We start from the raw sequence: 259,105 nt of genomic DNA, 5'->3' as shown, positions 1-259,105 counted from the left end.
GCTGAAAGAGGTCTTTACAAAGACTAGAGTGGAACACCTGCCATTGTTCCATTACAAGGAAAAAACGTTTGAAAAGCATGAAAAATGAGCCATTACTCTTTCTTGAGTGGGAGAGAGGTGTGGCGATTTTACTGGCTCAATGTATTGCTTCCCTTAAAAATTATGTTGCTAGATGAAGGAGGCAGATGTTTCTGATCAAAAGTTACCTGAAGGGAAAATTAACCCAAATTCTTTCTTTTTTTTCATTTTTCTTTATATAGCTTTTTAGATTTCTTATAGCACTCAGGGAAGAGGAAGTTACCTTCAATTTTAATGAAGTCCTAGGTTCAGCTGATGAGAGATCAGGGCAGATGAGTACCATCCAGAGCAGGATATTTAGAAAGGTTACAAATTTCTTAAAAACACAGGGTCTGAGTAATATTTGGAGGATGATGGATCACAATTTTAGAAACTCCATGTACTGTTTCATACCACATGATACATATCTTATAATGTCTTGAAGGATAATACATATCCTTCAGTGTCTTGCTATATCACCTTAGCACTAAATCTGTAGCAGTGATCAGGTCGTCTGAACACTCCCTCATAGATCTGATCTGGGAAGTAGTTTGGATTCAACCAGCTGATATTTTTAGAGACTGAAGGAAATTTCTTTATGTGACCAATTAAAAGTACAAGAACTAGGGAATGATTATCAGAAATATTTAGGAGACAATGGTAAAAGCCATATGAAAAATGAATTGTGTGCTGGCAAGATCAAAAGAAGAGTCAAGAGGCATTGTTGGCCATAAAGCTTCCTCTTTTTAGAAGTCCAGGATCCAAGATGAACAATATTTAATAAAGGCCTTTTCTGGAGAGCTTAATTTTAAAGAAAGGAGTAGATTTACCTTTAAAAATATAAGATAACTAAGGAAGCAGTCCATGAAGTTTTAAAGACTAGGTTTTATAAAGGCTTTAAAAAGAGTTTGCACTATATTAATAAGCATTTAATGTGATCAAGCCAGGAGGAGATGATGCTTCCCCTAGAAAGGAATTGAGGAGAAATGTAGCATGTAAAGGGAAAAGAGAGTACAATAATTACTTATTGTATTGGTTTGTATCTTTAATAAATAGTAAAATAAAAATTTGTGCCAAGACATTGGTGGATTGAGAAATTAGTACACTACAAGTAAGCATACAGTACCAAGTATTTGTAAACTTATTTGTTAAGATTGTTTTAGATAGATGAATTGTATACAGCAAAAGGAATGTCTCAAACAGCTGTATCACATTGCATAAAAGACCCATTTCTCTACACACCCTTCAAATACAAGGGAATACATGGAAGATGTATTGAATAAAAGTGGCTTGGGAAACAAGTTAAAGTTTTCTGCTTTATGCAAGAACTCTGTAACTTCAGAAAAGCAAATGGGTCTTACCTCAGATTAATTTAGTTTAACAACAGGAATCATGGAAGACAATTTGTACCAAGGTACGTGCTGTTGCTATTGTACTTTCCGTACAGGATCAGGTTTTGCCCTCAAAGGCAGTAGGCGTAATTGTGGTGAGGCACAAATGCAGGCTGTATGCACCCAGGAAGATGAATCTGGAGTTAAGTTGGAAGTATTCAAACTGATGACAATAATAAAAAATCATTAAATATATACTACCACTTCAGTACCATAGTATCTGTGAATCTAATTTTGTGCTCTGTTGTTCACAGCCTTGCACAGCCCTGGATTTGCTCTGGCTCTCCACTCATCATTCTCCTGTGGGCTGGGATATTGCTACGCATGACCTATCTGCTCCAGCAGTGGAGAAAGAGGATCTGCTGGGCCATGCCGCTCTTCCCTTCTGCTCTCCTGACTTGTGGCTCTCCCAATTCTCCTTCTGCTCATCACAGAGCAGAGCTTTTGTGTGTGTGGCCACCAGATACTAGAAGGGAAAGGCAGAGGGAAAAGGCTGTTCCAGGGAAAGGATTGTTCTGTGCCCCAGCTGGAGGAAAAGAGAGGAGGAAGTTGCTGCCCACTCCTGTAGTTTGAGGAGATGTTCATCCAACCCCCACTGAACTCAGACTATGTGGGCATGAAGGTTCCTGAGAGAGGAGGAGAAAACCCCTTCCCACCACCTCTGGAACCCCGCTGACCTCTTATTCAAAAAGCTTGACAGCGCTATGATATTGTTTATGGAGAGAAGTATTACAAAGGATTCAAATAACCTTGCAGCCCATAACTGAATGTTGCCCTACGGGAAGTCCACTACTGGATGGGACGAAAGACATCAGGTCAAATTGCTAGGGGAGAAGCAAAGAAGAAGAGGAACAGATACTGAGAAGTAACAGATCACATTCCTGACCTCTGAGGCAAGTAAAAGTTCACTATGCAGTTTGCATGACCTAGCCACTTTCTTTGATTTTTTTTTTTAATACTTAAGATTTTTTTCCTACATGAGATGCTTACATCGGAAGTATTACTGCTTACTGTTCCCATTTTCAACCTTTAATACCTTCAACTCCATGCAATTCCTGTGCACTCACTTCTGTTTGGCCACCATTGTGATTTGCTTGTATTTTAGTCTCCCAACGAGTTTTAAAAATGTCAACTCTCATTTCTTCTTTGCACCCTAAAGAGAGTTTCCTCCTGCAGTCTATCAGACCCTGCTTAGGAGGGTTGTAAATGGCTAGCAATGGCAGGTGAGAGCAAAATCCAGTTAGCAGTAATTATCCTGGAGAGTGGTAACGCCCTGGGCCTGCTCCAGAACTGCAGACAAGCAGCTGAAGTCCCAGCTCATCAAACCCTTTAGAAAAAGACTGTCGACTGGTGAGCAAAAACTGTGTATGAGCACTGCAGTGTGGGACAGGTTCTTGGAATAGTTTCCTGTGGAAAATTTGATTGCTAGTGCACACTGTCTCCTGTCCAAAGTATCCATGGCAATATAAAATATGTTGTAGGTTTAGTGTGGAGAGAGAAGTTGAGGCTGGAGTGAAGACAGTTTAAACAGGAAACCTGCATTTCAAAATGCTGTATATGTAAAACAACTCCTTTTTCACTGGCTTCTGTCGCAACGGCTGCTGTTATTTAGCTTGCCTTCTTATTATTTGCTTTTATAATAGCCTATATATTTACAAAGGATCAGTCTACATACAAGCCTCATTTAATGTCCATTTGCTACCATTTGCACCACATTACAAACTCATTTACAAAGTGAATGTGAAAACAAATGTGAGCCCTACGGAAAGCCTCGCTGAGCCTGCGTGTGATTGCAGCCGTATGTAACAGCTCATAAACGGCGTCGGCTGGAGACTGTGCTGAAGTACTACAGCACAGGAGCATGTCATTTCCTTAACCAGATTGCAGCATCTGTATTTCCCTTGCCCTTTTCCTGGTGCTGCTAAGCCAGAGAATTCTTTCTAGAGCAATCATCCTAAAAGCCAAATAGCTCCTCTGGAACAGTTCACAATGCTGTCATCTTTAAAATATGCCATTGTGCTGTAAAGCGCTCTTAAGGGCTGCAGCGTTCCAGCTTGCGTACCGCGCTGAGATACAGAGGAAAATCAAAACCAGAGTCTGTAAGACAGTCACGCTGGCAGGTGAGCTGTAGTAGCAAATGCAGAAGTTGAGCAAATAAGAAATTCTTCTGTTCTTAACCAGCACGCTGGAACCTGCCGCATCCCAGTCTGTCCCCATCTGCAGATTCATTCACTAGCTGTGTCAGCCCCTCGAGGTCCATTTCACCGCAGTCAAGTATGCGCCTCTTGAGGACTGGAGACATTACTAACACTTTTGCGCATGTGAGTGGATGTGAAATGAGTCAAGGTGTCTATGTTCAGAGATGCAGCCGTGCTGCCAAGAGTTAAGGCCTTTCTTCAAGGCCTTAGATACAGGAGTGTTGAAACAGAAGCGTCAATCACATTGCAGACAAGCAGCCTCAGAATGCAGCCTTCTGTGTAGACAGCATTGGTCCCTTTTAGGGTAATCATTCCCTTTTTTTTTTTTTTGTGTAAATCTTGAGCTTGGCTTATGAAATGTGAGTTCTGGGAGGCACTCATGTGGCTGAGATGCACTGACTTACCCTCAAGCATCAAAAATTATGAAGAAAGTGAAGGATTCAGGAAAGCTGATCCTGCGGTTAACAATAGGAGACCTACCTAGATTACTTGTGTCTTGCTCACTAGAAACAGTTGTCTGGAAGAGAAAAAGCAAAACCGAGAGAACAACTAGCGCAACTAAATTAAACACTCATTCTCTGTTATGCAGCTTAACCACACTGCCTGTGTGAATCTCCATGTATGCTTTCTCTACTGCTTTTAAAAGTGTACAGAAGAACACCTACTAACTCCGTTGGATTGATACTTGAGGTGCGGGGTGAAAAACAAATTTATACAGTCAAATCACAGATTAATAAGTGTAACACTGTCTTTACTCTTGAGAAATGCCCTGTGAGCATTAGTAGCCATCACGCCTGAGATCATCAAACGGGATGTGACTCCTGGTTTAATGGAAGATGCTTGCAGTTATCAAGAATCTTCCCATCAAGCAACCTACAAAGTTTTTATCTGATGCTTTTCTCATTTTCATCGACAAAGTGCAAAGTCAGTTTTGTGGGTTTATGGCTGAATATAAGTTCTCTGTTTTGCAGCCTTTTGTGTTGGGCTTTTTATTTTCCAGTCAGAAATTTCAATAGGCCCAGTCCTGACAGAGAATGCAGGCAAGATTCCCACTGTCTTCAATGCTAAAATATGACTTAGTGCTTATAAAACCTGAAGGAAAGCAAATGTATTTCCAGTTATAAAAAGAATCATGCAGGGAAACTCCCTTCATTTTCCATTTCTTCTCATAGATGAGCATGTAAAATAATCTCTAATTGACTGCTACGCACAGAAAGGCGAAAAAAGAGTTCTGCCAGAGGATAATATTATACATAAATTTCCACTAAGTATTTGCATAAGGTCTTTCACATAATAGTCCCTAATGTGGCTAGGAAAAGTCATAAATCTTTCATTTTCAGTCTGCTGGCTAAATTGTTTTCTCTTTTGTTCTTGTTGCTCTGAAATTTTTTTAGAAGGTAATGTCTTCTCATCTGTCACATAGTGATAGTGAACTTCACACCTAGTGAAGCTGGAATCTTACTGTTTGTTTTTTTGAAAATTATCTATAGTTTTTGACATTTCACAGAAGTTGTATTTTCAGTTCTTCCGGCAATTGGGATTAAAAATATGGTAACTGGGCAACCTTATGGGAGTTATGGTGTTGCTGAATTCAGTTGAAAAAAAATAGCATTTCTTACATTGCTTCCCAGAAAATTATTTCTTACATTGCTTCCCAATTCTCACTTAAATGAAGATGCAGTGAGGTATTTATGGGTGAGGGGAACATGCAAGGGCTGGATGAACTTCTTTGAACTTCAGTCTAGTGGTGTTTTGAGGTTAATATTAAGGGTTAGGCCAGTTCTTGCATTATTCAAACAAGTTTGCCTGTCCTTAAGAGCTCTTGAAGGAAATGATTTAGTGTGGTATGATGACTGTCTAAAATTATTTCAGGATGACAGAAATTTAATTCTTTGTGAAAGCAGACAAAAGCATATGTGCTTGATGTTTGGAACTGTGATTTTTTTCTAGAACAATTTCATTTGAAAGTAGAACACTACTTTTTCAAAAGATGAATTAGTTTATAATGGGAAAGATAATATCCCGTGAGCCAAACTGATGTCAAGTGTTGCGTTACGGATCCAAGAGTCACAACTCTGAGACAGAACAGATAATCCTGGAATATGAGAAAACAGAGCTGGAACAGATGTATGGCACCCTATGGGAGTGCTCACAGCCATTTGTGAGCCAAATAAGTACATGTATTTAAGCCCTTTCTTTATTTTTTTCTGCATTTTGTTTGCTACTCTTGCTAAATCAACTCCATTTCAAAACAGCCCTTACCTCCTGCTTGATTAAACGAAGACTGATAAAACTTGATTAAACTTGATTTAACTTGATTAAACTGGTCTGATACCAGTTTTTCAAAGACAGAGTTGTAGCCACAGTGAACAGATGTGGGAGATTGGGTTTAGAAAAAGTCGTTTAGAAGATGCAAGCATCTCTGAAGTTGAAAAGCAAACAGGAAAAGAATAGTTATTGAAGGGAAATCAGAACAGTGGTGGCATTATCATGTTTTTATCATGTTTTCATCATTGAGGTCAGTAGGACCTTTTAATGATCTTTTAGGCTGTAGACAATGTTCTGAATTTTAAAGGGTACCTGCTTTGCACAGTATGGTTGCAGGTTAAAATGTTCTTCGATAAAGTGAAAAGTTTTACAGTTTCTGTGATAAGTTCTAGTGTTCTTTATTAATTTCATCATATTAAACTTAGCAAATACAGGACCTGATCCAGCAAATATTTAATCTTACGAGCAGTTTGACATAAGAAACTGTGGCCAGTTCTTCTGTACATTTGGCAGTGCTGATACTCAGACTCGTCTGAATAAATTCTTTTAAAAGGTGAGCCTGGAAAATGTCTTCAAACTAAATACATTTTGGGTGGGAAAAATGCAAAAGGGAGAAGTTGTATTTTCAACTCACAGAAAAAAAAAAAGAAAAGATGGCATAGTTACTCTTCAGAAGGCATATTCAGAGCTGTGTTAACAAGATTTGAAACAACCACCACATGTTTAATATCTTGAGAAATCTGAGCACAGTCTTCCTGTTTTTTCTGCCAGAAGGAGTGACATAACAGGAACCATCTACATAGCTTTCCATTTTAAACCTAATTTCCATTCTCTTTGTTTATAGTTAAGGTCACACACTCTGGCAGTCACAAAAATAGTAAAATTACATTAATCTGTAAATTAAAATACTTCTGTCTCAGAATTAATTGTTTGTAGCTCTCTTTACCAGTGTCAGCCCCCCTAATATTTGCAGGGGATACTTATTTCCTCTTCCCAGTCACCTCTACTTCTCCCCATAATTAAGCTGAGAACTCCAGCAAGCAAGGACAAGGAGGGAGCACCATCATCAGAAGCAGTCATCTTAATGAAATGACATGCTGTTGAACTGAATGCGTACAGCCTGTCTAAGAATGGCTGTCTGCTCTCCAGAACACTTGTACTTAGAAAAAAAGAAAAGTCTTTACCCAGCCTTGGGAGTAAAAAGAGAAAAGAAAGGAAAGAATATTGGGATAGAGCTAGCAAAAGAAAGAAGTTGCTTGCAGAGCTGAATAGATACAGAGACAAATAAGCCACCAAATGGGGATGAAAGGGACTTCAGTGTATGTGAGAGAAAGAAAAGCCAGGAAAAAAAACCCACTGGCACCAAAAGAAAAGAAAAGATAGCGATAATCGATGAAAAAACTATGTATAATTTTTCAGCAAAGTACACTAGGAGTGAAAGTCAAAGCTATACAGGGTCTGTATATGAACTTCTCAAAATCATGAAAAAGAAATATTAAAGTCTTGCTTTGCATAGTGTCCGTGAAAAGCCCTACAGTTTTTCAATTTGCGTTTTCACACCTGACTGGATCAAGCTAGCAAACTCTGTACTATGAACAACATCATAGCACATGATTGAAAAGCAAGAGGAAAGGTTAGAAGACAGCTCTTTGCACGGGAGAGTTAAAAGGATTGTATTATGAAGAAAATTAGAAACATGTTTGTGTATATGTGCATGTGCATCTGTATGCACCTGCAGTGTTGTTCCAAAACATCCATTCAGGCTTCTGAACTGAGAATTAGAGTGTGTACTTGTCACTGCTGTCACAGTGACTATTAAATTAAGTAATCACTTTTGGCCAGATTCTGCCCTCTCATGGCACTGTTTACCTATGTAATCATGCAATTAATATTGTCTAAATCCTTGACTGAGATCTTTAGAGAAAGACTACCTCTGTCAGGCTTGCGCTCAGCCTCATGCAGTGGTTTCCCAAGCCTCTAGGCATCTGTGGGCTACTGGAGAGATAAAAATAATAACATGAAAGGAAACTTGCGCTAGTATCTAAGCCTCGAAAACTCCCCCTGACTCTTACCAGTATGAAGACCTAGCGTCTACCTTTATCTCTGATTTCTTACAAGTAAACTGCTTTCAGAACAAAATCAAACCACAGCATGACTTGGAATGTCATCTCTGTGTAGATAATACATTTTCAAATGCATCCTGAAAAAAGAATTAAAGGGAGGGTATCAATATCTACATGTATTTTGAGGATACAAAAGGAAAGAAATTCCACAGGGTTGCAGAGCAGATGATTGTAAAACCAGAACCAACTGATTCATGCTAAAAAAAGAAAATTTAGGCTGCATGTTAGGAAAGCTTTTTGATAGTGGTGATTTTGGAGCTTTAAAATAGTCCCCGTTGAGCATAAATGCTGGCCTTGCATGTCCGATTTCCTGAAACAAGAAGAAGGTGAGCTCTTCACTTGGCCTCTATCCTCTTTGCTCTTTGAAAAGGCCCTTCCCTCCGAGTGAGGGGGAAGGCTGGAAGGGCCGAACGTGGGCAATGGCCAGGTACAGATGGGATGGGAAAAAGAGATACCATCTCTGAGCCACAGTGCCACAGGCATTCCTGGCAGGATTGTAGTTTGTGTTGCTGAATAAGTTTCCTCTGCAAAAAAAAAGCTTTCTGCTGAAAAAAATATCTCTTCATCAAACTCACAATAATTTCTGGTATGACACATTCTCAATCTGCCTGCCGGTGCCAAAGTGTTCTCATTGTTGGTACTCCTCCCAAAGTACGTAACGTGATTTAAAGCTATTTAGACATTATAGTTGCCTGCTTCTATATAGTTCTTTTTCTAAAACCTACCTTCACTGAGAGGAAAGACTCCCATTGTGATTCAAGGACCTGTATGTCTGACCTCCATACCATGCAAATTCATGAAATTTATGCTAGAGGATGCATAGATAAATACTAGGGCTTTTGTAGAGGTGTGTCACATCTCATAAATCTGTTAAAACGCACTGAAGGAGTCAGTAAGGTAATGTTTTAAGATTCTCTGGTTATCAGTAAAGTATATTGCATTTTCAAAAGTCATTCAGCAGAGACTCACAGAAGACTCCTATGGAAATCAGGCTCCCACTGGATAGCAGGGAAGGCCTTTTTGTTTATTAGGAGCTGACTACTAGGAAAGCAGAGCAGATGTTTGGAATGGGCTGACATTTCTGATGGAGTTTCTTTGGCATCTGTGTTGGGACCACTCAGGTTCTGCAATGATGTGGGAAAGGAGGTAAACAGTGAGAAAAGGCACTCATAAAAGAACCTTGCAATATCAAATTACCAGTTTATAGCAGCTGGGGAAAAGAATCAGCAGAAATATCATTCTTTATTTGCTCTGTTTCTTTTCCTCTTTCTGAAATATCTACTACTGGCTACTGCCACAGCTATCGAGCTAAGTGGCCTTTTGGCCCACTAGCCATGTTCGTCTAAATTAGGCCATCTGGAAACCTTTGGCCTTTGTTCTTTGTAGTATGTGGTCAGTGGTTTTGATTCAGTATGATCTTGAGGTACAAACATTTTTATTTAGAAGTTCTTAATGAACTTGTGCTGTGCTGCCTTACTGGCCTTAACCTTGTTCCCATTACCAATTTCTTATGCTCTTCATTTCTGGGGCAGTATTTTCCTTCTTCCAGCTGGTTTTGTCTGTTCCAAAATGCAGAATAAATATTTAAGTGGAAAAGGGAAAAAAAAAAACCAATCTTGTATGACAGAGGAAAGGAAAATTTTGCTTGCTGAGGATTGAATAGATCCCTTCAAACACATTTAACAAGCCTCCCACTAACACAGTCTTTAGTGTTACACCAGACTAATGCAAATGTGTGTGTGCGTGTGTGTTTGTGTGTGTACATATAAATGTATAAAATGGTGGCAGGCCATGTAAAATGATACCATGGTTTATATCTCTGTACTGGTTGCATGTAAGCCACGTTTCCTCCAGGATATTGGACAGTGAATGTTAGATAGGAGTTCATTCACTGTCCCAAGATGATTTTCTGCTTCCGTGGGACACAGACGTTTCACAAAGCTCGCGGGTCCCTCAGGAGTTAGCCAAATCTCGACTCTGAGCCAGGCTGTTCACTAAAGCCAGCAGTGGTGAACTGTTAATAGCGATGCTTGTCCACTACTGATGTTTGACCAGTGGTGAGAAACTAAGTTGAAAGAACAGCAACTGTTGCCACCTCCCTTTGTCTGTACTAGCCCTTCTTCAAAGGGTCCTGTTGAGGCAGACAGAGCAGAAATAGGTAAAGAGAACAGGCAAAAAAAAGAATCTCTGAGAGTAGCTGTCTTGTCTGTTGCAGCAAAGCAGCTCTGATCTCCATTTATGCTAACATTCACCTATAAACCATTATAAATTTGAGGGTGAAGCTCTCCTTGCATTTGAAGCAGCAGCCTTCAGCAAAGAGCAAGCTGGCAGCCGGGAGCTGTAACTACTTCAGCCATCCTCGTTTAATCTGCTACTGCATGTGAGCTGACATCCTGAGCTCACTGAAGTCACTTCACATATAATGCGTTCCTAAGCTTTCCAAAGAACTGTGGTCTCCTTGCTGTTATCACATTTTCTGTTTCTTGATGTCTTTATGAAAGGGAAAGAACGAAATAAAACTATCCCTGCCTACAGGCTAGAAGCCCACTGACTTTCAATCATTTTAATAGTCAATTACAGTCAAGAATATTTGTTTTGCCCCTCCTCCGTGGCCTCACATAAATCATTCGTTGTGGACTTAAAGAAATTGCACACACGGCTCCCAGCATAGCCATTAATGTCACATAATAAGCTGTCTATAGCCTTTTCTTAACTGAATATTCAGACAACAGAGAAAAAGTGAGCACTGTTAGTATGTCTTCAAGCCTGTTTCAGAGCTTGTGAGACAGATTACATGTAGAAAGATTACATTCACTGACTTGAATACAAGCCAGTTGTCACATGAATGATATCAGACTTCAGCCTTTATAAAAAAAAACATATCAGTGGATTCTGCTTTGATTTTATTGTAATTGGTTTTAACTGTTGTAATTGGTTGTAACTGTTTAGCATCTGGTGGCGGAACTGAAAGATATTGATGTTAATAATGGAGCAAACCACTCACCGCCAGATTGTGATAAACTATACTGCATCTCACTCCAGTGGAGTCACTTAAGGACCAAGGTGCTGTTTAAACATAATAAGAGTTTAAGCATCTGGTCCAAAGTATTTAAATTTTATATTTACAGTTGCCAGTCCCTAGAAAATCTCAAGTAAAAAAAAATTGTGTAGTAAAAGCCAAGTTTATGCACAAATAAATTGTGTTCTGGCAGATGTGAAGAGAAAAAAAATATCCTTCTATGAAACCCCCCTTTTTTTTTTCTTTAGATCAAAGGACACATGCTACATTAAAACAACCCTTGAAACCCCCTCTGAAAGAAACTAGTTGATAAAGTTGATCAGCATTTACTGATTGTTTCTTTGATAAGTAGTGCTGGGATTTCCTTGCACTTTTTTTTTTAATAGTGTCTTTTTTAATAATGTGAAGAACTAATAAAATCTCCCTACTTCAAGAAGTACCTTTATTCCTCAGAGTTCTGCTTCCTTTAGAAGAGTTACCTGCTTCAACAATTACTGATGAGTACCAATTACTAGCAGAAAAAAATAACAGAACCAGCTACATTCTGATGAGTAAAGCGGTCATTCCTAGTCTCTATTCATTTTGATAATTTCCAGTGCTATGCATATAGCAACAGACGTTATCATGATTCATGTGGAAGAAGTTATCAGCTGAAAACTGACTCCAGAGAAATTCTTCTGAAATACAAGTGACATAATTGGAGGTGACGAACAGCAGAAATATGAAGACATTTAGTTTCGGCTTCTGTAGTGAACACTCCCTCTACAATATTGGAAATGCATATGTGCACCGATACAAATATCTGATGCGATCAGACAAGTCTAGCAATGTAAATATAAGCCTTTATTCGTTACCTTATTTACTCATGGCACTGCTGGCTTCAGTCCAGCTGGGGTTAAAGATGTGTGTAATTTTCAGCACATCTGTAGGTCCTTTGTAGTCCTTTGAGGGTAAATTACAACTTATAGTTATTTTTCCACATGTACTGTAAATAGCATTGCAGTAACATGAAAACAAAATGATTCCTACAAAAGGTTTGTGTGTTTCTTGTTTGAGCTTGCTATACTGTTAAATATTAGTACAGAGGCCTCTTTCTCCCACTTTCCACCTCTGCAATTGATGCCTGCCTGATTTATATGAGCATTGATGGGGGACACAGTATGAAGTAGTTAGCACACTGTAAATTGAAGTGCCAGCTTTATTTTACAGTAACATCCCTGTATAGATAGGACTCCTGTGGCTCCTTGAACAGGTAGATATGGTTGATACCTGTGGACATGAAAACCTACCAGAAATGTGGAGGGAGACAATGTGACCACCCAACAGAATACCCTGCCTATTGGTCAGAGGTCAGGGTGCATAATCTGAATGCTGCTGACAAACAAGACTGAGATGTTGACCAACTGGACAGTAATTTTCATCTTTAAACCATAATGATTTCTTCATACAGATCCATATGCTAGGTCTCTTTGAAAGCGTCTGTTTGCCCGGGCTTCTTTTGGTTGTTTAACATGCTCAGTGATAAAGTGTTCATGTAAATATTATTACTAGCGATACTAGTATATGCAAATCTGGCCATATGAAACCTCAGCATTTTCAGAGACAGAATCTGGTGCACTTAGACCTCATCTGGTTAGGAAATTTATGTTGTGTGTTGTGAATCATAGCCTGCACCTGCAGTTCAGATTCTCCTTGTGCTGTAACACAGTCTGGTTGCAGCATTCTAGCTTTGCGCAATCTGGAAATATTTTAGGAAGATCACAGGATAAAACATGGATGTCAAATGGTAGGATTTTCAACAGTTTGCTGCCTGCAGGGTCTGTGTTTTCTGCTGTCAAAATGCCACATTATAACAGGGCTGACCATAAGAGATGTCAGACTATTAGGCGAGTTGACAAGGGCTAAGCAGAGAGTTTAAAATACAGCGGAAGGTGAGGCAAGGTGTTGATATTCATGACCCTTTTGGCTTCACTGTCTTCAGAATAGAAGCAGGGTAGGACATTGTTAGTCAGCATGGGTAACTGAAAATACTTGATGTAACTGAAAATATTGGATGTAACTGTGTGGAGCTGCATGTTGCCTAATGTGCCGTGAGGTGACAGGTCAGAATTGGAAGACCATGCTCCTTTCTGAGCAGAGCAGAGACAGCAAATGTTTGAAGATTATGCACAGCAGGTCCAAAAACTTTGTCAATAGGTTGTTGCAGGTCTTAATATTGACAGACAGTGTAATCAGATGGGACAGAATAAGTCAAATCTATCAAGAGAAACTATGAGATAGAGCAGATGTGGACTGTATCCATTAATTGAGAAACCAAACTTGAATTACAGGAGAAATTACAATCGCGAAGCATTCAACTGCAACTGCCAGTTATGACAGTATTACTGCTGAATCAGGTTCCAAGTTATTTTCAAGGTCAGAAAAGTCCTAAGAATTAATGCCCAAACAGATGTCATCAAGTCAGATTATTTACAAGCTCCAGTTTCAGGCAGATCATTGATGTACGTGTTTAAAAGACTTGGCACTATTTCAGAGCCTAGAGTTAGTCCTCTGAGTTAAGGTTTGCTGAGTGCCATTCATGAAGACTTCTGAGCAGTGGTTGAAAAGTAAGCCTCAGATTTAAATGAACTATTTTAGGCAGTTTCACTAGAGAATCAGGGAGCGGTGCCGTGTTTGTAGGTGGAAGTCAGACGCAGGACAATATTGCATTTTACCTATTTCATTAGTTTTCAGTGTGGGCTGTCAGTGGAAGAACTGCAATCATAGTGAAAATCATCTAGCGTTGCAATGACAAAGATGCATATTGTTGACAAGATCCACTGCAGGATGAGATATCCTCATGCTTTGTAGCAAACAAGCAATGTTACAGCATGGTAATTACCTGTGTGGCACAGATGCTACCTGGTTTTTATAGGCTGGTCGTCCTGTGTTTAGCAATCTGGGTCTGAGTGCAAGGACCAAGATATTCCAGGAATTGCCTTGTAGAGGTAGCAGTTTTTGAGTCCTTGTATGTTTTCTCTAGTCTACTCATCAAGATACATTCTCAAGTATTAATGTATGCAGTACTAACATATGGAGTAATTAGATGGGATCTTGGGCTGTCTCTTACAGGATATAGAAGTACTGCCAGCTTTATCTGTGGCCTCTTGGTGACCACCCATTCAGAGGTTGATGCCCTCTATAGGGCTTGCAGAGCATTTCTGGTCTGGTTACCAGTGTCCCACAAGGACAATCTCAACATGTTAGTTTTGTTAAAATAAGTGTCAGGAATATGGATAGGGAGAGAGTTGAAAGTAAACAAAATACCAGGGCCAGCATTCATTTTAATTATGTTCACTTTTCCTCATATGGAAAGAGGTAGCACTCACCATCTATTTAAGTCACTTGCTAACTGTATAATTAATAGAGCTAGGTTAACCTTGGCTGTGAATTCCTTAGGAAACTGGATGCCAACATGTTTGAAGTTCCCTTTGTTCCCATCTGAGTGGCCCTGTAGAGGGAGTGTCCCAACTTCTTTAATGAGATGATCAGTCCTTTCAATTTATTCTAATTTATTTTATAAACAGAGAATACAGTACAAACTGGACTGATCTGGGATTGTACCAAGTAAGAGAATATCATTTGCATGTAAAAGGGTTTTTATCTTCTAAACTCTTCTCTTGAGTCCACATGTTCCTTAAGAATACAGTCCTATCAGACTGAGGTGACAAGAGACGCTCCTGAATAGTCCCTTGAAAGAGGCTAGAAAAGGTAGGAAAGAAATGTTTATCAGGGTATTATACTTGGAACTATTTCACACATGACCATATATGACCGTATATATCTCAGAGATTTTCAGCCCATGGTCAGGTACTTCTGAGTGGTCCAAGAAAGGCAACTAAGAATCACAAGACTGTTGTCAATCAGTATGAATTCACTCTTCAGGGATCTGCACTTTCATGGGAAAATATTGATGAGTTCAACACTGGACAAAACTTTCCAGGTACTGGTCTATGTAATATTCAGTGTGCAGCTAGGTCAGTCACTCAAAACCTTCTTCTGTTTAGAAAAAAAGGGCTCCATTGGGACTCTATAATGTGGATGGGATGCTAATATTAATCAATTGATGGTTGTCTGAACTTTTTAGAAAATAAATCTAACCTGATTAACCTGAGCCTTATCACACATGAGCTCATCAAACATCTTATCAAATATAGCCTGAAATAGTTTTATCTGAGGAAGACAGGCAAATATCTGCTGTGGTTCTGCACAGTTTTTTCCACTTTAAGGGCAAATTTAAAGGATTTTCTTCCCTTTCATTGTAATCTTTCTTTGCCTCCTATAAATAACTGGTTACCAACTCAAAGCTAAGAGTTTTCTGGAAGATTTGGTGGACTTCTTCAGGTCCAGCAACAGAGCTAAGGGCTTTGGCTCTGCTCTTTCCCTTCAAAGCCTTGTTTATCTCCTCTGGTTGAGAAGGATAGATCAGCCACACCTATAAGCTCTGCTGTGGGAGTTTGCAGCTGTTGCTAAGCCACCCATTTCCTCTCTGCTATGTGGTGAATCATTTTTGTAAAGTGACATTCAGAATTTCAGAAACTGGTCAGTGATCACTTTTTGATTAGTAATTACTCAACTCTGATCTAATGCAAACAACATTTTCTTCAGACCTATCGGGTTCTCACCTTTACTCTGTATGGAATAAATTTGTCTTGCTCAAAGCTTCACACAACTGAGTTTAAAAAAAAAAAAAAAAAGAGCAACTTCAGGTTGGACTGAGAGAAGCCTATTTACTTCATGATAGTACTAAACTGTTTGTATAAGATTTAACTGGGAATATCTGTCTGAGAAGTCTGGTATCAAGCATTTCCCTAAATCTCTGACCTGATCCCCTGGTCCTCCACTTCCTTATCAAGGACAGAACAGTCTGATCCTTGTAAACGATTTTTTGCATGTCACATACACTGACATTTGTTTTAAGGGAAACAAGCCCATATTGCCAAAAGGTTTGTCTTTCAAAAAGAAAGAGTGCTGCTCTCCATCTTCCTACATGCTGAGTTTTTCTGAAAAAGAAAAATTGCAGAATCTTTGACAGAGTCAGAGATTGTAACTGGCTTAATTTCATTATTAGGTATTGAGACCTTTTCATATTCAGGAATGATGCAGAGGAAACTCTCTGCGAATAGGTAGAAAGAAGAGGTGGGAAGAAAACTAGGTGTTTTTAAGAGAACACTAGCATTCTCAGATAAAACATTCAATGGCTTATAAATATTGTTTTGAACAAGACTTTAGCTTATCAAATCCCCTTGTGAGAGGTGGGTGAACTGAAAGGCTTCTCCAATAGATCAAAACTAGCACTGCATTATTCAGACATGAATTTCCTTATGAGTTTTCATTTTACACAAATAGACTTCGTGTTTTCATTTTGCACAAATAGACTGCATGTTTCCAGATTTACAGTAAAGCCCAGTGCTAGAAAAATGGTTGAGAGACAGTGAAATCACATGAGGAAGGCTAAAGGAAGAGTTGAAAGTAGTGTGTAGCTGAATTTAAAATGTCATCAACTAGAGAGTTCTACCTCAATTTTCTGCTAAATATTGCCAGTGCACAGGGATGAAAATAAAGCAGGACCGGTGGAACAGTCAGGCTTTCTAATACCGCTTTGCTGCTGGGAACTGTAGGAGTGAGAAGGGACAACTCAGGCGAAGCAAGTGTGTTCGTGCTGTGGATACTCTCACCCAGCAGCAGCAGCTGCTGCTGAAACTGGTCCTTGTTTTCTCTGCCTAGAACAAAGAGCAAAGATCAAAGTTTCATCGGTCAGTTCCTTTTCCCTACACATTTGCTCTTCCGCCTGCTCCCTCTGCTGGTAAACTCGAGGAGACCTAAGGGAAGGAAAATGAGAGTTAAAAAGGAAGACAAAATGGTGGGCTTCCCCTTTACAGTTTGACAATGAACTCAAAACTGAATTTTAGTGCCATAGTAACCCGTCTTTTAAAATGCTTTTTGTCGTCTTGTCTTCATTATCTTTGCGGGGGAGGGGTCGTCTGCTGTGGTAGTACTGGACGTCTTTCAAACCTTTTCATAAAACAGAGCATCCTGTTCTCCTTTTTAAGATTAAAAGTTTCAGGAAAGAAAGTAGCGTAAGCCATGTCCTGCCTTCAGTGATGGCTTTTCGTGTGTTGAATTTTGTCCTCTTTTACATCATGTTCTTAAAGCACATCATGGAAAATCACCACCACTTGTCCTTTCTGTCATAATTGAATCTTCCAAGTTTTTTTAAAGGATTACATTATCTTATGGCTTTCTAAAATCTCAAAACCAAAATAAGATATTTGGTGCAAAAGAACAGTGGCTGTCCTCTTTTCTAAAGGTGAATTTTCACAGTACAGCTGTCACAAAATGCATCAGTCCCACTTGCACCTTTCTTTCCAACACACTTTCAGTTTCATGTCCCATTCCCTCCTTTGCGTTGGCTCTGGCATTCCTCCAGCTGCAGACTGAACTAATTCATCTTCCTAAACAAGCAAAAAAAAATTGGGTTTTTTTTTTTGTTAGGTTCATTTTTTTCTGTTTTAATGAAGTGAATCAGCTGAGCGCAAGGTCAGAAGACAGCCAGAGACAGTTCCAGAGAAGGTGCAGTGGCATGCAATGAACCATTAGATCTGCTCAAGCAGTATGGTGCAAATTCATGCCAGGTTCCTGTGGAAAGAGACACTAAACCTTGCTGGTACGTAAAACTCATGCAAGCCTCTCTTCATGTAAGTGATTCGTCCTTGAACAGGCTTGGGATGAAATGTAAGGCTCTTGGAATGTTCTGATTGAAGATATTTGCTGGTAGCATTAGCTGATGAGAAGCGTGACTAAAAAAGGCATAAAGATCTCTTGCCCTCCCTCACTAGCTCCTTCTACTAGAGTTTGTCTGGCTACATGTCATGTTAAAGATTCACCACGGTTGTTACCGAGTTCTCCCTAATCACCAGCTGACATCACCGTGCTCTTTTTTTACATCCCCTCTGAAAGAGCACAGTTCTTAGGCTGTTTCTCCCTGATCTTCCCCCAACCTCATTTTGTCTCAATAGTATTCTTTCCGGTGCTGTTTCTGAAGTCTGTGATGCTTCTTTTCACAAGGAGGTTCTATTTTCAGCTTCCCTTGTTCTCTATGACCAACCATGCATGCTCACTTTATTTAACACTTTTGTACCTCAGCAACATCCTCAGATATTTTCTCAAACTGATTTTTGTCATGAAGTAACACCAGCGGGTCAGATGCTCCTTGTTCAGCTATCTCAATTACAACAAACTGAATAACAGCCTCTTTTTTTTTTTTTTGTGGTGAATCTGGCAAGTAAGAAACTCTTGTAATATTCTTAACAGAAAAGGGAAGGGCTGCAGAGAAGTATTTGATTGGTGAAAGATGAAGAATATATGCTTCAACTGTATGGATTTGTATGGAGTTTAGGAGGCAGCAAAGGGAGCTCTGGAGCTCTGCAATAACGGTCTGCTTTCTATCAAATTACTATGTGATTCCTGAGCATCATGTTAATCTTTGACATAATAACTAGGTGAGCACGGAGAATACTGGAGAGTTTAATGTGCAACATAGAACAGAGCATGAGAAGACTGCCTTTAAAATTCACTTTCTGCAGACATTATATCACCTAAATGTTCTTAGACAGCAAACGTAAAGGGACACAAGAGCAATCAAAGTTAATTCTCTTTTACATTTAAACAAAATGACTCATGGAAAATATTTCCTATGTGGAATAGAAAGCTGTCTGGAAAAACGATTTTGTGCTGTGAGGAGCCCTGTACAGGATGTGCATTATTATGGATAAAACTGTCATCCTACGTGTTGCCACCTGTGTTAGACACATCCATGATGTAGTGATAATTGACATAAATCATTTTAAACAAGCCTATAAAGATACTTTTCTTTTCTATCTCTTTTGTTTGTAAATAAATGCCTATATCCTTACATAGAACCAGACGTGCTATGGAATTATAGGCACTATTAGGGCAAAGTATTACTTTATTACCTAATTTTTTATATTTTCAGCACTTTTTTTTTTGCTTGTTTTCCCAATTGGTTACATATTTTCATTGCATCAGCAATATCATATGATGACTGTACTGAGCATCTTTACCTTAGATCTTCTTATGCCTTTAGATTTCCTGTGTGAACTTTTTATAGTGTATATGCTCTGTCCCCATTAATTCAATAGAGGTGGGATTTTTTTGTTTGTGTTTTACCTGAGTAGTTTCCCCACCTTCTCTGTGTATGTGTTTATCATTTCCGCCTTCTTGTTGATCCAGCTAAGCTATTTACTGTACACATAGCACAGCAACTCCCAATTAGCACATGTTCTCTAATGTCGAACTCATGGTGATCATGAAGATGAAAGGATGAACCTAACAAAATTATGACCATTTGAGAACTGATTAAACAGGAAACTCCCCTGCATTGTGATTGAAAGGAAATGAGTGGGTGTCAGCCTAGTGAGTTGTTCCATATGAATCAAGATATAATGGGCCTGTTTTTTGTGCGTCTTAAAGGAGGACTCAGATTCATCCTTTAAATTTCAACTCTGTTGACAATTTACAGCAAAGTAAGCTCACTCTCCTGCACTCCCAGCCATCGAGTAAAAGTTGACATAAGTGTGGAGCAAACTGATGAAAAAAGAGAAAAGGATTTTTCATGATCCTTAATTCTTCTGCTGAGCAATGGCAGCCTCTGCTTATCAACTGCCCTTTCCTTCCTCTAATTGTCTGATGTAATAGCCTCTTGTCCTAAATGTCTTTTGTAGCTCATCTGTTTCAAACCTACAGTCTATAGCTGACCTATTTCTCCTTTTTTAGTCTCAGGTGGAGAATATTTTCCTTCAGTAAATTATTTCTTTTTCTTTTTCTTTTTCTTTTTTTTTTTTGAGGTCCTAAATAATATAGCCAAGTTTTCCTACAATCTGAGCTTTAGTCTTCTAGTAAATTTTTCCTTCAAGATCAGATTGATTTGCTTGTTTTGTGAATTACCTTAACACTCACCAGTATTTAGGGATTCCCCTAAAAAACTGTCTCCACCATTTAAAACAAAATGTCCTTTTTAAAAGATCATAGCAATCTAAAGAAGACCCTGGAGGACATTTGTGTGGGACAGATTCACTCCTCTGGAAACTCGTACTCTTTCAAATTGAAATGATTCTTGAGTTAATGTCATTGCTGTGGATGAATACAATATGTAAACATAAATACATAGGTGTGAAGAGAGAATCTATGAACAATTCAAAGATTTCTGGAAATGAATATGTTGTTAATAAGTGGTTAGCTTTTCAGGTCAGTCTACCCTGACCTGTGTATCATATAATAACTTGCTGATTCTTCCCTTCCTTTTATACATCATCACTGATTTTAATCACAATGCTCTGTTTCTTTGCCTTTCAACAACCTTCTTTAAACATAGAAATTATTATTATGAGTTGCACAGAGAAAAGACAGTAATCCAAATAAAACATAAAATAAATTGTGCAGTGACCAATACCAAACGGATCTACACATGTAGATTGACACAAATTAAAAACTTGTCACTAAAATTCAAATTGCAAAGCTGGACACAATTTCTTGTCGTATTTCCTTCATCAACAACAAATACAGGAACATAACTGTGGCTTGTGTAGTCCAGTCAAATGAGAAGAACACATATTTGGATTTATTTATCATTTTACATGTTTAAATACTACAGATTTAAAATAAGGTGCTGCTTGCTATTGTTTTTAAGCACTGTTTAACTAGATTTGTTTTTTGAAAAAGGGCATTTCTTCCATTATCTATAAAAAGCATACACATTGTGAAATCACTCTCCCTCTAAAGGACAGATGGAGAGAACCTAAGTAGTGAGATAAATGCCAGAGGTTCCAACATCTGCAGTTGGTGGAAGATCTGGACAATGCATTATAAGAAGCAGTGCATTTTAAATGGAATTGAGATTGGGATGGGATTGATGTTGACATGAGCTGATTCCCAGGAAAAAAGAATCCTACAGTTTTAAGAAAAAAAAACTCTCTTTGGCTTCACACTTGGAGAAATATCCAAAACATGCCAGTCAGTTCTGTTGTCATATGGTAGGAAATGTATCCTTTTATGAAAATGGCCTACATCCAGGTAGGCCCTGGTAGACAGTGATTTATAGTTTGAATTTTACCTGAGTGTGAGCTGGATATTTTAACAAAAGCAGCCAAGTAATGTCTTTGAAGGCAGGATTTCCCAAGCTGTACAGAAAAGAACCGGTTCTACTGGTTCCTGTGGTTGGTGCTCTCAGCTCCTATGCCTCCACCACACCCATTCCAGGCTCCTTGCACCTCTGAAACACAAACAGAGCAGGTGAGATTTTATCTGCTGAAATATTTTCAAAAACACTGGATTTTGATCTTTCAAGTCACTGGTCTCTATTACTGGGAAAGTAAGGATTGTTTGGACAACTATTGCTATCTGCAGAAATGTTCACTTTCTCAAAATGACCTCATCATTTTTAGGGCAGTGATTGCTTTCTCTGAAAATACAGATACGTTTTTAAAGCATAGTATTCATCTCCAGTTTAAAAACTCAGTCTTGAGTCACAGAGCAGCAGCAGTGCACTGAAGGATTTGGTCACAGCCTGCCAAACTTTGTTACACAAAGTACAAGTTCAGTGAAAACACATTTTCATACAAGCTGTTCTCCAGATCTTGTTGATTCATTGTATGGACTGTCATTGATCATCAACTGCAAAAGTAACCTGAGTAAGACTCAATATGATGGGTTATGAACTGATTTTTAAATATTTACTATAAAAGGCAAGCATCAAGCAGTTACTGATAAAATCTGCACATTTCACAAGCTATGGGGGAGTGCTAAATTATGATAAATATAGAACAGCAAGGCAGTGGCATGAATTATTCGGTAAACCAGCTGCAAATAAGTGAAATGTGTTTCAGTGCAGACATCTTAAAGGATATAGGCCATCCTTAGAGAAGGTGGGACAATAGTATGGAAAGTAATGACTGGAAAAATTAAGTGTTTTGAGTAATAATAAACTGAACGAATCTCCATGGTATCATGCAGTGGCTAATGTGATCCTTGGGAAGGAGCAAGTAAATTATGAAGGTTATGTTATCACTGGAGTTAGCACTAATGTAACAGTTGGTAGACTGTCTACCAAAATGCTGTCTATCCAAAATATGCTCTTGAGAAAGATGTTAAATAGTTGCTTTGGAAGAGGTGCAGATAATCAAAGAAAGAGAATCATGGCTTACAGTGAGAGATGCAAAAAGCTCACTGATGCAGAGGCACAGGGGTGATTTGAGTGCTGTCTGTGAAGAACATATACTAGAAGGCAGCTCTGATACCTAATAAGCAAAGCACAAGATGATCTGATGTTGAAAGTCACAACTAGAAATAAAAAGAAAATGTCTTGGGATAAGAAAAAACAGCACCGGAACATCTAAGCAATAATTGTAAGAGATGTATCACTGGAAATTTTCAAAGCAAGATTGCTCTTGGATTTGAAGTAGGAATTAATTATAAGACTTGTAGCCTTTTGTGGTACAGGGAATCATTAGTGCAATATTGTGTCTTACAGCATTCCCTTCTGTGTTTAAAATCTATGAAGCTATGTTGTTTGTAGGTGGATCTAGTCACAATGTGATAAACATTTTGAATATCCTGATAAATACATCACGAAGTATTCACTGAATGAAAAAAGTGAGAGGTCTCTAACCACTTTTCTGCGTTCACCATTAATTCTCCATGAGCTTGAGTATATTGAAAAGTGCTTTGAAAACACATTTTTAAAATTATGACAATACATCTTAAATTGCTCGTCAATCACTGTGAATATTATTGAAATTAAGATAATTTATACAAGGAAAGATTCTTAAATATTTGTCTTCTAGTGAAATACTACTCTATAAAAGCACTTACATAATGCACCAGTAACATTAACCTATGTTTAGCCCAAACTTAAATGATTAAGCAATAGCTGAGACAGCAAGGTTATGGTCACAGTATGAGAACCCAAACAACATAAATTCAGCCAGTTAAGCTTGTCATAAAGACTACAGAGATGATGGAAAAGACTGTATAGTAAAAGAAATCTATGACTAGATCTGATTAATATTTTTGACAAAGTGTTCTGTTGAAAAATGAGGCTTTGCTGAAGTGAGGCTCCTTGTAAAATCTTTTATAGTTGTTATCAACTTGGCATGTAGGCGGTCTGCTCTTGCAAAGCTGAAGATTTGGCAGTCTTGGAAACCTTGATCAGAGTGTATTATGCCTATAAAAGAAGACAAAAATTTGATAAAAGATGGCTCTTCTCAACTGGATACAAATTCAGGCCTTATTGACAGAATAACTGTACTCATATCAATATACTCTCAATCTCCCTTCATTTTTACATTCTAAGAAATGGGGAAATAGAAATAGTCCAGATAACACTACATCTTTTAGTTTGCATGCAACAGCGTATAAAGCGTTAGAAAACGTTTGAAGGAAAGAATAATTAAAGCCCTGAAGGAAAATGCGAAATGGGATAATCCTGGTTTTATCAAATGTAGATAGTGTTAGACTAAAACCTTTTTTGGCTAATATAATTTACTTTTTACACAGGGCCAATGTGGTAGCCTGAATTTTCACACATTAGAGCAGCACTTGTTGTACTGTGAAGAAAAATTATTGCTGAGGTGGAAATGATGAGGATTACCACAGGAACCGATTAGGTTGAGAAGGTGCTGACTAGTGTGAGACTGCAATGTACAAAAAGAGAAGTTCTCAAGACGAAGAAGGCGATCTGTTGACACCTCCTCACAGAACAGTCTTGAAACTTTATCCTACCCTGTTTAATCATTTTCAGTTTAAGGACAAGTGGCAGAAATGGTAGCGAGTTCAGTAGCATAGTCATGCATGCATGGGATGTTAAGCCAACCAGAACTTCTAATCGTGATTTCAGTCCACTGAGTGGCTTTCTGGGTTGCAGAAACTGTGTGGTCCACTCTTGGACTGTAAGAAGAAGCTATAGAGCTCTAGCCTTGGCCCTGTCCCTGCTCCTTATAGAATCATAGAATTGTAGAATAGTTTGGGTTGGAAGGGACCTTTAAAGGTCATCTAGTCCAACCCCACTGCAAGGAGCAGGGACATTTCCAATCAGATCAGGTTGCTCAGAGCCCTGTCCAACCTGGCCTTGAATGTTTCCAGGGATGGGGCATCCGCCACCTCTCTGGGCAACCTCTTCCAGTGTTCCACCACCCTCACTGTAAAAATTTATTTTCTAATGTCTAGTCTGAATCTACCTCCTTCTGTTTTAAAACCATTACCCCTTTGTCCTATCACAACAGGCCCTGCTGAAGGGTTTCTCCCTGAAAAAAAGAGTTTCTCTTAGAGAGCAATCTCTCAGTCCCTCTGCTGCTTCCCAGGATTTTTTTTGTCTCTTCCTCTGCCAGCCCCACTCTGCTGTCACAGAAGTGTCTCTCCGCAAGGCAGTTGCTCCAGGGTAAGAGCAGTCTCTCCTTGTCCACAAGGCCATCATGACTCAGTCCCTTCTTTCTTAAAGGAATATGACATACCAGCACAAACTGCTAAAAATACCGTCTATCACAGGGAACCAAGTGGAAGAAAAAGATCTCAGTGTAATCGTTATTGGAGGGTGACAGTTGACGGCCATTTTGGAGCAGTTGTGAAATACAGTTTCAGGATGCATTGGCTGAGGTACTTGTAGTAGAGATAGGGATGCAGGATCTGCATTGTCCAAAGCACCAATAAGATCCTTTTTTTTTGCACTATTACATGCAAGTTTTCACTTATGTTCAAGAAGAGGACAATAAAATGGAATAGCTGCAGAGGAGGAAAGACCAAAAGAGAATTAAAATATATTATAGTAGACAGTAAGAAGGAAGAAAAAATGAAGAATAACATCATCATAAAATCAAAGAACTTCAGACAAAAAATGAGAAAAAAAAAGTCCTAGCAGGGCATGGCTTGGAGCAATCTTAAAAACAACAGTAGTGAGAGTGAGAAGTCAATGATGCCTTAAAAACTGGACTTTATAAACTTAAGTGTAAGACAATGAGGCATTTTCTGGGGATGGAAAATTAAGATCCCTTGAGTACCCAAGTACTAGCATCTCCAGAAATCACCGATCTGAGAGAGGCTGGCTTGCTGTTGGTCTGCAATATCCTTACAAACTAAAAATCTCACGTCTTATGGCATCTCCCAGTTGCCTGTAGAGGTCAGAAAGTTTTGTCTTTTGCTCATGTGCTCAGAGATAAACCAGTGGTCAGATTTAGGGTGAAAACAAAACATTTAATGTAGGGCAGATTGGTAGGGAACATTAGCTTTGGGTATCTTGTCATTCTCTTTTGTGAGGGCTCTTCTCTTCCTCCCAACATACTCTAGGAGTTTTGTTTAGGAGCTACTCTGGTATTTCATGGTCATAGCACGGTGATTGTAGTGTTGATTTTTGTCCTGCAGTACATTATAACTGTGGATTACTGCAAATTTTACGTTTGTCACGAGGTTTTGGGAAGTGTTTGTGGTTTATTGTAGTTAACAGAGTTCTACTACCGTGGAACTTTATAAAATAGACATGTACTGGATGATTACTGACAGCTACAGACTCTTAAATTCTTGTTCCTGGATGATACTCTGATTTGGAACAAGAATGTTTAAGCAGAGAATAAGACTAGAGGAACGGATATACTGGCAAGAAGTGATATACAGTTAAGTCTTTCTGTGTAGGCAATACCTCAGTGGAATTTGAATCAGTGTAATTTCCAAACTATAAGGTATATACAGTTTCAGAATGTACTCAGTAGTCCTTTGTCTACGTGTTCAAAACAGAAATTACATATCTGTGCTTCAGTCTGGAGTGTGCCACGGATGAAATACTTCACACAGTTGTGATTCAGCAGCAATTCAGGATTTACTAATGGTGTGAGATAAATCAAAGGTTGAATTTAGCAGCACATAATCATTAACCAATTTAAAGATTAACAAAGTGAAAGCAGCAACTTAATTACAGATTCGAGAATGACGAGATTCACGCTAACTTACTACAGAGTATCCTAAATCAATATATATGTAAATAAGTACATATGTACAAACACAAAACACACAAACACAGAAGTATTTGGATCCAATGAAATATATGTATAGAGGATACTAGCCTGTAGTTAAAAGTTCCCTCTTCTTTCTCTGTATGGATAGACAAGTTGCTAGAGGAGACTAGCCTATAGTTATAAGTTGCCTTCTCTTTCTCAAATTTAAATACTCACAATGCGTGGACATTCCTCAGTGGACAATGATTGAGCCTCGAGAAGTCAAACTTCGCTGTGGTGTCCCTTTGCCAGCAGACAGTCCTTAAACCTCTTCAGTCTAAGGAGGCTCCGCCTGAGAGGCATCCCAGCTCAGGGAGGATGCTGGTCACAGCCCACTGCGATCCAGGAGAGCTCAATGGGTCTCACTTAGGGTCGCTATTTATAGGGTCCGAGATAATTGACTTTTGTCAGGTACTTTTCCATTTCAGCCTCACTCAGATTATGAAATATTCTAGTGCTTGCCACTAATTACACAGACTCAGAGTTTGTTAGATTTCTTTGAGATTCTGGTATCACTCCCCAGGCCAAGATGTACTAGGTCGTCAGGATAAGGGAATGTCTCACTGCTCAGGTACACTGCCTTTGCAGTCCATTCCTGACTCATCCAAGGTTGGGTGCACCAAGCGCTGGGCACTCAGGAGATGGTGAGGGGGGTGTGTTGCACCACCGCAAGAGTGACAATTGCTTTCAACTTGTCTCTCAGCTGAAGCAGAGGAGTAGAAATAAATCAGAGAGTGTAAGTCAGAAGAGGAAGTGCTGGAGCCAGAAGCAGTAACATTTGGTGCCATACTGGGGACTAAAAAAGTCCATATTTTTAACTACAGTAATTTAAAAAGAATTGGGGCCATCTGCTGTTCTCAGGACATTAATTATTAAAACTTACGAGAAACCAAAAGCATAATGGCTGATAGATTCTAAATTGTTATAAATCTTATTCATGCGCCTACCTCTACTCTGTCTGATGCAAACAGCTTATCAGCATGTGGCAAAAAGGATTTAATCAGAATTTAAGGATAAAATTGCAGTTCTTGAAAACAGAATGAAAGACTTGAAAAAATACTTTAGTATAGTTTTGTAATATTAGACCTATTTATGCACAAAGTTGCATCTGTTTATCCAGATATGTGTTTTAAAATTTAGTTAAATTTTTACAAAATCCTATGTGGATATTCTTGATTAGATTTTAATCTGGCTTAAATTAATTAGAATTAAGTCAGTTCCTTGCAGGGTTTGAGGCTTTCAGCCATGTGCGGAGTGGAATTTGCACCACTGTCACTAAATTAAACCATTGATTGTGGTTCAGTTGGTGCAACATTTATGTTGGGAAAAGCTCTCGTTTATTGATCAGCCTGACCTACCAATAGTAGATCCGAGTCCAAGCCTCAGTAAAATACAGGTATGCTGAAATACTAGTCCGGGGCTATAGGAACACATGAAGTTAGTCACTCCACTAAGCCCTCCTGTGCATGTTTGCAAACTCCTTTAGTGAAAAATGTGATTCAGTTCAGATGAAACCTGTGGGCAACATTAGATTTAAACAAATACCAGAAAATGGTGCGATGAGTCTGAAACTACATATGTAAAGTGCAGGTATAGCCATGCCATTGAATTTAATGGGTTACTATACATTGCAGGGAGACCAGGCTAACAAATCTGACCATAGGATTTTCACAAATTATCGCACCAGTAAGTCTGTACTAACTGGGTTCATCTAGACAAAAAAGCATTATGCAGGCAAAACCATACAATCGTCATTAAATTGTTGTCTTTGTATTATGATATACATTTGCTTCTGCAAGGAGAAAAGAACTACTCAGGATTTGTGAACTACTGATGTTCATCCGTGGATAATGCTAGAAATAGACTGTTGGCATATTAAAGGGATTTATGTCTACTATTAGTCAGTATATTTTGAGACTGTACCACTCATGACAACTGTAACTCAAAATGCAGTCAGTCACAGAAATGTAGCACATTGTTATTTGTAGATGAAGAGGTAAAAAATGGGCAAAAAGACACAATTTACGTGTAAAGAATTACAAGCATAGTTCTAAATCAAATAGATCATCAAAATGACTGTTAAACTACCAGAGAAAACATGAAGAGGTGATCAGATATTATGAAGCATGAGCTTGGAAGCTAGATGAAATCGAATGTTCTCCTGTTCTAGAACATATTCTCACAACTGCATATGACTGAGCAGTAACTGGTGTCAGACAGATGGTACCATCCAGAAAGCCCTTCTCAAAGTGACAGCCAAGGTTAAAAATGGGGTTGCACTAGAAGCCCAAAGTTAAAAAAAAAAAAAGTTACCTATGAACAACCACAATTTCGAAGTTAGACATTCAGTATATACTGCAGGGGTAAGCATGTATACAGGAGTAAGACTTCTTCCTGGGTTACCTCTGGTCACCTAAAGTTTTGCTTCTTCTTTCTCATGCATTTAGTATTGTGGCTAGATATTTATTATGCTTGAGCAACTAATTTATTGGTATTTGCTATAGAGACTTTCTGTTTGCCAGGGGAGTGCTGTGAACTATCCTTTTGGACTGGACTTGCAAAGGTATTTATCCTCCCAGAAATGGGCTTTAGGTGCTTAAGCTCTTCTGCAGAATAAACTATATGCCTATTTGCATTATTAAACAGCTAAATACCCTTCTAAATGTCTCCTTAAGAGTAGTCTGGTCTGTAGGTGTACTCCTTTAATTAAACAGGATTAGGGCTTTGTTTCCTTTAAACAAAATCTCCACTTGCAAATACATTGCACTTCTGTTAGCAGAAGGCAGCCTACTCCATCATTTGTTCCTTGAAAAAGATTCTGAAACAATTTTCTACTGTATGGCACCCCGTCTTTGGCAGTGCTTCACTGAGCTGTCTGGAGCTTTCAGTTACACATGCAGACATCATGCATGGATGGAGTCTACCATTGATTACATAGAACCATTGTTATCCTACTCTGAATAGTCTGTCCTACTCAAATAATCCAATATATGTAATAATTTTCCTAGTCAGGGCTTTGTCCTCATTTGGTGTTGTTTCTGGAAAAAAAACACCCAAACTTGCTGAGGAATTTGATTATGAGCTTTCATTCAACTAGAATGAGAAGAGTGGATTGCTGGCTGTCATCACCTCCAACCACAGACAGATGCTACAACAGCCTCACATCACCATCCTGTAGTTTCGGTATCTTGAGCTGTAGCTGAAGTCATTCCCGATGCTTTCTAATTGCTTGTGATTACATTACCTGTCAGCCTCATGTGCAAAGGTAAACTGATGAAATCATCTCACTCCAAAGGGCACAACCAGTGCAAATGTGGAACTGGATTCAAAAAGGATCAGATAAATTCATAGGGCAAGGAATACGTTAAGTGCTGTGCTCTGAGTGCAGCCTGTGGCTCAGAAAGCTCCTAAATGGCTGACAGTCAGAAGGCAGGGGATTGTCAGACGGGGAAGATCACTCTTTACATCCTTATCTACTTTCTTCCTCTTCCCCCAGTAGCTGACAAACGAGCAATTGATTTGGGCATTATCTTTGTATAATGTGACCCTGGGTCTCCTTGGAGAACTTTGCAGGGTGATCAGTCTTCAGAAACAGTGTGTCTCTTTTATTTTATTTTTATTTTCAATAGCTCATTTTTTGCTACATTTCTCTATTCCTCAGCACTGCTTGATAAATGCCATAAAGTTTCATTGCCTTCTGCTAGGTTATTGTTTCCTTTTCGAAAAGGAAAGTTGGTCATCTGGGTTGAGTAATTTTTTATCTTTTGTTCTAAGTATTTCTGCAAAGTCTCTCTTTTCCTTGTGTCCGTATCACCTCACCCGTAACTGGTAACATTGCTACAGGTTGAGGGGAGAGTAAGACGGATACCGTCTTACTACAGCTGTGTTACAGCTGCCTCTGCAATTCTGCTACCATCAAACAGCTCACTGATCTCACCTCACAGTTGCAAACGAAGAAGCTGAGTGCCATTTGCCGTACGAAAATGTTGGTGCCTTGAGCTTGTGCTACAGTGACGTCTCTTTTTCATAGCATGTCTGTAAATTCCTGTTTGGTGTGTGAACTGCTTCTTCTCTTTTTTTTTTTTTTTTTTTTTTGGCCAGCTACAGCACTGGGATATGAAATTAATCTCATTTTCAACATCCATAACATCCTTGCCCCTGGGCATGTTTCAATCTTCTTTCCATACTGCTTTCCCTAAGAAGTTGTCTGGATTGTTGTCTCTCTTCCTGGCCAGTTTGTCTCTGCTGCCTCTGTTCCTCTGGCTTGAGCTGGCAGATGTTGTTTTCTCCCTTGCAGCAATTTTTTAGATGAACTGGACTTGTGTCCCATATACTTTTCCTTTAATAATGGAATCTTTTAATTCTTTAGAAGGAAAATATGAATAGGTGTCTTAACACTGAAATTCAATGTTCTTGGGGAGTAAAAAGTGTGTATCTTTCTACAACAGTCACCAAACATCTTCTAGCACCTCCATTATACTGGCCAGCTGTCTAACCAGCCAGGCCTCATACTTTTCCCATTACTTTTTCCCAGGGAAAGAGAAGAAATAAGTACACTGCTTTTCGCTAACATTCACCATGTCTACAGTCTCTGTTTTTGTACCTGCTGGAAACCCTTCCCTCCTGTAGCCTGAGCGTTTCTCCTGGATGCACCAGGCAAGCGGTTACCTGGTGACCATGGCAGAGAACAGGAAGGGAAGCAGCCAGTACAACGCACAGGTTGGACTATCGCCCACTACTCTGCTGCAAGGACCTCAGCCAACAGCACTGCAGGAGAGGCAGCACCGATTGCAAAAGCTGTGGATCAGAAGGGCAGAAAAAGGAGGAAACAAAACATTCCACTTGTCCCTAAGAGGGGCCTGGTTGCCCTCCCCATGAGGGTGAAGGCAGCCGGCTGTAGCTACCTACACGCTCCCTTCCTCCTCTCTGATGCGTGAGCCTGTCTGCTAAGCTCCCTTTCCTTCCTGACTTCGCAGTGGATTTGTTCCTGGTGTGTATGCCCATGCTGGCCGGGATGGGCCTACAGATGCAACGAGGCCTAGTCGAAGAAAATAATTTTCCTCGGTGCAATTTTTAAAAAGTGTGGGGCAGAACTAACACATATTATAACTTAAGATTAGTAGTAATGCAGTGTAAAAGGTCAAACACAAACTATAATTTGGCCTTAAGCCACGTAAGTATCACTGTAAATTCTTACTTAACATCTTTGGAATCCAATTATAATGCCTCTTAACTACTGCTCCAAACAGAACAGATTAAAGGTAATTAGGATAACGTGGTATGATTAGATATAATACACTCGCCAACAAAAATTCTGTAAGAATTTACAGCTGTGTAATCTTAGTTGATTTCAATAAATTGGAACAGGATTTTGTATCAATGCAGAATTATACATAAGTCTTCGGTGCTCCGTATGTCACAAACGTGCTTAAATAGTCCAACTCTTCAATGTTTTATATAAGCGTTAATAAATGATGGGCATAACTCTAACTCAAGAGCCTAGTAGAGCATGTAAGATGTCAAAAATGGCTATTTAACCAAGAGTCAAGTCCAAGTTCCCAGCTTCCAGCTGAGTATTTTTTGCTAAGCCATGGTGAAGTCCAGCATCTTCTCCCACAGAGCTGATGACAAAACTCCCCAAGTATATCACTCTAATATGTATGTCATGGTGTTGTTAAAGATTAACTTTGCAAATACTTGGAAGATAAAGATTGGTACTGGTACTTAATTATAAGGCACTCAATGCTGAAATGTCTCCATTGCTTAATTTTTGGAATTTGGAAGTACAAATGCGAGATCAAGTCAATCACTCTTACTGATCTGTTAAGAAGAATGATGCATCCTTTCTGAATTTTTTCATTTGTTGTCATATCCCAGTACCAATATTAATTTTTTCCTGCTATAGAAGCTAGACTTTTTAGGTGAGCCAGTCAAAATCAGAATTAGTTTTGGGGTACTAGTTAATTAATTAAAGCTTATTGTAAAGAAAACTTATCTTAACACTCAAAAAAAGGGAAAGCTTGAATCTAGATTGAGCTGACAGTGTTCTCACTGTTGTCAAGACTATTGCTTTGCCTTGAAACAGCAGTTATTGTTAGGTTTAATGGTCACTGATTTTGTTGCAAGGAGAGTGGAGATCTTAATTACCTAATTATAGGAAAAATACCAAAATTAGAGAAAATAAGATCTTCTCACACTTTTCTGCTCCAGATCAAGTGTTTTTTTTTCATTTTTTGGCCAATACAGAAATAAACTAAACTCCTTGTTCTGACTTTTGCGAATAGTTTGGATTCACAGCCTGTGCGATCCATTGCTTTTCATGTGATTAATTGCAAAAATCTGCCTTATGAATCCTAAACCATAAAACTGTCGTGGAGAAATTCTCCTTGTCACTGCATTCATTGCCAAGGTCATGGAAGGCAGGAAAAGTTCTGGACAATTATTTATGGTGAAACATAACCTCAGAGGAACAATGTTTCAATGATTAAAATTATACATAGTTGTGAAATTAGATTAAGTTGATTTTGTGAAAACTATCAGGCAAGATTTTTTTTCAAAATTCACTTTGCACAAATGTATCATCCTGATAATGAAAATCTCCATTGTGAGCATATTATCTGAGACTAATATGAGCAATGCTTCTGAATAAAACAAAACATCTCCCAGTGCTCTCAGATTCTGCTATTACATACATTTTTAGGCAGCAGGGCCACAAAAAAAAAAAGTATTATTCTTTTCCAGTCCCTTAGCTGTCATGATGAATCGATTAAGTTGTAATAATTTCACCTACATGTGGTACTTAGAGAGAACAACCTGAATTCAGAGCCTGCTTTCAATCTGTGGTTCATACAGATATCACAGGAGGGATGCCTGAAAAAAGAATGGAAGCTATTTTTTCCTTTTGAGGTTATATTATGTAATACCTCTATGCTGGATCTGAAGACAAACTGTTGTTTTTCACTGAAGAAAAGTGCACCGAGAGAGACTTCAAGTTGCAGTGGTAAAATATGGGATGGAAGATCCGTTCCCAACAGGTACTGAAACAGAATTGTTAAATTAATAAATAATGAAGTCACTTGGTTCCAGTTACAGATGCAGTTTAAAAGAAAGCAAGAAAATGAACAATGCAGGGCTTTCTCTTCAGAAATGCCAGTTACTGGAATTCCTCTTTGAGGATGGTGCAGACCAAGTCCTGTGTGTTCTCCACCAGCACTGCTTCTTGCTTTCCAACTTATTTTCAGCAAGCAAGAGTCTCTGTTACCCCGATGGGGTGGTATTGCACCACTCTTCAAGTTTGCTCATTATTGTCATCATCCCAAGCGTACCTTATAAACAACACAAGGTTACAGCTTGATATTCCTGAGTGGAATTGCTCGTGATGGGAGATACACCAGCTAAGCAGAGAAGCACAGTTGATGTTACTCTCCAACACGGTGGTCATAGCTAGCCTGCTATGTCACAGAGGTCATAGCTAGCCCTGTCACAGAGATGCCATTACCCCAAGGCTGCATGATATCATCTCTTCACAAGTCCTGCTGTAAAAGTGCCATTCATATGCTTCTTTATAAGATGTGTTTCCACTGCATGTGGTGAGTGGACTAAACCTGCTTTTTGGAGTGTCAGTTGTAATGTCTGTCTGTTGGAGACTCATCTAGTTTTAATACGCAATTACAAAACCAGTCAATACAGAGGCATCAGTAACCATGAATACGTTCCTAAAGGGTATTATTTTCCAATCTAAGTAAATAGTGATGAATGATTTGGATTGTCAGGTCTATCCTTCACCAAAGAAATTCTTTCAGGTCTATCTTGAAGATAAGCTGTGCGTAGTACTGACCTGTTATTACAGACTTGAAAAATAGAGTGTTCTTTAGGGCAAACCTACTTGTTGTCAAACTCTCCAGCAGCAATAGCATTTTTGGGACAGACTATTTTACTCCTTGAACTTCCTTTCAGACACAGCACAAGCATTTTTCTGGCAGGAAACCCATCAGCAGCAGAGCCCTCATATCCCTGGCCAGGGTGCATTGTCTTGGATTCCGTGGCAAGTTTATTTAAAGTGATTTTCCTACAGCATCTTTGGCCCAGTATAAAAATAGGACAGAATGTGAATCTATGATGCCAATGACGTGAAATATCTTCACTTTTGAAGAGTGCCAGTGGCTAAGCTCACTCTGTTTTTAAAAAAAAAAAAATAGATTTTTCATCTGTTTCGTCTGGATTTAAATAAAAAGTTTTTGACCATTCCTAGAAGAAAGCACCTTTGTTTCCTCTTCATATTGATACCGCTGAACATGTCAGATACAGAGACACTGTTGTTGTTTTCTCAGTACCTGGAGATACTGTGCCCTTTTCCAGCAAGAACAGCTTCAGCACATGTGCTGTTTCTGTACATGGTGAATGGCATCTGGCATGCGAGAATGACTCACTATCTCTTAGCTCTTGCGTCTGTGTGTTTTGGCCGAGCTCTGCTCTGAAATCCATGCAGTTCTGCTTGATTTTCACTACTGTCAAGGAGAATACAGTTTAGTCCTGGATGTTTTTAGGGTCACTGTCTGCTTGTTACTAGTTCTGGTTCTCTGCTGTTTCGTTCATGCTGATCTGTTGAATTGCATGGAGTTGCCATGCTGTAATACTGTGAATTTGATTGTCAGGGCCCACAAACTAGAGAATACCTCCTGCTCTGTTTTTCGTCTTACACTGTTTATACACCGTTGGCTTCTTAGTGGTTTCTTTACGCTTTCACTGAGGTGAGAGGAGAATCAAATCCTTAGACTGAACACAAACTTCTGCTGGTTCATATATAACACTCTACACTCTGATATTTAAGTAGTGAAAACTCTTCAAATACTCCTTGCTCTCAGGTTGATTCTGCCTTCGGACTGCTTGATACCTTATTCCCCAAAGAGCCCTGCTTTGTTGATGGTATCTTGCACAATTAGCTCAGTCTTTCCACTGCTCTCCAGGGAGTACTGAGAGACACAGACTGAACCAATACACGTAGGAGTCTTTCCACATTTTGAGGATGACAAAAAATGCTCTAGACACTTCTTTTTTGGGAAAGATCTGAGCTGGAGCACATAATAAATCTCAAGTCTAGGTATGTGTGTTGGCTGCATCCCAGCCTCACTTTAGAGTGTAACCTGTCTATTTAGACACCATCTCTTCTAACCAGTGATTTCCCAATGACAATGGGAAAGAAATGTGACTGTAATAGGCCAGAATGGAGCACAGCTATCCAGCCAAGTCTCTACTGTGGAAAATAGGGCAAACAGGACATGCATGTGCTCTGACACACTTCTGCAGCTTAGTCTAGACTAGTCTACTTAGAAAGTCACTGCTTCTGCTGAAAATCTCATTTGTGAGGTTCAACTTGCACTTCATTGAATGTAGCAGTATGATATCCCTCTTGCTTCTTCTAAAAGAGAAAGAAAAAATTAAAGTAGAACTATCTTGTCACGGAGACCTTGTGGTGGCTCCTCAAAAGGAGAAGATTCTTCATGTCTTCATTCTTCTTCAGACACTCACTTGAGAGTGAGCCCATGGAAATCCGTGGGACATTTTGTGTAGTAAATCTGGCAGTACTGAGCCTGCTGTGACCAGACTGGCATTGCAGGAAGTTGCACACATCTACAGTTTCTTGAGCATAAAGATTAGAATCATAGTGAGTCAGCAGCAGTATCCCAGCTTTACTATCCCGTCAAGGTATATCTTGCATATAAATTTTAGATCTCAAGGCTATACTTGGTCTAGGTCAATGACTTACTAGATCTGGTCAAAGCCCTGCATTTCGTTTCTCTCGGGAAATCCTGACATTTCCTAATTTGCTCTGGTGTGAATCAGAGTGGAAACAGAACATCTTTGCAAAATGAAATTTAGGAAAAAACCAAAACATTTGTGAGTGTCAAAATATTTGACTTAAAGCTGGAAAGATTTGCATCCAGTTGTGTCACGTTGCTTTATATTACAATAGCCTATCAGTACGTAACAGAATATAGATAATTCAGGAATTCTCAGAACAGAAGATAGGAGAAGTGACAATAAGAAATTACACTTTTCAGACTTCAGATATACACATGAACAAGCAAAGCATGCCAATAGCATTGCTACAGCAGTAGGCAGCACTACAATTTCATCAGTGAGCCACTCGAGACTATTACTTAGACAAATTGGTACTGTATGTTTACAACTGGTACACTGAACTGTACATAGATATGATATGCTGGTGCAGACACCAACCAAAGCAGCAGAAGATGCAGAGAAGGGTGGATGAAACCACACTGTAGACAAACTTCCAGAATCTGATAATTGATGTTATTAATTAAAAAATATGAAGCCACTCGATAGCTAGGTCATGAAAGTCATGCATAATGTCTCTTTGGCTCTCTCATATACATATATATGTATGAAGTCATATGATGTTCCCTAAATGATCAGACCAAAAACCACATTAAACACATTAATTTCAATCAGAGATTCAGACAGTCGTGGTGAGATGCTACTGTCTATAGAAGTACAGAGTGTGGTTGTGAGCATGAGCTGTTTTCTTCTGTTCTGGGAAAGTGTAAGATATAGCCCAGGAAGATGATTGGGTGTTGCTGTCTCTCTGATCCTTTGTAAGTGCAAAGATAGCTTGGCCAAGGAGACATGCAAGGTGAAGCTGAGAGTGCATTTCAGGCCATTACTTTGGGATGATGAAGAAATCTCACTGTAGCTTGTATGGGAAATATTTGAGAAAGTGATACCAAATACTGCAGAGGAAGTTATTGGAAGTCATAAACAAACAAAGACAAGCTGGACAAGCAACGAAATAGCCTGTTATAAGAAAAGCATAAACAGGTCAAGTCTGCTGGCAAAGCAAGAGCATGATCAAAGCACTGAAGAGATCACAATGACAGGACAAGCAAAGATTTGGGAGAAAGAAGCTAAGCAACTAGACAATACCTCAAACTAGGTAGAAAAACAATGTACATGGTGGTTAAATAGTACAGGAAAAGAAACTGGGTCGATGCTACTTGTGCTAGGATGGCTAATAGTAACTTGACAAGTAATAAAGAGGTGCTGCAGGTAAAGAAGAATGTTTTGAGAACATATATTCCCTGTAACTGATGGCACATGCATTCTGGGCCAGTAGCAGGGAGAGAACAGCTTCCAACGCAAGATGGTATGGTGCTCAGAACAACAAAGGCTCTCAGCACTGAATCTTCATAGACAGAAGAAACAGAATGAACACTGAGGCAAGTTCATTGTGCAAAAGCTACAGGAACACATGGTGTTAGCACTAAGGTGGCAGAAGCATCTGGAACAAACATCTGGAATGTACTGTATTTAGAAAGCATTCATGAAGAAAGCATGTCTCGCCAATCCAAATAATTATGTAGATAAAATTTGTCATCAATACTAGGAAAAGTAATGTTTAAAGTACTTGTGAACAGATTAAGGCCACTTTTAGAAGAAAGCAGCGTTGAAAAACAGTGCAGCTTGGCCTGGCCAAAACTGTATTGATTGAATATTTGTATTTTAACAGGGGACTGGAAAAGAAGTAAGAATAGTGTTTAAAGCCTTATTTAAAAAAAAAAAAAGTCCAATTCTTTTTTTTCATTGCTTTTATAATGACATTAGGTTCAGCTCAAAAGGAGGCATTATGAAAAGTGACTAAATCGGACTAATCAGGGCTGCAGATAAGGTGACAACAATGCTAAGAGTTATGTGTAATGACTCTTGCAGTCATGTAAGAACTGATGGGCAACTAAGCAACAGATTCGTTCCAAAGGCTGATAGAGCAGAAAGGGCCATAGAGCTGCTGTTCCTTTTCATCACTCTCTTTAACTAGCCCTGATGAAGTCCAGTGTGTAACATTGGATGAGCAGTATTCTTCAAACATTCCATTGGAAAAGGCTTTATTCCATCTTATGAGGACTGCATACCTCACAGCCTGCTCAGTTCTGCATCTGCAAGCGTGTCTACCATGTGACCAAAACGGAGATGTCCCTGTGGGTCTGGTCCCTAGGGGTTTCTAGTTGCATGACTGGTCATACAAGTAGTCCCTATCATTTTCCCCAACAGTTATGTGTGCTTTTGTCATGCAAATTATGTGACACGAAAAAGCTTACACTGTTACTATGTGGTAAGTAGAGTTCAGTTGCTTCAGTCTAGAAAGAAGTTGAGAGAAGAGGTTAGAGAGTAACAAACTCAAGACATCTAGCCTCTATCTTTCTCCCAAATTGTGTCTGAAGGGCCTGTGATAAGTAAGTAGCAGGCAACTAACTGGTAGATTAAAATTATTCTGACAGGCTGGATCTGATCCACAAAACTTTTTGTTGTTTGAGGCGCTCTGATAGAGAGTTAAGCTCCCTAGCTTATGTAGATGATGTCATATAATTGGCAGACACACTTGAATTGATGAGAGGTTCTTGGCTGTCTTAGAAAATCGGTGTAGTTGCCTTGGATTCACAGTAAATGCCTAGAAGATGAAATGTTTAGAATAGGAGAAATAGGAGAATACATTAAGTGTTGAAATAGAATGGGGATAATCTTATAAAACAGTATCTTCTGTATACACCTGGAAGCCTTTGCAAGTGTGAATTATCAAGGATACAAAGGAAGTTAACAAAGCATGCACTCCAACCACAAGAGCTGCACAGAGATTGACAGAATTCCACATGGGATAAAGCCAGGATGTCTGGAGGGAGCTCCACTACCTAAAGCTGAAGTCAGAATCTGGGAGACAATGGACATCTGTCATCTCATAAAGCAGCTATTTGGCAACCCATCACGAAGACCTTCTTCCCCAAAGACCCTTTGTCCAGGAACCACCAAATGACTCTTCTTTTAGAATAAGGCTGCTCTATTCCACAGCCTGTACAGGATCCACTACATAGTTTTTTTCTGAGGTCCAGGCAGCCAGTTCCAGCACTGCGTAGTCAGGAAGTCTGCAGAAGCACTGTGCATCTGCTTCCCGTGCAATCAGAGGAAGATTGAGAAATACAGGAATGCTGAAGACATCAAATCCCTGAGATCTAGATTCAGGCAAAATTTACTGAATCAATGCCTTTTCCTGGTACTGACAGTAAGTTTTATCTGTATAATTATTTGGATTGGAGACCAATTCTTTCCCAATGAATATTTTTAAAACACAGTGCATTCCAGATGCTTGTTCATAGTGTCCTTGTCGTTTGGGTGGTCCTGTTATAGATTTTTTTAACAGGTTGTTTGGTAAAACTTTCAGTACACCATCTGAGTCCTTTACTTCTATGCAGTTGTCTGGGTGACTCAGTCAGAGAGCTAATTTGTAACCTGAGGATAGATAGAATCATAGAATCATAGAATGGTTAGGGTTGGAAGGGACCTTCAAAGGTCATCTAGTCCAACCCCCCTGCAAGGAGCAGGGACATCCCCGACTAGATCAGGTTGCTCAGAGCCTCATCCAACCTGGCCTTGAACGTTTCCAGGGATGGGGCTTCCACCACCTCTCTGGGCAACCTCTTCCAGTGTTCTACAACTCGCATTGTAAAAAATTTTTTCCTAATATCCAATCTAAATCTCCCCCCCCTCTATTTTAAAACCATTACCTCTCGTCCTATCGCAACAGGCCCTACTGAACAGCCTCTCCCCATCTTTCTTGTAGGCCCCCTTGAGGTACTGGAAGACCGCTATAAGGTCTCCCCGGAGCCTTCTCTTCTCCAGGCTGAACAGCCCCAACTCTCTCAGCCTGTCCTCATAGGAAAGGTGCTCCAGCCCTTTTATCATCTTTGTGGCCCTCCTCTGAATTCGTGGCCCTCCTCTGGAGGGAGGTCTTTGCTCCTTTGCAGAACTGTCTTGCCAGTGGTTGGGGACTAATGTAAAATCTTGAAGTTGTATGACAGCTCTGTTATCCACTGAAGTGAAAAGTCCAGTAGGAGTTCAATAATATAGGTGTCATTTTCTGTAAGCTCAAAGAAAAACACTAAAATTAATTGCACTAAAAACAAATGTCTCCCTTGTAGGAGATCCAGTACTTTGCTTTGAAATGACATGCAGTTCACTTGAAACACCATTTGGTCAATGTGAGAGCTTTACCATCTTTCCATGGTGTAAAGGACCATTGAAATAAGAGGCCTATGAAGGCAACTGGTAAACTGCACTGAGACTGAGACACTGACACTGGTGAGAACTGAGGGTGTTTTCAAAACCATCCTTTTTGCACTACAGAAAACTATTCTAATTTATTCTTAAAACAACAATCATGATTAAAATCAACAGATTAGATATAGATACACAAATATCTTCAAAGCACTAGCAGCTTTTCCAGAGTACTGAGGCAGAAGAAAATACTCTGGAAAAAAAGCAACAAAAGTAAATGATTTTATTAAACAGTCTTGTGACTTAGATAGATCTGATCTAAAAATTTAAAATATTAATAATTTTAGAAAGATTGAGCAGCCAAGGTAAGACATTGCCTTTTAAGAACATTTATCTTGGTTTTGGCTGTTGCATATTTATGTTTGCTCTCACCAAGCTAGTTTGTTTAAAATACATGAGTGAGAATGGAAAGACTTAAAAGACAATGATCATGTCGTACATCACATCTTTAAATCACCTTAAACAGATCATCAGAGCAACATTACTTTTCTTTTTTACATACAAGGATCGTCTCTCCGAGCTCAGACATTCTCTGAGTGGCTGAATGGGAGAGGATTTTCACCAGTAGAGCTGCTGAAGCATTCTTAACAGGACATGTGTTTTCTCCAAGTTTAGAAGTTAAAAAGCTAGGCATCTAGTCTGACATACTCATTTAGGCTTCCTTCATAGATAGGTATCTTCAAAGCTCAACCTGACCCACCCCAGTGTATGGGTTTGAGATAGGTTTGTTCCTATCACCTACCACCACCCACAGGTGGGGCATGAAAAACCAGCATTGACTGAACTGAGAGTGTCATCTCTGGTCACTCAGAACAGATCTGGAATTTCTTTTTGCATTTTCTGACAAGTTTGTCCTAAGCATCATTGAAAATAAAACCCAGAAATTTTGGAGGTTGGAATTTTTTCATTTTTGAGATCAGTTTTCCCCACAAATATTTACATCTTCAGCAGGAATTTCAACAGTGATGAAGTAAATATATATAATATATATATAGTACAATATATATTATAAATGCTTTCAAGAGAAAACTTTTTGTTGCCTCATTCTGAGATGCTCCTTTCTCCTTTTTTCTCCCTACTTGAAATGTAAAAGCCTCAGTTATCCCTAACTAATTATAAAGTCTGTGTTTATCCTATCAAGCCACATTAAAATACCATGTGAGAAGTCACAAAAGAAAGTCAGTTCCAAATATCAGACATCAAAATGCTCTCAGTTCACGAGTTCATAGAGTAAAAACCACTGGATTGATGCAACTTGCAATATATCTGCAGCTGTTCTGCAAGACTGAACATGCTGAGTAGATAATATTTACAGAATTATCCATTTTTGTCTATTTTTGTAATTTTTCCAATTGACTTAGAGACTCAGTTCTGCAGGAATCCCTGCCTTACTCTCTATACAGGATCGCTGCCCGGTGTACCACAGTGATAAACAACACAAGTAAAACATATAAAAGCTACTTGTATAGTCATATTATATTCACCACTCTCATAAAGGATGATATTCTTTATGTGTTAAAGACAGAGAAATTGGAGTATATAAATCTAGATGTACTTTCAGATTTTAAATATCTTACAGCTAGGGAATCTTTGCTGTTAGAGGCTTGCTTTCAATCAATATCTGTTAATAAACAGTGCAATATTAGATGTTTCCCTCACGGTTTTGGTGTTTGTTATGAGAAAGTTATCAAGTGTTTCCACATTAGTCTAAGAAGTTGACTTGTTCAGAGCCCTTTGTTCAGCAAGAGATTGAAGGCAAGAGTTCGATTCCCTGACCAAATGAGCATCTACTCTGAAAGAAAACCATACCTTTTTATGGCACGCAGCAGAATAAACTCATTTAAGTTCCAAAAGAGAGCATGGAGACTGATAATAGGACAGGAAAAAAACATATGTCTGCATGAATCAAGTGTATTTGTTCAGTATTTGTTGCAGTCAAAAGTATTACTGCAGGTCACAGCTGAATAGCTCACACAAGCTGTTCAATTGTTTTCTTTTCAGTAGGTCTGTTTAAGACTTTGTGGACAGTATGTGAACCTAAGTGAGATTAGGTTGTCAGATGTTTCTTTAAGTCTCGAGTTCTCAAAAAAATTTCCGTCATTTAAGTTCAGGATGTTTTGGTATCTCCCCTCCCACCTCATCTGTGCAATCTTATTAATGTTTCTCTTCAAGAAAAAGGACATAGTTTGATACCGTGGTGACAGTTGTCTCCTGCTATTTCTTTTAGAATACTTTAGTACAGTTACATGGTTCACTTATTAACCTCAGGCATTCACTGGAGGTGATGCTGGGAGTGAAAGAATAAATCAGAAACCATGAGCAGTGAAAAGGCTATGTTTGGCACTCCAGTCATACCGTTGAGGGAAACTCTGCCGTCATTCCCGGAGATAAGGAATGAGGATCCAGGCCTGTAAGCTGCATATGTATATGAGTTTGGAAGGAAAATACCCATAATTACTATAATATTAATGCAACGATAGTGGGCCTCTAACATAATTTGATTGTCTACTCGTCTCATGCATCCTCTGAACTTGGTGCTACAAGCAGGGAATTAGAGTAGCTGTTTAAAATTATCCTAAATAAAATGCAAATCCTTATTAATCGTTTTTTACTTCCAGCTTTACACGGTTGCAGCACTACTGAAATCACGGGAGTATCAAGGGTTTGATTTCTTCCATTGACACTGATTTCCAATGGTTGCAGAGCCATTGGAATAGACAGGCTCTTCAAGATATCAGCAGAACGAAGTCATAGAGAAAGAAGTTATAATAGTAAAGACAATAGATCCCTTAAGACTGAATGAAGATTTTTAACGTGCCCTTACATTCCCTCAGTATTTTTGTAACCCTTACATTAATAATACAATCAACCATAGACAATTAATAGAAAGGGCCATTGCATAAACAGGAAATTATTTCTGGCTGAATTGCCTTTCTGCTTTATCCAATGGAATTTTCATGCTTTTATCACCTAATGGCAATGTTTCAATTTCAAAATACAGGTTAAGGATGAAAAACAACAGAAATAAAGACATTTAGAACTTCCTTTGAAATAAATGACTTTTTATATTATGAGTATCTTACTTTTGATCTAGACGTAATTGAGTTATAAGTCCGCTGTCCTTAACAGTGTTTATTATTCAACTCATGGCTGATGAGTAAAGGTCATGCTGCGCTTAGCCTCAGTCATTGCTATAAAAGTCATAGCAACATGTTGCAAGCTGTGGTGCTGAAGTTGAGGCTGTGACAGCTGCCTTTACTTCTCAAATCCCTATGTCTTTTTGTCTTTAATGTACATGATCAGTTGCACTACAGGACATTTTTTCCCTGCTACCCAAATGTGTTTTGCTGGCACTCACCAACAATGACAAGAAATTTAGCCTTTCTTTCTGCTTGGTGGCTGCCAGTGAATAGACTGTGATTTCACTGTTTGTTCCCATTATTCTGGAGTATCTGAAGAATATTAGTGCAGATGTCTTTGACTCTGTGACTGGAGTGCAAACAGTTCTCCAGGGATTTTTTTTCATATCTGGGTACAGACTGATTTAAAAAATTCCATCCCATTGTTTCCATTCTCCAATTTCATAAATGTGGAAGTGTTTCAGCAATAATACTTGTGCCTGGGTTTAAAATTCCACTCCCAAGATTACATTGGATCAAACATTTTGAAAGTGGTTTCTTGTGGACGTTTATGCCAGTGAAAGATCATGAGACTAGCTTAAATACCTTGAGTTTAAATTTAAAAATGGATGAATCTTTGCTTTGCTTTCTGTGACAACGATCTGTCATTTTTTTTTGTGTTATAGGTAAGAATGAGTATTCACCTTAAGTCTTTGACTACACCTGCTCAAAATGTAGTCTGTGAAAACTGCACTGAAAATTGATGTTTGGCATGGATTACATGCCGTTTTCTGTCTTCTAGCATAATAAGTACACTTAATTATGCTGTACACCTAAACTTTACTTATATTTGCTTTCCTCAACTTCATTCTACAGGTTAGCTCCTCAACTAAGATCAAATCACCGGATAGTGAGAATTTCAGTGCTGTATGTGCTGTAGTTACTATTCTGTAGTACCATTGCAAATGTTGTTTTGCCGTGTAGTAGGTTGACTTCTTACATTCAATATGAGAAGTTTACTGGAAAATATTCGGTTAGTTACTAATCTCAATGGCTAACTATTGGAAGTAGCAGCTTTTAGAACGAGGCCAGATTCCGCTGACCTTATGACCAGTAGGCAGTGAGAACACTCAGCATAAATAAAACTGGGAGAAATTAACCCTTGGAAATGCTTGGTGGATGCTCTATTCTTGGATTTCTACTGTATAGGACAAGGGCAAGACTGGTGTGAAGAAACAAACTCCTCATATGACAAGGGCAGAAAGAAGGACATATTTCTGTCATTCAGCACTGAGTTTAGTGTACTTACACTGTGTTTTTCATACTTCTTTCTTTAACTTTATCTATTGCATATCTTCCAGGACTTACCAATTGCTGCCACAGATAAAACAGGCTCAACTTGGGGAAAATAATTTATTGACAGTTAGAAATAGAGCAGGCTGGTGAGCAACTAGGACAAAACCGAACTACTTTACCTCCACTCCCCCTTCTTCCCAGTCTTGACTTCACTCCCTCAGTCCCAACTCGTCTGCCTCCTGCCCCTCAAGTAGTGTAGCAGGGTGGGGAGTGGAGATCCATAATAGCTCCTTTCTGATACTCCTTCCTCCTCACATGCACTGCAGTCATTTAGGAGAAACCTGCTCCTGCCTGGGCTCCTCTCCACTAGCCGTGGGTCATGCCAGGGCCCGCTCCAATGTGGGTTCTCCATGGGCTACAGCATCCTTCAGGGCATGTCCACCTGCTCCGGTGTGGCATTCTCCACAGGCTTCACTGGGGATATCTGCTCTGATGTGGAAACACCTGCCCCACCAGGGTCTCTCCTGGGGCCGCAGGGGAATCTCTGCCAGGGTGCCTGGAGCTGCTCCTTGCCTCCTCCTGCTTTCCCCTCGGAGCTGGCAGGGCTGTTTCTCACCCTGGCTGCCAGGCAGCATTTTGCCCTTTCTTACCCAGGCTTTCCCCAAGGCAACCGCCCATGACTGAGGGGTCAGCGCCTTGCACTGGGGCCATTGGACTCGGCTGGAACCAGCTGTGTCCAGCATGGGCTACCCTGGCTGCTCCTCACAGAGGCCTCCCCTGCAGCACCTGCCAGCACCTTCTCACGGACACCCTGTAAGTTTATATACTCCATTGCTTGCTAAAGTGTTTTTTTCATATCTGAGTTATCACATTGTCCTTGATCACAAAATCATAGAATCACAGAATGGTTAGGGTTGGAAGGGGCCTTTAAAGGTCATCTAGTCCAACCCCCCTGCAAGGAGCAGGGACATCTTCAAACAGATCAGGTTGCTCAGAGCCCCATCCAACCTGGCCTTGAAGGTTTGCAGGGATGGGGCATCCACCGCCTCTCTGGGCAACCTCTTCCAGTGTTTCACCACCCTCACAGTAAAGAATTTATCCTTTATATCTAATCTAAACCTTCCCTCTTCCAGTTGAAAGCCATTACCCTTTGTCCTATCACTGCATGTCTTTGTCAAAAATCCCTCCCTAGTTTTCTTGTAGGCCCCCTTTAGGTGTGGAAGGCTGCTATAAGGTCTCCCCGGAGCCTTCTCTTCTCCAGGCTCAACAATCCCAACTCTCTCAGCTGTCCTCATAGAATCATAGAATCTTGAGGTTGGAAGAGACTTCCAAGATCATCAAGTCCAACTGTCAAGACCACCATGCCTAGATCCCTTCTTGATGAATTACACATTTGCTTTTTCTCTTTCATGGTTTAGAGGAAATGGTCATCCAAAAATCAACAGGTGGCTGTTGATCTGAGGTGAATTAGATACAGCCTGTGTGAGAGTCTGATCGTAGATGAGAGTGAAGCACTGAAGATAACCTTATCCATTGTCTAGTGGGAATGTCTGTAACAGTTACTAATAGCAGAAGAAAACTTATTTTTCTCTATACAAAGAAAGGAATAATTAAACATCTTCCTGTCTTAAGGTACTCAGGCTCCTGGCACAAAATGTGTTAAAGAGTGTAAAAGTCTGTCCTAAATGAAATGGTGTATTTTCTCTGCTTAATTGTGACTTTCTTAATTATGATTTTCATGTATATTTTATGGTTTTTAGCTGAGTTTTTTATTCATAAATGCTGCTTTGTCTTACTATAGACAAACATGTCACCAAATTAAACATTAAAATGGACATGCTTGGGCAAGTCGGCATGCCATTAAGATGAATAGGGCAATTCTGAGTCCCTTTGGTACCATGGAAGTGTCTCTGCTGTGAACTCGCTAGGAGGTTGGAATCCTGGTTTATACAACTTGCTGTAGAAGGAAAGTTGTATAAGATAAGATTATCTTAATAGGAAAAAAAAAGGGAACTTATAAAATGGTAGAGTGTGGCATAATATACTTTATGGTACACAGATGTCATAAATTTGTCGAATCAGAACATTTTCCAGCAATTTTTTGTTGCCAGTGTTAACACACATTAGGCTGTATTTATTGTATTATATTATCCTCTAACTACAGTGCCAACAAGCTACAATATCTCCCTGCCCCAGTATTTATGTCTGCAAGTCTTGCCTACGTATAGTACAAAAGGATGGGAGGCTACTTCAGTAGATGACTAAATTGATTAATCTAATGCAGAGTGCACCTACTAATAATAAGCTATTTATTTTGCTCTCCTGTTGTTAGACATCTCTCACTAAAATGACGCTTTAAAATGCAGGTGACCTCTAATTCTGCTGTGAAGAATTAATGATCCACTTGATCTCTCTACTCTGTGGAATTGACTGATCAGGAAAACGCGTGTGTGAGTGCTAATGATGCAGTATGTCCGCTCTAAATGTTTCGCTTCAGTGCTGTTCTCACCCTGCCCTTCTGCTACACAGAACCACAGCATTTTGCTCCCTGGGCACTTATCTCTGAAGCTATAGCAAATTTTGGAGGGCCTTTCAGAGCCTTGTGGAACTGTGAAAGGAAAGATTATATCCTGCTGAGTTGCTAGGAAAATTTTCATCAGCCATTGCCAACTTCTTTTCTTATAATGGAGGCCAGGGAAAATGTTCTGCTTTTACTCTCTGCTTGGTGAGGAACAAAAAGTATCTGCTGGAGTTTCTGTACTGTCAGCTGGAACATCAAACTAATGTAGGGCATTCTGGAATCATTCACTCAGACTCGTGTGACCTCAGCTCAGAAATAGCCCAATCTGTATGGTTCTATAGGATGATTACATCTGTGATTTTTTGGCCTGGCTGGAAGCACTGACTGGTCAGACAGGCATGTTTTCAAGTCGTGAGTTACGTAGGGCATGTTTTCCCTGGGAAGACGAAGGAGACATTTTTGTTATTGGACCAGACCTCTGAGATGAAAGCACTAATCACTGGCAGATTCCCGATAGACTTTGACCAGTCCCACCAATGGTGCTCAGCTGGACACTACTTCAGCATTAGGCAGTTCCTGACCTGCTGGTGTGCAAGTGTGCGTGGAAATTCTAGAGTGCTGAAGACGTGTTCGAAATATTTTCATGAGTTCTTAAGAGCTGTTGATGGAATTCACGTGCCCATTCTCTTATCCCTTGTTTTTTCCATATGAGCACAGAAATGCGCCGCGCAAAGGCATATTCACTAAGAATTAATGCAATTTCGTGTTCTGAGGTGGTAACCATGGAAGATACTGTGCACATATACATCAAGAGATAATTCTTTCTCCGAAGAGCTCTTAGTATAAATAATAACAGGGATGATGATGTAAGTCTTAGTGAATCATCCTAGGAAGTCGTTGACTTACACATAGTGAGGCCAGGCAAAGTGCGTGTTTTCAATGTTTGCTTCCTTTGGGAAAAGCGGTCTTGGCTTCACATCTGCCAAAACACTGTCATTCACAATGTCTTCACAGCGCTGCAGTTCCAAGTGACCCTGCATACTTACCATTTTTTTCTAAAGGCATTCCTAGATGACATTGAAAGACAGCTTCAACCATATAAGAAGCAACATATATGACATAAATGAACTTTTTGGTGATTGGAAACTAGGAGGGGTTGTCTGACTGCAGTTTGAATTTAATGATTAATTTGCAGCCCCAGTATAGGGTATTTCTAATCATACACTTGAAAGCAATGATGAAATCTGCAGGAGCAGCAATAAGGAAGCAGCAACACTCTGCTGCACAGCCATACAGACAACATACTGATAACACAGCATGCAGGCAGCTTCTTCCTTGGTTGATAGCTACAACATGTGCCATCAGTGAGGATACTGTACATATTTTCAGAGTGCTTCTTTCTTAGGGAGCTAGGAAATGTTCAGATTATAGGAGATATGTTGCATTGCTATTAACTTTCTCGTTTGAGAATTGGTGTATGACCTTCAAGTCAATTTGTTTTCTCCTTCAGTTTGTGAGCAATGCCCAAGGTGGTGTCTTAAAGTGGAGTTACTGTCTGTGAAATAAATGTTGGTGTTATACTGGTGAGAGAAGAGAAAGGCAATGTGTGGTTTGTAGCCACTTCATTTCCAGAACTCAAGTTCATATATAAATAATACACACTGAATTTATCTGTGGTTCCACATGCATTTTCCCAGCAGCAGTGCTTGTATAAACAGCTCCTGTATCTGTCACTGGCCTCTTCTCCATCCTTTTGCTAATCCTTCGTTTATGCTGGAAAAACTGCATGTGGGGTCTGTGCTACGAACCAGATAAGGGAACTCATGCAACTGAAAAACCCCTTGCACTTCTTCTGAGTTATTTGTTATTTTTAACGAATATTATTGTCAAATGTGGCTCTTAGCCACATGTCTTAGCCACTGGAGTCAGTATTCTTTATTTCTCCTGAAGTGGGAGGTAGGTCTGTAATGTTCTCACTGTTACTACTGTGCAGATAGAGAGTGCAAGTGTCAGTATGTGAAGGGGTGATATTAAGAGTGCTGTGCTCGTGCTCATTCTCTCTCAAAATAATGGTAGAGAATTATGGAGGATTCATAGGCATCACTTAAGTTAGCAATCCATTTTATTTAAAAGTAGGTTTTTTTATATTAGTGATAGATTATTCTCTATGAATTTTTACCTAATTTATAAGACAAATGGTGATTATTACCAGTGCTACAGCAGCATAAAATGTTCTCATGCATTTTGTTTTTCCACTACACTTTGGTGATTTTTTTTTTTTTTTTTACCTTAAAACTGCTGGAGGTGGGAAAAGTTCTTATAGAATTTCTTGGGAAATTTGTCCCCCTTTCAATACAAAATATTAAGACACTTACCCAACTGTCTCTGAATTACAGTGCAGTTTAGGGAATTAACTGTTGCATTGGCAGCATGCAGATTCTCTGTAGAGCTTTCTGCCATGAACCTGCTGTGTTGTGCAAGTGCGGTCAGGGGCGCATTTCTGCTGGTTCTTCAAGCCCTTCGTCATAGCCTAAAGTGTTTTGATTTGACCTTGCTCAGAGTAATCTGGCTTTATTTGTCTTCCCAGTGGATCATCACTTTTCACATTCCAGATAGTGAAGGAAAAGGAAATTAACTAATACTCCTGCAGTTGACTGCTATGAAAATAGCATCATATTGCTTGCACAGGCTGTGACTAACATATTCTTTGATGGTCAATGGAAGGAGAGATTTTGAGCGTTCATAATGAGCTGGCAGCACTGCCCCTTCTACCGTCTCTGCAGTTGTGACTACGAACACGTCATGGTTCATCCAGAGGCAAAGAAAGATGACAGCTCCATGTAGTGAGGAGTGTTTGTGCATGTTATGGTGTGCAATGTTACATCCACTGATGCGCAGGACGGCAGTGAAGCTTTGTATGAGATATTCCTCTATGAGTAGATAAAGCCAGTGAGCTGTAGAGATACATAACCTTTCGGTAGCTGTGTCGATGAATAACTAATGCTAGTACTTCCAGGGCTGATATTCTCTACCATTTGGAGAGATGATTTGTGAGTATGCTTTTGAAAGCAGAGTAACAAACCTTGCAGCCTAAGGCACGCTCTCATTCTGTGATGGATGTAAGTCATAGAGCATTCTTGTCAGTTATATGCCAGGTTCAGATTTTTGTGGGAAGAAGATCCAGCATGCCTGTGTAGGGAACAAAGGTCAGGCAGATGGGAAGTGTATGCTGCAGCACCATGATGAGTCATTTTAAGTCCCAAATTTAATTGATTCATGTAAGAATGTCATAAACACTGCTATAACTTCCATCACAGTGATTATGCATACTGCAAGAGTTGCTTAATGAGGCTTACCTAAGTCCGTGCCAGCCCTACCATTCTGCAACAAAAGAAATAATGGACCGTTGTAATAACTGAGCCTAAAGATGCCTGTTCTGTAAACACAGAAAATTTCTATGAACAGAGATGATTTCTATCCACTGGAAGCGCAGTGAAGGCCTGCATGTGTGCCTGCTTGCACGTATGTGCACAAGGCTTTAAGCGGGGGGTGTATGTGTTCACCAGAGAACAAAAAGTGTTTGTGCTTGTAATGTGCAAGTAATCAGAGTTACTGAAGCATTATTGGTGTTATAGGCTAAATAAAAGCTTATTTGGCAAAAGAAAAAAAAGTAAAAGTTCTGGTGGAAGCAAGGGTATTTTGATACATACATCATGTCTCACAACAATAATAAAAACAGGACCAGAAGAAGAGATCTGGGTCAGGAAACTGCATAAAATTGTCTTTTAACTGATGTATGTCAGAACAAAATAATGAGAGCAGAGGCCAATTCTGACTATACTTGTCCCTTAATAACTCCATCATAGCTAAAAGGATATCACAGATGTGACCAAGCAAAAAATTTTGAAGAGAAAATGGAAGAGAAAAAAAAATATTTCTGAGCTTGGGAGCAATGAAATTGGTGAGAGATTTTTTAAAAAGGCTTAGAAGAATTCTGTGTTAACTTCCAAACTGCTGGGTTAACAGGGAAGGCACTGCATGTTGTGGAGGAGTTCATTGCTGTTGTAGCTGGTGCCACTGTTTTTAATTGGCAGAACATTGAAGGCACAGCTGGGCTAGGAGGAGGATATTCATCCACCAGCTCTGCCTTCAGTGAATGCAGTGCAAAGCTATCTCAACAGACAGGGCTGTTGGCTTTCTTGAACCTAGGCTGCAGTGGCAGAAGGCAGTGGCAAGCGAAGGAATGACGCCTGCAGCCACAGCAGTAATCAGCTTTCAACAAGAGGTGGTCAGTGTGCCTCCAGGGAGCCCTGCTGGGGCTTGTGGAGAAAAGGCAGCAGGTACATAACTGTAAAGAAGTGCAGAATATATTCTTGCTGGAGCCAGTCCGAGATTCTGTAATTCTGAGCCCTGCTTTTATTCTCACAGGAGCACAAAGAGAGTTTCTGGTTAATCTGCATCTGACAGTGTAAGAGGGAAAGACTCCCAAGCCCTCTCCTCATTTATACAGCAGAGCAACAGAAGCCATCATTTGTTGACTTCTGGTGAGTTAACCATGCTGATTTTCTGTCTGTTTCTGCTGCAATCAGAAATCAGCGGATAACCTTCACCTCCGCTAATTTAATGCCTCCTGGGCTCCCAGAGGTTTCCCTTTCAGGATCCACACAGGCAAATGGAAGGAGGAGCGTTGGCCAACTTACCATTAGAGACGCTGTCAGCTGCCAACTGGCGGAGTCGGAAAGTGATCCATTTTTGCTGATTATTCAGAAAGCTCTGATGAGCTCCATGAGTTTGGCACCGTTGTGCGTGGCACTGTACGCAAAAGCATTGACCGGACCGCTCCCTAGGGATTTACAGTGTGAGTAATAGTGGGTTGATTTCTCTGGAAATTTCTGAAAGGGATGACTGTGTATCAATAAGTTGTTCCAGATGACTAAAATGAAGTGTTGGAAAAGCCTCGAGGGACTCATACAATATTGTCAAGGAGACTCTTTCCCTCTGCTTAAAGGTGGTTTACAATATATTAAAAATAAAAAGAAAAAGCTTTTGGCATTTAGTGCTAGTTTTATGAAGGCAGAAGAAGACCTGAAGGTTACTTGATTTGGTGTAGCCTATCCCTACCAGGCTTGAGTTTCTTTAATTTAGGAACATCTACTACTTTCTCTGTTTCTCACTGCTTTACAGAGAAGTATAGGGGCATGAAATGCATTCTTTCTTAGCCTTTAATTGAAACTGAGATTAGTGGGCTGGACCTTGAATCTTTTTTATGCCTTTGAGCTCTTTATATAGCTATTGCTCAGATGTTTGAGTTGCATAGGTGTTAACCAAAACAAAGGATTAGATTACACAGCTTTCGCAGTGATTTAATTTAATTAATGCAACCCAAATTCAATTTTGTCAGATCAGCACAAAAATCCATGCATAGGCAAGCCCAAAGCATTTTAGAGAACTCAGTGAAAGCTTCCTTGCTTTCATGTTTTGCTCCTGTTTTATTTCATTGGTTCTTCTGGTGAGATGAGGCTACTGATTCACAACTGCTCACAGAGGCTTCTGGGAGCTAGAATGTAAACAAGACCTAAGCAAAGTAAAGAAGCTGGAAGTCGCTCATCAGCTTTATCACTGCCCTTTTCGCTTTTTGGACAAACAGTGGGAGAAAGCTGTGCTGAAAGCCCGAGAGGGATCTGGGTGCCTTGTAAGCATAAGACATTGGGTCTGCTTTGGGTCCTGGAAATCCATCTACTCTACAGTGATCCTTCCCACCAGCCCTGAAGAACAGCTGCCCTCACGCAGAAGAAGATGTCTGGCAGCAGGCAGCATAGCCAGTGTGGAAAATAGGACTGAGACTGTGTTGTAACTGGCACATGCTGCCAATGTGGGATTTTTTTTCTCCCCACTGTCATACCATCCCAGGAGTGAAAAGAACAGAAAATGAAAGCTGTAGTTCCACGACTTACTTTTATCCTTGGACAAGAGTGGAGTGACACTTGTTCAACATGGGAAGCAAAAGAGGTGTGTCTTGAAATTTTAAGGTGTGTCAGGGAAAGAGATGACCACACACATTTGTTTTAGGGTTACCCTACATCTTCATTGCCCCATCCTCTCTTTTTTTTTTTTTTTTCTGGTCAATTATTCTATTTTACTTTCCATGTGGAAAAAGATAAGTGTGGCCATTTGGCCAAGATTTCCAGGCCTCTGGCCTGGGTAGCAGAGCATGGATAAATAGCCATATTCAGGCCATCTCTTATATTGCACAGATGGTATGTGCTTGCACAATAACTCAGTTGCAGCTGAGATACCTCTCCAGTGTGTCAGACTCGCTGTGGTGTGTCACATACTGCATACTCACACACTTCTGACTGTGAGATGTTAGATAGAAATACAGCAACTTTAATTACTTTAGATTTGTGAGGACTTTGCATAAGCGAAGCACATGGTTTTGAAGTGAGGCAGAGGCCAGAATGTCTCTCCATAAATGTAAGCAATTTTGTGTGCGCTCTGTAGTGCATCCAAAAGCCATCATAAGCAGCATGGCAATCTACACTCCTTCTGTCTCATTTCTTGCATTAGAGGTGATTGGTGATAATAAAGGGATTAAAAATAGGAACAATGCAAAGGCTGTTATATAAGGGAGGTAACTGTTCTGTGCAGAATGTATAATGTATCTTCTGTAAGATTTTAGTATGCATTTTACACTCTTTCCTGAAGTTTGAGGCTTGAAGATGTTATTTGGTGCTTTCCAGACAAAATCTTTTACTGACAAGTCCCTTTCATAGAAGTTCAGGATAATTCAAGTTGGAAGGAACTGCAGGAGATCTCTACACCTACCTCCTTCTCAGGCAGGTTACCAATCAGATCAGACCAAGGTTACTCAGGAATTTAGCTGGTCAGGTCTTGAAAAGCTCAAACAATGGGAACTGCATTGCTTCTCTGCTAACCTGTTTATCTGCTTGACATAGTGAAAATTTTTTTCTTTATACCCACCCTGAAACTCTCAGCTTATGCCTATTGCCTGTCATCCTTCCACCATGTGCTACAGTGAAGAGCCTGGTGTCACCTCCTCGTATAGACTGGCAGGCTGCTAGTTAGGTCCCTCTGAAGCTCTCTCTTCTCCAGGCTGAAGAAGAACCATTTTCGCAGCCTCTCCCTCAAGGACAAGTACTCCAGACTCCTGAGCATCTTGGTAGCCCTCTGCTGAATGTGCTCCAATGCATCAGTGGATTTCTTGGATTCGGAAATCCAAAACTGTACAGGGTATTTTAGATGTGGTCTAACAAGCAGTGAGTAAAGGGAGATTATAACTTTCCTCCTGTGCTCCTGCTGAAAAGGCACAGGATGCAGTCAGCTTTCCTTGCTGCCAGGCAGACTGCTGTCTCATGCTGACTGCCCACCATGATTCCCAGGTCCTTCTCAACAGAGCTGCTCCCCAGCTAGTCAGTCTCCAACATGTATCGTTGCTGGGTTTATTCCTTCACAGGTGGAGGACCTTCCATTTCCCATTGCTGAATTTCATAAGATTGTGGTTGACCCGTTCCTCCAGCCTATCCAGGTCACTCTGGATGGCAGCCCTGCCCTGAAGTGCATCAACTAGTTCTCTCTGTTTGGTGGGAGTTTACTCCATCACCCCTCTAGGTTACAATAAAGGTGTTAAAAGATACTAAGAAAGATGTTAGATTGTGAAGATGTTATATATTTTTCCATATATAAGAAATCCTCTTGAAGGAGAGTTACTGCCAGTTATACCCATCCCCGTGCCTATAACCTAAGGAGGTTATTTTGGTGATACGCGTGAGTCGTGTGACAGGCACAGTCCGAGTCCTAGTAGGGTGTTGTGCCGCATGCACAACAAGTGCACAGTTGCAACTTTGTGCTCAGCCTCAGTGGTGCCATAATCGTCCTAATGGCTGAAGTGGTTCTCATCCCTATGGATTAGAGTCCCTGAAAACCAGACCTTCCTGCAAATGATCCATGTTGCATATAGGGAATGTAGTCAATGAACGTAACCATTAATCAGTGTGCATATGCATAGTGTAGGACTGAGAGTATATAGTTCTCTGTCTAAAGGAATGGGGCATGGCTTCAGAAAAGACTCTGTTCTTGGGTCCATGCAATCATGAATAAGTCAATTGTTTTCTTTTGTGATTGAACTTCTTACCTCTAAAGTAAGGAAACAACATTACTGTACTACATAAACATTTTTTGAAGGTAACTGATGTTTCAGAAATGTTGGTAATTGGTTTTGAACTGCAGTACTTTCGTCAGCCTCTAAGTGAGATCAGAAGCCTGTGCATTATACCCCATACACACATATACTGTGGGTCATGCATGGTCCTCAGGGGGAGATTTCACATAGGGAGAGGGAAAATGGAGGAAAGGAGAACATGAATGGTAGAAACCTTTTCAATATTTACATAAAATATTGTCAAATTAGGGAAGAACTGCTACACAAATGAATCATGAGGAATACATATATTCTTTGGGAAATTCCTCTTTATAACAAAATTGTTGTGTGATTAGATTTTATAATGCAGCGGTCAATCAACTCCTATATAAACCTTAAACTAGGACACGTGACCAAAAAAAAATCCAACTGCGATTAGTTTGAAAACATTTTAACTAGGAAAGTTTATTGTTTGTTTAAAAATCACGTTCTGCTTTCGCCATAGAGATCAACCGCTCATAATTGCAACTACACCTGCTTTTGACTTTTATTTCTCATTAAGTGTATAAACAAAGCAAAATAAACTCCTAGTGTTGAGCCTGACCCCATGCCCTTCGAAAACAAAGGAAGAACAAGACTCCTGGTAACTTCAGAGGGCATTGCATCCAGCCCATTGTTTCTAAAAGTCAAAAGCTAACACAGATTGTTCATTTCCTGGCATTGGCATCAGCAGTAAATGGGATTGCCTCACAAAACGTTTGCTCAGTCCTCTGGGGACAAAGGATAAGAGCATGTTACATTGCTCAACAGTGATCTCCTCAACCAGCTTCACAGCAGCACTGTTTCATTTCAATAGCTTGTTACCTCCTTGGTGAGTAAAACGGGACCATGGAGTTGAAACTATGGGGAGAAGAGTGAAAGCCAGCAAGAAGGGTGGGTCTGAAATATCATTCTCAAACATGCCCTGGTTCCAAATGAAATGAGTAGGAGATAGAGGCTAAGATTGTTGCAAGGCAGCAAAGTGGCAAATTGTTCATCTGAGGAAGAGTAGGGGCTGCTTGATGGCCGCAGTCTCTTTGATATTACTTTAGGGCAGGAAGTATCTCTGTGTTGTAGCCTCTACAGCGTAGGCATCTGTACCGTTACCAGTTGGCCAGATTCTCTTAATAGTGAATGGACAGAAATAGGCCTTCCTACACTCTCCTAAATGAAGGTGATTCGTTTAATCTATTTTAGACATCGGAAATGGCATGAGAGGAGCTCTGCCCTCAGAAGGTCTCTTCTCTTGACTCTAAAGGGAGCCTAGATAGTTAAATCAGATACAGACACCTACCATGCAGAATCTATATTTGGACAGATGAATCCCGCTGCTGGTGTTTACTATAAATAGGGAAGTGCACAGTATATTTAAAGCAGAAAATCCATTGGATACTGCTGAGATTATTGTTAATGCTTCTTAAACTAGTTAATTAAATAACTAGTCAATCACCCCCTAGTCTAGAGAGGACCAGCCATAGAGCTACTGAGGTCAGTAGTAAAATTCATGCAGGCAACAGCAAGAGCTGATCTGTATCTGTGTATAAGCATGAATTGAAGCAAGAGGAAAACCAAACCTTCGTTCTCGATCTAGTCTTTCTTTCTTTTTTTTTTTTTGTATTATGGAGATCTGAATATTTCATTCTACTGGTTGTAGCAGAAGGGAGCAGCTGTAAAACTCAGCTGAACAGCTATTGCTCTCTCTGCCCAATTGCAAGATACAAGCCATTAATGTAAGTCTGTTTCAAGGATCTTCACTGCCTCCAAAATATAAGACTCTTCAGGCCTGAATTACAATTTAAGACCTATCATTAATAAACTTGGGGTAATGGCTTTACAAAATTAAAGAGCTGTCATTGACAAGTTGCTATATCATAAGAGTGACAGCACTGAATGTCATCAGTGTAAATCAGATCAAGTGAATGATTCTATACCTAAATTGCAAAAACGAGGCACTTGATACTGCCCAATCTACTATTGCTCTAATGACCATAGCAAGAATGTGTTAATTTACTCCTTCATAAATCACTTTGAACTGTATTGTGGAAACATCGTGATAGGCAAGGGAGGCGTTTGTGTGGATATTTTTATAATTAAAAGGAAGAAAACCTTTCATAAGACTGACTGCCAAGTGGCTAACTGCCATCTCTGAGAGAATGTGTTGTGAAACATTGGGCACGTTTACCGTGGAGAAAGACTCACCAGCCTAAAGGGTTGGATGGATTGTTTTAAACTTTATAGTGGTTGGTAAAAATCCTGAAGTCTGTTCTTGGAATGTAAAACATTTAGCCATGACAGCTAGATTAGGATCCTTAGTTTCTCCCTGCCTTTTTAGGGGATTTAATTGCTTGCCCTAGTGGAACCTCCCATTCCAGTAAACATCCCTGGCTGAAATGAAACACAATTTCTTACTTACTTGTTGACTTGTCCCTACCTTTGTGATAATTGGAGACTATATGTCTCTTGTAATTGTGAAATCATCTCTGAGAAATCCATAAGAGTTCATAAAGTGCTGCGATTAACTGTAAGAGTTAAAGCTGGCAGAAGGGTTAAGAAATTGAGACAATGATCACTCATTCAGAAAGGTCTTCCTGATTGGATCAAGGGTGGTATGAAGATGATATGTGACAGATAAGGAAAGGGTGAAGGGAGAAATTAGTGAACCAAAATAGATGACTGAAATAAAGAAGAGATGGCCTGTTTGATTAAAAAAGCAAAATAGAGTGGACCGATATGGTAGAAGAGTTTTCTGAAGGCCTTCCTGAGGAAAGGTCGCTGGCTGACTCTTCCCCTCACTGGCCAGCTTCCAACAGACCCAGGCCATCAAACATGAGAGGGTACCTGGCTGCTCCCAACAAACCAGCAACCTGATAAAAGTGAGGTCCTGCCTTGCCTTTCCGTGTTCTCCGAGTCTCTTTCTTTGCCCTTGTTATCTGCTTTTTGGTCTCTCTTTCTGCCACTCAGCTTTTAACCACACTTTGAGCTGACCTGTGCTGCTCTACCAAATGTGGAATGGTGAGTGGAAGACCTGACTCGGCCAGGCAGGGGATAACCCATACAGGCAAAGGCATCAGGCTCCAGGCCAGAAGTTACCAGGGGTGACTGGCTACTCCAAACTGTTTTCCATGACTACTTTCAGGTTGTCTTGTAATCTGAAAAGTTCAGTGACAGCTAAACCTTCCTTGCTTTCCACTCTCCTATCTGTTTTCCTTTCCCTGTCTCTATTTATTATTAAAAGCAGGAAATCAATCTTAACTTCTGCAGTCAAGAACTGAGAGATGAAGAAGAGAATTAAACCTTTCTTGTTGTGCTGAGAAGGACTTCTGGATAGCATAATGGATTCTAAATGAATAACCTGTGTCTAGCAAAGGAACTCGGATAGATTTTGATTAAGTTAGTCTTGTTTAACCACTTGATTTCAATTTCCAAATGCTTTGTGTTTTGTTTTTGTACATACTAATCGATATACTTCCCAGCTTTGGCATGAATTTCTGGTGCAGCTGCCATGTGAGTGAGCAGGCTAAGCTCTCTGTACTTAAAACCATAAACCATGTTAAATGGCTTAACACTTTACATTGCTAAGATCACGCTAACACCTATGACTGAAGTCTCACTTATTCCATTGAAACTAACACAACATGACTCATTATATCTGACTGCCATTGCTACTGATGCCACGCTTTATTAAAGATATGTTTGTACAAAACTTCTGAACCCCCTTTGCACTGCCACATAATTTCCACCTAGATTATCAAGTAGAAAAAAACCCAAAACACTAAGTTCCTCTATTTTTAGCGTATTTGACTATGTGACTGTCAAAGCAAAAAGTCGTGAAGGCAGAACCAAGTATCAATGCCTTGGCGAGTCACCACTGAATGAAAGAATGAAGGCATTGGAGGTTTTTACTGGTTAATACATTTAATATTAACACGTGAGAAAAAATGTAAGTTAAAACATGATATATTATAGAGATAGTAAAGTGTGTGTAGCCTACAATATTTTACTCAGGATAAATGATCGTGTCCTTTTCTCAAAGGAAAGGAGCTTGTGAGCCCATAGAATGGCAGAAGATGAATCTCTGTTTCCTTTTACATGTCCTTTCAAGGTGGAGGAGGTCAAATTAAGCAGTCTCTAAGTTTATAAATCACTCTGCTAGTTTAAAATATCATTCTACAGAAACATAGCTGACAGGTTTTTAAAATGAAGATAAAAGAAGTTGCTGTCAGGTATTTGATTTGTTGAAGGCTTTCAACAAGGACTTTGGAGAGGAATGAAAATGAGAAATTCTGAAGAAAATTGGAAAATCTCTGGTAGATAGAGTTGTTAGGACTGGAAAACTGAAGAAATCCTGTGATCCAAGAGCACAAGGTCTCCAATGAAAGGTGGGAATGGATGAAGTGTGTTTGAATCCAATTGCAAATAATATGCAAAATATTGCTGAAGAAAAAACTTTATTTTTCATGAATTTGCATTTTATTTAGAAGTTGTTATAGTCTTCCTGTGTCTTAACAATACCTGAGACAAACACTACAAAGACTTTCACAAAACATTCTGCAAGTTTCCCATGGCTCAAAGGATATTTATGTAAACATTATTTGGCATGAAGTCAATACAATGTGAAAGACATTAAACTGGGTTGTTTTAATAACAACCTTATTAGAGTCAAGCAACTAGTAAGTACGGAACAGACGAGACTGTTGTCTGAACATTTTAGACATGAGGCCTTTTAGGCTCTTCCCCACTGTAAGAAAGAGCATATGTGTTTTCAACCATGCCACTGTGAATTTTCAAGAAGGAACAGAAAGGGAAACAGTACTTCTATTCATGTTTCTGTTCAGCCAGTTAACAGGCTAATTCTGACCAGCAGACACAGTTTTAAACATTACTGTTCTTTCCTGCAGTATGAGCAAACCTGTATTTAACATTGTGTTAGTTGACACATTTTAATGCAATTTCCCAGAGCAAAAAGGGCAAGAGGGCTTTCATTGGTAGATCTCCACTGGTCTCACCAAAGTGAAGGCCAGGCTGATATGAGCTAGCTTTTTGTCGGTGATCTGTACCACTGCATCCTGTAATTTTTTTCCTTCTAAAACCTTATAATAAAGCAGAGCGCTGGCTGTCCACCTAACCCTTCTTAATTGCATAAGGAAAGATACTAGTAAAGGTTTGGTTTCCATGGTGTGATCAATTTTACTGGCAAGAGATCACCTCTGCAAGAATGACTGGTTGAGGGATAGTGTCATTAGAGGAATGCCCTGAAGTGAAATGGAGGAAGATCTGAAGAAACAACTGAGGCTGTGGACTTTCTCTCTTTGTTGCTAACAGGTGACCATATGTTTTTTGATGTGCTCATGAAGTAAGTTTGACACACACATTTTCTCCTGATGTATTGCTTTAGGTTTTTTTATGCTTGTTTCGATTCTCCTGTACTTCTTTGTGAATCCCGAATAACTAAAACAATCGGAATTATTACTGTATGCGGACATATTTATAATTATATGTCGGCATAAAGTTTGAAAAACCCTGATCTGCCCTCCTTGTTTAGTTATATATAACTTACCTAAACTTCAGCCATAGTGTATGTGAATTTGTTGGCACAGGAGATTATAGCCACATAGAGAAGATAATTTTGGATGTGAGAAAGTCCCGTCCTTGAGCTTTACTCCCTGCTGTCGTCCTCTCCCTGGGTTTTCTTCTCTCCATAGCTCTGGTGAGAGCAATTTCCTCACACTTGCATAGCTGCTCTGACCAATCCGTTCTTGAACATTTCCATGTTGTCAACATTATCCATGTCCAAGCACATACCGATCTGCTGCTTGGCTGTGGGTGGTAATCATCTTCATTCGCACTGAAGGTTTGTACTGCTAACCATCTTAAGTGTCTCATTCCACCACCAGCACATGTAGATACTGGAATAATATAAACAATATCTAGAGCCATGTCTTTTAATTCCAGCAAGGTACACTGCTTTGGGAAGAGAGCATGGATAATAGTAAGTATTTTGCTAGTTAGGAGAGATGATTGCTCGGTTCTCAGACTGATCGTTACTTGTCACCCAGTTTAGTTACATTTGCTGGGTTTCACACAGAGCCTCCAGTACCTGGGCAGAATAGTTATTGTGCTAGTGGGGGTGTTCCTTCTGGTATCGCTCCAGGGGTGGTCTGAGACGGTATTTAATGTCTTCATTTAATGTCGCACAGTCAGCTACAGCACTATTTCTTTACAGGAAACTGCCAACTGTCTGCCACTGGCATCAGGAGGAAAGGAAGAGCATTTTGATTGAATAAAGGAGAAATACATCCACAGAGTTAAAATTAGTTTGTTGTTTTTTTTTTTTTTAAGTGAGCAGATACTGTTTCAGAGCAACAACAAGAACAACAAAATCAACAATAACAAAAACCCAGGATAGAAGAGAGAGCCAAGTTTGCACTTCATGTTTTTAAGCACTGCTGATTTGGAAGCCAACCATGAATGCCAATAGTTGCTTATGCACTCTACATGCTGTACTCCAAAAGCATATCCGCTACCGCAGGCCAACCAGAAGGGAAGGCATGGAATTTTCCTTTGAAGCAGAAAAGGTCTCATTGCTCACAAGCATTTTGCTCTCAAGTTAACTCCTTTGTTTCTTCTTTTCTGTGTAAGGCTGATCCTGCTTCTGAGCACTCTTGTAACACCTCTGTCATTGCATTCAAGGGTCTTGAATTAGTGTCTGATGTTTAGCCACTGCTATAGGATAGTGTTTCTTATTTAATTTTCCTTTTCTCAGTTAATACTGCCAGGACTTCTCACCTTTGCTGAGGACTTTTGCTTTTTTCCTTGTCTGATATTGCTGCTGTTGTTGCTGTTCCATGGTGATAAACAAACTGAAGGTGGACCCGAGCGGATCCATGGCCTGATCTGAAGCCCAGGGGCTCTGTCCCTCAGGACCATGCAGGTGAATGCAAAGGAGTTATTCTGGGAAGCTGTGCACAAATTCTGTAACAAAAAAAAAATCATAATCCACATATAAGGCACCAAGTTACTTTATCCTGAGAAAATAATAGCATCTTCATTGTCACATCTCCTGACGCAGAAGTTTAAGTCTCTCTGTTGGGAACAGCGAGAGAACAGCTAGAACTTTCATATCTAGGGAACAGGATAGCGTTCTTCTATCGCCTGAGTTTGGTTATCGCAGCTCTTTGGAGTGAACTGGATGTGAGGAGAGAAACTGGGATAGAAAACACAGCCATGGCCCTCTTTACCCTCACGAAACAGAGGAACAACACCACAACAAAACCACTGTGTTTAGGGAACAGAAACTATAAAGGAGCTTCTGGAAATAATCCAAGCCAGATCTCAGTAGGAAGATGTTGATGCTCAGAAACAGAAAAAAGCACCATTAACAGATGTTAGCCTACAAAATGGGATAACCATAAGTACTGACTATTGCATAATTTGGTAATGTGGATATGTTTATAGATAGTTTTATTATTTTGTTTCCCTAATTTATTTGTTTATTACTCATGTTTGTTGCAGGAAATCTTTCTCTAAATACTTTTCTTTTTAGCACAGAGGGAAGTTTGTGCAACCCCTCTCATTGTCTCCCCTGTGCTTTTGTGTACTTTCATATACGTGCACTTTGTGACTAAATAGTTTTGTTATATGCAAAGTATTCAGCTACAGGTACTTTGGCATCCTAGAAAAAAAATTACTTTGTGGAGGAGTGCTACTGCTATGTATCATGGCACACATACCAGAGTGTATGTTTCCAAGCCCCAGCCCCCAAAAAGGAAGGAAACCAAATGCTTTCATTACATGAAAATACAGCAAGGTATTATGCCTGTAAAGGTAACACTCATTCTCCTTGTGTATTTGAGGGCCAGGACACCCACACATTTGGCATGTTGCCACACACAGTTAGGTAAGGTAATGTCACATGCACAGCAGGCTGTTCTTATCCTCCATCTGTTCTAAGTCATGCAGATTCAAGTTGCATGTTCCTCAGAAGTCCACTTTTCCAGCACCATCCAAGGTGCAAGGAAAGGATACCCCAGTGTATGGATTCTTTAATACCTGAGCTGTAAGTGCAACAGAGGGAGGTGGGCTTTTTTGCATTAGGGCTCAATTCACTTACAGCAGAGGGCCAGGCTTTGGGCTGCAGTTTAATCTCTTGCACCTGAAAAGCATGTGTGTGAAGGGTGGTTGTTCAATTTAGCATGTGAGGTGTTCGCTTATTGTATTTGAACAATGCTTCAGCCTCTTCATGATTTAGGCAGCCTAGCAGAATGGTCTGTGTTTCTCTGAGCTCATCTAGTTTATGTATGTGCTCTTCAAGTATTTGTTGCATTCGAAGACTTATAACAAATACATACCAGTTACAATAGCTTATCCACTGGGACTACGTTACAAATAAGTGGGGGTAGGCTCAATATACAGAACAATAGAAAAAAAAAGACATGGTGTTCTCAACAAAAATACCATTTTCTGTATGTTGTAATAGGGTTTTTTTTTAACTGCCAGAACAGTGGGTGTTGCTTAGAGATAAAAATTGATGCATTATTGCTATCCTCCCAATGAAAAACAATAGATCAGAGTACACTGAAAGCAACCTCTCTTCTGTCGACATTCATAGAAGTTGACTGCAAGCTGTTATGTTCAGTAGTCAACTTCTTTTATAGCGTTGCCATAAAATGTCATGTGTATGTTGTGTGATCATAGCGTGCTGCTGTGAAGAGCCACTGTAGCATAAATAGACAAGGGAGGTGAATTAAAACTACTATAGGGATCAAAAGCAGGTTCTGACTGTATTGGTGTAAATATAGAGTCCCTTAACCTAATCCCAGATTTACAGCACTGTAACTGAAATACAAATGTCACCCTTGTAGCTGCATTTTCTAACTTCTGTGAAATTCTGGTCTGAATCTTGACAGTGGTTAGCATAGTTGCTTCCATTTATAGCTTCAATATTTCTTTCAGATTTCTATTGTCTTCCCTTTTTCTTCACTTTCTGTGCAGCTGTCATCATAGCATTTCAGCTCCAGTTAGAAGAGCAAGGCAGATGTCTCCCAGCAGAGGCTCTGCCAACATCGCTCCAGTGACAGCTGTGGGAGCAGCACGGTGATAACAGCATGACCACCAACGTCAACAGAGAATGACCACATCACATCTGCAAAGCTTTTCAGCTTCTACTGGCCTGCAGTCTCAAATCACCTTTATACTTGAGTCTCTTAGCTGGCAGCACTTAATGATACTTAGTTCTCTGGTATATTAGATACATTTAGGTCTATTTTGTTGCATTTGTTTTTTGGTTGTTTTGTTTTGTTTTGTTTTAATTTGAATTATCACAATATGTCTCATATCTCATCCCATACATCCTGGGATGAGAAGGACATTTAAACATGCCTCTTCCTGACTTGACGCCTAGGCCTAGCTGTATCTGAAAATCTAAAAGTGCCAAAACATTACTATGAACCACGATTTTCAGCTCTCCAAAATGGAAATTAGCATGACGGTATAAAGAACTACCTCAACATTTCCTAAAAGAAGAGAAAATTTAAATATAGCAAAAACCAACAGTGTACAAAAAGTTAGCTGGAAACAATACTTAGCTTATTAGTGTAGGTTGGTGTTGTGTTTAAAGCTTATTTATGTATAGTATTAAAATGTACCAAGGAAGATATTAATAGGTGAAATGAAACACAATTAAAAAAGAATATGCTTGCTATGGAAGCAGCTCTCTAAGTTCATTGATATTTCCACGTGCTCCTTTTATATACTAGAGTCTGTGTAGGATTTTGTCTGTGATAAAATATTTTGTCAAATGAAGTTCTAACTTAGGAACAAAGCTTCCTCATACATTAGCAAGGAGTATCTTTGCTTGTACAGCCCATTCAGGTGCCTTTATTATTGTTCTTGCACCTTGTGGCGGGGAAGTGAGAGTACTACCAAGAGCTTCGTCCTCTCCATGTCTACAGGCAAAGCCTGCAGATTACTGCAGAGTCTTTATTTATTCATTACACTAAAAAAGTCAAATGGTCACTCTGACATTTCAGCAGGCAGGACTTCCAGCAGATATGTAATTACAGTTGCTTATAAAGTAACGAACATGTTGTCCATGGTTCTCCCCACAGCTGGCAGTGCAGCCCAGCAACATCACGATTCTCTTGAGCTGTTAAATTGAGCAGAAAGGATGTCCCAATCCCTCTCTACAGCTGATAGTTGTGATAACCTTTATCAGCCACGAAACAGACTCAGCTCTTAGTTATACTGTGCAAATAGGAAGCAAACCCATTGTTCCCTTGGAGATATTCCTTACACAGGTTGCTACGAAGGCACTTGATTCTGAATGATTAAAGACACTCATTCCCTACTTAATATAGAAGATGACACAAATGCATTTAAACCCAAGCACAGCTTACAAATTACTGGTTGAGCCTTGACTAGGCAGTAATGCTTGTAATTGACTCCATTGGAATTTGGCAAATAGTGCTGGGTTAACCACACACACCATTTTTACAAATGCTGTCATACCTTGAATTACCTGAAGTATTCAGTCCCTTCCCCTCCTCCAGAAAGTAGTTCCTCCAGCTGCAGAGTTTCCTCACTTTTCTGGGCTATCAAGTATATTTGATTCTGAAGAGAAGGAGCTGCCTGATGATTGCCACAGGTGCCTCTTGCAACATTTTCATACTGGAGGTTGTGGGAAGTTGTAACTTGTGGAACTTGTAATATCTGATAACAAACTTTGGTCCCATTTCAGGAAATCATCCTCGTGCAAAGAAGCTCATTAGCATATACTTAAGCTCTGCAAATGGCAGTGAAGAATATGCACATTCTTAAAGTTAAGTGTGTACTTTCCTAAGAATCTCAAAGTGTAACTTGATGTGGCTACAGCTGTGAGCTTAGGGAAGAAGATGTTTGCTGAGGCTTGAGAAGATAGGTTGTGTCTCTCTGTTGCTGCTCTGTGGCACATATAGGATAAGGGTTCCCCGCCCCCCCCCCCCCCCAAAAGACATTTTAAAGAAGAATATTTGGGACATTTGTTTTTTATGTATTTAAAGGAGAAAGTCTGACCTTGATCGCCCTAAAAAAATTGTGATTCATTTGTAATACAAGCAACCAGGCAAGTGAAATGTACTTAATTGAAAAAGGAAATAGTATTAGTCAGCTTCAAATTCTTCTTGCTTCAAATCCTTTTTGAAGCAAAAAAAAATATCTGAAATGATATTCAGATCAATTATTTGTGTGAAAAGATGCTCTGGTGAAAAATTGAGCCCTATGATCAATGGTCAAAATCTTCCCATCCACATTCATCCCTTCCCATTCATCTAAGCCACCCAAGAAATCTTTCAAAAACAAAAAAAGATTTATTTGAGATCTCTAAGTACACAGCAAACAGAAATAAAGTATTTTTAAAATACAGATATTTGTAAAGCTATTATTTCATAACAAAATGAAAAATAGCTCAAATATGTTTTGCTCTTTTTCTGCTTACCCATCAACAAATCATATTCTGTTATTGAAGACCTGCTTGGATCTCCCCACTTTGCCATAAGTGATATTTTTAGTGTTATCTGAACTTTATTCTTAGGTCCTTCTCACTTTCCAGGCGTTCCAGTTAGAGGAAGACTTTAGACCTCAGAGTGTAGACACTGACAGTTCAAAGGCAGAGGACTGCCAGTAGGTTTTCAGGAGCAGCCTTCTTTTATTACTGTGCTCAATACGGATGTGATATATCCTATAAACAGCTGGTGCCAAATATCCAAGAAAGGAATTTGGCCTTGTCTAAATGCGGGATTTTGACTTTTATTAGAAAAAGGTTGCCCTATTTCTAAATAATGTACTTTTAAAATCAATGTTATTTCTCAATTGAGCACTGTTGTTCTAAAATTATAGCACTCATGAAGACCTGAACTGCCATAACTGTAAGCATAATATATGAGCCATTTTGTTATTTTGGTTCCACTTAACCGTGTAGGCAGACCTTTATATTCATTTAAAACCGGTTATTTCAGCTTATTTTGTATCTGTGAATTTCCCTGCTGCCCTATTTTCTCCCTCAGATGATGGGTTCTTCGTACGAGAACTGAGCTGATTGGTGCAAAACCAAGGACAGTTGAATGATAGTCCTATGCACTGTCCAAATCTATTTCTAATCAAAACAGAGTTAGGGTACAGACTCACTAGATTTGTGCTAGCTCATCCTTAAAATGAAGTACTCATTTTTTCAAAGCCCAATGAAAATAGCACTGATGAAACTGGAAGTACACTGATTTTCTACGGTGCTTCCAACCTTGTACAATCATAAGTTGAAAAAGCCTCTTTTTTAAAATAAAATACAGTACCACACCAACTCAAAATTCATAGGATGGGAGAGCCTTGCAGAAGGTGATATACACATGTTACTAAAGCTTAGGAAGAAGGATCAAAATAATGATAATAAGTTAAATCACACGACTGTCACAAAGTCAACATTCCAAGCGCTAAGCAGGACAACATGTCATTTTCCTCAAGCTGTTTTTTTACCTAGTCACTCAATTTAAAACAGTTACTCAGTCTTTGGCTCCCAGAAATAATCTGACAAAAAATGGGCAGTTTTAAAAGATAAATTCTATTGAAGTCAAACAAAGAAAATTCTTATGCTAGACATTTATGGTCAAATATTGAGTATATAGTGGATCTCCAGGAATATTTAGGAGTTTGAATCCCAAATGTAGGCATTCAAAATCCTCACCTAGATGCTTCTTTGCCTGGAGGCATATAAAGTCTCTAAGTTCCCAAGTTTTCATAGGTGATATTTACTAACTGGCTAAATGAATGAAACTGGGAGGGTTGATGCCTGAGCCTGGTATTTCCCAAGGAAGATATTCCATCTGTTAGCTTGTATCCAAAATCCAGTCCAGAAAACACCCTGCATCAGACATGTTGGATTGGACCGTATAGGAAACATGGCCGGGGATCTCTCATCGCTCTTCCTGCCCTTTTACTTGCCAGCTGAAGAGTTCAGCTGAGACATGGAAGATGCTGTTTCTTTTGTTCATGTCGCTGTCTTCTGAATAGGGATTTCCCACCTTCCAAGATTGTTTTAACTTTAGGCATAGTCTGTTTTACACAGTGAAGGCATTCAACATCCATTCTTTCTATGCTTCTCCAGTGTGCACAGAGTAGCAAAATATTTCTTAGAACAGAGAGAGTGCAGAGAAGGAAGTGAAGGAATATAAAAACTAGTGTGATAATATAGCTCGGCGGTTAGCTGTCTCACCTAAGTAAAGAGAGGACTGAATCCCAGTCCCCGCTCTCATGATTACGTAATATGGGATACTTAAAATTTCATCGACACAGGCACTGAGGCCTCTTCTCTTGTAGTGCCTTGAATGCTAGGCAATAAAGTATTGCTCTGTCTTTTGCCTAATGAATATTTAATTATTCTCAGTGAAGTAAAGCAGCTTCAACAAGAGAAATTGTAGCTTTTTTTTCTGTCCTCAAACTAACCACTGAGCTAATGGATAAAACTGAGCTTCTAGCTATGCCCCTCTTTGGAATATGTGAGCCCAACTATGCATTCAAGCTAGTAAACACCAAGAGAAAAGAAGTTTCTTGCTATAGTCTGAGATTAAGTGCTTAAATCCTTCAGAGAGCTTAGTCTTCATACTCTTGCTATTTTTTGTTGGCTTTGTGGGATTCCTGCTCAGAGTGCTCTGGGTCTTTGAGCTCCGCATTGTAGGCATCTAACTCAGGGCCAGTGTATGACACCTGAAAGTCAGATACTAGAACATGCAATGTGTGGCTGCCTCTGCCTCTCAGGTATCTAGCTCACAGTATTCACACTCCTTCAAAAAACACACAGAGGATATATAAGGGCCAGATGCATTCAGAGTAGGCAGTGTTAAATGAGAAAATAAAACTGAGAAGAAACAGGACCATAGGGCCAATTACTTAGGTTAATTTTCTTGCTTCTGTCCCTTAGTGCCTGAAAATCCACAGGATCTTCTCAGTAAGATATTAATTTTGCTGAGAGACATGTTTGCTACTAAGACAGCTCATGCAGACACACTCCTATTGCCTTCCAGTGCTTATTTGTCTCCTGTAGTCTCTAGCTGATGGTCCTCTGAGACCTGCATCCAGCTTACAGACATCCTGAATTGCTCTAAGCAAGTGTGGGTCTGTCCTGCAACTGGCATGCAAATCAGAGACGCTGCTGCTAGCCCTTTGCAATCACAACAGATAGCGACTGGCTCAGAGGTCTGGAGCCGATGTGAGTAAACTCACAGAAAGAGGCAGACTTTGGGATTACCTGTTCCTCTGGGAGAGATGAGTTGCTGAGATTTTGAAATCAAACTCTATCTCCTTAAAGGGAAGAACCATGCTGTGGGTAACGGCATCAGACTTGAGTTTTTCCCAGGAAAACTAAAAACATCTGTGCCTGATCATAAACACTAATCTTCAAATTCTCAGGGACCAAAAGGCAGCTAAAAGGCAGCTTGTCAAAAGAAGGCTCTTTACTTGGAGGATACCCACCATTTTTCAGCATTCTCAGATGTCAACTTGACACAGCTCTTTCATAACTGGCTGAACTCCAGGTGTGATATTTTGGCAAGGAATGTATCTTCTGAGACTGAATTGGTGTGGAAAACCTACAGAAGATCAAAACACGGACTTTGGCTGACAGCGTGGTCTAGGGCCCGTGAACCGTGAACTGTAGACAGGGTAGATTCCTAGCCACCCAACTGTTCTGTACGAGCTGTAGTTAAATATACTTTATAAAGTTTCAGATCCCAGTCTGTTGTCATACAATCCAATTTCCATAATTATTTTTTCTTTTAGACACTGCTTGAAAAGCTGTTAACTTCTTTTATTTCTGTTGAAATTACTCAGTAGTGTTGATATATTTGTGTCTGTTTACCAGACACAAACACAGAAAGTGATTACTGCAGGTTTGATCCCATAGAAAGATTCATTTACCCATTGGTTCAAAGCTTTGTTTATAACTCATTATTCTGAGGAAAGACGTTTCCTAGTTCTAGATGGACTGGTAGGACCTTAATATAATTGGAATGTATTCTATTGTACTCTTACTGTTTTTGCTCTTTGCTCTTCACCTTAATTTAGGGATGGTCTTTGATCAGGCATTTATAGAATTGTCAAAATGAAGGGTCTGAGGCTTTTGAATTTTGTTTTGCTGATGCTGTAGATAGTGCAGGTGAATTACAGTCAAAGAACTGGACTTGACTCAGTGGTTCAGGATTCAATCTCTGCTTCGTTCACTTTTTGTGATCCGCAAGTAACTTGCTTTCGTGCTGTAACTTCCTCCTCTGTTAAAAAGGAAATAATGACAGAAGGAAGGAAAAGACGACCATCCAGCTATGCAGTTATTCTTCAGAATAAGGTTTGCCTTTTACTGTGTGCTTGCACAATTTTTTGCACAATGGACCCTAGTTGCTACTGTAGTACATAAGTAATAATGATAAGGTGTAGATTTTGTATTTTCCACCATCAGCATGATTCACTGTAAGACTTAAAATCTTACTGTTTTTTCTGTACTATTGGATAAAGAACACTGTCATTAAGAGAGCAGCAAAATTTTCATGCCACTTAATTGGTAAGGCTACAAATACTCAGCAATAAATGAGGAATAGATTTGCATTACAGTTATTAATGTGCAGCACTAATGATAATAATGATGTACCAATACTTTACATTTACATAGCGTCTCTTATTCCAAAGTGATTAAAGTTCCTAAGTGAAATACAAACCACACAGAAATGTGGTCATCCATACATTAAGTGAAAAATAAAGATTTGAAGATAATTTTCTGAATAGTGAAAGTAAGCAGAAGGAAAGTTTGAAAGAAACGGAAGTGCTATCCATTTCTGGAGATATTTTGTACTCATGGAGTGGTACTACCAAAAGAGCTTTTGTGAGTTGCTCTAGTTGAATGACCGTTAGAAAAAGCTCCATAACTTTCAAAGGAAAAATTACCAATGCCATAAATATAAAATTGCATCTCCCACTGAATATACTAACTACTGACATAGTATCCTATATCTCAAAGCTTGAGTTGAAACAGCTAAGCAGGCTACCTAGAAGAGAGAAGTATGACTGAAAAAGCCCAGTGTGATGGATATGCCCAAACATGAGGCCTGTCGTGAAAGATAAGGTATGTAATGTATGTAATTTGCAAAAAGCATGGCAAAAGAAAGATTGCTGAGAAATTACAAGAGATTTAACAAAGCTAACACAGATCTGTTTGAATTAAACATGAACATTTAACTGCTATTGGTGTAGTCGTTATTTCTAAACTTCAAAAAAATGAAGATTCAGAAGAACAGATCAGTACTTCTCTTCTAGGCTAGTTATGCCACTGTGAGAAATTGATGTGTACATTTTAAAAGCTACAAATATTTATATTTACAAGAACTTTTTGTATGTTCAAAATCTAATCTTATTAACTGACCTAATATATTTCCTGCGTACTTGTTGAGTATTCCCAAGTGAGATCTAAGAGCCTGTGACATTTAGGATACAGTACTTATTCACTCTGTTATTAACCATGTTCAGAGTTCTCTTAAGAAGAGCACAGCTTACAAATCACAGAGAGTAATCCTTCCACTCTTCTCACCACTGGCAAGGTCTCAGCTGGTCTACAGTGTCCAGCTCTGGGTGTTGCTCTTCAAGAAAGGAGTGGACTACTAAAGCCAGTCTAGAGAAGAGCAGTGAAAATAATTACAAGCCAAAAATACACGTTCAATCATCCAAGACTGAAAGAAGTGTTGTTGTGTACCCTAAAGGAGGGAAAACTTTTAGAGAGAAGGGTAAACATTGTTTGTCCAGTCTATGGAGACAAGACTTCTTGTGGACAAGAAGTAATGGACTTAAATTGCAGGAAGAAAGAACCATGTTAGCTGTTGGGAAAACTTGCTGAAGGTAGGGGTACTGACGCTCACTGAAGGCTTTAATAGAGGTTAAACAAACAATCTTTCGAAACCACAAAAATGCAGTAGTTGTTGACGATGGCTGGAACTTGATGAGCATACAGTATGCTTCCTAGTCTTTTATTCTGATGGCTCTCTGTCATTTTTCTGGTTTCAATTGCCTATTCAAAGTCGTTGAAAGAGTTTTCTTCAAACTCTCTGAAATAACTCATGGTTGGACAGAGGTCAACTGTAGAAAGTATCTAGGACAAAGTAACACCTTTTTTTTTGTAAAAGATATAAACTAGGTAAAGTGGCCCTGAACTCTGAAGTATGACATTTGTTCCTACAAATACCTTAACTAGATGGTCAAAACCTCACACTCAGAAAAATATATATACACACACCTCAGAAATACACAGAACATTAATATCATTGGAGTTCCTACTTAGAAATGTGTGATGTCACCTCTACTCATGATGAGCATCTCTGGTGTGCAGCAAAGCTGCTGGAGCAGCTTTTTGAAGTTGTAGCATGACAGGCTTTTGGCAACTGCTTGGAACAAAGCTGCTCTGATGGTTGTTTGATTAAGCAAATCTGCTGTGGTAAATGTCTGAAGCCAAGCTGTTTCTGCAGCTGTTTGAGTCAGAGCTAGTCCTGCAGTTTTTGAAGAAAGAAGGCACTTGTAAAGAATGAAGGAGAGAAATAGAAAGAGAAAGGAGGGAAGACAGAAAGAAGGGATTTTGAAACATTTTAACTACATATAACATGAAAAACAAAAGTATATTTCTTGTCAAACAGCTTTGTAAAACAAAACTATAATGCCATCTTGGGGTTTTGGTGATACTGGCGATTGTAATATGCGGGATGCCTACGCCTCTCTACATTTGTATAAAACATGTTAACCTATAGGCTTTAAGAATGTCATTAAAGCTGCAAAGTGAAGCAGTCAGAAGGTAGGAAATGCCAGAAGTCAGGCTGTAAGCAAACTTTGCTCATCTCCTCTATACAAATGCCTTTAGTTACATGTCCACATGGGGTTTTCTTCTTCAAGAACTAAGCCTCAATCAGCACTCGGGGGTGACAGGTAGTTTTAAAATTATATCTAGTATCTTGTTTTCTTGTCCTTGTTCAGTATGAGTCTCTCTGCCTTGTTTATTTCACAGCATTAAGATCTTATCTGACAACAGAATGATTAATCTCCTCTTGATCTTTTTAGTGGTTCTTGTCACTGTACTCTCTGAGTGCTTCACAAATATGAATATGTTTACTTTCATGATACACATTTACCAGTTAAAGTGATATTGCTACTCCTGCTTTTTACAGAGGTAAGGTTAAAACTATCCTATAGTTTGGGGTGCTCAGTTCAAGGTGAGTGATCTTGAGCCTTAATATACAGATTTATTTATTCCAGTTGTAATTCCTGGTGACTTCTCAAGCGTGCAACACTTCTGTAAGCCAAACCATAGGAACTCAGGTGAGGCACTCAGGCACTACATATGAAAAGCTTTTAGTGTAGATGACTGGTGAAGAATTACACTGGGATTTTGAGACAGAAGAAGGTGTATAATTCCATTGTAAAATAAATTAAATAGATAAGTAGCCATGTAATTAAGAAGTGTGTCTCCTAAACATAAAAGAGAAAATATACAGTCTCCATGATTGTATAGCTTTAGTTTTCCCATTTCCTAACTTCTTAACATTTAGTTTGGAGTCTTAAAAATATTCCATCATACTTTTCCATGTGTAGATAAGTTTCTCTTTCTTGATCCAAACTAGAAAAAAAACCTCTCATGTGTTCCAGCTGTCATGCTTAAATGTGCATGTTTTATCAATGAGTTAGGAAAGTGTAGGTGCCCCACATAGCCTCTTGACGTTTAAGCTAACAGAGGAACTAGGAATAATATCTTCTATGCTCTCTGTGCACCACAAAAAAAAAATGATAGAACATTTTGATGGACAGTTTCCCATCAATCTTCTGAAAATGGCTAGATTGTTGAAGTCAAGATTCTTGAGGTCCACTACAAGGTCCAGATTTAATGTACATCCACAGGACACAAATGTTTGAATTTATTGCTGCAAAGCATAATAACTTCTGGCTCTACCAGTCACTGCCTCAGTCTTATTTTCCTCTTAATCTCAGTTCTCTTCCCAGCTCCATTTCCATTTCTCAGCACATTTTAGTTCCTTCCACTAGTTCCTTTCCTTTCTTGCTTTTAATTTGTTCTGTCTCTCCTGGCTCCTTTTCCTTCTTCATCACAGGTTTCTGTGTAGACTGATGTCCAGCATCAATCCCTCACCCAGATTGAGTGGATTATTCACTTCAGTTTTTCTCACAAATGCCAGCAACTTTTCTTAATTTTATTTCTTTCTTACTGGCTCTGAATTTCTTCACCTCCTTTTCCACGAGTGGTTTACTGTCTCTGTTACCATAACTGTCCCAGTTCTCTCTTCTTTCGCTCTCTCTCTGCATTCTGGTATCCTGGTTCCTGTCTGCTCTTCAGATCAGCTTTTTGCAAGCTCTGCTTTTAAATAGTGCAGCTTCCTTCTTGCTTCCTGTTTGGAGTAGGTGGGAGAAATACGGCTTCTGCGCTCCGTCTTGGACTACAGCCCAGTATGACGTAGCGCTGCAGTTGCAAGGAAAATCCTGCTCAGCTTCATTCTGGAACATGTTCTATAATTACAGCATCTTTGAGAAATGCAGCTGCTGACACCTGAGACTTCTGTATTGAGCATGTGTGAACTGCTTTTTTTTTTTTTTTTTCTGAAGGGCTAGAACTTAGCCAAATTTGACAAATTCTCCTGAGAGGTGGAGAGCACTACATCCTTGAAATAAAGGCAAGCCTCTGCCAAATTTAAAGCCCATTATATAAGTTGTGGTAGCCCTAAAAAAAAATTTCAGCAGAACTCAGTTGGTTTTTTGATGAAGAAAATGACATATTTTCCTTTAGCCTTGATCTCAGAAATGGCTGAGTTATTTGTTTCCACAAAAACCAAATTCATCCTGAGGCGGATGCTCAGTCTGGAAAATTTCAGTGCAAATAATTAAACTTTGGCAAAGTTACAAATAACTGGAAACAGAGTCTCATAATGGGAAATGTTGGACAACCTTTCTAGGCATGTGTGAATCCAGGCCTGTCTATAATACAATGTCCATTAAAATTTGGAGCAAAAATTCTCTTCATGGTCCTCAGAGAAAAACTCATCTCATGACTTTGCTGTCATCACAGTGTCAAGTTTCATACCAAAGCTGTTGTAGGAAAGTACAATGAAGCTACTTTGAAAGTTTTGTTTTCATTAAAAAGGATGTGACTTTATTTATTATAAAATAGCTCCAATTATTGCCAAATGGGTAACTCCAGCCATTCAGAGGTCCTGAAGGAGATCTCACAAAATCAAAGAAAGTGATTCAAAATTTGTGAGATTTAAAGAGGGTTTGGGGAAAGTGGTGATTTCTCTTCCCATGTCTGAGCTTTGGTGGTGCTTTTGCGATATAATAAAGTCTTCTTCTGTAGTTGTAAAGGCAATTAACTTCACTTACGTATTATCTATACTGTGTTATGACATTAAACCACAAGCAGAGACTTTAAGATAAATACCAAACATGCTGCTAATTGTCAGGACTTTGGACTCAGACCTCCATGCCATTGCTAATGCCTTTTCCATCACATTTATTAGGGACTAAGAATCTGGACTAAGAGTGATCAGCTGATGCATAGCTTCTCCCTGTCAAGATGCAGCAAGTCTCTTGTGCATTTGAGCCCTTTTTTCCATTGACTTATCAATTAGGTTTTAATTCTGCATTTTTTGTACCGGTTTGAAAATTTTTAAGACAGTTACAGTGCACATTGTATACACTTGAAAATTAAGGAAGCGTGTTGAATGCTCAGCACAGGGCAAACCTAAAGCAGCACCTGAGCTCTTCTCCTTCGGCAGTAAAATTTTGTCAGTGGCTGGTACCAAGAATGATTCTAAACCCAGACACACTGTAAAAGCTCCAAGAGTTACTGATGAATTTCACATAGGTCAAAGAGTCTATGATTGTAAATTTAAAAAAAAAAAAAAGTGGTGTTTTTGAACTGGATTCATTTCAGCTGATTTTTTTTAGGAGCTTTTTCAAGGTAGTAATTGTGTGGAAGGTTGGCTTGGCTCTCAAGGAAAGGCTGAGAGATCCACACAGATAAACCTGAATCACCAAATACCAAGTATTGTATAGTAATGGTATAAAATCTTTGGAGCATCTAAGTACCATAAGAGGAGAAAGATCGTTTACTGCTGTAGAGGAAACTATAACAAGAATGAGCAGATTTAAATTAAATGAGATACTACATGTAAATGTTAGGGCAGCATTTCCTTGAGGATGAGATTCATGAAGATGCCTAGGAAACCAGCAGGCATTCAGCTTCTTTGAACTTCTAGAACTAAACTGAACAAAGCAATATGCAAGACAGTTGTAGAGAGGTTACTGAAACTAACTATTCTGATGCTTAATTGCCAAGATTTTGTTATTGAAATCCAGAAAATGTACTCCTCTTTCTTTAAAGTACTTAGTTAAGATAGATATGAACTGTCTGTGGCTTTTCCCTGACACATTGAGATTGATATGAGGTTAACTAGGTAGGGAAAGCCTCTAAGGGAGTGAGGTGACAGAAGTAGCATAACCAAATAATTCTCGGTCTCACTACATTTACTCTTGAATATTTGGATCATAGCACTGTGTATTTCACAATCTGCAGCTGGACAGAAGGTGACAGCTCCTCAGATGAGATGCATCTCACTTAACTTCGTCTGTCTGAAACAGACAGCTGCACCTGAGCTAATCACCCTAAGTTCCCTTTGCTGTAAAGTGAAAGAAAAAAGCATCTTGTGGAGCACAATCCATTTAATCTAATGTAGATGCCTGAAGTAAGGCAAAAGAATGACACTTGAGGTGAGTATTTCTTGATCTTGCCTGTAATGGCTGTCTAGGACAAGTAGCTAACCTAGGATGACATAGTTAGGTGAAATGGTTTCCTCATTTTTGTCCAGGGTGGACACCACTACAGGGGTTTTTTGTTACATGTAAGCCAAACTGCTGAAAAGGTCACTGATGAGTGGAACTACACTAGACAGGCATTTCAGAGCTTCTGCAACATACAGCTGCTCAGCTCCTGGACAGGATGGGACAGGCAGGCTCCTGACACTGCTTTTCTAAATTCCATCCTCATTTGAAGTGTGCTTCTTGTGACAATGCGAAGTCACAATGCCTATTTTAAAACCCCTCAAGTCTTTAGGCCTTGTAGATGTGTCCTGCTACTAACTTAATTAAGGCTCCCCAGCCTGAGACTAGCTCTTCTGAGAGGTCTGCTGCAGCCTGCGTTCAGCGTGCCGGATGAGGGTGTGCTGGCCTTGCCTTCTGTTTGTCTTGTGGCCCACCACTTTCCTTTGTGCACGCAGAGGAGGATGCCAGCGGTCCTTACACCATCCTCTCCAGTTAGTCTGAGGGTGAGTTTTCATGCTGTGTCTAAGGGACTCTGTTGGTGGCAGCTGCTAGAAAGCATGGTCTTGCTCTGCCCTTCTCGCCCCCATCCACTGTTATCAGATTTAAGTCATGCAGCCTCAGTGTGGCCTAACGTGGCTGACTGACCCAGTGAGGAACTGGTTTGGTTTTTTTTTTTCAGAGTTACTTTTCCACTGAATCAGCCGGTTGAACTGACTCACCCTGCAGCTACACTTTCGTCAGGTATGACATGCAGGAAGCAGAGGGAGTACATGGCCGCAGACTGACTGGGGTACAGGACTTCTTCCACCCCTTCAGCTGCATTGTTGCATCATCTTAGCTGCAACTTAAAATGGAATAACTTCACTATGGACTGCTCATCAAGGCAGTTATCACTCAGTGTGAACAGAAGGCTTTCATTGTATATAATTGGTTATTGATACCTGGTTAATCAGGTTTGGTTTTGCCATTCTATAAATGAGTTTGTATTGTTAAGGAAAGCCTAGAAAACCTCATGCTATTTGGGGTTGGAAGATTCAGATAAATACATTTTACAACATCTCAAGATGCTGAAGCGGTGGGTCTCATTTTGTAGCTCTGCTATCAGGTTATTTGGTGCCAAAGTATGCTGCTTTTTTACTTTTGTCAAATAAGAGTGAAAAAAAACCACAAGATGGTGGTTCTCGCGTGAGTTGCAGCACTGGTCTTGCCATGCTGGGCAAGTTCCAAGTGGTAACCAAATTCAGAGTGACTACTGGGACATTCCTTGCAGTTCCAGCTGCATGTTGCTTGTTAGCTTCCTGTTCTAAAATAGCAAGGAATGTTGCTATCAGCATCTAAACATTTATTGCTTCCTTCCCCAGCAGCAAGCGTAATTCACTGGCAGGCCTCGAAGTATGGAACCTGCCCCTGAAACTGATAGCACCTCAGCAGGTGAAGGGTTTTTAATGATTGCACCCCTAACGCAGACCCTTTCGGTTACAGGAAATGTGCTAACGCAGTTTAGTATTATCTTCCACAGCAGGAGTTCCCTTCAGGGCAAGACTGATGTTTATTGTAATACTTGGGTTTCACGAGGTGCCTTGAAAAAAGTGAATTATCAGGGATCAAAAAGATGTTAAAATCTCTATACAGCAAGCAGTTTGACCACAACTGGCAGTTACCTAAATGTGCATCTCTTACCAAGGTTCCTACTCTGTGTAGGATTTTCTGATTTTTTTAAATGATTTTCAGTTTACCTTCTGGCAGCAATCTCCAAAAACTGGAGCACTTCAGACATCTCAGCTTTAAGTACTCAGAATCACCGCTTGCTTTTAAAAGCTTTGGCTTTATGGTAATACCACACATATAACTGGAAATGAAATGGGTCCACACAGATTTGCTATGTTCCACTGCCACATCATTGTCCCAACGCCAGAACAGCCAGCCACAAATTGATTCCACCAGCACTGAAGGAAGTATTATGTATGAAAAAGGAAATTATGTCTAAAGTTTGTGAAAGAGCCTTAACTCAGGATTTCCTGTGCTTTTAGTTTTTGTGTTATTTAGGAATGAGAGTCAGCAACCTTAGCACCATCTTAATGCGATTTTGTGTGTGTGTGCTGGAATTTCCCTTGGTTTTTTGGGATGTAGGTGAACACACGGACGCAGCTGAAATACAATCAAGAAAAGATTTTTCATAAGTAAATACTGTCAATTGTAAATTTTTGCATTTTTACTCAAGGAAGATAAATTAATAATATCAAATATGCCAAATGCATCCTTCCCTACCAGCCAACAAGGAGTTCAAGCTCTTTCTGGCATCATCTACAAAGGGAAAAGAGCAGGGAATTTCCTCTAAGAAACCTCTTTGGTCTAGTCCACCACTAGTTTCTATAGAGACAGTATTCTCAAAAATCATCCTCATTTATATCTATAAATAACTCCCCCAGTTCAGTGCAAAAGTGGAGCTTAGCCATAGAGCTTACTGGGCATAAGTTGGATGTTGTTTTGGAGAAATGGAAATTCAAGGTAGATCAAATGTTTGTGTGCAGCTGTCAGTGAGAATTTATATAGCCATTGGGGACGACAAAGATGTGCAGAGGCAGCCTGTCAGTGACACCATTTCGCTCTGGGAAGATTGTATCTGTTGCTCACATCACAGGGAGGAATATTACCGCACTGTGCATGGGGAGTTACATGCTGCACAAAACTTCATTAATAGGAGGACTGGTACTACCTTAACCTCTCTTCCCCCGCCGGTGACGCAGCCCCGGCATAGACTAGGAGTCACGTGCTTCTTGGTTGGTGTTTGCATGGCTTCTGAGTTCTGCGAAATTGCTGATGTGTTTTTCTTTGTAATGGCCACATGAGAAAAGAATTATTATCTCTCTCTTACTGATGGGGAAACAAGTCCCGGAGCAATAAAGAGCTTGATTTTTAACGTACTTTGACACTTTGTTTAGAAGCTTAAAACTGTTTAGGTACTTAATGATGTAGCAAGGGCTGCAGGAGAGCTTCCCAGGGCATCAGCTACGTCAAAATGCAATCTCTGAGCGGAGCATCCCCCTCTCCCCACCTTGCGCCTTGGTTTCCATGGGAAGGAAATCTGTGCACACAAGACATAGAGCCCTGGAGTGCAACTGCTCTGCAGCCTAGACATGGCCATAGGCACCTAGACAGGATTTTTGAAAGCACCAGGTGCCTAATTTCTGTTGTTCTCTATTTCAAATAGGCCCTTAAGTACCTCTGGAAATCCTACTGACTACTTACTGCATTCTTTAACAATTCTGCCTGGAAGTGACTGTTCAAGATCACAGAAGTAGCCTGTGGCTACTACGCTAACCACCGGGATATTCTTTCTTCTGTGCCAATAAAAATTTGTTAGAATGAGCTAAATTGATGCAAGATCTCAGCAGGACTAGACACCTTTCCTGATGGGGCAGAAAGGAGATGTGAACCCTCTATCAGCTGTCAGGAGGGGCTGGGGCTTCAGGCAAGATTAGGTACTAGAGAATGTTTCCGCAACAGGGAACTTGGTGTGTTTATAAACCTGGCTCTGTTACACTGTTCTGTCCTGTAAATCCTGACTGCTGCTAAATATGTTTTGTGTTGGTTTCACCACATAAAAATGCTTTAAATTGCTTTGCATATCCCCAGTAAAATATTTTCATCGACAAATACATTACTGTAAATGAAAAGTTATGGAGGAAATGCAAATACTTAATTGAGGCAACATTCAATTAAATACGTGCTCTTTATAGCAGACATCAATATATGTATGTGGATAAGTCTGCAGTTTGTAAGTTTTAAATGTATTAAACTAAAACTAGTTGTGAAAAACAAATAAAAAGAAGACATTTTTAGATACCTCTACTTTTTCTAAATCTAAAAAAGAAATAAGTGGATCTATATTTTTAATAGGCATTCAGAATGGGAAATTTTTATAAGCTTCCTGCACGAAAGTTTCACCTTAGCAAAAAGAGGAGCCTTACAGTTTAAAATTAACATAACCATCTCTTTTGCCCAGAGTACCACGATATGTTTACAGTTCTTGATTTTCCAAAGGTCAGAAGTCTTTACTAGATTTCTGTGCCATCTTCTGTAATGCATAGCACATGCAGGAAGGTTAAGATACTGAGTTGATATTGGAAATAGGTTGTACTACCCTATCAGCTTTGTTTACCAGGACACAGACAAGAGAATCTATGTGGCAAACAATGGTGTAGCACAAAGATACTCAAAGGAGGGTTAAATTAGCTAGTTTGAATACAGCAATAGTTTTGGTCATGGCAACACAGGTCAATTCACACTGCTTCTTAGCAGGGAAATTTAACCTTCAGGAGCTCCATGCTGCAGTTTGTTTGCTTCTGGCTTTCAGTGTATCTTCTTTAACACTAGCTTGATAACTGTGCTTAATGACAAAGTGCAGTTTAGACATTTGCCGTGCTGGAATCCAAAGGCAGCTGATGTGGCTCCAACTTTTATATAATGCGCTGTAGCCTGAAAAGGTTCCTTTGTTCTGTATAAATTATGTTTTACATGGGCACTTACATTCGTATGTTCCTCTGCAGTGTGATGTGGCTGTCTTGGAATCTGCTTCACTTAGAAAGTCAGTCTTCAGCTATGAAAGTAGTTATGACAGGAATGGTAATTTTCATTACTAAATTGAAAACAAAATATTATTGGTACTCTATATCGGGTCTGGCTTAGCTGCCTACTGGGATTAACCCACAACACATAGTTATATGCAAATATTGCAGAGGCCACTGCACGAAAGGCAAAATATCGATATTAGTGTATTTATGGTACTATAGCAACTGATAATGTGAATGATGGAAGCCTTGTTTCCTACAGATTTGTGCTTCGTTGTTGGATTTTCTGGTGTCTAAGAAGGTGTGACTTCTCGTTACCTAAGAGTGAAGTAATACTGTTTCTCCCAGATATGTGAATTCTGGGTAGGGATATAGTAACGGCTGAACTCATCTATATTTTCACGTAGCAAGTGCTCTTTCTGTATGTTTGTTTTCATTAAAAGAAGGTCTTGAATTCTGTAATATCTCCCTTCTGATGACTTTGATTGAAATCAATCAACAGATTCAAGATGTACATGGAGAGGAAGAGACAGGCACACACATGCGTACATGTGGGATCTGTGAACTTCTTTCCTTAAGAATCAGGCTAAAAATAGTAATGAACCCTCAGTACTACTTAAAGTCCAGTTTGCTCAAGACAGCAGAAGATTGCCATCACTATTTTATACAAGTCAAAGCCAAACATTAACTAAATATCCAGCATTATCTATGAGTGTCTAATATGTCAATGCCCGAAGTGTTCTGCATGGAAATATTTTTACCAACACTGGAAATATTTCGTTTTCCTGTAGAAGAATCTTTTTCATTTTCAGCTGTTGTCATCAGTTTCAATATTAGCTGGAACTCTGTGGCTTTTTAATTATGCCTTTACAATTGTGATTATTGTACATTTAACTGTGGGAGGTCTTTCATCCTCATTTCTTCTTTTCTTTCGATTTCTAAGAAATGTCTTTCCATTAATAGTATTCCCAGCTTTTTGTTCACAATAGGATCATTTCCAGAGTCGAAACTGACACATCTCCAGGGTAATAACTCTCGGAACATTGCCTGCCAGAGTCGTGATCCTGCGTAACAAATGGCAGCTGGAGCGCCTTCCCGCTCTGAGCCGGGGGGATGGCAGCATTCCCGCTGCCATCCCGGCTCACGGGAGCAGCAAGGCAGGATGTGGGGTTGTGCCAGTTCATTTGCCTTAATTGAGGCTGAAGTTTGGCACCTGTTAAAACACTGACAGGCAGTGGGGTCAGTGAATGCATCTTTAGATGCAATGATTTCTAGCAGGTGAGTGGCTTGGACAGGCAGGAGAGGTGACACTGGCTGCCTCTCTGGTCTAGCTAAATGCACCAGATCACCCTCTCTGTCAAAGCCTGTAGTAAAAGAAAGCAGTATAATTTTTCACCTCCTGAGTTTCCAGTATTCTCTCTTTTATGTAGATGAAGCCTCAGTTTCCTGTGCCTTATCTGTGGCCTGCTCTTTTATTGGCCGCAAAGGTCTCATGTTGAAACGGGAATTCCTGGGACAAATAAGTCAAATCAACTAAAGATACGAACAGAAATTAAACTTTACAAAACTTGTGTGTGGATAATCTCTGGCGGAGGTAGAGTGGCCTTAAAATGAAATTCATCATCAAATGGAGTCAATCTAGCAGCTCATGACTGCTGCCCCGCTGCTGTTAACACACGCTCACCACTCCCTTGTACGAGGCCTGGCACCCATAAGACATGCACTGAACTAGTACCACTCACTAACCTAGAAAAAACACCAGAGAAGTAAACGTTTGTTTTTTTTTTCAAAGGATAGTGAGCTGAACCAGCCCAGCACAAGGGAGGGGACATGACAGGATGGCCAGAAGCAGGGACACAGGAAAAGAGGAGCAAGGGGAAGGAGTGCCCCTTTCCATAGCAGCAAAACATTAGGTTTGCCCAGACATATTATTGGATTGTTTGTTTTGAGGCAGCACAAAAGAAGGAGACATTTGTTGGGAAGAGGGAGAGTAAAGACTGATGAATCAACAGGTAGCTCTGTGAACAGCAGATAAAAATGATATTTTTTTTTGGATTTGCGTCTCGAGATTGATCTTGCATGTGTATTCCGCCTCACCTACCAAGGTTTGAGCTCATATTGCACCTTTCCTTCAAAGGAGGGATTTGTAAAGGTCTCTGTCACAAGGGTCTGTTTTTCTACTTGGTCAAATCTTTTTATAAACTTTGTAGGAACTTAATATCTGTTAAATGTGCATCTCTCTGCAAAACTTGATTGAAGTTGGCCAACAGGCTCTAAGTTATTATAGTACAAGAAGCACTTGTACAGATTGAGACAGAAAGTGCATTAGCATAGAATTTATTTTCTTAGAAAAAGAAGAAAAAAAGAAGTGTCACATCATTAATTTTCTGGTTTTTAAAATTGGAATTTTAATAAAATCACTAAAATGTCAACATTGGAAAAGAAAATATAACCAATAATTATAATGTGTTGATCAATGTAATAAAACTACAATTCAACATATATTTTATGCCTTTATGAATCTTAGAGCCTCACAGAGAGTGTTAGTATGTAATTTACCCATACATTAAGTGTGAGAAACAGAAATATTTCATAATATGCATACCTTTCCAGGCAAGCAGCTTAGTAAAGACAACCCGAGATTAGACCATGGACCTGTCACCATATGGGTTATAACTCTAATTTACAGCAGCAATAGTGCACCCTGCATGAGTCTCACTTGATTCAATAACATTCTATTATTTCTCAGAGTTACAGAATGAACCTTTATCAATCTCCCAATACTAAGTATATCAAGATGTGACAATCACACCTTTCCTTATGGATTAAATAACAATTTGAAATGTCGTATTTGGATCTACTGAGCAATATGCCTGCTGCCAACCATTGACAGCAAACCACAGTAGTTAATTTTACTCTATGGAACATTTGAAAGCAGGCAAGCTTGAAGCATGAGCATTAAGCATGTTTGAGGTTTCACTCGCATATTTCAGCAAATTGATCATATATACCTATTGTCAATTATTTTTGTTTAAAAGTATCTTCACACATGGGAAAGCACAACAGAAAGAGATGCTTAGATATACCGTTGTTAATGAAGTGCTCTCAATTGAAATTCCTGTCACAAATGTCATTACACAGAAGAAATATTTTTCCCTCATAAACAGAGAATCTGTTAGGAAAAAAATAAATTAAATACAGACGATAGGCATAGGTCTTTATGGCAAAAGGGGTGGACGTACAGAAGCCAATGGGAGAAGACCTTTGCTCATGCTGACAAAGGTTTCCTTGGCTCCTCTTGTGTCCTAATTGATTTGGCTTTCTCCACATGCCCAGCTGTTTGCAGTGGCCAAGCCTCACATTTCTCCGTGTTCACAACAGAAATGGCAGCTTTGGTTGAAGGCCTGTCCTGGACATTAGTGCAGACATAACAAAGTCGGCAAAAGGGAATGGATTTGCATGTCTCAGCCAATTCCGTACAAAACATGGTGCAGAGTTAGTAATTTCGAGGAGAGAGGCTGAACAGAGAGCTGGGGGCAGTAATTTTTTAAAATGCAAAAGCAGAATTTACTCGCCAGAGCTTGTCTGACCATGCCCTAACTTCTCCTTTTTGAAGTGCACAACTAGCCTAAGAAGAGCTAGCGCTGCCCATTAAAAAGTCTTTGAAGATACCTTTAAAAACTAAGCCAGGTTGATTATATGATTACGCATTTGTGTGAGAAAATAGTTGATTTCATCTCTAAAATTACAGGGGCATCCAACTGTGAATGGTTTTATATATCAGAAACAAATGCTAATTTGGCCAAAAAACGGTCTACAAACTGCTAAGAGAACCACTAATGGGAACTCAGTCCTTTGCATTCTGGGTCACCAGCTGAGATCCACCATAAATCAGTAATGGGAGCCCTTAGGAACTTCAGTGGGTCTGATGATGTCCTATAACCCAATATCAAATAAGCTAGTCATTTCAATTCAGATCCTGGTAAGTAGATATTACCAGCACCAGCTCCTTCCCTTTAGCCCCAAATAAACAAAACGGTGCCAGCTGCTATTGTATCAGAGAAGCAAAGAACTGTATTTCTCGTCTGAACATTTTCTGTTGTTCCTTGTGGAGGCCTGTTCATGGTATCAGATGAAAAGATGTCATTGGTACTGCACAGGAAGTTCTTGTTCTGTGGGTGAATAATTCAATTTCTGATGTTGCTAATCCAGTACCTTTCTGAAGCATTAAATTAAGTTTCAATTAAGTATGTCTGAAGTCATTTGACTGTTTGTCTCTTTGTTTTCTATTCTATTAAACCACTCCATCTATGAGAAATGCATAGAAAGAAAAATTCAGTGTGTGAAGGCAAACAGGGATCTCTATTTTTAATTACTGGAGAACTATTTTGCAGTAGTGTAAACAAGGTTTTTATTATACCTTTTATTGTTGGGTTTCAGTTTAGTTTTAATGGAAGCTATTTGGTATTTTTTGCGCTTCCTCACACTATAAATAGGCATCCTTTTTCAAAATCTCTCAAAAGTAGTAGTATTCTCTGCGTCAATGTTAATCAGCTTATACAATGTATCATCCTCATGTCCCTTTAATGAGATTAAACTCCTCTTGCTGAGTGCAAGATTTCCTGAAGTGCTCTATTCTTCTTGTCATTTCTATCAGAGGAAGACCCCACCCTTCCTGTGTCAGGTATTTTACAAACATTAAAAAGATAATCTCTGCTCTGACAGAAAAAATTGCCTTTACTCACTCTTTAACATTGAAGAGCGAGTTTCACAGTACGTCTTGAACTAATGCAGTGACTACCATGGCCAAAATGGGGAAATCTCCTTCCTGGCCATTCATTCTCCTTCTTTGGGACCATCCATGACATACAAATGCTTGTAAACTAATATGTCAAAGTCAAACAATGTGAATATCCTTACCTACTTCAGCACGGCAAAGGCTACGGATGACTGCACATTGGGTTTCTTTGGGCCAATGGAGCCATCTTGAGCAGCCCCTGTTGCCTTCTCAGTTGTGCCACTAAACTGTTTCTGGAGCTGTGAGGTGATCTAGCTTTGAAATTTGTTCCAGTTAAAAATAGCAGTTGTTCTTTAATGTTTTTTTTGCCAAGTAGCATCATGTAGCCCCACCAAAAGTGATGTCAACACAAGTGAGTACGCAGTGCAAGGTAGCAGGGAGAAGCAGGGGATGCTTAGGCTGTTGCTGTGAAGAAAAGTCAAGTTCACTGATACCATCCCCTAAACTATCTACCTGCTAATTAAAGCAGAATAACTAGTCTTCAGACTTCAGCCCACTGTGTCTTTAATTGAAACTGGCAATTAGATGTGACATTTTTATGAATATAAAAGACAGAAAGAATAAAAGTGTGATGAGACAATCCAGTATTAACTCCATAGTGTGTGCATATGCATAAGTCTGTGTACAAACATACATACATGAAGAAATACCTTTGTAACAGGCAGTAGTCTAATTCTTAGTCATTAGCTGTTCTGTATAGATTACTTTTAAGGTCTACAGTGCAAGGAAGCTTCACAGCCACACTCTACAGTTTCCAAGTGCTCTTGGGTGTCTTATACCAGGAACAGGAAAAAGGAACATGGAAAGACTGAAAGTGTTGCTTCTTCATCTTCCTTGCAGCTGGCTTTAGGCACAAGGGAAATAGGCTGTTCCCAAAGGCTGCAGCCATAGCTCCATGACCTGCTTCACCTATAGTCAGGCACCTTTGGGAAGCTGAGTTCTCTGCTGTTGCTGAGAAGATTGGGATGTCCAGGAAGCAGTTGCCATGGTGACCTCTTCCCACAGTAACAGATCTCTCTGTTTCACTCCCTGTCTTCTTAGGCTTGCTGCTCCTACTGCCGCCTCTCAGTAGAATTTCCTCCTCATGTCCCAGCCTCCCTCCCTTCCTCCCCTCCTTAGCTGGCTGTAGCAGAGTTGTCCACCTGAAGGAAAGCTATAAAACACTTTGCCAGCTCATCCATCTTCATTGTCCCTTCTGGGAGCCACAGAAGCAGGGGAGACACCCAATCTGGGAATCAAAACCACCTAGCAACCGTAGCCTGAATGAGGGCTTGGAATGTTCTGCCATTTCATTTATCTTCTCTGTCCCTCCTGGCAACCAGAGAAAGAGCAGTTGAAGGCACACCCCATCTGCAAACCAGAGACACCCAGCACTGGACCCTGAGTAAAAGTCTGAAAAAAAGCCATCACATCTGTCTCCTGGTTCCTGCCTGCCGCGCTGTACCTGGCACAGGAATCAGATAAACAAATGCCGTCACAGCCTCTGCAGCTCTGAAAAATGACGTAAGCTCTCCATGTTGTCGAGAAACACAGTCTGTCCCTGTGTCCACAGAGCAGCTTGTACTTCCCGTTACAGCACGAGCCAAGCCTGTTAGCTGCAGCCTTGTCTCACTGCAAGCGCGTGTCTGTACAAATGCATCTCACTTGCAGTGTGTTGAAAATCTATGTTGTGTGCAACTTTGACGCTGGTAATTGAAGATGACGTAACATGCATTTCATCAGGCAGTTTTGGTGGGAGAGGAGAAATGTATTGCCTCCAAACTCCCTGTTACAAACACCTCAGTCTACTCAAGCATATCATCAAGTATGATGTCTAATCACCCAGCACTTTATTTATGCTCAAAATGTGCAAACTGGGAGGACGGAGCTTCCAGAAATTCTCACAGAGGAAATATAAGGTGAAGAGCCTTTTTTTTTCAGGTAATAAAAGCAAAATCTTGGCCTCATCTAGAGAGTGCGCAGATTAAAGATGCGACTGTACTTTTCCAGACAATGAATAAGCCAGTGGATTTGATGCTAGGGTTCCTCACTTCACCAAGACTAATATTTGAGTAGAAGATAAACTACTTTATGTGTATAGGAACACATTTCAATCACATTATTCAGAATAACTAGTATCTTAGCCTACGGTTCCACTCCTTTCATGGATTCATTTCTGGGTTTGTTTTATTTCAGAAACTATTTATTTTTGTTTAGTTTACTGATTAATAAACTTCTGTGTTGTTACTTTCAGCAAATTTATTTTGGCTTTATTTTTAAAGTTAACCTCAATTTTCCTTTGCTATTTTTGTACATCTCTCTAACCTAATGTTAGACTATGAAAATAAATCCCTGCATTTTCTTCACTGTACTTACTAGAGCCTTTTTACCTTGATCTGATAATGTTCTCATGCAAAAATGAAGAGACCGTAAAGTCAGAGTGACAGCATGACTGTTTTCCAATATTTTAGACAGGACTAGCAAACCATCTTCAGTTCCAATGGTCTGCAAGTACTTAAACCAAGAATTAATTTGGTGACAGTGCAAGCACAATTCATTTTATCATGTACTGAAAAGATCTACCAGTCTACATTGTGTAACTTGCCGATAGGGATCAGAGGTTGTCCATCACACCATCTGCCTTTCATTCAGCAGGCTTCCAATTTCCTACAGACAGCAGAACAGCTGGGAACGAGCCAGCCTTAAGGCGCAGAGCTGGGTGCTGTCAGCATATTGCTGGCATTGTAGTGCAGGGCATTGCACATTCTTTCCCAGAAGTCTTGCTGAAGTGCTCTTGAATAGGAATGGTGAAAGGTCGTGAGTAAAAGGAGTAGCTACAGGTCTGCCAGGTATGATCAAAGCCATCTTAAAGTATAATTGTTCATCCCGGTGAGGTCTCACAGCCAGGTCTGCAAAACCTCCTCCCTAATCAATGGCATTGAAAGCAGCAAAGATGTTGAGTATTATTAGCATGAAGACTCTGGCTGAACTAATCACAACAGTAGGAAAGTCCTTGTGTGGCTCTTGTTACATCAAGATACTCATTAGAGAATAAAAGTCATGAAAAGATTTGTCCAAAATTGCCTTTTCAAGCTCCTCTTGTCAATACTGGCAAAACAAATCAGTTTCTCACAAAGGCATTTTAAATTTAATTCCCGAACAATTTTGGAAACATAATAGCATGTTAGAGTTTACAAGACTTGAAAGCTTTTGATAAGTCTTTCTATGATTTTTAATTGAAAATGCTTAGAAAAGTGCAAAATGCAAAATAAGTCCATTTCAAATATTTCCAAACCAAGAACAGAAATGTTTTGAAATTTCTGACAAAAGCAGGTTTTCAGCTTCTGATAAATTCAAATATTGATCTGAAGTTTGGTGTCCCAGAAGGGACTTGTTCTGTGACTGGGCATTTTGTTGACATTTTATCCTTGGGTCAGTGCTTCCATTGTTGCTGCAGCTAAGACAACTGGAAATTGGAAGCCCATTCGTCATGTTAAGTTGCTTGCTAGAATAAAAATACAAGGAAGCTGCTATGACCAGTCTTTCCATCTCCCCAGAGAAAGTGAACTCATTGATTTCTCCATGGAAGTAAATGCCAAAGAACAGCATTATCCAGTCGTTAGGGTATGGACTGAAAGTGAAACCGCATGTTTTCTCCTTATAAGTCTGGCATTAGCTAAGTGAGCAGTATTTGGCAAGAAGCATAACGTGTCCATTCCTCAGTGTGCCTACCGGCAAAATCTTCAGGATGTCCATATATAGTGAAGTGTCTGAAATGCCTAAACATACATGTGAAACTAGTGCGAAGTATTCCTGTGCCTAAGGAAGTAAAGCTTATATGGCTGAGATGCCTTTCATTTCACACTTATTTTTTTACTCTATCAGCAACTTTAAAATAAATTAGACAGAGACTAAGAGCATTTGTAGTTATTAAGTTACTGAAATTTCCTGAAAATTGTCAAATAAGCAGAAAGAGAGCCAAATTGGCACTCTCCTCACTACCCCTTCAGGGAAATACTATGGTGTGCTCCCAACAGTTACCTTGCTCCGTTTGTCCTTCTGACTCTGCAACTGCTGTGTACATCAGATCTAACCTAGCTGCACATGCTGCAGAGGGATATAGGAGAAAGCTATGGATACAAGAGGACGCAAGGGGAGAACTCAGGAGAGGAAAGTCACATAAGGGAGCTGAGGTTTCTGTCCTTATTTCTTAAAGGGCATATAGGACACAACTGCATAAGAAAGCAGGCTTCGCTGGTTTCTCTGCTTATGGAATAGCTTATTAGTAGTAATCGGTCATGATCTATCAATAGCTTTAAATTGAAAATCAATTTCTTTATGTCCCCTTGCTCTTATATAGTAGGACTAGATGAAAGCCCTTGGATAGAAGTCATGTCCCCATCAAAGATACGCTTTCATTTAATCTTTTCTATATCATGTTTGTGGTAGGGCATTCACTTCGGTTGTCACATTTCAATTAAACAAACAGTAATCTCCAGTTGAAGGGTGGCAATTAATTAAATTACATAATTCTATTACTTAATATAGTCAGGCTTACTCTGAGAAAAAAGCAACAGTTTAGGGAGAACCTGCCAAGAAAGTGACTCCAATTTAAATTAAGGTAATGTAATATTTGTATAAATGTTTAATCTTCTGTTGTTTTATTTTATTTTAAACCACTTGGAACTGGCATATACCTGACTGAAATGAAGTGTCCCTGTGGTAGTTTGCACTCAATTAAATTGGTTTTAAACTGACTTGATCTAAGCAGTGAAACTTCCTAATGTACATAGATACTGAGGATTTTCTAGCATGTAAATTAGAAGTACAAAGTACCTTGCTTAAATTTGTCCCCCTTGAAAATGTAAAGCTGATGAACTGCAAAAGAGGTATTTTCTAATCTTTAAACAAGAGATGGGGTATAGAAGAGATACAATGCTAAAGAAACAAGTTGTTATAGTTCAATTTGTTTGCTAATTCTGGGAGAGAGGAATTCTTTTGGTAATGGTTCCTCTGATTTTCTTTATTGTCCTTTTTTCAAGCCCTGTTCTTATTTTCAAAATTACATTACTATTCCTATTTTTACAGTCTTTTCTATTTCATAATAATAGCTTAAAGATTTTTCAAGTAATCTTTGGCTGTTGGAGATTATTTTAAAATGCTCTGAAAAGACACTAAAGGCTAGAAAAGAATCTAACAACTTCAAGACAGGAGCCCATTTCTTTAGATTTCAGCAGGGATCCAAGCAAAAAAAAAAAATTTAGCACAAGAGACACTTCAGCTATATTTTAATCTGATGGCAGTGAAATAATCTCCTAATTACATTATCTGCCAAAGACATCTTCCAAGTTGTGTCACAATGCAATAGTAATTTAATTTAGTAATTCTGGTAAGACTACCACATTATTTTGTTATAAATTTATTTTTGTGAGCTAGTGAATATTCAGTACCAGTCCGGTCATAAATGAAGCTGTTTAGAGGTTTACGTGGTTTCATGTCAATCAGTCAACTTTTCCCTTAGAATTTTCATTGTGTGTTTTATTGGTTTTTCTCACCATCTCACAACACGAGTGAAGCAGTTATTTTCACAGTATCCTTGTTATGTTGCATTAGGAATGAGGATCTAGATAAATTATGTTGAACATCATTGTTCTGTTGCATTAGGAATTAAGACCTGGAGAAATTAAACACTTTAGGTCACCCAAAGGCTGTGGCAGAACAGGGTGGGAGGCTGAAACTGGTGAATGAATGTTGAAGAGTTGAATCCAAATCCTTCTCATTGTAGGCTAGTCCCTTAACTCAGAAACTCTTCCTCTTTTCTTATCTGCAGTCAGACTCTGATGTCAAAAATGAATCAACCAAACCATCTTGTCTCTTTCGCCGAACCTGTTTCTTTATTTGCAAAATGAGATGCTGCTGCTTACAGTAGTTCAGTTGTCGCTTCCCCGAAGTAAGTAAAATCAAAATATTTAATATCTCAGAGGAAATGGCTATTCAAAACAGGAGCTCTCAATCTTTTTAGATCAGGACTGTCTTTCCTTGCAGTTCAGTCTTGAAGGTCTATGGCAACCTAGCAAACTGCTACCCACTACCCATTCTTAAAAACTGCTTGCACCTCAGCCTTCAGTAAAACAGACTCCCCAGTGCAAACCTTTTCTTCAAATCCTGCACCTCAGCTTCCAGCAAAATACCTTTTCATTTCCCTACTCTTAGCTGGTTTTCTCTACTCTTAGTTGAGCCTACTGAAAACTCATGTATTTTTTGATGCATCCCATCAGTATTCCTGCATGGTACTCCAACTCAGTAGAGAAGCTCTGAGGAAGTTTTATTTCTATACTGCAACTATTAACAGCCAAGCCCTTCAGCTGTCTCTAGCCAGTCAATCTCTGCTCCCATGCGAAGCACATCTCTCTTAGTGGATGCTGGTTCTATTGCCATGGTGTGTTCCCCAAACTCAGTACAACTCACCATCATATCAAGGGACAGGAAAGGATGGAGAGAAAGAGCCAGTCATCCACCATCAACATACTGAAGCTAAAGCCACAGCCTTTGGCTCCGTCCCATTGACTTGGAGTAAAAGTTACACACTTCATATGGCAATTTGGGGAACGAGAGGAGAGGGAAGGGAGGAAATGGGAGGGGAAGAGAGGAGAGGGGAGGAAAGGAGAGGAGACAAATGTCAATAGCCTGTTACTGGGGTATGCCTCCAGTGTACCTTTCCAGCCCATAGAGTTGGCCTAGCATCATCATCGTTCACTGGGAAGCACAGCCTTGGGTGCAAACAGACACCTACAGATAGTCTGGGACCATTCTGCTCCTGCAGATGCAGTGCATCTCTTGCTCAGTATCAGTACTAACAATATCTAAAGCTGGTTGAGGAAATAATTAAAAATGGGAAAAACATGTACTTTGAATTACTAATTTATTTTTAAAGTTATCTTTTGATTGACATTTTTATAAGATTTAGCAAATAGACATAATTGTTTCATTTGCTTTTTCTCTAATTTCCTTCAAATAGCAGTGTGAATAGCATTGCTTCTGGGAATCTGCTTTTTTCCAACTTCTTTTAGTTACTGTGATCAATAGGATTGCTAGAAATCACCACCTTTAATACCAGGACTTGATTACCTTTAAAAACATAACAGCAGTCCAGAAATGTCTTCACCAGCAGAGATTTGATAATACAATTTTTATTTCTAAAGCCTTATCTATTCATCCCTTGTCCTCTTAATAACAAGGAGTTAAATACTGGCAGATTAAACTGCAGTAAAAGTTTTTCATTTATGATAATGTTTAACATCTTATAATTTGCCTTGATGTCTCTGACTATTGGCTGTTCTTATTTTAAGTAGCTTCTCTTACCTCTCTCCTACAGCTTTTGTCGAATAGTTTATATTTCATTCCTCTAGCCTTCTTCTTAGCCTTGTTTTCTAAGGTTTTCTAACCATATACAATTACACCATCTATCAATCCTTATTTTATTCCTCCCCTTCTCCCTCCAGTAACTTTAGAACTTGTTGTCCAAAGTCAATCATTTTTGACAGTCTGCATGCGCACAGCTTAGAGCTCACCACGGCGCGTTCATCTCCTTGCCAAGCTGGTGGGTTAGTACTCATCAAAGTGCTGTGTGTAGGGAACTGTGTAGGACAAATGGAAAGTATTGCTGGGGGTTTATGTGAGGTAGAGACTTTGCAGTGGGAGTGTAAATTCACATAACAGAGAATTTTCTTTCAGGTTATCAGATTATTTAGATGTATATCTTGTAGGAAAGATACTCATATGGATGGATATATACATATACATACATATATATCTCACAATTGGAAAAAATGAGTATGTGTAATACATACATATCACAATGGAAATGTATTTTTCATATAATGATGTTAATTTCCTAACACAAGCAGATGACATAAAGCAAACTGTTAATCTTTGCAATAGAAAATAAAGCAAAGTAGATTTTTGCAATCGGATGAAACAGATTTTTAGCAGTAACATTTGCTGGAACAAAAGAGAGCCTCTTAGGACCCTTTGACGATATGGACTAGCATACATTATAACAAATTTGTTTAGCATTCTTGATTCATCAAAAACAAGGCTGCACATGAGTATACAAAGGAACACCAACTTAAATTTGTGCCACAATTCTGAAATGCAGTGTCTGTGCCCTGTCTCATTCTGCTTCTGCTTGCACAGGTGTAGTAACATCCGAGAGACGGGAGTAGATAAATAAAAACCAGAACTTTTCAAACTCCACTGCAAGATTTGACAGAGCCTACCTGCAAGTGCTTTGTCATACTATCTGACCTGGAAATACTTGCCCCTCAGTTGCTAAACCAGTGGCTTGGAGTTGTGACTGTGTCTATGGTCACAATGTAGTGCCATACAAAGATATCCAGGTGCACTCGTATGGTGGCAAGGTGGCTCAATAAGAACAATGCACAGGGAACTGAGGGTAACAATACAAATATAAACCAACCAGCAGAGAGGACATTCTAAATCCTACACTTTCTGATGTGTTACAGATTTGCTATTATTTCTAGAATGTGAAGTGATAAAGCAAAAGAGCTGTGAAATTCTAGGGCTGATTTTAAATTAATTAGCTGAGATTCTGCTAAGAGTGTAGCTGTGGCAATACAAGATACTAGTGGCTAAAGATCCCGGGAGCTGGGCATACTAAGGAATTTCAGTTCCGTCCTGCCAAGATAATATCGTGTATCGCCCCTGCCAGATTACCGTGGTCCTCATCCAAATAGGGATGAGTAGCTACATGGCTGCAACTGTGTTAAATGATGCAAGTGAAAGCTGAGTGGGCTGCTCCAGTGCAGTAGTAGTTTCGTTCTGGACAATCTCCTTGCTGAAGAATGATGAGTAGGTGGTTGGACAGATCCACAGCTGATACTAGAGACAAGGAGGAGGTTTATGCTTCAGTCAAGAAGAGTAGTTGAAATTGTCATAGAGATTCCCACTCTTGTTTTACAAATGTGAGATTTACTATGGGAGGAGGATAGAGCAGAGGTTCATGTTCAACGTTAGCATGGATCCGTCCAAGACCAAAACTGCTAATGAGTTGCTTATAGCATGTCGAGGCCTGAGTCTGAGTTCACACAGGACAGCTGAAAACTTAGGTAAGCAAATACTGGATAGGATAATTTAGGAGACCCTTATGAATTTCTTCCCTCCAAAAAGACAGATTTAAGAAAGTGAACTAATTGAAGAGCTTTCCAGTTTCAGAACTGATCTTTTAAGCAACCACTAAAAAGGATAAAGTAATTTTATTAAAACTAACTGAGAACTTACTATGGTTTAATTGCATTGATAATATCACATTGCAAGAGATTTGAAACCCTGCCTTTATCAGTAATAGGAGAAGAAAAGAATACCCCTTCTGTCTCTGTGTTCAGACACTGCTGCTGCACTCTCTTTTTTTTTTTTACATTTCCTTTTTCCAGTGTCTGTTTTTCCAGCTCTTCCTCAGATCTCATACTTACCCGTGGCTACCTTTTTTAGCTAGGTATGTGTACATTCATTTTATGGGTATGTAACAACATGTACTAAAAATGTGCTTCTGTTTCCCACAAATCCTTTGAGGTGTATCAGTACCAGAGGTACCACAACATTAGTCAATACAGTTTTTACAAAAACAAATCAAGGATCTTATTTTCTTCAGGCCTTATTATATGTTTGAAAGTATAATATTATTGCCAAGGTTTTGTGTTTTAGTTAAAAATGAAACAATTCCAAACACATTGCTTTTCTCTTTGCTCTTTTATTTTTCTATATTTGGCTTTTCAGCAGGCCTTTGCGTTTTATTGGGCTATATATATTCAATTCTCCTTTATTTCTCATTTATAGGTGGACTTTAACATGCTACCGTTAATAGTAAATTCCATACACTGTAGAGCTTTGCCAGAAATCAGGAGACTGGTCAAAAGAGATTTATTTACTCTTTTGCAACCTGTGTATGTTTCATAACTGACTGAGAGGGTTTGGGGAACTTGAGAATATCTTTTGAGGCGAATAATGTCATTGAGAAGCCTCTCTCTGCTTATTCCCAGTACAAGATTAATGAACAGCAAAGATTTCTCATTTTTGTTCTTTCAACTTGATCTTGGAATCCTGAATTTATAACATAACCAGCTTTTACTCAGGTAGTTTCTGGCTTTACAGAAAGCATGGCCAGAAACAAAGCAGAAGTAGGTGCACAGTAAGTATTTAGTTCCAAGCAGGAAAAAGAAAAAACACACACGTGCAGCTTTCTAGTTCTGGTTCTCCAGCCCAGATGAGCACAGAGGAATGTGGGTGGAACTCGTCCTTTTGCCAAGGGTATTACCTAAGCCCTATTTTAATGGGGATTTAAGTGGTGCATAGGCCTTACACTGCAAGGGGTTGAAATGGAAAATCACAGAAGCCTCTGTAGACCTTCCTTCAAAGCAAGGCTACAGAGCAACACGTGTTGATTTCCAGGACCAGAAGGCAGAAAATAAACTGCACCTCTGTCCCAGAAGGAAAGCAGTTGAGTGGTCATGGGATTGATTCGTGCCCCTGTGGTCATTATGTTAATGAGAATGGTGCAACTGCATCTTGCTCATTCTGCAACTGCATCTTGCTTGTTCCTATCTGACTGGTTCCGAGAGGAGCTCCAAGAAAAGGAAATCCCAGGTTTGCTTTTTCTCAGCAGTTGCAGCCTAAAAAGGTGTGTCTGTATTATAATTCTTAATGAAAACCAGAAACTGTTTTAATGCTACTTTGCAAAAGATTAAAAGAGAATGTCTGAAGGGGATAATGTGAGCATAGGAGGATTATATTTTAATAAAATTAATCCCACCTATAAACGAGGCCTGTAACAGTGTCCATCTGGACAAATCCAATTTAACTCTCTGAGAGGCAGCGTTAAATTTGTTCTATGCGTTTGGTTAAGAGAGAGTGGAAAACCAGTAAAATCCTTCTCACGCTAGGTGAAGAAACTTGGAGGACTGAGGATCTGGGAGGACACAAATTACAAAACAACTCTAATTTGCTGAGAAAAGGATCTGAAATCTTGACGTTTTAAAGAAAAGCTGTTGCGGATCATCCTAGATAGGCAAAGACAGTGGGATGGTTGCTGGGGCTGCTGATCTAAGTGTTTCCCAGGGATCAGAGATGAGCAGGGGGGGAAGGAGCAGGGTGGGCACTCTTGCTGTGCATCTCCTCCAGAAAAGTGGCAAATATGTGGTGAAACCACACTACTTAAACGCCTGATCAAAAGCCTGAAGCTCCTTGTTTCCACCACGAGAGAAAATACTCCCATCCTAACAGACTATTACACATGCATACAGGTTTTAGAGCCTTCTCCCAGGCTCCGGAGTAGATGCTGAGAAGGAAAATAGCTCTCTCTCTCTCATGCACTCTCTCTCACTCCCTTTTTTTAAAAAAATACAAGGAAATGTTGCTTCTTGCCAAAGAAAGAGGTTAGTCAGCTAAAAATCAAGCTCTCCAGGCTGTGCCCTCACATGTTGCTGCCTGTGCAGCCGAAGCACCTGTGCTCCCAGCTGCCAGAGGCTTCCAGAGGGAAGCAGCCCTTGGCCACCCCCTCCAGGGCTGTGCCCCGTGGATGCCCTCCCACCTGCCCTGCAGGCACCCTTCCTGCCTTCCGTGCCATGGCAGGCTGGGCTCACACGTCTTTAAGCAGACTGCTAGTCCTCCTCATAGCTGGGAGGAAAAGACATCTGTCTGACCTAGGGTTTTCAGCCTCGTATGCTTCAGCTGCTAGTGCAGCTCTTCAAGGCTGGTAAGTCTAGCTGCCCAAAAGGGTCAACACGCCTAAGGAATGGGTCCCCTGGATCTGTCCTGTAGGGTTGAGCTGTCTGCCGAAGACGTTAGGATCTGGTTCCTGAAGGACCTGGAAGTGAAAAGCCCACAATTTGGTAGCCCAACTCAGCTCAGCAGGAGGAGATCTAACTGATGCCTCTCGCTTCAGTAGAGCCAGAGGATGCCCGGAGAGCAAACGGTGTCCATGGAGCGGGAAGTGGTACTCAAAATGTCTTATATGTTGCTTAGATTTGCATTAAAGCCTGAGATGACCATTCTCTTGTCAATGAGGCAGTGGTAACCAATAAGTATGTCACCTGTAGAAAATATACACAGGTGATGTATGCTAAAGTCTTTACCAGAACATTTGTGCTATTGAAAGAAAACCCTGTCCCAGGGGTGTGCCAATACACCATGTCTCCCCGGCACATGAGACATCAGCTGTGTGCAGTGAGGGAAATGAATTCCACAAGAAGAAAACTTCTCTGACACAATTGGGTAACCATAGCTTGATAGCCTCATGGCTTCTGTTATGCTGTCCATCAGAATTGAGATCAACTTAGATGTCATTAAAAAAATCGTCTTGCAGAAAAAAAAATCAGCTCAAATACTTTCATTTAGAGTCACATTTTTCACGTAGATAACAAATCTGAGAATGATTAATAGGCAACAATAAATAAATCAGTCCATGTTAAGCAGAGTATTTCTGCAGCCTGTTCTATAGTTGACTGTGCTCCATCATCGATTTTTGCTTCTGATGTTCTTTTACATGTAGCATGTTCTTCTAAGAGCTTAGACAGCTTAGATAGCTTTATGTCTCCTCATTCTTGCTGTTTTTGCTGTGGAACATGGCTAACACACAATTCATTTGCCTCAGCATTTCCTTCTGCTTGTCTGTCCAGATCTTTTGCTGAATATTAGCATCTGAGTAGCAGAACAGCTTCCAAACTATGTGGATTTGGTGATAAGATTTATTACATACTTTGAGACCAATTAGTGGAAAAGATTGATAATATATGCATTCATGAAACACTGTTACTTGAACCTAACCTTACATATTAAAGGAGGGCTCTTATTCTAGCAGACAAAATTGAGTTTGTTATTAATAATGCAAGGATGGTTACTGAGGGAAATACTTAGCCCATATGAGTGAATCTTATTAGGAGAGACTGGAAAAGCAGAATTCAGATGGGATAAGTGCAGCTTAGTGCTTCTGCTTAAAGCATTACTATTGCAAACAGAAATCTCCGAAATTTATATTTGTGTTTTCATTTATTTGCCTGTGGCCGCACCACTTAGATCTGAGATCTCATCAGCTCTTATGAAGTAAGCAGAGTCCAGCTAGAATAGAAATACTCTAAGAATAACAATGCACATACTGCCTTTCTTCAGTGGCAGCTTTTCTCTTACAGCAGCGCTGACCCTATAGAGTGCCAATGGCACTAAGCTGTGGGTGATGCCAAATAAGAAATAATTCCTAATTGTAGAATCATAGAATAGTTTGGGTTGGAAGGTACCATTAAAGATCCTCTAGTCCAACCCCCCTGCAGGGAGCAGGGACATCTCCAACTAGATCAGGTTGCTCAGAGCCCCGTCCAACCTGGCCTTAAATGCAGTTCTCCAGGTGGGATCTCATGAGAGTGGAGTAGAGGAAGGCAATCAATTCCTTCGACCTGCTGGTCACGCTTCTTTTGATGCAACCCAGGATGTAGTTGGTTTTCCAGGCTGCAAGTGCACATTGCTGACTCACGTTGACCTTTTCATCCACCAGTACCCCCAAGTCCTTCTCCTCAATCCATTCTCTGCCCAGCTTGTATTTGTGCTTGAGATTGCCCCGACTCATGTGCAGGACCTGGGACTTGGCCTGGTTGAACTTCATGAGGTTTGCATGGGCCCACCTCTCCAGCCTGTCAAGGTCCCTCTGGATGGCATCCCTTCCCTCCAGCAAGGTGTGGGCTGCACCACACAGCTTGGTGTCATCGGTGAACTTGCTGAGGGTGCACTCTATCCCACTGTCCATGTCGCCAACAAAGATGTTGAATGGGGCCGGACTCAACACGGACCCCTGAGGAATGCCACTTGTCACCGGTCTTCACGTGGACATCAAATCCATGTCTCTGCACTTTAGAGACACATATTAGACAGTTTAGTGGCCAGCAATTTGGTCAAGCATGATTTGCCCTTAGTGAAGCCGTGTTGGCTGTCACCAATCACCCCCTTATTTTCCATACGCTTTAGCGTGATTTCCAGGAGAATTTGCTCCATTTCTGCTTCGGAGGCAGAGGTGAGACTGACTGGCTGTAGTTGCCTGGGTCTTCCTTGTTTCTCTTTTTAAAAATGGGGGTTATGTTACCCCTCTTCCAGTCTTCGGGAACCTCACCAGACTGCCATGGCTTCTCAAATATGATGGACAGCAGCTTGGCAACTTCATCTGCCAGTTCCTATGAAACATATAGAGGGTGGAAGTGAGGACAAGTAACCTGAGAGGATTACAGAGAGGCTGTGTGAGTGGCCAGGGTTCAGGTGAGGAAGGCTAAAGCCCTGACAGAATTGAATCTGGCCAGGAAGGCCAAAAGCAACAGGAAAAGCTTCTATAGGTGTGTTGGGGACAAAAGGAGGTCCAGGGAGAATGTTGGCCCTCTCCGGAAAGGAACGGGTGACCTGGTTACCCAGGACATAGAGAAGGCTGAGGTGCTTAATGACTTTTTTGCCTCAATCTTCACCAATAAGGGCTCCTGTTGCATCGCCCAAGCTGTGGAAGGCACAAGCAGGGACTGGGAGGATGAAGAATCACCCACTGTAGCAGAAGAGCAGGTTCGGGAGCATCTGGGAAACCTGAAGGTACACAAGTCCATGAGACCCGATGAGATGCATCTGCAGGTCCTGAGGGAACTGGCAGATGAAGTTGCCAAGCCACTGGCCATTGTATTTGAGAAGTTGTGGTGGTCTGGTGAGGTCCCTGATAACTGGAAGAGAGGGAACATAACGCCCATTTTTAAAAAGGGGAACAAGGAAGAGCTGGGCAACTACAGGCCAGTCAGCCTCACCTCTGTGCCTGGCAAGGTCACGGAGCAGATTCTCCTGGAAACCATACTAAGGCCCATGGAGAGCAAGGAGGTGGTTGGTGACAGCCAACATGGCTTCACCAAGGGCAGATCGTGCCTGACCAATTTGGTGGCCTTCTATGATGGGGTAACAGCATTGGTGGAAAGGGACGAGCAATGGACATCATCTACCTGGAGTTGTGCAAGGCATTTGACACTGTCCCGCATGACATCCTTCTCTCTAAACTAGAGAGGCATGGGTTTGATGGACAGACCACTTGGTGGATAAGGAATTGGCTGGATGGCCGCACTCAGAGAGTGGTGGTCAATGGCTTAATGTGCAAGTGGAGACCAGTGATGAGTGGCGTCCCTCAGGGGTCCGTGTTGGGCTCAGCCCTGTTCAACATCTGTGCCAGCGACATGGACAGTGGGATAGAGTGCACCCTCAGCAAGTTCACCGATGACACCAAGCTGTGTGGTGCCGTTGACACTCTGGAGGGACCTTGACAGGCTGGAGAGGTGGGCCCATGCAAACCTCATGAAGTTCAACCAGGCCAAGTCCCAGGTCCTGCACATGAGTCGGGGCAATCTCAAGCACAAATATAGGGACCTTTAAACGTCCCTTTGAACCCTAACCATTCTATGATTCTGTCATTCCCTCAGGACCCGTGGATGCATCTCATCAGGTCCCATGGACTTGTGCACCTTCAGGTTCCTCAGATGTTGCTGAACTTGCTCTTCTGCTACAGTGGGCGGTTCTTCATTCTCCCAGTCCTTGCTTTTGCCTTCTGCAACTTGGCTGGCATGACAAAAGCCCTCACCGGTAAAGACTGAGGCAAAAAAGTCATTAAGCACCTCAGCCTTCTCCATGTCCCAAGTAACCAGGTTGTTCGTTTCCTTCTGGAGAGGGCCTACATTCTCCCTGGACCTCCTTTTGTCCCAACGTACCTAAAGAAACTTTTGTTGTTGCCCTTGATGTCCCTAGCCAGATTTAATTTTGTCAGGGTTTTAGCTTTCCTTATGTATTATTATTATTATTATTATTATTATTATTATTATTATTATTATTATTATTATTATATTGAAGATTCCAAGTTTGCTTTTTCATGGCACACATTGGTCTTCGACAGGCAGATGAGACTCTGCTAATATAATTGCCTTTTTAGAAAGGAGGAGATTATGTCCTTGTAGCCCCCAGGGTACCCAGAGCAGAAGATGCAGCCCTGTAAGAGAAGGGACACATATTTGCATTCAGGGCTATGGGGTAAAAAACTAAGCAAGGGCCTCAAGAGATAGATCCCTGAAAGAAGACTAACAAAACAAGTGGATAAATGTTTCAGATGATAGAAGTCAAAGCAAGCAGCAGAAATGCTGGTCATACCTGGGATCCCTCTTCATTGCCAGCATTGAAAACACTTTTTCATTTCACAGTCATTAGATACTAGGACTGTGCCTGAATTCTTTTAGTAGATTGAAAGATATAGATGTGTCTGCGTATGTGTTCTAGTCAACAGTATGTTGTCTTGTGAAAACATGATCCACAGATGATTTTCAGTACATTTTAAAACACATTTTTATCTTACTTAAACCAACACAAGTATTCTACACAATTCTGATTTAGATAAATCTCAAATTCAAACCATGCCTGTCAAATTTTTTTCCTATGCTTAGAAAATTTAATGAGTTTTAACATTGATTTAATCTGAACAGGAGTAAGCCCTAGATGCTACCTGTGCTTATCATAGCACTGTTAGACATGAAGGACACTTCGGATCAAAGCGGGCAACATGTACAAAACTATAAGCCAAAAAATGCAGTGGTCTGCCCCCGACTATTTTCTCTTGCCAGAGTACAGGGAACAGATATTTTACCATAGCTGTCTGACAGTGAGTTTTCTGTAAGGTGTTTTGAATGCAGGATGTAACACAAAATTGAGAGGGAAAAAAAATTAACTTTCAGTAGGTAGAGAGAGCTAGAATGTCTTAGAACAAATATTCATAGAAAGATATACTAAGTAGGTCAAGTTCCACAACACTATTTATTTATCATCTCTTCTGCCCATCCTACCTCTACAAACAGATAAAGTGACTGCTTCATACTGTGTTATCATTTTAAAAGTATCCACTTGTAGTTTAATAGTGCCGTAGTAAAATATACAGTATTAAATTTAGCTTTCAAAGATATGGATGTCAGGTTAGTTTAAATCTATCTGAGCTTCAGACATATTTTTAATTATACCTGTCTACAGTTTGTTTGGATTTTTTTAATGACCCATAAACTTCATTATCATGTTTGTGACACCTTAAACCAGTTTCAGTTTTTGAATGACTCCTGCTTTCTAAAAATATGCCCCCCTCAAGCAGATAGAAACTTCAAAAACTGAATGAAAATTCAGTTTATAGTTCCCATCTCTCTCCCGTGCATTCAGATTCTCAGGATTAATATTCTGAAAACTTTTTAACCAGCTTTATCATTCACAAAGACAGACCATATGCTTCTCTGGAAAATAAATATTTCCAGCTAGCTTGTGAGGGAATAGGCAACTTAGACTGAAAAGAAAGGACACTCTTATGTCAACTGTAAAGATAGGTGTAGACTTTTAGTCCTTTAAGACTATCACTTAAAGATTTTTTGTAAAAAAAAAAAATCAGATATTTTTAGTGCTAAAGAGATGTGCTGTCACAAAATTTCATGCACTTTTCCTACTGCAATACAGAAATAATATCACCGAAATCATTAGGCTTACTCTGGCTTTATATACAGAAAAATTTGCCCAATCTTAAAAATGTTTCTTTCATTTTACTCTACGTAAATTGTCTGACAGACAGCAACAGTAACAAGGCCCTTGCCTTTCCAGGTGGTAGGATTAAAAAGAAAGGAAAAAAAAAAGTGTAAATATTGGAATACTAAGCATCAGTAAAGGATTCAGTTTGTCTGAAAGTTTTCTGACAATTAAAATCCCAGAATGAAGTCCTCTGAAGGTGAGTGGCACTAAACTAGAATTTGCCAAAATTTTAGAGCAAAAGCACTTCTTTCCCTTTTCAGTAACATCTCAATACATATAACCCAAATTCCAATAGCTTACTTCGAGGTTCTTCAGAGTTTTGTTATATGAATAAGTTACTAGAAGGTAAGAAAGAGTAATAGCTTACTTTTTGACAGTGAAAATGTCTGATTTGTATATCATTATTGTATTTACATATTGTATACAGAATCATAGAATGGTTAGGGTTGGAAGGGACCTTCAAAGGTCATCTAGTTCAACCCCCCTGCAAGGAGCAGGGACACCTCCAACCAGATCAGGTTGCTCAGAGCCGCATCTAACCTGACCTTGAACGTTTCCAGGGATGGAGCATCCACCACCTCTCTGGGCAACCTCTTCCAGTGCCTCACCACTCTCATTGTAAACATTTTTTTCCTTACATCTAATCTAAATCTACTTCCCTCTATTTTAAAACCATTACCCCTCATCCTATCACAACAGGCCCTGCTAAAGAGTTTCTCCCCATCTTTCTCATAAGCCCCCTTGAGGTACTGGAAGACCGCTATCAGGTCTCCCCAGAGCCTTCTATTCTCTAGGCTGAACAGCCCCAACTCTCTCAGCCTGTCCTTATGGAAAAGGTGCTCCAGCCCTCTTATCATCTTCGTGGCCCTCCTCTGGACTCACTCCAACAGGTTCATGTCCTTCTTATGTTGGGGGCTCCAGAACTGGACACAGTACTCCAGGTGGGGTCTCACCCGAGCAGAGTAGAGGGGGAGAATCACCTCCCTTGACCTGCTGGCCATGCTCCTTTTGATGCAGCCCAGGATGTGGTTGGATTTCTTTCAGGCACACATTGCTGGCTCATGTTGAGCTTCCCATCAATCAACACTCCCAAGTCATCCTCCTCAGGGCTGCTCTCGACCCATTCTCCGCCCAGCCTGTATTTGTGCCTGGGATTGCCCCAACCCATGTGCAGGACCTTGCACTTGGCCTGGCTGAACTTCATGAGGTTTGCATGGGCCCACCTCTCCAGCCTGTCAAGGTCCCTCTGGATGGCATCCCTCCCTTCCAGCGTGTGGATGGCACCACACAGCTTGGTGTCATCGGTGAACTTGCTGAGGGTGCACTCTATCCCACTGTCCATGTCACCAACAAAGATGCTAAACAGGGCTGGGCCCAATACAGAACCCTGAGGAACGCCACTTGTCACCAGCCTCCACCTGGACATTGAGCTGTTGAGCACCACTCTCTGAATGCAGCCATACAGCCAACTCCTTATAAGCAATGTAACTTACTACTTTCACTGAGCATGGACTACCTCACATTTACTAAATAATGCAAGTGTGCACCTTGGCAATTTACATGCAGTAATAGAAACACTTTAAGTTCATACCATTTTTTCCTCAGTAGTAACTTTCTCACGGGACTGTATTTTGCACTGCAATCCCTTCACTAACTTACCGTCCATTCTTCAGCAAAGCATCCTCTCATATAAGCACACGAAGGAGTAGATGTTTCTGGTTCATTTCCTCTTCCTTTCTTCTTCTCTCAAGGTTTATTTGTAATATATATTTGTTCTTTCCTATACTTACATAATCTTCCACATCATTGTTTGCAAATGTTAATACTTGTTGTAGTTTAGCCCTGCTCGGGTCCAAGCTACGCAGTCTCTCTCTCACTCCCCCCACCCTCTGAGGAGACAGGGAGCTATACTATAAGAAAAAAGGCTCGAGGTTTGAGGGAGAGATCCTTAAAGTTACCGTTACGGGCAAAACAGACTCGACTTGGGGAAAACTATTTGTTTATTATTAAAACCAAAGCAGGATAATGTGGAAGACAATAAGACAACTTCCCCCCACCCCTCCCTCTTCCCTGGTTTAACATTATCTCTACCACCTTCCCCCGCACCGAGTGGCACAGGGGGGAAGAGGAATGGGGGTCACGGTCAGTTCATCACACGTTGTTTTATGTCCCTGTTTCATCGTCGGGGGAAGAACTCTTCACAATCCTCCCCTGCTCCAGCGTGGGGTCCCTCCCACAGCCCACAGTCCTTCGTGAAACTGCAGTGTGGGTCATCTCTTCCACGGGGTGCAGTCCCTCCAGAACAGCTGCCCCAGCGGGCCCTCCATGGGCCACAGCCTCCTTCAGGCATCCGCCTGCCCCAGCGTGGGGTCCTCCATGGGCTGCAGGTGGATCTCTGCTCCTCCGTGGGCCTCCATGGGCTGCAGGGGAACAGCCGGCCTCACCATGGGCTGCACCACAGGCTGCAGGGGAATCTTGGCCAGGAGCCGCATTACTCCTGCCCCTCCTTCTGACCTTGGCGTCTGCAGCCATTCCTCTCACAAGAAATTCTTCACAACAGGCTGGCAGATGCCTCTCAAGTTCTCTTCACTTCTCTTCTCCACTTCTTGCAGCCCAACTGAGCCAAGTCGGGCCCAGACGGCTGCCTGGCGGGAGGCCAGAGGGTGAGGGCCACAAGGCCCACAAGGGTGAGGGCCACAAGGCCTCCCCCTCTCTGCCACTGCTTCAGCTTCCTCGCATCTTCTTCTTGTTTTTGTTTTTCCTCTTCTTAAATATGTTATATTTATAGAGGCATTATCAGGGAACATTCTGCTACCAATTGCCTTGGCTGCGGGCAGTGGCCAGGTCTGCCCTAGGCCTGGCTGACTCCACCAGACAGAGGAAACTTCTGCAGCTTTTCACAGAAGCTGCCACCATAGCCTCCCCACTAAACAAAACCAACACATTCCATCCCTTGCCTCTGTGAATCACATATTTAAGTATCATCATTAATGTCCCTGCTCCTTGCAGGGGGGTTGGACTAGATGACCTTTGAAGGTCCCTTCCAACCCTAACCATTCTATGATTCTATGATTCTATAAAATGCACACACTTCAACAAAAAAAAAAAGAATTCCCCACACCAAAATCAAAATAATATCCTCACAACACCGAACAGAAGTGGACAATTTACATACAGTCTACCACTCATCCCTTCTCCACAATTAGAACAACATAAATTCCCCACAATCATTTCACACTCTAGCCGAGTTCAGTCCCAATTAATATCCTTATCCCAAATTCCTCGAGCCCCACGTTGGGCGTCAAAATAACTCTCATAGTTTATCCCCACTCAAGACCAAGCTACACAATCTCTTGCTCACTACCCCCACCCTGCCGTGGGGCAGGGAGGAGAATTCTTACAGAAAAGAAGGTAAAACTCATGGGTTGAGATAAAAAATGTTTAAGGGAACAACAGAAGAAAAGAAAACAGAGATGGAAAACAAACAAACAAAACCCAGTAAGAGAAAATATTTAAGTGGATAGTTTATGGTACAATAGCTCACAGCAGATCTTGATGCCTGGCTGCCGGTTTAGGTATCAATTCACTGAGCATATTTTCATTACATTTAACTTTTGAATTGGTTCTCTAACCCAATTTATATTCACATTATTGAATATAAATCCAAGCTTGACTGCCTAGCTCACCTCCCAAACCTGTCAACCCATAAAGGCCATTCAGTGAGATAAGTTATGGTTCAGGCTTATATGTGGTAAGTACATATCTTTTGGGAATAGATAGACGTAAAATGTAATTGAAACCAAAGGAACTTCTCTTTCCTCCATACCAGCTTCCTGTACCAGTTGAGCGGCAGTATCGTCTGCTGATTCCAGGGTCCTGCCTCCCCACATAAGGTAGGGACAAACAACTCTTGAGACCCAAAATACAGTTCTCCCTCTCCCAGTGCTTCTTCTTAGTATCATCCTAGTAATATTTGCACTTAATGCTGCTCAGTTGCCAGGAAGAATAGGAACTGAATAAAGGAAAACTTCGTTTAGCTCTAGAGTTTTCCATCTCTCTCCGCTATAGAAGAAATTCCCCAATGCTAGCTGGGTAGCAGCACCTAATAGTTGTTTCAGTCCTGCTGGCCTTCCAGAAAGAAAAAAGGGAACTCCTCAAGGAAGCTTTCATATCACCTTAGTGCAGTCATGGAAACTACTGTCCCCACTCGCCTCACCCTCCCTTGTCTTCTCCCCTGCAACCAATGCCAGACTACACACAGCAGTGAGCATTCAGTGGACAGGATGTACCTTAGCTTAAGCCCTGGCTTAAAATACAGTGCAAAAATCATTGGCCAGGAGTCACACAGAATAGTAAAACCACCTTCACATCCATCATCTGGAGTCATTCTCTGAGTATTTAATTAAAAATCCATTTCCTAGACTCAGAGGAATATCAACCTGTTTGATTCTCAGAGGTGAAAATATTAAAAGTTAAATAAATAGTAGATAAATAATCAGGTAGCAATTCTTTGTACAATATTTCCCCTGTCACAGAAAAAGTATGCAATTTATATTTGTCAAGAGGCTGGAAATTGTGGAAAAATAATTGAAACTGAAATACCTCCTCTCGGGCATTGTTCTCGTTGTACAAACAGTCAGAGGGGAGGAAGACAAACTGGAGAAAGCTCAGTCTGCTATTGAGCTGCAAAATGATTAGGTCAAAGTATTCCTCATCTACTTAGTGCACAACATACCCACTGGCTCTATGATTTTTATTTAGGTTATTTGTTTGGGGTGGCCAGGATTTGGTGAGGAAGGCTAAAGCCCTGATGGAATTGAACCCGGCCAGGGATATAAAAAGCAACAAGAAAAGCTTCTATAGGTGTGTTGGGGACAAAAGAAAATCCAAGGAGAATGTAGGCCCCCTGCGGAAGGGAACTGGTGTCCTGGTTACCCGGGACATGGAGAAGGCTGAGGTACTCACTGAGTTTTTTGCCTCAGTCTTCACCGATAAGGGCCCTTGTCTCACCACCCAAGCTGTGGAAGGCACAAGCAGGGACTGGGAGGTTGAAGAACCCCCCACTGTACTCAAAGAACAGGTTCAGGAACATCTGAGGAACTTGAAGGTGCACAAGTCCATGGGACCTGATGAGATCCATCCACAGGTCCTTAGGGAACTGGCAGATGAAGTTGCCAAGCCACTGGCCATTGTATTTGAGAAGTTGTGGTGGTCTGGTGAGGTCCCCAACGACTGGAAGAGAGGGAACATAACCCCAATTTTTAAAAAGGGGAACAAGGAGGACCCAGGCAACTACAGGCCAGTCAGCCTCACCTCTGTGCCTGGCAAGGTCATGGAGCAGATTCTCCTGGAAACCATACTAAGGTACATGGAGAGCAAGGAGGTGGTTGGTGACAGCCAACATGGCTTCACCAAGGGCAGATCGTGCCTGACCAATTTGGTGGCCTTCTATGACGGGGTGACAGCATCGGTGGACAAGGGATGAGCAACTGACATCATCTACCTGGACTTGTGCAAAGCTTTTGACACTGTCCCACACGACATCCTTCTCTCTAAACTACAGAGGCATCGGTTTGATGGACAGACCACTTGGTGGATAAGGAGTTGCCTGGATGGCTGAACTCAGAGAGTCGTGGTCAACGGCTTGATGTCCAAGTGGAGACTGGTCACAAGTGGCATCACTCAGGGGTCCATGTTGGGCCCGGCCCTGTTCAAAATCTTTGTTGGCAACATGGACAGTGGGATAGAGTGCACCCTCAGCAAGTTCACCGATGACACCAAGCTGTGTGATGCCGTCGACACGCTGGAAGGGAGGGATGCCATCCAGAGGGACCTTGACAGGCTGGAGAGGTGGCCCTGTGCCAACCTCATGAAGTTTAACCAGGCCAAGTGCAAGGTCCTGTACCTGGGTCGTGGCAATCCCAGGCACAAATACAGGCTGGGCAGAGAATGGATTGAGAGCAGCCCTGAGAAGAGGGACTTGGGAGTGCTGGTGGACGAGAAGCTCAGCATGAGCCAGCAATGTGCTCTTGTGGCCCAGAAAGCCAACCACATCCTGGGCTGCATCAAGAGGAGCGTGGCCAGCAGGTCAAGGGAGGTGATTCTCCCCCTCTACTCTGCCCTGGTGAGACCCCACCTGGAGGACTGTGTCCAGTTCTGGAGCCCCCAACACAAGAAGGACATGGACCAGTTGGAGAAGATCCAGAGGAGGGCCATGAAGATGATAAGAGGGCTGGAGCACCTTTCCTATGAGGACAGGCTGAGAGAGTTGGGGCTGTTCAGCCTGGAGAAGAGGAGGCTCTGGGGAGACCTGATAGCGGTCTTCCAGTACCTCAAGGGGGCCTACAAGAAAGATGGGGAGAGGCTGTTCAGTAGGGCCTGTTGTGATAGGATGAGGGGTAATGGTTTTAAAATTGAGGGAGGTAGATTTGGATTGGATATTAGGAAAAAATTTTTTACAATGCGAGTTGTAGAACACTGGAAGAGGTTGCCCAGAGAGGTGGTGGAAGCCCCATCCCTGGAAACGTTCAAGGCCAGGCTGGATGAGGCTCTGAGCAACCTGATCTGGTCGGGGATGTCCCTGCTTCTTACAGGGGGGTTGGACTAGATGACCTTTGAAGGTCCCTTCCAACTCTAGCCATTCTATGATTCTATGATTCTATGATTTGTGTATCTTCCAAAAAGAAGTGACATCTGAATTTTCACAATGTTACCTTGAATTATCTCTATTAGTTAAAACTATTTAATTTCAATGTTTTTCTGTTATTCAATGCCCTGGCTTTTTTGCCCCTTCCAAAAATTTATCTTATTTGTGTAGGACCCAGATGTTTTTAACTGTTTTTAAATTATTCTAAATACAGAGCTTGAGTTTTAAGACCCTCCCAACCCTATGATCAAGGGGAGATGAAAGAAAGTGTTTTCAAGTACAGTAGATGTTTTCTCTGTCTCAGTCATACAGAAGAAGAAGCAGAGTACATGGAACTACCAATTTAAAGAGGTGGGAGATGAGGTGTTACGTGTAAAAGGAGGACTACTGATGCTATGTCTACATTAGCAAGTAGTATGGACATGTACAGTGGAAGAGTTAGAGCTGAGAACCCTGTTCCACATTGTACACATTTTAGGGTTTAGAGCTTATGATGTAAGTGGGGCAACAAAGCTCTGATGTTTCTGTACTCATTTCTGCAGTCTTGTTTCTGTATTTCTCCATTCTTCTCATTGTTTATGATGCACAACTGCTAGAACGGCCTGTCTAGGCGTGCTGTGCAAAAGATGCTGAGCGTAGCTTCTTCATTATCAGATGGGGTGTTTCCACCATCCTTTCTGCAGAATCCCATGCTTAGAATAAGTTCATCAGTGTAAAATTCTGGAATAAGAAGACCCTTTGTTTTGGTTTTCCGAGTAGAAGTTTTGGGAGGACCAAAAACTGATTAATTGGGTGGGTTTGCAGTCCAGTTTCTGTGCCCAAAATAATACAAGAAAGAGTAAGATCTAATGAAACAGACCCGAGGACATCTTCTATTAGTAATGCAGACATTTGGATTGTCTCCAGAAACCATTAACTCTGACAACCAGAGTCCATACATTTTAAACTGTAAAGAAATTTAAAAATACATCCAATCTTTTATGTTATTTTTTTTACTAGCCCTAGTAAATATTTACAAATCTGTGCTTTATGACATATTGTTAGCACTTTCCTCACATAATTTCTTAATCAACACCTGTTCGGAGAGGTTCTGACACTCGCTTTTGGTTTGCCTCAGCAAATTTACTGTTTTGCAGAACAATAAGAAAATAGCATCATAATCAAAATAATACAAGAATTAACCTATGCCTTTGCAGCATCTGATGTGTATTATACTTTTGTAAGCAATAGCAAATCTTCTATGATATCATCTTGAATGGAAGAAAGGAAGTAAAAGGTTGATCAATCAAGGCTTGATTCAGAAGTCATATGTTAACCAGATTTTTTTCAGCCTAAAAGCAGTCATGACGTTGAACATGGAGCTGAAAAAAAAAAAAAATTGTTATAAACACCATAAATTTCCAGAAACTCCTTGACAGCATCACTGTGAATCATTCTGGAATATATTTGGATCTTGTGTATGCCAAAAAAAATTAATATCAATCAGTCTTCATATAAGGTTCAGCCTCAGGTAGAATCAAGATTGAGCACATGTTAAAAGGTTTAACACAGACTCTGTCAAATAGGAAAGTGTTTTTTCACATTTTCTGTTGGTTCTGTAGTTCATTCATTATGAACAGTCTGCTGTAACACAGGTATTGCCTAGTTCAACAACAGTACATTAGGAGATTTGGATTTTGCTGACAACGTGGTTTTTCTAGGGGATAGCTCAATTAGCATGAAAGCGAAGATTGAAGGACTACTCAGCATCAAAAAGACTGAGTTAAAAACAATTATGAAAAACACCTAGCAAGAATTTCAGCAATTCCAAATCAAGTATTATGTTAAAAGGCAAAGGAACAAAAGAAGTAATTCAGTTTGCCTATCTGCTCTGGGCAGCAACCCAGGAATATGAGCATGGTTGTACTGGATCTGTGCAGCCCAGTATCCTTTTTCGGATGGTTGCTAGGCAAGGGTGGAAGAACTAGGCTCAAAGGTCTAAGTTTTTCTGCGGTGTATTTTCTGACTTTCTTGTGGAGTCTTGGGTTCATGTCTTACTCTTGGCCTCAGAACCTAACAGACATAATGCCTCCTGCTAATGGCAGTTTGTCAGATACGCACAAAGGGCAGTGATCAAAGCAGATGTCTGGGGAAGAGTACATAAACGGAACAAGCATATAGGATCATAGAAAGGACCTTTAAAAGTCATCTAGTCCAACCCCTCCCTGCAAGGACATCTCCAACTAGATCAGGTTGCTCAGAGTCCCCTCCAACCTGGCCTTGAATGTTTCCAGGGTTGGGGCATCCACCTCTCTGGGCAACCTGTTCCAGTGTTCCACCATTCTCATTGTAAAAAAAAATGTTTTTCTTATATCAATTCTGAATGTGTCTCCCTCTATTTTAAAACCATTACCCCTTGTACTATCACAACAGGCCCTGCTGAAGTGTTTCTCCCCATCTTTCTCATAAGCCCCCTTTAGGTACTGGAAGGCTGCTGTAAGATCTCCCTGAAGCCTTCTCTTCTCCACGCTGAACAGCCCCAACTCTCTCAGCCTGTCCTCATAGGAGAGGTGCTCCAGCCCTCTGATCATCTTTCTGGCCCTTCCCTGGACCCTCTCCAATGTGTCCATGTCCTTCTTATGTTGGGGGCTCCAGAGCTGGATGCAGTACTCCAGGTGGCGTCTCACCCAAGCAGAGTGGAGGGGCAGAATCACCTCCCTTGACCTGCTGGCCACACTTCTTTTGATGCAGCCCAGGATGCGGTTGGCTTTCTGGGCTGCAAGCGCACATTGCTGGCTCATGTTGAGCTTCCCATCAATCAACACTCCCAAGTCATCCTCCTCAGGGCTGCTCTATCCATTCTCCGCCTAGTCTGCATTTGTGCCTGGGATTGCCACGACCCATGTGCAGGACCTTGCACTTGGCCTTGTTGAACTTCATGAGGTTTGCATCAGCCCATCTTTCCAGCCTGTCACGTTCCCTCTGGATGGCATCCCTCCCTTTCAGCATGTCGACTGCACCACACAGCTTGGTGTCATCGGTGAACTTGCTGAGGGTGCACTCTATTCCACTGTCCATGTCACTGGCACAGATGTTAAACAGCACCGGTCCCAATACTGACCCCTGAGGAACGCCACTCATCACTAGTCTCCACCTGGACATTAAGCCGGTGACCACAACTTGAGTGCAGCCATCCAGCCAATTCCTTATCCACCGAGTGATCCATTAATCAAATCCATGTCTCTCCAGTTTAGAGACGATGTTGTTGTGCAGGACATATCCAAATAGTCTCCCAGCAGCCAGGAATTTGAGGAAGCATCTGGGACACAGCATGAGTGGGGAGGGTTTCACACTGCCCTTGTGAAAGTAGCACAGCGAGGAGCCCATCTCAAGTGCCTGTACACAAATGCACAGAGCCTGGAAGCAAATAAGAAGAGTTAGCCATCCATGCAGTTACAGATCTGTGACCTCATTGGGATTTCAGAGACATAGTGGGATAGCTCACAGGACGGGAGTGCTGCAGTAAATGGATACAGGCTTTTCAGGAAAGACAGGCTGAGAAGACAAGGAGGAGGGGCTGCACTCTATGCAAAGGAGTAGCTAGAGTGCATGGAGCTTTGACTTGGGATAGGTGAAGAGCCAGCTGAGACCTTAGGGCTAAGAACCAGAGGACAGACCAACACAAGTGATATTGTGGTAAATATGTGCTACTGACTGCTTGATCGAGAAGAGGAAATAGATGAAGCTTTCTTTAGTTATCCAGAAGTCTCACAACTGCTCATGTAGGTACTCAACCACCCTAATATCTTCTGGAAAGACAATAGGGCTGTGGCAAGCAACCCAGGAGGTTTCTGGAACATGTCAATGACAATTACTTGACACAGGTTATCATGGAGGTGCTTAGAGAAGGTGGTCTCCTGGACCTCATACTCAGTAGCAAGTCACTGATGTAAAGATGAGTTGTCTTAGCTGCCATGACCATTAAATCATGGAATTAAAAGTCCCGAGATAAAACAGACAAATAGCAGGATCACAGCCCTGGACTTCAGAAGAGCACGTTTTGGATTATTCAGGGATCTTCTCGGTAGAATCCCATAGGAGACTGTCCTAGAGGACAAAGGAGCCCAAGATAAGTGCTTGGTCTTTTAGCATTCCTCAAAATGCAAGAAAGATTCATTCCAATGAGCAGAAACTTGACTAAATATGGCGGAAGTAGGTAGGGTGATTGGAGAATTCCTGACTGAGCTCAAATGCAAAAAGAAAGTACAAAGAAGGACGGCTACCCAGGAAGATTATAGAGATATTTCTTGAGTACAGAGGAAGGAATTAGGAAAATCAAAGCTCAGCTAGAGTTGAAACTAGTGAGGGATGTGAAGGGCAAAAGGAAGGACTTCCACAACTACAATGGAAGCAAAAGAAAGGCTGAAGAAAATGTGGACCTGATGCCTAATGGGGGAGGAGATCTAGTGATAAAGTAGATGGAATAGGCTGAGATATTACAAGTTTTTTTACTTTTGTTTTCACTGGTTAGGTCTGCCCTCTGACTGTCCAGTTCCCATTGCCTACTAACTGAGTCAGTCTGAATGTAGAGAGAGGTACAATTAGGGAGCTCTTAAGCCAGTCAAGCACGTACAAGTCCATGGAACTAGATCAGGTGCATCTAAGGGTATTGAGAAAAGGCAAACATCACACTCATCTTTAAGAAAGGCAACAAGTACAGGGAAGTACAGACTGGTCAGCCTCACCTCAGTTCCTGGGAAGGTCAAGGAGCAAATCCTCTTGAGAGCTATTTCCAACCACAAGAAGGAGAAGGTGGTGACTAGAACAGCCAGAATGTATTTACCAAGGGCAAATAATGTCTAATGAACAGATTTTCTATGAAGAGATGGCTAGCTGTGTGGATAATGGAACAAAAGTAGATGTTGCACGCCTTGACTTTAGCAGGTCTTTGATATAGTCTCCCGTAATATCCTTATAGGCAGATGAGTAAGATATGGACTGGATAAGTGGATGATAAGGTGGGTAAAAATTTAGCTGGACCATGGGACTTGAAGCTCAGTAATAAGCAGTAAGACATCTCAATAGACAGCCAGTTGCTAGTGATTATCCCTGAGGAGTCAATACTGGCAGCAAGACCATTCAACATGTTTATTAACAAGCTGGATGATGGGCTAGAGGGCACTGTCAGCAAGTGTGCAGATGATAGCAAACTAGGGATAGTGAATAAGATGCCTACCTCCTCTTTATTTTTATAGCTAGATAAGCTAGAAAAATGGGCTGAGAGAAACCTCATGAAGTTCAATAAAGGCAGAGGCAAAGTTCTGCACCACAAACAGAATAAATACACACAGGAGTACAGACTGGGGGACAACTGGTTAACAGCTGGAGACCAGCTCACCTACAAGATAGCTCAGGCAGGGACTCTCTTCTTGGAGGTACACAGTGGAAGGACAAGAGGCAACAGACACAGCATAAAACCTAGGAAATCCTCACTCAATACAGGGAAAATAATTTTTACTATGAAGGTGGTCAGACACTGGAGAAGGTGCCCAGAGCAGCTGTGGAAACTCTACCTTGGAGGCATGGGAGATCCATCTGGACACAGTCCTGGACAACCTTCTCTGCCTGGGCCTGCTTTGAGCAGGGGGTTGGACTAGGAGGTGGTCCCTTCCAACCTATATCATTCTGTGTTTCTAATTTGTAGCTTAGGGACACCTTGAGCCTGAGTCAGTTTTAATGAAAACAGTAATTCTCACTGTTTCACAGCTCTGCAGCTTAACTACATGTTTTGTGAAGAATCACTTCTTCCTCCTTGGTCTGCCACCTTCTTTTGTTGGCTTCTAATTCTTGTATCAGAAGAGACAGTGAATGATTAATAATTTCCTACCTACTCTGTGCCACTTAGGATTTTATCAGACTCTGACGTTTCCTCCTCAAACATCTTTTCCAGGATGAAGGGGGCTAACCTACTTATTTGCTACTTGTAGAGAAGCTGTTCCCATGTTATGTTAGCCCTTCTCTAAACCTTTTCCAGTTTTACTCTCCTCTTGCTGGCCATTTTGTGAACCTTTAGTGATTTCTAATTTTGCAGGAAGGATTCAAAATCTTGCTGATGACACAGCATGCATTACTGTGATAGGAAGGTAATGTAAATTGCAGTCAGTGAAACTACCCTTGTTTACATTTTCTAATGATCAGATCCTATACCAATCTCATGGTTTTATAATCTAAGAGCCCATTCTTGCAAATGGGCATTTGCAAATGCTAGCCTGCTGTACCTGTATATGTTAAGTTCCAACTATGCCAAGGAAATGTAACAAATGGAACAGAGGGCATGTAGTTCAAGGTTTACAGCAATAACGTCACCTGGTTACTCTGATCAAGTGTTTAGAGAATCTGATAACTCAGTTACCAGCTGTGCTTTTTTAAAGAAAAACATTGGCTCAATAGCTATGGTTTTCATGAAAGAGGCAGGTCTTAAAGTAGGGATTTGAATGAGCAGAATCAACCACTGTGGTTTCTCCAGCTATAACAAATTGTTCATGGTTGTCAATTCATGCATTAGGTGTCCTTTCTTTATTTGCTATTGGCTAACAATCAACACGTATGGTTGAAGAAGTGTTGTAAACATGATTGGCTGCTTATCTTTATAAAAAAGAGCAAGAGAGCTAATAGGAAAAAAGTGTTATCTGCCTCCTTCATAACTGCATCCATAATTAAGATACAGACTATCTGCTGTCCTTCAAACAAATTGGATCTGCTTACTTATTTTAATATAAATACTAACTATTTGCACTGGTTTTACTTTCATAGTGCTAGGCAGCATCCAGTTTCCCAGCAGGATGGCAGGCACATTCCACATAATGTTCTCTCCTGCTGTGCTATTCTGTTCTTTTAGTTGAAGGTAACAGCAGAATTAGCCAAAAAGCAGGAAAAAAAAATATTAGAAATATTAGAAAACCAACCTCTTCACACTCCAGCAAAGCCAGAAGGAGTATCACATACAGGTATCTGCAGTTTCACACCCACACTCCAAAGGAGGTCGGGTGTTTAACCTGTCAGTCTTCAGAAGGCACTTTAAAATCCTGTGGTCAGTAGGCAAGTCAGTGGAAACAAGACTAGCGGAAGAGTCTGTTCTAATGATTTTCAGAGGTCACTATGTTTATTAATCGAAAATGAACATGATGTGTAGAATATGTATCTTGTTTAAAAAGAAAGTTACATTTTTAAGGATTACAATCCTTGCTGACAATGATAATGTGATGACATCATATATTGACATTTCTGCAGGGAATTTAACTTAGTCTTGCATGGCACTCTAATTGAAGTTATTTATGCACAAAACAAAAAAAAAATCAAAGAAGCTTACATTAAGTTGAATAAAACATGGTAAGAGTAAGTAGTTGTAAATGGTGAGCTGTCACCCTAGTGTAGAGGCTACTTGTGTACTCATCAAGGAGCTACACTGAACCCCCTGATGGTCAATATTTTTGATAAATATCTGAAGAAAATATGAAATCTTTCTTGTAAGTATCACAGAAGACATGAGCTGCTGCAGCATACCAATTCCTTGGCCAGACTCATTATCTGCTTCCTTTGTGCTGTATGGTATCTTCAGTGGAATGTTCTATGAACAGCCTGACTTTCTGTACTACAATGTAGCTTCTCCCTTTCAATTTTGCTGTCTTCAAATGGAACCACTCTACTTCTCCAGTTCAACAGATTTCCACTCCCATATTCTAGATGTCTTACTTTTATCTATAGCTTGCTTCTTAAGCCTTTCTTCAGTTCTGTTTTGACTCATTTCTCCGTGATGGAAGTCATTGGTTTAATCCAAGAGAAAACTGACAAACTATGAGGTACTCTTTCCCTCATTTTGGCTAGTCTGTTTTTCCACTACTTCAACTTCATCTTCTTCATACTAAGATTTCTAATCTGCTGACCTTCTCTGACCCTATTAGTGACTCCTTGCAGATCAGAATGCATTCTTATCTGTTCGTATTACCCCTCTGCTTTTCTCATCACTTCCCCTGCTTTCCACTCTCTAACTTCACACTGCGATTGCTGTCAGAAGTCTTATGCCCGAATTCCATCCTCCTTTCAGTTCAGCTGAGCTTTCAGAACCTTTCTGTTCACCTTTTCATTCAACTGAAGCTACAGTCAGTTTTACTGTATTGACCTACACCTGCTTAGGGCTCAAAATCAGTACCCTTACTTGTCTCTTGCCCTTAACACAATAGCAATATTCTTCTTTTGAATTTTTTTCCTTCCTTAGCTTCTGTGACTTCAACAACTTTGTCCTTTTTGGATTCTCTTGTTAATCACTCTGTTAGTCTGTACATTCAAGGATCCTCTGCCTTCATAGATGGCTGCATGGAGTTCTGATTTTGGCTCCTTTCTCTTCTTTTTGTCTGCCTGTGTCTCAGTACTCTCATCCACAAGCACAACTACCATCTCCATGCGGAGATACAAATTTATACCTCTACTTCATCCGTAACATCTTGGCTTGTCTTTCAACTTCAGCATCTTCTGATAGCTATCAGCTCAAATGCAGTATGACTAAAGCATGTCACACATGTCTTCCCTAGTCAGTGCTTACAACTTCCCTCATTTAGAACTGCTGTGAATAATGTGATCACCAGGCTTATCAGACAGGCAGGTGATGCAGACAGCTTTTTAGGTCTGAAAATCAGATTAAGTTTCCATCCTGCATTTCTGGAGTTTGTAGATAGCTACAGAGTTGTAACTCTTTCCAAATTCTCATAATCTTTACCTTCAAACACTACAACCTTTTTCTGCTGCTTTTAACAGAAACAATATTCATACTACTGCTATAAAGACCATTTTTATAGGCTCCCTTTCTTTTTGACTCTCTCCACCGGCTCCTTCTTTGCTATCACATTAAGAATAAGTTCGTTTTTTTAAAGAATGCCTTCCAGGCATATTGCCGCTTTTCAAGCCATTTCATTCATTCTCAGTATGTCAGTTCCTGGCTGCAGCCAACCAATTATTCCAACCTTTTCTTCCATATCTGCTAAATACAATTACCTACATCAGTTCTCTTGAGTTTTCTTTTATTGCTTCATAGGTCTGAAAAATATCCCTGCAAATAACCACCACACCTGCCCTAGTGGGTGTGCTAGGTATAGATAGATCATTCAGCAATTGCTGTCACGGGCAAAACAGACTCAGCTCAGGGAAATTAATTTAATTTATTGCCAATCAAAAGTCAGAGAGGGTTGCAATCAGTTCATCACATGTTATTTCTGTATCTCCTTCCTCCTCAGAGGGAGGACTCCTCCCTCTCTTCCCCTGCTCCAGCATGGGGTCCCATCCACGAGAGACAGTCTTCCATGAACTCCAATGTGGGTCTTTTTCATGGGCTGCAGTTCTTCATGAACTGCTCCAGTGTGAGTGCTTTCCACAGGGTGCAGTCCTTCAGGAGCAGACTACTCCAGCGTGGGTCTCCCACAGGTCCAGCCAGGAGCCTGCTCCAGCACAGGCTCCCACGGGGCCGCAGCCTCCTTCAGATGCATCCACCTACCCTGGTATGGGGTCCTCCATGGTGGATCTCTGCTCCTCCATGGGCTTCCATGGGCTGCAGGGGGACAACCTGCTTCACCATGGTCTGCACCACAGGCTGCAGGGGAATCTCTGCTCTGGTGCCTGGAGCACCTCTTCCCCCTCTGTCTTCACTGACCTTGATGTCTGCAGAGTTTTTTCTCTCACATATCCTCACTCCTCTCTCCCAGCTGCTGTTGCACAGCATTTTTTTTTTCCTTCTTAAATACGTTATCCCAAAGGTGCTACCGCCGTTGCTGATGGGCTCAGCCTGGGCTAGCAGTGGGTCCATCTTGGAGCCGGCTGGCATTGGCTCTGTCAGACATGGGGGAAGCTTCTGGCAGCTTCTCACAGAAGCCACCTCTGCAGCCTCTCTGCTACCAAAACCTACAAACCCAATACACTTATTTTCTGGTCAGTGTTGTTTATATCAAAGTAATATTAATAATACAGGAATTAGTCCTGATGTTTTCATACATACTGTCCAGATTTTAACATAATGTAGGAAAACATTCAGTTGCTGGTAAAAGATGGACTAAATACAGTTCAAGTTACTCCTTTGTTGTTATTAACTACTTTTAATTTTACCAATACTTGAAGGAAGTTCTCTTAATGGATTTGCTTTCAATGTGAACTACTTTGAATATATTTAAAAATAATTACAACCATTTTCCTTGTTACCTTTGTTTTTTGATATGCAATCTTATACACACACTTCACAAACAGCTCAGTGTCATCAAAATGGACCAAATCATGCAAGTCTGCAACTTGTTTGGTGTGTTAAGTCTAAGATAAAATGATGCAGTGTAAAATAATACTAAATCTGTCTTTACTGACCAATGCCTCCATGTCTGTCTGTATAAACACAACAAAATCTGTTCTCTCATACACTATTCTCTGTTTCGGGGCTCGCTACTATCATCCAATCTGTGATAGGCTCCTTCTTTGTCAGTAACTGACAGTCCTTTTGAGGTGTATTGAGAGATATATAGAGAATATGAAAGATGTATAACATAAAAATGTCTACTCAGAAGCTGAATAGAGCAAACAACTTGGTAGATGTTTTGCCATTCAGAAATCTTGCCTTTCTACATGTCAAAATCTCCCGACACTGGTTTTATGCTCCAGAAAGTCTTCCCCCTTCAGTGTTGAGTGATTGATTCAGCTTGTCAGGGGCTAACAACACTTAATGTTTCTCCCATTGCCTTAACATGGATTCTCTCAAAATCCTACCTTTAATAATGAAACCTTAGCACTTCAGCAAGGCATGTGATCAATCTCACCTAATTCTACAATATAAGCTTTTGTATCTGACCTAGTGTATTGGGCTCACTCTGGTCAAAAAAGAGAAAGAATTTATAGGGAATAACTCATCTGACCTATTTTAGGTATCTAACTTCTGCTTAAGTAAATCGCATCTAGGAGTGTCATTTTCTCTCTCATTGGTTATAAAAGAAGTGTAGACAAAAAGCTCAACAATAGATGCTCTTGACATCTACTTCTGGTCAGACAAATCCTACGTCTGATTCCATTTGTACTTTTACAGGGTTGTCAGCAATAAAACTCAAATCTTTCACACTAACGTATTAGGTCCAAGCACAATTTATTGGTATGGTGGACCCTTTATATATTCCTATTCTACAGTGTTTTATATAAAAAAATATATGGAATAATAATGCATCCCTTGGTAGGGAACCTAAACTGAATTTTAGGTATCCCTGTGTCACCATTTTTTGAGTTGAGTGGATCAGCTGTGTTTGATAGTTTCCAGATGTACAGAATGGTTAAGAAAAATAACCACTTTGGTTAACATTCACAGAGATTTGAAATGGTCTGTTCTTTACATTGTGCACATCCACAGTTAATGTTTTCAAACACAGTTCTTGAAGGCAAAACTGGAGTAATCTCCATCATTTAATGTCCTTACAAAAGCTCTTTTTAAAGAATTCAAGATTAACTGGAGAGGATTGAGAATATTGAGGACTAAAACAAACAGGGTAAGTATTTTGGTTATTTGTCTTACAAAACACATCTGTGAAAGCAACAAGGTTTCTGGTTATGGATACTCTTACATTATTTTTATTTTTTAAAGTTACAAACATGAAAATAGCTGGAATAATATGCTCGTGTGACATGCACAAAAGGATTAGAAGAGAAAGTGTTAAGAAGTGATAGACTTCTGTCTTTCTGATCTCTATAAGGATGGGATTCAGGTCACTAATATTAATCATAAAAAAGCTAGACTCTACCTGTCTAAGTGACTTGTCAAGGCTCCCTCTAGAGCAAACAGACAGAGACTGGCACTTCCCAACAATGATTAACTGAAATGCAGAATAACTGTCTGAAGAGCATCAGCTGAGTCTTTTCTGAAGTTCCTAACTCTATCCATTGATTGCAAAGGAGATCTATATGACTAGCTCAAAGTAAATAAATAATGTTCAGATGCCCAGAGTGAGAAGAAATTAAGCCAGACCAAATTTTTTCTTACTCATATAGTAACTGTTACTTGTAATGGCTACCAGCCCTTGGCCAAAGATAAATATGATGAAAACATTTTGGTAGTATTTAAAAAAAATCAAATTACAACAGCCATCTGGATGTTAGGGAAATCTTCATAGACTTGTCAGTTCATCATCTTTATTGTAGAAAACAAACAAAATTTAACCAAGCAACCTGTAAAAGTATCTTGAGTTAATTTTAATGAGGCAGAAAATTGAGAGTATATTCATCATGCATGAATCTTAAATGGTATTTCCAGAAGAAAAAAAACTTTGGGAATTTTTGAAACATTTCCTGCTATCTTTAGGTAGAGATTTCATCTAAAATATTAGGGAGTGATAAGAGACTTGTGATTCATTTAGTGCATTTTTAATAAGTAACTTTTTCCCTTGGCTTGTTAGTTAGAGAATTCTCAAAGGAATCTTACTCTATGAGCATGCCAATTTAGTTACAACATCATATTAAAAAATATTATATGTCTGATAAGGAAGGTTCCTCTAAACACACCTACCTTTGATCCAGTGCACTGTTAGAACAATGATCTAATAGTTGGAATAGGGGGATGGAAGAACTATTTGCAGCTCTGACATTGGTTCTCTATGACTTTGCATCAGTCACAATTCTGCAAAGTCAGAGAAAATGACTAAGCCAAGGGGGAGGGGAGGAGGCTCCTATCCACTTTCAAAAGTACAGTCTCCGCTCCTTCTGGAAAGGGAAAGACTGAGAATAGAATTCAACCTCCATAATGAATCTAGCTGTCGGGAAAATTGTATTCCCCCTAAATAAAGATTGTAATAATACAAACACTTTTTGTCTACCAGCACTAATGAAATGGAACACCCATGACCCGATAGCTTTTTCTACAACTGTATTTCAGTTCATCTCTATAATTGTTTGTTATGTTAGTGTTTTAGCTTTTATAACTAGCATTAGGAGTCAGCACGTTCCAGTGGATGGACTGGAATTCTCCAAAGGATGTACGGAAAATTTTATTATGTGTAGGATAATTACATACTTGGTTACTGAAAAATAATTTGTTTCAACAATGAACTTTACTGCTGACTACAGGGCTGATTCTCTAGGGAGGATTGTTATATCTGCACAAAATCCCATTGATGTTAGTGGGGCTTCATGTGTTATCGAGAATTGACTCACCAGATGAGCTTGCAAAATTAGAGCTTTAAAGCAGTCATTTTTAAAGCTCTGTGACCTCGAGCAGGCTGTCAAACAAGTAGATCATAAGAAACAAGGTCTGTTTAATCAATGAAGTCTACTTACTGCCAACTTCTCACCCTGCTTCTCTCTTTTTCCCCCTGCAGTGAATAGAATACTGACCACAACCAAGAATGTCCTCCTAATTCATTTCTAGACTCAGTCCCTACTGGACAGATTAAGAATTGCCTAAACTGGTAGACATCCAAGAGCCATGTGGACTAAGGAAGAAGGTAAGATCTCCCCCAGAGTTAGTAGTTTGCTTTTGCATGGTTCTTTACCCTTCCTTCCCACTTCTGATTTTTCCTCTGAAGAACAGAAAGAAGAAGAAATTTTTTTTTTTTTTTTTTTTTGTTGGCTGAACCAGGCACCAAAGGAGCTACCTAACTGGGTCACTTACGTTGACAAGTCAGAAGACTTTTACCCCCATTTTAAAATTCATGTGTCATTGTTAAATGAAATCAGGAAATTGCTGTTGCAGTCAAATGAAGACTACTGTAATTTGCTCATTCGCTTACAGAAAAAGTTTTTTATTTGACCAGCAGCTCCACCAAATCTTTAAAGTAACTTACAGGCAGGGACAAACACATAGATATACAAATGAATCATTAGGTTAACTTGCCAAGGACAAGTGGCTGTGCTAATGATGCAGTTATTCGTCTAAGACGAGAGTATTAGAAAAGTGTGGCTAACAACTAGGTGAGGCAAAGGAAGAAAAGTAGTTAGGATAGGTTGGAGAGGAGAGTATTTATTGGTAGTGAATGGAGTGAAGAGACTGTGGAGGAAAACAACAGGCAGATTCTCTTTGTGATTCAGAAGGTGAGAAAGATAGAGGAGACCAGAAAATAGGAGGAGACAGGAAAAAAAAAGGAAGTTGGAGAATATATGCCAAAGGTTACACCTGTAGTTCTGTAGTAGATTCTTCAGTATGTCAAAGCAAATTTGAACACACAGACACAAGCTCATCAGTCTTGATTTCAACCCTTTCTTCTTCTTCATCTTCTTTTTTTTTTCTTTTTTTTTTTTTTTCATTATGACATCATGCTCGTGACATAAAGGACCCATGCTTCCTCAGTGCTTCTAAGGTTACAACTGCACTTAGAATCATGGCCTCTCAGTTGTTTCAGAAGGCTATAAATAGGTTACAGAGGTCAGTCAGTACACTCCAACTTCTTATATTATCTATTTGTTTCCAAATGCCTCCCTGTGATATTTAATGAATGATATCAACGTTCTAATGGTAAATATTTTTAGCATAAGAATAAGGAAGTTTTCCATTAAATTGCATGCTATCTATAGTCCTGGAATCTGTGGACAACTTAGGTAACAACCTAAGGGATGCAGGCACCTACATCAAAGGGTATAGAAGCTGACTCAGTGAATATGGCAACTGCCTACGATACACACCTGATACTCATGTGTATGTTGGCGACTATCCCAGGCTTATGCCTTAACTTCTGCTTTGTCCTCCCAGATGTGTCATTGTTGGGAAATTTGCAGGGGGCTGCTTGCTAAAATGGATTATCTATTATTTCAAAATAAACTTGTTTTACTGTAAGCACAGAGCATTCCATGTCAGGCTTTTTTCAAGTCCCTTTAAGTTTTGAGTGATGGAGATGGAGCAGTAAGCATGGGTTAGACTTCGTGTCACTTAAGAAATACCAGGAAAGAAACATAGTATGGTTCAGTAACAGACAAATAACTGCTTTGTCAAAATTGTGCGTGATATAGAGAATGTAGCGATCTTTGTGCTTGGCTGTAGCCACATATTATTCAGGAGAGAATGTAAATGTAATTGTCCCAACCAAATCATGAGGCTGGTCTGGAGACTGCGTGTGTTATGCTACTACTCTGGGAAAATAGGGCAAAAGGCTAATCATTAGTGCTAGTGTTTGTGCTCATCTGATCAGAGACATAAGCAGGCAAAAGAAGCCATCCATCCCACTCAGTTTGATATAACTCACTTAATATAACTCACTTGATATAACTCAACTTAGAGTCATCTGTGTGCTCCAGCCAGTTTGTGCGCTCTTATGCGTATTCCCTTTACAAATGCATGTTTCTTCAAAGTCTGCTAGGCAATGCAAACCTCTGAAGAATCTTTTTCTCTTGCTGGTTCTTGATCCATCTTATCCACAATTGTTCTGGATCTGAGGAACAAAGACTCGCAGAGTCTCTTACCTGTGTATTTAGAGACAGAAGCTTTTCACTGCTTGGGCAATGGAGATCCATTGTGGGGACCTGTGGCACACTGCAAAGGCGCTGCTGATATTCAGTGATATTCTCTAGACATGAGATGATAGCGTCATGGGAATAGGCTGGGAAACTGAAGGAAGGTCATTCAAATGGCTGCTAAAACCTGCTAAGACCAAGCATCCATCTGAAGATAGACAATTCTCTTCATAACTGAAAGATACTTAGTGTTAGAAGAATACTGGAATAAAATGGTGCTGCACTTGCAGACCTGAGCTTGCATCTCGTTGTATCACAAACAGTGTAGACTCTTCCATTGTTCCCCAGGAAAAGAGGAGCATGAGGGAGCAGGTCGGTGGGGATCATCCTGTCGCACAACAGTTAGTAAGTTTCTCCCTACCTCTATTCTCATGTCACATCATGCTATACCAGTTACATATGTAATGTAACTATACGAATTACATAAGTACCTAATGTAATTGTCTCCAATAAGCATATATAACAAAGTTGCATTGTGGGTATTTTATATATATATATATGTTGCATTCTGTGTTGCAATGCTGCAGTTCTAACCTACTAAGGATCCAGCTAAAGGTTATGGTAAAAAACTGAGACTGAACAAGACTTCCTAAAACCACTGTTCCTCTTAAAAAAACCCAAGTAATGTGAAACTGCTGCAGGTTTTTTTTTTTGTTTTTTTTTTTTTTTTTACATTTTGGCCCAAATTTTAACGCTGATCCTTCTTAGAACAATTAGAAGTTTCAAATCTGGCCAGAGCACTCTAAATTCTACAGGGAAAGCAGTATGTTAAAAGATCCTGAGAAGAAATAAGAGGGGAGTCAAGTCCAGGTGATGATCCAAATAAAATAATTTGTACAATAGGAGCAGATTCCACCTACAACCCTTTTTGCAGGCAGTTTAGTACCAGAATAAATAGGTGACTTACAGTAACATGCTGAAGGCACCAAACCCAAATAGCACTTGGATAGTGTGAATTTGAGTCTTGCCATTTTTAAGAATTTTAAATGTGTTGTTTGCATTCTGTAGGAGCTCTTTCAAGAACATTTGCCCGAAAACAACGATTCAGGTTTAAGAGACAATATTTCAAAATGCTTTATAATCAATGTGCATACCCAGATTATTCTGAAATTTGATGTGCCTAGGGAAGAATTAAAAGTGTAAGTTTAAGATAATTTGCTTCAGTTGCCTTTCTGCTCAAAGGAACCTATTTTCATAATCAAGATGGTTGATTTACATACACAAATGCATTATCTTGACAATTGCAATAGTAGGGACTGAAGCAGAATTAGTGGTAAAAACTTCAGATAATTTGACAAAGGCACTTCCAATATGCAATGCCCATAGTACAATACCTTGCAATTTTACATGTGTTCTGAAGTCTATATACATAACTGAATACTGGTGTGTCCAGACAATGAATCATTTTCTTCTGCGGGAAAATTTTTAGACATTTAGCCCAGGCATTCCTCAGATGTAGCTCTTCTCAGGAAATAGCTGATTTTATTATTGAAAGTGCTTGAAATTCCATGTTGACAGTGAAGTTGTTTGGAAAACTGGTAGACTTTGAGGGAGGGTGGGTGAACACACCCTGAGGTGGATAGGTCATCTCAACCCCCAAGAATTAATGTGAAAATCTCTATTAATTTCTATTGACTCCTCTGAATGCATCTCCCATCAGTATGTATGATATTTCTTATTGATTCCAAAGGGCTTAATGTCCCTTTCTTAAACACTATCCATTTAAAATTAAGTAAAGAATTTAGGTCTCCCCCATACAATTCTCTTACTGCAATGATCAAGAGATGTTTGTCTCAGGGCCCATGTTACTATGATCTTTGCTGTAGTCCCTTCTAGGCTTCAGTACACAAACCTTTCTCATAGTGCCAAAACCAGCTTATAAAACATTTTTGTTCTCCCCGATCCTGGGCCATTCGTTCCTGCTTTTGTGTAGGAGTTCACTGCCCGGTTCAGTTAAGCTAATACAACTCTCTGTGAGGTTGTTATAACCTGGACCAGCAACATTGTCTGAGGTTAAAAAATAATCTGTGCTTTTTTTTACCTCAATTCAAGTTTCTAGCAACAAGCAGAGCTGAAATATGATTGGAAATCTGAGCAGCAGAACCTGAATTTATGTTCCCAGGTGATGTTGTGCTGGCACATACATCTTTTGAACCCAGAGAGTTACACATTTCACCTTTGCTCAATTAGATGCCTGTCTGTAGACTTCTTTACTGCTCAGCTCCGTAGTTAACTACAGTTTTGTTTAAAAATTGCAGTAAAATAGGTATATATTCTAAACTGCGTGAAAGCTGACTGTCATCATGTAAATAACAGCAGCATAGCAGATGTACAATTAAAATTCATGTTGTGACATCCGGTTTTCACTGGGCAAACTGTCTTTTCATTGGGCCAGCTTTCCAGGAGTTGCTCAGGTGGAAAAGTTATCACATACAAAAAGTTTACTCAGTCAGTTTACTTGCTGTCTGATTCAAATACTGATGTCTCAGATGGCCTCAGTTACCAAGCTAAACCATCCACTATCTACCAGGAAGCTTCCATGTGATATCCCACATGTAAGCCCCAGCTGTGCATCCTCATTAACGACATTTTACTGAAATGAAGGGAAACCGATTGCCACAAAACTTAGCTACTCAAGTTCAGCCTAAACAGTGATTCTTTACATTATTCCTGAGTGTGAGGTGCACCTATACTTAAAATCCCTGGAAATCAATAATTGTAATAAAGTCCTTAAATTTGGAGGGACCAAAAAAAATGCAGAATTGAAGTTAATGCTAGGGAAACACTGACAGTAAAGGAGTGATTGTTTTCCTGCTGTCAGTATTTCTGTGTGTAGACGTATATAATACATGTGACAACAAGGAGCAGTAGTTTTGTTTAGTATTTATATTTTCCTAAAACTTTGGGCAGGAATGTGCCAAGATGTTTTGGAGGGGAAGCAGCATAAAGGAGCTGTGAAACAGAAAAGTGTTATCATATTTAGCTAGCAACACTCTTTTCCAAAGAATGCCATTTGGCCTAATAATTCCTAGGTGAATTTTCCAAGGAAGAGTAATAGCCTTGCCAAATGTAATTCTTTACCCAAAATTACTGGACTGTAACAGCTAGTTTGTTTGTTTTATTCTAACGGGGGAGGGGGGGGGACACCTCGTAAACGTTTTATATTTTATTTCAGAAGAAACTTCCTTGAGAAGCTCAAACTGAAACACGCTTTCTGGAAAAGGGTAAGTCCAAATTTGAGTCCAGATGCCTTTTAAGTTTTTGAAAATAACAGGCAAGTGACAACAAACTCATAATAGAAGATGTCAAGCAACTACTGAGACTGCCTATAATAAAAATGACTTTTAAAGATTTAGTTTGTATAGCCTGAGATGGGGGTTAAGCTATGTAGAAATAAATTCTTTCAGGAGCAAGAGGAGTACTAAGGAAGCCTGCTTTTCTATTGGTTTCAGTCCTTTCTCCCTAAACACAATAGTAACATGTTTTCCCTCAGTGGCAACATCGTGGGAGTGGCAACCTTGCTGCTGAATTCCACTGTATTTTAGGTATCTTTCTGTTAATACTGTTTGAAACTATTTAATGGGTTTATAAGTCATTAAAGAGACTTTAACAAAAGATATCACATAAGCACTATAATTTATCAGGCTACCAAACGTAAGCACTCTTTCATTTCCAAAATAAGGAATTTCCTTCTAAGAGAGCGCCTCATAATACATAGCTATGCAACTGATATAATTCATATAAAGGGCAATTTTCTCCCATGTATACAACCACTTAGGACATAGGTAACATGACTCAAGTCAACAAGATCTTAAGAAGCCAAAATGCTTCTTAAGAAACTGTCTCAGACAAAATGCAGTAACTGACAGTCTGTGTGTTCTCAGCTATGCAAATGTAAATAAAATAAGTTACCATGTAACTCTTAAAATAAAAATAAAAATGTTGTGACAAACAGTTATACAATGTTTACAAAGTAAAATAACTATTTATTAGTGACTAATGGAATGTCTCCCTCTCACCATTATAGTGACAAATGTTAGATGACTACAAAGTAGCTTTTTTCTCAGCTTCATTGGAAAAAATATATTAAGTGTTCTTTTCTTAGCTTTCCTCTGAGAGACCTAGTAAATAGATTACCTGTTGTTAAGTGATGTCTTCTTTTTGATGCATTTATTTGAAATCACTGTGTGCTTAAAATACTAAAATTACTTTATTGAGATGCTCATATGTGTTTCTGATGTGGGTGAGGGACTTAAACTTTGGCAGCAGAATAGCTCCTGTGTCAGGGATGAGCCTTTTGTAACCTCCCTGATGAACGGCCACAATGACAAGCCTTTGATGAGAGCCACTCATTGCACAGGCTCAGCAGTGCACAGCCACAATTTGACAGCTACAGTCTCTTAAGAGTCTTTCCACACTGAGGTGCTGAGCTGGACAATCCCCGCCGTTGCCGCTCCAGGTTGCTGTAGAGCACTGCACAAGCGGGCATCAGAGCTGAAAACGGGAAGACTCTTCTCTGTGGTCTTGGTGTTCTTGTATATCAAGTCCATACTAGAGTAAGATCCTGAATAAAATACAGAAAGAAAGGAAAAGCAATCTGTCTGAAATGCCAAAATGTGGCAGAAGCTTGGACTGAGGGATTTTGGGTGGACTTTGGGGACCAGGCAACTCATTGTTGTTATTGGCAAATTGTGAAAAAGAAATCAGCTTTAAGAAAGGGAGATTTGAAAGTAGGACAGCTAGAGGATGGGAAGGCTGAGACAGGACGGGAAGTTGAAGGGGATCCAGAGACTAACTAAATGAAGAAACTGGAGCAAGAAGTCTGAGTTGGAGGAATGAAAGACTGGGAATAGAAACTGGCAAGGATGACATGGAAGCAGGCAAAAAGTTGGTGGAAATTGATAGTGGGACTCGGAGAAGAGACTGTGATCACGTGTGTTTGAAGATAATTAAACAGAACAGAGAGTGGGGAGCAGGGGCAACCTGGGAATGGCTAAGGGTGCTGGTCAGAGCAGGAACCTGGTTGCTAGCCACAGCCAAAAACTTAGAATGGGAGAGGCAGGGCTGGTGCTGCAAGAAGAATCTCCTAACTGAAGACATGTATTCGTCTGGCAAGAAGTCACTGACAGAGAGACTGCACTAAGATTACAAAGACATGAAAGAGGACCAGCAAGACAGATTTGTGTGGATGGGGATAATAAACATTCAGCTGCAGTGAACAAAGTCCTCTACCTACTGGAGCACACTCTGGCAGCACTTAGACCTGAATCCAAGCTTCTTGACTATTTACAGTCTTCTGCTGTCAGCAAGTACTTGTGAAACTCACAAACGTTTAGGTAGCTCAGCATGTGGTCTTAAGTGGATTTAAGACCATGCTGCGCTTTTCTTGCTTCAGCACTAGGGACCCATAGCAAGAGTTGATGCAGCTCACAGATCTAATCAGACATGAGATGCTAATTTACAGAGATAGCTTTCAGTAAGATCAGCAAGCTGGTCTGATTTACTGTATTGCTACTCATGCCAACGAAAGTTAAAATGGTGGAAGCTGCAGCAGAGACAGATGGGAATGCAGGGAACACCTACACTCCCAATTTTTTTTTACTATCTGGTCCTACATCCATGTACACCAACCTTGAAATGATGCCCTCTTTCCTCTCTATTAGTGGACCATAGGGAGGTGGATAGCTTACTGATACTAGCTGTTACTCACTAACTGAAATGGCAGGAACCTCCTTTCTGTAACTAAAAATTTTAACCCTGCTAATGAACAATAATACTGCAATCTATGTGATGCCACACAAGGAGATCCTGAAGTTTGCTTCTTTAATTCTCTATAAAAATGAAAAAGAAAAAATCTGTGTTAACAGATTATGAAACTTGTAAAAGAAGCATTCTGAGCTAAGGAATTAAAGTTGCCTTGTGGAAAAAGAAGAAATATGTAATTATATAACTAAAGGCAGTATTATAATGCCTATAAAAGTAGAGTTCCAGAAAGGCAACTTCGAGATTTTGACTTTGCGACTTTCATAGTGTTCTTTTAATGTTTTCTGTGCATATGTAGTAGTATAGAAGCTGTTCTGAAACTTTACTTAAGTATTTCAGAAAGGCTGAGGAAAGAGGAGAAAGAGGCATGTGTGGTTTATATGTATAAGCAGGCCAACTAAAGGCACTAGAGCTGAAAGAGAGTGAAATAAAAGGCACTTACATCATACACTTTTCCTGCAATAAAACTCTAAACACACCAAGGATTCTTGACTGTTCCCTTGAGGTTGCTTATTGGCACCTGCAAAGCAAAAAGAACTCTTTGTATTGTATTAATTATGTCTCTGAACCGCTACAAGTAGTGCAATAGAACTTTCTTTTTCACTCTGAGGGAGAAGGGGAAAAGTCAGTACTAGCCAGCTTATTTAAATAACTATAACATTAATCACCAGAAATGCCATATACAGAGTTCATGTTGCTGTGCTTAGAATTTGTTTGAATTGTATAAATGTTAATAAATTTTTAATAATGGACAAGGGAAAATGCATAAGGCTTGCAAAAGATGACCACAGGTCACAGAATCACTCTGCCTTTATAGGAAGTGGACTTTGGTTTGGTAATTAAATTCAAAATCAACAAACTCAGAGAGGAAATGTTTCCTCGGTACAGGCTTATCTACTTGGAGATTGTGTACCTGCATAAAGTGAGTTTGACTGGCAGCTGTATTTGCAGACTTGATTTCCAAGAATTATCTTATCAGGGTGGTAGCATGGGTAGACCAGACCTGATTTCACTGAAGGGACTGATAGGTGATGGCAGTACTGTCTGGGTCACAGCCTGGCTCATAGCAGAGTACCAAACCAACTAGTTGCACAAACAAGTTGGTCTCGTCGACATGGGTGATTTTCTTTAGACTGGAACAGACAACAGAGGCTCTCTGTTTGCTACTCCTGATATCATCACAGCCAAACAGGCTGATGAGTAGGATAACTCTTTGCATCTGTGAGGCTGATCATACATAAGACGGAATGATTTTGAGCTGTTTTATACGATTTATTTTTCCCACTTTTCTCCAAGTAGAAGGTAGTTGTATTCATGTTCTCAAAGGATATTGCAGATGGAAAATGTAAATTGTACTGATAACTAAGGTTTTGTTTCAGTTTCCAGAGCCAAAAATTAACTGGATTAACTGGAAGTGGGAGGCTCTAGGCCTTAGTGATATTTTGTTTTTAAGACAGAGCAATGGGATTTATTCACTTTAGCCTTTGTTACTAGCACTAGCACCTAGCAGAAGAAGCATATCTTAGGATTTAGTCAGCATTGTGCGTTAGCATCACTTTCCATCAGAGCCTTATGCTAGTGTGTTAATTGGGGAAGATGCTAATTTTGTTGTGGTTTTGAAACTGTTATATGCAGTATATATGATTTATGTGATACAGACTTAACATGTTTGTCTTGTGGCAGACTACACGTTGGAGGATCACTGCAACTAAATGTGTATTGATCAAAACAACACCCTTTAAATCATTATTTCAGAAGTTTAAAACAAAAACAAAGCCAAAACAATTTTGCAGAAGTTGTAAAGTGCTTGAGCAAGAGGTAGACTTATGTATGGATAAGTATTTTCCTAAATACTTACACCAATCTGCATATGTTGTCAGCATTACTGGACAATACTGAAACAGCAGAAATACCTGTGAATATAAGCAAGTTTTAGAAGATAGTTCCACCACTAAGGTACCTACTCCAAGTGAATAAATGCCCACTTAATTAGGAGAAAAAAAAGTTGACTTTGACACATTTGAAAGGCTTGTTGAGCTATAACTCAAGAGCACATTCTGTGGGTACTATTGTATCACAGAAGGAGTTAGTTAGCAAAGGCTCCAGGGAAAGTATCAGAAAAAAAAATGGACAAGTTTTATTGCCAAGTGTCATTATTTTCAAGAAATGCATTGCATTATCTGGTAAAACAGTTTGAGTGTGTCACCAAACATGTCATGCCCACCTGTACTTGGAGATTGTGTCTGAAGAGAAAAAGATCAACAGAAAATCTCTAAAGAGCAAATTTTACATTATTCACACTTTGAAGACCAGAAATGGCAAGGCTATTTGGCATAAGTGGTAGTACGAACTTGGTAGCAACTTGGTAGGTCAAACAGTGGTGGGAATCTCTGCTACATATTTCTTAAGTCATTCTACACATAGCGAAAGTGTAAAAAAGCCAATGTGAAAGGAACCCTAGTAACAAGTGATCTATACCAGTCTGGTTTTGAAGGGATTTTTTAACAATGAATTCTTTGGTTATGTTTGTAAAAAGAACAACAGATAGGTCCTCTAACCCACTTGCAGTTATAAATTGAAATAAATTAAAATATGCTCTCTGAGCAAAATCATGTAATGTGGTAGCAGTGTGGGCTTCCACAGCATTGTTAGTGAATCCTGATGTATATCTGAGTTGCTCTTGAATTTAATGGACTATGTTCCTGAGGTCAGAACACGTATCACCTCCTATTTAAGATCCCACAGCATCAAGTGAATAGGAAGAAAATATCTGCAACTTTTATGCCTCCAGTCACGGTTGGTAAAAAATTTGTGTTCTGTGTAGAAGAAGAATAAGAATAAGAATTTTTTATTATTATTATTGTTTCTCTTTGGATTGAAAATATAAAGTGAATTTAATTAAATTTAAAGGAGACTAACATCCATTTGCCAAGGCCAAGAAACAAAAATGGAGCCGTAATGAGCCAACGAGATCCTCAAAACTTAGAAGTGCCTGAAAACTCTGTTTACAATGAAATCTGACTGGGACTCTTCATCTCTGAATGGACATCAAAGCTGACCAATCTTAGTCTTTTTTATATCTCTAATTACTACTGTTACTAATGGAACTGTAGGGATCCATTCATTTGGTCCTGTTGCATGCAAGAGAAAAGAGATGAGAACAAATTTAAACAAAGCCAACATTAATTTAGATTACAGGATTTGTTTCACAAATGGCAAGAACTCAGTATTAGTACCAAAGAACCATAGAATCATAGAATAGTTTGAGTTAGAAGGGACTATTAAAGGCCCTCTAGTGCAGCTCCCCTGCAAGAAGCAGGGACATCTTCAACTAGATCAAGTTGCTCAGAGCCCTGTCCAACCTGGGCTTGAATGTTTCCAGGGATGGGGCATCTACCACCTCTCTGGGCAACATGTTCCAGTGCTTCACCACCCTTATTATAAAAAAAATTTCTGAATCTACCTCCCTCTGTTTTAAAACCATTACCCCTAGTCCTATCACAACAGGCCCTGCTGAAGAGTTTCTCCCCATGTTTCTTATAAGCCCCCTTTAGGTACTGGAAGACCGCTATAAGGTCTCCATGAAGCCTTCTCTTCTCCAGGATGCACAACCCCAACTCTCTTGATCCATTCTCTGCTCAGCCTGTATTTGTACCTGGGATTGCCACGACCCAGGTACAGGACCTTGCACTTGGCCTGGTTGAACTTCATGAGGTTTGCATGGGCCCACCTCTCCAGCCTGTCAAGGTCCCTCTGAATGGCATCCCTTCCTTCCAGCGTGTCCACCACATCACACAGCTTGGTGTCGTTGGCAGACTTGCTGAGGGTGCACTCAATCCCACTGTTCATGTCACTGACAAAGATGTTGAGCAGCACTGGTCCCAGTACCGACCTCTGAGGGATGCCACTCATCACTGATCTCCACTTGGACATCAAGCTGTTGACTGCAACTCTCTAAGTGCAGCCATCCAGCCGATTCCTTATCCGCCAAGTGGTCTGTCCATCAAACCCATGTCTTTCCAGTTCAGAGACAAAGAAGAAAACATGATTTTAAAAAATCTAAAAACCCCAAGAAACGGCAAGAATTATCATTAAGCACAGTTGCTCATCTTTCAGATTTTGCATGTTAGTTGAATACTCAGAAATAAAATACGTTGTTGTTTCATTACCAATTGACAATAACCCAGAAATGTAAATTTCTTACCAAGAACTTGAAAATCCCCAGGGGAATAGAATTGTTTTCCCTCTTTCTAGGCATGAGATTGTTTTCTGAAATAATATCCACATAGGGACTTTTTATTTTTGTTTTTACTTCCCAAAAAAAAATGTTCATAATTCCCTATCAAGATTTAAATAGAAATCGCATTTCTTCAGCAAGCCTGAATCAGCAGGGCATTAGTTTACATTTTGAAGACTATAGTGGAGGAGGAAATCTGTGTATGTGCATAGGTGTCTTGCTTTAAGCTTTACGTTCATGTGAAAACAAAAATTGTGTTCTTGATATCCTAAAATGTGAAAAAAAATTCTTACCTTGGGCAGCCGTTCAAAACCCAAGGATCTTATCAGCCACTGTTTTAAATATTTTTCAGTGTGTCAGGAATAGCGTAGAGTATGGCTATTAGTCTTCACCTTCATAAATTCCGTCCATACCCTGAGATTCCAAATTAGTAGAAAGGTTTGAAAATTCTCCTTAACCAGCTGGACAGAAAATAAACCTACTTACCTTGTTCACCACTACATTTTCATCATCAGGAATGTAATTGTGTTTCATGTTACTGAGAAAGTACCCATGATGAACCCTAGCAAAGACTTCTATGGAACAGAATAAATAAGAAGGTGGAAAGCAGACTTTGAAAAAAAAACCATATATTTTTCTTCCATAACTATTGCGTTATTTCTTCTCTGTTAAGGACATGCTTACAGCCATTCTCCTCTTCAACTTCCTGTAAGTCAACTAGTATTGTATTTCCTTATGTTGCATTTCCATGATAACACTGAACATATTTTTTAACTGACCTTAGAATAAAAATGTGAAAGTATCGTAAGCAGTTCTCTTTCATTCACGTGCCCCTGCTTATTTTGACCAGATACTGTTTTCTTCTTGCACAATGTAATAGGCATGTGACTGTGACAAATGTGGGTGTGCCTTTGATTAATTTTTTTGTGCTGTATTTGGATCTGTCCCTCAATATGAAGTTTCTGTACTGTACATAAGGCACCGGACACGTGACTTTCAGGTCTTGAAGTGCATCTTCACTTCAGCCAGGTGACAGACACATACATCTGAACACCTGGATTAACCTTCTGTGGATGAAAGTATTCCCACAATGCAGAAGTACTTTCATTAATATCCCCACTGGTTTTCAAACTCACTCCTGTAAGTCAGGTTATTCGAGCTGAGATACTCTTTCAGAGTTGATTGTGTCTGTTGTTAGAGGTTGCCTGTCCTTGGGGGTGAGGGGAGAATTGTGAGAAGTCATTTGATGATTATCAGCATGACTATGTTATTCCTGCATATCCCTATGAAGTGGATGGGTTCCAGCTGGACCTTAACCAAAATTGAACTAAATATGAGCCTAGGCTCTTCACTGTTTCTAAAATCTCCTTTTCTCTCATGCTTCATTCCAACTGCTAAATAAAGATGCCTTCTTTTAAAGGAGCTGTTTGTCAATATCAAAAGAAAAACAGGTGCCTGAAATCAGTCAGAACTGCAGAATGATAGGCATTAGTATATACAAGATAGCACTTGCCTCCTGACTGAAAACAAAAGAAAAGCAAGATTGCACACAAACACGAGCCCAGGATCAGGCAAGTCAGAGAGGAGCTAGAGGTGAAGTCATTCCTGCAACACTGAAAACGACATGTTAGGATTCTGGTAAAAACTGATACTGACTCTGCTGTCTACTCTTACACTTACAGCTCTCTGCAAAAAAAAAAAAAACCCAAACCCTTTTGAGTTTGTTACTTATTGAATACATATACATTCTCTTCCCAAGAATGAATACTTCTCCTTAGCAAAATTACGTTTGCTGACTCTTAGAAGTTGCTTTATAAAGCTTTGACCCTTTGAAGTTGATGAGAGTTTTATCACCTGACTAATGGAGACTGTCCATAAAGCACAGGAGTATGTTTTGTCTTATTATATGCAACTCACTGGTGATTTTGCTTGCTGTGTTTCAAGTATACTCAAGAACAACTAATGTAAAGAACAGAATTTGAAGTGGACCCTGAGCCCTCGGCTTCTCCTGTTTCATGCAGAAGCATGGAAGTCTCTTCTGTGATGCCTTCTCCGGTTTCCTTGACATGTTCCACATGATGGAGTCTCTGAAGAGAGCCAGGAAGATGAACAGTCAGTTTTCTACTCTGGACTTAGATACTTTTAGTAGAAATGCAACTGATTTGTGATAAAATTTTGATGGTTGACAGGATTTTTTTCCTTGCCATTCTGCAGAGCTTTGAGTGAAAATTCGGTTCCCTTGGGAAGTGCCAGTGTTCCAGCCTTTGTAGGTGCAGAAAGTCCCTTATTCCACTTTAAAACTGCTTTCATATACAGAAACAATTTTAAGTGGTTCTGGGGTCTTTTGTAGATATTACTCTAAGTCTTCATCTTGTCTGAGCCTTGAACTATTGCAGTCAAATTAATTAGAGCAGTTTTTAAACAACAACAATTTAGACAACAATTGCAACAGTGTTTTTTCAAATTTTCAAAACTATTCTTCAAATAGTTCATCTCTGGTATATGTATTATAGTGAAACAATGCAAGACTGTGATGTGATATATAAAGATGTTATCTTCTCCACTCATTTGGGATGACCTGTATGACTAATTCGTAACTATACTATTGGTGAGTAAGGGAATCATCCCATATTTATTTTCAAAAATCTTTCTACTGTGTAGTGTTTATGCATGCCTGTGCTGATCTGAGATTGTATCTTTGGGGAGTACGTTACATGCTCTGTTATACTGTTTTTATTACAGCCAATACAGACAGTAATGCCTATGTTTAAGGTTGCTCGACACTTTCTAGTATAAGACACTTTTACATTGTTATCTTTGCTGTGTTTAAACCATTTAGATCAGAACTTTTAAATATATGCCTCTTGATGAGTTCTTTAAAAGAATAATTCATCTGAAAAGATACAGTTTGTGATTGGGTTTTTTTTCCCCAGAACAATGTTCAGGAAAAATATGTTCTTCTTTGAATAGCTTTTGTAGTTTCTCATTATTGGGATGTGCTAACAACACGACTTGACAGCTGCTTGACTCCTTGAGGAAGTACTCACTGGAGTGTCCTCATTTCTCCTTTGCTCACTTCTTTTCCTTACAGCTGCATAGTCATCTAAGGGTAAGATTACAACAGGTAGATGTAGGGAGCTTTTAATGGCAAGAGTTCCTTCCAAACTACAGCAGTGATCATTTTTAGAATTTCAGTGAGCCAAGCTGATGTAAATACACCAGCATGGTTGGCATTTAGTTAGTTTTTCAGTTTGATTATACATGACTTTAGACCATTTTGTTTCATTAATTTTCTTTATTGTTTTTAAGGATAATTAATATTATGCTACAACACAAAGTTATTAGAGCCAAAAATAAAAGATAGACATGTGTCTGTGTTAATACATGACCTTCTAGAGAAAAACTAATTCCCCATTGCATTGCTGTAGAAAGACTGATCGAAACATCCATGCCCCTCTAATACAGTCTCCTTGTGTGAGGACAAGGAACGCAGTTCAAGATGACATAGGGGCTTGATGGGAAAACCTAGTAAAGTGTTTACTAGTGAACTACCCTTGTCTATTGACAGCAAAACTTGAATAATCATACCAGAAGATGACCAGCTAGCAACTGCTAAATTTTAACAGAGCAAATCCAGTAGAATTCAGCCTATCCTAATACAGGCAAACTTCTGGAATAAGGCCTTTTGTTCCAGTGCCGCCAGTCTAAACAACAAGGCTATTGATTGAATGTGCCAGCTTTTGTTAATGAGGGCTACCTGAAAAGATGAAAATTGCATGAATCTGCAATTTCAGATCCATGAATTCTCAGCTGCAAAACCTCCGTCTGTAAACTGACTTAAGAGAAGTGGTCATGTTGACTTAAGCTTCTGTGTTAAAGGATCATACTGTCATGGCCTATCCCTAGGAAATAAATTTATTTCCAATGGCAGTGTTGAATAAGTCTCAAGAAGCCATAGTCATCATTTTGATCTTTTATATGGCCACAATTATTGCAAAAGGTCATTATTTCATCTATGGACCACCAGTCGAATCAGTAAGCCCTACAGACAGCTTCAGAGAAAGACAAGGAAACAAAATGAAAGACATTCAGACCACTTCCTCTTCCACTTTGTCACACTTTTGCTAAGCTATACTGATATGAACATGCTTCCCCAAAAAGGAACTGTTCACGAACCACCTCCAAGAAAATACATTAATTTTCTCACTAAAGATGTTTTACCTTTTGCAACCCTTCCTTTACAGAAGATAATACTATTTTTGTCCAGGCTATATTGAATCCACGGTCAGATCTGCAGTCTAATGGTGAATCAAGCAGGCATTTTACTATCCCTTCCCTATGCTGAAAGGCAGTTTGCACAGTTTTATGAACATTTTTTCAAGTGACAAGCCTAGCTGATTAGCGTAATATTCTTCTATATGAGTAAAATTTTGGTAAGAGGTACTGGTAGAACTAGGCTACAATGCAGTCAACTGGATAAACCTACTTTATGATAATTTCAGAAAATCTAAATTTAATCCACTATATAGAAAGCCTTCCTCTGGGCAGTCAAGGGAAAACAAGCACTGAATCCCACCTATTTACGTTTGTATTCCCAGTACTGAGGGGAAGCCGCCGGGCCTATTGAATTCCAAGATGCAGGCACAGACCTGGGTGATCAGATCTAAGCAGAAGATTCCGTGGATGTTTGTTTCTTCATCGTCTCCTTCTAAAGATAAGTTGCAGTCTTACGAACTGGAGGAAAGAAAGGATCACAACCTGACATTCTGCCAGCAACCCTGGTTGAGACATCACAAAAGTGTTTGATATTTTGGCATCACCATGTTAATATAAAATTACTCTTCCAGTTACAGAAAAATACAGGATTGAATCTTGAAACTGAAAGAAAAACATAGATCTTTAACCCATTTTTGATCTGCAAAAACTCAACTGTTAAATCAAAAAGTTCACGTTCTTTATTCATAATAATGCATTTCCATTGCTCTAGAGGATAGATTTCCTCTGCATTTTTCAGGTTTCCTTTTTTTCAGTTATTTAAGAAGAAAAGACAGTTAAGCTTTTTTTATTCTCATCTGAATGGAAAAAAAAAATTATGGCTTTTAGCCTTTCTGCAGTTATCAGAAGGAATATTCTGTTCTTTCTCAATATCTACAAATGTCCTTATCAGAGAAAACAGCTAGCAGTTTACCACCCAGACTAACATTGTCTTCACTTGACAACACTGGTTACAGGATTTCAAAAAGGCTTGATATATCATGTTGAGAAAAAAAAAAAAAGTTGGAGATTTTTAAACTCTGGAAAAATCAACCTGTAAATACCATATTCATAACCAGAAAAAAAAAAAGTTCTCTAAGAACAAATATCCTTCATGATCTGTATTGGAATATCTACCTCATTAAAAATCTGTACAGCTCTCTGTATCCTCTATTAAAAAAAAAAAAAACAAACCAGACTTTCAGCTGTCTCTGTTCTCCACATACTTACTTGCTCTAAAACTGTATTTAGTCATAAGAAGGCAAATGACAGATTCCAGAGAAAAGCAAAGAGCGGCTATCTCTCAGACATGGTACCTACATTTATATCATTCCTCAACCTACTACTTTCTTAGCTTATGACACCTCCTTTCACAAATTGAAGAGAATGTTACTTAAATTAATTTTCAGGTAATGCACTTTTTATAATGATCATTACATTGATTATGAGAATGAGCAAACTGCTATGGCTAATCAGACATTTCAAGTGTTCTGTAAGGATAAAATTATCCTTCAGCTTCACTCCATGCTCCCTTCCCAACCCATTAAGCTAGGACTTTGTTTTCTTAGTTGTTTTATAAAGCAGTTTTCATCCTCATCAAGGCAAGGGAAGCTACATTCCAGTGGTAAGACAGTGCTACTTTGAATAGAGCAAAGGAGTTCAAGGAAGTAGCTAAAACTTTTTATCTCTGATGTGGATGTAAACATCTAAACTCTGCTGGTGAGCTGAAAGGGTGAGCAACGTGATTACACAAGATTATTTTTATTTCAGATTTCCAGTTTGGAGATTTTAAACACAAACTTCTTAAAAGTTAGGTAATACTTGTACGTCTTCGATGTCTATGTATGTTCTCCAATCAGCTATTCACATTGCCTCTTCCATGGAGCTTTTGCTTCATTCAAGCCACAGAGCGTCTTCTAGGAATAAATCAGGGGTGTGTGGCAGATACATTTACCAGGGATGCAAAGAGACATTAATCTCATCTCTGTTACCATTGACTGCACGACTCCCATAGTCAGGGCTATCTATGTCTGCTTCTCTGTACTAATGGAAGCTGTCGTATTTAAGATTCCAGTTTCACATGTTGCAGAACTAGAAAGGTGGGTAGTGAAAGAGGCAGGAGAATGCAGGAAGAGAAAAGCAGGTCCTATAGATAAAGCATGCATTTTGTCCCAAGAGATGATGATTTATTCCTACTTCTGTCACAAAACTTCCATTTGCTACTAAGCAAGTAATTTAAAACACGGTAGTCACAGATGGCTTCTATATATATGTTTGGAAACTGCTTTCAGGATGTTGGGTACCCAGCTGGAGTTACAGAAGCATCTAGTATTTACACTTGTAACAAACATCAATAAGAAAGCTACTTTTTTTAAAAAAAAGGTACTATATTTTCTTACGTACTTAAATCTAGGCCTCTTTAATTGAACAGCAGAAATAATATCTCTGATAATATTTACTTTAATTTCATGTCTCAGTTCTACGTGGGTAGAGGATGGATAACAATACAAACTCGTTTCACAGGCAGATTGTGAAGAAAAATTAATGGTTATTTAAAGAAGTTATTACACTGAGTCTATCATCGAAATCCACAAAGAAGTAGTGGAGTATCTGCCAGCATTCTTTGAAAGCAAGAATCTGGGGAAAGAAACTACATCCTTATCAATAAAGAGCTAGCTATGATGATGTCAGTCCTCAAGAATTAGCAAGAATCTATTGCTATAAGCATAATTACCATTCTTTTCTTCAGTTATTTAAGTCTGATTATGTTACTGTCTTAATCTAATCTAGAAGTCAATGTTTTGCAGATCAACAAAAGTCGTGTCTTAGTAGTTTAAAGAAACGGGAGGCTCTCTCTTCTAGACTTTCGTGTAAAGAATCTTGTTTAACAGTTGTTCCTTCAGGTGATCCCATGTTCCTCAATGTGTCACACGACTAAACCCCTCTTTCTGCCTGAAATGACTTCTGTTTAAACTGCCCCCACTACACAATGGGAAACAGTTCTCTGCTCTCTTGGATACAGATTACAAGAAATGCTTTTTTCTAGCATTTTTGTTTCTTCATTTTCACTTAAGCATCTCAGACCACTTAGAAGACAAGAGTCTGAGATGGAGATGAGGAAGAGGTGAGGGAAGGAAGAGGGATAGAAATTACAGAGAATATCAGAGTGCAAGGATGAGCCATATCCTAGGAGTTAAGATGAGGACAAATGAGCATAGAAACAAAATAGGAAACAAAAAATACTAGATGCAAAGGGACATTATATATTTCATATCTAATCTGTCAACATAGTTGGCCAGTAAAGAGTTTCAAATTATCCAGTTGTCTTAGATTGAGATAGCCTGGATCGTGGAAACATGAGTAGGATTAATCTCACCTTTCTTTAGGCAGTTGCAGAATAGGTGCCATACTTCCGATCAGTAAAAATCCAGCCAACAAAGTAAATAAAATTTAGACTTCAATTCATCTGTCTGGACAGAGGCATCTACTTTAGGATGAGATGAAGCATACTGTGAATTCCATTGACTATGCTGATTGGCTTTTCGTTGACTGTCAAAAAGTAGCATAGAGTGATTTGATCAAATGTTAATGCATGTCTACATAGTCTACAGCGTAGACCATCACATTTAGCCATTTCAATCCTACCTTTTGAAATCCTTTAGCTACTCACTGACTGTATCTCAACTACTAAATGCTTCATTTCCAAGCCCTACTCCCAAATACTAAAAGGCAGATAATCACCTTAATATAACCGATCAGAAGTTACAGGCAGTCACTTTATTATCAAAAGTCTCCTGGTTTCAGCAGGGATGGAGTTAATTTTCCTCTCCATAGCCAGTGTGTTTTGGATTTCCTATGTGAAGAATGTTGATAAACACACTCATGTTATGAGTTGTTGCTAATGAGACCAAGGACACTGTCCGGCTGATGTGCAGGTGCAGGAAGCTGGGAGAAAGACAGACAGAATAATTGACCCAAACTGGCCAAAGAGAGTATTCCATGTCATAAACGTCATGCTCAGCATGTAAGTGGGGGTTGCCCGGAGTGGGTACCTTACTCTCTCCTTCTTGCTCCTTTGCCTGCTGCTCGGTTTTTCGTTTGTATGGTCACTGCTCAGGATGGGCTGTATTGGTCATTGTGATGTTGGGTGGTGAGAAATTGTGCATTGTTCATTTTGTATATTTTAGTATCCTTATATTCTGTTGTAATATTGTAACTTTCCTTTGCTATTCTAGTGAATTGTCTTCATCCCAACCCACGAGTTTTCCTTTCTTCCCAATTCTCTCCCCCATCCCGCTGGGGAGGGGGAGTGAGAAACTGTGTGGTGATGAGGGCTAAACCACAACAAAGAGTTACGATCTTGTACATAAATGTCTGCGTATCAAATTTGGCTGTGATCCCTTAGTTAGAGCAAATTCTGGAGATGCAGATTTGTTCCCATCTAATACGGATCTCTGTGATATTTTCAGTACTGTAAATTTCCAGCCAGCTGTGGCCTACCACCATAACCATTCCAAATTCAGCTATTCCACTGGCTATGGAGACCTTTATAGACACAGGCACACAGTGAGGTCACAATAGAGTTGACCTCTCAAATGAACTTCATTCCATGATCTGTACCTCACCTGTATATATACAGAGGTACATTCTTCATTCTGCTAAACAGAAGAACGACTGTCCTCCTGACTTTACCAGGACTGCCACTACAGGCAGTTGTCCACTTCAAACTGGAAGCACCATATATGTGCGGTAAAATGTCTTGCTTGGCTGACATTGTTTGACTCTTTCCAAAGCCGGGTTAACCAAGTTTGTTTCAAGCACCTTTAAAAACATTTGATGCCACTGTCAGAACTCAAACTGGCCTGGCTTTCCACTCTTCCTAGGGTGCTCCACTACTGTATTCCGTACAACTTCTCTACTAGAAACATTTATATGGAATGTGAGCAAAGCCATTTAGGACGTTGGCAGGAAGATTGGTTTCAACAACCGAAATATTATTAAAAATGGACATGTCATGCCTCAGTGAGGCAAGTGTGAAACACTTTCATAAATAAGAAGGAACTGGTGATCTAGACAATTCACCATACAACTTTTGGACAACTTGATTTTTTCTAGAGAAAGCAAGATGTGAGCAAGCTATCATGGAACTTAGTGTAGCAAAATCCAAGCACAAAATCTGGGTACCAGTCACAAAACCTGGTACCTTTCTGATGCTTGAACCGTAGCACTATCGCATGGTATTTTTTAATAGTATCGTTGATTGTCCTGAAAAGTCTTATAAAGCAACAAGGACAAAAGGGTAGAAGAGAAGGCAAAGAAGAATAAATGGCAATGCAAGCAACGAATGTGTGCTTTCACCGATGGTGAAATGTGGAGTGTGGTAGAAACATTAAAAATCAGTAGTAACTCTGAGCTTTTGTTGTTTCCTTGAAGTACTAAAAATAGAGCAGTACCGATGAACTGTATTTCTTTTTTTGTCATTGAGAAGATCAAAACACCTAAGACCTGGTTTACTGCAATGGTAAGACCGTTAGTACAAATGAAGATCTTCTGTTCTTATGCCTTGCAAGCCAAGTAACAACTTCAGCCACCCCTGCTGCCATCTCTTTGCTAAAACATGAGTACCAATTACTTCAAAAGACCATCCTTCAAAGGGTGGCTACAGCAATGATAGTATGCTGAGCACAGCTCAAAAAGGATTCAGACCACATCTTATGAACTGCGATTAAATGCTCACCCCCAGAAGGCAGCCACAGAGTTCCTAGATCTTAACTGTCTCCGCTTCATTCATACGCCTACCCTTCTGTCAACAATCCCATTACTGTCACTGAACGAACCCTTTTTTCGCCACTTAGATTAAGCTTAGCTCTTGAAGATCTCAAGAAGCGGTTTATGTGCAGATCAGTTCTAACCTTTTTGTAGACTAGTTAGGAAATTAGGAAAGTATGAGAATTATGAAACTTTTTAAGCGTTTTATCTGTCCAAATGATGTCTATCTACCAGACCAGAATTTCAGTTATCCAGAAGAAGGATGTTGACCTGGGAGACGTGATGTGCTTCTTACAAAGCATGGGCAGGTTAACCAAGTCTGAGAGAGGAATCTCCAGCTCTTTCTACATAAATTGTCCAAAGCCCACAAACAGATCACTGTTTTCTGAGTGGGTACCTACTGGACAACGGTCCAAAACTCGTCTAGCAAAGTAGAATGTTGAGGTGTTTCTTGGCTTTCCAGAAACTTTTTTTGAAAGACTTTGTGGCAAAAAAAAAAGAAGAAGAGGTAACTTGATAAAAAAAAATTAGTTCAGTCAATGACTTGGTTGATTACGCAAACATGGTGAGCTCTGCTTTAACTTGTGCTATTCCGTGGCAGAGAATGGCTTCCTGGTGTGGTACGGAATAAGAAACACTCACCAGAACAAATGCCTTGGTGTGACAGAGCACACAGTAAAGCACTCCTCTGCTGACACTGGGTTTGTCCCACCCATCAGCTCTTTTGAGATCAGAAATTCTGCCTTGTGGAATTTGCTTTTGAAGGAGTACCTCATCACATCTACCTTTGCGCAACGATGCTTGGAATTCATCAAGTTAATGGTTCGGTACACGGCACCCTCTTTGCACAATTTCCTGTGAAGCACCCCCAGATGTCATATGAGGTGACGAGAACCAAGTTGCATGGTGTAACCATCACAGGACCCAGAAGAAAGTCAACAGCTCAGCTACTTTCTGTTGACCCATCCTACCAGGGAGGCCTTGGCGGAGCCTTCCCGATGTTGCAAACACGGCTGGTTGGGAGATGGAAGCCACACACGTGCCGTTGGCAACCATTGTTGAGGGCTGCTTAGTTGCCCCGTGGATTTGCCCGCGTCCTTCGCTCTCTTGCGGCAAAGGCATTCAACCGAGTAAGTTTGGACGGCCAGAAAAAAATGGGTGCGGGCGCGTTACAGCGTTGCTCATACGAATGGTGGTGGTAGAGTGGGGCAACGGACCGGAGCCAGCCAGAGCTCATGGAGGAGCGGGGCTGGGGGGGGCCGCGGGGTCCGGACAACGCGCGGCGGGGGCGAGGAGAAGGACGAGCGCGGGGGCTGCGGGGCCAGAAGGGTGGGGGTGGGGGGGGGCTCAGGGAAGCGACAAGGCCCCCGCACGTGCGTGGGCCCCGTGTCCCACCACCTCCCCCCAACGCCCGCCTCTCCGAACTCCGCGGCCGGCCCGCCGCCCCTCGCTCCCCCCTCCATTCCCCGGGCGCGGCCCCTCCCGCCCCCCGCCGGGATCAGCTGAGCAGACAATGGGAGATCAAAGCGGGGGGGGTGCGGGAGGGGGGGGCGGGGGGAGGAGGAGGAGGAAGAGGATGGTGCCGGGGGCGGCGGGAGCCGAGGCGGAGTGCTTGCGTGTGGCGCTCTCTCTGCGCTCGATTAGTGTTCCTGGGGAGGGAGCGAGCGAGCGAGCGAGCCAGCCGGGGACGGAGGGGTGGGGGTGCGGGGCGCCGCCGCCGCCGCGCGAGTGAGTGAGTGAGCGAGCGAGCGTGTGTGTGTGTGCGCGCGGAGAGAGAGTGTGTGCGTGCGTGTGTGTGTGTGTGTGTGTGTGCGTGCGTGCGTGCGTGCCCGCCCGCCCGCCGGGGTGTGCGAGAGGCAGCGCGAGGGCGAGCGAGCGAGCGAGCGAGTTGCGCAGCTGCCGTGCGCGCAGCCCGGCCGCCGCCGCCGCCGCCGCCAGCAGCAGGAGCAGCAGCAGCGGCACCTCACTGGCACTGGGCGAGCGGAGCTGTTAGTTGCGCTGGAGAGAGACGCGCAGGGAGGAGGAAGAAGAAGAAGAGGAGGAGAAGAAGGAGGAGGAGGAGGAGGAGGAGGGGAAGAGGAGGAGGGAGAGGGAGGAGGAGAAGAAGAAGAAGAAGAAGACGAGGAGGAGGAGGCAGAAGAAGAAGAAGAGGAGGAGGAGGCCACACAGACACCAACTGAAACAAAGTATCTCCAAACCAGCACCCAACTCCACCTTGTGAGGCTCCCCAGCATGGCTTCCGAGGAACTCTACGAGGTAACAGCCCCCGAGCGCCGGCCCTGCCCCCGGCCCCGCCGGCCACCCCACCCCACCCCACCCCACCCGCCTTTTTGTTGCTCTCGGGAGAGCCGGCGGTCTTGTCACCCACACTTGTCTGCGGCTGCCCCTTCCCGCTGGGCCCAGCGCCTGCGTGTGTGTCTGTCTGTGTCCCCCCCAACCCCCTCCCCTCGGCTCAGCCTGGCCCCCCCCTTGCCCTCCCCAGTTTTGCTGGAGGAGGACGGAAATGTGACTGAAAGGAGGAGACGGCAAAGTGTTACCCGTGGCCTGCGCTTTCCACCACCGTCCGTCCCCCCCTCCCCCCCACTCCCCACGTTCACACAACACTTTGACTCCAGAAGGAGGGGGGGTGGGGGGGTGCTGGATGGTGGGGAGCAGCGCTGACAGCCGCGACTTGCTCCGGGAGTGAGCACGCCGGGGCGCGAGCCCGGCGGTGTGCAAAAATGCGTGCCAGAAATGTGTGCAAAGCCGAGTTATTGCGTGGGTCCGGGGGGGGGGGGGCGGGCAGAGGGGCTTTCCTCCCGGATTTGAGTGTCTGTACCAAAGTCCTGTGCTTCCATCCTGTGCCTTGGCCGTGCGGCGAGCTGCGCTGATGCAAAATATTAAAATTTAAACTCCTTGCCTTTTCGTGCTCCAACGGTACGGGTAAGGTTGCGGGGGAACCCAAAAGATTGAAAGTTAAGGCTCTGACACGCCATCCTTCGCTCGCCACTCAGGAGGTTGTCGAAGGGTGTGCTGACGTGAGAGGAAGATTTTGGGGTGAAGAAGGGAATGAGGTGACAGCCTAACTTTGAATTTCCTGTCTTATGTTTGGCAATTTCACATCCTTGCCCTTAATTGAAAAGCATTCTGGTTCTCTTGGATTTAACTTCCTTGTTTTTATTTTTACAAGAAGTCATCCCTGGGAGTGAAAAGCCGTTGTTATTTTGGAGCCGTTTTTGTCTTTTGGGTAAAGAAGTGGCCACCCAGCACCAAAAATACTTTTGTCTCATAGTTAATATGCAGCCAGGCAGGGTTCTGTTAAAAAATATTTATGTCCAGAGGCTGGAAGGCTAAGGTCAAAGGGAGACAGACAGCCTTTGGGACATTTGACAGAAGAAGATGTCTTACTGTAATGTTGATGGATGTGTATCTCCCATTAATAGAGTGAGATCCGTGCTGCCCTGGGTGAGCAGACCCGTAGAAGCCAGTGAAAGGTGCCCTGGGTGGGCTTATATTTTAAGTGAGTTGGCTGCTGAGCGGAGGTGCTGAACTGATAGACTAGAAGACTGAAGGCCTGTATTCCCAAGACAGATAAATCACAGTTAATTGCTTTGGCAAGTTTCCCCATCCTCATAATGTGGCTTAAGCCAATCTTGAAAGGATCATCCCTGGAAGTAGGAGAGAAATTTAGGGCCCACTCTGCATGTGAAAGGATTGCCAAAAACTTGCTTTGACTTTGGGAAAAGTTCTGTCTGGTTTGCGGAGTTGGGCCCATAGGTTGTGCTGTGGCCAATTCTTGCTCTTTTTGCGTCACTGTGTTTGATCAAAGATGGACAACGGATATTGGTTTTGATAGACATAAAAAATGACCAAAGTGACATTGGATTGAGGTTAAGAGAGACCACTGCTCATTACTCTTCTTGGTTGTCTTAAGTTGTCTTTGAAATGTTGACTTGCACGAAGGGCTCAGTAGTCTGTTGAGCGTGGCCATCCTCACTGGGCAGGAGAGGTGTTCTGTCGGTTGGGTGAAAGCCTCTTTCGCAAAACACCTGAAGGGATAATCTACTTTTTAATTTAAAAAATCAGACACATTCCTTAATTGTGTAAGTGCAAATTTTATTAGAGATGCTGAAATTGTTAATGTTTTTGGATTCAGATGTGGTCAAGCTGTCTCTTTTGCAGTTTTCTATTTTTTTCTGAATTGCTGTTCAGTTTTGACAGGTGTTGTCTTCTAATGAAATTTGTAGCCATGTATGAAAAATCATAAAATAATAAATAATTTAAATATAGTGCACACTGGTTTAGGAAGTACGTAACTGCAAGTTGACCTGAAATGTTGAATATTAGGTGATTTAAACCCTTCTGTGAACTGCTCGTGTTATTGACTGGGGGTTTACTTCTGTTTCATGGATATTTTCTTTGGATTCATGCCATGCAATATTCTTTGAATCTGGTGATTGAAATACAGTGCCATTTGTTATACCTACATTTTTCCTCCTGAATCTTGATCTTGTGTCTTGGTTGAACAAAGTGTTTAATCTATTTGCAATTGTTAGACTAAGTATGAATTCCAACTACTGCAGCTGTTGTGTGTCATGGTTCTTCCAAAATACAATCGAGAAATACTCTTATAAACAATAAACATGAAGGTAAGTTCCTTTCTGTTTTTTTTTTTAGGAAAAAAAAAATCTTTATGGATTCTTTTGTTGTTCGTGGGATGATTTTTGTTTTTAGTCTGGAGAGAGAGAGACCCAAACTGTGGACCAGTGATTTGGAATTCAAAAATGGAAACCTTGAAATGCAATAATGGGCTGGAAGGATGACTGTGTTGGGCTGGCTGTATATCCTGTATGTCACATGTTCCCGAGCATTGTGGAGGTTGTGGTAATGATTATGTGCTTTTTTTGAGGGGGCAGAAGATCTGAAGAAAATATGAAACGTTTTATTGAAAAACGTTGAAAAGACTCTTTTTTTTTTTTTCTAGATAGAAAGTAAAACAAGCAGTAATGTTGCCAGCCTCTATGGGTGAGGCGAGTAACATAGTTTTTCTGTTCGTAAGTTTGATTCTTCAAGTGACAACATGTTAATGAGGTGGACAGACATAGAGAAACTGGTGAACAAGACAGGTAAAGGAAAGCATAAGAAAAGGTGCCATGGGCTGGTTTTTTTTTTCCTCCTAAATTTGTTTCAATAGGCGTTGTTGACATCTCTCGGCATCTTTCTTCATGCTTCCGTCTGCGTTACTGTCTTTTGAAAAGTCCTTTGTACAGCTGCTTGAGCAAACAGTAGGGCTACTTTCTTTCACACTGTGACAAGTTTGCTTTGCTCTACTGACTGATTCCCACCCCTTGAAAGATTGTTGCTTGTTCTCGTGATCTTCACTGGTGTAATTAGAACTAGGGTATCCACCTCATTTAGAAGGTTCATTTGGAAGCAAACTATGTTTGCTCTCTCTGCTGTCAAATCACGTGACCTTCTCTGGCAGATCCTTGCAGTGATGTCTGGGATTGAAGTCATCCTGAATTGTGATTTGAATGACAAATTTGTTTGATGAAATGTGGAAGTGATGCCATAAAAGTATTCCCTAGGACAACTGTGTGTTAGCCAGCAGGTCAGAAGTACCAAATGGTGGTTGGTAGACAAATACTAAAGCTGTGCTGAGTTTGGAAGGGTCTCTTTCTTATAAAATTTAATAATTTTTTTTTTCCCTGCCTGTTGGAGATTGTATCTAATCAAACAACCAAGTGTTTCTGTCTTTCTTCCGAGAATTCCCGGTATAGCTTGGTGCTTCACATTGCCCACTGGATACATTTGTGTAGCTGTGTTTAGGCTTGGGCCGTGATTGCTACTTGTTTTTACTGGATTTTACCAAGAAATAAACAAAACAGTTTGTGTGAACTTCACAAGTGCACCTGTGCATTCGTGTCTTTTCTTCAGTCCGTATTTCACCTTGACATTGCTCATAAACCTAGCATTTTAAGATGACTTAATCGATTTCCAGTAAAATATTACAGGTTAACATATTTAAAGTCCTGTAGTCCAAAATTATACATTGCAATGTGTTTTATAGAATGGAAAATGTATTTTAAAAAAATTCTTGAAGTGTCTTGCAAAATACATATGCTTTTTTTTTTTTTAATCCCAATGTCTAGTATTTTCAAGGTGATACTTCACTTCCAATGATGATTCAGTATTTTTTTGTTTCCTTTTTAGAACTAAAACCTTTGACATTAAATTGCACAGATACAATGAAATTACAAACAGAAACTAATTTTAGGAGCAAGTGGCTGAGGTTCTATAGCATTGCATTAGGCTGTATGTCAAGTTTGATCATCTAGTAAGTAAGACCCAAAGACAGATATTCCATGAAAGTTTAGATTTGTGTGCACAGAAGTGCCCACAAGTCAACAAAAGTGATCCCATGGGCTGTTCTTCAGCTACTGTGCTAGTTTTTTTAAATGATAGAGTATAGAAAACTGAAGGAGAAATGCTGTCATTTAGTTGAAAATTTGATACTGCATGGGAATTACCCACTTAAAACCAAAGTTTATCTCACAGCTCTAGTAACACTGCAGTGATCAGGTCTTCATCATGTTTGGTGTGTGCTTACTGGAAAGTTTAAACATTTGTTTTGCTTAAGTTAACTGAAAGGGTAAATCCATTATGTACAGTACGCAGCTTGGAGTTTGTTATAATTTCTTATGGGTATTTAGTGAAAAATTGCTATTAACAACAAATTAGAATTGCCTGTTTGGGCAATAGCCATTTTTTTCCCCCATTGAAATGGATTGGTATTGTTCAACTTGTCTTGCAGGAAGTCCAAAATATCTTGGGATCTATCTTCTGCTGCTTGTTTCTGATGTGCTGATTCCTAAGATCTTGGTTAAACATCAGTGACACTTATTCATAAAGGAGGTCTTGCAGTCATTGAGTTGTAATGCCTGAATCTTTCTAGTTTTGTTTTGACAACAAGTGGTGCAAATGTTATTGCTTGTTTCAGAAGAGGTAAAAGACTAAGGCTTACTTGAGTAACCCTGGTCAACTAAACAAGACTAGGAATTTACATCAGACCTCCTTGTGTTGCTTCCACTCCTTAGGAACTGTACATCTAACTTAAAATAGAGTTGAGGATGAGCTGTTCATCCCCCTTTTGTGACTTTCACTTCTTTAAACCAGAGCATGAACGCAAGAGCACTGCAGGAATGGAGCCACCACGTTTAGTGCAAGAAACTTGACTTTTTTCCATGTCCCTTCCCATGCTGCTTTTCACCAGCTTGCATTATCTCTCATCTCCTGTCCCAGAGCTCCAGACAGAACCAAGGAGGCCCAGTGCCCCCTCTTCTGCTGCTCCTGCCAAGGAAATGCTGTAGGCTCCGGGGGCTTCTCCAGTGTGCCCTGCCGTCTGCAGTGCTGCTGGCCTGGTGGGGTTCTGGTAGCTGCTCCCAGAGTTCAAACACCTGCAGCCAAAGGAATAAAATTCTGCCTGGGTCCTGTGTAGGATCACAAAAGGTTCACAGATGAGATGTTTTAGCAGTTTTTATGCACAAAACTCTTCTATACATACATGTGTATGTCATAGGTATCTTAAGAAAATAGATTTATTTCTTTTTTTTTTTTTTTCTGTGTAACTTGTTTTGTATTGCCCATGTCTGTCAGGGGTAAAAAGGATAGGAGGGAGAAGTGGGAGAGGGGGAGAGATGCCCCATCCACAAAGCATGTAAGGCTCTGATAATTCTTACATTCTCAGTCTCTGTCCTTCACGGCAGACTCTGAGTTAATTTCTTAAGTTTTTTGGTCAATCAAAGATTGACTAATGCTGTGCCAGTCACATTTACAGTCACAGAATAATTACTTCCAACTTACAAGACTCTACTATCACAGAAGGTTGCTTCCACTAGGCTGATGTTTGGTACCTCTTGAACGAGGATAAATTATTGGTCACAAAGGACTTAATGAGACACGCCACAGCCCCTTGTTCTTCAGGAAGGTTGGCATAGCTGGAACAGCATCAGCAATGCCATGTTCCTCTTTGACTTCTCAGTAGGTGCAGCTTCATTTTTTTCCTGACTGCTGCAGCATATCTGACCTGTGCCAAAGTGGTGGAAAAAGCAAGTTACTAACAGTTATGGTTTCTTCTGTCTCTGCTGAATACTCCACGCTTGCAAAGACTGTATTTGGTACAAAACTTTGACGACCAGAATGACTTCTTAAATATGCGAGAACTGGATGTGCAGATCTATCTGTTGGATTTAACTGATATGCAGGTCTCTAATGCCACTCTTACTCTTCTGAGATAAACTCCAAATCTGGTGTTTCTGGGCAATGTATTATTGTTGGGTGTCAGTTGGAAGCATGGGCTCCACAGACTATATTTGGAAGGTGAAAAGGGATGCTCAAGTCTCTCTCCATTAATTTCTTCTGTGCCTTGGAGGTTCTGGGTGGCTGGATGGCATGTGGTAACCTTATTTGTTGATAAATACAGGATTGGGGTTTTTTTTGTTTATCTTTGATTAAAACATTAATAATTTTCATATTAAATGTACAGTGTGCTTTCTCTGACAGTATATCGTTAGTCCAGAAATATCTTAAAAATAAAAGTCCTATATTTTTCATTATCGAATGTATTCTCCAAAGCTGCAGTATCTCTCTAAGAAGAGCTTTTATTTTTCTAATTTTTGATGTGCTTTTAGTATTTACACACAATAATTTTGTGTTCTTTGAAATAATTTCTTTGAACTTCTCTCCATATTACTTAAAGGAAAAGAAAATTGGCATGTTACCAGTTCGGTACACTATAAAGGCAAGAATATTTACTGTTTTTATAAACATCCTCAGAAGATTTACATGTGTCCCTTAATGGTGACTTGCTGTGGATCTTTTTCAAGGAATCAATGAATATGTATGAACACATAGAACAGATATGGATAAAATACATTTTTTAACCATAAATTTGCTTTTAAAAATTATTTTGAAGCCACTTTTCTAGCATAAAATGCAAAATAAACTATTTACTGAAAATCTTTTAACTATATATTGGTTTTGTTAAATAATGAAACAAAGTAGGTACTGTTGTGATTCTTCAGTGAGGCTTCACATTTTACAATTGCACTGCATGAAATAAATTAGTACAGCTCTGATCAAATCTTCCTTCTTAGCTGTGTTATGTCTGATGGTTTGTTTGTTTCTTTTTTTTTTTTTTTTGGTGGGGAAAGATAAGGTATGTGTTTTAAGTGGCCTATAACCACATTTGTAGTTGTGCCTCTCCAGTTCTTCTGCCCCCACAGTTTCTGAAAGTTTCACAACTTTTAAGCAAATGAAGTCTTAATATTCAGTCTTTGCTGATTGTCATAGTAGCATCTGAAAAATGAAAACCCAGGGGCTTTTTGAATATCCTGGGATGAACAGGGAAGGAAGGAGGATGGCTTTTTTTCTTTTTTTAAAAAGCGACTTGATGATTTTCATTTTGCAAAGATATTTAAATACCTCTCTAAGCATCTCTACTTCCTGTAAAACACTTGTTTATAGAAATTTGCTTGGTTTAGGGAATAATTTAAAAAATTAACTTTAGTTTCAAGATGCCACAGTTTAAAGCAAGTTATGGGAAGTATGTTATGATATATTTATCATAGGAAAATGTTAGATGTACATTTTGTAAACATGTGTGTAGGGGAACCATTGAGGTACATTCTTAAGAGTGTTGAAATGAATATATCTTCACTCCAAAATACTTCCCTGACACTGTGATTGAATGTAGTATTCAGTGGATATTTAGAAGTCTATGGTTTTTGAAGTTCTTTCCTTCAAAAGCAGTTCTTCAATGAAAGAGCATCTGTATATTGATAACATTTTTGTTACCAGTAACAATGTAGATATACGAAGGGAACAGCGATTCAAAGTAACTTTGGGAAAGTTAGCTGGATTATAGTTTGTCTAGTTACTCAATCAGGTTTGTTTGTTGTGTTTCGATTTCAGCACCTGATTTTCCCCAGTTATATATATGAAATGTAGCTTGTGCTAGCGCAGTGTGACTCTTCCATTGTATTTTGTGGCTAGATCACTGGAAGGTTAAAACTAACAGACCTGGGATTTTGTCTCTAAGAAATAATGAGAATGTAAAACTATACATACTGACATAAAAGATCCATCTAGTTCAGCATCCTGATTCCTATCATGGGTTTGTAATGTCTTATTGTAGAGGGAAAACATGGGCAGTGTGGCATAATGATAATCACTAGGAGCTCTCATGGCTGCTTTTGTTGGGACTGTAAAATGCCAACCCCATGACCTGAGCTCCCCAGATGTTCAAAGCCCACCTTCATTCCCCGTGCACATCTGCCAGAGGGTCATGACTGCAGGCTCGGGCAAAGGTGGGCACGTCTGGGGGAAGAGCGATCCATGCCTTGCACGTTTCTGTGGATCCTGGCAGGGCATGGTATAAGCAGGAGTACGGTGTGATTGCTGGGTCGCTCATTCGTGTTAGCAGAGGTGTGTGCCAGGCTAAACTTTTATCATTTCTCTTCAGACATTGCTTCTAAACACTTGCTAGAGTCTTGTTCAAATGGTGTAGTTTAAGGCATTTGTACAAGTCAGCTCTGAGTCATAACCAGAAAAATATTGCTGTTAGTGAACACAGTAAAGTATTAACTTGAACTTTAATTTTCAAAACACCAACTCTGAGTAAAACCTGAAATCATCAGCAGTATGCACTCTAGATACTTGCATAGTCTTTGGTGGAACCGTCGTATGCTTAAAGCCTGTATCCTAAAATAAGGTCTAGCTAACTACGTCATGTGAGTGGAGTCCTGGTCTAGAAAACTTGAGAGAGAGGACTGTTGCCACAGAATAAATCAAATTGTAATATCAAATTCTAGGAATTAATCTCATTATTTGAAATTAACACTATTTTGTGAGTTATAAGTATAAACCATAGTACTAGAGTATAATCTTTCTGAAATGAGGAAGATTGATGGAAAACGTGGCCTTAAAGGGAAAAATTTTTTTTTTTTTTTTTTTTTTTTTTTTGCTATGTAGGCTTTTTGCCATACAGTAACTCTATGCTGTAACTCTTAGATGGCCCCTCATGTTTTCAAGGCTGGCACATTTTTTTTTCTCACTTGTTTGGGTCACAGATAAGGACCAAACTTGATCTTTGATTAACAGTGCTTTCTAAGAACAAAGAAACAGAAAGAAAGTAAAAGCAATGATGTTTACATCAGACTGAGAATCTTGAGTTTTTGTTCTGAGTGTACTTTTCTGTGGAATTAGATCATAAATATAGTTATTCTAAATAGATGTATCCAAAGCAACTCAACAATTGGTTAAGTGAGCATTTCCAGCTAAGCAATTTCTAATCCTTCCTAAAAGTGACACTTTAGAGCCTCTTCCCCTGGAAGACCAAGGCATTTGTAGGAAGAGCTTATCATTGAAGGAATAACTAGATGCTCAAACATTCCCAAGGGCAACAGAAGTTTTAAATTAGTGCACTTTTAGAGGAGTCAATCAATTTTCACTTATGATACAGGAAGGTCAGAAGTCTCAAAGTTAAAATTTAAACTGTTGGTGCACACCAGGTTGTTTATAATGTATGTACATAGCTAGAGAAGGTTAAAGCCCAGCTTACAAATTGTTCTCAAATTTGTTCTTCCTTTATCTAGTTCGTAGGCTGTGTCATGCACTTTGTGTTTTGATTTGAGTATACAAAAGGGTATGTGTTGAGTGGGAGAGTAAAAGACACTTGATTTCTATTTTGTTTTACTTTGGAAACAAACATCCATAAGAAAATGAAATACAGACGTCTAGGATGAGTTCATTATCATAAGACTTTTTAGAGGCATGAATTCCAGAGAATTAATGTTGGAATTTTTGCCCAGGTTATCAAGGAATGATGATCAATAACAACAAAGATTTTTTTCTCAGATGCCAATGACAAATAAGGTAGTGTCCTGTTTCAAAAGATCCATCGGTGTTTCAGATTCTATTTCACTCATGTTAGAGGCATTGTATCAGGGCAACTCCTTAATTGATTTGTTTTTCCTGTCTCCCACATTGTACTCATCAGATCTCCTGAGGTTTGTACTTATTTATTTAAACTGCCCAAAAATAAAATATTAGGTTCTAAATGAAAAGACAGAAATGATTGTGTTTAAGGATGCTTCTTTGAGATGTAACATTGTAGGAGTGTTAAAACATGGAAGTCAGTGCATCAAGCAGTTGTTGATTCGGCAGCTGTTGTCTGTGACTACAGAAACCCAGTGTATATGAAGGATTACTACTTCACAAATCTTTAACACCACACAAAGATGGGATCTTGCTCATTTTTTTCATCAGCAGGATACACGTGTCGTAATTGTATGCAAACAGTGCCGTGCTGCTCTGCTTTCCTATCAGTAAAGATTTAATAGCAGAGTTGTTTGTCTTTTATTGAATTTTTTTTAAAAAATGCTTATTGAGATAAATTATTAAAACACCTTATCTTTAAAACTAATTCTTTACAAGGATCAATTTCCATTTTAAGTTCAGTTCTACCCTGAAACTGGGGCAATACAGAGCAATCATATTGAATAAGATTGTGTTTTGGAGGTTATCTCTGCTACCGTTACTGGCAAAACATGGATTTAGTGAAGAGAAAGAATGAGCACTTGGACATCATATGGTTTCTGTCCCCAAGAACATTAGGTCTTGATTCACCCATACTGAGAGATGAAACCTTACTGTTATTCATTTATACCTATTTCTATGTTGTTTTCCTCCATTTATCCAGATAAAATGGTTTATTATGCTCTAGTTCTGGATACCTTTGGATACTCGTGAAAAGCAATGAAAGATGGACAGCGATCAGTTAACTTACAGTTAAAATAGTGTGAGATTTTTTTTTCCAGTGCAAGTAAAGATTCTAGTTAATAATTCTTTACTGGTGTTGGTCTGTAAAGTGGGAAGTTTCTGTCTTTATTGCTGTGTGTTATTTGAATATATTCAATATTAATTGAATTATTCAATGTTAAAGTCCTTACTCAAGTAATTACAACCTCGTTTATCCTAAAGAATTTAATCCTTTGCACTTGAACATTTCTATCTCTAATCAAAGCTATTAAATGTAACAAAACTGATTCCTTGCATGCACACAAAATAATTTGCTTTATTATGACATTCTTATTGTCAAGTAAAAATAATATCTTTTGGCTTTTTTCCCTATTCATGACAGACTTTTTATAAATAATGGGAATTAATAAGAGTCAGTATTCCACCATATGTAAATACGGTTTTATTCCTCAAGTTAATAAAATAATGCTTTATTTGGCCCTTTTTATTTTTCTTTTGTACACTTGTTTATATTTATGAAGCTTGAACTAAGATGTGAATAGAAGTTATTAATTTGGGGGAAGGGATTTTAGATCTTTATATTCTAAATAAAGTCTTAAATTATGCTGAGACAGTAAATCATGAGAAGAGGAACAAGATAGTAGTGATTGGACTATGGAACCATGTGATAATTTTGTGTTCTGCTTTTCACTAAATGAATGCTTCCTTTTCATTCATTTGTCCTTTTTGTCAAATGTTTGAACTCTGCCTTGCCAGCGTCTTCCCAGTACCTATCTCTCTTGTGTTAAGTCAAACCACCAGAAAAAGTAAGGAAGATTTTTCTTTTTTTTTTGAGGAAGAAACTGGAACTTTTTCATGTAGTGGACGAAAAGCATATCCTGCTAGACCTGCCTTGTATTTTGTAGAAAGATGGGTAGGCGGGGGTTATTGGAGAAAAATGGAGGATCTCATTATTAGGGCACCTGAATGTTGTCCTGCAATTCTCTCTTTTCTCTGTCGTAGTCTAGCACTGAGCATATCACTAAGCTGCATGTTTCAGAAGCATACTAAATATTCATGACAGGGACTATCTATTCCTCGCCCACTTTCAACTGTGAGTCTGAGGGCTCTGTTCTCTACAGCTTAAGCAAATTTAAGTACTGTCGGTCTTGCTTGCTACCTCTGCCTCCTCCAGCAAGCCACTCATTCTTCCCCCTTCCTTTGCGCTGACACTGATTTGGGCCGCTGAGTCAGGTGAATGCTGTTTAAGGAAGCCTGTTTAGCTGAAGACTGTCCACTTCTTTTGTAGAATGAGTTTTCTGATTGTTTTCAGGCTGGCTCAGGTTGAAGTCCAAGAGGTGCCACTTCAAGTAAAGGAGCAGAAATATATGGCATGGTTGAAGGGAGACAGGAGAAAAAACTGTGTAGATCTGAGGGGATGGTTACAGCAATGGCTTGGCTCTGTATTTAAAAAAACAAAACAAACAAACAAACAAACAAAAAAACCCAAACAGAATCCATCAAACGGCATGTTTAAATTTCAGCTGGATCAACTTCCTGAACTGACTTGCACAGCTTCTTACCCTTGGCTTGTGCGGACTCACAGAGCTCACGTCCCTGGACGGCACCTTGAGGTGGTGCAGCACCATGCAGGGACGTGTGAGGAGTGATGAGTGATTTGAGTTCAGAGTAGAAGACTGCACTGTGTGGTTTTAGTGGCTGGCTACACTTCCATTTTAACGTGAAAATGAAAAACTCGTGCTTGCAACAATTTGGGATTCCGGTTACTTCTCAGTGCTGCCTAACTGCTACTTACTAACATTTCCTTGAACTTTACATTAAGCATAGCAGTTACAAAGCTGCTGAAACTTTTTGTTACTTTCAGTGTGTGACACGTGGAGAAACTCCTGCAGCCATGTAAGGTTGTCTTTTACCTGTCCACCTCGGTTGTAGTATAATTATGCTCTGATGCTGTTGCGCAAACGCAGTCTGAAGACAAGGGTGACATACAAGCATAGGTAAAAGTATAATTAATTTCTAGGGATTCTGGTTATTCACTGTGGGCAGTGGGCAGGGAGTGGGATGGGACAGGATGTCTCCTTGTAGTTGAGCTCACTTTAAGCTACCTTTCATTTAAAATGCTGATATTTGTAAAGATTATTTTTAGCTCCTCCAATGGATTTAAAGTTCAAAGTATAAGTGCTGCCCATATTTTTTTGGGTAGGAAAACTTACACTTTAACTACTTTTGGTTTCAATTTCACTGGCAGGAACAAGTTATTTTCACTTTGAATGTGTTTATGTGAAGGTGGGAAAACTGATAAGGAAAGTAAACTGTGTTGCTATTTAACTCCTTCCAATATGTAAGCAAAAAGTGGTTAGGAAACAGTAATGTCTGCTAACACTAAAGACTACAAGGCTAGTGCTGTTTTATGGAAGGATTTGGAAACATAGAGATAGTAATTGAGTGAGAACTTAGAAAGCAGCCAAGTAGTTTAAGTGCCCCAAATCCAGTGTTCTCAGCTCTCTCTGTGTGTAGGCCCCTTATTTTGCTTATATTGGCCAAAAATATTGCCAATTATTTAGGTGTAGCTAATAATTAAGAAATGTATTATTTCTAAATGTTCAATGGGATGCTAAAAAGACTAGATTATGTATTCAGCATTTTAAAGAATTTTATTTTTATTAAAAAGATTTAATACACTTATTACAAATGTAGTCTGAATTTGTATGCAGTTTGAAAACATAAAATAGATAATAAAATATTTGTTATTTCAGGGGTGTAGAACACTGAAAGTAAGATTGTGTGAATGTACGTTCAGATGACTCATTGTTTTAACAGGTGCATGTAGCAATAAGTTTAAAAGCTATACTTTGCTTTGAAACCAGTACAATTTAATGGCATTGCCAGCCATTGGCATTGATCCTTTACTTAGTTAAAAAAAAATACAAATTATTAAATAAATAATTTAGAAGTACAAAACAAGATTACAGTCAGTTTAAAAAACATTCTGTTGATCACCATGGCAGTTTTTTTTTGAGTGCCACACCACTTATTAATGGTAGAGCCAAATTATAAAATCAGGCCATTATTATTGCCCTTTTCATCTTTTCCTCTGTGGTTCAATTCTGACATTGTTTTAACAGCCAGCCTGGCCTAGACACTGGGATTTTTTTTTACACCCAGAAAGCAAGGATTAAAACATTGCATTATATTTTTTATCATTATTAATTAAACAAAGTGTACGCTTAAGGATAGAAAGTTGCTTCAGAAAGTTCTTTCTTTTTCTAGGGATAAAGGCACATTTTCCTGGGATTTACGTGACAGGGGAATCTTTCTTTAAATACTTAGATGCAAAGAAACTACGCATTGTTATTTCAGAGTGATTACATTAGGTGATCATAAATAAAATTTTCATGGAATTTCTGATATATGCAGGTCATTCATCATACTTTTCTGAGAATAAGGATTTCTGTCCTGTTCAATTTTACTCTCCTGGCAAAAATGAAATGAGATAGAAGATCACTTAACTTCCACCAAAACAATCATCATTGGTAATTATCGTTGTTTATTTGAATCTGTTCTATCTAGTACAGGCCTTGCCAATACTATATACTCACGTTTCCCAAAAGGATGATTTCCTAAAACTAATGTAATACAGATTTTACTGAAAATATAAAGAAAACAGGTGGTTTTTTTTTTTCTGAAAGTTACATTACTTAAAAATAAAAGTTACCCAAGGGATTTGTAATTCTTACAATAAAAAGTCATTAGGGATAGATATTAAACTGTCATAGTGTAGTAAGGCAGAGGTGAAGACTCGAATGAAGATTCAGAGAAAATGCCATAAGCAGTAGTGATTATTAGCTGCCACAATGAAAAGATCATCATAGTAGATTATATAGACACTAGTCATAACACTTCTATCATTGTGGTTAAGAACAATATCAAAATGGTCTGATTTATTGACAGTAAAAAATGCTAGTAATGACATGCATCTACTACATAGGGACAATAACAGTTGAGAAGAGACAGAAATACTGCAAAAATTATTATTGTATGATTCTTTAAAAAATGTGCTGTGAGTCAAAATACTGTTCCTCTCTGGGCGGACTCTGGACGTTGTGTTCACAGTTTATGGCGACTTACAAAAAGTATTTCTTTATTCCAGTAGGAACAAAAAATTATTTTTTTTTTCTTTGGTCTACAAGAGTCAGGATTTAAAACAAACAAACAAGAAACCCCAGCCAACTGAAGATATCAAAGACATTGGGGTTTGTATTTTGTTTTTCTTTAATTTTAGTTGTTGTAGAAGTGTAAATAAGATTGTATAGGCCAGGATATGTTGCAAATACTGGACTGGACAGGTTGATCATGATCACAGAAAGAATTGTGGAAAGGCTGAAATTCGAATTACTTAGCAGAAAATTGAAGAAAGCAGAGCCACTGCTTGCCCAGCTGTTCAACTTGTCTGTATGCATTTCTTTGTTCTGAGGCTGAAAGTTTTGGGTTGACAAAGATATGTGGGTGTAGTAAGCTTTCATAAGGCGCCTGCTGCAATACTGCACGGTATTCTGATTTTTAAAACCTAGCTCTTGCTAAGTCAACATGACCCATATTAACTACATTTCAAACAGGTTAATTGACAGATCATAAAGCAGTAATAGATGAAGGATGTTCATGTTGGATTTTTTAGAAGTTTTTCACAGCCCATTGCTTTGAGGATTTGGATAATGATCTGGAGGAAAATAGAATATAATCTCTGGTAAAATGCATACGTACAAAAATTTGATGGATTGATAACTGTGAAGGATGGTCTGTACTTAATAGGGATCATTTCAACATATGTTAATATAGCTAAATATATCTGTCTAGACAGTAAGATCATACATGTAGGATGGAAAGTACTGCTTTGGGAAGTAGTAGTAGTTCGGAGATATGAAACTGTAGCTAAAATGCACAGTGCAGTCCCTTGGTATGGATACAGGGGATCGCAAGTGGAATTAGGTGTGCTTTTATTTTGCTGTGTAGCTCTAGTGAGATCATGTTAGAAAATTACGTCTTGTTTGAGCTTAAGATGCAAAAATACTCAAAACCTAGTTAAACTTAAAAAGATTCAGAAAAACATGTCAAGGACAATGAAAAACCTTAAAACAAGTAAGTGAACAAACCCTGGTGTATAGTAAGAGCCTGGAGAAGCTCAGTCTATTTAGTTTAACAAAGAGAACTTCAAGAAGTGACTGATGGCCTGTGACTACTTACATGGGGCAAGGCAAAGATTTCTGAAGGAGCAGTCCTTCAGGTTTAGTAGGCAATGGTAGAACAGACAGAAGCGAAAGCTGAACTCAGATGTATTTCTTCTAGAAATAAAATAAATATTAAACTGAAGCAGTTATTTATCAAAACAGTTTATTTAAGGGTGTTCTGGATATGTCAGTGACAAAAAGCTGTGAAATTTTCCGAAAAGAGGCCTTTAGCTCAAGCACAGTATGATGGCCTGATGCAGGAATTTTGGAGTGAAATTATCTGTTATACAGGAAGGCAAACGAAATGATCCTCGCTCAGTAAAATATGTGAGTTTGGGTAACACACAAGGCATCTACGAAATCTGACAAAGTTGTTTTCAGCATCAAAGGCATTCTGTACTCCTTTGTAATGTGCGCCTGTATTTTTGAAGGGAAGGCTGAAAAGAGAAGGGAAAGGGAGTGTTGGGGGTGTGGGGAGAGGATATAATAAAGAAGAGTTTAAATTTTATTTTACACATACAGAGGAATTAAGTATGCAACATGTAATCATCCAAGCAATAAATCATACATTTTCTGTATAGCATTTTGAAAGATTTTAAAATGATCATTGTGTGAATTAGCAACCAGCTGGGAACAATACCCTGCTATTTGTTAAAGGAGAGACAATAAAGTTCTTCTAGACAGGAAAGAATCTACATTGTTAACAGATGACCTGAAAGTTCAGCTCATTGAAAAGGCAAATATTTTGACCAGGAGAATAATTCTTCCTGTGGAGCAGTGTAAGTTGCTGTGCTTAAGCCGAACAGCTATTTTTAACCATGTCACAGCTATTGAGCTTAGTCTTCAATTTACTTCATAAACAGTGTAAAAAAGACTAAGTAGGTCTTTCTCCTTGATGAATGTAGAGGTGAATATGTCAGAATCCCTTTTTTGTTGCAGTTTTTGTTTATTTGGTGCAAATTTTATGTTGGTTTTCACAGTTCAGATGCAGATTTTTGTCTCTTGTTGTCACTATCTGCCACGTTCTGTTTTGTGAAACTCCAGAAGCACTATTGCATCGGAGTAACTGAAGGCAAAAGCTGGAGCTACATGTGGAATGAAGATTGTTATGATCAAGGGGGAAAAAAAAAGTTAAAAGGCTCTATATGAAATCTATATGAAATGCCATTTCTGCAAACGGCACAGATACAGTTTTCCAAAAGTTTGTTCCTCAGCACTTCTGTGGTGTAAAAAAACCCATTCTGGTTTAATGGCAGTTTTACAGTAAAATTTTAGTTCAACATGTAGCTTTTCAGCTTGTCTGGATTTTTAGAGTTGTTAGACTTGAGCATCTAAAATCTTTATCAGAAAATCTTTAATTTGATTTCCTGAATTCTAGGTTTTTGTGGTTTGAACGGTGATTTTGTTTACTATGATAAAGGTGTCTTAATTATTTTAGTGCTTTCTAAAAGCAAAGTTGTGCCTAAATTATGCCTTACAAGTTAAGATTTTTCAGTTTGCGAGATGTGTTAGTAATGTAATCTTAGTAAAGTGAGATCTTAAAAAAATATTTGAAGGAATTAAATGCTGTTTTCAAGACTTATGTTTATCTTAGATTTAAAAGATGGTATGATGGAAATTGATATATCAAGGAAAATCTATTTTTACTTTTAAAATGAGAGTCACTTCATAGACAGGCTTATGTATCTAGCTAGTTGTCTGTTGCAATCTCTGAGTCTTTTGTGATATGCCTCTTGAGCTTGTGTATTGTTTATCTATATTCTGTATGATTTCTTTGGGACATGCTATAGAGTTTATGCTTACTCTATGTATGTACATAAGTGTGTACAGCGTTCTTTGGGAAGCAAACCAGCATCTTACCCCTTTAATTACCATGTCCTTCCTTGTAGTGTGGCTTTAGCTTCTCACACTGTTTGGGAAAGCATGACCCAAAGAGGAGAAATAACGATGAATTGCATAGAGTGCAAAGCTCGATTAATTTGTTTTTTTTTTTTCCACTTTTGCAATTAGTGAGTATAGTGACTGTATCTATCTAAGTGGTGAAATTTGGTCAGGCCTAATCTTGTCCTTCTTTTTTTCCACCACTTCCCTGCACCCATGCTAAAGGGTTTGTGGAAAAATGGAAGGCAGGCACGGTGTACTAACTTTCGTGATAACTTGCTTGGTGATTTGATGTCAGGCTGAGAACAGACCAGACTACCTTTGAGTATTATTCATGGAAACAAACTATGAAGAGTAGTGAAGCACACAAATGTTCCTTATAGTACGGCATATTTTAGTCATTCACTGTAACTTTTAACATAACTAATTTGCCACTTTTTAGAAAGATTATTTGACTGATAAAAAAAAAAATGATACAATATGATTGAAACTGTACCCAGTCTGCTCTGTGATACAGTTAACTAGCAATGTGTATGTGTTACCACAAAAAAAAAAAAGATATTTCAAATTCAGTTCCCACCAAACTATGAGATAATTACTTTTGCTTGCATGATATAGACGTGTGTATAAACAAACCACATTTAGGTTAGCCTCTTCTTCATATGTACTTGGTAATTCTGATAAAACTCTTGCACCTCTGCAATGAGGAGGGCAAGGGCTATGTCTAACCATCTTTTTATTTTTCTTTATAGTTTTTATACCACATTGTAAAAAGACTGTTATTTACGTCACAATTTCAAACACTCTAGATTGAGGAAATGCCAGATTTATGGTAGCCTGTGAGTTCTTAATTCTATTGCTTTGTATCTAATTTGTGCACAGACTGGATCATGGGTGCTGTGGTCAGGGAAGAAACCCATTTGCAGTCATAATTAAAAGAGAACTAGAAGGTGCACAGCTAATCTACCCTTTCCAATGAATTCAGTGGGAACAGGTACTTCCTCTTTGGTGCTCCCAGGGGGGAAACATAAGCCATGAGCAAAAACCATGGTACTGACATGTTTAGGTTCTCCTGTTTGTCCTTACTGTCAAAGACTGGAGATTCCTGTGTGGAGATTCCAAAGCAATTGTATGTTGATATCCTGCCTTCCTCCTCGCCTCCTCAGCTGGATGTTCCCTCTACCGATACTGGCACTCAGGATTTCACACAGAGTCAGTTTAGGGAGTTTATTAATCTGAAAATTCTTCACCCTCACAACTTCTCACTTTTTTTTTTCTCCTCTTTTTCTTAATAGGGTTAGTTTGAGGCCAGATTTGCTTCATGAACAGATTAGCTTAAATTTTGGCAACCCCATAAGGATTGCTTTAAGCAGCTGTGGAAAAGCATCCTTGGACAGTTCAATTTGCTGAGTTTCAGAAGCTGCTGGCGACTTTGGGAGTGTTATAACTTCTCAAAAAGACTACGATTGTAAGGAAACTTTAAATATAGCATTATTTCACTACTAACTACCCTATAGTGAAATAGCTTTAAGGCAGCATGCAAAATTATATTGAAAGTATAATACCTTTGTAGTTGAAATACCAGTGTTTTTGTAGTTGGAAGCATCTAGAATGAATTTATTCATTAAAGCCTTGAGTTGCATCTACTTAAAACAAAAATTTGAAGCCCAAATTCTCAATCTGGAAGTTAAAAACCAAACTTTCTAGAAAAGTATTGGCTAAGACTGCTTGTTGTTCTATCACAAGAGAGCAGAGTCGAGTTTTGGTTTTCATATAAAATTTGCTCCTTATTCTTTGTTGTTCAATAATTTTCTGCATATGAGGAGCTGGTGATTTTGCTGGGTTCTTTTTTCTCCTTTGTAAAATGGGAAAAATGATGGGGTAGGGGGAGTACTTCTAATGGACATTTATCTGTTCCCATCAATAACTCTTCTGATTATCATCAGTATAAACATTGTATCTTGCTGTATAGGTAAGGAGTCAATTGTTTTTTCCATAGCAACAGACCTATCATTCCTGAGAACAATTTCATTTTTGTCTACATGGATTCCAGTTAGTGTGTTCAACTCCATGCATGTGGGATAAATTTTCTGGGCTCTTGACTGCTTCCTAAAAGCCATTGCCCCTTGCATTTTCCACGTGAGCTTAAGAGTACCTGTTTTTAGAAGAATAATATATTTCTTGTCCATAGAGCTTCTCTTGCTGACTCTTATCAGGCTTAGAAAACAATAGCAACCTGCCTTCAATATATATGTTTACAGCCCTCCTTCAGCAGTAGCTTTGTCAATAGAAGAGCAAGTCCACCCCAAAGCATTCATCACTGCCCTCTACTTGGGGTTGCTGCCCTCTCTGGTCTGCTAGCCGAGCTGCTCATAGGAGCTCTCCCTAATCCAATTTGGTCAAATTGAGCCATGTTAGGAAAGATTTGTTATTTAAATTACTTAAGCTGATCTAGCTTATTTTGACTGACATGTTTAGGGAGTTCTTATATACGCAGCTCAGCCAGAAGATTTGAGAAGTGGTAACCGTCAGCAGGATGTGATGATAACCTGGGAGCATGAGTGGCAAAGAGCACGTCTTTCCCAGCTGTGACCAAACTGGTCAAGGTATGCTCATCTATAGCCTGAAATTTGGGAACCTGCTTTTCTTCTTGGAACACTGTCAAATTCTTGGGGCTGTTCAGAAAGAGGAGACTGCCTAACACTTGTCCCTTTCTGGGTGCTCCCATTAGCCACAATTTCACACATTGGGTATATTGGCCAAGAGGCTTTGATTGTCCACTTTTGAATGACTCCTGCCAGCATTATTTCATAGTTGAACTAAAGTGCAGGTCTCCCTCTGGTGCCTACTTTGTAAAAGCACAAGATTTTATAATTGGGCAGAGCAATTGCAAACCAACTGTATAAAAAGAGAAAGCTCTCTTTGTTGTCCTGGCAATAACAGTTCTGAGAGCGCTGACAGTAACGTTAGACGGTAGGCTACTTTTTTTTTTTTCTCATGGTATGTAGTGGTAATCTACACATAAATTCAGAAGTATGTATTCACTGTTAGGTGCAGCAGTGCTTATCCTCTGCACCTCTTCTAACAGTAAAATCTTTTATTTCAGAGGTATGTGTGTTAGTAGATACGTGGAAATAGAACTAGAGGATTTTTGTCAGTTTCTAATCTTTTTCACTTCCTTGCCAATTCCTTTTAGCTGTTCATTTTGGAAATTACTTAACCACACAACAATTGGTCTTTCTTATATAACTAGAAGTTTTCTGCCTTGATGGATTTCAAATTGCGACAATCAAGATCTAATTTAAAGCCCTTACCCCACTCATGGAAAGGCTTGGACATCAGAACACACCACCACACATACCCAACAAAATGCTAAAAACTGATGTCATCACTGAGGGAGAATTTTTTCATTTAAATCACCTTCCACATCAGGGCCTCTGCCCACTTCAGAGAACTGCGTTTTCTATGATCAGTCCAACCATTTACAGCTATGTATGTGTAAATTTTTCCATTCATATTCCCAAGAACATACAGTGCAAATGCTTCTCAGAAAAATCCTGGTTATGCCATACATAAAAAAAACTCCACACATTTAGGACTTGGTACCTTTTGGCTGTACCTCGCTGAATTTGAGAATAGCTTGTCAACTCCTGATCAGCAGGCCCTTCTCAAACAACCACAAGTGATGTGTATGACTCAGTCCTGCACGTTGGTATTTCCAGAAATAAGCCTACTTTAAAAGTGCCCAAAACAATTGTTTGGAAATATAGTTCTAGAGGAATATTGGTTAATGTTTCAGACATATGATTTTCTCATCCTTTGTTGTGAACGAGCTTCTGTCTAAAAACTTCTCTGGTATGAGAAACAAAGCAACGTAAAGGACTGATTTAGATTGCCCCAGCATGAGCAAGGTGAGGTTGACACTTAGAAATGACAAGCCAAAGGCAGCCCCCATCTGTTTACCTATTTGATACAGTCTTGCCTGGGGGTATCTCTGTGGACAATGTCCAGCACAAAAACCTGCTCAGCTAAGGTTCAGGAAACTTTGTTCTAAAGCAGAAGAACAAGGAATGTGTGGAACAGGAGTTCATTATGGGGAGTCCCATCTTCTCTTGATATCTGTTGCTGCGTACGTGGGGGACAAGCTGCTACTCCTGAAAACAAGCCAGGTGGTCTTTTGACTCGCTTCGTTCTTTACTTCTCTGCAAAACTGCAGAGGATGATCATGATCAGGTTCTTTTCTGGTTTATATAGGGGCAAGGGTGGTGTCAGCCTTTAGACTCTCTACATTTCTCTACTCCATTGATACAAAACTAGTGTTTCCCTATCTGAGTGTTAGGCTATAGTTTTCATATATATATGAGTCAGCAGGAATGGTGTGAAGGGAGGTGACATTTGGGTTTTCTTTCCAGTGCGCTCTTTTCCATTGTGCTGGCTCATCTGTTTTTTATGGCTGAATGTGAACCAGGTCCAGAAATTCAGCTAAAACATAAATATTATCCTGATCTACTTCTCAGCAGAATTAGCTCTCCAAGGGGGTACAATATGCATCTGCACAACAACTATGCCAGCACAGAAGTGGAGGAGAAATAGGTTGGAACTTTGAGAAAAAGATGTCCTTTACCATTAAAGGGCTTCTGTTCATTCTCAGTAAGATGAATTCTCAGCTTGAACATCTGACTGTAACTGGTCTTTGTGTTGTCCTCTTCTCCCATATTTTTGTAATTTTTTCATAGAAAACAAAAAAAAAAGTGTTGAAGAAGCTCTTTCACACTCTCCCATTCATCTTTCAAAAGAAATAAATTGGCCTCTAAATGCTTTGTGGTGGTGCTGTCCGAGGCAGGTTGGTGACCTCCTCTAAGAGCAAATCGGAGTACAAGATTACTTTTTCACTGCTAGCACTTAGTACCTCCTTAAATTCTGCCCTTGAGTTTAGACATCCTCTTAAAGAAAGATAATCTAGGTCCCAGTGGTAACAGATGTACATGGAGAGGCAGCAAAAGATTGCTTGCAAGGCGCTCTTATTTTTTTCAGTACTGTAAAAATTTCTTTTGTCCTGGAGGCTCAGTCAGACACTTTATAAGGCTTCTGAATCTTACTCCTCCATTTTCTTCCCAAGGAAACTTCCTTTCTTCGTGTAATTGTTTTGTCTTTAAGAATTTGTTTGCTTATAATCTTCCAAAGTGTCTTGGAGTCAGAGAAACCCTCTCAAGAATACTGTGTTCTCAAAATGCGCGCAGTGCTGTGGAGGAATGTTGCTCAAAAAGGCTTCATAATCTTCATAATATAGTAAAGAAGGCACGAAAGATTACTGCAAGGTACCCAAATCTCTGTCAGTGCCAGATTATTGGAAAGTTTGATGAAATACTGTTGTCCATCTACTTGTTTACACCTGCACTGCATCCTTAAGCCAGGAATCACAGTAAGGATTGTACTACAAGCCAAATAATGAAAAACATTCTTTTATGTTGAGATCTCAAGTTCAGACCTTAGACTGGTTGCTGGAGGGAGGAGGTGTTCAGAAGAATATATTGCACCACCATAAAGATACTTCAAAATATCCAGCCACTTTTCCTGAGAAAAACAACGCCTTTCTGGAAGGCAATACTGAAAGAAAATTATAATTTCAGTGCTGTCCAGTTCCACTGTAATGCTTGTTTAGCCTGAGGGAAAAACAAAGTTGTGGTGTAGTGCTATTTTTCAAAATAGCCATTTTCCTAATTTAATTTTTGCAGAATTGCTTAAATTATTTTTACACGCATCTTGAGCAGTTGAGTTTTGCATAGACTTCAGTGAAATCTGAGTGTTACTTGTAGTCTGAGTATATCTACCAGACCACAGTCTTCACTGGGGCTTAAGCACGTCCTTGATCCTCTTGTGAGCCCTGATGGAGTTTAGCCTGGAGCTAGCATCTACATCCTCAAACCACGGTACTGCTGAGCATCAGCCAGGCTACTGTCTGGCAGTGCTGTAGCCTGCTTCTTTATTCACAGTGTTTTTTTCTGCTTTTCCATTTGGCCACTTTACTCCCACCTTCTATTTCAAGTCACTTTCAAGGTTGTTATTGTGTACAGTGCTGAAAAGCCACCTACTCGTCTTTTTGATGAAACTACTCTCATATAGGACTTTCTACATGGAAGCTTTGTGTCCTTTGTTCTATCCTAATGCTCACCTTTTTACTTGGCGTCTTTCACAGGCAGTGTTCATTCTTTCCATCTGCTTGAATCCTTATTCTCAAACATAATTATCTTAAGCCCTTATTAAAAAAAAATACCGTCTATTCTTCCACTTTGAGAACTGAACACAGTGAGGGATGCAGAGCTGTATTTTAAGTAATGCTCTTTTTCAGTGTACTCTTTATTGTTTCTTACTGTTGACCCTCTCGTCCTCTTTAACCTTTTCCTTCTCTTACTGTGTTTTAAATCTTTTTGGATTAACTGTGTACCTGAGTGCTTACCAGCAGGATTTCAAGTTTTTTGGCAGGTGCCAAGCTGAGGATTTTCTTAGATTTCCTCTGGTGTCACCGTAAGATCTGTTTCTGCTGATTTTGGTGCGTTGGCATTGTTGGTAGTCATCAAAATATCTTGCAAACTGTGTTAGCGTGATTGAACCACACCACTAAATGTAAAACTTAGTGATTAGAATTGAATATATTCACCTTTGACCCTTTGCTCTCCCACTAATCTTTAAATACAAAAGCATATACTGTAGTCATTAGATCCATTGTACCTGGAGGTTTTTGGGAATAATTCAGAGTAAAGTAAATGCTGGTACCTTGCTAAGTATCAGGATATCCACTTCTGTTTTCTAAAAGAATGCAAAGACAATCCTGCAACTTTTACTTATGTGCAAAATGCATACTCAGGCAAACCAACCTTTAGATTGTGAATATTTTTTAAACAATTTTAAGATACATTTTTAAAATGGGTTTTTGTTTGTTTGTTTTTATGTCTGAAACATGTATGTGTATAGATTTTTAGGCCAGAAGCATTTATAGAAGTATACATCTATCAGATACACTTCATAATAATATGTGAAAGGAGCATACGTTGATTCCTGGATCTGAAAACGGTTATCTGAATGAGTCCTCATACACTGTACTTGGGGCTCCTCATGTTCCTTAACATACTTCCTTAATTAAGCTCTTAATTTCCTAGATTTAAATAGCTGTCCCCAGCTGTTGTACATTAGGAGATCCCCACTGCTAGTCTAAAAAATTGGCTGAAACTTTTTTAAATTTGGAATTTGATCTGAGTTTAATTTAGCCAATGTTTACTACTATAACTTCTTCTCTTTCTCTGGAAAGCAAGGCTTAGGTAATGAATTAATAACATTTAACAGATATAACAACTCTTAGGTAGCAGCAAGAAAACAGAATCTGAGGAATTTTTAAAAATCTCTTCTTGATAGAACATTAAATAACAATAATATGCTAGATAAGCAAATGAGATACAGATTAATGTAAAATTAATAACGTAAAATATGTGATGATATGGCTAAGTGTATTTTTAAATAAGTAATTAACTTTATTGAAAAACATGCTTAAAATACGATACATCTTTTAAAGGCAGAACTTTCTGTAACTTACCAAGGTACAGAAAACTACAGACCAGTATAAAATACTGTGCATTTTGCAGCTAGAGAATTAAATCACTGAATCAGTCATGGGCTGAGCTTAAGTTTTAGATGTCTAATCCGTTGTTAACAGTAGTAGCAAACTTTTCTGTAGAAAAGTTTCAGCTTATTCAGCCATCTCAATTATTTGAGCAACTTGTTAAAAGTTAAGAAAACATTTTGGATTTTGGAAATCATTGTCTTATACAGTCCTGTCTGAATAACAGAATAAGTATGAGTATATAAATATGATATTTTACTTCCAAAATCTTGAAGCGTAATAAAAAAAACCAAGTTTAGCTACTGCTTACTTTCTCAAAACAATTTATAATTAAATTACGTTAAGTTAAAAAAAAAATCAAGTATTTCAGTACATAACCTATTTTTAGTTAAATGATACTAAAATAAACAATCATAGAATGGTTTGGGTAGGAAGGGACCTTTAAAGGTCATCTAGTCCAACCCTCCTGCAAGAAGCAGGGACATCTCCAACCAGATCAGGTTGCTCAGAGCCCTGTCCAACCTGGCCTTGAATGTTTCCAGGGATGGGGCATCAACCGCCTCTCTGGGCAACCTGTTCCGGTGCTCTACCACCCTCATTGCAAAAAATTTTTTCCTAATGTCTAGTCTGAATCTACCTCCTTCTATTTTAAAACCATTACCCCTTGTCCTGTCACAGCAGGCCCTACTGAACAGTCTCTCCCTGTCTTTCCTGAGGTACTGGAAGACCGCTATAAGGTCTTCCCGGAGCCTTCTCTTCTCCAGGCTGACCAGCCCCAACTCTCTCAGCCGGTCCTCATAGGAAAGGTGCTCCAGCCCTCTTATCATCTTTGTGGCCCTCCTCTGGACCCTCTCCAGCTGGTCCATGTCCTTCTTATGTTGGGGGCTCCAGAACTGGACACAGTACTCCAGGTGGAGTTTCACCAGAGCAGAGTAGAGGGGGAGAATCACCTCCCTTGACCTGCTGGCCACGCTCCTCTTGATGCAGCCCAGGATGCGGTTGGCCTTCTGGCCCACAAGGGTGCATTGCCTGCTCATGTTGAGCTTCTTGTCCACCAGCACTCCCAAGTCCCTCTTCTCAGGGCTGCTCTCAATCCATTCTCTGCCCAGCCTGTATTTGTGCCTGCGATTGCCACGACCCAGGTGCAGGACCTTGCACTTGGCCTGGTTGAACTTCATGAGGTTTGCATAAGCCCACCTCTCCAGCCTGTCAAGGTCCCTCTGGGTGGCATCCCTCCCCTCCAGAGTGTCAACAGCACCACACAGCTTGGCATCGTTGGCGAACTTGCTGAGGGTGCACTCTATCGCACTGTCCATGTCGCTGACAAAAATGTTAAACAGAGCTGGGCCCAACATGGGCCCCTGAGGAACGCCACTTGTCACTGGTCTCCACTTGCACATTAAGCCATTGACCACCACTCTCTGAGTGCGGCCATCCAGCCAATTCCTTATCCACCGAGTGGTCCGTCCATCAAACCCATGTCTCGCCAGTTTAGAGTCCAGGTAGATGATGTCCATTGCTCATCCCTTGTCCACTGATGCTGTTACCCCGTCATAGAAGGCCATCAAATTGGTCAGGCACGATCTGCCCTTGGTGAAGCCATGTTGACTGTCACCAACCACCTCCTTCCTCTCCATGTGCCTTAGCATGGTTTCCAGGAGAATCTGCCCCATGATCTTGCCAATCAGAAAGGTTATCTTCATGCACTGTAGATAAATTTTAGTTTACATCCAAATAAAAATTAATCCAAGTTATAAATAAAACCCTGGATATTCAGGGATTCCTTAATTCTTTTAGGGTTAAGAATGATGCATTTCTTGGCTGAATAAAAAAAAAAAAAGTTCTTTTCAGACCTTTATCATCACACTAATAAATGTGAGTGATATATTGTCCTGTTCAGTAAAACCCACCAACTCTGGTTAAAAGCTGGTGTTTATCATTTTGACGTAACAATATCAACATATTAACCAATGAAAATAGGCATTTCCTTAAAATGTAGGATGCAGTTGCTGTTAAAATGTAAGATTCAAGCAAGCAGAAAACCTTGATTTAAACCAGGATTAAAATCTGTGGTGATCTTAGTTTTGTTTATTCATTGTTCATTTGTTTTTCTTCCAGTGAATCCATTGTGCTGCTCCCATGCCTCTGAGGTTATTCATTCTTGTCAAAGCACCTATCTGGTGCAACAGGGAAGGGTATGTGCAGAAAGAGGAACTGAACAAACTGATCCGTAAAGGATTTGTTCTCAAAATTTAATGAAACAGAGAAAGAAAACTGGACTATGAATCTTCGGAAGCTGCAGGTATAGTTGAAAAGAATGAGTGAAAAGACCATTAGATCGGGTTGGAGAAAGCAACTCTCACTAAATTGACCTGATTCATTTCCATTTTGTGTGTGTGTCCAGGGGAGTTAAAAAGAGCAGGAAAGAAGGTAGGACCAAATTTGAGTTAAAGTAAATTTGATTAGTGGCTAGATGAAGAGAAGGCTAGACTGGGGAAAGTAAATTTAAAAAGCAGGTTGAGCAAGAGCTACCTGAACTTTGTTCTAGCCCATTTGTAGTACCTGAAACATTCTTTTATTTTCTTCTTTACCATCTGGCTTTCTATGTGGTGTAATTTAGTTTATTTCTTATTCTTTGTATGCAGTTGTTAGGGTTTTTTCTGATAACCGACACTAAAAAAAACCCCACCAAACTCATTCAGCTGATTTGAGAAAGCAAGGGTGGAGTTAACTACCCAGCAAAGTGTAGGATGACTCATGAGTCAGGAGACTACTGGTTTGAAAAGGTCCTCAATTACTGGGGGCTGGACCTATGTATCCAAACAATAGGAGATGGAGATGAACAGCTTCAAAGTGCATTTCCTTTGCAGCTTTTGAGCTGAGCTGAGTGGGCACTCTATGGTTTCCCTTTTGACCCATCCCAAACTACAGTTTCCTGTCTTGTATGAGTGCTGCTGTTCTCTTGGTGAGAAAATTTGGAGAGCTGGCGAGTTTTATACTGGGTTGGGGGTACAGGGGGTAAAATGTCTCTGAATCTTCTCCCTCTGAGATCAGATGAACACCGGTGGGATCCCAGGAGAAGGGTCTGGGACAGCTGGGGGTGGGAAGAGTGGGACTGTGGCAGAAATACTTTAGTTGTTGTCGTGAAACTTCTCTTGTAGGAAAGCCAGAAAAACGGCTAGGTGGTGTGATGAAATGACCTTTCTAAGGCTTTGGCTTTATTTGCTGAATGGGTAGGAGTGTGTAGTACTTAATCATTTAGTTAATCTTCATTGGGCTCAGTTATTAGGAGGCAGTTGGTTGTGGGGAGGAAGAGAGGGAAGATAAAAACAGGCTGTGAGATAGCATATATTGTGACAGTGGGACAAAATGACCCACTACAAGTCTAGGGACATTTTTATATCTGCACAAGAATGATTGCGATAGATTATCATTGAGTGGTGCCGTTTCTTCTTACAGTTGTTGGGTTTGTCAAATCACATCAAGTAGAAGAGAACTTGCAATTCCAGGATAGAGCTATATGCAGTGGAAACTATATATGATGCCTCCAAAGGCTATCAAACCCAACAACAAGGTCTCTGAGATGGACCCAGCTATCCTTTTTGAAGATGACCTTTCTCTGTTTCAGTTTCATCATCTAGTTACTGTCAAAGTTCGTGATTTCAAAGTAATTCAGAAAACCTTTCTGATGCCTGTTAGCTGACAGAAAACAAAAAAGAACAAAAGGAAAAATAATCCAGTTATTTCCCTGAATGATGAGCTTTCCATTGATTAAAGTAGTTAAACTCATTCTTCAGGAGCTGCAAAATCCCTATAGCTGATATAAGGAACAGGAAAAAATAACAGTGAAATTATAACTGCCTGGTTCCATGATAGTTTGTAATTTACCTGCAATATAACACATTACCTGTAATCATCTGTAGTCTTTCTTTGTGTTCATCAGACTACAGCTAAAAATCAATACTATGTTGGCGTAAATTAGCACTGGTGGCACAAAAAGCAGGGAAGTTTTCTTCTTGTGCCTGGCTGCTCCTTCCTGCCACTGTGCATGGCAAAGCTTTTGAGCAATAATGGCACATGATACTGGAAACCAATTTAAGGGACATTCTAAAGCTGGATCTGTTTCCTAGACTGGTTCATTGTTTGGCTTAAAAGACTGTGCTTATTTGGGGGGGAGGGTTAACACATGTCCAAAGAGCCAGGGACTGCTTCAATTGGCACCAGTGTTCATACCAAAAGAAAAGTACCTCGTTTCATTGTGTTAGACACCACTGTCTCAGTTATGTTGGTAATTTTAATGTATTCTTATGGAAATGTAGGGGTTCTGTGTCGTTTGTTTTGTTTTAAATTAGGAGACAAGGCTTTTGCATTGCCACACATCTCTGGCATTGGTATCCTAGCTATGTGATTGCCTGAATATCACCTTGCTGTAGGGTATGGTTGAATCCCACTGAGTGTGTTAAATCTGGAGAATGTAGCAGACAGTGTATGTATAGAACATCTCATTTTTGTGTCAGCGGTAGTCTGGATCTTACCTGTGTGGTTGCTTTCTGCTCTAAAAGTGTTAGATGTTTTCAAGTGTCCTCTGCTTTGCCCTCTTGGAAACTAAGTAATCTTCAAACATCAGGGTCCTCACTGAAACCATTTATGTGAAGAGCTAGCTAAAACTTAGAATTTCCAGCACAGGGAAACTCTGACAGACAGGGTTCGTTTGGGTTTGGAGAGGAACAACAGACAATGGTGGATCTCTTTCTTCATGGGAGTAAATTGAAATTAACTTTTTGATAGTACAAATTCTCATCTTATCTTTTGTTGGGAATACCTCAATATATTATTCACCCAAATGAACCAGGGTCTTTGGCCAAGTTATGTCTCTCTTGTGCTTCCTGCACAGGAATGAGGCATGCCTGCGTAATGTGAAGAATTGCATCATCTTCTGAGGAAAGGCTTGTGATTCTTTGAAAAGAGTTGAGGTTTTAGGAGCTCGGAGAAGAGGTCATCATGTCAACTTTTGTAGGAAAAGAAAGTTAAATTGGTTTTGAATTGCATTAAAACAGAGTGCATTGAGTTGCTTTAAATAACATGTTGAGATGCTCCAACTCAGATCAGAAAAAGAATGAAAAAGTGTCTTGTGATTTTTATTGGTTGGAGAAAATAAAACTTTCAGGAGAATTGGAATTCTCCATAGAAACATTGACTGAATGAAAAGTACCTTACTGATAAGAAAATATTTCATTTGAAAAAATCCTGGCAACATTTAAATTTAATAAGTAGTTATCCTTATGTTGCTTATACTTTCCAAACTACCTCTGTAGCTCTGACTATAAAGTGTCACTGGTCTGAATGAAACAGAACATAAGGGCTGCTACTCCAGTTCAAGTACTTGATCTGCTGGTGGCCTTGGCTTTTCCATAAAGCTTCTTTACCATGTTGTCATCTTTCTACTTCTTAAAAATACTGAGTGGCTTTTGATGTAAGAGATACTCTACTACACTAGCCCGAAGATCCACCTTGGTAGTGTCCTGTGTTGAAATGACAGTAGTGACTGGATAAAGAGTAATAAGACAGCATAGTGTGACTCTTCCTTTGACATACCCTTCTCCTTACTAGGAAACAGTAATTTAAGAGCTTCCTGAGCTACAATTTGTGCTTAGTGTTTATAAATTATAATTGCTCTATTGTTCATAAATATGTCTAGTTACCTCCACTATGTGATGTGACAATATGTTCTGCAACTTGGTTATTTCAAAATAAAAGATTTTTTTTTCCAGTAGGTATCGCCTGCTTTTTGTTGTTGTCATAAGAAGCATAGTAAATATTTCCTATCCATTTTCTCATTAATCATTTCATATACCTCTTAACCTCATTAATCTCTTCCCCAGACTGAAGAGTCAGTCTTCTAGTTTTTCCTTCTTCAGAAATAGATACAAATTTCTGATAGTTCTTGTTTCTTGAGGTCATCTAATCTCAAAAAAAAAAAAGATGGAGGCACAACTGCGCATGTGATGTAGATAGTATTTGGGTTTATGCCATGCAGTACTTGAAGAATTTAAACAAACTTCAAAAAGTTCATTAATTGTGTTTTGGGGTTTTCCAGGTTGGAAAAAAATGTTTGATCCTCAGAGTTAAACATTTTCATGTTTGTGATGAGCTGACCTTAAATTTTAACTACAGTTAGCAGAACCTTAATTTCAGTTTAGGAAAGTCTTGAAGGACTTATCGTTAATTCCGGATAGTCCCACTTTCGTTTTTTCAGAACTAGCTTCAAGCACTTTGATCAAGAGAATCACAGTAATTTAACTTTATGTTTGTATTTGTGTTACTGCTGTGTAGTGCAAAGTAAATCCTCTCCCTCTAATTATCAGTAACGGTTAAAAGTATTTTCAATTAATATTATTAAAATGACAAATAGTACTGCAAAACATACTTCCATAGGCAGTTGTTTCCATTTTAGTTCTCCTGATTTTATCTGTCAAACTGAATTAATCTAAATTTGGTTGCAACTTTCAATTGGATTTTTTTTTAAGGCTTAATATTTTTTTATGAGAACTTCCTCCACTTTATTAGGAAAACTTCCCTAATTTGTGACTGTATTTTGAATTCTCTATTTCCCTCCCTTTTTACATAAATAGACATATCTCTCTTCTTCAGTGATCTATTCACTGTTGCTAGATCCAAGTATTAGTAAGTCAATCTGATAATGTGAATGGACTGTCCATCATGGTGGCCAAATACTTCTTTATCCAAACTATAACAGTCACATCTAAAATGGTAGTAAGCATTTCATTGTAAACGTATACTGCCTTGGAAAAAAAAACATCAGAGGGAAAAGGAAACAGTGGTGAATCTGGGTTTTTTTTATTTTTTTTTAATTTTTTTTTTTTTTTATGTTGCAGGGAGAAATGGTGATATAAACTACAAACTGGATACCTTGGTCTAGACAGGATACTGGCAAAAGCTGTGAAGTTGTAAGAGTGAACTGGCATGGCTTATGCAGCAACATTTTAGGATGTAAGGAGGCAGATTGAGACACTTATATTAAGACTAACCACAGAAGAAAGGTTACACTGATTCTAATGCACACATCACACTTAACAAAAGGGCTGTTGCTCTCATAATGTTAAGCTGAAAAAAAAAAAAAAAGAAAAAGAAATGTATGCTCTAGTAGTAGCTGGTCTGCGAAAGTGTTTGTCATAGACTGGTAGATAGGAAAAAAAGCATCCCATTATAAGTTAAGGCACTGCTAGCAAGGTGTCTAAGGTACATACACACAGACACAAAATCCTTTAGAAGAAATAAATCATTTTCCCACAGATTTCTTTTTGAAAGTGACACTTGTTGGTGGTGTATGGTGGAAACTGAAATGAAATTTCACATTCATCAGTAACTTTATCCTTTAGGGTTAAAGAGGAGTCTGTTTCACTTCCATTTCTCATTGCTCCAGTAAGATGTCACAGGGTCCTGGAAGAATAATTTAAGTCAGAAATTGGCATCTGAATATCTGGTTTATTTATTTGATAATTTATTTATTCAAGTTTGCCTTAAGTGCTTTTCTATTTCAGAAGCAGTCATGCATTCTTGTATTTTTTTAACACAACTCTCTGAATGAAGATACCAATCTGTCCCTTGAATAATTATTTCTGGATGTGAGATGACAAGTTAAAATGACATTGTGCCTACAGAGCAAAACCAAAAACTTTTACGTAACCCTTCCTGCATTTATGGAGGGTACTAATATAGGTTCCTTGCAAATTTTTATTTATTTTATTTTCTGGATTGCGATGGTTTAATTTTTACTTATCCTCTGTTCTAGTTGTTAGAAAGCAAGACTTCTTTAAATGTGCAGTCAGGGTGAGAAATACTTAAAAGAAGATACAAAGTCCTAATCCTTTGTTTTGACAACACATTAATCTTTTCACAGTAATCAAGTATAATCTGATTTTTTTTTCTTTTTTTTCCTTCAAGTTGAGGGAATCTGGGTTAAGTTTCCTTTCTGTTCATGACAAACCCATATAATCCATCCTGCTACTGAACTGTAACAGTTTTTGCCATAATTCCACATTCTCATTATTCCAGAAAAGCTCACCACTGCTGTGTCTCCACTAACTTTTTTTTCCCCTGCTCTGTCCCACTTCCATCACATAAGCATATGGTTACACAATAAACTAGCTGAAAACCAAAACATTTTTGGACGTATGTATTTTTAGGCAGATCCATTTACTGGTTTAATTCATAACATTGCTACTTTCTGGAAAAGGAAAAAAATCCGCTATGTTTTTTACAGTAGCAGAGCCAAGTTGTTCCAGACTCAACAGAATATGAAAACAAGGTGTGTTTGTTGTCATGGATTATAATTATGAGACCAAGGAAGGGTTTCTAAAGACCTAAATAACCTTACATTCCCCCAGAAATGTAGTACACACATTACTAACATGCATTTTAAAATAAACAAACAAAAAGTTTTTAAGAGGAAAGCACTTTTTAAAAGAAAAAAAAAAAACTGTTGAAGGAATTATTAAAGGATATTTAACTTTACCTAAGGTTTAACTGTTTGTGTGATTTCAGATAAAATCTCTCACATTGATGGCATGACTAATCTCACTCAATATAATGAAAAGCATAGCCTTAAAATCAAATTTGAAACTAATCAGAGAGATATATCTTGGTGACTGATTAGTAATAAAAATAGCAAGGAAAAAGCTGAACTCAAGCTCGCAAGGTCTGGGTGATGCAGGCTCATGAACTACGTGACAAGTACAGCAGTTTAGACAGAGTTTCCAGGAAATCCCTTTACAAAATCGTTAGTGCTTGGGATTGCATCTAAATTCGTGTCTTTGTTCTAGAGATTCAGTTCTGTTCTCTGTAGCACCACTGTAACGGTAACATTATCAATTAATTTAGTTTAATCTTTGAGTAACTGTAGAGAAAAGCCTAAATCCTGTGCTAAGTAGCACTAATTGTAATTTATAGTGCTAAAGTATTAAAAATGCTGTCAAAGCTATCACAAAAGATCTTTAATATGCAAACATTTTTTAAAGGTATGTTTAAAACCTATTCAAGTTAACCACTAGCTCTTTTGAATTTACAGGTGATACGGAACATTGCCAACAGATGAGTAGATTAATTACCAGCACCTGAGAAAGGGAAATTATCTATTTTTAAAGAAGATTCTGAATTCAAGAGATTTTCTTAAAAAATATGAGTATTTCTAGAAACAGATGGACTCTTGGCAAGGAACCTGCAGCATAAATTCTTTGGATGCGGTATAGGTATGCAGTAATAATGCTACGTATAAAGACAAATGTGTAGGTAGAAAGCAACTCTCACCTATCCTTCTAGTCAAATTTGAAAGAAAGTGAAACATGCTCCTATATTTCAATGTTACTGTAACTGTACTATGACAAAATAAGTATAATGCCATATTCCTGGAATTTGGCAATTTCCTTCTAAATAAATTATTTCTATTTTATGTAGGCAGGGATTACCAAGGCTAGAAGTTTGGAAGACCAACATGCTAGACCTTGCCTGAGCATTCCCTGAATTTGAGGACTTCTTTATGCAAAGAAACTGACTGGCATTACCGCTGCAGCAAAGGTGATTTGTGAGGCAGTAGCTATTTTGGAAGGGTAACTCCTCACTGTTGCCACCGGCCTGTGATGATCATTTCAGTGCAGGCCATCTGTAAATAATGCTTATATTGCAAAGTAAGGATGATTTTATGTGACTTTTTACATTCTTTTTGTGGCATTTGTTTGGATATCAGTGTTTTTCAATGGAGAAATGGCAATAAGAGTAAGATGTTATATATGAAAAACAGCTCACAGTGCATATTTAAACTGACTTTAAATATGAAAGACATAGCGAAAATAGATGCCAGTGCATTGCATGCTTAAGTCTTGATTCTCCACACACACATTAGTGAATTTGTCTATTTCATAAACAAAAAGGTGAGACAGTAATTTATTCTCTACAGCCTATACAGTATAGAAATAATAATTTGAGATCAGTCAGTGAAATTGTACACATAACTACGGCAAAAAAAAAAGTTTAAGCCTAACTTAAAATACTTTCTATATAATAAAAAACCTGTTTGTGAAGAGTGACTTTACCACAAACAGTTGCATGGATTAAAATGAACACAATGATTTTTAATTTTTTTTTTAAAACTAAAACCAGTGTTATTTTGCACAGTATTTTACAAATTACTTCAGTGTTGAAACTAGAGAAATTAGTAAGAGTTTAATATGCCGTTACAGTATAAAATGATGAGGAAAATAATCTTCAGGGCATTATTTGGAGAGCAAACCATTGTGTGGGTTTGGGAAAAGCAGTGCAAATAGCAGTATCAGATTCAGACAGGGACAAACACGAGGAAAGGAATAAAAAGCAACCGAGACTGAAGGAGGTGGCATGAGAGATGATGGTGTTTTTGTTTTTTTTTTCTTTTCCAATACCTACTCTTTTAAACAGATGAAGTGTTGTCTTAGAAGAGAGTACAGTGACTGGGTGAGGATGCACAAAAAGCCAGTACATATCTGTATCTATATCTGGTGGAAAATAGAGAAAAAATGTTTTTTGTCTGCAAAACAGCATGTGGTAGTTTACTTACAATATTTTTGTAGCAATAATAGAAGGTTGACAGAGTATTTTATGGGACATCTCTGCAGAGGGAAAGACTTGCATGCAAGTAGAGAAGGAAATTCGTGCTGGTACAAGGTGACACTTGGTTCCTTTGTTCTTTAGGATGGACTTTAACAAGCTGTAGTGCCATGCCATTTCTGCCTACCTGAAGATTTCAGCCATGCTTCTTTTTAGGGAAAAGTTCTGGCTTTCCACAGACTTTAAAAAGCACCGGCAAAATCTGCAGAACAAACAGTTTAGGTTTCTTTAACATCTGTGTTGTGACCTTAAAGGCCACAGTTTTTAACTGTTTTATGGATAGTGCAATGGCTGCTTCATGCTACAGCCATTGTTTTGAGACAATTTCTCTGGACAAAAAATAATGGGCAACAAGAAGTGTTGTTGTTGTTATTATTGTTATTATTATTATTATTATTATTATTATTATTATTATTATTATTATTATTATTATTATTATTATTATTATTATTATTTTATTCCCTGAATCTGGAAATTGTGTGTATTTTTCCTTATCTTACTTCATTCCAGAGGATAGTGAATAGAAGATTCTTCTGAAGAAGGTTTTTATATCTGTATTACTTCAGAAATTCTTGTTAACTATGTAATAGACAAGTTGCTGCTACCCAGCTTTTTTTTTTTCCTTTTTTAAATCTGAATTGTTGGAAAATGAGCTTAACTACTTCAAGAAATCTGCTGTTAATGAAGTTGCCACTTTCCAAGCCTAAAACACTTTGCTTTTCATGTTGTTTGTTGTCATTGCCAAAGCATAAGGGATTTTGAGATGGGACAATATGTTTTATCAACCAGCATCAGGGTAATCAGTTTAATATCTAGTGTCTGTTATTTTTAGTATGCACGTATGGAGTGATGATGAATAGGATTAGTAAATAATGGAGCTTAAGATAGCGCGTGTTTTCAAAAGACAATAGAAGAACATCTTATAGGCATCAGTCCTTTTGGTTCAGGATTCGTAATATCCATGTAATGTGTTAGATTGACTGACCAGTGATTTGGTGTTTAAAAGTATGTATGATGCCTAAAGCATTAGATACATTTCGGGAAAAACAAAATCATTGGAAATATATTTTCATACAAATTACGCCAGCAGGAGGTGTTAGTATGTTAGAAACAGTGATACAGTGTAGACCAGTTTTACTTCTGTTTGTCATGTTTGAAGGATGAAAGGATGAGGTTTAGGAACCCCTTAAAGTTACAAATGCTAGTGAAATAAGGAAGGCATTTGAACACTTTATTGTGAAACTTGTACTACTAATGGGCCATGTGCCTAGTAAAAAGTTAATTATGTGCCAAAGATCACAAATTTATTTGTACGTACTCTGAGGGGTTTGGTTTTTTTGTTAGGAAGGTACACACTGGAAGAACATTATAAAACTTTATAACCTTGCAAGATTGAGCTGGAGCTGGTAACTCTGCCATGCAGAGTTACCACTGATCCTATAGTTTTATTTGTATCCCACAGCCCGGTTCCAAAAGAAAATGGGAGAATGGAGTCATGGAAGCTGCAGTGGTATTAAGAAAGAAATAATAATTTTGATTCAGACTAAAAGCTGGGGAGATGGAGAGACTTGAGACTAAAACAGAGAAACACCTTTTTCAAACTGGAAAAATAGTTCATCTACTAATAAATCCTATAGAGAAACAGAATGACAGAACTCAGAGGCAGCTGTGCAGCACTGAGGTTGATTAATTAGGGGAAATTTCCATATCACCAGCTTTTCTAAATGGGATTAGATCAAGTATTGAGGTAAATCATACTGCAGGCAGAGTGACTGGGGACCCGTGCTCATAGAGCACGTTCTTCTAGGACATGTTGCAATTGAAGTAAGGAATACAGAAAGAGCCAGTAAATAATGTTGTTCTTAAGTATGATCTGGAATGGCTTAGTGTGTTTTTCTGTATGTGAAAACAAAAATGCAGTCGTGGTCTTGTATCCAGGACGTTAAATTCTGTTTTGCTGAAATAAGCTTTTGGTGCAAGGGTGGAAGGAGCCTGGTAGGAGGCCGTAAGTGCATATTGTGCCTTCTCGGATGCAGTGATTCCAAAGAAAACTGTCACTACTTTCTTTATTTAGGAAAAGCACCTTGGGACCTCTAAGAAAAAAAAAAGGAAGAAGCAAGTGCTACTGAATAAGCTTCTAAGAGTTTATATGATGTCTGTTGTCCCTTCTTACTGAGGGCTGGCCAAGTGATCTACAGTAGCAGACTTATGCCACTGTCCCTTCTGCAAGCAGTAGGCTGCTGAAAAGCCTTGTTTGATTTTGGTAGATATAAGTATTATTGTGGAATTTGACAAATTAAGTACAGTTATACGAAGTTCCCTCTTCAACTGTCTGTGATTTTCTTGCTCTTCTTTCTTGTTACAGTTCACATTTCTGAAGTTTGCTTAGCCATGACAAAGAGTTCCCCTACATATTTGGAGTGAGGTTTTGCTGTGACTCTCCTTAAGATGCTCTTTTTAGATAAAATATTTTGAATATTTATCAGTCATTTGCCTTTGCTCTTTGTACTTGAGCACTATTTAAAGTTCAGTTTCTCCTGCTTTGAAAGCAGAAGTCTGTAGTCTTCATGCTTTATGTTGACAAATTCTTCATCTGCTACTCTGTATTATTCTAGCTGAAGGATAAAGTGTCAATATTTCTGTTGGCCTTATATTTTAAGCAAACGATAGTCAAACTGTTGAGGCTCTTACTGTGAGGTAGCTTTAATTTATTACTACATTTTCCCAAATTATCACATCCCAGAAGATTAAAATCTTGGGTGAGAGTTTTGTCTTTCATGTTGCCAGAGTTGCCAATAATAAATATACATTTCACTTTCCTGTATTTTTTTCTTTGGGATAGTATTGCTTGTGCCAAGTTTGGGACCTGCATCTTTCATAACTGCAGGGGAGAGACACCACCAGCAGAATTTGACTAGTGCAGATGGAATAGTTACCTCTGTGGGGAAAAAAAAAAAAAATCCAGGATTTGCTTCCTGGGATATAGCTTTTACAAATGGATTGAAGATGTGAAGAGTTTCCTTTGGAATTGTATGTGTGGGTGATGTTAAGATTCTTCTAGTAATGAGAAGTTTTTTGATAACATTATGAGAATAACACAGTAATACTTGTGTAATAGCTTTGACCATCCAGAACATGTATCTTAAATCAAATGCCAGTAGTTTTAAATAATTTCTTCTGGTTAGGGCCATTTCCATTTAAGAAGATAAATCTATTTGATGTTACTTGTTCTTATTTCAAAAGAAGGAAACCAGTGCATATTTGGTAAGAATACATTGCTGCAGGTGTTGTTTTGGTTTTTTTTTTATTCAATATTTGTACATATATTAACAACTTTTCATGTATTTTCATTCTGCTTTTGTGCAAAATAGAATATTTATAAGACTGTCTTATCTCTTTGTAAATAAAAGGTTAGAACTGTTATGAAAAGTGAGTTGAAGACAGTAAAATTTTCCAACCATTTTTGCAATAGCTAGATAACTATAGTTAGGGTAAGGCAGTTGATTAATTCTGCAGTAGGTTGTAACTTGCACCACAACTTGCTGTGATTATTTCTATGTAAATTTTATCTGGAAAGATCTGTGATGCTGACATTTTAGCATCAGTCATCAGTGATGACTTGTGAGAAAGTAAATCTCAGGCAAACTGTTTCTCCAGTAAGTTAATCCTCTAAAGCAAAGGGACTGTGTCACGGACTCTCCTTCCCACCAGTTTCCCTGGTATCCTCTATGTAAAAGGCTTCCTAGGATCTCTTTTCCTGATTGCAAACTGTATTTTTCACTAGATCATAAGGAGCTTCAGGTACAGTAATACTCAGTTCGTTGAGTGTAAGTACAGGACATAAAACTTCCTGAAGTGCCTTTTCAGGAGGTGGCGGTGCAGCCAGGCATGGCACATGCTACAGCTGTGATTCCCTGGAACCATTGGTGTTGACTAGAATGTGGTGATTAAATTATATTGTATATTGTCTTTGTTAAAACTATAGAAGTATATAAGTCATAAAGTTGATGACAAATTACGAGCTTGACTGATACAATTGTATTTTTATAGGCAACTTGATTAGAAATTTATACAGATGGTGAATTAAAACTTTAATTATGACCTGCAGGCCAGTATATTAATTGAACGTTGTAGATAGCCACAAAGTTAGCTCTTGCATGACTTGTGTCCAGGAATCCTAAAAAAATAGACAGCCCTTGATTAAAAAAAAAAGCTGGAGTAAAAGAGTAATCTTAATATTTATTTTAGCATAGTTATTTAATTTTTGGAAGGAGGGTTGAGATATTCAGTTCTCTTTATTGCACTGCTAGCATAAAGGACTGCCAGAAGTGTATTAGCCTTTTATGTGACTCCTGTTCATAGACATGAATGTATTCCAACTTCACTGCACACACTTCTTCCTCAAAAGGAGATTGGGAGTGGCTGTGGGTTGTAAAGTGATGATCCTGTAGGAACTCATCGTGCTGGTCGCGACTGCTAGGAAATGGACAAGTGAGTGACTCTGTATTGGCAGGCCTTGGGCCAGATCAGGTATCATCCCTCATCCCAGTGCTGCCACAAAACTAACACAAAAGCTGCATCATCCACTGTAGCTAACTTGACAGAAAGGCAATAATCTGCCCACATCTGATCCGTATTTATTTTGTACAGTTCTGGCTTCCAGAACAATATATATGTAATACAGTCATCACTGTAGCCATAGAGTCCTGTACTGTATAGACACTCTGCCCAGTCATGCCATAAGGATCATAGAATCATAGAATAGGATGCAGCAGCTCAGTTTACAACAGTTCACCAGCTGTTAATCCAATCACTGTGTCCTGCTAATCAAATCAGTCAGCTCCAGGAGCATGTGGCGGCAAGGTTATGTTCTCTCCCAGGCTAATGCAAATGGAGTAACACAGAGCTGCAGTGAAGATGAACTCTGGGATTTATATGGTATCTTAATGTAATTTTTTTAAATGATCTTATTCAAACTTAAACCATACAATACTATGGTTTGGGTATTCTAAGCGTATGTATGTTAAGCTGTTTTTTAAATTTACCTGCTGCTGCTAACTGCAGTGAGCAATGCTCTGAACTGGCATTTTGTCATACTATTGGAAATTATCTATTTTCTAATAAAATGTGTACACTGAAGATTTTAGTGCACATTTTGCAGACCTTCAGGTGTATTTTGACGTACTTGTCAAATTTGATTTTGAAAAACTGTCTTCCCAAAACTACTTCCTCCTTTTACTTTAAGCAAAACTTTGCACTTTTAACTGTTTTCATGTATTGTATGCTGCTGTATATTAGTTAGAATCATCATAGAATAATTTGGATTGGAAGAGACCTTCACAGGTCCTCTAGTCCAACCTCCCCCTGCCCCCCCCGCAAGAAGCAGGGACGTCTTCAGCTAGATCAGGTTGCTCAGAGCCCCGTCCAACCTGGCCTTGAATGCTTCCAGGAATGGGGCATCCACCACCCATCTTTCTCGTAAGCTCCCTTTGGGTAGTGGAAGGCCACTACAAGGCTCCCTGAAGCCTCCTCTTCTCCAGGCTGACCAGTCCCAACTCTCTCAGCCTGTCCTCATAGGAAAGGTGCTCCAGCCCTCTGACCATCTTCATGGCCCTCCTCTGGACCCTCTCCAACTGGTCCATGTCCTTCTCATGTTGGGGGCTCCAGAGCTGGATGCAGTACTCCAAGTAGAGTCGCATGAGGGTGGAAGGGCAGACTCACCTCCCTTGACCTGCTGGCCATGCTCCTTTTAATGCAGCCCAGGATGTGGTTGGCTTTCTGGGCTGCAAGCTCACATTGCTGGTTCATATTGAGCTTCTCCTCCACCGTCACTCCCAAGTCCTTCTCCTCAGGGCTACTCTCAATCCATTGTCCATTCAGCCTGTATTTGTGCTTGAGATTGCCCTGACCCATGTGCAGGACCTTGCACTTGGCCTTGTTGAACTTCATGAGGTTTGCATGGGTCCACCTCTCCCTGTCAAGGTCCCTGTCAAGGTCACTTAGTTGCATATTTTAATGTAGAATGCATTTATTTTATTTGCAGTAAGACGTATTTGAATACTGTTGGCTTCTGCAAGATTTAAATAAATAGAGGATATAGTCATTCATAAACATTAGTGATTGTTTATGGATGATCATTTAAGTCCCATTTTACATGGAACATTTTCCAATTTAACCAGGGGTGACTGTTCTCATGTAGCACATACATGTATGCAAGACTTACATTTATTCTAGCTTCAGTCTCTGAATTGAGGAATTACAGTAGTAATTTTGCTCAATTGGAGAAAGTCAGTGCATTGAAGCAGTTGCTGTAGTGATCCTCACCTCTACATGCTCTGCTGTGCAGCACTTTTATTTTGGACTAGATTTAATGGAGCCTCTCAGGATCAAATATCCATGCCACAATGTGTGCTGAAACTCTTCACAGCTGTTAATTGCTTGGACCTATGTGCCCCTTTAGGGGGTGAAGCATGACAGATAACACCAGTTTGTATTTCTCCATAAGGAATCCACATCACGTATAAAAAAAATGGGTCTGTGAACAAAGCCATTGTGGAGGGGAGAAGTATTTGCTTCTAAATTGCACTATTGCTCTGAATCCAAACACTAATGCAAACATAGCCTTCAGCTAACAGAACAAGGCCTTCCTCTATATTTTACAGACAACAGATAGAGTATGAAGTCAAATAGATTCTATTCTAACTTTAAATTAATTTAGCCTGACATGAACGTGAGGACAGAGAGGAACATCATGGGAATGCAAAATGGATTTATGATAAACAAGACAGCGTTTATTGAATATTTACATGCCTACTTACAGGTTTATTTTGCTAATTCTGTTTTTTATTCCCCTCCTTCGACAGCTGTACCTTTAGTTTAATCCCTTCAAATCTTCTGTTAAAGTATAATTTTTTTCATATATACATATATAAAACATATATATATACACATACACACACAGAGTATGCCTTGTATAGTTTACAGATGTGCCCAAACTAAGATACTTTAGACTGAGAGCATCCTCTTGAATTTTGTCCTTACGTTGATTGACCTGAACTAAAGATCTTTCATCACTGAGTAAGATTGCATGTCCTTTTTCTGACCATAGCTGAACGAAGAGGTTCTGCTGTACCTGTCCTGCCCATAGGTGTTTGTTGTCCTCTGCTGGAAGATGCAGTCCTTTGGGATGTGTCAGAAAATACCGCATATGTGGCTGCTCTCCAACCAGTTATTTCACGATGCCTACATTAGCTCAGGTATTCTTAATATGTAAACCAGGTCACTTTGACAGAACTACATTAGGGAAAAATTACACAAGAATTTGTGCTGACAGATGGGGAGGAGCTGTTGTTTCTGAGCACAGGACAGGGAGGAGCAGTTGCAGTGTTGCTGCTTTCACCTGGCGCAGCTGCAGCTAAACAGCACTTTGGCCTGCAACCTTACCTTGTTCTTGTCCATTTTTAAAAGAAGTATAAATATGGTATATTTTGTTTTTAAAAAAGCAATTAAAACCAAAGTATCTGTGTTTTCAGGGAGAAAAAGCAAACATGAACTGATTCTCACTGCATTCATGGGAAGAAGGGAAATTTACCATTTTACAGACAGGAAATCTCAGATGTAGTTGTGGTGTGGGGGATTGTAATTTGGGCACTCCAGTGTTGGATTATACCTCTGAGCAGTGCTTTGTTTTTCTGTTAGTTTTTCTGTGGGCTGAGTGAGTGTTATTGATCAGTACCCCATGTGGGGAAAGTAATAACTTAGCATGCTAAAATAAACCGGGAGATGTTATCTTTTGCCACCCAGATAGTTTGCCTGATAACTTTCCCTCACACTTGTTTTATATTTCCTTTTTATGTAATTCTCCTTGTTGTTTTGATTCTTCCACAACACTTGAAAAGTAACCATTAGCAGTAAATCCTGGCAGTACAGAACCTCATAATTACTAAAAATAAATATTACCCTGTAGCAGAAGGCATTGGACACTGTAGAAATGGCAGTTGGCATGAACTAGTTGTCACCAGCATTTCTGGCATGATCATGGCTAAGGATGTGGTCTAGCTCTTACCCTGGTGCCTGTGGGCACTCTGCCAGTATTTAATTCTCTGACCTAACTCGGCATGAGATCAGAAAAGCACCAGCTTAGCTCCAGGGTAACAATAGCGGGAGGAGAAGCAATACCGCTCTTGCGGGTGTTACCTAGCTGTTCCAACAGGTTAGCTGTATCATCAAACCACACCGTGACTGATGTGTCAGGAAGTAGGAACGCAGACTTTTTTTCCCCACCCAGTCATGTTCTTTTTTTTCATTTTAATATTTGGATGTAAGTTGTTAGTATCTTATAAGACTGAGATGCTTTGCATTATATTTCATGTCATGTCACCCCTGTATATCAAAGTGGGAATGGATGACTCAGGCAAGCTTTCCTTTTCAGTAGGAAAAGAGATGCATAAGTTTGTGGTCTCTGGTTTTGCCATGAAATTGAGTTTAAATATGCCACTAGTTCAGGATGAATATTCCTATTCCTGTTCAATAACCAAACCCTCTGTATGTTGTGGAAGCATTCCAGTTTCCTGTTCCCAAATCTGGATGGGAAACACGTATGTAGCTGTTATCACCAGCAAAAGTATTGAAGCAGAATATTCCTAAGCGGTTTTTCAAGTGGTCCTAGGGGAGTTAGACTAATCAAGCTGAGGCAATACAAAAAGTCCCTCACTAAAGCTCTGAAGCCACATGATAAATTGTGTATCACAGGTTAATTGCTATAATTCTTCTGTTGTAAATAAAATAGAAATAAGATGTCTTCAAGAAGAATTAAAGGGTTATGAAAAAAGTCTCCTTTTAATAAAAAAGAGCAATGTCGAAGTAGCCTTTATTGCAGAGTTGAACAGTACAGCTAAATATAACGGTTTTCTTTATGCATTTCTGTTTGCTCTATAAATCATCAGGTTGGGAATGGATTTTTGCGTCTCCTGTTCTAGAGTTCATCTGTTATCTCTGCAAGGTGTCTGGTTTTTTGGATGAGAGAAATGGCTTCCTACTTGAAAAGGGCATGTCCTTAATGGGTGGCCTTTCAGTACTGCAAGATGTTAGTAGAACTTTGTGCCCAGTAATCAATGCTGTTTGTTACAAAGAATTTCTGATAGAAAATAAAAATACCTTGCTAGTAGTAGAGATCTTTCTCTGAGAATTGTGGTTTTAAAATCTATTTTAGAAGGTCAAGAGAGGGAGAGAGGATAACCAAGACTATAGCTGTAACTGCTTTTTTGACAATATATCAAGTTTGATTCATGAGTTTGTTTTTATTTTTTAATTTAGCACGTCTGGCTTAATACTTGAAGGTCTTTTTGCTTAGTTTCTATTTTAAAAAGTTGAAGACATGTTTCTCTGTAATTACTTTCTTATTTAGGGTAGCATTTTTGTTAAGATGTTCTTAAATACAGTTTCATGGGAAAACAATAGTTTCATTTTTCTAGCTGCATAGTTTTAAAGTCCATTAATTTACTAGAAAATTAAATAACCAGAATAAAAATTGTTTTAATGTATTTTAACATTTTAAATAATATTTGGACAATTTATATTGCATTACTCTATAAAATATATTGAATTGTACAAGTGAGTAACGAGGTAAAGATGGACCTAGTTTGTGGTTGGTTTTTATTTGTGTCTCATTGTTTTGGTTGGGTTTTTTGAAGACCTATGCAAACAGAGCTGTGCAACATCCTAATGACAGGACAGCATAGTACAACACCTGCAGGGTATCACATGAAATTGTAGGAGGTGTAGTTATATTGCTGCTGAGATTATAGTAATAGTACTCATTTAACCTCACAGTTGAAAATCAGCAGTACATTATGATATCCCACGTATAAAACTGAGGTGCGCTCTTAAGAGAATCTGTTTTCAACAGTCATATGATTTGGTAAGGAATCATATACCATATATATGTATACCATACATACCCATATTTTCTTTCCATACTTCCAAACTGTTCTGTAGACATTCCATTTGGTTAATGCCACTCCAGTAAATGTTACTGGTCTTCAGAGGTTCTCCTAGGTACATGTCATCTTAGCTTACATGCGTAATCTTTGTTCAAGAGGGGCCAAGAGTTAAATTAATAAGTGATACTCCCATCCCTCCTCCCACCTGCTTTTTGTTTTTCTTTTTTTTTTTTTTTTTTTTGTTGGTTTTGGGCTTTTTTTACATAACCAAAAGGAAGATAGCGATGGGGAACAAAGCTGTATTGGTCCCATAACTGAAAGAAATGGATTGGAGGATTTACCAGAAGGATCAGCCTGGGTAGGAAAAATTAAATAAAAAGGAGAAATCCTAAGACTGTTCTTGCACTTACATCTCTCTTTCTGTAAAAGAATTCCCTTTCTTCAGGACTAGCATGACTGGCATGAGTTTTCGTACGAGGCATGAGCCTCTGTCCCTGCAGCTGCTGCTGTCTGCCCTGTCTACTCCAGTGCCTGAATTCCTTTAGCCTGTGGGTCCCACATGCAGTTGTATCATGTGCATGCTTAATACTTGTGACATAAATATAATCTCTATTTGCAGATAAGCGAGGCATGGTAATTTGTTCAAGTATGTGTATCAAAGATTCTGACCAAAACAAGTTCTATGTTTTCACAAGAACAGCCTGAAAAAAAAAATAATTCTGTATTTGCCCCAATTTCTGAGCTGTACCATATTGTTCCGGGTAGCTAAAGGATAGCTCACTGTAAGAAAGAGATTCTCACATATGCCTTACGCTAAGCAAGCAAATTATTCAAACAATATAAAATTGATAAGTTTTGTAAGGTAAACACACTGTGTTTATACAGCATATTTAAACATGATCTCTATATTCAGGTTCTCTATCCACACTGAAGTTGGTGTCGAAACTTCACTGGAGCCAGTGCTGATTGTCAAATGTAACGTGTCATATTCAGATTCTTATGCACGCAAAATACTTTCTAAAATACTGAAATTGTTCTTCAGTAAGTCTTTTATGTGATAGAAGTAATAATCTGAAGTTTAAAGACAGGAATTTCCAGTCAGCGGTGAAAGACTGTAAGCTATAGAGCTACAATACAGAATTACAGAACTACAAAAGTAGTTTTAAATCTATCTACACTTAACAAATTATTTGCATGCAAGTTACGCACTTGAGTCGTATGTCTGCCCATGTGTAATGTTTAATTTTCCTTTTTAACAGGTAGAGAGAATTGTTGACAAGAGGAAAAACAAGAAGGGAAAAACAGAATATTTGGTGCGATGGAAAGGATACGACAGTGAAGATGATACTTGGGAGCCAGAACAGCACCTTGTTAATTGTGAGGAATATATACATGAATTTAACAGACGCCACAATGAAAAGCAAAAAGAAAGCACATTAACCAGGACAAACAGGACCTCTCCAAATAATGCCAGAAAACAAATTTCTAGATCTACCAATAGTTCTTTTTCAAAGACATCCACTAAATCTTTAGTTATGGGTAAAGACCATGAGTCAAAAAATAATCAACTCTTTTCTGCCACCCAGAAGTTTCGGAAAAACAATTCACCATCTCTTTCTGGAAGGAAAAATATGGACCTTGCAAAATCAGGTATTAAAATCCTAGTGCCCAAAAGTCCAATTAAAAGCCGGACAACAGTTGACGGCTTCCAGAATGAAAGCCCGGATAAAATGGACCATATAGAGCAGGATCAAGAAGACTCTGTAGCACCAGAAGTAGCAGCAGAAAAACCAGTGGGAGCTTTATTAGGACCTGGTGCAGAGCGTGCTAGGATGGGGAGCCGACCAAGGATACATCCATTAGTGCCACCATTGCCAGTGCCAGTAACAGCCACAATTGCATCAGCATTAACGATAAATGGAAAAGGTACGTGTATGAGTCGGTCTTTTTTGTGTATGTTTTTCATTTGACTGGTCTTTTTTGCTGTTCAGATGCAAACAAATTACCCACTCTGTTTCAGCCATGTTAAATCAAGTCTGGAGAACTTCACAACTTTATTTTACATAACTATATGACTACAAAGACATTTTGAATTTTGCCAGCTTTTGCTTTCCTCAGAGATTCATTGGTATTTATGTTTTCAGAATCACCATAAGATACATCTGTGTTTGCCTTGACATTGTGTGGTATACATACTCGTGTACCACTTCCAGAGATTACATCATTGCTTTAAGTTTCTTTAAATAGGTCAAATTTGTTATTAATATTAGAAACATAAATTTTAGGAACAGATGACTGATGTGAGCAGGAATTCTTCATAATAGTTTACATATCTATTTTGTTACAAATATTGCCTGGGAAAAAAACCTGTGAGAATGGCATTGCTTAAAAAACAAAGTTGATAAGTTTTGTTTCAGTGAAAAATTTGACCCAGTTGTGGAGAAACATATGCCTTCTACCTGGATTGAATTCTATCTTCTTCATATTTTATCAATATTTTGTTGTTTATACCTCATTTTATATTGAAAGCTTATTTAAGTTTGATGCCTAGCTTGTTAATATCTTAGTAGATGACAGTTTCTTCAAGTTGTACTGTAAAATTTGTGACACCAGTGAATCCCAAACTGCTTTTGTGGGAGGAAGCTGTTTGTTCCCTTCACCCAGCTGAGACCCTAATTTAAGACTTCATGGTCCTCACTCTTGTGCCCCAGACCTTTGTTCTTCCCTGACAGACCCAGGTTGTTGTGTAGTCACAGGTGTTCTCGTAAGCATTCTTTTGCGGCTAAATCTTGAAGTGTAATACTGTGTCCTCAAATAAAATGCAGCGGGTAAAATCTGCAGGTATGCTATTGGTGATGGCTTGCTGGAAAAATTGAAAACCAAGGACTGGGCCTGCCAAAAACCACGTTTACAGACAAACTATGTAGGTGCAAAAATATGTTGAAGACTTTGGGAGAGTTTGTGTTGGGTGCCCCACTGTTACTTGCATACAAGTTTTGGGGGGGGAAGGCAGCAATGAGAGAGGTTGCAAAGCGGTGGACAAGGGAGGAATACGATCCTGGAGCTGCAGTGTCAGGTCATGGACCAACCCATTTTGCTGCAGATGAACTAGGTAACCATGGTAATGCACACACGGATGCCAGGAATATCTCTTCCTTTGCATCGGCTAAAGAAGGAATGTAAATCTCAGAGGATGTAAACAAAGCTGGAGAGGCAAATGCAAAAGATGCCAGTATGTGAGTTTTCTGAGTAAGTGAGGTAGAGGAGTGTGTTTGTGCATGTGATTGTTTTGTGATAATTAATATGCATTTTTGAAGTCTGGTGTTGTTCCTAGTGAAGCGATTGATAAGTGCTGCCTTTGGTGTCCTGGGGTTTTTTTTGCCTCATGGCTTTCAGAAAAGGAATTGAGACACTTGAGGACAATTGAGGAATTGAGACAATTGAGACTTCTTGGGTAGATCAGTAACCACAAATGATTTGATCATTCCCACCAACCTTTCACTCAGGTAGTAGTGGTACAGCAAGGCCCAGTTACAGAGCATCAAGTGGAAGGGGAAAGACCTGCATAGGAATGGTAGCGACACATAAAATATTAGCTGAGGCGCATTTATCTGTTTCACTGAGATGTTACAATTGCCTCAACTGCCACCACCTCCTTCAGCTCTTTGTAGGCATTTGTCTGGGCAATTAACATTGAAAGCTACCGACTGACTCTAGGGATGATGGAAATATGAGACTTTTCTCACACTTACATTTTCATGCCATCTTAAGATGTAGATCAAAAAAAGGAGAGCCAAGGAGATAGTCACAGTATGTGGTTGCCCAAAAATACACCATATATTTCCACCTTCTATCTGCTGCAGAAGGGATATTAGTTCAAGTACATTAACTGAGGCTTTCCCTCTCTGTCCTGATACGCTACTGCCAGTCCCCAAGCTGAGCTGTGCAGTCCGTTAGGAAATGGATGCTAAATATCCAAATTTATTACATCTTTGCAGGCAGTTATGCTCATCTGCAACACTTTTGGGAGTAACACCCAAATCAGGCAGTAGTTCTCTACTTATAAAACTTGGAAACAAAGTTGCAAAATAAAAATACTTTGCGTTTGTGTCTGACATCAGTCTCTTTTCCTAGCTTTTTAGGATTTCTTGGACAGATATTTCTCATGGAAGCCCAGGCTCCAACTCAGCCATTCTGCATGGCCAGAATGGACCTTTATTTAGAGAGAAGCCAAGAAAGGCAGCCCTGTCTCCTGGAGCTAGCCTGGCCTTGAGTTTCCTGAGCTGACACATTCTCCATCTCTTCATTAAAGCTGCACTCTTCTTCTTGCTGTTTTTATTTTTAACTTCACACTGCTGTTCATTAAAAATGTAGTAAATCGATTCTTCCCTCCCTCCCACGCATGGGGCTATTGCAGTTCAGGATCCCATTTTGCTTCTTACTCAGGACATTCCTTCTGTCTTAAATGGACACCTCATCACATTTTCAACACCACCTCGGGAACCATACGTTGTGAGAGGTATTAATTGCACAGAAATCAAATTCGTACCATAATCTTTATGAGCACCAGATCTGACATATTAATAATATAGATGATAAATCTGGCATTTGGAGCATTCCTTCCAAACTTCCCACCTCCTCCACATACACCTTCTGTTAATTTTAAGAGTTCCTGCTTCCACATGAAGATGCTGTCAGGAAGACAAAAGCGTGTTTTGAAAAATAACTTTTTACTTGAGCTGGGTTAGGAATTTTTTATCAAAACATTTTTATTGGAAAAACCCAGTTAGTCAAAACACAAATCACTAATTAGAAAGCATAATTTTTAAAGATTCTAAAAAAATACATACTATACTTCAAAAAAAATTAGACATTTTTTAAAAATTAAAACTGATTTAGATTTTGATTTTTTTAAGGTAAGATTAGAAAAATAATTTAAAATTTTAATATGAAAACAGTATTCCTAATTTTGAGATTGCTGCTATGACTGCTTTTGAATTGTGTGACTCCTGTTGGTTTTTTAGTACTAGTTCAGGATAGTGAAACTCTTCAGTTTTTAGTCGGTTCTTTGTTTGTTTTCCCCAGCCTAGATTTTTTTTTTAAATTTAATTTATAATAAAAGTATACACTGGAGGGAGGAACAAAAAAAACCCCAAACAAACAAACAAACAAACAAAAACAAAAAAAAAGCCAAACTTGTAGTCATAGGATTTTCCTATGCATACAATTACTAGGAAATAGTATTATTGTAGCACCTAGTCCTGCGTTTCATGAGACACACTGCCGTGTTGCAGTTCTTGTTCCAAAGTTCCTACAGTCTCAGAAAAGGCAACCAGCAAATATTTATACAAATATGCAGGGATACCAGGGGAATAAAATAACAGTAATGTTTGCTCTGGGAGTTGGTGGTTTCAGCTCACTAAAATCTAGCTGGTATCCCAAGTATATTTTTTAACAAAGAAAGCTATTGTATTGAATGTTCACATTTTAATGACGTGGCCTTGAAAACAGAGTCGTTGGAGTAATATACTACATACAAGTTTAAGAAGGGTGATATGTAGAAGAAATGGAAATGGGTCACTGAATGAACATTCTGCTGTGGTTCTCTTTTTTTGAAATTTGTGGTGATCATCTGTTACTAAAAGTTAATAGAAGTGATCCTGAAATGGATGAATGAAACAGAAAAACACAGCTGAAGAACTGAAATGTTGTGGAAAAAATGTTAATGGTGTCTACAAGCAATGCATATTACTCAAAACTGGCAAGACAAAAAATGGCCTCATGTCTAACAATAGATTCTGATACCTTTAAAGTTTTTGAAAGCTTCCTTCATCAAAATAGAATTTAAAAAAGTAGCTTTGTAATTTTATTGCAATTGTTTTAGGCGTAGTATACTCATAATATCTAGGGAAGCTCAATTTAATAGAGTACACAAGAAGTGAAACTGTAAAGGGAATCTGATCTGTCAGTCTCATAAGACTAGAGAATTGTCTTGCAATTTTAGAAAGGACTAAAAGAGTGACTTGATTGTTCACCTTCTGCAAAACTTGACCATAAACCAGGTAAATATCAGCCTTGGCACATGCTAGTATTTTTTTTCTCCTGGGTCACCCTACAGTTGCTACAGTTTTTGTTCAGCTAACAGTGTCCAACATGTGGATGTAATTGAGAATAAATGCCACAAGAAGGGAGATTTTGGGCAGAAAGGCATGTAAAGCTCAAAGTATAAAACAAGCAAGAAAAGCACATCTAGCTGCATGTGTTGTTATAATTAGAATAAGGCTGGCATGTGGGGAGAGAAGAAATACAAGAAATGCAGTGAATTACATCACTTGTTAGATGAGCACCACCAGTGTGCACAGTGGCATTAACGTGTCCCTCCTTGCATGTATTAGTCCAGATGAATAACTTGCAGGAGCAGCAGGCTGTCTGACAATACAAAGATGCTTGCAGTGTATCACCCTACAAGGAACAAAGGTGCCTGCTGATTTTTCAGTTGGATAATGGTGCTGCTTTTGTTTCAAAACAATGGTGTTAGCACCAAAAGAAAAGTTGCACATCAGGAAAAAAGTGACTGAACTTAAGTTCTGTTTGTTACCTGTTCTCTCCCTTACCCAAAGCAGCTTATGGGATTAAACCACACAGATCCAGAAAATGAAAAATCCACTCTAACACCCAAGGAAAATAGTGTCTGTTGTTTGGTTAAGTGTCTGATAGCTTTAGTCTCAACAGGAGCCAAGCAAGCATAGAAGTGCTTATGGAGGCAACTGGAACTGGGGCGAAATGTATGTTCTAGTATAATACCGAGCCAAACTGAAAGGAATTCAGCCACTTCCTGTTCCTTAGGGTGAGTGGAGTTCACCCAGTTCCCTCCCAAATTCTCCCAGTCACTTTCTTTCCTCTCCTTGTATGCGCCTGGGTGTTGGGCTTTACATGAGGAGCAGTCCACTGTCGCCAGCACAACTCATTAGGCCACCCTCAAGTGTCTCGTGGGAAGAGCATAGCAGTTGACAAAGGTGTGTTGGGTGTGAACCACATTAATTGTCCAGGTGGACCACACGCTACACAAAAAAAAAGCAAAATTTAGAGGAGAGTTGCAGAAGTTAATTGCTGTATGAATTAGAGTGGACAGTACAACTCAAGTAAAGTTGGGATGATGTGTTAGTTTTACAGATCTCTTTTTAGCATCCTGGAAGGATAGAAGCAGCTTTGAGCCCTATTTTTGTTTTTTTGTTTTGGTAAAGCAGTAAAATGTGATTCCAAAAAAAAGTCCTAAGACAGGAACTTCCTTTTTCAGTGTGTTTGTACATTGCACTTGGATGGTGGCTTGATCTTCAGAGTGATCTGGAAAGCAACCAAGTATTTTATTACTGCAAACAAAAGCGTATGAAATAGGTTAAAGTCCTTTGTAAAGCCTGCCTAACTTCTGAAATTACTGGTTAAATTTCATTGTCAAATGTAGTAGTGTGTAATTTTGTATCTTCTATTGTGTATGCGTTTGGCAGATCACTAAGAGTAAAGAGTAAAACAGTTTTTAATCAACCTTAGAGACACGTTTGGTTGGGTTTTTTTCTTCACAAGTTGCATTTCATTTAGATCTTATTCCTCAAGAGTTCACATTATGACTTCCCTCATGCATTGTATTGCAACATCTGTATTACTCATTTTCAAGTTCTTCACCTTCTTTACTCTTAACTAAAATAATATTCTGAACTGTTGCAATTTCTTTATCTGTATTTCTTGGCTTAATATAAATGCAAGAGTGTTAAGTAATATGGTAGACTGGTCTGTTTTACGTGGAAAATTGATCTGTTATCCCATACTGTTCTGTTTTTTGTCTCCCTGCCCCACCCTGTTGAATGTGTAGTTTCTGGTACATGATACTTACTTTACATGGTGCTCCAGGATTAAGAACTTCTTGTGAAAATCTCTCATCTTCAGGGCCATATTGGTTTATGTTGACAGATTATCATCATAATAAAGCAGGATTTAAGTGCAGGGTTTGCTTGAGTTTTAAGGCTGTTCTCCTGAGAACATAAGGCATAAGTGACTGATTTCTTCCTTCTTCTGTCTTCTACCATCCTCTACTACTTAGAACAGAGATACCTTAGTTGGATGCTGTGTTGGAGTAGACTTTTGATACAGCTAAGCTGGTGTAAAAGGCAGCTACTTTGAAAAGAGTGGTCCCATTCCTTCCCCCCGTGTCCCCAATCCCAGGATATAATATGGTCTAGCCAACTGCTCCTTTAACGACAGGCTTATTTTTGTCAGTCTTCTGGAAGTGACAATGAGAAAGAGGATGTGTCCCTGGGGAGGGAGACAGAGACATGCTTTTTCCTTGTTTTAATTCTGTCCTTGAAAAACCATTAATGGAAACTCTGGATAAAACGTGTTGTTGTTTTGTTTTGTTTTGTTTTAAAAAAAAAATAAAGGAAATAAAGTTCTCAAGAAATACTCGGTTTGGACATAAAATCAGCCTAAGTTGATAGAAAAACTGTGATTTTCACTGAAATTTGTATTACACCTGCAGACCCACTGGTAAACATAGAACTCTTAGCTGTGCAGTTTTTCTGACATTGCATCAGTTTACACAGACTGAGAATCTAGAGTGTAAATCTCTTCTGACTACTCAGATGGGGTCAATAATGGTCAACCTATGTTCTCCTACAGAACTTGTACCAACATGAGATAAAAGTAATTTCTCAGGACATATTTGTCATATCTGCTGTGTCAAAACTTAGGAAAGATGAAGCATAATGAAGCAAAGACTGTTTACAAGGTTCACTTTCAACCTACTTTGCATACGTCTATGCAGAGAAAATGTGGTGAAGATCAGACTGAATGATAGAACAAAAGTGTTGGGATAGGTTTGGTTTTTTTTTCCTCCTTCCACCATTGTGAAAACTGTAGAACTTCAGAACAGCTTTTGATAATACAGCAGAAATGTGAAGCGCAATCAGAAATACTTGTGCAGTACCTTTTGTAGTTGTGCCTGGCAGAGTAACCAGCAACTGTTTTATCTCTTGCTGTTTCAATTTCTTTATAAAAGTTACATCTCCCATTTCTGTGAAGGCTGTGAACTGGATGGAATGCAGGTTTGCTAAGGAAACTGTTATTGTGAATCTCTGTTATCTTGAAAAGAAGATTAAAATTAATAGGTTGATTAAAAAAAAAAACGTTAAAAACAGACCAAAACAACAATAATGTCGTTCAGGGAATATCTGCATAATTACATTATCTACTTTAAATAAAAAGTCAATAAAACATCTTCAGAGAGAGACTGTTACAGGTGGGATAAAATATCATAGACCTAGTAAACAAATGATTACAGGTTGTTTTTTTTTTCTGATCAGTGCTTGTGAAAGAGAAAATTGTTAGATTCAAGGAGATGCAAAACTGAGATATTTTTTAAATTTTTATTTTAATGCTAGCTGCTTGGATAACAGCTGTAAACAGCTTTGTATTTTACAGGTGATTTCAAAAATATCTCTTTTTTATAATGAAAACTAATGAAATAGTCAGATTCTGTATTGCCCTGGGATAGCTGTACTTCCTACACAGACAGAGAAGTTGCAGTACTGAAACTGGGGTAATCATGTTCCAAAAGTGCTGCTGTGAGTTATTGATAATACAGCAAATAACTATTCTTTTATTTAAAATAAAAAAAGAAACAGATGCCATACATTTGTGATACTGTATGCGTGTTTTCAAATCAAACAAAAATATCTAAACTAGCTGCTGTACATATCATTTATATTGTGTATGTTTTTAAGAACATACACTAAAATGCATTAGGCCAAAAATTATCAAACAGGTAATTCAGCCCTAACAATTGTTTTCTTGTTTTTGCAATCTTAAAATTAATATAAAAGCTTTTGGTTTTTATTTAGTAAGTATTTTTAATTTAAAATGCTTCAAAGTTTATTGTATTTTTAGATGCCTGTAAGAAACAAAGGCAAATCATAAACACTAGTGCTTTGAACTACAATAATCTATATTTAAACACGTCTGAAAACTGGGAAGTTCTAAGATTTAATGTGGAAGAAGAGGAAGAAAGAGAGTATCTTACCATTGTATTAAGAGTTCTTTGAACATCTCAGTGAAACATGGATAAAGAAGTACAGATTGTCATTTATTTTCTTTGAAAATATTCCTTGAAAGAGGCAACTAAAGAAGTAAGTAAGTAGTTGTGCTTCAGAAAGCTGCTGAGAAACTGTCTGGGAATTTGGAAAACAGAGTAGGCTTAATGGTTCGTTGTAGTTGTGTCAGAAGGTTAACAGTGGGATGTCATATAAGATTCTGTAATAGGATCTGTGCTTATTTATATGTATTAGTGATCTTTAAAAAAAAAATTGCAGTGAGCAGCAAAAGTACAAAACTTGCAGAGAAACACTTAATTATTTATTCCTTAAGATACAAGAAAATAGAAACTTCAGAGGGAAATATCTAAAGTGAGAGGCTAAGCAAAGTGATGAACAGCAGGAAGATTATTTGAACTGACTGTTTTCCTTGCTGGCTCCTAAACAGAGATTTTAGCCTGGGATGCAGATAGGAATACCTAAACACTGCTAAGGGCAACGCCAAGAAGACTTGGCCTAATATTGGACTCAAGAAGCTCTCAAGGCTTCTCTGTTACACACATTTGTCATTACTCTTCAACCAAGCTTGGTGTATAATTAATCTAATTAATAATTAAAGGCCAAGGCATTGATGAAAGCAGGTACAACAGGAACAAAGAGGATATATAACAATAATAATTTTAAAATTATGTATCTGAGAAACAAATTATAGACAGGATTAAATAATTACTGATGTCTTTGGAAATTTCTGTTCTGGAATTGAATGAATAAGACAAGGGGACATCTAAAGAAATCGGAGTGTCAGATTAGAAACAGAAAAATAATAACTTTTGATATAGCTTCCTTTTAGTCCTGAGAACTGTTTGCTAAAACCCATTTGAGTCAAAGAGATAAAGAGATAATGACCATTTAAAAGAATTGTAGGCATTTATAAAGATAATGAGAATATACTGTATTTATATGATGTTGTGGTTTTATTTAGTGAGGGGGGGGCCTAAGGTGATAGTTTCTGTAGGAAACTGCTAGAAGTTGCACCCCTTTGTTCAGTGGACTCGGCCGGGCCTAGGGCGGACCCGCTGCTGGCCAAGGCCGAGCCAATTGGTAGCAGAATGTTCCGTGATAACGCCTCTGCGATAAAATATTTAAGAAGGGGAAAACAGGAAAAAAAAAAAAGAGAAGAGAAGATGTGAAGAAGCTGGGCGGGGGCAGAGGCACAGAGGGGGAGGAGCAGGCCTCATGGGCCTTGCAGGCCTCACCCTCTGGCTTCTCGCCAGGCAGATGACTGGGCCTGACTCTGCCCAGCCCGGCTGCAAGAAGTGGAGAGGAGATGAGAAGTGAATGAGATGTAAAAAGGATCCTGAGAGGTGTCTGTCAGCCTGTTGTGAAGAACTTTTCTTGTGAGGAGTGGCTGCAGACGCCAAGGTCAGTTCAGAAGGAGGGGGAGCAGTAATGTGGCTCCTGGCCAAGATTCCCCTGCAGCCTGTGGTGATGACCATGGTGGAGCAGGTTGTCCCCCTGCTGCCCATGGAGGTTCACGGAGGAGCACAGATCCACTTGGAGCCCCTGAAGGACCCCACACCAGGGGAGGTGGATGCCTGAAGGCAGCTGTGGCCCGTGGAGGGCCCACTGGGGCAGCCATTCTGGAGGGACTGCACTCCGTGGAAGAGATGACCCACGCCAGAGCAGTTTCACGAAGGACTGTGGCCCGTGGGAGGGACCCCACGCTGGAGCAGGGGAGGAATGTGAGGAGTTCTTCCCCCAGCCATGAAGCAGCGGCATGAAACAATGTGTGATGAACTGACCACAACCCCCATTCTATCTTCCCCTCCCTGTGTTGCTCGGGGGCGGGGGGAGGGGGGGGAGGTAGTAGAGATAATGTCAAGCCCGGGAAGGGGGAGGGGTGGGGGAGGTTATCTTGTTCTCTGTCTCATTATCCTGCTAGTTTTAGTAATAAATGAATAGTTTTCCCCAAGTTGAGCTTGTTTTGCCCATAACGGTAACTTTAAGGATTTTTTCCCTGTCCTTATCTCAAACCTCAAGCTGTTTTTTCTTATATCATCTCCCTCTATTCTCTCAGAGGGTGGGGGGGAGTGAGAAAGAGACTGCATAGTCTGGTCCTGATCAGGGCTGAACTACAACATGGGAATGGTATAGTTTTACAAAGAATGTAAGTTCTCTCGCTTTAGAAGTAAGGAAATGTTTTGTAACATACCCAAAAATTATAATTCAGGATTTTTATAACCGTTTCTGTATTGTTAGACAGACATTATTTCTGGAATAATTTGCTCAACAATTATTTATGAAATTACTTTTCTACCGTGCAGACATTCAGAGATTCTAATCATTGCCCTGTGAGGATACTAGGATAGGCATTGGAAAAGGAGTAAGAAGGTGGAGCTCTGGTCTGGTTCCTGCTGAGGTCCTTACTGTGAAGCACCTTTCTCTACTCTAGATCCATATATGACATTGTTTTAAAAATGATTAGAATACTGTATAAAACAATATTTTTGGGAAGAAAACCCACAAAATTTAGCTGCTTTACATAAAGAATACTGATTTTCATTCATCCTTTTTTTGTTTTGGGATAGTTGGCTTAAAAATCAGATTTGTTACGTTATATTCTTCCCTTATCCCTTGGTTTTCTGGACAGATTTCAAATTCAGTGGGCACTTTTGAGATATACAGGAATGAGTTGAAACCAACTGTAAACACAAAGCTAATTCTTATTTTACCAGGCATAACATTTTATTGACACAGATAATTTAAATATGCCTTTCAGCATAGAGAAAGAATATCCTACTAGGTCTTTTAAAGTTGGTGATTGTGTGAAGACTTATTTGTAGCAATGCACAGCAACACCCTTTCACCAGGGAATTCAAAGATAGGTTTTTTTTCTTATATTAGTACAAGCAGGAAAACTTAATGTGGTAATAATGGGCATTTCAAACAGTTTACTGTGTATTTTGTGATTTTTCTATTTTAATTTCTGAATACAAAGCATAGAAGATTATTCAGTGTTCTTTAGTTTAGAGAATCATCTATTTTTACTTTCTGTGCATATGTAGGCAATTAGCTTGGAAACCTGTTTTAAATATTTAAAAGTTTATGCAAAACACAAGTTACATCTTTGATTACTTATATTGAAAGCTAGTGAGACATTTTGTTTTCTTGTTTCTTTGCTTTGCACATTGACAGTGCTTTTTGTTCTATTAGCTTTATTGAGTCCTGTATAGTCAGTTAGGTTTGGGGGGTGCTTTTAGAAATGGCCTTTCCAAGCACAAACAATGGAACAGCAAAAAAACCCCACCTTTTTAAATATGTGAGAGGAAGAAGAATTTTAGACATATTACTTATCTCATGTCCTTGTCGGAAGTTGAAAGATTTGAAAAAAAAAATTATTCAAATAAATAAATAAGTAATGTTACCACTAGTTTAAAAGATGTGTATTTTGTAATAACTATACAGTGAGAGAATGGGCTTTCTCAAATTATCATGTAGTATAAGATAGTGACGATAGTAAATGGAGTGGCTGCCCAATCTATGGGTCAGGATCCAGGACCTATTCTGGAATAAGTACTCTGAAATTAGGGCTTTCTGAACTTAATTGAGTTCTATGTGATGTTTCTGCTTTTAAGAATAAGAGGACATGTTTATTTCAAAGGTTTTGTCTCCTTCTGGAATGCTAGATTCAACAACCCTTTAGATGCTGTAAAGTAAAAGGAAAAAGTAACAAGCATATTATGTTTCATCAGCTTTGAAAGCAACGGGTGAAATTATTCAAGCATGAGTGCCTTTAAGACACATGACAAATCAGTGGTATGCTTCTTTTTTTTTTTTTTTTTTTTTTTCAATTGATGATTTAGATACCTGTTGTGTTTGTAGACATCATGGGGAATTGCTGATGCTGTGCATTTTTGGAAATCAGATTTCTTTAGATTTCCATTCCCAAATACAGATGTAGCTAGCTAACATTAAAGGTTGACCTCAAACTCTTCTGGTAAAGTAATACCAGCCAAAACAATCAGTATCCCTCACAGATCTTTATTTTTCAGCTTGCTGTGAAACTTTGAGGAAGGAAATGGACTTGTTACAATGATACGTTAAGATATTTTGCTCTTAAGTCCTTTCTTTTCTAGTATTAAGTTTTACTCTGGCACAGTGGTCATCTTCAAGAAATCATTATTCCTCTTGTTTTATCTTGCCATATTTAAACGTTCCCCTGTTACTGATTTGTTGGCATAGTCCAGTTTGAACTGTCTTCTTATAATTGAATAAGATGTATTAGTAGATTTGTGATTGATGCATGAAATGTTAAGGAACACTCCATGCTCTGTTAGATGTTTTATGCATATCAATGATACACAATTTTTTTAAACAAAATAATAAAAGACATAATTGCAATTGTGCAAGTTTTCTTTTTGAAAAGAAAGTGAATTCTTACAATAGAGTTGCATTTATTCCTAGCTTTTCAAAAATTATTTTGTTTTATATTTTCAAATTCCTGGTATGAAGTCTGATACCAAATTAATTTATATCATATTTGTTTTGGATTATGGCAGGTGAAATTTAGGTGTCAGCAAAAGTACTACATCTCTTCAGATTCTTTTCGGTTAAAGTGTAATATGAAGAAATTATTACTGCACTATTGTGTATTATAAATTACAAACCTAGTAGGTCAATGCAATACAAGTAGGTCATATACTTAATATGTTCAGGTTAAAAAGGGTGGCAATAATACTAAATAAAATTTATTTCAAGACAAACCTGTATAAAAGTCACTCGGTTGACCTGGCATTAATATATCTATACTTTTGCTGTAGTTTTGTCTAATACTTTAATATTTAGCCAGCATAAGAATTAGCTATACTATGATCTTCTAGCAACTTGGTTAAACTCAATGATCACATTTTCAAATGTTTCAATCTTCTTGATTTTTTTCAATATATTTTTTAAAATATACTTAAATATTAGCCTGTCTTCCTACTGTATTTTGTGTAGTCTTTGGACAGACCTCATATTCTTTGAAGATTCCAAAAAGAAAAATCCATTATATACAGGCAATTTTAGATGGGTTTTAATTACTGTTTGACTACGTATTTCTGTCTCTAAAGCACTTTCTTTTTTCCCCCGGTTGTATATACTCATTGGTTTCCCTATGCCCTGGCTGAGCCCTGCTGTGATCCTGGCACCCTTGCTAAGGCGCTGTACCTGCTTTCCCAGGGAGCAGGGATCTGCACAGGAATGAGTTTGGCAGCACTGTGTCAGGGTTAGGCCCCTGGGGAGGCTGTTGGAGCCTTATGGATGAAAACTGAGATACTCCAGCATCCCTGGCAATCCTCAGCAGTTAAGCAGGATTTCTGTTGGTTGCAGAGTGATATTTATGTGGTCGTTGTGTGCTTTTACAGACCTTGTTTATAGGTCAGTAAGTTCCTTGGTATGTGTCCAGTTTTCTCAGATACTCTTCTAATTCTGCTCTAATTGTACTGTGGCTTCACTTAGAAGGAGCAAAAACTTTTTGTAGGGGGTGAGCTTAGGGAGGTAAATTGGTTTGGTGTCCCTTTTTTTTTTTTTTTCACATTTAGGTTTTGCAGAAATTGCTGTGAAATCCTAGAACAGGTCTGCCCAATGTTTATTATACCTCAGATCAGTCTTGTTTACATCAGATAGATACTGTGAAATTACCATTTTGATCAAATCAACAAATTAAATTTAGTACAGCTTTGTAATATCTCAGTTAGTGATAGCCCTGGCTGCCGTGATCACAATATTGTGGAGTTTGGGATCCTGCTGAGCACGCTGAAGGTTAGTACTAAGACAAAAGTTTCAGATTTTAAAAGAACAAACTTCAGCTCTCCCAGAGGTCAGCTGGGAGGGATTCTTTGTGAAGTTTCCATGGAGGATAAAAGAGCTAGCCAGTGCTCGGAATTTTTCAAGAACAGTCTCCTGGAAGAACAAAAACAGTTCATCCCCTTTAAAGGTAAGGGAAGTAGGCAGAGTAAGAGACCCCCTTGGCTTAACTGTTAGCTGCTGAGTCTGCTCAAAACCAAGAGAGAAGTGTACTAGAGATGGAAAAGCAAATAAATACCTGTTGAGAACTACAAGGGCGTTGCCAGGGCATCCAGAGATGCAGTTAGAAAAGCAAAAGCTCAGCTCAAAATTGGACAGAGATGTCAAAAACTGCAAGAAAATATTCTTCAGGTACATAAACAAGAAGCAGAAATAGAAGGAAAATATTGGCCTGCTGTTAAACAGGGGAGGTGAATTAGTTACCAACAACGCTGAAAAGGCAGAGATTCTCAACACTTTCTTCACCTCTGTCTTTACCAGCACTGTTGGGGCCCAGGCCTTGGGAACAAAAATCCAGGTTGTTGCAAACACAGTCCCGCTGTCAGTATTGGGCCCAACACTGTTTAGTGTCTTCATAAGTGATCTGGAAAATGGGATTGAGCATACCCTGATAAGTCTGATGATGATACCAAAAGGAGTGGGGAAGTGGGCACTTCAGAAGGGAGAGCCACCCTGCAGGAAGACCTGGATAGGCTGGAAGAGTGGGCTAACAAAAATCTTGTGATCTTCAACAAGGACAAGTGTAAGGTCTTGCACCTGGGAAAACATAATCCAGCAGTACAGCATAGGCTGGGATCTTCCTGTGGCAAGGGACCTGGGAATCCTGGTGGACAACAAGCTCAAGATAAGTGAAGAGTGTGCTGCTGCAGCAAAGAAAGCCAACAGGATGCTGGGTTGCATCAACAAGGGCATCCACCAGCAGAGACACTCAGTGTTTGACAGGCAACACCTGGAATACTATGTTCAGTTTTGGTCCCAGCTATAAAAAAAAGAAGTGGACAGGCTGGATCGTCCAGAGATGGGCAACAAAGTCCTTTGATAGGACTGGGAAGCCTGCCATATGAGAAAAGGCTGAGAGAACTGGGTTTGTTCAGCCTTGAGAAAAGAAGGTTTTGGGGAGACCTTATAACCATGTTCTAGTATAAAGGGTGGCTACAAAGAAGATGGAGACTTGCTTTCTACAAAGACTCATATGGAAAAGGCATGGAGTAATGGGTACAACTTACTTCTGGGGACATTCTGATGGGACACAAGAGGAAAATTTTTCACAATGAAAACAATCAGCCATTGGAATAATCTCCCCAGGGAAGTGGTGGATTCCCCAACACTGGACACTTTTAAGATTCAACTGGACAGAGCGCTGGGCCATCTTATCTGGACTGTGCTTTTGCCAAGAAAGGCTGGACAAGATGATCCTTGAGGTCCCTTCCAACCTGATGTTCTATGGTCTATAATACCATTTCAGTGATAAAGTTTCTAATACTTAGGCTTTTAGTTGATTGGTTTAGAATTAATTTGTTTATTTTAAAAATGTGGTGTAACAAGCTGAAGGACTATGAAGAAAAATATGCAATAGAAATTTTGTTCACAGTGCATCTATATTCATGGAAAAAAAATATGTAGAATTAGGGTAAAGCCCTACTCTAGTCTTCTCTTAATGGTGGAAGTAACACCCTCCTTCACTTCTGAATTTTCATAACCATGGTGAATTGTAAGTTCCCTAGTTGGCACAGGGATCCCAACTAGCTTTTATTCTCATTAGGGATCAACTAAAAGACTAAAGCCAAAAGTGACTACCTTGATTTCAGTATTTCTCACTTAGAGTAGGTGAAGGGGAAAACATTTTGGTTTTTTTCAATTATAGTACTGAAAAGGGCAGTGTCATTCCAGTTTCCTGAAGGAATTATTTTCTCATTTATTGCATTTTCATATGTGCCCCCAAGTCACACAATTTGCTGTAACCATTCATTTCCTCCAACCTTTTTCTTTTTCCCCTCACAGTCACAGGTTCATCTCTAAAAAGGCAGGAAATCTCTGTCCCTGCAGGCATGTTAGTTTTACGACTAACTTCAAGGCAGGAGGCCCAGACCCCAAACCCTTCATTTTCTTTGAAAATGTGAGATGCACATTTAGAGTCTTGGGGTTTTTTTTAGGAAAAGGGTAAGAGCTGCAGAGAGGTCTGAATAGCTCTTTCTTACCAGCTAATTTGCTGGGTTTTCACTAGTGTTGAGCTGCTAGTTGGCTGGATTTACATAGGGTTAGTTGTGGGAGAGCCAGACTAAGGAGGGAGATTGAAGTTTGGCACCTCCTTCATACGGAGATATTAGAGCTCAGGGTTCTCAGTCATCATGTCAGCTATATTCTTCTGAAAGGGGAAAGAGAATACAAAATCAGACTGGCTAGCAATGCTTGCAAATTGTCTGGGAATTCACTTCAATACAAAGAACTAAAGAATTAAAACTGCACAAATACGAAAAATTGAAGTTTCAACTTTCCTTGGCAACTTTCAATGGTATTTATGTACCTGCTAAGTCTTTTCAGCATTCTGGATGTAGCAGAGAGGGGAAAAGTAATGATGCATGCTAATCTTCTCAAGGGCACTTGAGTTAGGCAAAATCATCCAAACAGTAATGGCCCAGACTATTCTAAACATAAGAATTACACATTTGAACAAAACCTAAGTTTTGCTCTTTTACTCTTACCCATGTTCAGGCACAACAAAGTAAAGTGAGAGTAAGTCATTGGTAAGTAATGGAGTATTCACGCTAAAACTAGTTTAGATTTACCTACTTAATTTACCCTTATAAATACAAGAAGAAAAAGAGTATGTCAAAATTTCTTACTAATGCAACTATGATTTTGTAACATTCTGTCATTCTTGATTGTGAGAACTTTGAGATGCAGTAAATTTGACAAGAGATATATATTTTTTTTTTTCTAACATCTTTAACTGCACATAGTAGTTGATCCCAACAGGCAGGTCACGAGTGGAGTTGGCCTCAGAGGATCCATCTTTGGAGTCGGCTGCCCATTCCCAAAGGAGATGGAGAACCATTTAAGCAGCCAGTGTGGTCCATGTCCTGAAGTCCTTCCCTGCTCCTGCCTCACAGAGATCCAGGCTTGCAGCTCCTGCTTGTGGGAGGGAAGCAGCTAGCAGCAGCAGCTGCCCCATGCTTCTTGCAGCAGCCGTGTCCCTTGCCTGACAGCAGAAACCCTCCCAGTCCCATCCCCTCTTGAGCAATGGTTTAGCAGTCTCAGGATGGTGTGTGCAGGAGCAGCTGTTGCCGATGGAAGAAAAGCAGAAGTATTTACATGGGAGAGGGAGAGGAGGTGGAGGGACCTCCTTACAGAGAGAGTAGAAGGTGATGATCTTAGGTGAGGGTGCAGGGGAGGCATTGAAAGAAGCTGGAAATACTGGCAGGAGGGGAAAAGGACCTTAAAAGTTGGATGTGAATGCAATGACTGCTGAATTTGGACTGCCCTGGTGTAGTGCATAACATACAGTATTCTTTCAGCATGCTTTTATTTTAAAACAAAATCAGTAAGTTGTTAAATTATTGGAAAAAATATTAGGACCCTGCACTTTCTTTATGCAGAAAATTCTAAAATCACTTCCGTTTGTGGGAGTTCCTTATATTTTGATTATGTGTTATATGAGGCTGTAATGAGAGGATGACTCACTTTTGGTGTACTGCATTGTATTATTGTGTGGTAAATGAATCTGTGTACATCAACACAGTTTGATATATAGGACTTCCCTATTAAAGGGAAATCACGTAGTATCTATTAAAGGTGGCACACAGTGGTCTCTGAGTTGAGGTGTGGAGTAGGAATGGTCAGGAGAGGGGAGTATTTCCTAGTATTTGGCTTCCTTATGAATTATATTTTGTCTGTATGTAGTGATAATGTTTTCTTTATCGTGATATCCTTCCACAAGTCTTTGTAGTGGTTGCTTAGGCTTTGCAGTGAATGGAGATTACAGGTCATGATTCAGGAGGAATTGCATTAAAACATAACATGAAAGCTATCAGCAATGTCATACGCAACCCTACAACACAGTGACTGCGTGGCAGTATTACTAACACACTTTACGATAGGATTTCTTGCTTCTTGTTTTCCATTGTATAAATACAAAAAGTTGGTTTAGGCACTTCTGAGTAACCTTAGGTCGTGGGGTTTGTCCATCAAATGTGCTCATCAGCATGGAGGCTGCAATTCGTAATTTTTTTCCCCCCACATTTGGAATGCTTTTTTTAATGTAACATTTATGTCAAAAGGCACGAAGGTCATCTGTTCTGCACTGTAGTGTATTACAAGTCATTACATTTCGTCACTTACTGCTATATCCTGAGTTAGCTTGAGTTAGCCTAGAGTATTACCAGACTCTGGAGAATAAATTTTTGTTTGTCATTTAATGCTGAATAGCAGGGAGTTGATTAGAAAAAATATGCTCAGATGAAAATACTTGTTTTGTATGTCATGTTCTGCATAACGTCTTGAGAGGATGCCATCTGCTTCTGAATAAATAAATAAACTGGATTCATATTAAAAGAGCTTGCTTGCTGAAAAGCAGCTTATGTTTCAGCCGTGTACACATAGCCTAGGCCTGGTAATGTGCCCTCCAAACACTTCCTTCTGGCAACCTCTGCTCTTCCCTCCAAGAGCCATGCAGATTGTTATGCCTCCCTGAAAGCCTGAGTTTGCTGACAATGAAAAACTGTGTAGGCTGTTTGTTAAAACTTCTGTTGAGGTCATCCTGCTAAAGGGCTTGCTTTCATTATTAGCAATTTCTTCCTTTAGTGCCATTCTCAGCTGAGGAAGGGAATAGAGGTGGGCTCAGGTAATCCCTTGCTAAACCTCTGCAGCCTAAACTCTGGATGTTCTCTTGCATGTGAAAGCTGAAATGTCATAAGGGGCTTTATGAATATAAGGGAAGTACTGAGGGGCTCTTTTGGTTTTTCTCTTTTAAACAAAAAAAAAAGGGTTGGGATTGTTTTGTTTTGTTTTAATCTTTTAGTGGGGCTTTTTGTTTGGTTGTGTTGCAATTGCATATGGAGTAGCATATGAACAGAGAGATTTTTGAGTTCTACACGCATCAAGCTGAGCTGTAGCTGGAAAGACCTAATGTGAATAGATTTTAAGTCAGAAGGTCTTACAAACACATTGCATTTTTCTTCCTGCACTATCCAGACTATGAAGTTCTGCAAAAGTAAGGAAAATATTTTAGACTTAAAATTTTTGGAAGTTGGTTTCAGGCATATCCTCAGGTACCCTGTAGTGAACCCTCACAAAGGTCGACAGGTCCTGTCAGAAAGAATGTTTTTTTTTCTCTCTAAAAAGTGTTTAGGTTGTTTTTCCTGTGCCTTGCTAAAGTGTCTTCTCCAGTTTCATTCCGTCTACTGATGCAGCTTCTTCAAAATCTTCAGTCTATACTGTTTCTTTGAGGGGAAGGGGAAATACAGCCACACGTCTCTTAGGTAACCTAGCCCAAGCCAGCTGTGCTTTTCCCCAATTTAGTACTGTGGTTAAACCTTAAGTAGAAGTGGTTCCTACAACTGCTTGCATAAGGTCTTTTTTCCCTTCTATCTGTCCCTCTTATCAATCCATGGTTTTGGCTGCTTGTTCCTGGCCATATCCTTTAATTTATGCCAGCCTACTTAAGGAGGAAGAGTAGAGGCTGAAACCAGCAGGCATCGGGCAGAGGAAGCTCTTTAAACTGGCATTGCTGCTTAGAGAAGCATACCTTAGATGTATTTTTCAGAAGACTCTTTTTTGTTGTTTGTTTGTTTTTTCACTGCTAAAAACTGCTGGTGAAGTGGTGGACAGCAGTAAAGAGCTGATTTCTTCACTGAGCAAAAGCCCTTAATACAATGAGTAGCAATACAGAGACAACTCTGAGGTACCCTAACTAATGATCTCTTAGGTGCTTATAACTCCTACGCAATACACCAGTCTGCTAACCCCCTCAGAGAAGCAAACAGTGTCACTAAGCAGCAGCTTCAAATACAGGCAGTATGTAACCTATGAACATAAAAACCTCTGAACTGAGTTTTATACCTGTAGAAAGATTGCTTTATATCTCAACAAAGCTAATACAGAGTATTTTTACTGGAGATTTCCCTTAGCCATCTTCACTCTTTGCATTGGCAGCTGTGTCCCTGTGGATAATAAGAATGGAAGTAAATGTCTCGAAACTTTGCTTCAGCCAGGAAGTTTATAATTCAGACCCAGCAAAATGTGTCCTGGGCCATTAATCAATACGACTTTTTGGAATTGCCTGATGAAGAAAGATGCCTTTTGACTTCATTAGACTAATATGGTAGCAGGTCACAGAAAGCTAGAAGCTAAACAAATTTTAAAAGCTAGTATTTAACCGAAAAATACGACCCTATTCTTTACTCAGATCTATAATAAGAATAATTATCAAGATCTAGCAGGTAGTCCAATGAACAGAATACACTGGGTTGTATTTTGTTATCCAAACATTATGTGATTCAATCTTGTGCTTAAGGTCCTGTTTTTTTTTTCTTTTCCTTCTCATCAGATATTCAGATATTCTCTTGAAAGTTGCTCGGGGCTTTTTTAGAGTATCTCCAAGGATGGAGATTCCATACCATTTGGGGATGCTTGTTCCAGTCCTTGATTGCTGCATTGTGAACTTTTTTTTTAACTTAATATCTAACCTGAATTCCCCTCGTTGGAACTTCTTTCCATTGCCCCTCATCCTTTAACGTGTATCTCCAAGAATAATCTGGTTCTGCTTCTGTACAGCCATGCATTAGGAAGTTAAATATGACATGAGTAAGATCATCAACTCTTGTTAGGTTCATCTTTCTAATGTGTCAGGCCATCCTATGTAGACCGCAGGAACTAAAATCTGAATAGTTTTTTATTTTCCTTATTACCTTTCAGCATTGGAATCTGATTTTGAGGGGAGAAGAGGGCATTTTGTAGTTCTGAGAATCTCCCATCTACCTCCTCAAATATTCAAACTGAGCTCTTGAACTGTGTTCAACCTTGTTGTTGTTCAGTGTTAGTTACTGTTTGAATAATTTGATTATTTGGACCTGTAGCCTCACAGTCTTTGTTAAAAATTTGGAGAATTTGAGAAATCAATAGGGCTTCTCAAGTAAATGCTGTTACCAGATGAGAATGCTGCGATGTGTGTTCTGGAGTTGGTTTAAATCTCTTAAGAGTTAAGGGCCCCATTGGCTTTGTCTTTAGTGGTATGAATTTCTACCAACGGCTTCAAACTAGCAAGATGGTATGTGTTTATAGCAAGCCTGTTACTCGAACACTTTTTCTCCATTTAGAAATACCTAACATGTTAAGCTTAAGAGCTGTGTAGAACAACATATCACTGAAGCAATAAATATTGGCCTTTATTTAAATTATTATAGTATTGAAACCAGGACTATATATGTGGAAAGTAGATTTTTTTTTTTTTTTAAACCTCAGGGATGTTGTTAGATCTGCAGCTTGGACTAAAGATGATGTTGATCAGCTTAGTCCATCTTTGTACTGAGGAAGAATTGAGCAAGTACTTGTTTTCCCTGGCAGGCGTTGTATAACCTGTTCTTAAAATACATCCAGTATGGGGATTAAACCATCTCTAATTCACCTTTCGTGCTTCTTTGATTAGAAAAGTCGTATTTCTTTTGTTTCCCCAGTGTATTTTAATTGATACAGGTTTAGCCAATGCTGTTCAGCAGTGATGCTTTCAAGGAACAATTCATATTTGACTTACACATGTCTTAGAACAGCCGTCAGATCTCTGTATTTAGTACTTCTTATGGACTAAAAAGACCCTATTCCTGTCATCTTTGTTCATATGTCTCATTTTTAAATCTCTTGTCATTGTTGATCAGCCATGGACAGTTCATGGCTGATTGTAGCTCTTTAGCTACGGTACCTCAAACTGGGTTGTTTCAGCAGATCCTTTGCAAATACTGAGTAGAATGTATCATCTCCTTGTGCATGCAAAGTTTCCTTACCAATGTGCCTCAGAATTGAGCTTTGCCCTTCCTTCTTACAGCACATTGTTAACTGGTATATACTTTGTGATTGATTATAACCCAATAAGTATTTTCTGTGTTCTGCTTCATAGTCTGTTATTCCATGTTTTTAGAGCATGTTTTATTTTTCTTCCATACAAGTAAAAATTCACTTTTCAGGCTGTCCTCCAAATTCAGCAATATAATTTAGAAATGTGATGCTCCCTTTCTGAAAGCTTGCAGTCCTTTCAGTTTCATGTAATCTGTTCATTTCATAAGTATAATTTCTCTTCCTTTATCCAAGTCTTGAATAAAAAATAGTGACTACAATCGGACCCAAGGCAGACCTTTGCACTTGAAAAGTATTTGTAGTTTGATAGTGTATGAATAATAATGTTTCTGCATATATTTTTTCAACTATTCATATACCTTGCATCTCTCACCTCTCAATGGTTATTACCCTTAGACAAGAATTTCTGATCTTGTTATGCCACCAGTGCCAAAAGCATCTACTTCATCTTTTTCGTTTCACCTCCCTTATCACTAGGTCATTTAGTTCATTTCAAGCAACCGGAAGAGGTTGGTTGCAGTTGTGGGCGGGTGCTGGTGGTCTTGTGGTTTTTGGGCGTTGGATGGGTGTTCAAAATTGGGTGGCCAAAAGCAGGAGCTAGAATTTTATTGAAAAAATAATAGCAGTAGTCCAAGTATATTTGCAGGTGGAAGTGTAACATTTAAGTTCAGGTTTTTTTGCTTCAGCCCCCCATTTATTCATACGACCACTGCCCCAGTGACCCGCATGGTCTGTCACCACATACCCTTTCCGCTTGTTTAGTCCAGCGGCGATGATTACCTTCTGAGATTTCCTAACCTCGTTTTGCTGTTCCTCAAACTTCAGAGTGATGTTAGTACTTGTGAGACTTTCTAGATTCTGCAGACTTCCTCATTTTATCCTTGTAAAGCTAAAAAGGTGTGGCAAGATTGCTAGATTGCGGATTTTTTTCTGACTGGCACCAGAAAGATGCAGCCTTTCACTGCCTCAGCACAAAATTGGGCTGAGCTCGCTGTCCTACCTTCCTCCTCTGTAGTGAGGAGTAGTGCCTGTAGGCTGTTAAGTTGTGGCCCCTTCTCCCAGAGAAGATCTTCTCATGTCCTCTAGGATTGCAGCTTCTGGACTCCCTGAGGCAATATTTGTCCATCTTGCTATCAAGCGTGACCTTGGGCTGCTTTAGTTTGAGTGCCTCACATATTGATCAGATTTTGTAAATCTAAGTGCGTGCAGTTCCTGAATCAATTACAAATTCAAAATGTTTTGCCTATCAGATTTTAACGATCACTCTGGAGTTCAGCAGCCCAAGATCTGTAGATGCTGTCTTACAATGTGTTTCTTGCTCAGTCTGGCCAGGTGATATTGTTTGTGTATATTTGCAACATCCGGCAAATTGACTTCTTTCTTCCTTTTAACTTTTTTTTTTCTCCTCCACACATACTTTTACTTTTTTTTGGAGTGTTGGACTTTATTGGTCTGATTTCCTTTTGGTAGCATTAACTATATGTTTTGACCAAGGAACTCTGCAATTATAGTTACTTTAAGTACTGCTTTAGGAGGAGTGATTTGCAGTGCATCCCTTCCATGGGAATCCTTCTTGGTGTTTATAGTGCACTGACTCTTTTATGGCACAGTGACTTGCAGTTTCAGTAGTTAACACTGCTGAATCAGCTGCACTTTCTCTTTCATTTTTAGCTCCAGAATTTGCAAAAAGTTATGCACTACTCATTTGAATAATCTGAGGTTTATGGTTGTTTCTCCTCATACCACAGTCACAATGCTTTGTTTTCCCATATATTTCCCACCATTTGGGCTGTGACACTGTAGATAAAACCAGGCAGTTCCTTATATTTTGTACTTATTTCAGGTGATGAAATAAGACTTTTAAAAAAAAACCAGTGCTATAGTTACTTAAATCTCTTTTTCTCTGTAAAGGCAAATGATTTATAAATCACTTAGACTCTAAGTACATTAATTAGTAGCCTTGTTACTGGGCTTCAGCTCATTTAAATTAAGGTTTATGATTCAGAGGGTAAAGGGAAACATTAATTCTCAAAATATCTCATTAATTTATGTAATACTAGAATGTGTACTGAAGGAATGACTTTTAGCATTTATTTTATCACTCCTAGCTTTAAACAATACAAGAAGGTCAGCATCTAGTTCCGTATTGTTTGCTAATGGTACAGAATTATGGAAATTTTTTGTGCTGAAAAAAATACCTGCTTAGAATTAAAAAAAAAAAAGACGTAATGAGTGAAGTCACAAATTATAAATTGGCAAAGCTTCAGTTCAGTGAATTTCTGCTAAGAACTTTAAGAACTTTTCCTGTCCATGCTCTGCCTTCCTGTCTCAGGCTTAAAGAAACAGCATGCATATCCTAAAAACCCACTTGTCTTTTTGTCCTACATGCTTTTCAGATAAAGACTGGTTTTGTACACCTATGTAATGCCATTAGCATTACCTTGAGACTTTCTTGAAAGCCTTTGACTTTTACTGGTTTAAAACATATTCTAGAAAGTTGACAACTCTAGCTGGTGTTGGGTTTTTCTTGTTTGCAAGGTATATATGACCTCAATTTTTTTAAAAACCAACTTTACAAGGTCACCACTCAGAAGGATTAGAATATTTTACAGTTAAATTTAATGGCAAGTTATCTGTGTTAAAGAAATCAGTAGGTTTTGTCCTGTACTTTTTATTTTCTTTTTATCAAGATACCAGTAAAGACCACCTGATTTCAAATGTCTGTGCAACAGTTTGACAAATAAAAATGCACATCTCCAAATTTAAATACAATCTGCAGTTCATAAGTTATCACAGTATATTTACAAGGATCTTTATATCTCTGTAAGAGACATTTTGCCAGAAGAAAGAGGCAATATACCTTCAAGAGCGATACACTTTTCTAAGAGAGATTAGATTCTGTAGTCTGGAAAGTTTGGAGTGGATACTTTTGACACTGGGTTATGACAGGAAAGGTATCCTGGCTCACTGTGCAGATGAGAAACTTGTCTTAGTTTATAGGCTGACCAGAAGTACTTAATTTAGTACTTTTGTGGTTGCATGCAATTGCAGCTTTGCTTTTGTCAGTGGCAAATCGTAACTACTGCTACGTGAAGGCTCTAGTGGGATAGCTTCCTTCTAGTGCACCTGTGAGGGAAGTGGCATAATATAATTATTAAATGTGGATTTTCTAAGGAGAAGTCTTTGTATATTTATCTGATAGTGTAATTTGTAGCAAAGTGTACACGTAGCACTAGAAGTGTATTTCAGACAACGTGGAGAACGAATTTAATTGTCTAAGATTAAGTATGTCTAACATTACTTGCCCCATAAAACTCCCAGTGCTGATGCCCAAATCTGTAATCGCTCCTGTGACTCCTTCAGAGACTCTTGCCTTGTAGATTCACAGATCAGCATTGCTACAGATGTAACATATATCCAAACTAGCTTGGCATTTTTGTGTTCTATAGATAATAAACAATAACTGGGAGTGTGTTTGTTACTGTATCCAAATTAGGTTAGATCCTCTTTAAGCCACATTGTTTGTTTTTTATTACCAGTGTAACAGGCTTTGTCCACAAAATGTGTTTGTCAGACTGTAGGATCAAGTTTTTTTTCGCCTAAGTTAGGGAGAATTCAAATTTAATTGCCTGAGTCTGCTGCTCTGAATTAATAACATGACTAAATCTAAGCGATAATAATCTCCGTATCACTGCCTTAAATTTAAGACTGTATAGAATTTGATAAATTTGTTGTTTCAATTTTTTTTTGGCATGTTATTAAAGGTCAGGATAATAAGATCCCCTGAGACTCTGTCTGTAAGTATATGGAAAATCCCTGCTTCTCAACTATTCTGCTATCTGGTCGTGCCAGAGACCTAAGCTCAGTGTGAAGTCATTAAGAAAGCTCTTTAGACTGGTAGGAAATACTGCAGAAGTATCAGATTGATCTAAATCCTTAAGTTTTATGAGGATAGTTACATTCGGTGAAGAGTAATTTCATTCATGGACATTAAGAGTTCATGCTGTCTCTTCCATTTCTTTTAGTCGTCTCATGGTTTTCTCAAGAGATTCTTGCAAAATTCAGTCTAGTGGGAGAAAGGCTCAGTAGCAAAACATTGAATGATTTGTGACCTACAAAATGTACAGTGTTTTAAAAAAGAATTCTGACCACTATTTTTTGAGATTATCTCATCAATGCTTTCCTATGACACATCTGAAGTGACTTTTCTGGACCTAGTTTCAGTACATAATATGAATAAAATAGGTGGTTCTAGCTGGAAGGTAGAGCTGTCCTGTTTGCATTATAGAACATAAAGTTAGTAATTTTATAAGCTTCTTCCAGTAACCTGCAATAATGGCTAATTAATTATAGCATTCCTGAGATTTCATTTTTGGGGTAAAATAAGCAAATGTCAGGGACCTAGTGTTCTTTCAGTATCATGTAGCTCATCTTATATTATGGAGACATATGGATAAATTCTTTCTTACAGAGTTTTTTTCCTCATTTCCAATATGAGTGTTCATTAAATTTACTGGCAGGTGTTTGCTTTTCTTGTAATTAAAGTAAAGTTGGCATAATTCTGGTTGTTAATTGCTTTATAATTGTTTGGATAGTTTACCATACTCTGATTTTTCTGTAAAGGAGCTAATATATCTTCAAAGCTCTGGTTTGTGTTTTTAATAAAAAGTTGGATTTAACTTGTCAGGGCATGAAGATGTGCTTTAGGGATTTTTTTTTTTTTAAGTCAGTTTATTCTTTTACAGTAGAGGCAGATGCTATAATACTGTCCTATGCTATTGCTACTCCAACAAAAAAGCCCTTACCTGACACCTCAACACTAAGTTCAAATTTATACTTTTTATTTCTCTGTATCTTATCTTCACTCATTCTGTCCTCTTTTAGATTTTCAGTACAATCCTCCTAGTAAGGTTTTGGGTTTTGATATTAATAGGTTTCTTAGCTGGTTGGTTACTTGCTTGCTCGTTTTTTGCCCTCGCTGCGTAACACAGTTTTTCAGTTGCTGTGAAGTGAAAAGGGAACAGTAACAGAATAGAAATGAAACCTGCAGAAAACACGTTACTCTAATTTCTAGCTTACTTGAAAGGATTTAAACAGTAAAAATCTCTAAGATGGCAAAGAACGTTTAATAAGAGCACCATGGTCTTCACCGAATAAAAATTTCGGTAAAACATCTCCTATTTTGAAAGGTTATTCCCCCCAAATCTACTGAAGTTTCCTGAGCAGAAGGTAGTTGGGCTTCATCTGATGGCTGCTGTTCCACAGCCCCCTTTTCTGCCAGTTAATTTTAGCACGAAGTCCTACAGATGGATGTTCTTTACTTTGCTTGTTTGGTCTTGGTTCCATCTTTAAAATATTTAGATTTTTCTTGGATGTCAGTATTTCTGGTTGGTTTAGAGACTATATTTGGTTTTTTAACAGCTAGAAGACAAGTATTTTAAAGTTTAGACGGTATTTATTGTCTTTGTCTGTGTATCTTTCTCTCAAAATACTGCACATTGTTATAAACTAAAGGAATTCCATAGACAAACACTTCGCTTGACCAAATATGTTTGCCTGAAATACCCACGCTCCTGTTGTATTAATTCCATTGCAGTTGTTACACGCGGAAGTAATATTTCATCTATGCCCCACTGCTGTAGTGGTTAGGACTGCCATAATGTTGATGCTGCCATAACCCTGCTTCTTACTGTCTCATCTCATAAGGTTCCAAGTTGCACTGGCCTTTTTCTACGTCTCATTGGTGTTTATCGACTACTTTTAAGTGTTGGGGTTTTAAATTATTTTATTTATTTATGAAACTTGCAATAGGGATGTGAATACTTGCTTTGAATGACTGATTTTCACAATACATCAAGTTTGGGATAAATGGATATACGCAGAGAAATGTCTATGTGCTTCCGATTGTTTATGTCTGATTGTATTTCACTTTTGGTATTTTATAGTAATACTTAAGGGAATGTACTTTGTCATTTTTTTAAAAGAAAGTAGGTCTTAATGCGGTCACGTTGTTAAATTAAACAAGAAATGAGATAACAAAAGCATTTTTGACATACAGGTTATAGATGTAAATTAGATAAGCCAATGTTAAATTGTTTTACTGAAGTTTAATACTAAAATCCACACAGTAAAAGAATCAATTACACTGACAAGCAAACATACAAAAACTGAATTAAACAACAATTGATTCTCTTGAATCATAAATGCAGCTTTGCCAAACAGATGAGAAGCAATTTTCAGTGCAAATTAACTTCTTACTGTGATAGATAAAGGAAGATCCTTTCTGGGAAGAAATTTTAAAACAACAAAAAAATTTACATGGAATTGTTAGGGTGTATATGTTCACATAGGCTAACTTTCAGTGGACAGCATTATCTAATGGGTAGATTTCCATTGAAAATGTAACAGGGAGTCATTGTTATATGTCACATTTGTGAGGGTTGGATTTTAATTTAGTCATCTTACTTGCTGTATTTAAACTTTGAGACAGAGATGAAACTTTGTCTGGAAATTTTAGCCTTTTGGGAAGAGGAAGGGTAAAAAGCTCAGGCTCTTCACCTGTCACCCACACTTAAATACATTACCAGAAGAATAAAGAAGAGAAAAAGTAAATGAAAAAGCCAGTAGCAAAAAGTTCTGTGTTGAATATTGGGCCTGCATCAGAGAGAATTATATGGAAGAAATGTGTGGGATGTCAGGAATTCCCATATCCTGAGAATGTCATACATTGCTTTGCAGTTTGCTGTCTGAATATCTTAACTGTCAAAGGCGGCCGGCGATCATCTGCTCCTTGCACAAGCCTTTGTGCAATGATTTGCAATTTGGCAGAGCTTTGGCCATGGTGTCAGAGGTGTGCTTTTGCTATTACGTTAAAATCCGTTCAGACTTGGCCACCTTTTAAATCTTTCTAAAAATGTTTCACTGTGCACACTCAGCAAACCTGTCTTTGTTTTCCATCCATTACATTGCCTGAAGATCACCTACACTGAACACAGTCTGCCTTGGAAACGAATATAACAGCGCCTGCAAATGTTTCCTACTAACATAAGGCTGACAGCAGAGGAAGCAGTCACTTTTTAAGTGAATGGATCTCCTCACCCTAGAAATACTGCACGCCCACTAGCTAGACTTCCCACAACCAGCTGTGGCTGCCTCTGCTGGCTGGCAGCTAAAGGCTCTTTCTGCTTCAGCTCCTTTTCCCTCCACCCTGTTCCTTCTTGACAAATTTCATCAGCCTTTTCTGTCTTTCTATAATGTAATCATGTGCTTCGCTGTAGAAGACTGACTCCCTGCCCTTGCCACATCCTTCTGTGTCCTCAATCGGTGAGGACCCCACCACCTCCCTGCCTGCCAGCCTGGGACAGCAGCTGTGAAGAGACAGAGGGCCAAAAGCACTGCCAGCATGGAAGACCCTCCTGCAACTCTTGTTCAGCTTCTGAATGCTGTTTTGCCTCATGATGATGTTTCCCTGACAAAGTATTGCTTGATTTAAGGGGAAAAAAAAGGAGGAACTTGAAGGCCCTCAAGAGGGAACTGGCTGTGTTTTGACCGAGACTTATGGAAAAACTGATTTCCCCTTCCCCCCACCAATATGCTATGGATGATCAGGTAACTTCAGCATTTAGGAGTAGTATAGGAACAGTGGGCAATGCTGGACAAAACAGGCAGTTGCAAAACCACTGTAAGTCCAAGAAAGGGAAAAAATACCCTCAAAATGTAACTGTTGTCACCCCCTCTCACTAAATGCAGTAAGCCAAGGAAACGTGGTGCTCTCGAACTTTTTATGTCCACTCTTGCTATTGTTTTATCAAATATTCCTGGCTCCCCCACATCAGAGGGAAAGTGATTTTACTACAGTCCACATTTAAACACCAACAATATCAGATGAATCAGACTGAGTGCTTTACTTCCCTTGCTACAACCTTGCCAAATTCTAGCTTAACACTGTGCATTGCAGAAGGTCGTCTCGGATAATGACTCCTAGAGTTGGCCATAAACTCCTTTAGGCAGTCCAAAAAGGTCTTGCACAAAGTTTATCCAATAATAGCACCCATATTTAATTTAGATAGTAGCTTGGTTGTGCTGAAACCAAGGAGATTAGCATCTTCCCCTGATGAATGACTGTTCGTGCTCCTTACCCTTGGAGAAAAGGAAATTGTCAGTTTTAATCTGATCATTTAGAAGTTTCCTCTTACCACAGGCTATTTTTCTCATCATTATGTTGAAACTGTTACAAGGTTATCATTCCTTGTACTTAGTCATAGAGTCCAGTCTTCTGATTTGGAAGTGTTTTACAAGTAATGCATAAAACAGAAGTAATTTTCACATCAGTGAGGTCATGGCAGAAATGATCAGTTCAGAATGGAGGCTGTGCTCTGTAGGAGCATTCTTACAAAGACCTTACGTAGCATGAGACCCTAAATTTTATGGCAGAGGTACAGATACATATTGGAGCTGTGGTTGTGGCTTTCCAGACAAATATTCAGGCATGTCCACAGAAGAGGATTTCTTCACTCCAGGGTTCATTCAAGGACCCAGGCACAGAGCTCCCCATCGGGACTGAAAACAGCAGTTAGCTAAGAATCCAATTGTCATTGTCCACAGTTTGCTAATCTGCACCTGATACCTCGATCCAGGTACCTTTTCTTTGTATTCTAGCTTGTTGAAAAGCATCTGCCTTTAGGTCAGGACGAAAGGGCATAAACGCCACATAGTGAGATCCAATATGCATCACAAAATACTAGGAAATAGGGCTGGAAGAGACCTTTGTCATGTAATCCATCCTCCTCCCCCCAGACTGCTCTGCAGATGCTGCTGTTGATTCAGTGAAATGGTTTTCACATGCAGGGGAATCCATCAGGCTTACTGGGCAGCACCTGGAGCTCTGCCGTTAAGGAATGTGCCAGCTAGGGTAAAAAAGCTGGTAGCTGTTGTGTCACTGTGCAGAGATAAAAGCAAGGAACCGCAAAATGGAGGTAGGTTCTCTCTGAGGCTCATCTGGTGCAGCAGGTGTTTCAGGGAGCACGATAAAATCAGGATGCCATCTGCTTTTGTAGATGCCCTTGGGACGTAAGAAATATTGATCATTCTAGCTAGTCAAGAATGCAGGGGAAAAGAGTTTTAATGAGGGAAATTTTCAGTGAAAATAATTCATGTGTCTCTGGAGATGCCTGGTTTTCTGTTGAGCCATGTTTGCCTGTGATGAGTACAAAATGGAGGAATTCTGTTTCACTTTCAGAGTCTGGGTTGAATGTATTTGTTGTTGAAGTATTTAGTTGCATTAGAACATTAAAAGACACCTCTCGGGCATATGATAAGGTGAAATTGCAACACAGGGTAGTGTATGTGTGTTAAATGGACCATACTTCCATTTTTTTTGCTTATGAATCCGGGTTATTTGCCTGTTTGTGTAGTATCCCTGTATAGGGAGATCAGCACTGGCTCCCTAGTGAGCCTGTGTGGGACAAATGCTTTGGGTTTTGTAGAGGAATCCTGACTGGGAGAGGCGTTGTTCTCCAGTGCTTTTGGAAAGAAAATATTTGTGAAAAGTTGTTGTTTCCAATTGCCTCGTGACCACTGACACATGTAGCTTTTTAAGCTATCAAAGCAGAGTGAAATCACTGACAGACCCTTTCAAAGAGTGGTCTTGAAACAGCACAGGACTGAATTGAAAGCATTGGTTTCCCTTTACCACATAAGGGAAACATCTTTCCGATCTTAGAATTTAAGATTAAATAATTTCTGGCTTTCAGCTAAACTCATGTGGGACTGAAATTCTGATTAATTTTAAATGGACTTGTAGGATGTAGCGTTGGGTTTGTTCTGCTTCAAATTTAACCTTCCTCAAGGAGAATCTAGTGAGTTAAACGCTGTATTTGTGTTTGCAAACTTTATGTTTCTTATTTATCTTTGCTACAAGTAACATGAACAATGTGTATTCATATTCATACAGTGAAAGAATTAAAACTACTGCATTAACACTAGTAATAAATGCTATAATTATATTAGTCCTGAATGGATGTGGGCAACATTTTTTTAACAATAGAAATTGTAACAAAAGCAGAGCTTAGAACAGGGAAGAGTAGAATCCTATTTACAAATGAGTCCAATTTATTAAAACACGTCTGACTTCATTTTGAAGCAGCAGTTTTATTTTGGTTCAGAACAGTTTGAAAGATGTTACATGGAAGGATTAAATCTAAGAACAAAAGAACGACCTTTCAAATTTTTGTTGTTGTTGTTGTATCTCTAGTTCCACCCTCTCAGCCAAAATCCATTATTTGTCTGCTTCTGCTCTTGGTTGCTTCCTATTTCATGGTGCTCATCATCATGTTCATTTTTCATATATAACAGGGAACATATATAAGCTAGATGAAAAGGAGAGGGAAATTCTAATCTTTAAACCTTAACCAGCCTCAAAGAAAGGGAAAGGCTTTGCTTGCTGGCCAGTATACGCAGAGTGATGCATGGTGAAAGATTTGTTTTTGGAAGGAGCAGTTGAGAGAACCACCCAGAGTGGTGTGAGTCTGTCTCTGAAAAGAGAGCTGTTTGTGGGCTGGTAAGGATGGGCAACACATGATGGCACATTAGAAGGAATGTTTTTTGGCACGAAGCTTACTATTTACCATAGCTATTCCCAACAGCTTTAGAGGCTGTATCAGTTGTATTGTTTTCTGTATCCTTCAAAAGGCTGACAAAGTCAGCAACTAAATAATCCCAAATTGGATTTTTGAGTACGTATTGTGCTAATATAATTCTCAGAGATGTCAGGGCACTCTTTAACAACATTTTCCAGGAACTTACTGGAGCATTTGTTAGACTGATATGTAGAGCCTCAGCTTAAATGTTAGTCTCCTTTCCCATTCCATGCAGTTTACTCTAGAATTTATTATAGTCGAAAGTCATGCTATAGGGACGGTCCTGGACCTAGCAGGCAGGAAAGCCCTTGTTTGTGAAGAGGAGGTGATGAATAGTTGCGTACCTGTTCGTACTTCATCCCACTGCAGGCTGTGGCAGGCTCAGCAGATGCGAGGCTTTACTTCCCACCTCACGCTCTAGCTCATATCTCAGCAGGACGTCCTGTCTGCCTCTGCCATTTTATTTTCTGTGACAACTTTTCTTGTTTCTTTGCTTTCTAAGGTAATCATTGATAAAGTACAAATTGATGGCAGCAGTGAAGCGTGCTGTATTTCCCTCAGAGAGAGTTGCAACAATTTTTCTCATGATTTTTCTGTTTGAGGAAGTTTGAAGAGTTTACATCACAGAGCGTTTTCTACAGTATAAATAAACATTAGAAGATAAATTCACAGCAGGTGATTGTGGGGTTGCTATTTTTTTTTTAACGCTTTAGATTGTAGAGCATAAAAGAGTATATAGCACTACAACAATACTTGTTCTCTGATGATTTAAATTCTGCCAGTTTCCTATGTGGATAAATCAGTAGTGTTGGGGTTTATTTTATAATACTGGGACTCGATCTCATAATTAAATTATTTACATGAGGAAATACTTACTGTTTTCTATAATTGTTATCTGGTAGTCAATATATTGTTTAAACTTGAGAGAAAAGTGTTGCTGTTCTCTCTAGACATGCTTTCCACGTTACTCTCAGTTATCCTGTCCTCTCTTTCCACTGCCGCCTTCCCACACGTTCTCACTGCCCTGCTTGGTCAGCAGCAGCACTCGGGAACGGATCAAGCTGAAAGCTAACCCAGTGCACTCACAAAAATGTCTGGCTTGTTCCTGCTGCTAAGTTAATTTTGTCAGGTTTTGTGGGGGTTTTGGCATGTCTTCATTTGTTTATGTCAGTTTATTTCTCATTTCTTGCTACTTAGTCATAAGTTGATATTTCTGTCCAAATAATGAGTAGGAAAACACTAATACCTTTTCCCAGATAATCTGCTGTAGATGAACAGTATTTGATATTTTTCATAAATTTGGTTTAGCATTCCAGTTGTCTGTCTTAAGATTAGGAAAGGAAAGCTAAACAGGGTAAAAACACTGATGATGGTAAACAGTTTTAAACTTTTTCGGTCTAACTTTGGAAGCTCTCATAGAATTGTTCAGCAGACATATTGATGGAGGGAGGGAAGGTATCAAGGAACTCAGCTGCCCTGTTTCTAGGTCAGACTGAAATACCTGCGATGAAAGACTTGTTTCTGGTCTGGCTATATGGGGAAGAAACAGAGCAGTGAATGGAAACAAATTTTAATTTTCACGTTCAGTAAACTAGATTGGTACTTACTCAGTATGTGCTGCTTGCCTGGATCACAGGGGTATGGTGAGACTCATGGAAGGTCCTTGGCTGATTTTCCTGAACTTGCCAGCTAAACTGAGCACCAGTCTGCTGGCAAGAATGGTTGCTCTCAAGGACAGATGTGCAGCAGACTTCATCTGCCTTGTAGTGCAGGTGTACTTGGTTAATACATTTGCAGTCTTGGTCTGATCTGAGCCAGCATATGATCGTGCTGCTTCTTGCTTGTAGTTTTTTATCTGGTTTGAAACAAACAAACAAAAAAAAAGGGAAATGTAATTAAAAAAAAAAAAAACAAAAACAAAATATCACATTCATTCTTTTAGAATTCATTTGAGTAAGTATATCATTTTGTTTAAGAATTAATGAAAAAGATGATCCCACTGCAGCATTTTTGTTAGTTATAACGATTCAAAAGAAGACCTTGAAGATGAATTTCTTTGAGATCTCGATAGTATTTTAAATGAGCTGAGGGGGAAAATATCTGATGGTATAGTATCTTCTGTGATGTAGCTATATTGGAAAAGTCATCTACCATAGTAATTAAAAATGGACAAGCCGTTTGGGATTGTAAATCACCAATATGTTGACATAAAGATAATAACAGAATAGAAAACTATAAGCGATGTCTTTGTTTCAGTTAACTATTGACCTTATGGTAACATACTAGTGATATGGCAACATATTCTGAGATCAAATGGAGATGCAGAATTTACTGTAACTCTGTATGTCAAACTCCCAATGACAGCGAATATTACCATTTTTATCCTACAATAACCCTGAAATGTGTGTTGTTACTAACTTCCACTTTTGGGCATCAGTAGAAACTTCCCTGCTTTTGGATCTTATAAAGTAAAACTAATTTCAGAATGAAAAGTAAAACTTTTCTATGTATTTCCATCTTTATAACACTAAGAATAATTCTATGTATACAGCTTCAATGCTGAGCAAAATAGGGTTGCCCTTGTGTTGAGATATTATTTTAAAACCCTGAAATTTACATTAGATGTAAGTATACATGGTAGGAAGGCTTCTGATGCATGTTTGTAATGGTATGAAACTGCAAAATATTGGTAAAATATATGGCAAGTAATGAGTGAGCAATTGTAAGAAGATGAAATTTCTCTGCAGTATCCAGTATGGCTCTCCAGAGTATTGCTTGGGTCCCCAGTAGGTTTTAATTGGGAGGATACTTTTGAAAAATGACTTTGAGAGCAGTCTTTTTTGTAAACAGAAATAAACTGCAGAGGTTTAAGGCCTTTTTTTAAAGGTTTTTTCCCCAACTCTTTCTGAAAATACATTAATACAAATTTTATTACTCAAGGTACCTTCCAAATTTACTAATCTTTAAGCAAGCAAGTCTCAGAGGTATTTCACTTACAATGATACATTTCCCATATAGAGGATCACATTTGTCTGTTTCTCTTTTTTTACTGTAAGTCAGCAATCTTGCCATGTTCAAGCCTTTTAGTCTGTCATTTGTTATATGTACCATATATTCATACTCATTATAAATCTTTTTCTGGTTTCTTTTGGCATGTTGATTTTCCCACTAATATTTTAGTTGACTTTGTAACTTACATTACATTTCACTCTTTTATTTTTTGTCTACTTCTCCTCTCTCTTATTTTTTTAATCACTAGAAAAATAATTTGTGTTTAGCATCTGTAACTATGAAAAATTTAGAGTTTTACTTTGCATTTCTAATACCCGTTCTTTATCTGTTTTAGCATCTCCCTGTATTCTTCCCAGTGTTCTTTACTTCCTATTTTCTTGTAAGTATAGCATATTCTATTTTTCCCCTCAGTTCCTATTCACCTGTTTAACCATGTGGAGTTAATTGAAGCTAAATCTCACTCCTGAAGAAAATAATTAAATTACTGTATACATTTAGTTCCATTTATACACCCTTTCCTTATGACTGAGGTGTCTTGCTATTTGTCTAAAAAATATTTAATGAAATATCTTTTTACGTAACACATTTATCTAAAATCACACGGCATTCATCTTGGTAGAAATTGAATTTCAATTCCATTTGCTGGTACTGTCCTGTTTCTATTTTCTTTATTCTGTTTGTTTAGTGGTCAGGATTTGACTTGAACAGGTGGGTCCCTAGCAGGTTTCAGGAAACAATCAGTCATGTAGTTCATCTATCATTTTGTCTCATCTATGACATGTTTTAAATGATTTCCAAATTAAAAATAAGCAATTTTGACTAGTTATGTACTAGTCCCATTATTTATGTGTATATGATTTTTGCTTTACTTAATAGTAATTCTTCTGTCTTTTATGTAGTGACTTCCTCTGATATTTTTTACTTCTCTGTGTATTCTTAATGGATTTTTTCTTAAGGCAAGATTCAGCATTTTAGACACTATTTAAGACGTTGAGAGCCTGTCACCCATGAACCACCTCTTAGTAAATGTAAGTCCAAGCACAGCTTTATTAACTTCCTGCTAAACATCTGAGGCTTCAGTGCTAGACTTTGGAATTGCAACTATCCCCAAGCCCAAAATTCAAATTGAAGGGGTTTTTTTATTATTCAACCCCCCCCCCCCCCCGCCCCGTTTTCTCAAATTACCAGGTTGTGGACCCAAGTCTTCCATGCACTTGCAGTGATAATATTTTTCTTTTTTTTAAATCTACAAATTGACTCTTGAACTATGATCGCACCAGTATGACTCCTGTGAAAAGATGTGAGGCTACTGTACACTTTGATTTAAAGCATCAGAAATTATCTACTTGGTTCTTGGTTTTGTGTAGCAACAAGCATTATGGTACCCAACAAAGCCCCCCCCTTTTTTTTGGCACGGTTGATGGTAGCTGCTAAGCCTACTCTCTGAGATAGATCTTCAGTGATTAAACTTGTTCTGAAATTTGCCTTAAATCATGTTGTTTTTTTTCTGTTGGTTGTATTTTTTTTTCTCTGCCACATCAATAACTTCCTAATTTCTTGAATTTTTTTTTTCTAAATTTCAGCCTCCTAAATTTAGTCTTTGTAGTCTCTTAGAGGCTTAATTAATATATTGGTCCTGCTGATACAATGTCCTATTTAAATACCGTAGTGCTTATTCTCTTGCTTCCTTAGCTGTCTCTTCTGACTAGCTTGCTACTTGTACTTTAATCTAGATACATGTAACTTCTGGAAAGAAAAAAAAAAACAGTACTTTATAAAAGCAGATTTTTAGAGGGAAAAGTAGCTTTTAGGGATTGGGACCACCTGTAACTGTAATAAACCTGGCTTCTATACTGACTTGCTCTGTAGCCTGAGGGAAGCCACTTTAGCAGCTCTGCACCATTTTCTACGTATGGCAGCGTGTGTTAACTACTTAATTAGTGCTTACGGAGTTATCAGTTCAGGGTTTTTGCGTGTGAGATTTTTCCCTTTCATAGACTGTTCTACTTCATTGACTTTTGTCATATTTATGGAGGCCTAAGGTCTTAAAGAGAAGCTCATTGCTTTCCTCAGCGATAAGAAGAGTACACATGCAAACACTACCCATGCATGTGCAATCCATCCAGCTGCATAAGGGCAACTCACTGCCTCCAGTTCCTCCCAGCTCCTGGCTTAGAGTGGAGCATTGCCTTCTCTGTTCACTGCTTTCAGCTATGGTTATTTTCTTGTGGTTTACCCTGAGCATGTTTTTTATGTTTTGTTTTTTTTTTTTTTTAATTTGCTTGTTTGCCACCATATTATTGATTTCAAAATTTGATGAAAACATGTTGTTATGATGGACATTTTCCCAAGACTCATGGCCATGTTCAAGATCTTTGCTATCTCTGCAAATCCCACAACATGGAGAACCATATCATTTGTACTGGGGTCAAGCTGTAGAGAAAGATGATCTGAAGGCAAATGCCTCCTGTGTTTTCTAGTAGGCGCCTGTAGTAATGCAGGAGGAAGCCTAATTGAAGTTTTCCTCACACAAAGCTCCAAGTCTTTTACTCCTAGCAGTCTTCTGCTGTTGACTTTAGGACTTTCTCTGGGTTTTGGGAGGTTTTCTGTGTGCTGGGTTTTTTTTTAATTATTCTTCTCATATTAAATAATAGTATAGAATGGTAGATATTCTCCATGAGTTCTCCAGTTCAGGCATGTCCTCCCAGACCCGCTGATCCTAGCTAGTGTTGCCAAAAACAAACAGAAGAAATCAGATTCATCTTGAGAGCACAGGTTGTATTTACTTACTCCTTCCATCATGCTTCATTTCAGCTGTGGCCATTTGTCGTGGTTTTGTTAGTAAGGGGGGGCTTAAGGTGGTAGCTTCTGTAGGAAACTGCTAGAAGTCGCTCCCCTTTGTTCAGTGGACTTGGCCGGGCCTAGGGCGGACCTGCTGCTGGCCAAGGCCAAGCCGATTGGTAGCAGAATGTCCCGTGATAACGCCTCTGCGATAACGTATTTAAGAAGGGGAAAACAGAAAAAAAAAGAGAGAGAGAAGAGAAGATGTGAAGAAGCTGAGCGGGGGCAGAGGCGCAGAGGGGGAGGCGCAGGCCTCATGGGCCTTGCAGGCCTCACCCTCTGGCCTCTTGCCAGGCAGCCGACTGGGCCCGACTCGGTCCAGCCCGGCTGCAAGAAGTGGAGAGGAGATGAGAAGTGAATGAGATGCAAAAAAAGATCCTGAGAGACATCTACCAGCCTGTTGTGAGGAACAGCTGCAGACGCCAAGGTCAGTTCAGAAGGAGGGGGAGGAGTAATGCGGCTCCTGGCCAAGATTCCCCTGCAGCCTGTGGTGACGACCATGGTGGAGCAGGTTGTCCCCCTGCAGCCCATGGAGGTCCACGGAGGAGCAGAGATCCACTTGGAGCCCGTGAAGGACCCCATACCGGGGGAGGTGGATGCCTGAAGGCAGCTGTGGCCCGTGGAGGGCCCGCTGGGACAGCTGTTCTGGAGAGACTGCACCCGTGGAAGAGATGACCCACGCCGGAGCAGTTCCACAAAGGACTGTGGCCCGTGGGAGGGACCCCACAATGGAGCAGGGGAGGAATGTGAGGAGTTCTTCCCCCGACCATGAAGCAGCGGTGTGAAACAACGTATGATGAACTGACTGCAAACCCCATTCCCTCTTCCCCCCCCTGTGCCACTCGGGAGGGGAAGTTGGTAGAGATAATGTTAAGCTTGGGAAGACGGAGGGGTGGAGGGAGGTTATCTTGTTCTCTGTCTCATTCTCCTGCTGTTTGTAGTAATAAATGAATAGTTTTCCCCAAGTTGAGTCTGTTTTGCCCGTGACGGTAACTTTAAGGATTTCTCCCTGTCCTTATCTCAAACCTCGAGCCGTTTTTCCTTATATTTTCTCTCCCTGTTCTCTCGGAAGGTGGGGGGAGTGAGAGAGAGACTGCGTAGTCTGGTCCGATCGGGGCTGAACTACGACAGTTATTTTGGCGCCCAACGTGGGGCTCGAGGAATTTGAGATAAGGATTGAGTTTAATTGGGAGCGGTAATGGGCAAAACAGGGATTGAACTTGACAAAAGAGCAAAATGATTAGGGGAAATTTATGTTCTGATTGTGGTGAAGGGATAAGTGGTGAATTGTGTGTAAATTGTATGGTCTATCCACTGTTGGTGTTTTGAGGATATTATTTTGATTCTTGGTGCAGGGAATTCTTTTTTCTTTTCTGTTGATGTGTATGTATTTTAATTAGAATTCTTAAATACGTAATTCGCAGAGGTGAGGGGTGGAATGTCGTGGTTTTGTTAGTAAGGGGGGGCTTAAGGTGGTAGCTTCTGTAGGAAACTGCTAGAAGTCGCTCCCCTTTGTTCAGTGGACTTGGCCGGGCCTAGGGCGGACCTGCTGCTGGCCAAGGCCAAGCCGATTGGTAGCAGAATGTCCCGTGATAACGCCTCTGCGATAACGTATTTAAGAAGGGGAAAACAGAAAAAAAAAGAGAGAGAGAAGAGAAGATGTGAAGAAGCTGAGCGGGGGCAGAGGCGCAGAGGGGGAGGCGCAGGCCTCATGGGCCTTGCAGGCCTCACCCTCTGGCCTCTTGCCAGGCAGCCGACTGGGCCCGACTCGGTCCAGCCCGGCTGCAAGAAGTGGAGAGGAGATGAGAAGTGAATGAGATGCAAAAAAAGATCCTGAGAGACATCTACCAGCCTGTTGTGAGGAACAGCTGCAGACGCCAAGGTCAGTTCAGAAGGAGGGGGAGGAGTAATGCGGCTCCTGGCCAAGATTCCCCTGCAGCCTGTGGTGACGACCATGGTGGAGCAGGTTGTCCCCCTGCAGCCCATGGAGGTCCACGGAGGAGCAGAGATCCACTTGGAGCCCGTGAAGGACCCCATACCGGGGGAGGTGGATGCCTGAAGGCAGCTGTGGCCCGTGGAGGGCCCGCTGGGACAGCTGTTCTGGAGAGACTGCACCCGTGGAAGAGATGACCCACGCCGGAGCAGTTCCACAAAGGACTGTGGCCCGTGGGAGGGACCCCACAATGGAGCAGGGGAGGAATGTGAGGAGTTCTTCCCCCGACCATGAAGCAGCGGTGTGAAACAACGTATGATGAACTGACTGCAAACCCCATTCCCTCTTCCCCCCCCTGTGCCACTCGGGAGGGGAAGTTGGTAGAGATAATGTTAAGCTTGGGAAGACGGAGGGGTGGAGGGAGGTTATCTTGTTCTCTGTCTCATTCTCCTGCTGTTTGTAGTAATAAATGAATAGTTTTCCCCAAGTTGAGTCTGTTTTGCCCGTGACGGTAACTTTAAGGATTTCTCCCTGTCCTTATCTCAAACCTCGAGCCGTTTTTCCTTATATTTTCTCTCCCTGTTCTCTCGGAAGGTGGGGGGAGTGAGAGAGAGACTGCGTAGTCTGGTCCGATCGGGGCTGAACTACGACACCATTAGATCACATTTGGGATTTATTCCTCTCCAACAATATAAAAAAGGACAAATTTGGCAAGCTGATACATTGTTCTGAGCAACTTTTTCAATTCAGAGCATCTAACTGTCCAGCACCTGTTGAATGGGATACCCAAAGATACCTTTCATCATCCTGCTTTTAATGTGGGCTTATTTTCCCAGAATATTGGGAAAACTGGTGGAGAGATTGCCTCCAGAACAATCTGTGAATGCCTCTTTAGATGTGATGTAAATAGCACATGTCTAAGAAATCTTCTTGACTCAAATCCGTGATTGTCTGGTGGAGATTACTTTCCCTTGAGTACCTCTGAATCAAAAGTATGAACCTGCTTGGCATGTGCATTTCTGAATGTGCCATTCCTCTTTAAGAGGTACCCAAAAGACTCAAGAGATGACTCCTTTGTGCATCCCCTTCCCACCCCAGCCAGGTATTTCTGTCAAGGTCAGTAATTTCCAATAAGGGGGTGCTGCTGCAGAACAAATTGCCCCTGTTAGTAGCAGCCAGCAACATTACATATATTGCAGGCTACGCAAGTATAGGGTATAGCTGGCCATGTTAAGGCACATGGCTGCCTGCGCTTGTGTCCTGGAAGGTGGCATCTGTGCCGCACGCTTGTACAGCTTCATGTAGTATATTCATTGGTCACCACCTCTTAATAAACCTGTTGCTGAATGTCCCATAGGATGTTGAGTCATTAAGGACAGATGTCAGAGAGTGACTTGGAAGGCACACGTAGCTCCTTGAGGTAGATATTTAAAAACAGAGATCCTTCTTCCCGGCAGGGGTGCTCGCTCCAGATATTCTCCGGTAAAGTTCAACACATACATGTCAGTGTCTTGAGCCTCCAGTAGTCCTCTAGCCCTGTTTGCCTACTACTTTTCTGCATTGAAATGCCAAATGTTTCTGTGGGCCGTTGTGAATGGAACTCTTGCAAATTCCAGTATTTAAAGCCTCATCTCTCTGATAAGAATGAAAGGTGAATTGACATGTTGTTTTCAAAAAGAAGGTAGATGACAGTATTCTGCCAACATAGTGGTGCTTTACCCATCTATCTAAATGTCATTAATAATTTATCTAATATGTTTTAGAAAGTTTTTATGTCCTTACAAGAACTATGTTTATGTGTACATGGCATATATATGTTTGTGCCTGTACAGGAAACAGCCTGGGATGTCTTTTGGCAGTATCAGCTCTAGGCTAGCCTTACATTAGGGCACTCTTACTCCACAGGAAGAGAGACTTTTTTTTAGATCGCTTTGGGGATTGGATTAAATTGCAATGAAGTGTTCTTAATATAGAACATGTTCACCTTACGCATTAGCGTAAAATAGCTGGGTATACTTCAAGTTTAAACCTTAGCCTATTTTGTGATAGCTTTCCTCCGTAGATGAGCCCCCAGAGATGTCCTTATTTAACTCTCAGACTTGAGAACATCTCGAATGAACGCTATAGTATCATAACCTGCAGCGCCAAGAACGTCAAGATAGAAGGGTTCTTCCTTATGAAATGTCCCCAGTATTAAAAGACCGCAAAAAGGAGTCTGTAACTTGGGGAAGGTTTTTCTTATTTGTTCTCATTTGTGAGAAGAAGAAATACTGTTAGCTCTTTGCTTCTCGCATCAAATACTTTGGTGCATGCTACTGTGAAATATGGCTGGGATTTTTTGACTGGAGTAATATCAGAGGTGCTTAGGAATTTTTTTAATATATATTTTTTCCTTACAGCCATCTTGAATAACAGTTAAAATGTTGAGAATTATCATGTCCACTCTTTTCTATTTGTCAGTAGTATCCAGACTATAGATTCAATGGAAGGAAAATCACTCCACAGTGAGTCTAAAACAGAAGTGGAAGGAGAGAAGAGAACAATCCTAATTTATCTTGATAAAGGAGAAGAAGAATTTGTTCACCCGAGGAGTGTTTGTTTATATATTTCCAGTGAAATAATAAGAACAGAGATGTATTTGGAAAGCCTTTTGCAGTTTTTAGGAGCGGGACAATTTTTTTGACTGTAAGACTGTGAAAAGTTCCTTTTTGAAGGTAGTAAACTTAATCAGACTTTTAAAGAGATTTGTTAATGTTAGCTTTTTTGCTTCAGTGGGCATAGTCTTAAGAACTGTTAGGTCTAGTATTTTGTTATTTCCATCTTTTAAAAATATGTAAACTTTCTTTTTTCCACTTATATGACTTAAAATAGTCAGACTAAGATAGACCTATTTAACATGGGGGTGGAGATATGACATTTTCTCTTATTGATTGCACACTTTCAGTAGTAGAATTTTATGTTCTGTTTAGTTGCATTTTTGATTGGCATTATGAGTTTATCTTTACATGGATGCTTATCCTCCGAGAAGAAAAGACATTCAAAAGCAAAAATAATTAAATAGCCTATAACCTACTGAAGTCCAATACAACCAGTGATGCTGTCGTCTTCTTAACAGTATCATTGTAAACATAGAAATGTATTTGATGCCGTAAGTAATCAAAGAAAGAGAGAAAACAATCTGCAAAAGGGAAAAAAATGGCTACTGTAGACCATATTACTCTAGATGTGACATGGCAGCCAAGACAAAAACTGGTGTAGGATGGAAAAACTTTTGAGTAGAGAAATATTACCGAAAGTACATATGTGTATGTGTGTGTTTCTCTTGTTGTGTTAATTTTGTCCACAACAAGTGTCCTGTAAAAAAATGTAGATTTTATAGCAGCAGTGTTTCAAAGTGACATTTAAAATTTACATCCATGCAAAATATATGGAAAGGAGTAGGAATTAAAAGGCATGAGAAAGGGGCTTTTTAGGAATTTGAGTTAGACATTGGCAATCAAGCCTGCCAGCCACTGCAGGACTGTTTACTGCTGAGTTGTAGTTACCTCTTGCTGATGTTCCACCAAGTACTACCACAATAATTTGGTAGTTAATCTGTGCTTAAAAACTACATTCTTTGCATATGGAAAGGTGACACGTTTGCACAAGCAACAGAAAGTGGCTGAAGAACATCTAATGGTTCCCTGTGTAACTGTTTTCTGGAAACAGAATCAAGAAGTGGTTAACTTCATTTGAAAAGATAAACTTAGTGTACGCACACACCACCAACCACCAGCACCCCTCCAACAGCAAGAGTGTTGAGGACGTTTCAACACTGGTGGCAGGGTACTACAGTGATCAGCAGCCCATAATTTGAAGCATCACCCTTTCCCCACCCCTTCCTCCTCAGATGTCTTTGGGGATGCCTCTTCTAATGCTGGGGTATGTGCAGCTTGTTGTTGTTGTTATTATTGGTAGCACTGTTGGTTTGTGTGCTGCATCGATACAACACCATATTCTGGAAGAATGTGAGTAAAGTATATCTTTCTTTCGTAAATGACCTGTACCTTCTGAATGTTCTTTCAGAAACACAGAGCAAAATATTTATGGTGACATTCAAGAGAAGCAGGAACTTTTGCTTGATTCCAAAATTGAAGTGCTGTAAATACATATACTCAGGGGAAAAATGGGCACACGTATAGAAAAGCTTTTTGGACCACCTAAGGTTCTGATAGTTTTTTAGAACCCTTGTTTTGAATTTCTATAATTTGTGCCAATAGACTGCAATTCTAAGAAATATTTGCTGTGAATTGGTGAAGCAGAGGTGGAAAAATTACTGGAAGCTCTTATATATTACGTTTGCATTGCAATATCACTGTCTGGGGTTGGTGTTTTATTGTGTGAAATATTTGATGCAGTGCAGAGATGAGATTGGAAAAGCTTAACAGTGTTTACAGTTAGAGCTTACCAGTGCATATGTACTACTTTACATGTAGCAAAACCCCAGTGTTTGTAGGCGAAAAGGGAATACGAGGCAGCCTGCACTGAACAACTGATGTGAAGTCCTTGGAGTAGATCTACAGGGGACTATAAAGCAGTGGAAATATAGAAAGGACTTTGGAAAAAATACAACTTCTAGAACTGTTGATTTCAGTTTTGCAGATCATCTTTTTCCCTCTCCAGTACTTGAGTTATAACCAGTTACAATTAGAGTGTTATTTTTGCAGTTAACACTAAGAAATTGTTGTTGCTGGTGTTTGTTTGTTTGCTAATTAAAGTGGGATGCTTCTTACTAACCATTTGGTCGCTTAACATAGGAGAGGACATGGCTGGTGCATGAGGATACAGGAAAGGCACAAGAGTCCCTGAAGCTCCTTGTGTGCACTGCAGATGTATTTGAAAATACGGAGTGATTTTGTGATTAAAATGGGAGATTACTTTCAGTGCAGATAAATGCCGAGTAATGAGGAGAGGAAAATATGCAATATATAGCAATATAGAAAATATGCAATATCTAATATAGCAAAACATAAAACTGTGCCTGGACAATGACTAATTCCTATGTGTTACTGCTCAGGAAAGGGGCATTGGGTTTATTTTGGGTAGTTTTCTGCAAACACCTGCTCAGTGCTAGTTTAAAGAGAAAAAAAATAAAATTTTGGGAATGCTTATGGAAAAGGAGTAGAGGACAAAAGAGAAGGCTTGGACATGCCACGTTATAAATCCACATCTTGAATATTGTATGCCATTTTTGACCTTGTTCCGAGATGTAGTAGAAGAGGAAGAGGCATGGAGAAGAATGACAGGCTTGGGCTGGGTTCTGGAAGAAGAAAGGGTAGATAAGATTGGGACTAATCAATCTCAAAAAGGGATATGATGAAATGGAGGAGAAAGGAAGATGTAAGTGGTTTCAAAAGTAAATTGGATAATCCCATAGGGGATAAGGATTTATGAAACGGTTAGGGTGCACCCTATGGCTCTGGGCAAATTTTAGGAATCGCTAAATTTCTGGTGGCTGGAGTTGGGGAAAATACTCAGACAGCATTGTTCACACCTGCCATCATCTTCTGCTCGTTCCTTAGATATCTGTCCTAAGCCATTCAGAAACAGCATACTCTGACAGACAAACCTTTCAGTTAAGAGTACCACCACTAGTACATGCGTACCTGAGCACGTAAGAGAGGCTTGGCTGTCCTTAGAGCACCTGTTTGGATGTGTCCCCAGTATTGTTGTAGGGCGGGGAGTGTTTGTACTCAAGGCTTTCTATGTAAGCCAAACGGAACTTCTCCAGAATTTGGGAGACAGTAACAGCTAGAGAGGAACTTGGGAATGTAACTTTTAGATTATTGGGAAGTTGCGTGTTACTTGTTTTCGTTTTAACTCTTTATCTAGAGGTCTGACATTGTGCATTTTAATTGTTATCCCCTCCTATTTTGGAAAGGTAGCTTTTATTTGTCTTCTGCCATTGGAATGGGGATGATGATACCTTTGCTGTTCTGCCCCTTTTGCAACTTCTGTATTTTGTGTCTATCTTCCTTTTGAATAAGACCAGTTCCTTTCTTATCTGTTGCCCATAGCTTTTTTTCTTTCCCTCTAAGAGCAGCTGCCTGAAAATGGTGACTGTTATCAGGTTTTCAGCAGCAGCTGCAAAACCAAGTAGTTGTCTTAATTTCATTTTGCATCTGTATGGTGAAGCTTTGCCCAGTAGTAGTTACGTCCTCACCTTCAAGAAGATCACATCACATTAACAGTTTCCAGTTGGAAGGGGTTTTTTGTAACTATAGGAGCTGTTTGTTTACCTCTTAAACAAAAATAGTTTTGCATTAGTTGACAATACTCAGGGTAAATTGCCTTTTCTTCCAAGCCCTTATTGTTTTTTGAAGGCTCAGTTTGAAAGGAGAGGGCTGTGGTGGTTTGTTTGTCTAAGAGTGGTCAGGCACTGGAACAGGCTGCCCAAGGAACTGGTGGAGTCACTCTCCCTGGAAGTATTCAAAAAACACATAGACGTGGCACTTCACGACATGGTTTAGTGCACGTGGTGGTGTCAGGGTGATGGTTGGACTTAATGAGCTTAGAGGTCTTTTCCAACCTTAAAGATTCTAGAATATGCTATCACCATTAAGGTGCTAAAGTGCAGAACTGCTTTTTGTTTGTCATAAAATTATATATTAAAATTGTAACATATAGTTGTAATTAACCTGAAAATAAGTAACCTCAATGCAAAACTTTCACGTGAGGAAATTTAGAACAGAGAACAGTTAATGTTCTCTGGCACTTTGTCTTTTATTTTCATCCTCATTTGCTGCACCGCATGTCCAAGACTGTCCGGTGATGCAACCTTTGCTTATGTGTATGTATAGTATGAAGTACTGCTTTACATCTCTGAGTTCTCTCTTCCCTTTTGAGGACCAAATGTCAAAAGAAGGAGTCCCCTATGATTTAAGATGTAGAAAGTCACAAGCTTACAGTAGTAGTGACAAACGCTAGCAAACATATTTTAACTCCTTCGATGCCGTTTTCTAATTCATACCAGCTGACCAAATCTCCCTGCACAGTTACAGTTTCTAAAGCCGACAGGTTTTTGATTCCAGTCTAAGTATCCTAAAAGTGTGTTTACAAGATTGGATGTAAGAGACTTCTTCCACTGAACTGCAGCTGTCCCTTGTTTGTGGTTTGAAACTGCAACTATTGACAAGTGCAGGCAGAGTTTATATAAAAACTCAGAAGGTTTCTTGCCAATTCAATAAGCATGGAATTGGTGTGTGCTGTTTACATCTTGATGGGTCTTGCCAAAAGTTGTGTGTCTCAAGGTGTATAATCAGAAGTAATTTTCTGGTATTTGAGTATGTCCTTGGAGTATGAGTCATGGGAAAAGATCTACTCAAAGCTCTTACGCAAGTTTACTGACTTTTTTTTGGCTTACTGTAGTCTATTGTGCTTTCCTAGTTCTACAGTTTTTTTTCACTATGGCTAGGACAGAAGCCATAAAATCTTATACCAGGCTTTAGAAATCAGAGGTCATTTCAGTTAATTCAATTTTCCTTCCCTATGGAGAATCAAACCATTGCGGCCAGTGATACCATCGTGTGTTCCTAATGAAATATGATGCAACAGTGGTGTTCCTGCAAATTCCACGAGAAGAGGATTCTTTTAAAGGAATATAATCAACATAGCACGGTTTACAATAGAAAAGTATTGAAAGCATCTCATCGATTTTTATATTTGGTATGAGTCCAATTTTTATTTATTCTGCTGAAATGAAAAAAGGTATTTGATAAGCTGTGAAAAAGTTAGGAATAAATGTGAAACTTCTCTGGCAACATAAAATACTAATTTTCCATTTCATTTTGTTCACCTCCAGTCTCATTGAGACTGATCACAAACTGAATTCAGTTTCTTACTCTTTGCTTTAAACAATTGAAAAATCTTGAGTTGTCTTTAACTTCTTCACAAAAAGTGATATAGTAAGAAGATTAAATCACTAATACAACAAGAAAGACTTTTTAAAGTAATAAAAGCTTATTATGGTTTTGACAAGGCCATGTAGTAATAGGACAAAGGGTAACAGCTTTTAGCTGGAAGAGGGTGGGTTTGGATTACACATGAGGAGGAAATTCTTTGCTGTGAGGCTGATGAGACGCTGGAACAGGTTGCCCAGAGAAGCTGTGGATGCCCCGTCCCTGGAAGTGTTCAAGGCCAGGTTGGATGGGGCTTGGGTGACCTGGTCTGGTGGAAGGTGTCCCTGCCCAGGGCAGGAGGGTTGGAACCAGATGATCTCTAATGTCCCTTCCAGCCCAAACCATTCTTTGATTCTGTGATTGTATAGCTCCTTTGACAGACAACTTGCTTAATTAATCATAACAGATTTATAAGCAGAGATGTATTTATTTAAACATATTTAATATAAATACTTCATTTATATGTGAAGGCAGTTTCCGAAATACAACTAGAAAAACATAAAATGCTCTAAAATTGTGTTTTGTTAATCTTTCTCTTAGTATGTCTCTCACACTTCATATGAGTCAAAGTAAGCAACACTGGAATACACTTAAAATGTGGAGATATAGGTTATTCCAGTTATTTAAGTGAGTCTAATGTCTTCACTGGACCCACAAGTGTTTCCAGTAACTTGTAAAAATAAAATATCATTGCATATTATTAGAACTTTAGAATTACAGCTTCTTTCAAAAGATAACGAAGAATGAAGCAAGATCCACCAAGGGCATTTAATTAACAACTTACTTATGCGTGTTTTAATTGTACTTTTTAAGACCTCATACGCATGGTGTCCCGAAGTACCTGTTTGTGAGATAACAGCTGTGGGTTTCCAGTAGATTTTAACAGTCTCACACCTCGGTTTTCAAGAAAAGGCTTTCAACTTTCCTATCTTGGCCTGTAACACATTTTTCCAATGTTTTAAACCCCACTGTCCCCTCTCCCCATGCATACTCCATTACTTTAATCTGACAAATTTTATGGAGATTTTACATAGAGACTTTAACATGTAGATGAATTATAGACCCAAAGTGTTCTCTTAGTTTCTCTTATAATACCAAGTAATTAGCATTTGTATTTCTAATGTGGAGAACAGAAAAACCTGTCCCTTCTGTATCATAAGGAATGGCTTGTTTACTTGCATGCCTTCAAATTCTGTCTATTTAAGGGACTGGGAGCAAGACCAGAAAGACATAATGCTCTATTTGCCAATTCTAATAGCAAAAATTGTTTAGACTTGAGAAATATCTCATTGTCTATGAATCCGTTAAAATATCCATCACTGCATGCGTCTTGTTTCCCTCTCACAGAAGTACAGTCTGTATTTCTTCATTTCCATTTTCCTTTAAAGACTATTATGCTTTATATGATCTTGTCAATCAAGTTCTTTATTTGGCTTATTGTAGGTGTCATTTTCATCTGTATATTAACTTCTCATGACATTTGAAACAAAAGGCTTCTGCTTTCTCTTTGCAATCTTGGTGCTGTTGGATGCCTTAGAGAGGCTGGAAAGGGAAAAAGCAGAGTGTTAACCTACTATGAACGTTGAATGAAACCTTCGAAAAATAAGTATGTGATGACTGGTCTGGTTTGCTTGTTTAAAAATTATTTTCTCACAACTGTAAAAGGAATTTGTTGGATCACTTGAATTTTGCTCTGTGCACAGTGTCTATTTCAGTGACTTCCAGGGAACTGAGTTTCATATTTACCGTATGTTCTTAATATGAGTAGCGTGTTTTCATGCTAATAGGGATTTTGGGACTGCCAAGTTAGTAAAAGATAAGTAATAGAATTTGATTTGTTTAAACTGTTTACAGGTACATCCACCTTTATGGAAGCATTAGCAGCCAATGGTACAACCAACATCCAGACATCTGTAACAGGAGTGACAGCCAGCAAAAGGAGGTTTATTGATGACAGGAGAGATCAACCTTTCGATAAAAGGCTACGTTTCAGTGTGAGGCAAACGGAGAGCGCATACCGGTACAGAGACATTGTTGTCAGGAAACAAGACGGATTCACACACATTTTGCTATCAACAAAATCATCTGAAAATAATTCACTAAATCCAGAGGTCAGAACAGTTCTGATTTTTGGGGGGTGAAGAGTGCTGGGGGAATTCTAAGTTTCTGTCTCATTTGTGCCTGTTATTCAGGCACAAGCATACACACGTAAAACAAAACTCAGGTTGTTGCTTGCAAGATGTTATACGTACAACTGACTTTAAGTGTAATTCAGTTGAGTTTAACTATGTTATCTGAACAAATAGATATACTGCCTTTTATAAGACGTGATGATTTATGAAATGCAACTTGGAACAAGCTTTACCCTAAATTAAGGTTCTTTTTTTCTGAACTGGTTGCATATGCCATCTGCTGTCCAAATTACAGAAATGCAGAATGAGTGCTTTAGTTACAGATAATGTCTAACAGCTCTTTTCTTAATTATTTCATTATCTTAGTCTAATTACATTTTTGAAATGCAAAGCTTCTAATACTTTTTTAGAACTTTATTATTTTTGAATAATGAAAAAAGTTAACTTCTCTAATACGACGGTTGAGTGGAACCAAGGAAAAATTAAAGATGTTGAAGACTGAGATCTCATGGGGGGAAGAGGGAGGGAGAACAGTATGCTACTTTCTAATTATGTAATAAAAAGATTCCAATTTTTTTTAAATTATTTTTCAGGTAATGAAGGAAGTCCAAAGTGCACTGAACACAGCAGCTGCAGATGACAGTAAACTCGTGCTGTTCAGTGCAGTTGGTAGCATTTTCTGCTGTGGTCTTGATTTTATTTATTTTATAAGACGTTTGACAGATGATAGAAAAAAGGAAAGCACTAAGATGGCAGAAGCTATTAGGTATGTAAGATTATTTTCAGTCATCTGAGTGGGTATTCTTCATCGTGTAGTCTGGCTTGTTTTATCTTTTTTATTTCAAAAGCCTCTAATTCAATAAGATCTGAGACATTCACCTGTTATGTGATACAGTGTGCAGCACTTCTTTATACTCTCAGTCCCTTTCTATTTGGGTTGTCATTTCATGCACTGCTATTTTTACTACTAAAATTTAACTATGAAAACTGGTAGTATGGCAATACTCCTCCAGTTGAAACCAATTTTTAAAGACTTAAACAGCCCGAGGGTTTCAGGAAAACTAATTTAACATGCACAAATACAAGATGTGCATTGCATGAGTAGCTTAATATGGTACATTCAGAGCAGTGGAATGCTGGATATTTTAGAGGAGAAGATTAATACTAGTGAACATCATCCCAACACTAGGTACCAAACCTAACATTTAAATAAAATGAGCTGAACAACTACAAACTAGAAGAATGTATATGGAAGACGTAAGGGTCTTAGAGAGACATGTTTTAACAGTACGAGCAAGTAGCTTATCATTGAACACTGGTTTTGAGGGCCTGGGCTCTTGGATTAGTTCCTATATCCTTCTGGAATATCTGTATTCCTTCAGAGACCCATGTTCTGTTGGTCGTTATCAATATTCCCATCTCTAAAAAAGGCCTTGTATCATGTAAAGCCTGTATCTTTGGAGACACAGTTGCCTCACAGAGATGATGATAGTCATTTGTTGAAAGGAAAATTTTCAATCACTCCATGTAAAAGTTGCTCGTGCAGAGACTTCAGATGTGGCATGGGGACAGAGGCTCTTAACTCTTCTGTCACTAGCTTAATTCAGGCCCTTCCAGAAGCCTGATTTGCCACCTGTTACTCATTGTGAATAAAATGCATCAATATATAGGCAACTCAAAATACCTACGAAAACCCCCTTCAAATATAATAATTTTTGTAAATATGATAGAGATGGTCCCCTCTGGAATATCCAGACATGATTAAAATTAACATCTTAAGTCTCTGAGTGGGATGTTTATCTGGTGGCTTGGATAAGATGGTGTCAGTAGAAATTTTTTTTGCATTCATCTATTTCAGTTCACTAGAATGAGATAACAAGAAGCATGGTAACCTTCTGATGGATGCAATATAGTAAAAACGTCCTGTTTTGCAGAAATACAAAAACATGTGACACAAAAAAAGAGCGAACTTTAAAATTACCACTAAATCACACTTTTAAAAATTTTTGATAAAAATCCTGTATTTCAGCCACTAATACTGAAATGAAAAATCATCTGTCATTCAGAGCAAAGGAGTGCTTTACCATGCGGACTCAACTGTATGTTACACATCTTATTCTAAGCAGGCATCAGAATTTGTCATGTACTTAAACTAAATATGGATAACTTCTTTATTATATGTGGTAACTATTAACTGAGAAATGTCTGCACCTCAATTTTGAGGTTTTAGAAGTCTCCATTTGGTCTAACGCTTACACGCACGTACAGAAACATGCATGCTTTTTCCTAAGAATATTTTGAAGTCATTCACTGTAAGAAAGTGATTCCTGATGTTCAGAGGGAAGCTCCTGTGTTTTGATTTGTGCTCGTTCCCTCTGGTCCTGTCACTGAACACCACTGAAAAGAGCCTGGGTCCATCCTCTTTGCTCCCTCCCCTCAGATATTTATACACTTTGGAGCCTTCCCTTCTCCAGATTGAAGTCCCAGCTCTCTCAGCCTTTTTTCATACAAGAGATACTCCAGTCCCTTAATCATCATAGCTCTTTGTTGGACACTCAGCAGTAGCTCCATCTCACTCTTGGACTGGGGAGCCCAAAAGTGGACACAGTACTCTAGGTGTGGTCTCACCAGTACTGAGCAGAGGGGAAGGATCACTTCCCTCAACCTGCTGGCAGCACTCTCCCTACTGCAGCCCAGTGTACCATTTGCTTTCTTTGCCACAAGGGCACACTGCTGGCTCATGTTCAACTTGGTGTCCACCAGGACTCCCAGGTCCTTTTCAGCCAGTCAGGCCACAGCCTGTACTGGTGACTGGTGATGTTCCTCCCCAGGTGCACGACTTTGCACTTCCTCTTGTTGAACTTCATGAGGTTCCCGTTAGCTCATTTCTCCAGCCTGTCAAGGTTGGCAGCATGGATGACAACGTGACCCTATCAGCCCAGTTTTGTATCATCAGCAAATTTGCTCAGGGTACACTTTGCCCCATCATCCGAATCATGAATGAAGCTGTTAAACAGTACCGGACTCAGTATTGACCAGGCACACTGATGGTGACTGGGGTGCACCACTAGTTACTGGACTCCAACTAGATTTTGTGTCACTGATCACCACCCTCTGGACCAGCCATTCAGACATTTTTCAGTCCACCTCACCATCTGCTCATCCAGCTCATACATCAGCAGCTTGTCTATGAGAGTCTAATACGAGACAGTGCGAAAAACCTTACTCTAAAGTCTAGGTAGACAATATCCACTGCTCTCCCCTCATCTACCAAGCTAACCACTTCATCGTGGAAGGTTATCAAGTTGGTTTAGAAAGTGATGTCACCGTGGAGATTATTATTACTGTGTTTTCAAGGACCGGTGCATTTTATTCTTTCTATATATGTAGTGAATGCATGTTTCTGTTTCTTTTCAGGAATTTTGTGAATACTTTTATTCAGTTTAAGAAGCCTATCATTGTAGCAGTAAATGGCCCAGCCATTGGACTTGGAGCATCTATATTGCCTTTGTGTGATGTGGTTTGGGCTAACGAGAAAGCTTGGTTTCAGACACCATACACTACTTTTGGACAAAGTCCAGATGGATGTTCATCCCTTACATTCCCCCGGATAATGGGCCTGGCTTCTGTAAGTACCTTGCAGGGTAGGGGCTGACAGCTTCACAATGTAGTTGTGATAATTTTTTTAGAGTGATTTCAAGACTTTTTACATTTGCTGTTTGGTTGCTTCTTTAATTTTTTATTTCTCTCATGAAAACTTTTCATGAGAAACCAGTATTTATAGCTTCTCTGCTCCATACTGTTACAACTTAGTCTTCACCCAAGAGGCACAGCACCTAATCCCGTGCCGTGGGCACCCTTAACCCTGACTGTTGCAGAAGGGGAAGGTGGTACCAAGACACACCTTCCCAGCTGATGCCTCCTGAGGGCCAACCACCAGTGCCTTCTGTTCAGCACAGCATCCCAGTGTAGCAGAGAATGGGCTTGTCTGCACTCAGTGTCCTTACGTAGCAGAGCGCAGTGTCACGAGCTATTGGCAGTCTCGTGCAAAATAAGTAATTGGCTTTCATGCACTCATTCTAAAAGTCGTTTTGAACTTTGTCGCTTTGTAGATCTCTGCTGATGTTGAACACTAGTGTGTTATGCAGGAAATACGCAGTCCAAATCAGCTTTATGAAGGATTTTTTATTTTTTTTCAGTCTTGCACTCTGTTTGCAGTATTGGTGGACTGGAAAAAAAAAATGGTAACGCATTGCACTGTTGCTCAAAGCATAAGCCACATGTTACTTAGTATTCCTTTTCTTGCATTCCAATTAGATGAAAGAATCAAATGTAACAAAGCTATTTAAAAATCTCTTACCTACCTATTTTATTGTTGCTTGCTGGTTTTTATGCTATATTCTTTGAAAACTTCGACCTATGATGACCCATTCCAATTTGAATAGTAACAGTATGAAAGCAGCACTTGTAGTTACACTTGCTTTTCCTAAATAACTGTTTATTATAAAGACCATTTTTTTCCCCGTAGGTATTTATTGATTTAAAAATACAGATTTAGATTTAGATTTATTAAAAACATCAGTTTGAACAGATCTAATGACTAATTGTGTGATGTCTGGATTTAGTTATTAGAAGAGAACAGAAAAGGTAACTGAAGTAGATTAACAGTTATAAGAGTATCTTTAATATCGTAGCATGTTTCAAACTACTGACTGTTCCTTTCCCTTTTTATTTGGCCATCCATTCATCTATCCATTCATCCATCCATCCCCATCCTGTAGAGACATGTGGTTGTTACTTTTTGTTTCTCCAAAAGTCGTATAAAAACACAAGAAGCTCTTCCTAGTATACTCTTCCACGTGTGCTTGTGAATGCTCTCATTTTTCAATGTAAAGACTTAAATTGAAAACTTCCACTGAGAACAATTCCATAATATTTGGTGCAAAAGTTGGGGGGGGGGGTGGGGGGGTGGAAGTCCACTGTTTTTATATTATCCTCAACCCTCTGCAGTACAGCTATGCTAATGCTGTATGGGACAAAGTTGGACTTTAAGCAGCAGATTTTATGAAAATACATGCAGAATCCATACTGAAAATATTTGTAAGGTAGCGTGCTTTGTACCTATAGATAGGGAGAGAGAAGTCAGCAGAAAGAAGAGATTGCATGAGTGAGGTGAGAAACATTCCGGGGGGAAAAAATTTAAAAATCCTACAAAAGACAGAATTAAGGCCATCATAAAATTTGCTACAAATGTATTAATTCAGCAATGTTAGTCTTACTCTTAGCTCTTGTAAGTCAGATTCAGTGCATTCTTTTTATTGTCAGCAGTTATGTAAAAGTCTTCAATTGCAAGATTGTTGAAAATATTTTCCCTACCGAGTCAGTCTTGTCTGGTGAGCAGGTCTGTTGTGAAGATTTTTTTTTTTTCTTTTTTTTCACAGAACATATTCAACAGAGGTCATTGTTACAGGGAATTTGAAGCCCAGACCTTAGGATTCAAAACTGTGTTGGTAGTATCAAGAATTTAAGAAGGATTCTTAGACTTGGCTTTTGAGTTTTGAAAATAATCCATATTAGAGATTAAGGGGACTTCTGTTTGGGGAGATATATTATTGTGTGTCTCCTGTGGAGTTCTTGGTCTGGTTCTCTGGTCCTGGATATAAAGCACAAGAGCCACATGATCAAGCTTCACACATTGGGTTTCCCTGTTGGTCTTCAGCACACTTGGCAGTATTTCTTATGCTTTTCTGTCAGTCAAGAGGGATTCACTTTCCATAGTGCCTGTAGTCCATGTGGTCTCTGTAACACCCAGGGTCTCGGGCGTTACGGAGACCAGCTGCCTCTTGATCATAGTGCAAGAGAGCTGAAGTGCTCCACGGCAACTAGCGCCTGTGGGTTCACACAAAAGGTTCCCCGTGAGCCTCAGAGCTCACTGTAAGAGAATAAACAGAGGATGTCCCAGTGAAGTTCTTCTGTGGAAGGAGAAAGACATACATACTGAGTAGAAAATGAGGGTCGCTTAAAATCTTATATCAATATTTTTATCATCTTGATTTCTATTGCTGTATTACGTTTCTTGGAAAGTAACCACCAAGTGTGTTAATTTTCACAGCAGATACGAGACATGATATATGATTAAAACTTGTTTAGCAGTGGGTCTCCAGCAGATGTTGTGTATAGATCAAAAGTGAAGATGCCAGAGTAAAACTTTGCCTTTCAAAACCTGTTGATGAGAGCGCTCATTTCATGTGAGATCTTCTGCTAATGCTGTGTGACAGCTGGCAGAAATGAGATAACTGCACCATTATCATTTGTGGTTTTTCACGTTCAGGAGAACTCAACAGTTGCTACTGAGTTTTAGGAAAAAAAAAATTAAGGTTTTTCTAGCATTCATTTTTATCCCTGTTACCAAAGATACACGTGAAGAGTATGTGGACCTCACCAGCTGACTTAAATTTCTGACTTTCCTAACTCCCAGTTAGATTGGCTTTATGTTTTGATCTTTGATATAAATGTTAAGTATCTTTTAAAGTTATTTCAAAATAGTTTTTTTTCCATATTTCCCTAAGAAAATTGTTCCTGTATTTAGACAAACTTGTGTATATCACTGATTTTTTGGCTAATGTTTCAAGTTATTATCATTCATACATAATCTGGGAGGTCAGAAGGTATAGCTGTGATGATAGTTAATGAACCTCATATATTTGATTTTGCTTTCATCAAAGGTAGAACTATAGGGATGTATAATTTGTATCTTTACTTTGAGGCTTGTTTTTTTTTTAAACTTTCCACATTAACTTAGAGAGATGTGCTGTGATAAATTTTATGTAAAAGATCCTAGGAAACATCTCTCTCCTCTCTGGGTTTTTTTTTTTTTTTTTTTTTTTTTTTGTTACATGCCTAGTGGACTAGGAGTCAGCAACCAAACTGAACCCAGACTTTGTATTTCATTGCAAAGGGGAAAGTAATAGAGCTCTGAGTTTTCAAATTTCTTCATGTTTAAAATGACTGTACTAGGAACATTGCCTGCAGTAATGAGATAACTTGAGCTCCTGAACTGAAAGTTGCTGTAATAATTACCAAACTTCCAGTACTAGAAAAAATTAAAAAATACCTCACTATTTTGTCCTCAGAAAATTTTACAGCATCACCTGTCAAGTTTGGGTGTTTTATAACAGCCTTATTGCCCATATTCCAAGAGTCAAATGATGACTTTGTAATATTTTCAGTGTAAATTAGTCATTAAGAAACAGTAAAACTTTTTTACGTTGACAATTACTCTGACTTTTTATTCTTCACTGGCTGTTTCAGTGAAGACTTCGCTACAAACAAAGTCTAATGATGTAAGAAACTTCACTTAAGGGTAGAATTAAAGCATAAGCGTAAATGGTTGTAGGATGAAGTTTTAATAGGGAAGCTGATAAATAGAGAAGTGTATGATAATTACAAATTAAAAAGATTTACAGAACTAGAGATCATCTTATTGCATAGAACATAGTACTCTGTTCTGTACCTTTAAACTATGTACAAGATCTTTTAAATACTGGGGTTTTCTCAATAAGACTGATAAATCGACTTTTGAAAGGATTTATCAGTTCAATATTGAACTCTTGAGTAAAATGGCAATGTTTATTTTCTATTAATTCAATCAGATATTGAAATATATCCTGCTCACTTCAGTGGGTTTTGGAGGTCGAACTCTAAGATGAGCCAGCTATTTTAAATATTGCATCATAAATTAAATTCTGCTGAAGACTGGTGAGATGTGCTGAAAATAAACCACAAATTTAGGTTTCAAACGTTTTCAGTATTAAAAAAAAAATTTTAGTTGCAAAATGTTTAGCTGTTCTTTTCTACTAAGACTGGCAGCTCCCAGGAGGTCTACTACCAAAACTGGATTATCCTTATAATTTGCAAATAATGTAGAATCTTAGCAAAGATTTCATTGCTGCATTTTATAAAGCACTTTCTTCACTGCTGTTTTACAGATCTGTCAGGCATTACAACCTATTATCACATGTACAGTTAATCAAGTCAGCAATATTGCAAGAAAGCTAGAGCTAATGAATACTCGTGAATGGGAGATGACAAAAGCCGTTTTCACGTTTAACCCTTTTTCATAGACCTCTGTATTTTTATAACTGTGGACGTAGCACAGTCAACAACACTGACCAGCTATCTATAGGCAAGTCGTAGAATCATAGCATGGTTTGGGTTGGAAGGGACCTTTGAAGGTCATCCAGTCCCACCCCTCTGCAAAAAGCAGGGACATCTTTGACTGGATCAGGTTGCTCAGAGCCCCATCCAACCTGGCCTTGAACGTTTCCAGGGATGAGGTATCCACCACCTCTCTGGGCAACCTGTTCCAGTGTTCTACAACCCTCAGTGTCTTTAATAATTAAAAGTTGGAAGAGCTATAATAAAACAATTTAAAATAGTGCAGGCATTTTTTTTATTTGTTTTGAACATTTTTCCTTTAATGAGTTTTGTCTCATTACATTTCATACCAGAAGTAACTTTTTATCCCTTCAGGCCAATGAAATGTTGTTCAGTGGAAGGAAGTTGACTGCGCAGGAAGCTTGTGCCAAAGGACTCGTCTCTCAAGTGTTTTGGCCAGGAACATTCACACAAGAAGTAATGGCTCGAATTAAGGAACTTGTCACATGTAATTCAGTTGTGAGTTTCCTTTTCCCTTTTTCCTACAACACATTTTTATGATTAGATTATTAAGAATTAGTCTAAGTATTATTAGACTACATCATTATGTGCTTAAAAAGAAAAAAGACCATTTTCATTAAACAAGGACTGCATTTTAGTATAGCAATTCTTTTAACACATTCTCATGCGTCTTTTTTTGTTTCTGGGGGGTTTTTTTAGGATTTTTTTTTTTAGATTTGTATCTGACTCTTCTTCATCATATACTATAGTACATTGCGGTTAAGAACACTAAAACATCATTGGACTCTTCACAATATATTTTGGTTTTGACATAGTTGCATAAATCCAACTTTTACTTACTCTAACTGTGTAAACAGTTGCCCTAAGAACTGCACAGAAACACAGAAATCTTGAGTTATCTTGAGCTGTAACTTAATATCTTGACTTGTAATTTAAATTGCCAAGGAAATAAATGCAGTCTTTGACATTACGTTGAACTTACTTAGTTTTACAACTAATAGAATCATAGAACAGTTTGGGTTGGAAGGGACCTTCAAAGGTCATCTAGTCCAAGCCCCCTGCAAGGAGCAGGGACATCCCCAACTAGACCAGGTTGTTGTTCATTTGTGGTTGTGTGCACTACTGGCAGTTGCACGAGATAGCTAAAGCTACCAATATTTGATGCTTTCTTACAGGAAGAAATGCAGTACAAATTAACTGTTCTGTGCATTAGAAATTTTGGATTTTGAAACAGATTAATAGTTTCCTAAATGGAAAAGCAAATGAGATTTTTTCAATCTACTTTAAATGCTCCTGAGATTCAAGGTCTGCCTGGTTATTAGAGCAGTTCTGGATAATAGTGTTATGACTAGCTTTCACCAAAATGGAGTTGGAGTTTTCCCTAGTTATCTTTAAAAAAATCATATATACAGATTAATAGTTATGGTTTTATGATTTTCATTATTTCCACATTTTTGTGCACTTGTAAATTGTGCTCATCTAGGGTAAAGGAAATCCTGTGTAATGCTACGAGAGAGACTCTATGAGAAACATTTCTTAGAGTCATAGTATGTCTGTGAATTGGTAAGCTTAAGTTCATAAGCAACTCCAGGATTCATCCACATAAACCTACAAGTGCCAGTTGCTCAATTCTTATGTAATACTAATACAACTCCCCGTTTTTGGTTTGGTTTTTTGTTTGTTTTTTTTTTTTTGCCTAGGTACTTGAAGAATCCAAAGCTTTAGTACGTAATATAATGAAGGTGGACTTGGAACAAGCAAATGAAAAGGAGTGTGAAGTTTTGAAGAAAATCTGGGGCTCAGCACAAGGCATGGACTCAATGTTAAAATACCTGCAGAAGAAAATTGACGAGTTCTGATGAGATCCCCATTGACACTGGAATTGTATTTCTTGGACTCTAGGGCAAGCAAAGTATGCCCATTTTAAAAAAAGTATGCCCACCCCTTGCTCAGCTTGGGAACAGAGGTAGACCCCCTCCCCTTTTATTTTCAAGGGGTTTAAAAGTACTGTATCACTTAAATTTGAACAAAACTCCTTTCTCCCTGATTGTTACATATAGATATATCCACACACACACAGAGGTGTATGTGTGTGCATATATATGTCTTTTTATATATATATATATATATTAAAAAAAAATGTGTGTGAGAGTGTGTATGTAGACACACACACACACACAAGCTAAAAAACAAGAGTGCACTACCAAACATCTCTCTAAAGGCTCTAGTTTTTGTTATCTTTGGCTAGTACTGTATCAAATAGAGAATGGTTTAAAAAGTGACTGGTGTTGCATTATTTTCTGTCTGGCAGGGAAATGTGGAATAATGCTTTTCTTTCTCATTAGAATACAGAATTGAAACGGGTATTAGCCAGCCCTTACTTTCACTGCCCAACGAGTCAGCTAAGATACAAGGCGTTGTGTCAGAAGAAGGCTGAAATACCTCAAGCAATGGAACATTCTAAAATTTTGGGGAATTAAACCCTATTAAGATTGAATCACAGATATCCCCCAAAAGAGAGTGTGCTCAGGATTAATGCTAAGAAAACACTTTCTTTTGGGGGAGGAGGTATAGAGGGGTGGGAGGAAGGGGGCAGGAATATGTTTAATTCTTACCCAGATAGCATGAAGAAACCACTGTCTCTTGGGGAAGCGGAATGAGGGGAAATGGGAGGGAAATGGAAGGGGGAAGGGAGGAAAAAAAAAAAAAAAAAGGAAAAAAAGCTTGTTTTGCAGTATTAGTGAATCACTGAATATCTTATGTATGAATATTCTAAGTTATAAGTTAGTTTTAGAGGGTTTTTAAATAGTCTTTCTGGGTTTGTTTTGTTTGTTTTTTGTTTTGTTTTTTTTTTTAATAACTACATAAGTGCTTCTGTTGCTGGGTGAGATTACTACTTTATATAGAGTTTGGGGTTTGTTTTCGGTTCTTTTTTTTCCTATTTGCTGGTTTAATTGATGTATTACACCAAAAAAGCATTTTACGTTCATAAATTTTAGGTTCACTTAGAATATATTATTTAATAAGTTAAAATTCTTTTGGCACACTATTAAGTAAAAAAAAAAACATTTAAAAAAAAAACTACCTTATATTAGATGTTTAATGTTCTTTGTCTATGCTTTTTTATTATTTTAAATATACACTATATATACAGTATGGTGTAAAAGAGTGCCCTGTGTAAATAGACCTATTTTGCATTCCTTTCAGGAGTGGTTATTGATTCCTGACTGCAGATATCTATTATTACTTGGGTATCTGTGCTTGCAATCTTATTGAATGTATTATGAAGAATGAAAAAGAAATCAAACCTTATTTTTGTACAGTTTTGAAGTTTTTACTTGGAACTGACCCACCTCCCCTTCCCAGTGGAGAGCTGTACAGTGTGTAAATCTGCCTTTACCTTGGATTGGTACAGTATTTTTGCATCTGTGGGACCTACTTTTTTTGTTCTAGTAGTTTGAACTATATATAAACTGTACAATCTGTAAAGTTTTTATAGAATAAATATTCAGCTGTGAAAACTGGTTAAATAAAACTAATATTTCTTAACACATTTTAAATGTGGTTCTCTCATATAGTTGTCTTTGAAAAAGACATTTCAGTTTTTATTTTAGAGTTGCTGAAACACATCTTGCAAATTGAAGACTTAAATATTTATCTTTTATTTTGTTAAACTTACTTACTTATATAAGGTCTTAATGATTTCCTTCAAATTAAAAGTTGAAAACTGATTTATTGTTGTAAACTATATAGATGTTTTCTCTTGGGGGCTGTGGATGGGAGAAGACGACATATAGGAAGCCATTCTACTCTTAATCAATTTTTTACAGTTTTAAAAGAACATTCAGTAAATGTTTCTTTGCAGTCTCTTCAAAATGGGTCATCTTACTTACAGTTCTGTAACGCTAAACCTTTTGCAGTTCAATTCAAATGTA

The 259,105-nt window shown here is 39.3% G+C and overlaps 1 protein-coding gene across 3 annotated transcripts; it reads left to right on the top strand.

The window, feature by feature from the left end:
• Window positions 1-148,500: 148,500 nt before the first annotated feature.
• CDYL (chromodomain Y like) lies at window positions 148,501-258,723 on the top strand. Of its 3 annotated transcripts, XM_086740253.1 has the most exons (8): window positions 148,501-148,647; window positions 195,770-196,436; window positions 232,484-232,528; window positions 246,715-246,971; window positions 247,586-247,758; window positions 250,410-250,620; window positions 255,525-255,668; window positions 256,871-258,723. In XM_086740253.1, the coding sequence occupies exons 1-8, from the start codon at window positions 148,624-148,626 to the stop codon at window positions 257,027-257,029; spliced, it is 1,680 nt and encodes a 559-aa protein (XP_086596379.1). In that variant the 5' UTR covers window positions 148,501-148,623; the 3' UTR covers window positions 257,030-258,723. The 3 variants fall into 3 exon arrangements, with proteins under 3 accessions (XP_086596379.1, XP_086596377.1, XP_086596378.1); XM_086740251.1 differs by lacking the exon at window positions 232,484-232,528; XM_086740252.1 differs by lacking the exons at window positions 195,770-196,436; window positions 232,484-232,528 and having other exon boundaries at window positions 148,503-148,647.
• The last annotated feature ends 382 nt before the right edge of the window (window positions 258,724-259,105 follow it).

The sequence above is a fragment of the Chlamydotis macqueenii genome, chromosome 2 (assembly GCF_036417535.1).
Source record: "Chlamydotis macqueenii isolate bChlMac1 chromosome 2, bChlMac1.mat, whole genome shotgun sequence".
In the NCBI taxonomy this organism is placed as follows: Eukaryota; Metazoa; Chordata; class Aves; order Otidiformes; family Otididae; genus Chlamydotis; species Chlamydotis macqueenii.
This window is presented reverse-complemented; position numbering and strand designations above follow the sequence as displayed.

Excerpts from the sequence above, each read along its gene's own strand:
- CDYL (XM_086740253.1), top strand. The coding sequence starts at position 148,624 with ATGGCTTCCGAGGAACTCTACGAG. Across the intron at positions 196,437-232,483 it reads ATTAACGATAAATGGAAAAG|CATCTCCCTGTATTCTTCCC; the intron begins GTACGTGTATGA and ends TATCTGTTTTAG. Across the intron at positions 255,669-256,870 it reads TTGTCACATGTAATTCAGTT|GTACTTGAAGAATCCAAAGC; the intron begins GTGAGTTTCCTT and ends TTTTTTGCCTAG.